At 51.3% G+C, this 287,749-nt stretch overlaps 1 protein-coding gene and 1 pseudogene across 1 annotated transcript; one reads left to right on the forward strand and one right to left on the reverse strand.

The window, feature by feature from the left end:
- The first annotated feature begins 3,465 nt into the window (after positions 1-3,465).
- On the forward strand, positions 3,466-7,685 carry LOC125147566 (nucleoside diphosphate kinase A-like; annotated as a pseudogene).
- Positions 7,686-27,573: 19,888 nt separating this feature from the next.
- On the reverse strand, positions 27,574-219,790 carry GALNT2 (polypeptide N-acetylgalactosaminyltransferase 2). Its single transcript, XM_047824969.1, has 16 exons — positions 219,530-219,790; positions 120,351-120,444; positions 96,737-96,890; positions 65,273-65,371; positions 64,452-64,519; positions 64,168-64,233; positions 60,285-60,406; positions 57,747-57,834; positions 54,051-54,138; positions 53,344-53,447; positions 48,767-48,893; positions 43,543-43,635; positions 43,134-43,217; positions 40,525-40,651; positions 34,176-34,295; positions 27,574-30,040 (listed from the first exon to the last, which is right to left on the reverse strand). Exons 1-16 carry the CDS (start codon positions 219,653-219,655, stop codon positions 29,885-29,887), a joined length of 1,716 nt encoding a protein of 571 aa, XP_047680925.1. The 5' UTR covers positions 219,656-219,790; the 3' UTR covers positions 27,574-29,884.
- Between the last annotated feature and the right edge of the window lie 67,959 nt (positions 219,791-287,749).

Here is a 287,749-nt window from a genome sequence, read left to right on the forward strand (position 1 = left end):
AGAAGGGGGGACAGAGGATCTGAAGCAGGTTCGTGCCGACAGCAGAGAGCCCAGTGCGGGGCTCAAACTCAAACCTTGAGATCATGACCTGAGCCAAAGTCAGACGCTTAACTGACTGAGCCACCCAGGCGCCCTGCTCGCCAAACGTTTTTGTAAGTGATGAATTTGTCTTTATTTCATGATGTCTTGTTGACCCCTGATGTGATTATTTTCTAACCTCCACCGTCTTTGTATCCCTCCCTCCATTTTTCCTTTCTACATCTCTCTGCCTCTGACTCCTCTCTTTTCCCCTCTCCATTTTCTCCACCCTCTTCTACCCTCCCCTTCTCCCCTCCTCCCTTTTCCTCACATAACTTTGGTGAGCCCTGAAGTTCCCTGATTGTCCTCTCTGAGCACAGGGGACATTGTGGGATATTCCTGCTCTATCTGGGTTCTTCCTTTCTGTTCTCTCGTATCCTGGTTTTCAAGTCTCACTGCCCCACAGGGACTCTTACCTCCTCTCAAGTAGGGGTGGGGGGGGCGTGACCCTCTGTACCAAAGACATGAGGGCAAGACACCCCAGAAAGAAGACATCCAACAAGGTGGGGCGCCTGGGTGGCTCAGTTGAGCATCCAACTTCAGCTCAGGTCATGATCTCACGGCTCATGAGTTCGAGCCCCGTGTCGGGCTCTGTGCTGACAGCTCAGAGCCTGAAGCCTGCTTCAGATTCTGTGTCTCCCTCTCTCTTTTCCCCTCCTCCACTCACACTCTGTCTCTCTCAAGAATAAACATTCAAAAAAAAAAAAAAAAAAAGACTTCAACAAGGAGACAGAAGACCCTTTATAGCCGGGAATGGATGACAAAATTTATTTTACTGATACTAGGGTCCCAGCCTTCCCTGCCGTCTCTTGGGGCTCATGGGACTACTCAGAAAAGCTAACAGCTGCTTTCTGGTTTGAGAGAGAGGAAAGCTGAAGGAAAGCGGAATAAAAGCCATTCATTGAAGAAACTTTTATTGAACTCTTCTAATCTACTAGATACTGGGGACGAACAAGAACGCTCTCTTCCATCATGGGTTGTCAAACAGTGGGAGACACACACACACACACACAAATACCTCGTGACCAGAATAATAATAGCATGTTAAAAAAAATAAGGAATGGGGTACCTGGGTGGTTCCGTTGGTTAAGCATCTGACTCTTTTTTCTTTTTAAGTTTATTCATTTTGAGAGAGAGAGAGAGGGAGAGGGAGGGGCAGAGAGAGCGCGAGAGAGAATCCCAAGCAGGCTCCAAGCTGTCAGCACAGAGCCCAAGGCAGGGCTCAGACTCATGAAATGTGAGACCTTTGGCTCATGACCTGAGCCAAAGTCAGACACTTGACCGACTGAGCCACCCAGGCGCCCCAAGCATCTGACTCTTGATTTCACCTCAGGTCGTGATCTCATGGTTCGTGGGTTCGAGCTCCATATCGGGCTCCGTGCTGATATAGTGCAGTGCCTGCTTAGAATTGTCTCTCTCCCTCCCTCTGCCCCTCCCCACCCTCAAACTATATTAGCATTTTTTTTAAGAAACAATGACTATATTTTCTCACCCACAAATGGGGATACATTGGCTGAACCGTGTTCTGTCACTGGGGTAGCATATTTTTACAGGAACTGTTATAGGAGATCTATACGGGCCAGAGAGATGTCAGGTGTGAATATGACTTCACAAAACGAATCGTGCTTGTTTCATGGAGTAAAACTGGGTGACACTGGTTCATCTTGGGCCAAAGGCTCTGGGATTTGCCATGGGGAGAGTCTTGGACTAATAGGTACAAGCCCAACAACTGTGCCCCAGATTGAACACGGACGCTCCGCACCAGGCACACCCTGATTAGGGGACAGTGGTCGACTCACCCTCCCTGTCCCCCTCCCCACCCTCTCCCCAGTCCCAGGAACTAGATAAACATGGGGTAAGACTTGTCATCAGGGACTCCCTCACCCGGTTGCCCCCGCCCTTAGCCACCTGACCTTGGACACCTTGTGGTAGCACTTTTTAGTCACGTTCACCATCCAACAGGGGAAAAAGTCTTGAGACCATGAGCAATTAAACCCCCCAGTCGACACCCATGACCTGCATGTATATTCATGGAGATAACGGGATGGAATATTTAAAAATCCAGAAGGATTGTTGCCCACGATTGGAGTTCTGGAAGAATGAAATGGAGGCGGCTTTGTCTGATTTCAACAGTATTAGAATGAGAAAAAGAGGAATATTTAACAACCTGGTCTGACCTTGATTCAATCACCTTCCAGACCCAATTTTTGGTCTGCCGCCCCTCCCCCGCCCCGCGCTCCCCCCACCGCCCTCCCGAGATTTGTCCTTTGAGATGATGCCTTTCCCATGTCTGCCCAGCAGAGGGCAGCAAAGTACACCTTATGAGCCTCAACGAAGGTGAAACGTACAGAGCCTTCATTCAACAAGTATGTTCCGAGTTTGGGGTCCAAGGGTTATTCTAGGCACTGTGGATACACAGTAAATGGGACACACAAAGTCTCCACTGGTCCAGAGAAAGGAGGGAGACAATAGAGACGCCTGACAAATCTCTGCCCTCCTGGGGCTTATGTTCTAGCAGTTGGGAGAGGACGCAGGAGCCTTTTTAAAAGATGTCGGGTATGTGGAAGAAGAAGAAATAGGTTTTGCAGGATGCTGGGGTATGAGGCAGAGGGAGGGTCAGGTTAGATTCAGAGGCTCAGATCAGAGAAAGTTCCAAGGAGGTAGTCGAGCAGCATCAGGGACCCACTGTGGCTTATGCTCAGGCTTGCTGTGCTGGGATCATGTGGGGATGCCCGACCCACCCCAGGCCAAGTGGGGGACCACTGGTCTAGAGCAAGCGGTGCCTGGGGCAGAGCAGGGCTGCAGGGCTGTGCAGGGCTGTCGTGGGGAGAGGAGGGGGCTATGGTTAGAGAGGCCCCAAGAGGCCCAGCAGGACAAAGAAGGTTGACTCCAGTGCTGCGGGAAAACCAAGAACATGAGCACAGACAAGCAAGGAGCAGTGAGGGGGGGGGAGGGGGGAGGGGGGTTACCTGGCCTCAGGGGTAAGGACAGGAAATGGTTACTAGACTAGGGGAGGGACGGAGAGGAGAGACGTGGAGGGAGAGGAAAGGGTGGGGTGGGAGCAGCCTAAAGCCCATCATGCAGTGGGGCCAGGGGAATAAGCAGCCCCACATCTTTCTTCCTGCCCCTCAGGTCCTGCCATGCTCCCGGGGGGCCAAATCTGGACAGAGGACTGAGAGGCTCCCCCAACCAGGGGGAGGGCGGGGAGCGGCTTCGCAGAGGGGTGTGCAGCCCCCGGGACCGCGCCGGGGGTGAGGGTGGGGGGAAGGTGGAAGCAAAGCAGGGCTGCAGTGTGTATGGAGCCCAGCTCTGGAGGGGCTGGGCTTCCAGGGCCTCCCCGGAGTACTGCCCGGAGGAGGCGGAAGGGCCCTGGCTTCTGATGTGAAAATGGGACCCTATCTGCTTCCGTTTGGGGGGCCGTCCCGAACAGCCAAGGGGAACGCAGAGTTGGTGGGTTGGACACGGGGCTCGGACGCGCCCGGAGGTTGCCAGAGGGCCGCACAGGGTTTGCGGCGGGTCCCCTGGAGTCCCTGCCGCTCGTCCCCGCAGTACCTGCGCTTCACGGGAGAGGGCAGCCTGGAGCAGCAGGAAGGTCCTCCCGGGCCAGCTGTGCTCAGAGCCCAGGAGGCCCAGAGTCCAAGTGACCAGAAAGGCGGGGACGACCCTGGTGCAGGGGAGGTGTGCGGGACGGGGCGGTCTCCCTAGGCCCCATTCCTCCCCCCAGAGCAGGGAGCCAGGCAGACCCAAGGAATCCCTGCTGGTCCTGTTCCTCCAACATGGCCTTGCCCGCTCCGTGGGGGTCCCAGATGTGTCACACGGTCAGCCTCTCCAGGGACAGGCTCTGCTCCTGTGGCTTCTGGGGTAAGAGCACCTGCCTGGCTTCCTTCCCAAGGACCCGGTGATGACACTGGGGATGTGAACATCCGGGCACTGCTGTCCTCATTACCAGCACCACGGGCTCAGCCCGCTGAGTGACAAACCCAGGGCACATGGGAAGTCAGCACTGTCCCAGGCCACCTGCTCTCTGCCACCCAGTTCCTTGTACACAGGTGGGAGGTGGGTGCTGGTCCAAGGACAGTCCTGCAGCCCAGCCAGATGAGCCCTGCTTCTCACCTCACGAGGCCAAATGTTAAAAAATAAATAAATAAAAAATAAAAAAGCAAGCAAGCCAGCTGTCTTTTTGCGAACATAAACTGTGCCTGAAGCTGGCCTGGGCGTCCCATTCTGGATCTTTTCTATTTCTGAGATCTCATCCTTAGCTTTCCGGGATGTTGTGGATCCAAAGCAACCAGGGTCCAGGCGGGGAGGGTCACCTGCGTAGGGAAGGCCTCCGGCGTCCACATGATGCCCTCTACTCCTGCTGCCTGTTGGCGGTCTTGATGCCCTGGGGGATGCCCTGTGATGCCGCATTGGCCGTAGGTGTAGGTGCCAGGAGGTCCAGCAGACCTCCCTGCCCCTACAAGGCAGGTGGCCTTGCAGAGAGCTCCCCCTATCTAGATCTGAGGAGGTGGGGGGGCAAACAGCTCTAAGACCTCCCCCTCCCCCTCTCCCTACCCAGCACACCCCTCAAACCCTAAGAAGTCACCTGCTTCTGAAGTCTGCGTGTTTTAGCAGCCGCCCCTGTCTGTGGAGGGTGTTATCCTCGAGCTTTAGAAGAGGGGCTGCCTCCAGGTCAAAGCAAAACGTGTTCACAGAAGTGAGGATTCCAGCTATGCTGATCCGCAAAAAGTAGAAAGGAGCCTCCAGGCTATCTCCACGGCAGCTGCGCCATTTTGCATTCTCAAGGAAGGTGCACTGGGCTCCAGTGGAAGGTGCACGGGGCTCCTGTGGAAGGCGCACAGGGCTCCAATTTCTGCACGTGCCCCGCCTCCCTCGCTGTCTTCTTTCTTTGATAACAACCATCCCAGCAGGTGTGAAAGGGCATCCCATTGTGGTCTCAGGTCGCATTGCCCCAACGGTTAGTGATGCTGGCCTTTGTTTTTCGTATACCTGTTGGTTGCCTGTGCGTCTTCTTTGGAGACATTAAAAACAGAACGACCACAGGACCCAGCGATCGCTTCCGGGCATTTATTCAAAAGAACTGAATCCGGGCCTTCAAGGATTTGTGCTCACGTGTGCACGGCAGTGTTTTCCACAGCAGCCCAAGAGGTGGGGACAACGCAAATGTCCACCAACAGGCGAAGGAATAAAGAAAACGGGGAATACACACAAGACGGAAGACGATCCAACCTTTAAAATAAGAAACGTCTGCAATTCGTGACAACATGGATGAACCTTGAGGACATTATGCTGAGTGAAATAAGCCAGACGCAGAAAAGGCAAGTAATTCACGACCCCGCTTCTAAAGGCATGCTTCGGAGATATGGAGGGGTCTCTTCCAGGACCACTGCAATCAAGCAAATGTCATAATTGAGTCAAATAAATTTTTTGGTGTCCCAGGGCGTAGAAAAGTTATGTTTATACTTTACAGTATATTTACTACAGATTGTGGTCTATACTACAGATAGTATATACTATAGTATATACTATATATATATATACTACATATATACTACAGATAGTATATACTACATATAATATATAATATATAGTATATATTATATATATAGTATATATATATAATATATACTATATATTATAGTACATAATATATACTACAGATAGTATATACTATACTACAGATATGTGGTCTAGACATAATAGGATTATGTCTAAAAAAACTGGGTGGCTCAGTCGGTTAAGTGGCCGGCTTTGCTTCAGATCATGATCTCACGGGTTTGTGGGGTCAAGCCCTGCGTCGGGCTCTGTGCTGACAGCTCAGAGCCTGGAGCCTGGTTTGGATTCTGTGTCTCCCTCTCTCTCTCTCTCTGCCCCTCCCCGCCAACCCCCCCCCCCCCACCGCCGTCCCATCTCCCTCTCCCCACCCCCCTCTCTCTCAAAAATACATAAACATTAAAAAAACAACGTACAGACCTTAATTTAAAAATACTTTATTGCTGGAGCGCCTGGGTGGCGCAGTCGGTTAAGCGTCCGACTTCAGCCAGGTCACGACCTCGCGGTCCGTGAGTTCGAGCCCCGCGTCGGGCTCTGGGCTGATGGCTCAGAGCCTGGAGCCTGTTTCTGATTCTGTGTCTCCCTCTTTCTCTGCCCCTCCCCCGTTCATGCTCTGTCTCTCTCTGTCCCAAAAAAAATAAAACGTTGAAAAAAAAATTAAAAAAAAAATACTTTATTGCTAAAAGGGCCATCATCATCTGAGCTTTCGGCGAGTCGTAATCTTTTTTGCGGGGGGAGGGTCCCGCCTCGATGTTGTTGGCTGCTGACTGATCAGGGTGGTGGCTGTTGAAGGCCGGTAGCTGTGGCCATTTCTTAAGGCAACAATGAAGTTTGTCGCATCGATTGCCTCTTCTGTTCGAGGACGATTCCTCTGTGGCCCGCGATGCTGTTCGATAGCATTTTACCCCCAGTAGAACTTCTTGGAGAATTGGAGTGGCTCCTCTCAAAACCTGCCGCTGCCTCCTCAACTAAGCTTATGTGATATTCTAAATCCCTTGTTGTCATTTCAACAGACTTCACAGCATCTTCACCGGGAGTGGACTCCAGCTCCAGAAGCCACTTTTCTCTGCTCGTCCCTAAGAAGCAACGCCTCATCCGTTCAAGTCTGATCATGAGAGGCAGCCCTTCAGTCCCGTCTTCGGGCTCCGCTTCTGAGTCCGGCTCTCTTGCTGTTTCCACATCTGCAGTGACTTCCTCCGCGGAAGTCTTGAACCTTCAGCCCGAAAAAAAAAAAAAACCCCAAAAAACAACAACACCCGATATCTGCAAAGCGCAACAAGGCTAGATATCATAAAACGAGGCATGCCCGTAGAAGGTGCATACGGCGGTCACGTTCACAGAATCAGAGGGGGCTGGTGGTCGCCGGGGGCCGGGGGAGCGGAATGGGAAGTTACTAATCACTGAGCATAGAGTCTCAGTTACGCAGAATGAGCACGTGCTAGAGATATCCTGTATAACTTGGTGCCTAACGTACTGCCTTGACCTTTAAAAACCGGTTCGGGGGGGTAGATCTTTTGTTGTGTCCTTACCACAAATAAAATAAAATTGAAAAAAAAAAAAAAAAGAGTCATGACCCACGAGGGGTGTAGCCTGAGCGGCTGGAGGGGACCGTGGCCGGCAGCGAACGCCCCTTCCCGGCCATCAAGCCTGCGGGGGCCCGGCGCAGGCTGGCGGGAGAGACCCTCAAGCGTTTTGAGCGAAACAGATCCTGTCTCCATCGGCCTGAAATGGATCCAGGCTTCTGGGGACCTTCCCAGGGAACCCTACACTGACCTGGAGGGCCGTCCGTTCCGTGGTGACCTGGCGGCCTGCGTGTCATCAGGGCCTGGGGTTGTCGTGGTCTGGGAGCGGGTGGATGCGGTGAAGCCCGAGTGACGCTTGGGGAGACCATCCCTGTGGACTCCAAGCCTGGGGTCGTCCGTGGGGCCTTTTGCATCCAAGGTGGCAGAAGCATCATCCACGGTGGCAATTCCGTGGAGAGTGCGGAGAAGGAGACCGGCTTGTGGTTTCAGGCTGAGAAGCTGGGGGAGGAGGAGAGCCAGATCTCTGAGTGAACTAGATCTCCCGAGTGGCTTCGCCCACGCTGGTCCCTCTTCCTGGCATGGGCAGGGGCCAGGCTGTAGCAAATCCATTCGTTTTTGAGAACTGCCTTAAATTTTTTTTTTTTTTTTTTTTTAACATTTAGTGTTGAGAGACAGAGACAGAGCATGAGCAGGGGAGGGGCAGAGAGAGAGAGAGAGAGGGAGACACAGAATCCGAAGCAGGCTCCAGGCTCCGAGCTGTCAGTGCAGAGCCCGACGCGGGGCTCGAACCCACAAACCGTGAGAGCATGACCTGAGCCAAAGTCGGACGTTTAAACGACTGAGCCACCCGGGGGGCCCCAAACTATTTTTAATTCGTTGACGAACATGGTCCACGTTAATCTTGCCAAGGACTGGTGGCAGAGATGGAGGGACCCCTCGGGGTCTCTCTCCATGATCGGATGATTGGCACTGAGTGCGTCGGAGTATCCTTTCTCTGCTCCTGCTGGTAGGGACCCCGGGGGTGGGGGCTGCTGGCCCCATGGGATCTGGAAGCCTCGGCAAGTCCTCCCTTCCCACATCACTCACACCTCAGAAAATGCCTGCTTTGGTCTTCTGAGCATCTCCGATGTAAGATACAAAGCCGCCACCACTCCGAGGGTGACAGCTAAACCGTCTTCCGTTAATGGTTTAATGTGAATTAGTTAATTGCTATCATTCATTTTAATTCATCTCAGCCGGTCTTTCCAGAAGAATCTTCCATAAATCAAGGAGGCGGGTTTTACCTATTGCCCGGATGCCAGCTTGCAAAGACCGGTGAGACCCAGGTCCCGGCCTCCCCAGCAGTCAGGGGGAGGGGGGTGGAGACACAGTGAACCACCGCAGACCCAGGGGACAGTTCCGCGCAAAGCGCTGTGGAAACCTGAAAGAACATTCCAGAGAGCTGGAGCAGTTGAAAGCTAGGACTTCGGGGAAGCTGAGCAGAGCCCTGAAAATAGAGCACATTCCAGGGACGGGCCCAGCAATGAATGGGCCGGAAGTGGTTGGGAAAGGGTCCAGGAGGTTGATTGAGACCTGGTGATGACAAGTCAGGGCAGGAACACCTTTTCCTTTGTTTTGTTTTGTTTGTTTTGCTACAACAGGCGTAGAGGCTCCAACTGTAAAGAAATCATTGCTCTGTGAACGTATATGCGATTTTTCTTTTTCTGGGAGGAAGGTCCACAGAATTCCTCAGATTTATAAGGCATATATAGAGGCGCCTGGGTGGCTCAGTCCGTTGAGCGTCCGACTTCAGCTCAGGTCGTGATCTCACGGTTTGTGGGTTTGAGCCCCGCGTCGGGCTCCGTGCTGACCGCTGTTTCAGATTCTGTGCCTCCCTCTCTCTCTCTGCTCCTCCCCCCACTCGCACTCTTTCTCTCTCTCTCAAAAAGAAACAAACATTAAAAAAAATTATAAAGCATATATAGTCTGAATAGTTGGGCCCCCTGCCTTCCTCAATGGCAAGACTTGGAGAGCTTTTTTAATTTTATTTCTTTTTAGGGAGAGAGAGAGAGAGAGAGAGACAGAGTGTGAGCTGGGGTGGGGGCAGAGAGAGAGGGAGACACAGAATCGGAAGCGGGCTCCAGGCTCCGAGCTGTCAGCACAGAGCCCGACGCGGGGCTCGAACTCATGAACTGGGGGATCACGACCTGAGCTGAAGTCGGAGGCTCAACCGACTGAGCCACCCAGGTGCCCCAAGACTTTGAGAGCTTTTTTTTTTTAAAATTTTTTTTTTTTAACATTTATTTATTTTTGAGACAGAGAGAGACAGAGCATGAACGGGGGAGGGGCAGAGAGAGAGGGAGACACAGAATCGGAAACAGGCTCCAGGCTCCGAGCCATCAGCCCAGAGCCTGACGCGGGGCTCGAACTCACGGACCGCGAGATTGTGACCTGAGCTGAGGTCGGACGCTCAACCGACTGAGCCACCCAGGCGCCCCAAACTTTGAGAGCTTTTAAGCAGGGGTGTCTCTCCACGGGAATGCAGCTGTGCTCTGGCCCTTCCTCCTTTGGCCACGGGGACCACTGGGCACCTACTTTCTCCACTTGAGAGGAGCCAACATAGAAATGGATTTTTTATAAAGTTGCTGCCACCATCTTCCTAAAGAGAAACATTCAGCAGAGCGCCTGGCTGGCTCGGTCACTACAGCATGCGACTCTTGATCTCAGGGTTGTGGGTTCAAGCCCCACATTAGGGGTAGAGCTTACTTTAAAAAAAAAAAAAAAGAGAGAGAGAGAGAGAGAAACGTTCATTCTTCATGTAGTTCCTTACGCCTCTTCGATAGACTTGACACTGTTCTGGGCATCGGATGTCCCTGTTCTGAAGGATCTCATGTGCCAGGGGAGAGCCATACAGTGGACATCACATGGAAACAAGAACATTTCAGAAAATGTCATGGAAATAGAAGAGAGGAGGGGCAGGGGCATGAGAGCCATCACAAGAGGCATCTCTGAGGAGGGGACATTTGAGGCTTCTCTGCCAGTGAGGAGGAGGCGGGTCCTTCAGATTGGGGGGCAGAACATTCTAAGCAGCGGAAATGACCAGAGCAGTGGAAGTCAACTTTGTAGCTAAAACGGGCAAAAAAAAAAAAAAAGACGGGGCTGGAGGGGCCAGAGTGACTGGGGGCAGCTGGCAAGTGGCAGGGCTGAAGGCGGGGGGCACAGGGACAAAGCCCGGACTGAGCGGGCCCTGGGCGGGAGGGACTAACACTAACAGTATTTCGGAGCCTTTGCAGTGTTTTCGTTTTGTTTTTTAAAATGTGAAACCTGGGGCGCCTCGGCGGTTCAGTCGGTTGAGCGTCTGACTCTTGATTTTGGCTCAGGTCGTGATCCCAGAGTCGTAGGATTGAGCCCGGCGTCAGCGAGGAGCCCGCTTAAGATTCTCTTTCTCTCCCTCTCTGCCCCTCTCCCCCGGCTCATCCTCTCATCTCTCTAAGATAAAAACAATACTAAAAAAAAAAAAAAAAAAAAATACAATGTGGAAGTAACCTCATATGAGGTCTTTTTTTAAAATTGTTTTTTTATTTTGGGGCGCCTGGGTGGCTCAGTCGGTTACGCGTCTATCTCGCGGTTCATGAGTGTGAGCCCCGCGTCGGGATTCTCTGTCTCCCTCTCTCTCCGGCCCTCCCCTGCTCGCTATTTCAAAATCAATCAATCCACTTTACAAAACACTGACATAATGGTTTATTTTGAAGCAGCTGAAGACTCACACCAAGAAGTGGCAAAAGTCGTCAATTTCCCATGTACCTTTCACAGGGTTTTGGGGGGACAGATATTTTCCTTTCTCTCGGGCAGGTGCCTTGGGGGTGGAATTGTGGGGTCCCGTGGAAACCCTAGGGCCCAGCGTCGAGGAGGCGCCAGGCTGTTTTCCAAGGCAACTGCGCCACTTCGCATTCCCACCAGCCATGCGTGAGCGTCCCAGTTTTTCTACGTCTTGGCCGACGCCTGTCCTTTCTGTTACAGCCGCCCCGGTGGCTGTCACGTGGAGCCTCATCGTGGCTTCAGTTTGAACTCCCCGCACGATTACTGAGGTTGAGCGGCGTTTCACGAGTGATCTCTTTTTTGAACGTGGCTTTCGCTCTCGGTGGAGACAGCAGTGGAGGAAGGCGATCGTGGACACGAAGAGGCCAGTCTGGGGGGCGGGGGGGGGGGTGCCGCCCGGCACCAGAGGGCAGGAGCGTGTTCTGGGGCAGCTGAGGAAGACAGGAGCAGCCTGTGACCTGGGATACATCTTGGAGGAGAGAGTAAGGAGAGATGACTCTCAACCACGTGTGGACCACAGGTCAAAAAACAGAGCCTCTGTTTTCCGGGTTCCGTGAACTTGGCTATGGGGCCCCGAGTACTTCACTTACTTAAATCACTTCTTCTTGCCTCGTAACTTGGAGCGCCACTCTGGGCCCCTGGAAGAGTTCCCAGTTGTCGAATATTTGAGGGGCTGTCAGGACAAACGGATTTATCCGCTGCCGCTCAGAATCAGGGCCAGCGTTGGGCTCCATATGAAAGAGCTTCTCCTAATAATTTGAACAACCTGCAGCGGGTCGTGCCACCCCGGCGGCTGGGAATCCGTTCACTGGACGGCAAGCTGCTGGTGCGTCTTAAATCGGCAGCCCTCGAAGACAGTGCGCCCTTGGTGAAGGGTGAGGTCCACTAGGACCCAAAGCCCTGGACGCTTTTGGACTCTAGTTTCACCACTTGTAGAGTGAGAGTTGACACCGGGTAATGTGGAAAGGCATGCGGGTGCTTTCACACCGGTGCTCTCTCCGGGTCTGGAGGCATGGGGTGCCCAGGACAGTTCTGGGTGGCGTGGCGGGGGGGGGGGGGGGCGACGCGGGGCTCGAACTCACGCCCCGCGAGATCATGGCCCGAGCTGAAGTCGACGGTTACCTGAGCCCACCCAGGCGCCCCTCTATTAGCTCTCTTCGACCCTGACACTAACCTTATGAAGCAGGCACTTTTATTATCGCTAATCTACAGGTGAAGAAACGGGAGCACAGAGAGGTTAAGCCACCCGGTCAAACCTCACAGCGCGTGGGTGATAAAGCCAGGGTGTGACTTCCCACAGCCCCGCCCCCCGAAAGCCCGGTCTCTCAGTCATTACATCACATCACTGTCGCATCAGCAAAGTGTGGCTTCCGGGAGACTTTGAGCCAACTGGGGAAAATCTGATTTTACCAGGTAAAGCTGTTCCGAAAATACGCAAGGCAGCATTAGAGTTCACGATCGTTGTTATGGCTTCTTCAAGTGGCAGCTGAAGGTGAGAGAAAAGAATGTTCAGAGTACGAACCTCTCTCCTGCCAAGCTGGTTTTCCCTGAGAGGAGGGAGTGAAGAAGGCTGAGTACGGTGGGGAGGCTGTCCTGGGGGTATCCCATCTGGAAAGCAGTTCCATGAAGGGGGAAAGCTGGGAGAGCCTTGCTGTGGCCTTAAAGCAGCTCACCAGCGCTCCAGGGAAGGTTCTGGAAGGAAGTCAACAGATCGTGGACAGTGATAGGACACCGAGCTCTGGGAGGCGGGTGCTCCATTCACTCATTGACTGGGGACACCCCGTTTTTAGCAGAGAACTTGCAGAGAAGGGGTTTAGTGCCTTCCCACCATGCAGAGCTCGCACCCCAACGAGCAGCGTCCGTCCCGATGTCCTGCTGGCCTGACCCTGGCGCTCGCTACTCTCAACGGCACGGGAGCTGGCTCACTCTGGGGCATCTGAGGGACACGGTCCCCAGGCAGGCCTGCCTGGGCCGCCCGACAGTATATAAAGCAGCCGCAAGCCCACAGACCCTCAGAGATGCTGAGTCCCTCTGAGGCCGCCACGGGTCCAAGGCCAGGCCAAGAGGTCAACCGTGCTCACCGGAGAACGTGCCACGGGGCTGGTGGATACTGAGAATCCGGTCATAGCCCCGAGGTCACTCTGTGCCGCTGCAGACACGGTATTGACAACAGTCTACCCCAACAGGTGACTCACGCTGAACTGGGCACATTCCTTGGGGGAAGAAGCTTCATGCAGAAAACAACCCCAGCTTTTTTCTTTTTTCTTTTCTTTTCTTTTTTTTTTGTTTTTCTTGTTTCTTTTTTCTTCCTTCTCTTTTTCCTTAACTTTTTTCTTTTCTCCTCTCTTTTTTCTTTTCTTTCTGTTTTCTTTTTTTTCTTCCTTTTCTCTTTTCCTTCTTTTCTTTTTTCCTCTTTTTTCTCTGTTTTCTTCCTTCTCTTTTTTTTCTTTCTTTTTTCTTTTTCTTTTTTTTCTCCTTTCTTTTTTCTTTTCTGTTTTCTTTTTTCTTTTTTCTTCCTTTTCTCTTTTCTTTCTTTCCTCTTTTTCTCTTCTTTTTTTCTCTTTTTTCTTCCTTCTCTTTTTTTCTTTTTTCTTTTTTCTCCTCTCTTTTCTTTTTTCTTTTCTTTCTGTTTTTTTTCTTCCTTTTCTCTTTTCTTTCTTTTCTTCTTTTCTTTTCTTTTTTTGTTTTTCTTTTCTTTTTTCTTTTTTCTTCCTTCTCTTTTTTCTTTCCTTTTCTTTTTTCTCCTCTCTTTTCTTTTTTCTTGTCTTTCTGTTTTTTTCTTCCTTTTCTCTTTTCCTTTTTTCCCCTCTTTTCTTTTTTCTCTTTTTTCTTCCTTCTCTTTTTTCTTTCTTTTTTCTTTCTTTTTTCTTTTCTTTTCTCCTTTCTTTTTTCTTTTCTGTTTTCTTTTTTCTTCCTTTTCTCTTTTCTTTCTTTTTTTCTCTTCTTTTCTCTTTTTTCTTCCTTCTCTTTTTTCTTTCTTTTCTCCTCTCTTTTCTTTTTTCTTTTCTTTCTGTTTTCTTTTTTCTTCCTTTTTTCTTTCTTTTCTTGTTTTTCCTCTTTTTTCTTTTCTTTCTTTTCTTTTTTCTTCATTTTCTTTTCTTTTTTTCCTTTCTTTTTTTTTTCTTTTTTTCTTCTTTTCCTCTTTTTTTCTTCCTTTCCTCCCTTTCCTCTTCTTTTCTTTTTGTCAAATTGGGAAAATAAAGCCATCAGCCGCTTGGTGTTCCCTGTGGAAGTTCAGAGCTCAGGGGCGGGGCCCCGCCTCCAGGGAACAGAGGCTGCAGGAATGGGGGGGCACTGAACTTCTGGGGGTTTGGGCCCTGGGGATGGGTGGTCTCCCGGTCTCCGGGGCACGCTGCCTTCACTCCTCCCCGCACGGCCCTGCCAGCCCTGCAGCCCCTCTCAGCGGTCACGGTCACGTGTCTGCACTTGCAGGGCAGAGGCGGTGTCCCCGTGGGAAGGCCGGCACCTTCCAGCCGGAGGGTGAGGAGGCCCGCGGGGCTCCCGACACTGGGGAGCAGCAGTCAGTGCGGTGGGGGCGCAGCTGGCACGGTGACTCCCTCTCTCAAAACAGCTCATTTGCGAACAGCTTCACCTGCTCCTTCTCTGGGGTTTTTCTGGAGCGGGTACCTCCCTCTGCTGCAACATCACCCCCGAGGGACTCCCAACGTTTCAAAGCCCAGGGGCTCTCGGTTTCTCTTCCTTTCCTCCAGCCGCATGGACACCACGGAAGCCCCCCTTCCCCCTGCTGGCCTCCTTCCAGGATCCCCATCTCCATAGCTCTCTGGCCAGCAACCCTCTCATGACCAGTGGGCCAAAGGGCACAGGTGGTGAATGTGTCACCCTTCCCTGGGGACACCTTCTCTTTAGTGATGCCCATCAACACACGGTGTCTTTTTTTTTTTTTTTTTTTTTTTTTTTAAGTAGGCTTCCACACCCAGTGTGGGGCTTGAACTCACGACCCGGAGATCAAGAGTTGCATGCTCTACCGACTGAGCCAGCTCGGCAAGCGTCCCCAAGACACGATGTCTTAACAGAAGGAGCAGTAGAGAGAACAGTGACCCTCAAAGGTGTCTCTCCCTGGAATCTGTGAATATGCCACCTCACGTGGCAAACGGGAACTTAAGTGGCACACGGAAGTAAGGTTGCTAGGCAGCTCAGCTGGAGACGGCGAGCTGGATTATTCTGGATTATCCCAGTGGGCCGGTGTCATCCCCAGGGTCTTTATAAGTGAGCCCCTTCCCCAAGTGTGTTCACAGGGGAGGAAGAAGGGTAAGAGGTGAGGTGCTGCGGCCATTGAAGGCGGAAGGGGCTGCACGTCGAGAGGCGTGAACAAGTTCTAGAAGCTGGGGAAGATGTGACTATGGGATCCTCCCCCAGAGCCTCCAGAAGGGAGCACAGCCCTGCAGACACCTTGGTTTTAGCCCAGTGGACCCCAAGCCAGGCTCGGACCTCCAGACTATAAGACTGAGCCACCGGGTTTGAGGTCACTTGTTTCAGCCCTGGAGAGACCTGAGGGCAGTTGGGACATGGAGGAGTTTCTCGATAAGCACGGCGTGAGCGGCTACCCAGCCTTGCAGGAGCTCCTGGCCTTGCAGGAGAGCAGAGGGGGCCGGTTTTCCTGGAGAGAGTAAGAACCCGGAAAGACAAGAGCATCTGACTTTTGTCCCTTCCGAGTGCACGCGCGGAGGCCAGCCTCGAGACAGACTTCTGTGTTTCTGATCCGTGGGGGCAACAAGCAAAACGAGATTTTAACAGAACTGCCCCAACGGCCAACCCACATGGTCACGGCTGTTGTCTCAGGCGAAGCCCCTGCACGGAGCCCGAGTTTATCGCCACCGAAACCAAGGAAGACTGTAACACAGGCAGGTCAGTTGTGATCGGGCCAGGAAGAGGCCGGGCCCTCAAGTGCCACCTGCCGGGACGGGACGTCACGCCTAGGACGGAGACGCAGGGGCAGCGTGGAAGGACGTGGAAGGCAGGACCCTCCCACCAGGGGAACACCTCCAGCCCTTTTCCTGTCTCTCCCACCCCGTGTGCCTCAGGCTGACCCTGCGTTTAAGGACAGAGGCAGGACCTGGGCCTCACAGTGACAGGCCACATGCCTACACGAGAGGAGGCAGCTCCCGTGTGGCAGGAAGTGTGGCAACGGAGCCGGGACTCTCGGACTCTCGACTGCATTTTTTAAAGTTGATTTTTGAGAGAGGGAGAGAGAGAGAGTGAGCGGGGGAAGGGCAGAGAGAGGGGGACAGAGGATCCAAAGCTGGCTACATGCTGACAGCAGCAAGCCCGACGCGGGGCTCGAACCCACGAACCGTGAGATCGTGACCTGAGCCGAAGTCGGACGCTCAACCGGCTGAGCCACCCAGGCGCCCCTTGGGGGGCCATTATTGAACCCACCACCATTCCACACTCTGGCGGCCAGATATTCACGTCTCTCCCACGTGCAACGTATATTCATTTCATCCCAACATCCCTGAAAGGCTCAACCCACGACAGCTTCAACTCAAGTTGAAAAAAATCTCATCTTTATCTCATCGAAAGTTCCGAATCACATCATCTAAATGGGGTATCGGTGAGACTCTGGATATGGTCCAACCCGGGGAAAATTCCTCTCTCTCTCTCTCTCTCTCTCTCTGGGCCTATGACACTAGGAAATTATTCCCCAAACACAAGTGGCGGGCAGCCAGAGAATAACAGTTACAAGATTCTCATTCTAAAAGGGCAACAGTGAAAGGGAGAGGGGGTCAGCAGTCCCAAGCAATTGGGAAACCCAGCAGGGCAGATTCCCTTAGGTTTCAGGGTCTGGGATCTCTCTCTCTCTCTCTCTCTCTCTCTCTCAAAAATAAACATTAAAAGAAAAGAACATAATACTTTTGGGGCACCTGGGTGGCTCAGTCCGTTAAGCGTCCGACTTCGGCTCAGGTCACGATCGCGCGCGGTTCGTGAGTTCGAGCCCCGCGTCGAGCTGGAGCCGGCTTCGGATTCTGGGTCTCCGTCTCTCTCTGCCCCTCCCCCACTTGTGCTCTGTCTCTCTCTACCAAAAAATAAATAAAACGTAAAATAAAATAAAATAAAAAGAACGTAATACTTTTAAGCACGATTGTGTCTTAGGTACAGGGCAAGCCTGCCTCATGACCATCACTCAGGGCACCTGGCCCTTCCTGAACTTTCTTTCCAGGCCCTTCTCTCTTCCTGGCCTGGAGGTCTGGCGGGTGGCCGGCGTGAGTGGGATCATGACGAGGACGGGCACAGCCCGTTCTCCGGGGCACCTGTGCACAGCTGGTCCCTGCCTCGTTTGCATCCCCTCAAACACGGCCGTCTCGGCCACTATCCAGGCGGTGACGCCGGACGGTGACGAGCAGGACAGGGGATAGAGGGCGCCAGCCTTTCCTGAAAATGGGTTTTACCGACTTGCTCACGGCGACACGGGAGGCAAATCGCTTCACGCAAGGTCGGCCGTGCCAGCCGACACGGGCGGCTTCTTCCGTCACCCTGTGCCCTCCAAAGAGCGGGCTTTCCTGAGGGGACACCACGGATTCCTGCGTCAACAGCGTCCCCGCCCGCAGCCTCTCGCTCGGCCTTTCTGCCAAGTCGTCCCACACATCGCGCCGGGAAAGGCCCAGACGTGTATGCGCTTTGGAGACGCCGGCAGGACCGGGAAGAGGCAGGTGGGGACGTGGCCTCGCGGTGCGAAGGTTCCCGGGAGCAGCGGGACCTCCTTCGGAACCACAGATCCGTCTCCTTCCCTCACGAGGACCAGGAGGTCCCCAGGCGGAGGAGGAGGATGGGGCCGCAGTCCGCGGCCCAGCAGCCTGGGTGCCAGCGTGGCGTTTAGGTCAGCCGGGTGTGCGGCGAGAATCCACGTGTTTTCCCATAACACAAAATGTCTTAAGAAAAAAGCACTTAGGGGCGCCTGGGTGGCGCAGTCGGTTGGGCGTCCGACTTCAGCCAGGTCACGATCTCGCGGTCCGGGAGTTCGAGCCCCGCGTCGGGCTCTGGGCTGATGGCTCGGAGCCTGGAGCCTGTTTCCGGTTCTGTGTCTCCCGCTCTCTCTGCCCCTCCCCCGTTCATGCTCTGTCTCTCTCTGTCCCAAAAATAAATAAACGTTGAAAAAAAATTTTTTTAAAAAGAAAAAAGCACTTAGGAGCTCACTGGAAGGGGCGGGAGGTGCTGGGGGGGCTCTTCGTATCCACAGCGACGGTGGACACAACACAGCCCTGGGCCAGGCTTGGGGAGCACCGGCATTGTGCACCGGCACCTAGAGACCCCCGCTGCCCCGTCTTTATATGGACGGTGGACCTGGCTTCCTCGCAGGCATCTGCCCCCTCTGGCTGCCCATAAGGCTACCATCGCTCTTCTGGAAAGCTCTGACATCCACGGGACAAGCGATTTTAGTGGTAGCACGGCAGGTGGTGTGACAGATTGACAGGTGGTGACCGTTTGGAGAAGGGGGGTCTGTTGGACTCTCTCAATCCCATCACCCAGGCAACCTCTCTTCATAATCACTGGCCCCGGACCCCGGCCGCCGGGAGGCAGGCTGTGTCCGTGAACCTCGCCTCCGGCCCTCGCCTCCCCGATGGGGCCCACGGACGTGCCAGAGACCGTCGCTGCTTTAACGGGCTTCTGGACGTGGAGACATCTTCCGCGATTTGGATCTTCTGCCTCTGGGGCTAGAAGGACAGCAGGGCAAGAGAAAGGAGGAAAAGCTGAGCTGTCACCGGCGTGGCTGATGAAATTCGGGTCAGGTATGTGACAGCTGCGGTCCTGAGCAGTTCTTTCCCTGGAAGTGTCATCAGGGAGAGAGACTTTTTTGACAGACAGCAGTGTTGATCACCCTGGCGACTCTGCTCCAGGCCCTGCCTTGGCGGGAGCCACGGGTCCTCTCGGGGACCCCCAGCAGCGGGAGGACACTGTGCGTGTCCCCGGGAGGCAGCGGTGTGCTCACTGCACAAAGCGAGGACTCAAGAACCCGCTCCCCACCCTCCACTTCCCCACCTGCTCCTGGCAGGCAGAAAGGCTGGGACTTTGTGGGAATAACAAAGGGACAGCTTGCGGGGTGGGGGGTGAGGTACGGGCTGCGAGCCTTGCCTCGGGAGTGAGGCGGAGAGATCTGTCACTCACAGGCTCCTGAACCCAAGGATCCCACACCGAAATCTCGAAGTGAGGATCCGTGATGTGAAATCCTTTCGAGCAGCAGGTGCCTGGGGTGGGGATGGCTTTCTGGCAAAGCAGGTCCGGGTAAAGGCCGAGTTGGGGGACCCCACCATCTTGTCCCGGCAACTCTGTTACTGTCATATCCCCATTTTTACCGACGAGGGAACAAGAGTACGGAGAGGTGAGAACACTTGATCCAGAATCCTACGACCTGGGTTGGTGTGGGCATTGCCTTTTGCGTTTTTGCTTTTCAGCTCCCAAAGGAATGGCAAGATGCAGCCAAGGTTTGAGAATTACGGGTGTCAGACTCAGAGCAGGAGGTCTGGGATGTTGGGAAGCTTGTCATCTGCTGTCACCTTTTCACATTCTAACGTACTGGGGGTTAGCACTGCAGCAAATGAATTGCGGGGGAAGGGCGGACGTAAGTCCTTTGGGGCAGGGATAGAACACCCTGCTTCGTGACTCCCCACACGATGTCTTTCTCATACGCAAAACACATTCACCCCGTCCCAACAGCCCCAAAGGTCTGGACCGACCCCAGCATCCACCACAGGTCCAAAATCTCATCCAAACAGCACCCAAATCAGGCGTGGGTGAGACCAGAGGTAAAGGTGTTCTCGACGGTCTCAAGCTGGGGTCTCAGAGCAGACGACAAGTTGAAAGAGGACTTCATCCACCTCCATTCGGACCTCAGTCGGCACTAATTAAATTCGTTTCAGCTTCTCTCTTCACTCAGGCAAAAGACCCCCCACAGGCACAGCATCCCGTGATGAAACTACCCCCTGGAGAAGCAGGGCTGCTCCGAGCCGAGCCGCAAGACCCCGCGTGCTTGACCCCGAGACAGTGGTCCTCCACCTGACCTTCATGCCGGGGCCACTGACCTTTGTCCCACGTTCTCCAAGTATTTTCAGCACTTTGGAGAGTCTTTGAGCCGCCAGTCGGCTGTCTTTCCGGTGTTGGCCTCACGGAAATAAATTCCTTGCTCTACCACCGCTCGTGTCTCTGCCTTTGGGTTCTACCAGCGGTGAGAGGCTGAACCTGGTCTGTTTGGGACCCCCCTGCGCCCCGGGTGAAGTTAGTTATCTGCTTCCAAAATAGAACAGTGGATCAGAGGACAGATGTCCCCAAGCCCAAAGGGAGAAATTGGAAAGAAGAAAGGGGTGGCGGTCCCAAGCACGTCTGAAACCTACAGGGCGAGTTCCTCTAGATTTTAAGGCTCAAGAATAACCCTCTGGCTCCAGGCTCTGCCTTTTGGGCCCACCAGGGTGGTGACCCTGACCCTTAGCCCTGACCCCTGTGCCCCTGGGGCTGTGCCCTCGGGCCGGTGTGGCAGTGATAAATGCCTGTGACCTTTGAACTGTCTTCAGGGTCATCCTTCTCTTGGCCTGAAGGGCGAGGCATGCTCACAGCTGGATGGCTGTGCTGTGCTGTCCCGCAGAGTCCCAGAAGTCCAACAGCCTTCCTCCGTTTTGTCCCGTCTCTGGTCCCCTTGGTCTAAGTTGGCATTTCTGCCGGTGTACAATTCTTTCAACACTTGAGATGGGTCTCAGGAGTCCCAGCCCTCAGACAGGAGGCTCGTCACAGACCTGGATAAGCCTGCTTCTATTCCCAGCTTCTGCGGAGATGGCTATTGGGATCCTCGGGTGACAGGCCTATATTCTCTTTAGCAAACTTGGCCCTGCCTCCTGTTGAGAGATCTCTTCAGAACATGCTTTCCCACTTTGGGAAGTGCAGATAGGTGGAGAGTTTTCCAAATCTTCAAGTTCTGGTTTTTCTTCCAGTTTGTCTCCTTTCTCTTGCATTTTTACTATAAATAGCAAGAAGAAGCCAGGCTGTACTTGCAACCATTTGCCTGGAAACCTCCCCAGCTCCGTACCTGGCTTGGTCACGTACTAGTTCTACTGTCCACAAAACACTGGGACACGTTTCAGCCAAGGTTGCGGCCACTTTTTGACAAGGTCTGCCTTCCTCCAATTTCCAGTCAATGGTGCCTCACGTCCATCTGAGAACTCTTTGGGAGCATTTCATGGCCTTTAACTTTTTTTCTTTTTTAGTTTTATTTATTTCGAGAAAGAGAGAGAGAGAGAGAGAGAGAGCGAGCATGTGCAGGAGAGGGGCAGAGAGAGAATCCCAAGCAGAATCTGTGCTGTCAGCAAGGAGCCTGACTTGGGGCTCGATCTCACAAACCATGAGATCATGATCTGAGCCGAAATCAAGCGTCGGACGCTTAATCGCCTGGGCCACCCAGGTGCCCCGGGAACGCCTTTACTGTCCATATTCTAGCAGCATTCTGTGATGATATATGCATCTCCCTAAGGCGATGTAAGCCTTTTCTTTTCTTTTTTTTCTTTTTTTCTTTCTTTTCTTCTCTTTCCTTTTCTTTTCCCTTTTCTCTGTTCTCATTGAGCCTTCAAAAGAATTGCTTTCATGCCTGTATATCTACCAACTGTTTCTTCAAGGCAATCCAGGCTTTTTCTAACATTCTCTTCAAAACTCTTCCAGCTTCTACACAGTACCTAGTTCTGAAGCCATTTCCATACTTTTTAGGTATTTATTACCCAGCTCCTGGTCCCAAATTCTGCGTGAGTTTGCTAGGGGGGGCCAAAAAAAACCACCACAGACCGGGTGGCTTAATCAATACAGATTTATCTGCTCATAATTCTGAAGGCGCCAAGTCAGAGACAAGGTGTTGGCAGGCTTGACCCTTCCGGAGGCCTCTCTGTGTGTAGACAGCCGTCTCCTCCTTGTGTCTTCATCCGGTCTTCCTTACGTGTGTCTGTGTCCTAATGTCTTCTTTTTTTAGAGACACTAGTCATGGGGCACCCAGGTGGCTCAGTCGGTTAGGCATCTGACTCTTGACTGTGGTTTAGGTCATGATCTCACAGTTCGTGAGTTCAAGCCTCACATCGGGCTCTGCGCTGACAGCGCGGAACCTGCTGGGATCCTCTCTCTCTCTCCCTCTCTCTGCCCCGCCCCCCCCCCCCCCCCCGCTCGTGCTCGATCACAAAATAAATATGAACTCAAAACAAAATAAATAAAACATTAAAAAATAAGATTACAAAGACACTGGAGCCTACCCCAATAACCCCACTTTAACTTATTCACTTGTTCCAAGACCTTACCTCCAAATATAGTCACATCCTGAGGTGGTGGGGGGACAGGATCTCAACGTGAATTTTCTGGAGGTGGAGGGAACATAAATGGAGGCTCCATAATGAGTCTTGAACACTTTTTTTTTTTTAACGTTTATTTATTTTTGAGACAGAGAGAGACAGAGCATGAACGGGGGAGGGTCAGAGAGAGAGAGAGGGAGACACAGAATCTGAAACAGGCTCCAGGCTCTGAGCCGTCAGCACAGAGCCTGACGCGGGGCTTGAACTCACGAACCGCGAGATCATGACCTGAGCTGAAGTCGGACGCTTAACCGACTGAGCCACCCAGGCACCCCAAGCCTTGAACACTTTATTTTCCACTTCCTAAGACCTGACCCACGTGGCTTAGCGATGTCGCTCTGTGGCTATGCCCTGCCCACCCCCCACTGTTGCCCCCTACTGGAGAGACACGGGCCATGCTCTCACCGGGTCTTGCTCCTGGCATGTGGCTGGGGGAGGGGAACACATAGGATCGAGAGGTGCTTAGCTGTCCCTCTTCTGAGGCCCCTGGCGCCACGCCCAGGATGTGTAATGTGCATGGAGAACTCAGCGTCTCTAGCGCAGATCGCCTCAGTTCCCCTGTTCGGTCGCCTTTCCCTCTGTGGCCCCCACGTGCCCACAAGCCCGCAGCAGAAACCATGCTGGCTGGTGGCTGGTGGCAGCCGCCGCCCCTGCCCGGGAGGGAGGCACTCTTCACGACTCCCCTCTTCTTGGCAATCATCCCGCGTGAGCCGACTGTGCCCATTTCACGGCCCGGGTTAAATGACGCGCCTTGGGTGACACAGGTGGTGTGAGGAACCACGCCCACCCTCTGTCCCCTCAGCCCCCTCCGGCCACCGCCCTATCCCCCCACGGCTCTGCACTTGGGCTCCACGCTCCCCTTTAACCACCCGCGGCCCCTGTCTCTTCACTGCTCTTGTGAGCAAACTGGACGAATGGCTTGGCTTATGGGAGCCTCAGTTTCCCCGATGGTGAAACGGGGGTGACAACTGCTTTGTGGGCGGTGAAGATTAGAGGTGATTCGGAGGGTGACACTTTGGTTCCAGGGCCTGGCAGGTCACAGCCAGGCTTCTTGGGGTCACCCCCTTCCACTTGCCTTTCTCGCTTCCCCTCAAGCCTTACTCTCTATTCTGAAACTCCCGCCCCGCATGGCACCCGGCAGTGGTGTTCCATCGATCGCACACCTCGCCCCCGTCGAGTGCTGGTGCGGCCCCGGGCAGGCCTGCGGTGAGGAGCTCCGTGGAAGCAGGTGGACCGTCCACGCAAGGCGGGCTTGGGGGTGACGGGCTCCCGGAAGAGGCCGTGCCAGTGGCCGTCGAGAAACCTCTCCATCCCTCTCATCCCGAAGCACTTCTACAACATCCCCATCCTGCTTCCTTGCTCCCTGGACGATCTTCTGCCTCCTGCATTTCCCGTGCGGATCCAAGAGAGCGAGAAGTCGGTCAGAGAACCCCAGGCCCCTTGGCCCACAGGTCATAGGTTCAACAGGCGCTTGGACGTCCTGAGGATGAGGGGGCCTCCCTGCGGCCCTTCCTGGGCTCCCTCCCTCACCCGCCCGAGGCATTTATTACCTATTATTTCTCAATACGAATGCAAATTCAGTGACCGTGAGTCTCGGGTGCGTGGCTCACACAAGTCTGTCCCCAAGGGGCACCTCTTCTCACTTGGCCTTCAGCATCAGGGCGGGGGCCCAGGTCCAAGGTCAACGTCCGATTCACCTCTGCTTCGCTCTGCCTCACACACTGTTCCCATGTGATGCTGCAGCAAGGAGACGAACCCCCCGAGGCTCAGAGATGGTCCCAGATCACTGCCGTAAGTCGCGAGTGTCATCTACACTGGGGGTCTTAGAATTCAGGGCGTCCGGAAACTTCGGTGGGGCAAAAAATGACATCTTTATTTTCACGAACCTCCAGCTGAATTGGAGAAGTCCAACTGAACCGAGAACTTTGTCACCAGTTTAAAAAAAAAAAAAAGGAAGAAGAAGAAGAAGATCACAGGGGCATCTGGCTGGCTCCGTCGGTAGAGCTCGTGAGTCTTGATCCTGGGTGTTGTAAGTTCGAGCCCCGTGTCGGGTGTCGAGATTACTTAAAAAAATAAAATCTTTAGAAAAAAAGATCACAGGTATTTTCATATTACATTAATTATTGCAGATTTTTGAAAATCCTGCTCATGCCCATCACGACTTTGAAATAACAGTAGCTACGAGAGTAGAAGCCTCGTTATTTAATGCGTTAAGAAGCACATATCACAAAACATTGTGATAATTGTGTCTCCGTCTAATTAGTCGTCTCTGTAATCCCAGGCCACGGGTTTTATTCATTTGAAAACCTCAGAAGAAACCCCACGTTGCCGGCAGACATCAGACACCGGGAGACCCAGAAGCCACCGCTCTCGAGGATGTAGGGACGCTGCGACCACATGGCCGTCCAGCTGTCCACAGGCCCCGCCTGTCCAGCTGCTTCCAGGACTCTTGCAAGGGTGAGCAGTTCTCCCTTCCTGGTCCTCCTTGCCAGCAGAATCCATTTCCACGACTGAGGACAGTGGCCCTGGGATAGGACCGTTGCTGGCTGACTAAGCACCTGAGTGCCCGGTTCTGCAGGGGTGGGGTGGGGTGGGGTGGTCACTGGGAAAGATGTGTCTTCTCCAAGGAGAGAAAGGAAGGGAAAGAGAAGGGAGAAAGGAAGGCAGGCAGGACAAAGAAGAAAGGAGGGAGGAAAGGGGGTGGGGGAAGAGAGAGAGAGAGAGAGAGAGATAAAGAGAGGGAGAGAAGGAAAGAAGGGGAGAAAGGAGAAAGAGCCTGGGTGGGAGGGGGGAGGCGGGCAGTCAGGCAGAAAGCAGTTCGTTTTGTTCACGACAACGTCAAGCCCCAGGATTGACCTAGAACCCTGTCACCTGTGGATTTGTTATACAAGGTAACAAATGTCTCTTTTAATCTAATCTGTATGTAACTAGGATTTCTCCCACCCAATCCGAAAAAGTGCTCCAACAGAGAATCTTCTGCAATTCAGCAGCAACACGACAGCTCATTTCTGAAAGTCCTTCGGTGAGCCCGCATCGGCCACTCCACGGTCTCACATCTTGACCCTCACCTGGTGACCCTCCCCCAGGCAGTTGCTCACACAGCGGTGAGGCGGCCCGGCCAATAAAGAGACTCAGTCTTTATTCTCATAACTGTGTTCAAGGTCTGGTTCAAAGTCTGACTCCCCCGTGGGTGGAACCCGGGATGAGGACCACGGTGGTCCTTTTTGCAGCCCTGGCCCAGCAGGGCCCGGACCCCCAGGAGCTCAGGCAGGAGCCGACACGCCAATCTTTCTCATTACTGCTTTGAGACCCTACGGTTTTTTGGAAATGACGTATGTCATTTGCTGGCACACATAATACAGTAAATCAAGCATCTATACGCTGTATTATTGGTAAATTAGTTAGGGATATTGGTAAATTGGTTTCGGGAGAGAATTTTCTTTCTTTCAGGTGCGTCCATAGACGGGCGAGAGCATAAAAGATTTTATTTTGTTGGCTGAAGTTTTTTTAAGGTTTATTTATTTTTGAGCGAGTACAAGTGGGGAAGGGGCAGAGAGAGGGGGACAGAGGATCTGAAGTCGGATGCTCAACGGACTGAACCACCCAGGCGCCCCCTGGCTGAATATATATGTATATTCTTTCAATGTGATTACTGCAGAATCAAATAGCTGGGTCAAGTCACATACTTGATTATAAAAAATGTTGCAGATCTGGTCCTCTTGCTCCAGTCCAGAGCTCATAGAGCTCCCCTCCCCTTGGACCAGCCCAAACTCCTTCCAGAACATTCCAGAGGGCACAGCTGGCTGGACTACCCAGTCTCGGTCTCTGCAACGACCCCAAACAGAGGCTACAAAGCACGCTGTCCTCTTTCCTGGCATTTAATGTTTCCTCCCCTCCTACGTCTTCGGGACTATCGGGACAACATAGTTTCTCAACAAATAACGAATAAGCTTTTCCCTGATGTCAAAGCAAGACCCCCGCCCCCAACCCCACCATCCCTAAAGGACTCTGAGGGATACTGCACAATTATGCTAAGAGCTCTTTTTAAAAGATGGCAGGAGAACCAAGTTTTTGGTTGTCTCGAATAATGGAGAAAGGGGATGCAGAAATGTGGCTTCCGGAACATTAAAAAGACTCATCTGTCCAGCCTTTTCAGTGACGCCCCACACCCCCAATCGCAATCCAAATTGCTCAACAAAAAATCAGTCATTTCAGTGTTTTCTTGATATGCCGGTGGGGTTTTCCAAAGGTAGGTATTTCATTTTATTGAAAACAATTTGTAATGTTTGCTTTTATAATTTATTTTTTTAATTTTTTAATGTTTTAATCTTTGAGACCGAGACAGGGAGACACAGAATCCAAAGCAGGCTCCAGGCTCCGAGCTGTCAGCACAGAGCCTGACCTGGGGGCTCGAACCCACAAATCGTGAGATCATGACCTGAGCCAAAGTTGAACGCTTAACTGGCTGAGCTCCCTGGGTACCCCAACGGTAGCTATGTTAAAAGACAGAAGGGAAAGCACTGAAGAGCCCCAGGAAAATGGTAGGCAGGTATATAGACTTAAAATACTATAGAAGCTGGGGTGCCTGGGTGGCTCAGTTGGTTAAGTGCCAGACTTCGGCTCAGGTCATGATCTCACAGTTCATGGGTTCGAGCCCCGCGTCAGGTTCTGTGCTGACAGTTCAGAGCCTGGAGCCTGCTTCGGATTCCGTGTCTCCCTCTCTCTCCGCCCCTTCTCGGCTTACACTACTCTCTCTCTCTCTCTCTCTTTCTCAAATAAATAAACATTAAAACAAAATGCTAAGAGGCTGTGAAAATATTTGCCCCCTGCCTCCACCCCGGTTTGGCATGCAGGCTCTAAGTACCCAGGGCAGACTCCAGGTGAGCACTTAGAAGTGGCATGACCTTGAACACGTTATAGCCCTTGACCTTGAGGAGGTTAAGGGCTTCCAGCAGCAGCCTCTCTGACCAGCTACAAGAGGCAGCCCATCACTCTGTCTCACAGGCTACTGTGAGCGACGAGAGTATGTTCCGAGTATGTTCCGGGGCACGGCTCAGGGCCTGGCAGGCACATCGGGAACGTTCCACAAACAATAACAGTAACAGTAATTATTACAAATAAGAATAAACCCCGCGAGGGCACCGCAGTAAAAAGTGAATGCGTTTTAGAAGTGTGATAGGAAATGGTCACTGAGCGGGGTCCCCAAAGCAGACAGACCGTCTTCCTGGTCCTCCCACACTAGTCCCCTCCATCCTGTAAAGCCCGGGAATGACGTTAGCCACCAGCACAGAGCGTTATCTATAAAGTATCTTCTCTTTATTTAAGTTAAACAATTTTCGAGGATGGTTTCCATCTATAAAATGGACAAAGTACAAGCTCTGTACAGCAGTTCTTTTTAAAAATCAACTGGAAAAAAAATTTACCAAACTATATTTTGAGTTTGCAAAACATACTCACAGATACCATCGTTTTTAGCGTTTATGAGGACATAAGAAAAGACCACCACAGAGAAGACGACTCACTTTGCCACGCTTTGCTCAAAGGGCTCTTAGGAAAAGAATCCGTACTTGTAAAAACGGGAGAGGGTGGGATCGTCCCGATGACTAAAAAAATAACGCAACCACAGTAAGTCACTTTGGCACACTGTGTCATGTAAACATAGCTCACCTGTAGACACTGGTTCCCGCCCCGCCTGCGTCCCACAGCCTCGCGCGGGTACCCGACGCTCTCCCCAGGGGCCCACCTGGAGTCGAGACCAGCCTCTGAGGACACAGGTGTGCCGCGTCGAGCCGGCTAGGGCCTCCCTGCCCGCTGAAAGCACCTCTGGGTGCTTGGCAGGGGGCCAGAAAGGAAGACACAGGACAGTCACCCGGCCACGCCTCTACGCCCGAGCCCAGCGTCCTGGAGCAAACACGCGCAGGGCTTGTGCAGTGGGGAACAAAAGACCGGGAAGATCCCCTTTCCTAGAGGAACAGGCAGGGAAGAGAGTGGCACTTTGCAGAGCGTCAACCCAGCGGAATCTTCTGGGGACGCTTCTCACTCCGTGACCTCCCAGTCTCTGCCCAAAGGGGCCCGAGGAGGTGAATTTCTGATGCGCGCCCCACGGTGCCGCAGCTTGTGGGTGGCCGGCCTCTTTGAGACCGGGCCCGGGTGTGGGCAGCGGGCAGGAGAGGGGAGAGGGAGGCAGTGGCCGCGAGAATGACCAAGGAGCCACTCTGTCCCTGCGTGCGGGGCCGCCGCAAAGGCAAGCAGGACTCTGCGGGGACATTGCCGGGTGCCTCTTCCTGTAGTAGCTTTAGTTCCGGTCTCGTGGTTTATACCGACAGCTGCTTCCTAAAGCACAAGCCTCGTGTTCCATGCCCTCCGTGTCAACGGATCAGGCGTCTTTCGGTTTGTACCTTTCCTAACGGTCGACCCAACACCCATGACCGACAGCAGTCACCTGGGCCCGGGAGGGACAGTGTGGGCAGGCCAGATTCCAGAGCCCAGGGACCGTGGCCAGCCTTGCCAGCTCGCCCAGACTCTCCAGATGAGTCCGGTGCTGGTCCCTGACAGCTTCCTGCCATCACCTACTGAGGGCCGTGGGAAGGGGTGTTTTTTTTGTTTTGTTTTTTTTTTCTGTTTCTGTTTTTGTTTTTTTTTCCCTAAGAGAAAAGAAATTGGAATTTAAAAAGACCCAAAGCAACGTCTGCTAAAATAAGTAACCCATCCACGTTTACAGATACCGAGGGCACAGAATGTGGATCCCAACATTTGGCGGTGACTTCCGGGCTGAAGCCAACAGAGGCGCCCTGTGTAGGGCAGCCCCCCCCCCCCAGCACCCCCCCCAGCGGCCCCCATAGCACCTGCTCACGAGGATGCTCCAGGGGGCAAAGGAGACCACCTCCTCCCTCCGGGAGAGCCCCGTCCCTCTTCCTTCCGGCTGTGAACTGCTCTGTGGAGAATTTACAAGATGAGAACAACCTACAGAAACCATAGGGAACTGACCGTACGTTCGTTCTATATACTTATATTTAGTGTCCCACTGTAGAAAAGTTCATACTCAGATACAGCAAGTACATCATGTGGAAGAGGGGGGGTCTGTGCTGGGAAGACAGCTGGGAATAGAGGAGTGGGGACAGGGGACTACGACGTAAACCTGCAAAGCGACGTGGTTCGCTGCTGTGGAAACCCGACATGATTTCAATGGGATCAAACATGGAGATTTCGAGAGAGTTCTCCTCGTGGTGACGTAGCAACGACACCCCTTCCACCCTCCCTGCCCCCAACTCGTACGCGTTCGGGCCGCTTCTCCGCCGTCCCTGGGGGGGTCATCCGGGGCTTCCCCGGCCGAAACCGGGGGGTGGGGGGGGCACCGGGGGGGCCGTGGCCTCGGAAAGGGGGCCCGGCTGTCTCCTGTGAGGGGAGGAGAGCCGTTGCTCTCTCCTGGCCTCTTCCGTGTCCGCCCAGGCCCCGCGCCTCGCAGAAGTTCTCCGACTTTCAGACCGTGATGGAATACTGAGGTATATAGTTTCGCGGAAAGTTCAAGAAACATAATCAATAACGTGATCACCAAACTCAGCCCGACGGTGTAGGAGACAGGCCGGCGCGGCCTCCCCGGCTCTCCTACTGCTGCAGGTTGAGCGTGAACTTCCACTGCTGGGACAGGGCCGGGCTGCACACCTCCACGCTCAGGCCCCCGTTCTTGGCCGTGCGGCTGTCCAGGCACAGGTTGCTGCCCACGTGCCGCAGCTTGGAGTTGCCCTCGATCTGTTCCCACTTCTGCAGAAGACAGGAGAATGCCTTACAGTAAGGGCGTGAACGGAACGGCACGAAACAGATCCTTTTCTTCTGGCTACATTAAAAACCCAAACCCCTTCTGGCGGGGTCTTCTGGCTACATTAAAAACCCAAAGAACCAAGTATCTTTTTTTGGGGGGGGGTGTGGTCTCTGATCACGATGGACGGGAGTGACCAACGGGCCCCCCACAAAGCAGCCCCAGGTGCTGCGAAGCGCCCAGGAAAGAAACCTCCGCTCTCCGCCTCGGTCTGCAACTCAAAGCCTCCTTTTCCAGGCCGCCGGGGACCGCTTCTCCTGTCCCGCCCTCTCCCTCCTGTGGCTGTGCCCTTGTCCGAGCACCAGTGCCTGGGCACCTGCTATCCTCAGTCATTACAAGGACTTGATGTAGGGACTCTGCATTCGTCCCCAAGAAGGCCTCATCTGATGATCCTTCACCTCAAGGAAGGAGCCCTAGGAAGCTGAGCCAGCTCAGAGGGGACCCCAATCGTGCCCCTGGTTACTGGAAGGCAGCCCTGCCCAGAGGGCATGGCCTGGGCACCTCCACACTCTCACGTAGGCCCTCCTGCTCGGCTGAGCCAGAGGAACTGTGTCAGGTACAGCGAGAGGGAAAGAGATGCTTGAGTGGCCAGAATATCATGTTGAGGAACCTGCTTCTGGACTGTCCGTTTTCTCTACTAGTCTGTGGGCTCCTTGGGGGCCGTGTGTGTGAGAAACTTGCCTCAGCCACACTAGAGTCTCCCAGTGCTCTGCCTGGCACAACCGAGTTCCAAATGGGGCACTTGGAGAGCACAGGGCAGAACGTCTTCTTACTCAAGTGTGCACACCCTCCCCCCTACCAAAACCAAACCCAGCAGCCAACCCGCCAACCTCATCCCACCAGCTAACCAAAAACTCAATCAGCCAATCAACTCACCAATCAATCAACTCACCAATCAATCAACCAACCAACCAACCAACCAACCAACCAACCAACCGACCAAGTCAGGAGACAAAGCCCACAGCCTAAAGGAAAGGGAAGGAAAGGCAGGAAATCTGAGCACCCCCCCACCCTGCTGTTTACCCCCATGTAGAAATCTCCAGTGTTTGTTCTTTAAAAAAAAAAAAAAGTATCACACTTTTTTCTCCCCAAAGCTCTCCCTTCATTAACATAGTCTGCGATTCTAATTAATTTTTTACACTGTGTGCGCTAAAGCTCCTTTCCGTAAGTATTTCTGCAAATCCTTTTGACACCGTGGAATTGAATTTTCTTCCTCCTGCCTCCCTTTCCCCTCTGACTCTGCAAATGCACACACAACACGAGCACACAGACGTGCCTGGAAACCAAATGGTCCAACTGGCAGGACGGTGCGGCTTCAAGATAAATTTAGCTGAGAAGCCTCGTCTCAAATGGCAAATGAACGAGGTGGGGAAGGAGAAGGAGGCAGAAGAGGCAGAGGGGAGCCCAGCTCCCTGGGAACCGACCTTCTGCACAGGGACCCCGGGATACACATTCGCACGGCCCGCTAACCTGGAGTTTTTGCCAACAGTGAAATTCAGCGTGATCAGATGAACACGGGGGAGGTCATGGCTACCTGCCTGTCATCTCCTCCTTTCTGGCTCCCTGGCCGTCAGTCATTCCTCGCGCAGGTTTCCTCCACTGTCATGGGAAGTGTGTATGCCCTGCCCACATCCCCGTGTCACTCTGAGTGGCCAAGAATCGGGTTTGACAAAGGACACGGAATGAATGGAATCTGATTTCCTTCTCTGGAGGGGCTCTGCCTGTCATGTGTCAGAACATCAGCTAAACGGAAGGTCTTTAAAAAAATAACCCGACCCCAGCTGTGTCTCTGGAAGGCAGCGCCCTCCGCCCGGGCTCACGGGTCAGATTTCTGGGGCATCGAGGCTCTCCTGAAACAGCCCCCACATTTCCACGTGCCACAAAGCCAGAAGAGTCTGCAACAATTTTCCATCTCCTGGTGTGAGCCTCTCGGGGGGTCAGTGACACTTCCTAAGACCTGGGACTACAGCAGGATTACCTGTCAACTCCTGAGATAAGACCAGCTCCCGCTAAAGTAGCTCCTCCAGAGGTTATGCGTCTGTTTTGTTCTGTTCTTTTAGGAGGTTTGGTGACCAGATAAAATCATCAGTTTGTCCCTTCTTTGTGCCTCCATGGGCGCCCCTGCCCCGTGACACTCCATGGTAGCGTGGCTGCACCCTGAGCGGGGGGCATCATGGAATCCTGGGTGCATCGATGCCCAACCAGCAGGACTGTGGGCGGCCCGGGTCCAGGGGACAGGGGCCTCCCCGTTGGGCAGCCGTGCTCGCGGACTAGGGGTACCGTGCACTCCTGAAACCGTGCCGTCAACACAGATGAACACTTGAGGACGGCAGACTGTGGGCAGACAGCCGTGCGGGGGAGGCACCCGCTGCTAAACCAGGGATTCCGCTGAGTAGAGGATGCGGGGACACCCAGCGGTCAGGCCAGCGGCGGCCAGAGGCAAGCGTTTCTCCGACAACGGGATCTAAGCAAGGGACCTGGTTTTGGCCTCGGTCCTCCCGGGGGACCCTGGAGAGAAGATGCAGGTCTCAGCCTCCCCTTTTGTGAAGCCGGTGTTGACCTAGAAGCCCATTCAGGCTCCTGGCTCTGTGCCTCAGTTTCCCTACACCCACCTACCTGAGAAGAAGGGACTGTATAAAGACAAGCCTGCTCCACACGTTGGCATGTTGGAAGGTCCTTTTGCGGCTACGTTTCTATTTCTGACACTAGCCATCACCCCAGTCGAGAAAGGGCATGTCTCCATGTTTACCCCCTGGGAGTATGTCAGAGCAAACCCGCTTCAAAGGCAAAAACATTCTAAACTGTTTGGAAACATACATACATACATATGTACATACACGTATATACGTGTGTGTGTATATATACATATACGTGTGTGTGTGTGTGTATATATATATATATACACACACACACACACACACGTATACACTTGAGAGTGTGCGTATAAGGTTTCATCCACTTGAACTTACGTGGCATTTTTGTAAGTTTAAAAAGCAAAGATATTTAACAAATAAGAACGTACGTTTTCTTTAAAATACCCAGCGGCAGGGAGAGAATGAGATTAACACGAGAAATAAGCAACGCCAGACCACTGGCTTAAGAAAGAAATACAGGTGTGTCTGCACAGGTCTTTCCTTCGGGGCTGAGGGTTTGTCAGCACCCCAAAATGCAACAGAACGAAAGCACCCCCCCCTTCGGCGATGTTGTTATGAACCCCTTCCTTTCCTAGCACTTATTTGTGGCTCAGTGTTTCACTAACTTCTCAGCGGGCTCTGAGCCCGGGCCACGCTCCCTCTGCCCGCACGCACACACGCACGCACGTCGCTCCTGCACGCCCGCTCGGCCCACCCCGCGCTTCCGGCCGGCCCTTCCGCTCCTGGGCCCGAGGTCCTGTGCGCCCACGTGCAGGGGGGGGGTCTGACGAGGCGGAAAGTTACGGGGTTGCGGTCATCCCGTCCAGCACTCAGACCTACGCATCCACAGCCGCCACCGTCCGTTATCTCCCTGGTGCTCACCGACGTCACCAGATACTTTCAGGGTGCCCACAAACGAGCAGCTGCTACAGAGAAGCTTCTGGACAGGGGACCACCAGCCCTGCTTCCCTTGCACAGCACGGAGGGGAGGAAATGACCTGCCCCTACCACCGTGCCCAGGCTAGAGAAGGCAAGGCGTTCACAGACCTTCGGAGGAGCCGAGCATACAATCGCGAAACAGATCGGTCAAGGAGTTACGGGGAGCCATAACCCAGGACGGGGCACTCATGGGAGAGCGGCCCACAGGGGGCCGAGGAGAGAAAGCACGCCACCCAGAGCCGGTGCCCACGGAGACCGAGGAGCCTTCGCAGCACTCGCACCCCGCGCCCTGCAGAGACACGACGATCCCACGTTCGCCCAGCACGGGATTCGCGGGCAGCCGGCCACACACCGGGGGCTGCCCGGCAGGGTAGGGGGACGGCGGGCAGATCGCGGGAGCTGGAGTCCGGTAGGGCAGCCGGCACGGCAACAAACACGGCGTAGGCGCTGCCGCCGAGGCCACGGAGGAGGCACTGGGAGGCCAGGCCGAGGGGCACGGGCACCCTACCTGTCTGCTGTCGTTTTCCCGGCAGCCCTGCAGCTTTATGACCGAGCCCGGCGTCCGGTCCACCACCGTCAGGCACAAGTCCATGTGTTTCACCGACTTCTCCTTCGTCAGGGCCCACTCCTGGAACGCAAAACTGCAGGTCAGGGGCGGGCCACGCGCGGGCCCGCGAGGGGACGGGGCCCCCAAAGGGAAAGGGTCACGCTGCGGAGCCGGGATGTGGAGCCCCCTGGGCCAACGCAGGGCCCACACGCGACTTTCCGCCTAAGGGCGGGTCTACAGCTGGGGGTGTCCGGGGGTGCCTCCCGGCACAGCACCAAGGTTTTTGCAGACCGTCGTGGCAGCAGGGCTCCGAGAACGCCAGGAACCAAGATACGCAGTATTAACTATGTCAGCCCCAGACGCAAATCAGAGCACCCTGCTCATCTTCCACCCTTAAATGCGAGCTGGAGACACCGTGGCTCGTGCGTGCTTCCCACAAGATGGACGGTGCAGGGCCAACTCTTCCACCCACGTCGTTTTTGGGAAGGCTCTGCACCCCCTGCAGGCGTGGTCTGGAAACAGCCTTTACGAATGTGGAGTGTAACGTGTGAAAATTATAAACTACACAGGGCCTATTTAGGCAAAACGTACAGCGTGTAGTAGCCTCACTACCGGGCGGTGGGTGATTTAATGCTCACGAAGGTCTGAGATCCCTGTGGCTGGGCCTATGTATTTACACACACACACACACACACACACACACACACACACACACAGCACAACTAGTTATTCTGAGTACTCGATAAGACTGTCTCAAACGGCAGGAAGCCAGAGAATGGGGAAGAAGTGGGAGTGTGGCCACGGGCAGAGGGCTCCCGGCAGGGCAGCGGGTGGGACAGGAGGAAGGTGGCTTCTGACCTCTGCTCTAGGACAGGACCCTCTCGAAGGGGTAAACACCCAAATGAGCGCTCGGGATCCAGAAGCAGCAAGGCGTCTCCCGACGCAGAATTCTATCAGGACAGACTACCCGCGGCGTCATTTCTGCTGCGTGCCCGAGAAAGCTGCCACGATACGGCCGTCCTCGCAATGGCCCCACTGCGCCCTGCAGCGACCCAGGTGCTCTCGCAGGGCCGGGCCCAGGGCAGTGAACAGACAGGCAGGGCCCCGCCCTCGTGAGGCTGGCTCTCCAGCGGGGAGAACACGTAACACACACATGAATGTACCACGGACACTTAGGTGCTATTAAGTGCTTTGGAGAAATTATTCAGAGATGAGAGAGGGAATAAATTATCATTTTTCTAAAGTGTATTTATCGAGAGAGAGAGAGAATGAATATCTCAAGCAGGCTCTGTGCAGTCAGTGCAGAGTCCAATGTGCGGCTCAAACTCACGAAGCATGAGACCATGATACAAGCCAAAGTCAAGAGTCAGACGCTTAACTGATTGAGCCACCCAGGCACCCAGGGAATAAATGACCTTTTAAAGAAGCCTCACTATTCAATACCCAGGTCACCCTGGGACAAATGGTGGGCCCCAGACAGGCAGCCCCTGCAGGGACTGGAAAAGCCGTTAGCCTGTTCTCCGGCTTCCTCGCTCCTAACAGGGAGGCCGACTCGGGCCAGTGCCCTCACTCCCCTCGGCTTCAACGTCCTCACCTTTTAACTAGCGTTTCTCAAAGTGTGCTCCATGAGGAATTCTATGAAGTTAGTTCCAGGTCAAGTACATTTGGGAAACGGTGAGTTTGGGCCATGTTTCCCTCCGCAAATTCGGAAAGAAGTCTCTTAAAGGCTCTGAAAGTCCGAGGATAGAAGAGACCGCCCGGGCTGCTTTCCTTTGCGACTCTCAGACTCGGGAGCTCGGAGCCCTGTCCCCACCTGTCCCCACCAGCGCCTCTTGGCAGTGAGCTCTGCAGAGCGCCCTCTGGGAAGGGCCACGTGCCGCCTCTGAGGGGCGACTGCAACCTTCCACGATGCCGTCACTCAACAGTCAGTGCTTCTCAAGTGCCAACAGGTGCCCAACGTCACCGGCACTTGAGGGCGTCACTCACGGCACAAAGGCCCCCCCAGAAGGAGGACGCGCATGCGGTCTTTCGTCACGTGTCCAGCGAGGCTTGTGTGAAATAATGGCACTGAGACCCCCCCCCCCCCCAGGCTAAGATTTTAGATGGTTCCGGGAAGCAGGTGTCGAAAGCCGCTGGAAGGGCTGCAAACAGATACCCAGTTAAAGCTCACGTCTCAATGTTTCTACGAGTGTCTGGCCACTGTGCGCTTAATTATTTTAAAGCCGACTTTAGGCTGAATTTCAGAAAAACTAATTCAGCTGTGCAAACAACACAGCTAGTTGCCACTTTGTTCTTCTGTGTTGCATCTCAATGATCTGGATTTGTCAAATAAAGTTCATAAATATTTAAGGAACGCTTTTTTGAGCCGCTCCTCTTAAAAAAGCCCGGCCATTAATGTTCCCATTTCCTGTGTGTCTGCTGGGGCTCAGCCAGAAACCACATAACAAACCTTACTCTTCCAGAGCACGGGACCCTATTTTCAGTGAGGGAATGTTATCTACCCTCAGTTTTCACCCATGTGGCACACTCCTCAAGAAAGCACCACTTTCCGTCAGATCAGATGGGGCTCACTCGTGGCGGGTTTACGAGTTGGGTTCCCTGCAAGCGGCAGCCGTGAGCTCTGCCTTCCAGAACCACACTCCCCAGTACGGTGGGAAAAAGAAATTTTTTTAATCCTTTATTTTTGAGACACACACACACACACACACACACACACAGTGAAAGGGGGGGAGGGCAGAGAGAGAGGGAGACACAGAATCCCAAGCAGGCTCCAGGCTGTGGGCTGTCAGCATAGAGCCCAACGTGGGGCTCAAACCCACGAACCACGAGATCGTGACCTGAGCCGGAGTGGGACGCTTAAGGGACCGAGCCACCCAGGCGCCCCGCCTCGGTTCAGTTAAACGGAGCAAATGCCTCGCACCCTCGGTCGCATTAGCTACGTTCTGAGCGCTCTGTCGCTGCAAGTGGTCGGGGAGAACCGCACTGGACGGGGCGGACCAGAACACCGCCCCCACTTTACAAAGCACAGCTGGACGGCGCTGATCTAGAAGGCGGCTCTCTCTGGGCCTCAGGCCGGTCCACGGAGGAACGTGTTCCCAGGTGTGTGGGTGAAAGTACACCACGTCGTCATACTGCCTCCCGGTCCCTCAGTGATGTGGCCTCTCCCTCGAGGAAACTCTTCACTGTGCAGCTGCTCCTTTAGAATCACCCGCCTCGGGAGCTTTCGAAAGCCCCAGTGCTCTGCGGCCCCAGGCCAAGTGAAATCCCAGGCTTTCTGGCCATGGGACCTGGCATCTGCATTTCTTAAAAGCTTTCGGGGCTATTCCAGCACAAAACCACAGGAGGAGTGCTCAGGGCGAGTGGAAACCTGCTCCCTGGAGAGGCGGGGCTGTGTCCTCCCGTCTATGACCCCTGAGGGGGCAGCGCCTGGCACAGCGGGTCCCCCGCAAATATCTGCTGAAAGGGAGGAAAAGTCACCCCGTGCGAGAACAGCAATGGTCTCACAACAGGAAAGGGGAAAAAAGAGTGGGAACGGGTTGGCTCCGCACAGGCCGTCACGTGTGTTTGTCACGACAGCCCCAGGCACGGCACCGGGGTCTGCTCTGCGCAGGCTCTGGGACAGGCCAAGGTCGGGGCTGGGCCACGGCACAGCACTGTCGCCTGTGTGCACAGCTGGGAGCAGCCGTGTCTGGGTGGCCTCCTCCACTGTCCCCAACTACTTCCTCCCCCGAAGACGGTGCCCTGAGAGCAGCTCGCCACCAGCGAGCTCCGATGCCTAGACATCAGGGGACTATAACCAGGACACCTCGGACACTGAGAGGGGGAGCAATGAAAAATTTCACGGGGAGAAACAGGTGTAAACCGAGAATGTCCGGGGCAGGCCAGAGGAGTGTTCGTGGGCTGAGATACCAACATGTAGGCGGGATCTGGGGATCCAGAGCCACAGCCACCAGCCGTCACTGGTGGGGGTGATCACATGGGCCACTGAGCGGTCGAGAGCCAAGCACAGAGCCCGGGACAGAAGCTGGTGCCTCAGACGCTGAGGGCAGGGTGGGCGGTGACGGGAAATCCTTCACGGCCGGCCGGCACACTTACTTTTAGAATGCCCTACAGAGGGGCACCCGGCTGGCTCAGCAGGCTAGGCCCCCGACTGGATTTCGGCTCAGGTCATGATCTCACGGTCCGTGAGTTCGAGACCCGTGTCGGGCTCTGTGCTGACGGTGCGGAGCCTGCTTGGGATTCTCTCTCTTCCCCGATTATGCTCTCTCTCTCTCTCTCTCAAAATAAGTAAAGAAACATTAAAAAAATTACTTTCAGATGTTCTACAGAGTAAGACTTCTCACTGCCCAGGAGAGCTGCTAAAATATAAAGGACTGAGCCAGCCCTTGAACTTTCACTGGATCATCGGAACATCGCAAATGTGACAGAGGGGAACCCCAGGAATGAATTGGGTGAAGCCAAGGCAGAATTATAAAATGTCTAACAATGGGGATGGTAAATAATTTGAAGGCAAACTTTCAGCAGTTTCATCATGGCTCTGGACACAAGCAGATAAAACCTCCGCCTGTCCCCGTGCTCACACCCCTCCCGCCTCCCACCGCAGCCCCGTAGAGGGAGCCATCCCTGCACGGCCTCCCACAGTCAGACCTGCGCCGGGACAAGGATGGCGGCAACGCCACGCGACCCTGTGTCATCCCCTGTTGTGTGAGGCTGAGTATGTCACAGAGGCCATGCGGTCCCCAGCAAGAGGTGGGATCACATTTAATTTCACTGCCTCGGACTGAAAGGCAGGAACAGTGCCTCCCCGCCCCCCCCTCCCACCTCCTGTCCCCAACCAACAAACTGCCCGACTTGTGTCCTCCCTCCTCCTCTCCTTCCTTCCCTCTTTACGGGTCTTCCTTCCAGCTGACCCCTCACATTTGGGGGGCCTGGGAAAGAGTACAAACGGGGACCCACATATCACAGGCTGTGAAATACTTGAAATCCGTAAATCCGGCTGCACCCAGAGGCTGGCCGGGCGCTCACGCAAAGCTCACGGCCTGTCCAGAGGGCAGAGGCTCTGGGGACGGAGGGGAGACCCTGGGAGCCCAGGCGGGGGGCGGTGGGGGCGGCACGCAGGTGCTGGGCCGACCCTGGCTGCCGCCTGAAGCTGGCTCCCCGCCCCTTGTCTGATTTAGGGTGTCCGGACCACTCCAAGCATCTGCTAAGATGCCATCGCCAAGTGAAGGGAACATTTGGGGATCGCAGTCTGCCTAGATACTCCCTGGGGGTGGCGTCTGGAGCCACCAGCTGTACATGGGAGGAGGGGCCCTCTTTTAAAAATAATCCTTTTTAGGGGGGTGGGAGAGAGGGGAGGGTGGGTGATGGGTATTGAGGAGGGCACCTTTTGGGATGAGCACTGGGTGTTGTATGGAAACCAATTTGACAACAAATTTCATATATTAAAAAAAAAAATAATCCTTTTTAAAGAAGGCTCTGGGATCAATAAACCTGTATACACCGAGTTCAACTGCCTCCTGACCCCCGCCTCACCCCATTTAAACTGCAGGCCCTCTGAAAGCTTGGCATATTTTCAAGGAGGTAAGAGTACTTAGCATTGCCCAACCTTTTTTGCGTACAAAGCCCATGGTTTCCCAAATACCTATTATTATCTCATTACAAAATGGCTCTCTAGACCGTTGTCTTCTGGAACACGTAGGCCACGGTTAGGCCCATCAAGGCTTCTTGGTCTCATTTTCAGTGAGGATAGAAGGTGGTGGGGTTTTACGCTTCCTGGAAAAGTTGCGTGTGTGTGTGTGTGTGTGTGTGTGTGTGTGTGTGTGTGTCAGACCGAAGCTAGTAATTATTAATTTTTCTATCTAAACCGTTGCTGTCTAACAGGCAGGGGGACCAGGAATGACTCTGGCGGCCGCCACAGGGACTGTGGTTAAGTACCCATTTAACGGGGACATAGGTAGGTGTTGACAAGCACATTCGGGAGACTGGACACAGATGGGGACACAGAACAGGTGCTCTGGGGATGAGCACACATCACAGGGAGGAAGGAGGCAGCAGGAAGACAAGGAAGAGGAGGAGGAGGAGGAGGAGATTAAGACTGGCCCAAGGCTGCTGACAGGCTCCACGCCTCTGATCCGGGACACCCCACCCGATCTGGTGGCCGTCTGCTAGTGGGTGACCGGCAGGAACTGGGTGCTACCTCATGGAAAACTGGGGTCACAGGAGAAAGGCAGCAGCTAGGACTTGTAACGTCAGGGCCCCTTCCCCGTTATCTCTGGGTCTCCGGGAGCTAAAGTCCACCCCACGCACATACCTGGTTCCCCCCTGCATTGTGGCACTCGTAAACTCCGACGACACCGTCAGCAAAATGTCCCAAAGTGTCCAGGCAGTTGGTTCCCTGCTGCAAGGCCCCAAAAGCTATATCCTGGTGGTCGGGAACCCTGGAAAGCAACGGGAGAATCGTCTGCTTAATTCCCTGGGAGCCCCCAGCTCCCGCCATCCACTTCCTCTGCTTGGTGACTTTATCTCAGGCAGCAGGAACCACGCGAGGAAGGCCTCCACTAGGCCCCGTGCCCCTCCCCCACTGGCGGGCGGTCTCAGCGAGGCAGTGTTTCGCCCACGTCTTGGATTTCTAAGCCCGGCTGAAGATCACGTTGGAGGACGAGTCTTTGTATTCCATGTCAGGGAAACGTTTCTGGAAAGGAAAAGCTCCTGTATTCTTCGGTGTTGGTCCGTTGGAAGTTCTTTAGGAAAGCAATGAATGAGGGGTGCCTGGGTGGCTCCGTGGGTTGAGTGTCGGACTTCGGCTCAGCTGACGGTCTCGCAAGTTCGTGAGTTAGAGCCCCACCCTGGGCTCGTTGCTGTGGGCCCAGAGCCTGCTTCGGAGCCTCTGTCCCCCTCTCTCTGCCCCTCCCCCGCCTCGTGCTCTCAAAAATAAACCTTAAAAAAAAAAATTAAAAAAAAAAAAGATACGTATTTAAAAATAAAAAAACAGTAAAAGAAAAGCAGTGAGCGTGGTCACGTGCCACTTGAACTTCCCAGAAAAGTTAGGATCTGACCTTCGCCCGGCAGAGGGGAGAACCTGAGTGGGTTTGTCGGGCGGCCGCGTGGGCGGGGGGGGGAGGGGGGGGAACAACACGCCTTGGGATTCGACCCGCATCTGCACCCGCCCTGGGCCCTGCACCAGCTGCGTCGTCTCTCAGACCTCCCGCTCTCTCCACACCTCACCCCCCTCTTCCACACGGCACCCGCGGAACAGGCCAGCTGCAAGTTATCATGTAAAAATACTGCCTCGTAAGCTGGGCTCTTGGGAAGCACTCGGTAAGTGGCAGTGATTACCATGGCCACAACACAAGTACGAAGTTGGTGTCTCCCTTGCCTGGCGCAGGGCAGGGTCGGGGGCAGCGGAGTCACCTGCCGGCACAGTGTGCGATGCTTCGGACACGGTCCGGTGTCACCTCGGGGTGAAACCGCATTTGATGGCGCTCTTGCCTGGCATCATTACCCACCAAGACCCAGACCAGCAAATACGAGGTGGGCGCCATTGGGGGGGCTACGATCTGCTGCTGGGAGGCCCCGCATGAGCTGAGAGACAGAGAGAGATGACGACCGGGGGGGCTCCCGCTGGTGACCGACACCGTTCCCAATCCCCAGCGAAAGCCATCCTTCACAGAGGGGGCCGGAGGGAGGACACCGTCCCGCTCTGCCCTCTCTTCCGGCTGGGGGTGGGCAGGGGGAGGGGGGGCAGGACGTCGTACGTTGCTTTAAAAGCCGAGGCAATGGTTCCAGGGGGGCGATGTGCGCGAGTAGCCGCGATGAGGCCCAGCCGCATCATCTAACCTTCCAACGCGTCTCTGTGACGAGGGCTCTGGAGGAGCCGTTAGTGCAAAAGATCACGGTGGGGGCTGTCGCGTTCCCGGTCCCCGGGCTGGGAGACACGGGACTCGCGGTGAAACGCTCTGGGCATACTCAGAATAAGGGATGTGCTGCATTAAAGCCAAGAGCTGTCTGGCAACCCCTTTACGAAGATTAAACGGAGATGGATCCCGAAGGCCGGAGGCCCGCGCGCCCGCCGATGAGGGTATCGGTGCTCCCTCGGGACGCGGGGCTCACGTTAATTTACAACGAGACACCGGGTGTGGACGGAAGGCGCGGAAGAGTGCTTCTGATGAGCTCTCCTGGAGGGAAGCAGGGCGCCGGCATCATGACTCCCATCTTACGTGGGGTAGAGACCAGCCTGGAGGAGGGAGGCGCCGTAGGCGGGGTCCCGGTCCCCGCGCCCCTGCTGGGTGCCACCATCGGCGGTTGCACAGGCGGGGGCGGTGGTGCCCGGGCGGCAGGGGCCAAATGGCAAGCGGCAGAGCGGAGGTATTCTTGGATCTGCGCCCGGGTCGGTGCTGGGTCTCAGCTCCCGACTCTCGCCAACTGGGGCGAGACACGCGAGGACGGGGAGGCCCGGGGCGCCAGAACCGGAGGCCGGACGGAGGCAGCCGGGCAGGGTGGGCACAGCGCACACACCTGGGGGGGGGGGGGGGGCGGGCGCTGCTCCTCGGGCCGCTTACACGGCCGGTTAGAGCACAGTCCTCGGCCGCTTAGCCCCTGCCCCCCTTGCCAACGGGGAAGGAGTTAGATGAGGGGACACCTGGGACTGTCTCCACCTCTCCGGAGAAGGGCAAGGGAACACGCGGCAGGAGGCCGCCATTCAGGGAGCACATTCTCAGGGCCGCTTGGCGACAGCTCGGGGGGAAGGACACGCAGCTCTCACTGGGGGGGGGGAGGGGGTCCAGCTCCTGGCCTCCTGTCCGAGGTGCAATCTTCACTTCCTCACCTTCCGAGGCCTCGCCGCCTCTCCGATACTTGCTGCTCCTAAGCCCCGGCGAAGTGAGACCCCACCCCCCCCGCAGGTCCCCCCGGGGGGCTTACCTTAACTCTGGGTAGACGTTTTCGAGGTACCATTTGAAAGGCTTGCAGCTAAGCTTCTTCCTAAGCTCCAGTCGGCTCTGAATACTGGAGAAGAGGGAAACAAGATTCCTTTACCAATCTGAAGAACTGACCGGCTCCCTCCATCAAATCTGCTCCTGAGAACGGCACGGAGGCGGCAGTGGACCTTGGACCCCGCACGCTCCTGTCCCCATGACCCCGGGCACCTCCCGCACCCCGCCTGCCCGAGGACCTCACCCGGTCCCGAGCAGAGGCCCCTGCTTCGACCCCCGGGCGCCTGTTCTCGACTCTGGAGGCGGTGTGGTTCTTGGGGTGCGGGCTGACCACGGGGCTCCCCCCACCCCCAAGGATCCCGAGCAAAGCAGCACGAGAGGGTGCAAGTTACACTTACTTTCCATAAGGGACGTTTCTGGCAGAAGGCACTGCTGCGTAATAGAAGTTTTTGTATTCGTCCATCCAGACCTCTGCTGCCCGGCGGGTGTTACTAGAAACAAAACAAATCTCCTTGAGCTGTGATCTGCTTCCTTTCCGTCAGCGTCACGCTGTGTGCACCCGTCCGCTCGGAGTGCCACTCAGGATGGTCCTCCGACGCCGGCCGGCAGCTTGGGCAGTGGCGTAGAGAGCGGGCTGTCCCCGCTCAGCACCCAGGCCCGTGTCTGCGGGTAGCTGGCACGCTCGCTTTCTCGGGTTGCGCGAAAACAGATTGTCAAAGAGCAAAAGTCGGAGTCAGAAATGCAGCACAGGCAGGGACTGGGAAGAAGAGACTGGGGCTGTACCATCGGGAAGGACAAAGCGTCACGGCAACAACCCGTGCGAATGTGTGCGCAGAAGGAAGCACCAGGGAGGACAGCCGAGAACCCCTCGGCCTCCACGGCCCTTCTCATCACGGCTCTCACCCTACCAGACGGCCCCGGGCAAAAGTTAAAAATAGAATAGAATTCCTATTAAAAAAGACTTTTTTTTTGCCTGCAGACCCGAGCTGACAGAGTGTCCTGTTTGGACAAGGAGTCGTCACGTGAAGGGGACAGCAGCTTTACGCCCCACACGTGGGGCTCTAATCAGCTACCCCGTGCTTTTCTAGAAGGCAGGAAAACCACATGCTTCGGTCTCAAAACCATGATGCATGATCAATAAGGCCACTGGAACAAGCTACTTTTGCACACACGGCCTGCGTTAAAGGATTCACGCGCACGGACGTCCACATCTGACCCTGCCGGCATTCTTTGCAAAGCAGGTATAGAGCAGCATTCATACAGGGGGCCTCTCTGCTCCCAAGTCCTGGACTCGGTACCAAAGTAGACTCACCCCTCCTTAAGAATCCGTACAGAACACATGACGTTCTTCCACAATAAATTATTAGGGAGGCCGCGTTCACCTTCGAAAGGAATTCCTTTTCTCTACCAAAAAGGTCTCTTTTGAAGCAGGGAGGCTTTCAAATGATGTGAGCTACAATTATGAAGATAATTTCTATGCGGGGCATACATCTTTCCCCTAAAGTGATGCAGAGCCCCTTTTTCTCTTCCTGAGATAGAAGATGAACTGTTCCAAATGCCATCTACTAGACAGACAAGACAATACGAAATAACATGGCTGTCCTCTGACCTGGCAAGTTCCCGCTTCTACAACCTACCTCGTGGAAATTTATCGGCTAGGAAGGAAAACATACATGTGAAAATACGCTCACTTCAGCATTGTTTATAATGGCGAAGAAAATTAGAAACCATACGACCATCGACAGGGAAGTGATCAAATAAATGGACTTCTCTGCAGCCACTGAAAATACTGGTGTGCGTCTTACATGCTGCCGTGGAATGACGCCCTTGACTGGCTGTTGGGTGGAGAGAAAACAGGCTAGGGAACAGCGCGCGCGATAGATATGTGCGTGCAGGGAAGGGAGGGGGTGGGGAGGGGGCTGGAGAGATGGACCTACCACATTAGAAGACTACCATCTTTGTTAATGAAATTGGCGATATTTCATTATTTTCGCTCTGTAAGAAAGACGTTCAACAACGAGCATTTAAAGATCTGAAGTGCCCGGGATGCGGGATCGTAAGTATTATTTCTCAGAAGAGCCATTAAACATGCTTACTGGGATTCGGAGTCTTACTAAGTGGCCCATGCCTCAACTTAACACCCAGTCAATCTCCAACAGGCTGTGTGACGTCAGTCCTCTGGGACCGGGATTGCTCATCAGTTGGATGAAACGGTTAGATTCAAGCATCTCCTAGGTCCCTTTCAGCCCCGAACGCTTCCAAGGTTTTCTGAATTCCAATCACACAGTGGTTTTGAATCACCTAAGTCATTAACCCATTTCGCAATCCCTAAACGCAAAGCAACATCCTTCTGTCTGCTGAATAGAGAAAGATCCATAGGTAAGACTCAACCAATAAGCTTCACGTGCTTCCTCCGCCCCAGTTTCCATTCATTCATTCAAATATTTATTCAGTACCTACTATACGCCAGTCTTCTTGGTGCTATGGATACAGCGGCACCCAGAAGGGTCCACTTTGATTTATCCAGGTTTTCCTTGCCTTTGCTTCCTCTCTGCCCACCCCTACGCTCAGCGCAGACAGGGTAGCTCTCTCAGAAAGCAGGCAGCAAAAGAAGGTGTGAGTCACACGGGCCAGTTCTACTGCACGGTGGGAATAACAGAAAACAGTCCGGTAAGAAAGTAAGTTTACACCGCTGGGTTTCCTGTATTTCATTTCAATCGCATTGGTGAAGTCTCGCCATTAACTCGAAACCTAAAACCCAATACCCCTCTCTAAGGGATGTGCCCCACCGCCGGGCTGCTCTTCTGACTGGGGCCATCTCTGGCCTCCGGGTAAATTCTAATTCACACATACACTCCAGCACGCACACAACACCCTACAGTCTCTTGAGGGGCCTGCAGGAAGCAAACTGGACACGTCGCGACGTCGCCCAACTGGCCCACTCTCAACTGGTCTTGAGGGATGTGGCTGCCACAACCAGAGCCACGAAGCAAGGATTTGCAGGTGGGTCACAGCCTTACCCTTTCTAAAGTGCCAGTGCCCACATGTGCACACGGGAGGGGTAAAACAAGGCAGGATCCCACTGGGGCTGCTTGCTCCATTCATTCACTCACTCATTCATTCATTCACTCATTCATTCATTCCTCACTCACTCACTCGCTGACAAACTAACCTACATAAATGAGATCATCCTCTGCGTGTTGTTCTATCGCCTCTTTTAGCATCTAGGTAAAAAGATCGGTATGTGGTAAGGCCGTGGAGTCCGGAGCCCGGTTCCCCGAGTGGCAACCTGGCTCAAGTGCTTTCCGGTTGCGTGAACTTGGCCGGAGGGATGACGCTTCCGCCGCCTCAGCTTCCCTTATCCCTGAAGCGGGGACCAATCAGAGTACTTCGTTCATAAGGTTTTAGGAGAATGACGTAAGCTAATGTTGGTAAAGTACTGAGAAACAGCCCGACGCACACCAATCGCCACATACGTGTTAGCTCTTGTCGTGGAGTCCCAATTGTTAATGGTGAAATACTTACACACTTGATGCCGCATATCAGAGGAAACCAGAGAGAACGCGGAACTGGAAAGGGACCTCAGAAACCATCCAATTCGGCCCCCTTATCTTTTAGATGAGTCAGCTGAGGCAGAGGGCCGCGGAGATGCGCCGAAGGCCAGCAGATCTCTGGGGGCCTGGGTCAGTCTTTTGTCCGGGCCTCTGGTGCGCAGACTTCTCAGGGGCCGTAAGTTACGGCGAAGAAGTTTCCCTTCTAAACAGCTTAAAAACGACACTGCGTAAAGCAATGTTCTGTGTATGTTAACAAATACCTTGCGCTGGTAGCGACCAACGGCTTTAATACGTCCACACGAGAGGCTTTTGGGAGGAATCTCATGTTGTCCCCGGGAAAGAACAAACCCCTCACTGTTTATTTCGTGGAGCTCGCTGTAGAAGAAATACTTCCGTTTCTGGTAAAGAGCAGAAATGACGTCAGACGGCATTCGGGAAAGGACGTACTGTTCAAAGAGGGTAATTTGGCCGGAAGTTTTATTTGATACTTGGCCTCGCTGGAGGCTCCCAGAACTCAGACCCTCCGTGCTGACACTTTCACTTCTGCTGAAATAATTTTCACTTCCGGGTAATAATAACGTGTGTGGTGTGCAACCTGCACTTGGAATCTAAGCTGTGAAACAGTGGACCAGAGAGAGGCTGTTTGTTCTCCCGGGCTCACTTCTGCTCTCTCTCCAGCTCTCCGGGTTCGGTGGGGGCACCGGGTTGGCAAAGCTGACCGCAGGCCTGGGGCTCGCTCATAATTCCCGGCTGCCGGTCTCCGGCCACAACCAGGCCACCGTAATCGCTGCCTGTCGGCGCTCCGCTGTCACGGCCACAGCCCCGTCCGCGCCACCTTCTCTCTGCCTGGGCCCCCGCCCCTGCCATCGGTTCCTCCTGAGGTCACCTCCTCGCCACCCTCTGCTCAGAGGCCATGAACACCTCGTTAAAGCTTAAAACAGAGAAGTCAGATACCTGCTCAAGAGTCAGGTGCCTACGGTAACTCCCCCCCACCGGCACCCAAACACCATCCCGAGTTTCCCCCCACCTACAGGGTGCTTGGCTGGGGCTGGTCGAGCTCTCCCACCCTGTCTACCGTCCCCTTATTCCCTAGGCTCCGGGCCCACCTGCTGGCAGACACCGATCTCAGTGCCGAGGACCTGCTCGTCCTGCAGGGAGCGCTGCCCCCCAGGAGCCCAGAGCCCCTCCCTCCCACCTCTGGGTCTGAAACGAGGGCGCAGAGGGTCCCTCCGTGTCCAGTCCGCTCCCGCTCAACCATGTGACCACCGGTGATCCTTCTCTGATCCTTCTGGCAGCATTTATCACTGGCTGCCGTCTTACTTAGCTATTCAGATGTGGGGCTGACCGCTCCCAGCTCCCTGGGGCCAGGCTGGCCACGGGCCTGCGTGCCGTTTTATCTTTAGCATCTGGAAGAATTCCCCAGAAGACACCCGTAGGCCCACGATGGGTAACTGGCCTGTCTTCTTCAGAAAACTCTTGATCTGGTATCTTCACGTTTGCGAAGATATGTTATCTACCATAAACCATTTCCGTACGCCGCGTCTTTTTGGCGTGAATTTAGTACGGCCTGACTTTCGTGTTGTTCACATACGGTGCCCTGAGTGGTAACATATCAAGTTCCTCTTGTTCACAATAACGTTTTCTCACACATTTTGCCGGCGCGGGCGGGGGGGGGGGGGCGGGGGGGGGTGTCCAGTTGTCTGAGCTTTCACACGTGTACAGACTGGTGTCATTACTACCACATCAGGATGCAGGGAGGCACGGTCACCCCGGATACCCCTCAGGCTGCCCCTCTGTACTCACGCCTCCGCCCCACCCCTGTCTGCTCCCTGTCACCGTAGCTGTGTCCTTCTGACACCGTCCTAGAAACGGGATTAAACACCATGCCACTTGTCACTCAGCAGAGTGAGTGGCACCCGTGCTGCTGTGGGCACAGTCGGTGCCCGTCCTTGCTGAGTGGCACCCCAGGGAAGGACACCTGCTTCCATACAGCCCGAGGTTAAGTCCCGTCTGGGTGGTGGTGGCCACCGGTGTTCCTGTCCCCGCTCAGCCCCTCATAGCCACTCACCGGGCGAAGACGGTGCCGCTGCCACCCGGGAAGGTGTAGGGGTGCTGCTTCCGGAACACGTGTCCCACGCGGCTGCAGGGGACGATCTCCAGGCTGCCGCCGCACTGCCACACGCGGAACGAGATCTCTGAGGCGATGAATGAGACAGGGTGACTGACGGAGCCCTGGACTGTTCTGAGCAGCAGCCACCCCAGACAGGGTACAGACATCCACCCGCCAGTATCCCATCAAAGGGCTCTCGTGCCCTCGTCTCCTGAAGGAGATGTGAACAGGGAGCCTGCCTCCTTCCAGAACCTGGTCCTGAACATTCTACGGTGGGGACATTGGACACACCCAGTATCTCCTGGCTCCATAGCACAATCAAGAAAGTATGTGCAGGCAGATCAGCCTGACTGTAGCGAATACAAGTTGCGTGTCTTAAATATACACAACGTTAAATCGTCAACGGCGCCTCAATAAAGTTGAAGAGAAAAAAAAAAAAAGATGGAACGAAAGTTCGTACTGCGGTTCACCAAGAGGGTGTCTCCACAGCGGTGTTTTTTTTACAGAAATGGGAAGTGGTGTAGACAAAAAGAAGAATGTCAAACAAACTCCCTACCCTGGGACATTTACTAGCTTAGATTTGAGCACAGATCCAAATTATGGAGTCAGCTAGATCTGTGCTACCAAATCCCATGTTTGCATTCAAGAATTCGGTTCCAAATTAAAAAAACAAAACAAAACAAAACAAAAAACCAACAAAAGAGCATGCAGAAACGTTTTTCAGATTCAGACGAGACACCTGCAGACAAGTGCGATTCTCTGGTCTATTCTGAACATGGAGGGACTCCAGGCACAAGACCTCGCGTATCCGTGCGGCATCACAGGTATTAACTGATGAAATGCTTGCCCTGAATTCTTCACCAGCGGGTTCGTGATCAGGGGCTATTACATTCGCACTTGCTTTGTATCGACACCCTTAGAAAAGGCACCAGGAAGGTGTATAACATCCATGAATTAAAAAGCATGAAACACCCACAATGGACCTTCGATGTCAGATGTAACCGGCCACCGTATAGGCCAACTTCCTCAACAACTTATTTTCAGGGCACTGACCACGAGTAAGCAGCTGGACTTTCTCTCTTCCCCTTAAATTCCAAAATTTACGCTTATCCAGAACTGTGCATTATCAGCAGGCTGCAAGTCACCTGGAAAGTTCACAGGTGCCTTTGGACTGTGGTAATGACCAAAGATGCCCGAGTAACACAGAACCCTCAAGAGCTGGCCATGGACTTCATTGGTCAGTAACCAATGGTTCACCTGCTTCGACACAGAATCTACCTGCAGGAGTAATGAGATGCTCAGGCCAACTTCAACATACACACTGCCCTGAGCGTCTGTACTGGGGAAAAGCTCGGCGCGTGGCTGGCTTCTGGAACAGCCTGGCACCCTCTGACCAGGCACCTGTCCTCCTCACCAACCATCTCAGTGGCCGCAACAGTCTTCATGGTTTGTATACAAAGGGCACTTCCTCGACATCATTTCACACCCGTAAGAACACGGTGAGGAAGCGAGATAGAATGCACAGAATTAGCAGTCACTGCTGGAAGCATAAAAGGGTCAGAAAGAAGGTGGGATTAGGGCACACCACAAGCGAGCTGCTGGATAAATCCTCCAGGCAGAGCCCTGTCTGTGGCAGCAGGCGCCCAGACCGCACCGCTGAAGGCACGTAACACCCCCTCGGGCATGATGGGAGTTCCTAGGACTGGATCTAGCAAACTCAAGCAGGAAATCCCTCATTGGCTCGAGAGGAGTGATCCATGCAGCTGCCGTGGGCCTCTCATAACCAATTCCCTTGCAGCCTTGAAAAATGTAGGGTCATGACCGACCCAAGTCTCTGCCGTGACGGGTTTCTGACTTTCTCCGTGTCCAACAAAGCTTTGAATAAGAAGTTCTCTGCGTTTCAGGAGAATAAAAATTTAAATATACGCTTGCCTAACTGGAACATTCCATCTGGGGGCTAGGAAGGCCCCGTGGCTTCCGTGGAGGGCGCGTGTTAAACCAGGAAGGGATCCGTTCAGAGACCTGGCCACACAGAAGTACGATTACGTTCAACTCTGATTGCACTTGAACTCGGGGACGCTACAACTTGGGAACGATTACGCAGGATAACTTGGTGGCTTTTGGATCAGGCCACTTGTTTGCTTCTCGGCTCTGCTAACAACCGGCCGTGAGGTCTCGGGCAGGACCTTGGTCCTTCAAGAAAGCATGAGACGAGACGCACAGCGCTGGCGAAAATCTCTAGGTTGCGCACCCGAAACTAACGAAACCGTGGCGCCGTGCCTAACTACACCTCAACCGAAGAAAAAAGAAAGCAAGCACAAAATGAGATGATGCACCGGAAGCAGTCAGCATCTGGCTAATGCTGTGGGGACACGGCACAGAGGACAACTCACGTGTCCAAGGAGCCTAACGCCTACGTCTCACGGGGGCCGGGGACCAGGTTCTCCGTCTTTCTTTTTCATTGCTTACGTTAGACTTACGTTGCCAGCTAGGAAAAGCGGAAGGTGCAGTGGTTTTGGGGGGGGGGTGCACCTCGAGGTGGCCTTGGGTGTCACTCGGAGCACCCCACCTCTCCCGACACACGTCCACACCCACCCGGCGCTCAGAAAAGAAGTCAGAGAGGTGTCAAACAGACTCAGATTGGGGACTTCTCTTGCTGAAGCCCTACGCCTGTTCACCCTCCAGAGCCAGTGGGAGACTCCTCGAGAGCGCCTTTACGGAGCCGGGCAAGGGAAGGGACAATGCCAGACGGCACCCACGCAGGGACTGTTCCAGCCCCTTCCTCCCTGTCCGGCCCCACCCCCACCGAGGCCCCTCGAGCCCTTCTGCGGGACCTCACACATGGCACAGCTACATAAATACAAAAACCAAACCAACAAAAACTCCAGGGCATTTAAGAAAACGGCCTCCCCTCCCTCAGGTCTCTGGTGAAATGTCCCCTTTGGTATTTATATCGACACTCTTCTGTGACACAAAGGCTGGCTGCCACATCATCGGCCTAATCCATGCTTTCAGCCGACAGCACACCTTTTGAAAACCACGGTCACCCAAGTGATGCCCTGTCCTACTGGGTGGTCCCGGCTGGCCAGATTTCCACGAAGCCCATCAGGAGATGTCTGGGGACCGAGGGTGACGCGGAATTCTCTTCAGAAGGTTAATCATTCTTCTGAAGCCTTTCGTGCTCAAACGACTTTCATACAAGTCCTCCCTACCTGTCACCGTGTCATTAAAAAAACAACCAAAAGGAGTTTGACTCATGGTCCTTTGTCCCAGTGTTGTTACTGAGCCCGAAGAAGCTTTCAACATCAAACCGAGGCAGACAAATCTCCACAGAGGAGACGCTATCACTAACTTTAACATCATAAAGTCAGAGAAATAAAACAGGCGCGGCGAGCTTTTTTCTTCTTAACTAACAAAAAATGTCAAAGTTTCTGTTACGGGCAAAAACTCCTAAAACTGACGGTGACATCATTTGTCCTCTCCTTTGTCCCTGCCCTGCTTTCTCCCAGGGTTTGCCCACCCAAGGGCGGATGGTACCGAACAGCGTCAATAGCTGAGGACAATCAGTTCAGGACCCCCAGCAAAAAACGACGACGACAACGACAAAAAACAAAACCAACCGAGCAAAAATCAAACAAAACAAGAAATCTTTTCATCTGAATTCAGTAAGTACGGTGCAGGTACTAACCCAGACCAAAGTCTATAAAATTTCATTGTATAGAATTGGGCGCCGGGGTGGCTCAGTCGGTTCAGCGTCCGACTTCGGCTCAGGTCATGATCTCGCGGTTTGTGAGTTCGAGCCCCGCGTCGGGCTCTCTGCTGACGGCTCGGAGCCCGGAGCCTGCCTCGGATTCTGTGTCTCCCTCTCTCTCTGCCCCTCCCCTGCTCAAACTCTGTCCTCTCTGTCTCTCCAAAATAAACGTTAAAAAATAAAATAAAATTTCACTAAACCTGAGGACAAACGATTAGCACGGGTTAGTAAAAACAAACGAACAAAAAAATCAAACTAAATGAGAACCGTTCACAAAGTAGTCAAGGAGGGATTAAATGCCAAGGCCTCTTCACGCCGTCTGATTTCCGGGACTACGGTCAACCCCACGAGGCTGGCCCGGACTCACTTTCCACTCTACACGGCTGAAAGCAAATCCTACAGCCTGAAGTGCTTCCCCGTGTTTGTTAAGCTCGCTTTCCAAACCCTTGGGTCCACACGACATTGAAAAGTTTGCATTTTCCTTCAAAGACAGTGTCTGCCTTCTAGCATCCCTCATTCCAACTTAGGGCGACGGATTTTAACGCCCAACCCAAGACACCCTGAAGAGAGAAAGGTAGGTTATCGATACTTATTCGGGGACGGACGGGGTCTGATGAACGGTGACTAACGTCTTTATAGCTGGTTGCCAACTGGCCGCCTGTATACCACAAGCTCTTGCCTAACAGCCTCTTCCAAGCTTCCGCTTTTCAGTCGGGCGCCCTTGCTGGGCGGAAGGCCACGGCTTCACCAGGCTCGGAGAGCCAAGACGCAGGCTCACACGTACCCAGGTTCTCTCCTCCCCACACGTCCATCATCATGTCGTACTTCCCCAGCTCTTCAAAATAGAGCTTGTCCATCACGAACAGCCCTCCAGCAATCATAGGGGTTCTGAAAAGGCAGAGAGGGTGGAAGGGAAGAGAGGGAGAGGTCAAAGGTCAAGGACAGCGCTCCTGCATTCTACCGCCAAGGTCAGGTCTATAAGGTGAGCTTAAAAACGAAGCCACAGCCACCGTTCCCCAGTCGGGGCTCAGGATGCTGTCGCGGTTTTTCCGCTGCTGACTTCAAATGCTTCCCACCTGCCCTGCTCAGACGCTCCCACAGCGCAAGGGGCCGGACCCGGTCCCCTACGAGAGAGTGACCACTGAAGCCGGGGGCACTCACTGACAGGTGGCCTTTCCGTGCCTCCGTTTCCTTAGAAGATTACAAAGAACGATACGTATGAGCTCTCAGGAGATTCTGCAAGCGACCCAGTAATATCAGCTGCCCTTATCCTGGAGCTGGTTCCTCACGTTAGATGCGACCCATCACCTCTGTGTCTCCTGGTCAGCCTGAGAGGCAGTTAACTGAGCCCCTACTTCCTTCCCAGTAGATGCCCTGAGAACTCAATGTCAAGTGCCGGCAGGAAGAGGAAGAGCTTAACTGAGTGTCTAGAAAACACGGGGCCTGGGGTCTCACCTGTGAGGGGCACCCCAAAGGGTGCCCGGCACTTACTTTATGGGGGCGACCGGGTTCCCCTGGCGGGATCTTCTCTGCTCGGGCGTCATGTAATCCCATTTGAATACCAAGTTCCAGTCAAAACCTGCCGGCCACAGAGAAGACACAAAACACAAGGCACCGATAAGAACGAACTGTGCTCCTGCCCCTCCGTCCCTCACGGCTTAGACGTATTTGTATTTGATGTTTGGACTGGACTCAATGAAACCACACACAGCAAAAAAAAAAAAAAAAAACAAGAAAAGAGCGTGACCACGAAGGCCACAGCAGGAGGGAGAGGGCGCCCGGGGGACCTGGGCGGGAGACCGGCAGGGAAGGCACATGCTGGAGAGGCTCCCTCTGAACAGAAAACGCGGGTCAGGCTTTCCTAGGATGAAAATGCCTGAGGGTAACGGACCCAGGGAGAGAAGGGGGGTCCGTGTGGAGACACCCTGCACACCCGAGGGCTGTAGGGAGGCGAGAGAAAAAAGAGGGACAAAGTCAAATCTGCCACCGGGCCTCCAACACTGTCCTGGGGCAAAAGAAGAACCCAGGGGAGGGGACAAGATGACAGGGTCCCTGGGCCTGCAACCTGGGATCCTCTCAGCGTCTCCTGGCTGCAACCAAACCGTATTGGGGTGGGGGTGGGGGCAGAGGGACCACTTTTTGGCGAAAATGAGCCAAATACTTCCTTTGGCTGCCAGCGCAGCGGGCAGCAAGCTGCAATTTCTGAGAAATAACGGCCGCCGTCCCACGTCACTTCTAGAAGCCACAGGCTGCTTGGGACAGCCGAGCGCAGGCCCGGTACCTGCCCGTGGTTTCTGATGTTTGTATTGCCGTGTCTCGCCCTTACTCAGAAGGCACCCCGCACCGAGCCGTGGGTGCCCGCACACCCCACCCGCTGATGCTCCAGAGATGCACGAGGAGACCACTTCTTGGTGACAGGGGGCTCACGATACTGCATTTCCAAGGGTCTGGCAGCTGAACCTAATGACTCCAGGGCCATCTGTCCTTCAGCTCTGTGCCATGGGGCCTGGGCCAGCAGGGACCGTGCAAGGCCTAGGTTCGGATCTCTCTTCAGGGTGCTCTGAGGTCAAGGTCTGGCTGTCCCGCCAGCCCCCACGTCTGTAGCCTGAACAGGGCAGGGTGGGAGGCGTGAGCTGGGGGTCTCCTGGGCTAGCATGGCACGCCAGATGGCCCCTCCAGAGGCATGGGACCACAAAGGCCCCCCCGCTGGTACCGCCGAGTGCCACAGGCTAGCAAAGAAGAGGCGAGTGGCTGGGGGGGCCAGGCGGCAGAGACGGGAGCCCAGGGAGGAAACTGAGGCAGGCACCACACTGGCTTTCCCGAAGAGCCCAGCGCTCCCTGAGGCCTGCCTCAACCAGGGAAACGACAAACGTCCTGCCTGTGTGATCAGCAGACAACGCAGACGCCCCAGCGGGCCAGGTGACTTTAACACCGCCCGCTGCTTGCGAATGTTCATTCTTATTTTATTAATTTGGTCCAAACAGACAAACTATGTTAGGTTTTGAGAACGTGCTAAAAGTGCCGTCCTTGGATTTTTTTTCCCCCCTAAAGGGCTCCTGGAGTAAACCTGCAGGCTCTTCTTCTTCCGACCCCGGCAGGAGGCCTGAGCCCCGCCCTGCAGAGCATCTGGGTCCCTGCACTGGCTCTCACACAGGAAGCTGCTCTGGGAGCAAGAGAGCCCATCAAATCTCAGCTCTTGCAAGTCCTCGGGGACGAAGACATTCTGAAGACCGGCGCTTTCTTGGTAACTAAGGATCTGTCCCCTTTAAAGCGGCCAAACCGTCTCGCCGTTTGCGGAGAATCGTTTTTGAACTCCGTGTCTCCTGATGCGCGTAGAGCCCTCCCACGGCGACGGCCCCGCTGCCGATGGCTCGGGACGGGGGACCTGCCTGGCCACATCACGGACCTCGTGCCGGCGAGGCTCATCCTTTCGCTGCCCACGACACTAGCACCCCGCTTCTCAGACGGGCACGCGGAGGAGCAGAGGTCAGCTGGCAGGTGGGGCCAAGAGCCGGAGTCGCCCGGACCGCCCCGGCATTCTGTTTCCTGAGGCTGCGCCCGGTTTGAGAGTTTCACGGTCTTCTTTTCTCCGTGGCAGGCCATCAGTGGCTCCCGTGTCTGTCTGCAACAGTCCGTCCTGGCATCCACCCAAGGTGTTGGAAGATGGGCAAAGCGACCTCTAGGTTCACACAGAGCAACTGGGGTGCCGCTGGGCAGGTAGAAAAGACTTCGTGGACCGTAGGTGGGAAGGGTCAAGAGCGAAGACATTACACAGGCAGAAGGCACAGGCTCTGACGTCTCTTTCAGCTGCTTTGAGCGGTCTCAGCTGACCTCCTGGCTCTCAGCCGGGCTCCAAGAGGCGTGACCGCCAACCGGCCGAGGTTCAGAGCACAGAGCGTTTATGACCGGGCGGTGGCAGAGCCCTGTGTCACCAGCCACCCCCTGCCCCACCCCCACCCCACAGTCCCAGGGACAGAAGGACACTAGTAAGAGCCGCGTGTCACATGACCAGTCCCTTTGAGGGGCCAGTGTGATCCCTACGCTGCCATCAGCACCATGGAGCCCTGCATGAGCCCGGCGGGTCCCCAGGCAAGGCCCAGGAGCCCGCGGGGGTCCACAGACCCTTCTGGGGGTCTGCCATGTCAAAACCACGTTTATATTTACATGAGACCTTATGTAAGTGCCTCTTTCAGGCTCACTCTTTCAAAAGCCCATGATGGAGCTTTCCAGAAGCTGTAGGACGTACGAGATCAGCACTCTGATGGACAACTGGATGTATATTTGCATCGCCTCGTGTTTTAACAAGTTCTCGGCTTGAATTTCTAACCCAGCAAATGCCGATACATGCAGCCAGCACGGTATAGTCGCACAGGGGTTCTCTGGGGCCTGTGATAATTTCTGGGAACGTGAAGAGCACGAGAAAAGTCACCAACGGGGCCCCAAGGGGGCTGGGTGTGACAGAACACATCCAGAGGCTACGAGGATCAACAGGAAGCTGGTGTGGCTGGCCACTTACACTCGAGGTGACCCGAAAGTGAAGCAGGATGTGAATGGTCGGCTGGGGGGGGGGGGTGGGTTGTGTAGGGGGGGGACCTGCAACCAAGCCACGCAGAGGGGTAAAATCAGCAGGACTTGGTGATGAGTGGGCTTGGGTGGTCAGCGGGAATTGGGGATGACCCAGGTGACCCGGGCGGCAGGGCAGGTGACCTGGATGGCTCTGCCACCAGGGGGAGGCAGGCTGTCGCTGTCAGAGGAGCTGGCGTCACAGGGGAGGCAAAGCCAGGCCCGATACTGAGCTCTGACGCTCACCGCACATGGCCTGTCGGCTCTGGCGGATCCTCATCCCAGACTCCGACCTGGGAAGGCTTAATCTTCCGATTAAAAATGACACCAGTCGTGTGTACTGAGCCACACATGTCATAACAGCCACAGAAGGCCAGCGAGATAAGAGAAGAACAGGAAACACAGGAAGTCCTCTAAGGGAAATAAGGCTATTTTTCGCTCTCTTTAGGAGATCCCACTTGTCGAGCACAAAGACACCCTTTGCTCGCGGTACGTGCACCGGCAGCGTGAAAGCTGCTGTCACTGTCACTCGAGACGCTGAGAAGGAGCGGCGATCAGACACCACACAGACAGCAAGAGCGAGGCGGGGGGGGGGGGGGGGGGGGGACCAGGAGCCGCGCTTACCGCCTTTCAGGTCAGCGGATGCCCCCACGTACTGAAAGTTGTCCATATTGATGACGTCGATGATGGGGGACACGACCCGAGTCCTGTCCTGAAACACAAATGAACAAAAGACAGGAGTAGGCATCACAAACAAAACAAAGGATCCCACCCCACAAAAGGCAGGCATTCGTGGCAGACAGTTTCAGTGAAACCCACCGCCTGCCATCGCTAACCACGCTGTGCTCCAGGGGACCTTGGGGCCCCCCCATCCAACGCGCGCGCCCTGCCCTCAGCCGTCCCGTGGACGGGCCCTATTCTGTGCCGAGCAAGGTCGAGGGTGAGCGGGGAGAGAGAATCACTCCCTGAGAGGAGGCAGCCGTGGGCACGGGGTGCCTCAGGCGTTTGCTGCCCCGGCTGGAGGCAGGGACCGCGCCAGGGTCCCCAGCGCGCTCTTCCGTTTTCCCTAATGTCAAAATGCCGACCACGGGGCTGCTTTCATCCTGAGAGAATCTAAGCTCAGCTGCACTGAAACATCAGAACTGTGAGCCGCGGCCTTGGGAGTGGACTCCTGGCCGAGACACCCACACGGCAACGCTAGGGCATGAGCAGAGTTACCAAGTATTATTCCGGCAGAACGGAAGCCAACTCGGCTAGAGAATTCCAGACTCTACGCAGGTCTTACCTGTGATTTCTATCAAACAAGAACATTTTTTCCCTTAGATGGAGGCATTTCTTTACGCCGCGGTTATTATTCTGGTAAGAGTTTGTGAACATAAGGCCTTTTAACCTTCCTGCCCTCTTTCAAACGAGATGCTTGATGCTGGGGAGAGGCGCTGCCCCACGCGGCTAGTTAACGGAAGAGGAAGTGCTGTCCTCCAGCCATTTACAGAACCCGTGTTAACCAGAGGAAAGACTTCGAAAAACAAATTGGTAACAGAATCAGCAGAGCTAAGAGCCTAATACATCAGAGGAACACGTAAAAGAACAGTATAAAGTTCTGACATCACCCAGGAGTGAGTTTACGGGACACAAAACCCCGTGCCTGGGAGAATCAAGTCTTCCCTTGCCTGGCTCGGTCCGGACCTGGGGATGGGCACCAAATAGCATAATTTGCTCTCCTTCTCAGTCCACTTCTTTTGTTTTGACTTCTTTTTTTTTTTTTTAAGTTTATTTTGAGAGAGAGAGAGAGAGAGCGTGAGCAAGAGAGGGGCAGAGCGAGAAGGAGAGAGAGAGAATCCCAAGCAGGCTCCGAACTGTCAGCGCAGAGCTCAACACGAGGCTCGAACCCACAAACCGTGAGATCGCGACCCGAGCCGAAATCCAGAGTCAAACGCTCAACTGGTTGAGCCCCCCAGGCGCCCCTTGACCTCTTCTGATAGGACTGGAATTGGTGAGAGTTGCAATTTTCCACTCCTTCTGTCCTTACTTGAGGAGAGAGTATTTGAAAGAATTCTGACAGTTTGATGGCAGAAGCCTGTGGTCTCCACACACGCTAATATCTTGGCTGTGGCCGTGTCCTCTGCGACCAGGGAGGAGTCTGGTTGTGTGAGAACGGGCCTGGAGAGGACGGGATTCCAGAGGGTTCTTCTCTCGGCTAGGTGCGTGTATAGGTGTGAGAGGGCTCAGTGAGAGGGGATGCAGCAGAAACTGCTTTGCAACCCTGGCTGTGTCTCCTGCATGAATTTTGGATGTGTTATTAAACACGTTAACCCCCAGGTTCCTCGTGGGGCAGACGGGGTCAATATGTAATTTATCTAACACATAGTTAGCGTTCGGTGAACAGTCCCGAATATCGTAGTATCACTAATAACTGGGACATGGAGTCAAGATCATCAATACCGTCATAACATCATCATCGCTGGTAGCTTGTGGTTATTGAGTATTTCATGATTCAGTGTCCCTCAGCCACCCGTGTCACGCGTGACTCGTAAAAGGCCTCACTTGTTCGTTTCCGATTTCTCCAGTACTTCCGTTAGGTTCGCTTTATCACCCCAAAGAAACCCTTTCTCAGTACGGAGAAAAGAAAAGTCAGGAAAGCAAGCAGAAGGCAAGCGAAATGACAAAAGGCCGAAGGTAATACCAGCGATGACGTTTCTAGCGACAGAGGTACACAAATTGCGCCCCGGGGCTCCCTGACAGCCTCTAACGGTCAACTGTGTGCTCATGGGCACCCTGTTCCGCCACGAGCCGGCAGGCTGGGCTCGTCGGCGAGCAGCATGGCTGGAGGTGGCCAGCCTGCCCTCCCGGCCCTCTGGAGGCAGCGATGGCATCAGCCGCTCCGAGTGCACTTGCTGGACGCCGGGCGCTGTCCTCAGCGCTCAGCCCCTCCTGAGCTCAGAGAGAAGGCAGACCCTCCTAAGAGGAAAGGGACCGTGGGAAACTGATCAGGCTCTCGCCAGCCTCCGCCGCTCCTCGCCTCCGACTCATCAAAGTGATTTTCTCTCCAGTGATAAGATTCCTACAGTGAACGGAATACTCTTGGAGAGGTTGTGCCAGAGGCATGTTCCCCCCGCTCTTTCCAGCACGCGGGAGGAGCCCAGCACGAGCCCCGGGCCTCACCTCAGCCACCCTCTCCAGGAGGGGCTCCAGCCAGTGCTCGTTGCATTCACAGTGGCTGTCCAGGAACGTCAGGACCTTGGCCTGGGCCGCATCGGCCCCCCGGACCCGTGAGCGCATCAGGCCTGCGGAAGTGATTTCAAAAGCGCATCAGAGTATCTGAGAGAAAGGCAACAAAACAGCACATACAGCACTGACATCCCCCCGCCGCCCCCCACGGCTCTGTGGCCCTCTTGCCGGGCACAGTCTAGTACAGAGTTGGGGGGCAGGATCGATCCTGCCCCGTGGTTACTGAGACAGGCTTCTGTCAGGATCTCCGTTCCTAAGTTCATCGGAGGACGAGGAAGGCAACTTTCTTAGAACGACTGCCCTCTGAGTCAGGCCCTTAAGAACCTGAAGTCTCCTTTATCAAGCAACTGAAACGTGCAACTTTTCCGACTACCTTCTTCTAACGCAGCAACAGTTTTCTCCTTAACTGGGGCAAGGGAGGTGTTACTCGGACACCTTCAGGCGCTGGTGGTACCGATTTTAATGGCTAAGGGTGCTGCAAATATCTTTGCCTGTCCGAGACCTACCACAGCCAAAGAACATCGGTGGCAAATCCCGGCTGACCGGCTTTTACAGAAAATTAGTTCCACGACAGGTCAAATTTCCACAGGTTACGTACTGTGGTCTGTTCATAATATGGATCCTTTACTATCACACCAAGTCTTATCACAAGTCGTATCTCTGTCACTGGATGACACGGTCGTAAATGGCTTTTGCTGTGCACGCCGGGCTTTCCGCAGTATCCCCTGTCATGATTACCCGTGGTTGTGCATTTCGCAATTTCAGGTACCTGTGGTCAACTGAGGTCCGGAAGCCAGGGGATCCTCCTTCTGACATATCATCAGAAGGTCAGCAGTAGCCTAACGTTATGTCACAAGTCTGTGTCATCCCCCTCCCTTCATCTTATCATGGGGGCATTTTATCACCTCACATCATCACAAGAAGGGTGAGGACGGAACGATAAGATATTTTGAGAGAGAGAGACCACACTCATGTAACTTTTATACAGTATAGTTATAAATGTTCTATTTTATTATTAGTTATTATGGTTTATCTCTTACTCTGCCTAATTTATAACTTACACCTTGCTGGAGATACGCACGTATAGGGAAAAAGTTTATTCAGGGTCCCTTACTATCTGTGGTTTTAGGCGTCCACTGGGGGGGTCTTAGAACGTATTCCTGTGGATGAGGGGGCACAGCTGTATATGAAGATGATGTGACTATTCACGACCCGTGAGGACAGCGTTTTCAAGTTCCTTTATACAGAGTAGTCAAAATGGGTTTTCAATGATTCTTCTAGATCTGCATGCTATGGGAGGGGGAAAAAAGATAAAGGCTTCTAATTCTGGTAATTGCAAAGTCGAGAGTCTTAGCTTGTATTAGACAAGCTCTTGCTCAGAGAAGAGTTATAAACTCTGACCAAAAGAGAAAAAGCAAGAATCGGAAAGGGCCAGACAGCAGTGAGAAGCAGGCAGAAACTGGAGGGGATTCAATCCCTGAAAGGAGAAAAATCACAGGGAGTGAAGCCCAGGGGTGTGTGGTTTTTCTCCTGAGGTTACGCCACGACCCGCTGCGACACAGCCTTTTTGGCTGGAGGTGTCAGAGCACAGAGTTCAGGGTTTTGAGAGGGGCTAGAAACTGAAAGATGGAGATCCCGGAAAGGAGGTTCGTTCGTCCCAAATCTGGAGATAACCTCCTCATAAATCCTCGGCTGACTCCTGAACTTCAGGCACAAGGGAGACCCCGCGGAGTCCATGAAAAGAAACAATCAGAAGGCAGAGAGAACTGAGATTTCAGCCGGTAACCACCACGGGACACACAGTTTGGCACAGGGCTCCCACCAAGTTAGAAGGGCTGGGTCATCTTTGAGGCTCCCCAGCCGATTCTTTTTTTTTTCAACGTTTATTTATTTTTGGGACAGAGAGAGACAGAGCATGAACAGGGGAGGGGCAGAGAGAGAAGGAGACACAGAATCGGAAACAGGCTCCAGGCTCTGAGCCATCAGCCCAGAGCCCGACGCGGGGCTCGAACTCACGGACCGCGAGATCGTGACCTGGCTGAAGTCGGACGCTTAACCGACTGCACCACCCAGGCGCCCCTCCCCAGCCGATTCTAATAAGCAGCCAGATGAAGTCACTGGCACATTAAAACCCCCGCTAAACAAACTGAAGGCCGTTCCTTCGCTGCCATAATGTTTCACGCAACTGATTTTCTCTAACATCTAGTAGCATTACGAAGCACCTGTATAGATGTTCAAGTACATGGGAGACATACACGCACACACGGACACCCAAGCGCACACATACATTCCCGTGTGTGCTTTTTCTCACTCAGTACCACCGGCTTCATTTGCTTACAGGTTTCCTTCCCGCACTCTGTCTTCCCACAGCGGCCCCTCCCCCTCCCTTTCCAGAACAAAGCATCAGCTCACGTTCTCACCCAAGTGAACATCCTAACTTAAAGCACTCAGAGGCACTGATGTCTAAGGTTAAACTCTGACAAGGCCAGCAAGTGATCTGTCAGTTATAAAATGCCACCATGAAAAATAATTTCTTTCTTTTCTTCCTCTTCTTCTTTTTTTTTCTTTCTTTCTTTCTTTCTTTCTTTTTTTTTTTTTTCTCCTTGTGCTAGCAGGCACTTTGGGTTTCAGTTCAAAAAGTTATCATGCAGTTTGTCTGGGGGCACATGTAATGCAAGATTTCGGTTTGACCTCAAGGTTTTGGCTTATTCTAAGCTTGGGAGATAGATGCGAGCCCAGCAAATAGAGCTTCCCAAGGGCAGGGCTGATGCCACTGTTTACGTATCTTGAACCCGAGGAACGATGATCTTGGTTGGTTAAAACATGGTGCTGATGGCACTGTCCTAATAGGCTCAATCACTTTATCGCTGATGAAATTCCTGCTAAGAAAAGCTGCCCGGATTGGCTCTGACCGGGCTGCAAGGGAACCGGAAGGAAGAGTATATACACTGATCAGAGAATACAATCACCACTCCAGGATCAGCGGAGTCATCCTCAAATAACTAAGATGGCATGTTTTAAAGCTGTGCCGTCTTCCTCTGGACCATGGAGGAGCCTAGAATCCAGCCACCAAGCCCTTCAAACAGCATCGATACACTGGATGTTAATTGCGTTGTGGTTTTAGCTTCCTTTCCGGACGCTTCAAAGTAATACTCCACCCCCCCCCCCCACCTCCACCCTTTGGAGTCTCTCTCCTAACTGCCAATAAAGTGGGCTCGATAAGCCCAGTTCCGGCAGACAAGACTGACCGCAGGTTTTGCGGCTGGCCTTTGCAAAATCCAATAAGCATGTAATTGCAGCAACATCTTCCTTTTTGGGATGGTTCACCTTCAGCAGGCTGTCAAACTTGAATCCATTATTTTATCAGATGCCGGGAGCCTGGCGTCACCAAACTTCTCATTGCTAAATCTTTGTTTTCCTTCTAAACTCTGGTACTCCAGGGACTGATAAGACTTCCTGGGTCGTAAAGGGAAGAGAGACGCCAATTTTCTAAATACATAAATAAAAATGTAATTTGAACTCCTGCCCTAGTATACAAACAATTTCAATTAAGCTTTGAATGTCCTCCCTCGGCTTTGCTGGGAGAGGCTCCCAAGAGGCTCCCGTAGAGACAGAGAGAGAGAGAGAGAGAGAGAGAGAGACACACACACACACACACACACACACACACACACACACACACGAAGACTAGAAAGTTAATTGTTCTTTTAGCTGAAACATTTCGGGCTCAGGAAAAGTCGGAATTCAACCGTCTTGGTAATTGAATTAAGAAAAAGAGTTTAAAAAAAAAAAAAAAGAAAAAGAAAAAGAGTCTTACCTTCTCGCCGATCATTTCTGAGAACCCGCACCTTCTCAATTTTCCCCAAGAGAGCCCCGTCCTCAGCTAGGGAAAGAGAGAAGCAGAGAATTTGGAACCTCGTTTGCAAGGGCTCTGTATTCAAGTATTGTGATTCCCAGTCATCGGTGGGCGGATCTCCGGGGGCATCAAAGAGGCACCTGTTTCTTTACACAGCCCAGATTTCTGACCTTTTCGGGCACTAAGGAAGGCCGGCCCCCAGGAGAAGGGCCAGGCAAGGGGCAGGAATCCGTCTTGGTACTTACGGTCATTGCTGTAGTCATCCACCAAGATGATCTCTTTTATGAGGTGGGGTGGGCTTTTCTTAAGCACGCTGAGGAAACAGAAAGACAAAGGTTGGGGCGCCTGGGTGGCTCGGTCGGTGAAGCATCTGACGTCGGCTCAGGTCATGATCTCACGGTTCGTGAGTTCGAGCCCCGTGTCGGGCTCTGTGCTGGGAGCTCAGAGCCCGGTGCCTGCCTCGGGTTCTGTGTCTCCCTCTCTCTCTGCTCTTCCCCTGCTTGTGCTCTCTCTCTCTCTCTCTCAAAAATAAATAAACGTTTGGGGCGCCTGGGTGGCGCAGTCAGTTAAGCGTCCGACTCCGGCCAGGTCACGATCTCGCGGTCCAGGAGTTCGAGCCCCGCGTCAGGCTCTGGGCTGATGGCTCGGAGCCTGGAGCCTGTTTCCGATTCTGTGTCTCCCTCTCTCTCTGCCCCTCCCCCGTTCATGCTCTGTCTCTCTCTGTCCCCAAAATAAATAAAAAACGTTGAAAAAAAAATTTTAAAAATAAATAAATAAATAAATAAATAAACGTTAAAAAAAAAAGAAAAAAAAGAAAGACAAAGTTTGGAGGCCTTGTAGGGGTACCACTTGGGGTGGGGGATTCTCCTGCGACGGTCCCAATCCTTGGCTGGAGAAGCCATCAATCAGCCGCTCCTTGTGCTGGAGTCAGGTGACCCGTCTGAACCCCCAGCAGACAGCTCTGGCCTGGCACGCCGGGGATGCGAGCCGGCTCCAGCAGCCCTGCTGGGGACCACCGCCCGTACGGTGCAGCAGGTGGGTACTGGGTGGCCTCCCCTGCCCTTACCTGACCACTGTCCTCAGCAAGGCCGACCTGGCTTCGTTGTGGAACGTGATCACCACGCTGGTGGCTGGCAGGTCCACCCTCCACTGCTTCCGCTGACATCTGAGGGAAGAGAGACATCGTCCTCTGAACGCACCTGGACCAGCCTCGGAGAGGCCCTGGAGGGCACGAGCCCGAAGACCCGCCGGGATGGGCGTTCTCGGCTGGACCTGCTGTCTGCAGGAGGGGCTGGCCTATTCTGAGGGAAAGTGACAACAGGACATAAGGAAACAGAGAAACACAACCGGAGTTACGCGTTACCAGAGGATTTCGGCGAAAAGTAACATATTGAGAACATCTTTCTAACGCGGAGAGAGGGAAAAAAAAAAAAAAGCGTGTTTTAAAACAGGGAAGTCCCATTTCTTCCCACATGCAGATACACCTCTAGAGATGTGCTTTTCACAATTCACAGTGGTTATTTCCGAGGGGTGGAACCGACTGCGAGTCGACGTTCTTTTCTCATCTTTCCGGCAAGCACGTGGGGCCTCTGTGGTTCTCGGCAAAGCTGTATCTGGAACCCGGCTCTGTCCCCCTGACTGCTCGGCCGTCTCCCCACGCCCCCCACCCCACCCCCGCCAAGGGCAGCAGGGACACACACCTGTCACCCTGTGTTTGGGGGGGGTGGGGACGGGAAATGCAGCCTGTGTCCCAACAAGGTGGGCGGGAGTGGTGCAGGCTGGGGCGGGGCGAGGGGCGGGCCCGTGGGAACCTGAGCCCGGCCGCTCTCACGGGCGATGTGGTCACAGGGACCACAGATAAGCTCCGGGCAGATCGAAACAAGTCACGTCTCGAGTCTGGCCTCCACAGACAGACACAAGGCCGCAAGGACACAGGACGGCTGTGTGAAAAAAACGGGACCCCGGCAGCTCTAGGTCGAAGATGCTAACGTATCATACGCTAGAGGCAGAAACGGCCCATCAAGGTAGAGCCCGGCTCAGCAGAAGCCGTCTTCAGGGACCGTCCCTTCAGGGCAGGCTCCACGGACTTGGAGAGCACAGAACACGCCAGCATAAAGGTGATGGTTCCAGAGAGAGAGAGCAATACATCTGGGGTGGGCTCACAGCCTGTCAGGACCGCCGGCAACATTCGGGCAGTTACCAAAACGATGGGACCACTGATAACCCGCTTGGGAAAAAAGGCTGGGAAGACGGGAGAGCATCTTTGCCCTGAGGGAAACGGAAACAGTTCTCAACATCTTTTTTGTGTGTGGAAGCGTGCAAGCGGGGGAGGCGCAGACAGAGGGTGGGGGGCGGGGGACAGAGGATCGGAAGCGGGCTCCGTGCTGACAGGTTGACGGCAGTCAACCCGATACGGGGCTCGAACGCACGAACTGCAAGACCACGACCTGAGCTGCCGTCGGACGCTCAACCGACTGAGCCACCCAGGTGCTCTTTGACCAGCCGTGTTAACACCCCAGGCCCGAAGGGTGCAACAGTTGTGCCATGAGCCTGCACGAGGGTAGGAACCTGTCAGGTGGCCCCCAACGCGGTCCCTCCACCCCGGCCTCTGCGATAGCTGCACAACCTTCCGTGAGGCCAGTGCACTTGACAAACCCTGTTTTTCCCTGTCAGCTCTTCACGGAGGCTACCCCAGCTGTTGAGCGATGGGCTTCCAGAATAAAAGGGGTCTATCTGAAATGGCCAATCAGTGGGAAAGGGAGTCGGGTTAGAAACAAACAAACAAACAAAAAATCTCTGGTGCCCAGCCACGGCTGAAAGCGTGTAAGCAGTGAAGGACTGAAGCCTTCACACTAAATTTCCATGACTGGGAAAGACGACCTCAGAGAAGCAAATTTGGCAAAGGAGCAGAAAAGCGGTGCAATTAAAAAGCGATGAGGTCCAGAATCGCAAAATGGGCTTCCTTTGTTTATTTTGGTTTATCTGGATAGCCTGATTTTAATTGCTCACGAGGACGCCGCATAATATACCGGTCATGTGTTTTGGGGGGGGGGGGGGGGGAGGGACGGGAAATGCATTCTGGAATTAATAGCGGACCTCGTTACGGCTCCCGACAGCTAAGTCCTTAATGACAAGTAGATAGACAGGCTGGTTTTGTTGTTTTTCCTTTTCTTTCCATTTCAAGAATTAGCTAATTGTTGGATGAAGGAAGGAAGGAAGCCAACTGGTGGATGCCAGGTTCAGCTGTAAACAAATTACCGACGAGTGCTGTTCCCCAGAACTCCATCCGTAATGCCAATGAGCAAGAACTCGCGTTAGGAGGGTAATACCCTCTCCAGTGAGGTCCCACCTAACACAGCGTGAGGTGCTGAGCTAAGCAGGTTGCGCCCTGACTTACGGAGCGGGCGACGCGGCCACGCGAGGATTAAAACTGGGAAGCATTTTTCATGCCCAAATCACAGTCCACTTAACCAATCCGATCACGTCCTATTCTCCCAGTTTGCTGTTCTCCGCGGGAGCCTCATTCTCCGTGAGCGCTGGGAAGTCTCACGTGTTTCAGGACCCAAAAGGGCTGCTGCAGGCACATTATTTTATTAAAACTCTTCTACGTGTCCATAAGGCACCACGTTTTGCCAGGATTTGGCAGTCAGGAAATTTAAAAGGCATCCCGTTATTTTTTTTAAAGGTTATTTTATTTATTCATTTATTTTTGAAAGAGAGAGAGAGAGAGAGAGAGAGAGAGAGGGAGAGAGAGGGAGAGAGAGAGAGAGAGAATCCCAAGCCGGTTCCACACTGGCAACGCAGAGCCCGGCAATGGGGCTCAAGCTCTTGAACTGTGAGATCAGGACCTGAGTCGAAATCAAGGGTCGGACGCTTAACCGGCTGAGCCACCCAGGCACCCCCAGGTATCCCATTTTTCAAGGCAGAGGGCTAACAAGCAAAAACGGAGAAATATCTTACCCCCCTCCCCACCATGAGTTCAGAGTGGATGTGTGTATGCATGTGGATGAATTCAGATCCAAACTCCTCACGCTGAGCCAAGAGAAGTGGGGGGGGGGGGGGGGACGGGTGGCAGGGAGTGAAGAATTTCTTTAAATAGAAACGGAATCAATCTTGCATTTAGAGTTCCATCCTTGCCAAGCAGTCTTCACTACTCCGGAGCCAGCGAAAGGCGGCCCGATTTCGAAGATCACCAGGGGAGCTGGCGGCCGGGGGCACGTTCATACTTGAGCGTTCTTTGGGAAAGGGATACAAACTGCAGATTACTTCAAGTCAGCGCAGGAAGAGTGTGCGGCCAGTCCTGGCCTCCAGCTGATGCGAGCTGGAAGCGGTGCGAGGCCGAGGACACGACACGGGGCTCTGGGTCAGGCGCCGAGGCCTGGAGCTCGCCGGAGTCTCCACGGGTCTGCTACTAACCTGGTCATTCTGGTAACTTCCTGTCTGGTCAAACGGACACGTGAACAACTGGAGACAGAAGTTGTGTTTGGGTTTTTTTTAAATGCTTAATTCGGTTTCATACTTCTCTGAGACCACATGGCTATCAGGATCTGAACTCGTGACTGGCTGGAAACGAGAAAAATGGCCCATCTCAATGACAACGTGCTCCTGAGCCCTTCAGGGGGAAGAGGGGATTTGTCTCGGGGACAGACTCGTCTCTGATGCAGGTGTCCTATTTGGGGCTGGTCACAAAGTTGCTCAAAGAACCAAATGCACTGGGACGCTAGGGGCTCTGGGTAATAGTGCGGACAAATAATAAGGGATGTTTTCTACGCCGCCCCCAGCACACCACTGCTGTCACCCAGCTGACCTCGTATTTCTGCAAAGGGCCTGCGGTAACCTTGGTCACTGACTGTGTCATCTGTGAAGATGGCCCTCGTAATCTTGCATGGTTGTTGGGAGAATCGAATAAAAACCTATGGAAAAAAAAAAAAACCTCCGAAAAGGGGAAAGGTCACTACTTGTAATGCAGGGTTAATAACAGGTGTTTGGTGGCTGTGTCATCGGTGCGGGGAGCTCGGCGTGGAGTTTTCTCTAGTAACTTGGAGTTGAGGCCGATGTGATGGGCATGGGACAGACAAGCACACACGATGGTCTATGGGAGGACAGTGTGGTCACTCGGTGGGAGAAGGGTTCTCAGGTCTCCACGAAAAGTGCGGTGGATAGAATGGTAGGGGGATGGAAAAACAGGCTTCGGTAAGAGAGAGAGTTCTAGAACCTCTACAAGGTGCAGAGCAAGGTCACGCTTATTCTGAGATGGGCATGATGGCCAAAGGGAGGGTCACGGGAATGAAGACACACTGGGTGAGTAAGTTCCATCTCCCTGAAACGTCTGTTCGACTCAGATTTTGTAAGGAAAATACCGAGCAACTTGATCGATGAGTAGTTAATGTAGCAATTAAAGTAGTAATTAAGCATTATTCGATGTTAGCATAAAGACGGGTGTCTATCATGGAGGAGATGGGATATGTATACCCTTTAAAAGAATAAAGCAAAGTTGGGGCGCCTGGGTGGCTTGGACGGTTAAGCGTCCGACTTCGGCTCAGGTCATGAACTCACGGTCCGTGAGTTCAAGCCCCGTGTTGGGCTCTGTGCTGACAGCTCAGAGCCTGGAGCCTGTTTCCGATTCTGTGTCTCCCTCTCTCTCTGCCCCTCCCTTGTTCATGCTCTGTCTCTCTCTGTCTCAAAAATAAATAAACGTTAAAAAAAATTTTTTAAAAAAAAGAATAAAGCAAAGTTAAAAGCCACGTCAAGCTCATGAAGGCATCTTCTGGGTGCCCAGCACTCAGAGGCCGCTTGGCCCCTCTGTGAAGCCAGTAGGGCACTTCCAGCCGGTCCCGCAAGGGGGATGTGCAGACCCCAGGACCCTGAGCATTCGAGACACAGCCCGTGACCTGATCACAAGTCGGGATTCTGGCGTAGGTGGAAATGTGCCGGCAACGGGAGCCTTGAATGATTAGTTTCTGCAGCCCAGACCTTACTGTGTGCCCCCCCCCCCCGCCCCAGCCGCCTTCCGGCAGCGTCTCTGCTTCCCGGGGAGCAGCTCAAGGGGAAAAAAACACCCGGCTGAGGCAAGGCCATGGTCTCGTTCGAGATTCTGGTTGCTGTCGTATGCATTTCTCTGTATAACTCGTGAAGCTGGCATCCTGGGCTCCTTCAATCTGTGAGCGCAGTTCGAGTCCGCCTCTGAGAGACAAAGCTGGCTCTGGTTTGCGGACAGTGAAACAAAGCGAAGCGGAAGGGTGGGGGGAGCGAAGCTTCCGTTCCTGGGTTTGCAAAGCCAAGGGTCCAGCCTTGGACCACGATGCACTCGCCGGGGCCTCTGGGGAAGAGGGGCAGATGCCGCCTTTTTCCCAGGCCGCCTCAGCACCGGCACCCGCGTCGTGTGTGCGCGGAGAACTTCACACCTACGATCCGGACAGCAACATACAAGCACCCGTGCGCCCCCCGCTCGGCTTTAGTAAATCTTGGTATTTCACGCTCACCGCGCTAAGGCTTTCCACGGCGGGCCAACGCCACGCCTCATCCCTTCCCTGCTGCTGGCTGACTTCTCCCTGTCAGCAATAACACAGTGGTGGGCGAGGTCTTCTTACATAAAGCTTCTCGGCCATTAGGTCCCCGCAAGGGGCCAGTCACAGATGGATGTCCCTCTTCAACTGAACGTGAGACAGTCAACTGCTCTCTATAATGGCTGTTACCAGTTTCGCTCCTGCTCCCAAGGCCCCAAGTTCATGTGGCTCCACGGCCTTCCCGCCCCTTGGTATCGCCGGAGTGTTTTTATTTGGCCAGGCAGACTGGTACGAAACAGCTGTTCGGGGTTCCACTTTTTATTACCTCCTTACTACTTGATGACACGAATTTAGATCTTCTGGACGTCATCCTTCTGTCGGCCAGATGCACTGTAGAAACCTTTTCCAAGTCTGTGGCAGATCCTTTAACTTTGTTCGCGATGTCTTCTGTCAAACATGCGTCTTAAGTCGGACTTTTCAAACTGTGGCCCTGGGGTAACGTTCTGATGACCTAAGGTCATTAGTATATTCTTTGTAGGTTTTCTTCCAGATGTTTTAACTTTTATTCATTTATTTTATTTATTTGAGAGAGAGAGAGAGAGAGAGAGAGAGAGAGAGAGAGAGAGAGAGAATCCCAAGCAGGCTCTGCACGATCAGCACAGAGCCTAACGCGGGGCTCGAACCCGCGAACCGTGAGATCATGACCGGAGCCGAAACCAACCAGCTGCACGCTCAACCGACTGAGCCGTCCAGGCATCCCTGGATGTTTTAAAACTTTTACAAATACGTTTCGCATTTACATTCTCTAACTGCCCATGTATATTTTTATGAATGGCAGGACTAAGTGATCTCATTTTTTCTACATGGATGATTCGTGTCTCAGTACCGCTTAACAGCTCATTACTTCACCCCTGGTTTGGAATGTCACTGCTGTCACATTGCATTTTTTGTATGCAGACGTCTACTGCTGGTTCCATTTCTGCTCTGTTCACGTAACCTTGCCATGCTGCCTTAACTGGAGGTAAGACTTCGCCTCCGACAAGGCAGGCTGCCTACGATGTGTAGTTCTTCATTCAAGATACTTTATTGGCTATTCGGGGCCATCTGCCTTTCCTTATGAATTTAAAGATCAGTTCTTGAAGTGCCATGAGAGAGAGCACCATAGGACAGTGTACTGAATTCACAGATTAATTTGAAGAGAATCAGTATCTTTATAATACTGAGTGGGTTTGGGTTTTTTTTTTTTTTTTGCCCTTCAGTTATGTTTTTTTTTTTTTTAAGTAATCTCTACGCCCAACGTGGGGCTCGAACTCACGACCCCATGATCAAGAGCTGCACACTCCACCAACTAGGCCAGCCAGGCACCCCGCCCCCCCTTCAATTATGTTTTGTACTTTGCTAGTTTTCTCCAGAAAAGTTGTGCACATTTTTTGTTGAATTTATTCCTAGTTACCCCTACATTATGCTCGCTATACACAGTGGGATCTATTTTCCCATCTTCTAACAGGCCAGGGCTGCTGCTCAGTTTTGCACGTGGCCGCAGTACTGAGCAACCTCACTGAACTCCTTAGTTCTTTTGTTTTAAAAATATTTTTTTAGAAGTTTATTTATTTACTTTGAGAGAGAGAGTACACGAGCCGGAGGAGAGGCAATAAACAGTTTATAGGTTCTCTTGGATTTTCCACTAATCAATTCATCCACATTTTGTTTTTTTCTTTCCATTTCTTACAAATCTTACGTTTCTTGTCTTAATAAGGCACCGGTTATATGACCTACAACAGAATATGCGATTTAAAAAAGGGGGGGGGGCTAGAAAACATCCTTACCTCCATCTCATCTTTAATGTGCCCACAATTAGATTTCTTTCTTTCTTTTTTTTTTGAGAGAGAGTGCGAGTAGGGGAGAGGGGCAGAGGGAAGGAGGGATGGAGAGAGGGAGAGAGAGGGAGGGAGGAAGGGAGAGAGGGAGAGGGAGAGGGAGGGAGGGAGGGAGAGAGGGAGAGGGAGAGAGAAAGAGAGAGAGAGAGAGAGAGAGAGAGAGAGAGAGAGAGAGAGGATCCCAAGCAGGTTCCACGCCCAGCACGGAGCCCAACATGGGGCTCGATAAGATCATAACCTGAGCCGAGATCGAGAGTTGGATTCTTAACTGACGGAGACACCCCCACGCCCCCAGAATTTCATCATTACGCAGAATGCTTCCTGGAGATGTTTTATAGACTGCCTTTAATTAGGTTAAGGAAATTCCCTTGTAAGTGCTATATTTTGCTGATTTTTTTTCTCTTCCATCTATTAAAGATGATCATATAGCCTTTCTTCTTTACTGCACTGAGGTGGTAAATTGTATTAATATAGTTTTCTGTTGCTCAGTCAATCCTCTTTTCCTAAAATAAACTCTAACTGGCCATGACTGTTTTTAAATAGAGCTGTGTTAGATTTGCTAGTATTTGGTTGAGATCTTTTGAATCAATAACGTAACTGTGACTGGTCTGCAAGTTTCTGTTCTTATACTTTCCTTTTCCAAACTCTAGCAAGATTCTCCTGCCCTCACGAAAGCATGCACGATAGCTTCCCTCTTTTTCTATTCTTTAAACCAGTCTGTGGTTTATGTAAACCCACCTGAGCCGTCAATGCGGGGAAGGCAAACTTTTTATTGCCCAGACGGTCTTTCATGGCTTGTGTTTATTCATATTTTTAATTTCTGGAGTGATTCTGGTAATTTCCATGTTCCTAAAAAACCATTCCATGTAAGTCGCATTTATTTGCATAAAAGTGTACTCACAATTTTCTTATGGTCATTACAAGCTCTACTGTGTTAACAATAATGGCTGTGCTATTTTCCCCAATACTATTTTATCATGGTTTTTCTTTATTTTGGTTAATCAGTATTCTTGGAGATTTCTATTTTTTGAAGATCAAGTTTTACATGATCCTATTTTGTTGGGTGTGTCTTTCTAGTTCATTAAATTTTTCTTTTTCCTGCATTATGTCCTTCCTTCCGCTGTTGAGGTTTTTTTTTACCCTGTCTTCTTCCACCTTCCAAGGTCACAGAGTGGGCCGGGGTTAGCCTATGCAACAAACAGGTGGCTTCAAATCCAGTCAAATTCTCTAGACGGAGAGACAAAGGCAGTTCTGTGCTCAGCCAAGAGCAGGGCGGGGTGACGCGGGGAGAGGTGGCCTTAGGTTTCGGAATGACTGGCTGTTTAACTCGGGGAAGGAGCCGCGGGCACAGGTCTTCATCCTCTGCCAAGGTACACACCGAGGGCCGGGCGCCGGGGGAGACAGGGCCACCCTGGGGGCTGCTCTGACCCCAGTCTCTCCAGCAGACCCAGCGTCTGAAAGTGTGCCGGCCCCCTCGCACACCTGTGGGGCCGGGGAGACAAAGGAAGAGAAGCTGTGTGAGGGTCAGGCTCAGACAGCAAAGCCCCGATGTTTCGGAAACCCTGACATAGATGAAAACAGATCCGGTCACTTCCCAGCCCCTTTGCTCTCTGCTTGTGTATGGAGTATGTTTGGGGGGGGGAGGGGGGGAGGTTAACACACAGGCCACTGGGAGGAAGGCCGTCAACAGCAGGTGACCCCAAACAGGCCCTGAACACACATTTGTCCCCTTGCTCTCACCCACAGAGACCACACTTCCACGATTTCCATTCCAAAGGGAAAAAAGGGTGGGTCTATTTGTCCCCGTGGGAGCCACAGAGCCCAGATGGTTAGTGTCAGACTCTCAGAAGGGCCTATTTCTTTTATAAATGTTTATATTCATTTTTGAGACAGACAGAGAGAGAGGGAGAGAGAGAATCCCAAGCAGGCTCTGAGGCCCGATCCGGGGCTCAATCTCAGGAACCATGAGGTCATGACCTGAGCCGAAACCAAGGGTCGGACGCTTAACCGACTGAGCCACCCAGGCGCACCCCCCACCCCCTCAAGAGCCTATGGAAAAGTAGATGCCTTGGCCCTGCCCACCCGAGTAAGTCTGAGTGACGCCTGAGAATCGGATTTCAGAAGTTCCCTCTTCCCCAAGTGATGCTGATGCAGGCTGTTCTCAGGCCTCGTTTTAGGAAAGTTTGCAGAAGACCGAGCGACAATGGTCCTCTACTATGGAGCTGTAACTAGACTCATCTGAGGAGCTCTGGAATTATCCATGGAATTCTGATACGGACCACAGGGCACAGAGGCTAAAAACCACTTCTCTAGAGGACTGTGGTTTCCCATTCCCCCTCCACCTCAACCCGAGTCCCCGTGGCCATCACGTAAGGACCCCGCCTGTGCCGTGTTCCTCACACTCCGGCCAAGGTGAGAAGCCCGACACTTCGAGGGTCAGGTGCGAGGCTTTGGAATAAGGCTCCAACGCATCTGGGCGCTGTGGATCGAGATCCGGCCCACACCTCAGATCGGGGCTCACCACAAGAGGTGGGCGGGCCTTGCAACCGATCGTTGTTCCTCTACCTTCAGAGCATGAGGAACATTTACAGGCCAAACTAGGTGGGTGCACCCTTCACCCCCGGGCGCTTCCTCTCTGGCCACCCACGGAGATCAGCCTCCCGTGGCCACGTTCACGGCGCGTTTCGCTACGGAGTTCTAGGAAGGTTGGACAGACCGTGGGGTAGAACGGGTATTAGAAACGGAACAGAAGAAAAAATTGAAAAGGCAGAAGAAGAAAAAAAAAAAAGAAGCAAGCTAAAGACCTCTCGTATAATGTTCATTTAATTAAAACACACTCTTAGTACTCCTCCAAACAGTGATAACGGCATAATATTCCACCTAATCAACTAATTTCTGGTCAGTCCTAATAGCTAGAGAGCTTAGTCTACAGAGGTCTTTTAAAGCGGAAGAGGACCAAATCCTAAGACATTTGAAAACCTCTACAGGACTGATCTGAAATTAAGCTTCTTAAAAATCTAGTTGGCAGGAGATTTGAATAAGCCCCATTAATCACCATGGGTTTGTCTCGCTTTGAAATTACGAGTCTAAAACAGCCCCCTCGCCTCCCACAGGTTCTCGTATTCCGTACTGCACTGCGAAAGGGAGCACGTTCTAAGACAAAATATTTATCCTCGCTGTGACGCCAGAAGCTCGAGCCGATCTGATCTCCCACACTCCCCGTGGAGTCCTCTAGACGCCCCGGAAAGGCAAGGGTTCCAGAGGTGAGAGCGCACACACGCCCGGGGCGGGCGGAGGCCACGCACGAACACACACTCTTCACGCACCAAACACTCCAGGCTCAGCACCGGCTATAGGAAGGGCCGCCCGGATGCACACGAGTGCTCTCCTCCCGAGCCGGGGGGATCCTCAGGGTTCCCCTGGCCGCCTTCAGCAAGCACGCCGCCTGATGGAACCCAACTAATCTTTCATTCAGAGGGCGTCATCTGCCCTTTACTGCCTCCGGTTTTACAGACACTAAATGGTAACTGAACGCTTCTTCAGGAGTCAAGAGCCGTTGCAAGCTAAGAAAATAACAGCCCTGGACGAAGCCATCTGAACTTCATCAAGCGTCCGAGAGCACTCGAGCCATCAACCTCCTGCCCACCGATCGGGCGGAGGCAGCTCAGAGGCAGAAAAGCGCAGGACTTGAAACGATCCTTCTTCCTGATGCCACGGAAGACGCTGTCCTCTCGGGATAGAAGCCCACGCCGCTTACGAGACACTAAGAACCACGTGTTCCATTTCTCGCCCCTGGTCTGTCCCCCAGGGACATGAGGAACCCACTGATTGGCTCAACTCCACCACCTCTGCTCCCAAGGGCGGCCACCTTCCTCCCTGATACGTGAACTCCGGTTTCCGAGCTGCCAAGGGTTTAGTTTTTATCTTCACTGCTCTGCGAAGAGATGTGCGTCTATTTTTATCTGCTCCCCACAGTCTCGAGGCGGCTAATCCTTAGGAGTACGCCCTCTTAGGGATTCCTCGGGCAGTTGGCTTTCTTTTCTTCCCTGTGTCTTTCTCTTTCAGCCGTCGCTGCAACACTCGGGCCAAATGGTGGACTTCGGGTGGCCACTGAGCCGCGGTCTGACCTCTGAAACTTGGCAGGAGAAAGCTACGTCCTGTCAAGGGTGCCGTCTGAAGGGACCGCCCTTTTCAAAGATACCGTTAACTGCTCTACGCTGTTGACTGCTGGAACAAAGATCGACTGTTCGGATAACGATGCTAGGAATCAGAGGTTGTAGTGGACCCATTCTCTCACAAAGCCCAAGGCAAACAGCTCAGTCAGGCCACTGGACAAGCCTAAGAACGTAACCCTGACGTAGCAGGTTCCCTATTCTAACTGCTCCCTTGGTCCTGGCCTATCAGCGTTCCACACAGAGAACAGAACGGAACACCCAGCGTCCGTCTGTCCCGGCATGGCTTGTTCACATTTTTTTCCAACCAACGTCCGGATGATTTGTTTGCTCGTGTCAAACGTTAACAGCAATTTCTGGAATCTTGGGGGAAAAAACATCAGCTTCTAGTTGGTGACAGAATGGTATGCTATGGTGAAGAATGATAAGGTTATTTGACCTATCTGGGCACTGACAGTTACTACGTGGATGTTCAGTCCTGCTGAGGCTACCGATCCGTGGGATGTCTTCTCGGCACACCTGAACGAGGGGGTACATGCTTCCTGGAAATGCAGAGATCACCCTCTCTTGCTCCTTTCGGACAGATTTTGTTTGGGACGAATTGCCAAGTCCTTGAGGCAAGTCCTGATTGGCCCAGGACAAACTCGTTTTTTCCCGCCTCGGTCATGGTCACAAACAGCCGTGACTTAGTTCTGGCCCATGGACTGTAACAGAAGGTCCGCTGGGCAGACTTCCAGAAAAGTAATAAGCTGCTGAAGGAAAGACCACTTCTGACCCCTTTACTTCCTGCCTTCAAAGTGATCACGATGCATGGAGCTATGGCAGCCTTTTTATAATCAGAAGGCAAAAAGGATGGGACTGAAAAAATACTGAATACGGTGGTGAGGAAATCAGAAAGTTCTCAGTCCGCCCGAAGCCTTAGAGGGTCACCCCCACACTTCTTAATTTAATACGCTGTCTTTTTTGCTTAAAGTACCCTAACTGATATGACACGATACATAACAAGCAGAAGGGCTTTGGGCTTCTTGGTGACAACACGAACAGAAAACAATGAAACAACATACACAGAGTTTCAAAATAAGACGTCCCACTCGAATTCTGTGCATTGTGAATTTACCATTCGAATACAAACGGAGTGGAAAGTAATTCTCGGGTGAGCAAGCCCACAAAGCATTTCAGTTATCTGAGCTGCCTGAAAACGTATTTGAAGATCTACTTTAAAATAAATACATAAAAAATAAATACATGAAACCAAGACTCCACTTACGGCCTGATGTGGTAGGATGCATGAAGATGACGTCAGCATTAGCGTCTAACAGGCTTACATAAATATGCTTATGCAAATAAAAACTGCTTAAAAGATCGTTATATCAAAGAGAATTTTATTAAGTGATTATACAAAATCATGTTGACAATAATCTGTGTCGAATTCCAGATAAATCAAGCCCATCAGAAAATGAGTGGGAAAAAGTAAAAGCATATTAGTTCCTGACCTGAAGATACATACGGTTTCATTCTTGGCAATAAACCAAAGCTCCTTCAATTTCAGTGGTTTCGTTGAACTTTTTTTTTTTTTAACTTTTTTTTTTTTTTTTAACGTTTATTTATTTTTGGGACAGAGAGAGACAGAGCATGAACGGGGGAGGGGCAGAGAGAGAGGGAGACACAGAATCGGAAACAGGCTCCAGGCTCCGAGCCATCAGCCCAGAGCCTGACGCGGGGCTCGAACTCCCGGACCGCGAGATCGTGACCTGGCTGAAGTCGGACGCTTTCGTTGAACTTTTTTAAGTAGGCTGCACACCCATCGCAGAGCCTGAACTTCCACCTGAGATCAAGACCTGAGCTGAGATCAAGAGCTGGAGGCTGAACCGATTCAGCCACCCAGGCGCCCTGTTGAACTTTTATAAACACGTAAAGCGGCAACTAGTGGACTCCCATGTAGGAAACAACTTTCCATGTAGGAGGGAAAAACAACCGACAAAACAAAAAGACCAGCAAAGTCAAGCGTTTTCCACTGAATAGAAGAAAGAAAACGGGGGCAAAAGCACGCATGGAAAAAAACAACAACAACAAAAAAAACCCAGAATGACATAAAACATCAGAGAACAGATCTACCGTGAAAATGGCAAAGTGTTCTATTAGACCATCAGGTTGGCCTAAAAATAAAAATACAGTGCTAGGGTTGCTTAGAAAAGACCAACCTTGGGGCGCCTGGGTGGCGCAGTCGGTTAAGCGTCCGACTTCAGCCAGGTCACGATCTCGCGGTCCGGGAGTTCGAGCCCCGCCTCAGGCTCTGGGCTGATGGCTCGGAGCCTGGAGCCTGTTTCCGATTCTGTGTCTCCCTCTCTCTCTGCCCCTCCCCCGTTCATGCTCTGTCTCTCTCTGTCCCAAAAATAAATAAAAAAATAAAAAAAACCCAAAAACCCACACACACAACAACAACAACAACCCATGAGATATTTATAGAAATGAGAAGTGAAGAACGTAGCCTCCGGAGTCAGGCTGCCGTAGTTTATAGACTCCAGCAACCCTGAGTTATGCAACCTTGTGGATTCTGTTTCTTCACGTATGAAATCACAGGACCCAGAGGAAAACCGACTTCAGAGCCGTTGCAGGAATGACATGAATAAACGCCTAAAAAGTGCTGAGCACGGCGTCAGGGAACAAAAAACACAACTGCACAGAGTTGCCACTGCTGACACCAATCTCATGCCACAAATAACACCCCCCCCCTCCCCCCCCGTATCCGCCAAGTCAAATCACCACTACTGGTGATTTCTTCAAAAAGAAAAGAAAAGAAAAAAAAAACCCACATCGATTTCTTACAATTTTGAAACTCTCTCAGAAAGACGCGTGGTATTAAAAAAGAAACCAAAAGAATTCCAGAAGAGTGAGAAATAACACTTTGGTCATTTAAAAAGTAGGTTTAAACATAACGAAAATTGTAATGCTACATTTTGTAATACGGGGAAATTCAGCCAAAGCTGCCTTCCGGAAACGAATGTAACAGATGTGAAATAAACATTCAATTCTGATTGGGGGGGGGGGGGAGGAAAGCAGAAGGAAGAAAATATAAATAGATAATATAAAATATAAATATAAATAGCTATGTAAAATATAAATATATAAAAAATATTATATATACTTAATTTAAATATAAATTTATATAAAAATATAAAATATAAATAGCTAAACAGATATTAGAATTTATATAAAACCCAAGCACTAGGTTCCTAAAGGATGTAAAGGAAGAAAGAATAAAAGGCAAAGAAGAGGCATAAGGAAAAAAAAAAACCAAAAAACAAAACAAAAAAAAAAACCCAAAAAACAAAAACAACTCCAGAGAGACAAACCCCAGGCATTTCTACACAAAAAGGAAATTTAAGTGCATATGCACACAACGCTATGCCAATAAGTTTGAAAAGTGAAGCTTATGATCTTCTGGGAAGATATAAATTATCAAAATTAATTCAAGCACAACATAGATAAACCGACCATATGTCAACATCCAAGGAAGCATTTTAAAAAGTCATCAAAGGACTACTTTCAATCAAGCAAAAACAGTTCTAGGTTTAGATGACTTTTATAGGTGAATTTCAAGAAACAATTCCTTTGTAAATAAGTTTTTCTTAAGCATCTTTTTAAAAAAGACAGTTGTTCTAAAATTCATTTTACAAAGTTAGCTTAACCACGAAGCCAAAACCAGATGAAGGGAAGGGAGGAAGGGAGAAGGGGAGAGCGAGCGGGAAACCACAGATCATTTCAATTATGGATCTTAATCCAAAACCTAAAATAAAGTAGTAGCCAAACTCAGCAATATACGGAAGACATTCTGGTAGATTCTCAGAACCGAGTAATACACTGACATTTAAGACAGGACTTCCTTTCAAGTGAGGGGGCAAAAAACGTTGTTCAAATATACTCACCCCCAACACTGCTGGCATGAAAAATGAAAAGAAACAATCCCCACTTCCGTCCCCAGAGAATCAGCCACATAAACATAAAATGGAATACATAAAGCCACGAGAAATGAAAGCTATATTTAAAATGTTTCCTATGGATCACTGAGTGAAAAAAAGCAGAATGCCAAACAGCAAATATAGTATCGTATTTTTATATAATTACATGCACCTCGCTATCAGGGGATGGAAGAGACACATGAGGAAGGTCACTCCCAAGAATGCTAATGCTTACTCCAGTCTACTGAGGTTTTTTCGATAAGGTTAATCCCTTTTAACCCTTTGGTGTGATTTCCTTTTTTGGAGGGTGGGCTATACAACAAACACGCGTCTGCTTTTTAATAGCTATTAACGAAAGAAAAAGAAAACCGTTTAAGAAACTGGGTGTCTTTTGGGAGGGTCTGATACAAGCTGTCCTACGCAAGGCAGAACAGATCTTCTGGTGGGGATCACTGCGGTGTAGAAGGCACAGGGACAGACTGCAGAGATTTTGAGCTACTATTTGCTTAAGAGGCAGTTTGCCAACAACAGGAGGGGGCGTCACTACCACCACCACCACCATCATCCGTGTCTGACCCTGGGCTCCTTGGGGCTGGTACTGCTTACACCCCAGAATGGACAGATCCTGGGGTCGTTTTCCCCTCAGAAGGCTGTGACAAAGATGTGTTCCGAGGATGACACCACCGAGCGCTGGTGGACACCTCTTTTTTTTTTTTTAATGTTTATTTTTTGAGAGAAAGAGACAGAGACAGAGCATGAGCAGGGGAGGGGGAGGGGCAGAGGCAGAGGGAGACACAGAATCCGAAGCAGGCTCCGGGCTCCGAGCCCGATGTGGGGCTTGAACTCACGCGGTGTTCCGAGATCATGACCTGAGCCCAAGTCAGACTCTTAACCGACTGAGCCACCCAGGCGAGGTGGACACCTCTTTGCAAGTGAGATTCTAGAGCCGACAGTGCCAACGGAGTTATTTCATAAAAGCAGCCGCCAAGGGAGATCCAGGTGAATATACCAAGAGCTATGTATTAGGTGCTAATCTCCAGGGTCACCTCCAGGTGACTCCAGAAGCCTTCCAGGAGGTCGAGTTGGCTGAAGACGACTCCTGGCATCTCTACTCCCCACTACGGCCTCTCCTATCCCACGGAACACACCAGAGCTCATACATCTGGTAACTTGGGTGGTCTTAATCTCAAGCTATGGTAACAGAGGATGAGGCTCTGACCCTCCAGGACGAGCTATGCATCATGTGGCAGCAGAATGACATTTACTTTCCCACTTTTCTTTGTCTACCTAGCAGAACCCCATACTCCCTAATTTACAACTCCGAAATTTGGCACTCTGTACAACAACAACAACAACAACAACAACAACAACAACAAAACCCTCCTATCCTATCTGGTGGCAAGACCTGGGCCCACGTGCATTCATTTGGCAGGAAAACCTGACCCGGACTGCTGTCTGTCATCTTTATTCATCTTGCCTCGGGTGAATGTTCATTAAAGTTTTCCTGCAAAAAATACTGGCACTTAATTGCAAGGTATTGCCCCAGAATTAAGGATCTCATGTAATAAAACCGTGAAATGTATGTACCGCGATATCTGTCCGGAGTGGACAAAAAAAAAAAAAAGAATTCCTCAGGAGTTTAAGTGAGGGAATGGGGACTCGTATAATTACAGACAGTCTGTCCCCGAGAAGCTTCCTAATAAGATACCTGGAGAAAGACTATGGGCAGCTCTGGAACAAGGGAATACTTGGAATAATTCTTCCTTCCTTCCTTCCTTCCTTCCTTCCTTCCTTCCTTCCTTCCTTTTTTTCTTCCTTCCTTCCTTCCTTCCTCCCTCCCTCCCTCCCTCCCTCCCTTCCTCCCTTCCTCCCTTCCTCCCTTCCTTCCTTCCTTCCTTCCGGGGACAGTGCAAGTGGGAGAGGGACAGAGACAGAGAGGGGGACAGAGGATTTGAAGGAGGCTCTGCAGTGACAGGGTGAGAGCAGCGAGCCCGATGTGGGGCCCGAACTCACGAACCGCGAGATCATGACCTGACCCAAAGTTGGACGCTCAACGGACCGAGCCACTCAGGCGCCCCAGCACGTGCAGTAATGCTGAGGGGGAGAAGCCAGGGACTGGACTGAGAGGCAAAGAAGGAGTTCACTTGGAAGGCATGCCAGGAGAACAGAGAGGCACTCCGAGCCCCGCGGACGGTTCACAGTCCCACGTTCGACAACCAGAATCAGACAGGCTTTCCTCTAGCTCCCGACAACATACGGGGGCCGTTCCAGGTTCCACACACGGCACCTGCACATCGACATCAGGAACAGGCAGCACCGTGGCCTTTGCACTTAGTGTAAGAGAACATAAAAAGGAATTGCCAGCCATAAAAAGGTGTTGGCTGCAAGGGTCACAGCGTGGATACCGGAGGAAATACAACAATCACCATAAAGGGGAAAAACGCCATGGAGAACAAACCTGCCAACGCGGAAGCCATTGTGGCGATCGGAAATCTCTCCGTGCTTAATAACACACATTCAGGGATGGATAACGGAATGGTTTTAAAGACCACGTTGAACTGTTTCCAAATCCCAAATGTCTGGCCTCTATGCAGGCTTGTGCCCTGAACTCTAGATTTTCACGTATCTCCACTGCCCACTTGAGCCTCCCACTTGGATGCAAAGTTCCCTCCTGGGCTTTGTAGCAAGGCTGCCCTACCCACGGCTGACGTTCATGCAGCGCCTACTGTGTGCAGGGCACCGTGCTGAGGGGCGTACAAGTGTTAACCCATTCATTCCTCATCGCGGCCCCATGACATGCCCAACTTATACCTGAGGAAATTGGCGCAGGGGGCTCAGCGCTGTGCCGAAGTCGGGTAGCTCGTAAGGGACACCGGGATTTGAACTTGGGCAGTCGGTAGCAGCACCCGCTAGCCCTCCTGCTCCTCCTCTCAGGAAGGGGTGAGTCCCTTCTTCAGGCTGTTGAGACATGGCCCTTGGCTTCATCCTTCACCCTCCACACCCAACCATTCAGCATCACCTCGACTCTACCTTTAAGATGCATCCAGAATCCAACCACTTCTCATCAGCTCTTCTGCTAACTCAAGGCTCTGAGCCAACGTCAGGGTCCCTTCCGGGGGTTTCTCTGCTTCTGTTCTCACATCTCCCACTCACACCCCCAAAACAAGCCTGGTCCTAACACAGCCACCTTGAAAAGACCGACGCTTTGCACACCTAATTCAGACGATGTTCCTCTGCTCTAAAACCTGCAGCGGCTCCCCTCTCTCAGAGGAATACCCAGCGTCCTTACAAGAAGCCTCCAAGGTTCCCAGGGGTCCTGACCCCTCTCACACCTCCTCCTCCCCCTGCTCAGCCACGCCGGCTTCCCTGCCACCCGGATATGCCTGGCACACTCCCTCTTCGGGGACTTTCCCTTGCCACGTCCCCTAAAGGGAACCCTTTCCCTGCTATCCAGATGGCACTCCCTTGTCCCTCCCTCAGATCTTTGCTACATGCCTTCCTGCCAGTGAGAGCCTTCCCTAATGACCTGTTTACTTTCCCCCGGTTTTACTGAGATATAATTGGTAGAAAGCATTGAATAAGGTGTGCGGCATAACGATTTAACATATACTGTGAAGTAATTACCACAGTAAGTTTAGTTAACATCATCTCATATAGACAGACACAAAGGAACGAAGGGAAGAGAAACTTAGTTTTCCTTGCGATGAGAACTCTTAGGGCCTACTCTCTCAGCGAGTTTCAAACATGCCACACAGCAGTGTTAACGAGAGTCACCGTGCTGCCTAGGACACTCCCAGTACTTATGGATTATTGCCACTGGACGTTTGTGTCTTTTGATCACCTTTCTTCAGATCTCCCTCCCCCACCCCCACCTCTGGCAATCACAAACTTGATCTCTTTTTCTAGAAGTTTGTTCTTTCTCCTTTTTTTTTTTTTTTTTTTTTGGATTCCGCATATATGGGAGATGGGAGAGTAATATTTGTCTTTTTCTGACTTATTTCACTTAGCATAATGCCCTCAAGGTCCATTCATGTTGTCACAAATGACAGATTTCCTACTTTTTTCGGGCTAATGAATATATCATTGTGTGTGTGTGTGTGTGTGTGTGTGTGTGCATGAGACATTTCTTTATTCATCCACCTATGGACACTTACACTGCTCCATGTGTCGGCTGTTATAAATAGTGCTGCTATAAACATTAAAAATGATGCTGCTATCTCTTCGAGACGGTGATTTCATTTCCTTTGGATAAATACCCAGGAGCAGAATTGCTGGACCAAAGAGTAGTGCTATTTTTACTTTTTTGAGGAACCTCCATGCTGTTTTCCAGAGTGGCTGCACCAGTTGGCATTCTCACCAACAGCGTGTAACAGTTTCCTCTTCTCCACATTCTCACCAACATTTCTTCTTTCTTGTTTTGATGACAGGCATGCTAGGAGACGTAGTGGTATCTCCTTGTGGTTTTGATGTACATTTCCCTGAAGATTAGTAATTCTGAGTACCTTCTCATGTACTTGTTGGCCACTCATATAATTTCTTTGGAAAAATGTTTATTCAGGTCCTTTGCCTGTTTTACATAAAATTACATATATATATGTATTTATATGTACATTTATATGTACCTATAATATATATGTATTTAAAATTATATATATTTAAAATTTACATGTATATACAGATATATATACTTAAAAGTATATATTTTAATTATATTAAATATTAATAAAATAGACCAAAAAAATACATAAATAAAAATACCCAGAAAGAGCTATTGAGTTGTATGAGCTCCTTATATTTTTTTTTATATTAATCAGATACACGATTTGCAAATGTTTTCTCTCATTCTGTTGGTGCCTTTTCATTTTGTTGACTGTTTCTTTTACTGTGCCTTATCACTTATTTAATATTGGACCTCTGACCTTGACTATCATACTCTGTGACCCCACGCTTAGTTTATTTCTCTCTGTTGCATTTAACATCTTATTATCATAGAGTTTAATCACTCGTTTTTGCTGTCTTCCACTCCTACCCCCTCAATCTAAGCTCTAGGCAGCAGAGAAATTTTACAATCAGTTTTGTTCATTATCGTTTCCCTAGTGACCAGAAAAACACCTGTCACACAGGAAGCTCTTGAATGCTTGCTAAGTGAACGCATGAATGCAAGAGTCAAAAAAATACATATATAAAACTTCAAATCTGAGTGCAATTTTCTTATTGGGGTATTCTTTTATCAGATTCAAATTTCCAAAGACGTGGATTTTCTTCTCCCATCATTGCCTGATAGAAGAAATCACAGTTGATCCAGCGTAGTTGAGTGTTAATTTTAAGTCTGTACTTCTATTTTTACAGGTTGGGATAGAGATCGGGGTTCTCAAAGATTCGGCCACACCGCTTAGCACTCCAGGGTATGTGGGGACTGGTCAGCTCTACCAGCGAATGGGCAGACGTTCCAAGTGCAAGAACGCAGGTACCATGAGCTGGCAATGCCGCTCCTCTCGAGCTCATCAGAGAAGTCACAAGTGATCTCTGAAATCACAGTGTTCCAGAAAAAGTAAAATATACAGCCTAAGGGGCTGAGAGAGTCGAAACACATTTTACACTGTTTTGACTGTTTCCTAAAATAGACAAAATCCTTCCCATTAAAAAAGAAGAGAAAAAATTTTAACAGTTACATGGTGGTGGCGAAGCAACGGGTTTAAGACGGTGGCTGAAACAGGATGGTTTGTTCAGACCCAAAGATTCATCGCATTTACCAAGCAACATACTGAGGACCCATTCTTGCTCTACTTTCCTTTTGAAACAGGTGGAAATCGCTATTTCGGTTACTTCCTCAACTGTTTTCGGTCAATGCCAACAAGCTCCAGGGTTGCACTGCACGACAAGACTGAGACCTACAAGACCTCAGCACAACAGAGCCGTTCAGACGAAGAAGGCTGAACGTCTGCCCTCAGTGGCACACACGTATCGAGAGCAAAGCTCTCAAAGCTGATTTCACATATACACAAGCTGCTCGTCACACACGGTAACAATACGATAATATTCTGAGGGGCTGTTTGTAGTTTATGAAGCTCTTTCACACATATCTGAGCCTAACGACTATGTGTAAGATGGATAGGGCATGCACTGCTGTGGTTTCGCAGATAAGAAACTCAGGAGTTTAGAGAGATTGTTCCGACCTTAGTCTGGGAGTTAAGTGACAGAGCCATTAACCACTCAAGTCCACAGCTACTTCCTTTTCTCCTTTTTCTTTTTTTAAGTTTATTTATTTTGAGAAAGACAGGGAGAGTGAGTGTTGGAGGGGCAGAGAAAGACGGGGGGTGGAGAGAGAGAATCCCAAGCAGGCTCTGCACTGTCAGTGAGGAGCCCCTTGTGGGGCTGAAACTCACAAATTGTGAGATCGTGACCTGAGCTGAAACCAAGAGTCAGACACTTAATCGACTGGGCCACCCGGGCACCCCCATAGCTATTTCTACTTATTCGGACTGGGGATAGACAGTGCTGCTCAGAGAAAAATTTATGAACCGTCAAGATTCAGACTGAATTTGGATTCCAAACAGAACACTCAGGGTTTTTTTCCCTGCTTTCAGTAATAGCAAAGTTCCTTGGTATAGACCAATCTGCCCACAAGAAGCAACTAGAAATGTTGGATGAAACACACCAAAAAAATCTATTTGAAGGCACTGGAGAGTTAACAAGGCAGCTGGGTGTTACAGGGCCGGGTTCCCAGAAAGAAGAGAGGCCCCAGAGTAAGGCCAACATTCTCTGATCCCTCTTCCCCTCACGCGGCGTGAAGCCGATAGACTGGAGAAGCTAAGCAGAAGTGATGGCTTTGCAGGAGGCAAAGCAAGGTAAGTTTCTGCAGGTGTCACGGAGCTGTGGAGGCCAGAACTGCAGTTCAGGTCTCGCCAAGGAAAAAGGGGCTCTAATAACCATCGCAGACTTCCAGGTGGAATCCCAAAGGGCTCCCTTCCAATAGCAAAAGAGAACTGGGGACTCATCAGTGTTTTACAAAAGACTGAAACCCAGCTGATGCCAGCTCAGTGCCACACCTGCCCGAGGCGATCTGCCCTTTTTCGCCTGTCACAGAGCAAAACGAAATCCTCTTTGGAGGATGAAAACATCAAGGAGGCCCTTTAAATATCTCTATTATTTGTTCATACACAACAAAATAAAATAACTGAAATTAAGAATTCAGCAGATGGACTTAAAAGCCAAATAGATATGGGAGCACCTGGGTGGCTCAGTCAGTTAAGTGTCTGACTTCCGCTCAGGCTGTGATCTCACAGTTCATGAGTTCGAGCCCTACATGAGGCTCTGTCAGCCCGGAGCCCACTTCGGATCCTCTGTCCCCTCTCTCTCACTGCACCTACCCACCCCCCTCCCACCACTCTCTCTAAAATATGAATAAACGTTAAAAAAAAAAAAAGCAAAATAGAGATAGCAAAGAATCAGTAAACCAGAAGGAAAGCCAATAAAATTACACCTAGGTTAAAGCACAAAGAATAGAAAAGGATAAATAAAATGGAAAAGAGCACAAGAGGGACACAGGACATGCTGAAATCTCTAACAAAGATGTATTTAGGGCCCAGAGGGAGACAGGAGAGAAAATGGGGCACAAGAGAAGCTTGCCAAAGACAGGAAGCAACAGATTCAGGAAATCTACAAACCCAAACAGGTTCAATACAAAGAAGACATTTAGGCACATTTCAGTGAAATTTCTGAAAACCAAAGACAAAGAGAAGTATCTTTAAGGAAGCCAGAGGAAGAAGTTAAAATGCCTTCAAAAATGCTACAGTAAGATCAACAGTTGATGTTTTACCAGAAACCATGGAAGCCCGAAGACCACAGAATGACTCTCGAAAAGTTGCCCAAGCTTCGGTCAACCTGGAATTCTAAATTCAATGAAGATACTTTTCAAAAGTAAAAGTGAAGTAAAGGACAAATTTATTTGGAGACAATAAAGGGAGAGAATTCATTGCCAGAAAACTGGCACTAAGAGAAATACTAATAGTTCTCAGACAGATGAAAAATGGTCCCAGGAGGAAAAGTGAAAATTATAAGAAATAAGGAAAAAACATAAATACGTGAATAAATCAAAAGGATATTTACTACACAAAACACCAGAAGATGTCCTGTGGAGTTTACAGATAGAGAGAATTAGACCATAAGGCAATAAAGAGTGTCAAAGAGGGTAGGAGAGCTAATGGGGTCAAGTGCTATGAGGTCTGTGCATTATTCAGGAAATAATAAAATTATTCATTTATATTAGACTCTCATAAGTAAAGAATGCAACAAGTTAACAAAGAGAGAAATACTTAATCTAAAAGAAGCAGGAAAGAGGAGGAAAAGGAACACAAAACGTGGCATAAATAGAACATTGAGAGAGATGCCAGTGTTAAACCCAAATACATCAGAACCTGCACTAAATGTAAATGGAGTAAATATTCTAATTAAAAGACAAGATTGTTGGGGCGCCTGGGTGGCTCGGTTGGTTAGGCGCCCGACTTCGACCCAGGTCATGATTTCTCGGTTCGTGGGTTCGAGCCCTGCGTCAGGGCTCTGTGCTGACAGCTCAGAGCCTGGAGCCTGCTTGAGATTCCGTGTCTCCCTCTTTCTCTGCCCCTCCCCTGCTTGCGCCCTCGCTCTCTAAAAATATGAATAAACACTAAAAAAATTTTTAAAAAGGACAAGATTGCCCTTCCCGGACCACCCAGTGGACTGGACTACGCCACTGTCCATTAGCCACCGCCTCTCCCCCTGCACTGCGAGCTCCTCAAGCACCGAGAGGACCTTCGTGCACACCGCTGTATTCCCAGGATGCTGGCGGAAAGGGGACCGAAGAAGAAAGAAACAAAATCACGTTACTCATTTAGGACCATCCGTCTCTGCCCAAACTATAAGCCAGAGTCCCAGCCGGGGGAAACTGAGCCACACGTGTGCACAGGCACTCAGGGATTGAGCTTTCAAAACATTTGCTGCTGATCTTTTTACGAGAAGGCCTCCACCAGGCCCCTCGGAGCTGCTCACACAAGGCACAGACAGCGTCCGTCCACTGTCTTCGCCTTATATCATCTCCCAGTCCGGGGCATTCTTTGTTTTAGATGCAGAGGAGGCCTCAAATGGTCAAAAAGGGGAACGGATAAGGGGAAAAAGAAGAGTAGCCTGTTGCCGGAGCTGGTTTTTATAAAAACACTACAAATAAAAGCAAGCAAAACAAACACAGAACACAACAGGCTGGTGAACGGTGGCCAGGCCGTGGCCGGGATTGCGAGCGTCAGGCGCAGGTCAGGCCGTGGGATGGGGCAGCGGGGGGCCCGTGAGAGCAGAGAGCCTGGAGGCCGGCCGCCTGCGACTGTCCAGGTGGCACGCAGGTCCCTCCCCCGCCCCCCGGGGAACAGAAACGGAGCACACTCTTCTATCACATTCCCGCGGAGAACTGACCCCGGAAAGACAGAAGCAGAAACCTTGCTTCTTCTCAACCTCCCGGGATTCCACCAGCAATGGCAGTGGCCAATCGGGATCGATTGCTTTTTAGGTACTTTCGGGCCTCGTGCCTGAAGACCAGGCGTGGGAAAGCCACCTGCCAAGGGCGAGGGCGAGGCGGCACGCTGTCAGCGACTCTGCTTCCCGTGGGGGCGAGGCTCCTGGGCTCTCTGGAGGCGGGCTCTCCATTCCCCCCGCTTCTGGAGACTGGCGGATGATGTCATCAGGAGAAGGATCTCCCCACCCACCTCGCAGGAGCGCCAGCAGATTAAATAAAATCAATGCACATAAAAGGCTGAGCGCAGGTCATGACACTGATAAAACGTCCCAATAAATATTTTGTTGCCATTACTATGCAACAGAGCTTAAAGCCTCGCTGTTGTGCCGCAGCCAAACCCCCTCTGCCCCACCGGCCACAAATGCCCGCGAGGCCACCTGAAACTCAGAGGGAGCTGGGGGGCCCCTGCTTAGAGAAGCACCTGTCTCCTGTCCCAGGACCCTGCCGGGGGGACACAGGAAGGTGACTTGGGTCTGCCAAAGCAGGTCTGAGCCCCGCTGAGCTGCCGAGGGAGCAGATCAGCTCTGTCCCAGAGCAGCCGCCACAAAAGAGGGTCAGCTGCTCATGCATGTTTGTAAGATGCCACTTTTATAAGAAAAATGTGAAATGAAAACAAAGCCCCGGGCCCCAAGAGACCCCCACCCCCCCAGCTCAGGAGAAGCCAGACGCCTCCGGAGCCACACTCCTCTCCTCTTGTTTCCCTGGATCTTCTGCTCTCCTAAAAACCAAACTCTGTGTCCCCCTAACGTAACGGCCCACACCAAAGCCTCACTCCGGGCAGCTGAGTTGACATAGAAAACTTTTTCTTGGCTTTCACGGTGTTTACCCTCACTGAGTAACAATGAAAAGTTGGATTGTATCTTTCCCCACAACCCTTAATCCCGATGAGCTACTCTTAAAACCACTGACATCAACGCGGACACTCCAGCCAGACTAAACAGCCCAGCCGGTTACTTCAATGCCTGCCCTCGTGTTGAAAGGTTTCTAAAAAATAAAAGCAGGAAAGAAAGAAAAGAATAGCCCCTCAAGAGTCCTCCTCTCTGGGTTTAGGCTGCATTACAGCTAGACGTTTAAGAAACTGGTTCAAAACACAGCCCTTGGGTGATTATCCTGAACGGAACAAAACCAAACCTTACAAGTAACCCCAAATTTACAGAGTAAACACAGTGTTCCCTTGATTTCAAGGCTGCCATGAGGTGTGCACCTTGGACAAACTTCTCTCTTAGAGAAGGATCCTTTGTGGGATGCAGTTGAGATCACCCGTGGTCAGGAGCAGTATTTGAGTTTTAGACGCAAAAATGTTTCAAAACCCTTCATTTTTAATTTAGTGATCAAAAAAAAAAAGGGGGGGGGGTAGCACAGAGAGCAACTTGCTAGAAATTCAACTTTTGACACCTGAACAAAATCTGCCCTTTTATCAAGCGGTTCTCGTTTTTATTTAAAAAAAAAATTTTTTTTTTCAACGTTTATTTATTTTTCGGACAGAGAGAGACAGAGCAGGAACGGGGGAGGGGCAGAGAGAGAGGGAGACACAGAATCGGAACCAGGCTCCAGGCTCCGAGCCATCAGCCCAGAGCCTGACACGGGGCTCGAACTCACGGGCCGCGAGATCGTGACCTGGCCGAAGTCGGACGCTTAACCGACTGCGCCACCCAGGCGCCCCAAGCGGTTCTCGTTTTTAAGGGACTTGGATAAATAAATGGAAAGGAATGGTGTGCGGCTGACAGGGAAAAGAAGAAAACAAGGGAATAAGGCTTCCCCCCCTAAAGGTTTGTTTGATTTTACTTATATACACAATTTTAAAGCAAACCAGCTCCAGCTTTGCCCAGTAGACAGAACGATACTCTATATAAACTCCTTGGGTTGCACCTGATTCCTGTACTTGACTTTCCCGTCAGATGCATTTCTAGGCAAACAAAACAAAACACACACGCGTGTGTGCGCACGCACTAACAAAAAACAGCGCAAAACTCTTCTGAGTTGGACTCGGGAGGGGTTTTAACACACCCCTCCTCACCCCTACTCTAACAGGGTTAACAAGAGTACTCCTCCCCTGGGGCCTCAGCACCCAGAGGACACAGTCAGCGGTCGACCATGTTGGACTGTACTCCAAGTGTTGGCCTTGGCGTTAATTCACAGCTGAATTTCAATGGCGGTCTTTGGGCCTCTCCTCCTTTCTATGTTCGTTGCCCTGGGGGCTGATGTCCATTTTATAGTTCTAAATGCCATCTGTATACTGACCATTCCCACGTCTACATTCCCACTAAGACCTTTCTGCGGAACACCAGACACATATCCAGTCACAGACAACGTACCTTGGACTTAACATGTCCAAACGTTAACTGCTGATGTGTCCCCTGCACCCGCTCCACTCAGCCCCCTCATCTCAGTTAAGGCGACCCATCTCTTCCCTTGTTTTAGCCATACATCCTAGAGCTCTGCTTCACAGAGATTTCAAATAAAATTAACTGAAGTTGGGGGGGGGGGGGGCGCCTGGGTGGCTCAATCGGTTGAGCGTCCGACTTCGGCTCAGGTCATGATCTCGCGGTCTGTGAGTTCGAGCCCCGCGTCGGGCCCTGTGCTGACAGCTCGGAGCCCGGAGCCTGCTTCCGATTCTGCGTCTCCCTCTCTCTCTGCCCCTCCCCTGCTCATGCTTTGTCTCTCTCTCTCTGTCTCTCTCAAAAATAAATAGATATTAAAAAAAATTTAAATGAAGTAGGGGAATTTTTTTTTTTTTGAGTGGGCAACTGTACTGTTAAGACTAGGATGGGCTCCTATTTTCTAATTTCTAAGGCTTATTAGAATAAGCCAACATTTCCTGTATGTCAGATCTAGGATTTCACTCCTGACAAGCTTTTCTAGGCTACTTGCTTCTATGTATGTATTTTTTTTTTTTTTTTGGCGGGGGGCGGGGGGGGGGCAGTACATTTTATATACTTAAAAAAGGTAAATAAAACATTGCCCAAATATGTGAAGTTTTGTTTTGGTTTTGGTTTTGCAAGGCTCTGAACACCTGATGCCTTGTATCTATCCCAAAGGACAGGAAATAAAGGGTGGGACGTAACTGCATTGCTTTTCAGTCCTGGAAGAATGTAAACACGTTATGTTTACTTGGGGTTCATCATGGGGTTCCTATGATCTCTACTGCTAAAAATCTCCCTTATTCTTTTTATGACTCTTAGTATCACTGATGACTTAGTAGGCGCTCACCATATGTGCTGAGCAATACATTCACTCAACAAATATTTACTGAATTTCCTGAATGCCGTCAGTCGTCCAGTAACGATCCTGGCGGCAGTATCTCACTATTCTAATGGGTAAAGACAGATGAACATGTAAATAAGTAAGACATATGGTGTGTGGGTGGTGATAAGAATTATGGAGAAAATCAAGGGTGGGGGCCAGGCGGCTGCACTCCTCGGGGAGGTGGTCGAGGTCAAGGGCCGCCTCGCTGAGGGTGCCTCTGAACAAAATCTCAAGGGAGGAGAAACCAGCACCTTGTAGACATCGTGTTTCTCCTCATGGTAACCAGAGGTGATCGTGTGCCATCATTGTACAAATGCTACCGGCCACAGGATTAAGGACTGGAGGGTCTGGGATCGCGACCAAGATCTACGTGACTCCAAAAACCTTGTTCTTAATGAACCACGTGCATGGCTTTCAGATTCATCACACAGGAAGGCTGGATTCAAACGTGTCCAATAATCCTAGACGAAGGGAGAGACGGCGAGACGGGAAAAAAAAAAAAAAACCCAACAAAACAAAACAAAACATTTATACAGAAAGTCAAACGCTTTAATAGTTCTCAATGAGAGGTATGGTGGAGGTCGGGGGAGATTCACAGAGGCAGCTTGATCTCCTTAACCTGACATTCAGTATGAGCTTACGCTCCGAGGACAGCACATTGGCTCAGTTTCAGGCATCTGACTGACTTGGGGAGACATTAATTTAGCCAAAGTCAAACCAACACGGAAGGCATCCCAGCTGTTCCTTTAACACATGCAAATGAAAATGCCACTGTCGCTGGCACTAAAATTAAACTCACCTCTAACACATCCCACCATGGGAGGAATAGTCAAACATCTGCTTGGACAAACTCGTATTTCAAAAAACTGGAAAAAAAAAAGCTATATACGCACATATATTTAATTTGGGGGACTTTGAAGCCCACACACTGATGAGCCATCACAAAGACACTACTTTCTCTCAGCTCTAAGGAAAAGTCACAGCCGAAAAACCACTCACAACCCAACGGTGCACACTCACACCGTCTCATGGAGATGTGATTTGAAGCAGTTGATTCAAACCACCAGGTAAGGTTTCTGAGCCAGATTCTGCTGGAACATCAACCACGCTCTTGAGTTTAGGCCAAGCCCCTCTTAAAAGCCACAGTGCCCCTTTCTGGCCTTAAGTCCGCTGCTCCTAATCACTGGGCAGGTTTTTAACAAAGGGGGACCCTCCCCTCCCTCTCCGTGCAATGAAGACAACCTTTGTGTCCAGAGTCTGACTCTCAAGGACCGTGTAAGTGCCCCCGAGGAGCGCTTCACACAGGCGGGGTGCAGACAGTCTGGTTAGCCTAGGGATGGAGGGGGGTGGGGACACCGGCACTCGTGACCTCTCCCCAGAGATCCAGGCATGTGCATACACACAGTTCCAGGACTCGCAGGGTCCCAGAGCCTCCGTGTGGGTTCCCTGGGGTCCGTGGATCCCAGGTCAGCAAACCTTTTTAGACAGGCTGTTCAACAGCTAACCCTGCTGAATTTAATCGGGAGCACAGCCTAAAGACTGAACAAAGCTGCCTGTGAAAAAAAAAATGAATGGATTATAGGAAACATTAAACAAAGACCATCTCCTGGACTGGATTTAGAATAACGGTAAGATTCTTAATATTATGTATCACATATAATTATATATCAGCCGTATGTTTCATATATTAAATCTCTCTCTCTCTCTCTCTCTCTCTCTCTCTCTCTGATGCACACACACACACACACACACACACACACACACACTGCGCACTTAACTCCTTGGTCCAAAAGTCCTGTAAATTTACCTGCTTATGAGCTGCTGTGGGAGCACAGAGCTGTCTAGAACACGCACACACAATAAAACAAACCCGCGAAAAGACCATTAAGCAAAGGGAGTGATAACCTGGCAGCTAAATGGTTAACCGACACGGTTAAGTCAAGTTCCCCTGAAAGCAGGAGAGGAAAACACCCTTTCCGTGCATGCTACTAATTTACAAAATCAAGCCAAACTTGAAGAAGTGTTCACGTGTAAGGTAGCTGACTGTCGTCCCTCGCCAGCTTCCCCTCCTCTCAGTCCCTGGGACACACACGCAGGGCGATCCGATCGCTGATGGGCTCTCTGGAAGCCCAGCGCTGCCTGTCACGGCCTTGCCCCTGTCCTTCTTTCTGGATGCCTCCAGCTCAGGACTCCCCCCTCCTTCGGGCGTTTCCTGACCTTCCCACCTCCTGGGGGCCCTGGCTGCACTGCTTTAGAGCAGACTGTCCAAGCCCTGGGGTACCACCCCCCCCCCCTCGCTTCCTGGTGCACCTGTTACCCGCCCCACCCCACCCCCGCCCCATCCCCAGCCAGAACGGGACTGGGGCCAGAGACTCTTCTGTCTGGAATCCCAGGACCCGAACACAGTGTCTAAGTCGCAGTGGATGTGTCATCCATGACGATGAATGACTCCCTAAGTAACCCGGTGAGCAGGAACGCCTACCAAACAGCCAGGAAACAGCTGTCCTCCAAATACAACTCTTTATTTTTTAACAATCTGCAACAAGCCCAACCCCCGCAATGATCTCCATGCGACCAGCCTCCCAGTCAGAGCTTCTCACCAGCAAGGCTGAGAGGTGCGGCGGCAGTGAGGCCTGACAGTAAGCGGTGACAAACTCACGTTAGAATGCCTGGAGACCTCATCAGCCGAGCCCGATGAACCCCGGAGTGCCCTCCGCCCTCGGGTCCCAGATCCCTGAAGGGTCCGTAGTCCTCCTGTGTCTCTGTGTTTCAGCTCAGTTTCACATCCGCCCTGCCGGGGTTGTTCCTTTCGCCTTTCCAGTCTCTAGAACATTTCTGAGCTAAGCTGTCCTAATAGAGCAAGCATTCCGATTTCCTTCCTTCCGACGACGCTACGAACTATGGCAAATTACGCGTGTTGGGGAAGGGGTTTGAGAGATGACGTGCCCTTCTCGTGCTGACCCCCCACCCTCTGGCCAGCCACCCACGGCCTCTCGATACTGCCTTGGGGGATCCGAAAGACTAGAATCCCATCCCCAGCGGGCCTGTCTCTTCCAGGGAGCGGAGCCCCAATGCCGTATGCCTTTTCCGAGTTTTACCGCCCCGTAGAGACACGACGCGCGTTCAGTCTCCCAGAGCGAAAGAAAGATGCTGCGTCGTGGTCAAAGCTACTTACCAGGTGTGGGAAAGCAAGCGGAGGCCCCAGGCCGACACACAGCTTAGTACTTACTGGTCATGTCTGGTGTCCGGGATGGCTCTGTCCATCCGCAGCTTATCACTTTCCACTTGGTTGAATTTGTTGCGGGCGTAGGGGTCCTGCCCGGAGCGGACCATTGTCCCTCCGACGTAGGCTTCCTGGTTGAAGTCCCGCCACCGCACTTTTCCTGGGAGAAAGAGCAGACACAGGGTGTGGGACGAGGGGAAAGTGAGAGCAGAGGCCAGCATCCGCCACGTGAACGGTGTTACCAGAAGCCCACGGCTTCCTCTGATGGCAGTTTTCGTCCGCAAACTAGCTGAAAACAGCCCAAGCGGGCATCGTCACGTGCCCAGATTGGAAAGCCGGATGCTGACAGTTTGCAACGAGACTCGGACCTCCTGTGCTGTCTAGTGAGCGATATTCTGTGCCAGCCAAGGTATCCGTAAGCACGGTTCCACACACACTTGGTAAGAAAGGAGGCTGCTACCTGCTTGTTGCACCTTTCCAGGGATTACGGTGAGGCCCAGAAGCATCCCAGATACGGTGAAAAAGATAATGTCCAAATTACACGCAAGGTTACCCTGTCGAGCCACATCGGGTGACACGGAAGTGTTTAAACGTGACATGACCAAGAACAGGCGGTCCCCACATCCCTCGGCGAGACGCTTCTCAGGGCTTCTTCTGGAAGCTGCTGCCACGTCTGACCCCACGAGGAGGTGAGAGGAACCAATCCTAGCACGGACACCTTCTAGCACACGTTTCAAGAGGGAATGGGGCCAAGGTGACCTGTCCATGCGTGGGTCAGCCCTGACTCGTGATCAGATTAGCTGCTGCCACTCTGGAAGGCCAAGCATGAGGTTCTCCAAGAACAGGACAGCGGAGTGGGGAGTTTGTACTGGGACCTGGGGTAGGGGCGGTACTGGCTGTAGCTGGATCTAGAGGAAAGGGCACTGCAGGCTGGGGCGAGGCTGGGCAGGCCTGGGCATCATGAAGGCAGACCCAGAGACACAGCAAAGGCATCAGTGCTCAGAGGGAAAGACAGAAGGAAAGACCGACTCCAGGCAGAGGGAATATTCAGGACTTGAAGTTCGCCCTGGCTTTTAGACCCCTGTCTACCCGCTTGCTACCTTTATGATCTTGGGCAGGTTTTTTTTTTATTTTATTCTTTGAAATAAGAGTTTCCTAAGGATCAATGAACTTAAAACAATGAAAAAAGGTTTTTCGTGAGGACTGAATGGCCTACTATGTGCCAGTTTGGCAGGTGTAGCAAACTTGAACCAAACTCAAAAAAAAAAAAAAAGAAAAAAGAAAAAAGAGTAAGAAACCTGTCCCCAGGAAGCTTATGAAATTCCCAATGGTCACAGTGCTCTGAAGAAAAGGCCTTAAGGGGCAAATAGTTCTGGGGTCGTTTTCTGTGGGGTGTCTGATAGGGGCTCTAATGTCCGAGTAGACACCCAGAGAAAGGGAGGGAGTGGGCCACGGAGCCCTCTGGGAACAGCATAGGAAAATGCTCAGGGAACTGCGGTGCAAAGGCCCTGGGGTGGCAGTGAACTACCTTACCCCATTCAGGACCGGCCAGGAAGCCAGTTTAGCAAAGAGTGAGGTGCTGGCCAGAGACGTGAGAGCAGGCCTGTTGACAGCTACCCACAACAGGCACATGTGTGCAGGCCACAGGTCTTCTGCCTCCTGTCAAACGCTGGGCTGTTCAGTTAAGCTCAACAATACCTACATGCGTGCTTTTCCAACATGGATCTCTCCGCGTCCAATCAAAGGCACGTCCTGTTTCTTTCTCTAGTTCAGAGATGAGGAAACTGAGATTCGGTTACATGAGATCTGTTCAAGGCCATAGAGTAAATTTTCTATCCACAAGCTCATCTGTTTCTTGCTGCGATTGTCCCGCGAGGTCAGAACCCCCATCTCATCACAGCTGGTTGCCGTGGAAATGATGCTTGGGGTCACAGAGGTCCGGTCTCTCAAATGGAAAAGCAGTTTCAAAACTCACGAGCTCCCTGGCTATGACGACGCCGTGCCCCCGGAAAAATGTCTGGTTAGGTTATGGGAGCTGGCCAGAGTGTCAGCGTTTTCTCCCGCCTAAAATAAAACGTTTCCAAAACACCTTTTTGGAAACATGTCTTTCATGCTAGGGCAACCCTGGAAATACTTCTGGATCCTCCTCTCTCCCCACCTTTCTGCCTTCACCCTCACAGACTCTTGAGGATAGGGAAGAAAAAAACCACCCATCTGTGCTTGGACTAACACAAATCAGAGCCTCAGCTAAGATCTATATCTGCAGTACTTACTACGGAATCCAAATGAGCTGGTTCCAACTAATGTGTAAAGGCCGGAATATTCGTTACAACCACGAGGAGCCAGGAACCGTGGAGCCCCAGCCACAACCAGAGAAGGGACCGTCACCCAAGAGAAGTTCTGTCTGTCACTCTGCTTATGCTCTCCGTGACCCTCACCAGGAGCGCTGGGGACAGTAAGAAGGGAGTCAGCTTACTCCTGGCCTGTGTGGGGCAAGGCTTCTGCTGAGTTCCTGGGGCTTCAATCCCACCTATAGATCTCCTTGTAATAGAAAACCTTCCCCCCTTCTAGAAAAGACATGAGGACAACAGAGGGTTTTACGGGGTTCCTGATGTCGGGTGACTGTGGGGACTTGGCCCCAAGCCATTGGTGTATACGAAGTATGGACTATATGCTAGGCATCGTGCTGGCTCCTGCAGATACAGTGAGCAAAAACAGACCTGATGCCTGCCCAGTGGAGGTCATGTTCTAGGAGATGGAGGGAGACAGATAATAATAAAATGACTATACCAATCACTGTCTCATGAACAACTGAGCTAGGCGTTCTGATACTAAGAAATGTAGTTCTACGGAGGCACCTAACAGAGGAAACTGATGTAGACAGGGGGAGTAGGGAAGGCTTCCCCAGGGGAAGGAATATTTGAACTGAGAATTGAAGAATGAATAGGAGTAATGTAGGAGAAGTCATCCTCCAAAGACTGCAGGAACCCCCTCTGAAGCAGCCCACAGTGACTCCTTCTGACTTGGGAACATCTTCCACAGGACCCTTGTGGACTCTGCCTTGCCTTGGGACAATTTTCCCAAGGCATGCGACCCTATTACTGGAGACAGGTTATAACTGGTTTTTCTGTCATGGAGGTTCAGCAATATGTCAGAATACGGGAGGGACTCTCAAACACGTTTGACTATGACACACATTTTATATCATGTCCCCGACACATGAACACACATACGTAGGCACACAATTGAAATGAAGGTTTCAGCCTTCCTCTGTGTGAACAGATGGATCTATCTGACCTGTTTTTCTTATGTGGGTGCAGCACTACAGAAGTGGCTTCATGCTCGAATAATGGGTCACACCCCATAATCTGAAAACCACTGGGCTAAAGAACCGTTATAGAAACCGTTATAGAATTCCTAGGGCTGGAGCCACCCAAAGAGCAGAGGCAGGAAAGACAGAGCATGGCTCTCAGAGGGCATGCGTGCCCCATCCCAACCCGGGCATTAGGGGAAGCAGCCAGATGCAGAGACAACGGAACAGGCTGGGCCTCAGTTACAGGTTGGAGAGAAACAGTCAAAACAACAGGTACAATGTCTGAAGAGCCTGACTTTTAAAAAATGCCATTCATAAATCATCGTGTACTTCTTTCACTGTAAAATTTTTAGAAAGTGCATTGGAAATTAAGAGCTTTAGAAAACAAACAAAAAATACACGAACACCTACAGACAGTGAACTTGGCTAGCTAGGCAGAAGCAGAGGCCATGAAATACCCCAAAGATATAAAACTGTACGAGAAAAGGGGGTGCCTGGGTGGCTCTGTCAGTTGAGCGTCTGACTCTTGATTTCAGCTCAGGTCATGATCCCAAAGTCGTGGGATCGAGCCCCGCATCGGGCTCTGTGATGAGGGTGGAGCCTGCTTAAGATTCTCCTTCTCTCTCTCTCTCTCTCTCTCTCTCTCTCTCTCTCTCCCGCTCCACCCCGTCCCCTGCTAGTGCTTTCTTGCTCTCTCTCTAAAATTAAAAAAACCAATTTTTTAAATTAAAAAAAACAAACAAAAATCTTTGCAGGAGAAGCCAGAAAGCAGCTCCATCACCAAAGACCATAGAAAACCACCTGCGATTAAAGAACACAAGAGGAGAAAGTGGGCATTATCCTAAGAACGCCTGGGAAAATTGTTTGCTTATTAAATGAGTTATGAGAGTATTTAAGAAGAAATCCATTTCTGGACGACAGACAGATTCTCTGAGAAGGAGGAGCCGTGTGGCCCCATGAGTGTGGAAACCTAGGCTTCTGTCAAACAGACTCTTCCCAAAGATTCCTGCGCAGGCGGGACAAGCCACCTGTCTGCGACCTCGTGCTGACTTATGGGGCTGGGTGAGGATCCCCACCCGATTCCAGATTCCAGCCCTCTCTCTGGCAGCCTCCCTGGGTCCCCCGTTCCCCTCTGTGAACAGCACAGCCAGCTCAAGCCTTCCCTGTCCTTCAAGGTCAAGCTCCTCTGAGAAGTAGGATCTTTGGATCTGCCCCACCCCCAATGCCTGCCACAGGCACACCCCCTCCCCTCCCCTCCCCTCCCAGCTGGACTGGGAAAGAGCTCCTCACCCGAGGGCCAAACCTCCTGTTTTCTTGCTAGTTCTTACCCACAGACGCCAGCACGGGACGCACACCGCATGCACGAAGACTGGCCAACCCTACAGGTGGTCTCTACCTGGGTCCAAGGCACCTGAGACTGATCCTAAAAAAGCACCCCAAATCCTGCACGCTGCTCGGAGGAACCCAGCCTCATACCGGCTCTCGGGGGTGGCATCGCGGTGCGGACACCCGCATCTGAGAAGCGCTCTCCGCCTGTGCTGGACAGCGGCTTTTCTGTTCGTCTGGCTGATGGCGCTGCCCTCTGGAGCCTGCTGGTCAGATCACGGGTCCCGGTGCAGAGAAGCTGAGGACGTGGGGTTAACAGCGGTCCCATGCCAACCCCCGGGACGGATGGGGCTTGGAGGCCCACAGCCAGCGTTCACGGAACACAGGCTGAGGAGCAGGGGCCCAGGGGTGAGTTAAGCTCACCCACCCTTCCTGAGCCTCTAGTCTGTATGCAATCAGAACATTCTGCCTCTGAAGTTGTTACGAAAAATGATAGTGATGACAGCGATAATAATTCCTAAGCCACTGACAACTGACCGTCCAAAATGAACTGGCTTAGTAGGCGGAACCGGCTAAACACAAACACAATTACCTCCACTTTGCGGGTGTGGCCGCCTCACTTGGGAGGGTCGCCAGGAGCTGCTGAGCCCGTCCAGCCCCTCCAGGGGGGTGTCCCACCTCTGCAGCTGACCCTGAGAAATGAGTGGGAAGCACTGCAGGGGATCCTCGTCTGCCAAGGTTCCTGTGGGCACCTGCCCAGGTGAGCACAGGCCGGAACGTGCAGGCCAACAGAGTCCACACCTCCCTGCTGCCCACGAGCACCTTCTGCCTCTGATCTTAGGGAGAAGGGGGCCCGTGGCCAAGTTCATCTAAGTCGGGGCCTCTATCCTTCCATCCCCATCTGCTGTGCCCAGGAAACACGTGGCAAAAATAATAAACACAATGTCGTTCTCCACTTGCTTCAGGCAGGGGAACCATGTTGATACCATCACATTTCAAAGGTGGGGCAGGGGAGAGGGGAGAGAAGCATGGCTGTTAGTGACAGGAAGAAGAGTCAGGAACACGGAAGTTCTGGCGGCCTATTCTCAGATCATACTTGTTTTACTGTCGGTCACGTCGTGATCGGTGAGGCCCCTCAGTGTCTCACTTGAGTGGCTTCGGAATTTCTTAGGGGGGATATCCCAGGGGCATAGGCAGGAAGTACAGTGCTGAGCAGCTTATCTTCCATTCCTCGGGGTGCCCCCCCCGTCCTGCCCCCTCCCCACCCTGAGGCCAGCTGCAGACGGAGATGCCACCCTTCTGCCCAGAAGGGGAAGGGGAGGGAGGGAGAGGGTCTCCCTGTGAAGGCCATGTGTGCGTGGGGCAGGGTGGGGTGGGTTTCCCGTGGAGCCCCAGAACCCATGCTGTCACATCTTATGGCTGGAAGATTCTATTTTTTTTCTTGAGAGAGAGAGAGAGAGAGAGAGAGAGAGAGAGAACACTCGAGTGGGAGAGATGGGCAGAGAGATAGAGAGAGAGAGAATCCCAAGGAGATTCCACACTAAGTGGGGCTCGGTCTCATGACCCTGGGAATCATGACCTGAGCAGAAATCAAAAGTCAGAGGCTTAACCAAGCGAGCCACCCATGGGCCCCACGAAAATTCTCTTTTAAGGGGCATCTCAGCCTTTTGTTCCTGCTAACATGTGCAGTCCTGGGGAATTACTCAGTTCGTAAGACGGCCATTCTATTTTGGGCAAACTCACTGTAAGGAAGTTCTTAATTCTGGAGAAAACATTCACTGCCTTCTGCTTTCCCCAAGCTGGGTGAAACGGGCCAGTACGGAGAAGATGCCAACCCTGAGCGCGTGAGCACACATAAAGGAATGTAGCCTCTGTCCTCGAGCTGTATATGGCATTAGTGGGAAAGGGATGCCAACAAGTGGTGTGGACAAGGAGTCTATAATCCAGGGACAGGGGCTCAGAAAAGTCCCCAGAGAAGGGGCATTTGGGCTGGGTCTTGAGGCACGAGCAGAAGCCTGACGCACGGAAGGGCTGTGTGGGAAGACGCGACAGGATGGAGGGAAGGATGTGTGAAGACAGGGGTGACAGGAGAAGAGAAGGCCAGTCCGTGCCCAGCCCGAGGCTCACCCCTGGCTCAACTGCTCAAACTATAGTCCACGTTCTGGGGAGCACAGAAGTTTCGAGCAGGTGAGGGCCGACCAAATTTGCACTCCAGGAATGCGATTCTGGCCGCAGGAACAAGGATGGACGCTCAGAGGGGGAACCTCCAAGGTACAGACGTAGATGATCCCCCCAAATCACCTGCCCCCTCAGCTCCCTGCTCAGGAAGACCCTGCCTGCACCCGAGGATGAGTCCCGGGTCCCCACAAGCACATCTTTTCTCCTCGAAGCCCAGCCCTCGTGGACCCTGAACCTGTGAGGGTCTCGGCTCACCCAGCGCCAGGTAGGGCTGCTTCTCAACATGGCCACCACCTCCCAGAGGCCCTCGCGTGTGTCTGCAGCTGTGGCCTCGTCCTAGGCCATGCCTCTTCCCTCCTCCTCACACATGACTCCATTCCAGCCACAGCTTTTCCACAGACCTGCTCACAGAGGGCCTTGAAAGTGCTCCCTAACCCTCTAATAATTTAACTCCGAATTCTGCCGAGGACGGGGCCCAAGTCCACCCCTGAAAACAGAGATGACCGCGTATGCCCCGTCCTCCCCCCAGGAATTGCAGACAGCCATGGGTCCTTGCACACCTCTTCACCCAGATGAGCCCACAATATCCTCCTAATGCATGGGTGCCCTTTTCCGTGTGAATATCAGTATCTATAGAAAGGCGATGGAAACTGAATGGAAACTGACGAGCTCTGCACTCTCTCCTTGATGCCCTGGCTCTGAGCACAGAGGGTGGGTGGAATGGGGACTGGCCCTACTCTCCGGCCCATCCCCCAGCCCCGGTGCACCTTGCACCCGCTGTCTTCGCTGCCTGGTTTCTTTGCTCTTTTTTCTCTCCGCTTCTAGGCAGGGGCCTCAAATCTGCCACACGGTGCATGTTGAATAGCGCCAAGCAGTATCCCGCAAATCCCTTCTACAGCCTGGCCATCCCCCGAAGCCTCGGCTTGTCCTGTCGCCCCTCTCACGGATCCGCGGTGCAGCTGGAAACCTGGCCCTCCTCTGCTGCCCGCCTGGCTGCCAGATCCGGTCTCTGCTGGGAGCAGAGGCCAGTCCAGGGAAGGGCCGGCTACTTCCCACCGCCCCCCACTCCCCACACCCTCGGACTGACCTCCGAGGCCTGCCAATGTGGGCTAGCTGAAGGGCATGGTCCCCTTCTTGCCTTCTAGCATAAGAAACAGTGTCTGGAGCGGGGGGAGAGTGAGGCCCGGGGCAACCACCTGCTGGGACAAGAGTCCGGGCCTGAAGGGAAAGATCAGACCCTCATGAGTCTCGGCTCGAGGGCCCCGTGGGGACGGGGTCCCTAGGGTTGGCAGTGAGAAGACACTTCCAGCCACCTGTATGTGCTGGTCCGTGCCTCAGACACGTACGTGCCCGCTCGGTGCCAGCCGTTACCACAGTGCTCCCCTGGCCACACACACCTCAGCCCCAACGATTTCTTTCGTTTTCTGTTCCCGTCTTTTTAATTTTTAAAAATGTTTATTAATTTTTGAGAGGCAGAGAGAGACAGAGCGTGAGCAGCGGAGCGGCAGAGAGAAAGAGGGAGACACAGAATCCGAAGCAGGCGCCAGGCTCCGAGCTGTCAGCACAGAGCCCGACGCAGGGTTCGAACTCACAGAAGGTGAGATCGTGACCTGAGCCAAAGTCGGACGCTCAACTGACTGAGCCACCCAGGCGCCCCTGTTCCCATCTTTGACTCACTGACATTCTTCTGTTACACCTGCCTCCTTCACAGGACAAGCTTTGCAGCCTGAAGTTTCTTGAATCCAGAGTTTCTTCTCTCCCTCCTAATCCCCCCAAGCAACCTCCTGAGCTACTTCTAAAAGCTTTTCCCAATCTTTTTCTTCCTAGTTGAGGATTAGCAGTCCACCCGCCACACACACACACACACACACACACACACACACACACACACACGCCCCAATCCAATCCACACGGGAGGACAGCAGGGCACCCCGCGGGCAGAGAGACCAGCTGGTCCTCATAACCATGCATGGTCCACGGGGCCCAGACGGAGGCTGCAGGCGGGACAGGTGCTGAGGTCCATAGCGGGGAGCCCCCTGCTCTGTGGCCTGAGGTCGGGGCCCGTTCCAGCTGGTGCGGGGGTCCTAAGTGCCACCCAGGACAGCATTTCCACGGGAAAGCTCATTCTCCTCTCCTAAATAACCAACCCTACAACTGATCTTTTGGAAAAGACACTTTTAAAGCCAGGGAATTGCTCGCATTTGGAGGACTTGTTCAGTTCGTTTCAGTTTAAAAGAATACATTTCCACACCACGCCATTTCTTTCTTAAAAGTTTTTCCCCTAGGCCTCATCTTTAAGGAAACAATGACCTCCATCTATGCAAATGAACTTCCAAAGGGTTAACCTCACAAAACGTGTGAACACCCAAGTGCTGACATGTGCCCCCAGGCACCGGCCTGTTGTCCACACTCACAGGCCTACGCGGGGAAGGAAAGTGACGAAAGTGACGTGGCTGGTGCGGGTCCCACCGGGCCAGCGGATTCGGGTGGCTGGAGACTTCTGGATGCTGCGGTATCATGGCCGTTCCGCAGTGCCTCACTCAAATCCTCCCTGGGAAGGACGGCTTAAACAAACTGAACGCTAGTCTGTATAAAACAGAGCCGCTTCCTCCCGGAAAGCAGCCAAGAAGGGAAACCGAATGTATTTTACATCAAAGGACAAAGCTCTCAGATTTATTTTGACCTCCTGGTTGATCTCAAACGGAATTTAGTTTTACTATGCTTCAAAGAAAAAACCAATTCTTCCTATTTTTCCTCTAGAAGGTCATCATGCTACCAGATGAAGGAAGAGAATGGGTCAGGGCTAGGATCACAGACAAATGTGTCCATTTAAATGACGACGACACGTAAATGACACTTTATTTTCATTTGTCACTGGGTAGCTGGTGTGACAGGACATGGTGCTCACTCATGAGAAACGGTCTCCTGGAATAAGAAATCCTACACAACGCATTTTTAAGGATGAAGAAATAGGAAATGCAAAGATTACAAGCACTTTAATCACTTAAAGAGACATCAGAAGAAAAAAATCAGAATCGCTACAGGGTCAATGTTCTTAATTTATTTAAATAATTTATTTAAAATTTATCTAAATTTATTTAAAATTTATTTAAAAATATTTGGTGCCATCAAAATAACTAAAAAACCACACGGGGACACAGTTCTGCTTTGCATTACGACGTCTACACCTGGTTTGGAATCCAGGTATCTTCGTGGATTCCTTTTCCAAACTTGAAATAGGAACTCTTCATTCTCCCTCTATGTGACAGTGTCTAATTATGAATAATTTGGTTTGATGTCCATGGTCTCTCCTGATCATCTCTTCCATCCCGAATATTAGTACAAGTATCAGAGTGAACAGAACCGAAGCTGATACACGGGTGGGAAAGTCTCTTCACCAAGACCCCTGTCCTCTAAGGGGTGCCCAGGCAGCTCAGTCAGTTAAGTGTCTGACCCTTGATTTCGGCTCAGGTGATGATCTATCTCGTGGTTTGCGAGCTCGAGCCCCTCGTGGTGCGCGGACAGGGCAGAGCCTGCTTGGGATTCTCTCTCTCCCTCCCTCTCTCTCTGCCCCTCCCCTGCTCATCTCTCTCTCTCTCTCTCTCAAAATAAATAAACACTTAAAAATAATAATAAAAGAGGCACCTGGGTGGTGTTAGTGAAGTGTCTGATTCGGCTCAGGTCATGATCTCATGGCTTGTGGGTGCGAGCCCCACATCGGGCTCTGTGCTGACAGCTCGGAGCCTGGAGCCTGCTTGGGATTCTCGGTCTCCCTCTCTCTCTGCCCCTCCCCCGCTCACGCTCGGTCTCTTTCAAAAATAAACGTTAAAAAAATGTTTTTCAATACTAATAAAAAAAAAAAAAAACCCTAGCATCTAGCCACCGCTTACAAGTTTCCAATGATGGGGAAATCATTGCTTCAAAAGCAGCCCGTTTCACCAGACAGCTGGGATTGTTGACATCGGCTTCCTTATACCGTAACAAAAATTGCTTGCCTGTAACTTTCACTCTCTGGGAGTCTCAAAAAAAAAAAAAAAAATTAGTCTTCAGCCTCTTTTGTATGGCTGCCTTCCAAATATTTGGACATCACGATTCCATTTTCCCCTCCTAGGCCCTTCCGTAGAAACATCCAGTTATTTTAAGTGCTCCTCATCAGATGCTGTTTCCGGCCCCCTCACCGTCTGAGTCATCATCATCTGGACCTGCTCTAACTTATGAGCGACTCGGAAAACCCTGTGCCCGGAAGGGAACGGGATACTTCAGGGGTGGCCTGTCAGCACACACGGCACTAGATGCCATCCGGATTGTTCCGGATGCCGTACTTCTACCTATTCAAGCTTAAGCTCATTCTACTTTATTTAAAAAAAAAAAAATTTTTTTTTAACGTTTATTTATTTTTGAGACAGAGAGAGACAGAGCATGAACGGGGGAGGGGCAGAGAGAGGGAGACACAGAATCCGAAACAGGCTCCAGGCTCCGAGCTGTCAGCATAGAGCCCGACGCGGGGCTCGAACTCACGGACCGCGAGATCGTGACCTGAGCCGAAGTCGGATGCTTAACCGACTGCGCCACCCAGGCGCCCCAAACTCATTCTACTTTAATAGCTATATCACACTTCTGGCTGCTGACCTGATCTGTGGCCTCGCTTTTGCTTTGCTACGTGTTGGAAGGTGGGGGAGAAAGGACGTTAGAAGCTTTGTTTTCCGATGGCAGCTGAGATGCAAGGAAATCGTTCCCCCTGGAAGACCATTTGGCGATTAAGATGAAAAAAATCCTTAAATACACGCACTGCCATTGACCCTGCGGTTTCAGTTTTTGGAATTTATTTCAAGGAAGTAATTAAGGGCATCTCAAGAGTCACCTCAGAAGATGTTCACTGGAAACCCTCTCTGTGTCCTACAACACAGGACAAGTTCAAGGAGCTTATGCTAACGGATACACTGCGGTCATTGAAAATGCTGTCGAGGGGGTATTGACGGACACGAAAAGGTGTTTGTGATGGAAAACGCCAGGAAGAAACGGGTGGAAATACAGTGTGGTGCCACATATGTAAAAATGTTGACATAACCAGCTGGTAGGGGCTGTCTGTGGCCTGTCCTGAGCCGAACCAGGAGGAAGAGGGAGGAGGGGGGAGGGAGGTGGCCTCCAGGACAGACGCAGGGAGAACCCTGAGGTGCTACCGCTGGGAGAGAGGGGCATGTGTGGGGACACTTCTCAGGTACTCCTCCAAATCGTCAGCAATGTTACTCACCTCGCAGGCTTGCCTATTTTTTTCCTAAGAACTCACAGAAACGCTGAGAGGCCCAGGAGCTGACTCCGAAATTGTGTCTAGGGCTCCAGGCCTCCTGTCCCTGGGCTCGGCACAGCCGAGGGGAGGCAGACACCGGCTCACCTCAGTCAGGTGGGACACATGCCCAGAACGAGTCCAGAGGAACACTCGGTGGGAGAGTAACAGTGGTTAGTTTGGGGTGGCAGAATTATGTGTGAACAATTGTCTTATTTTTGCTTATCTGAATTAAACGTTCCACATAAGTATATTACACTTACGTATGTGCTTATTTTAACATTTATTTATTTATTTTGAGAGAGAAAGACAGAGAGGGAGAGAGAGAGCACGGGGAAGGGGCAGGGAGAAGGGGGGGAGAGAGAAGCCCAAGCAGGCTCCGCACTGTCAGTGTGGAGTCTGATGTGGGGCTCGATCTCGTGACCGCAAGATCACCACCTGAGCTGACGGCAAGAGTTGGGACGCTCAGCTAACTGAGCCACCCAGGCGCCCCAGGTTGCTTGCTTGTAGGGTATCCTTCAAGGATACTCAGCCACTTACTTTCCTAACAATGACACTGGGCAGACCTCTGGCTCGGGCCCGGGTCACAGCGAGCCACACAGAGTTAGCCATCCCACGGCTGTCCCACCGCGCTACCCAGGCAATGCGGCTCACAGGGCGCACGGCGCACAGAGATACAGGGGAAGCGGGTTCGGTCGTAAGAAGCGAGGAAACTCTAACACGTGCTACAACATAGATGAGCCTGGGGGACACTGCACGGAGCGAAACATGCCAGTCACCGAAGGACAACCTTCCCTGGGGTGTCTGGGGGAGTGGAGTTCAAGGAGACACATAGGAGAGCGGTGGCTACCAGGGGCCGGGGGGGGGGGGGGGGCGGCGGTGGTGGGGAGAACGGGGGTTAGTGTTTCACGGGGACAGAGTTTCAGCTTGGAAAGGGAGAACGTTCTGGAGACGGATGGGGGTGACGGCCGCACAACGGTGTGAACGTACGTGATGCCACTCAGCTGTGCACTTAAAGACGGCGGCCACGGCAAACGTTCGTTATGTGTATCTCACCACGATTTTTTTAAAGAACGCACGACGCCGGAGCCCCGTAAATCCCTCGAGAGGAGAAAAGGTTCAGGAGAGCACTTCTCCCGACTCTGTAGCAATGCAGGATGAACACACAAGTGGCTCATCTCCTCTTTCTTCTGGCAGGTGGGAAGTCGAAACGCTAAAACGTTCCCATTAGCATCAGCGGCAATTTGCACCGGGACTCGGGTTCTATTACGCATTTCGCCATTCCCGTGTCGTTCAGCTCTGCGTAAATGCAAGCAATTTCTGTTTTGAGAAGTCAACTGTCTCGGGTAATGAGGCAGCGGCGGGCAGGGGAGGGGCGGGAGGAGACACCCCGAAGGATGGGGGTCCTCCCAGACGACGCACACCGTAATCAGGACTCTCCTCTCCCTACCCTTGTCTCTCCGAGGCCCCGCCCCCTTCCACGAGGTTGTAACGAACACAAGAACGATACCAAGGTTTCGGAAAGGCAAAAACAGAATCTCCTCTCCAAGGACACGTCCCCATCTGAAGGACGAGAGCCCTTCAGATGGCCCCTGTTCCTCGCTGTCCTGGATCATCGGCCATCCTGCCCACTGGTCTCATCAGTCAGACGGAGAGAGGCGGAGGGCACAAGAGGAGAGGACACAGGAGGGCATTTACTGGGAGAGACTCATTTTTCAAACCAGAGAGCTTTTTCTGTACCCAGGGGCGGGGAAGGGGGGGGGAAGATAAAATTCGTCTCCATCAGATAAATTTTCAAAAAACACAAAACCTGACTAACACTCTATTTGCCAGAACACTTTGAAAATCAGCACTGAAGGGTGCCTGGGGGCTCAGCCGGTTAAGTGTCCCACTTCGGCTCAGGTCATGATCTTGAGGTTTTAGAGTTTTAGCCCCGAGTCCGGCTCTGTGCTGACAGCTTGGAGCCTGGAGCCTGCTTCGGACTCTGTGTCTCCCTCTCTCTCTGCCCCTCCCCCGCTCGCACTCTGTTTCTCTCTCTCTCTCTCTCTCTCTCAAAAATAAACAGACATTTAAAAAAAAAAAAAACTTAAAGGAAGAAAGAAAGAAAAAAAGAAAGAAAGAAAGAAAGAAAAGACAGTCAGCACTGAAAAGCAACTTCAGTGACCAAAAGGTAAGAAAGGGGCCCAGAACCTAAGGACCAAAGGCCTTCTGCTCCAGACCTGAAATCTACAAGGAGGGCGATGGGACACGAAGACATATCCTCACCCCGTCTCCAAGACAGTACGATTGGTGGTCCTAATCTGGGGACAGAGACTGGAAGGCAACAGAAAGGTATAGTTTAAACAACAGAGTCGGGGCGCCAGGGTGGCTCAGTCAGTTAAGCGTCTGACTTGGCTCCGGTCATGATCTTGCGGTTTGGGAGTTCGAGCCCCACGTCGGGCTCTGTGCTGACAGCTCGGAGCCTGGAGCCTGCTTCAGATTCTGTGTCTCTCCATCTCTCAGCCCCTCCCCTGCTCATGCTCTGTGTCTCTCTGTCTCTCAGTAATAAATAAACGTTAAAAAAAATTTCTTTTTTTAAAAATAAACAACAGAATCAAGGGATCTCCCTGAAGAAAGTGTGGCCATTTTACAGATAAGGAAAATGAAGCTGTAAAATAGTATAGTCACTATCCGTCTAAGGTCAACTACCTGGTGGCAGCGCTGAGTGCCGTGCCCCAGTGCCTAGCTCGGTGGACAAGTGTCCTTGTCCTCGAGCCCCACGCTTCTCGCGGACAGCTCTCACATTCCAGTTCCTATGAGGCCACTATTTCAGAAATGGCCAGAAAAACTGTAAAGTGGACAAGGGCTGGGCTATCCCAGTGCGTTCGGGACGTCAAGAATCTCACAGTTCCTCCTCAACTTCTAGAAAGCAGTCGTCGTAGAAGGACGTGCCAACGTGAGCGTGCTGTGCTACCTCCGTGAAGCCAGCGGCCTCCCAGGAGGCAGGACTCTCCCCATGAGCATGACCACAGCCTTCTCTCCAAGGCTCCAGGAAACCGGCCCAGGGAGCAAAGAAAACAAATGACTCCTTCCTTCTTCTTTTTTTTTTTGAGACAGAGAGAGACAGAGCATGAACAGGGGAGGGTCAGAGGGAGACACAGAATCCGAAGCAGACTCCAGGCTCCGAGCTATCAGCACAGAGCCCGGCACGGGGCTCGAACTCACGGACTGTGAGATCATGACCTGAGCCGAAGTCGGACGCTTAACCGACTGAGCCACCCAGGCGCGCCACGACTCCTTCCTTCTTTAGCCAATTTGCAGGCATCGATCTGGCTTCAAGTGCCTGTGACCCAGACCAGGTGCAGTTCTACCAAGGGAAATGCAGGATTCATTGAGTCACCCTTGACCTTCGGGAGCTTCGACAGAAGGACTCCTGGCCAGCGTGACCTGAGTGAGATGGGAAGCAAACTGCTTCATAACTGCCCCCCACCCCCAGCCTCTCCCAATGACAGTGGGATCCAAATAAACAGAACTGAAAGATGACGCCGACCAGATCTCTCACTCCAATTTTCAGATGTCCTTCACGGACCGGGTTGCGACTCAAGAGCTTGGTGAGGAAATCCTAGGTCTCTAACAGGCAAACGCTAGATCTGGGCTGTTCATAAATCCAGCTGCTGGTGCTCACGTTTGTGGTTCCCTTCCTGCACCCCGGTCACAAAGCCCTTCTAGGCTGCGCTCTGGCTCAGCGTACAGGCTTCTCTGTGCTCCTCAAGCCCCGTGAATCGACTGCTGAGCGTGGACGACTAAGCTTCCACCAGAAAATGAAGGCCAGGACCCCAGCCTCCGGGCCTCCCCTCTGCCACAGCCACTTTGCTGGTTGGCTTTATTAAAAAAAATCCCAGAGTCTACCGAAAAGCAGCGCGGGCTGGGACGGGAAATCGAGTTGGGAACAATAATCTGGGCTTTTGGAAGCCATGGCGGACCCAAGAGCGGGATCCCCAGAGTGGGGCCATGCAAGGCAATCTTTAGGGGTAAAGCCACAGTGGGTCTTCCCGAATCCTTCATAATATTTTATTTAAAATGTGCTTTGGAACGTATCACTAGATTCGCGTGATAATATGTGTTTAATCTGTAAGTGTTTTAATATAGACGGAGGAAGGAGAGCTATCCTCAAAATATTTTTGCTAATAGGGCGTTTGGTCAAAAAAGCGGGAGCTGTCGCGGGGGGCATCACTGCTATCTTGAATCTGGTTCCTACATCTGTCAGTGGGTTTTGTGGCCATGCTAAAAGACACCAGGCTCCTATATTTGGCTTCGTGCTGCCTCCTCCCACCCATCTGTCTACAACTGCTAGATATCCAACACCTAGAACACAGGAAGCTGGGTTTCTGAACAACCCACTTTACCCAGAGGAAAGAGCTGTGCACAGTGGTTCCTTGCCGACCACAAAATACTGGCAGCGTCCATCATTCTTGCGGAAAATGTGTTTCGCAGCCAGAGCAAAGTAACTTCTTTTTTTTTTTTTTTAATTTTTTTTATGTTTATTCGGTTTTTGAGAGAGACAGAGTGCAAGAGGGGGAGGGGCAAAGAGAGAGGGAGACACAGAATCCCAAGCAGGCTCCAGGCTCTGAGCTGACCGCACAGAGCCCGACGCGGGGCTCGAACCCACACACCGTGAGATCGTGACCTGAACCAAAGTCGGATCCTTAACCGACTGAGCCACCCAGGCGCCCCAGAGCAAAATAACTTCTAAAGAAAAAACTCACGTGTACGTGGGTTTAGCGAGGAAAAAGGTTACAACTAAATAGGTTGAAGTTCTTCGGCAAAATAAAAGGACACGGTGCCTTTAGCAAGTTATTGGTAATAACTCAAAAAAAAGGGACCGTCAGTATATTCCTGTCCTATCTCTGAAGAAAATCAACTGTGTAACAGCTACAAACATGACAGCCAGGGTCAATACTACACTGAATTGATTTTTAACTAGAGTATGACTCTTAGTAGTAGCTGGTTTACACCCTGAAGATGGCCTCCCCCTCGCACTCCCACTCCATATAGGACTTAAAATCCACTAGAACACTTGGTTTTAACGGAAGACAACCCACAGGAAGTCTCTCATTAATCCACACAGTAGAAGCGTATCCTATTATTATAATAAAGAAATCCTTATTAGCGAAGTATTCCGTTCAGATGCTCCCCACTGCGTGGGAAATGCCTATTTTACATAGGAAGGAACCTTGGTTCAGAGCTGCATGACTCATCCAGGAGTTGGGGAAGAAGGGAGGGGGCCGGCCTAATAGATACATCTAATGTGCTCACACACGCATGCTCCCGTCTAGCGCAATTGGGACAACGGAAGGGTATAGACAAACGGTATAGACCTGCACTCCCTGGGGTGATGCGTATCCAACCTCGGTTAGACACATGAATATACAAACTCCCCGTCACCACAAAGTAAAAATTTCGTGAGCCAACTTCTGGTTTTCCGGGCCAGCGTGTGAAGAGTTGGGAAGTTATCACTCCATCCTAAGCTATCAATAACTCTTCTGCGTTCCCTCAGAGAAGTGAGATCATAGAGCAAACCGCTACTCCAAAACCTGGAGACACCCAACGGTGAATAAGAGAATCACAACTTACTGGAGGACCCATCTGTGCAGGAACCTTGTCCGGGTAACGAAATCAGAACGGTGACAGATGAACTGCTGGAGGGAGGTCGCTGTGGACAAGCCTGAGAGCTAAAAACTCCAGGGGCATCAGTCATAGGTGGCCCCCCATACCTCTGTGAGTTTTTACCTCCAGGAGCTTAACTAGGTTTCTGGATGACAGACCCCCTTCCTTCATGCTTCCAGCAGGAGGAAGAAGGATCATTTGGAAATATGCCAGAGCATTCTGTTCTTGACAAGGCCTGCCCTCAACAGAAGCTATTTTACCACAGCCTAACCCCATGGAAGTTTATCAGAGCCTAACCAACCCGGAGAAAGGAAAATGCTGGACCCCAGCCTGCCCCTAGCCTTCTGCGTGTTAGAAGGGAAATACTCCTTTCTAATCAACTTTAGCTGCCCTGTCCCACCCATGTGGGAGAGAAACTGGGAAGCAATTGTGAAGTTCACAGCCCAGGGGCACAGGCTCACTAAAAGATGAAACCTAGCAAATGACTATGGAAGGCTTCCCTTGTCCCCACACCTTACTTGAGTTCCTTTTACCCAGCACATCATACTCGGCTTTTAAGAAAAACTTACAAGGCATACTAAAAGGCAAAAAACAAAGTTTGAAGAGACAAAGCAAGCATCAAAACGGGCTTAGATATGGCAGGGATGTAGGAATTACCATACCAGGAATTTAAAACAACTACGATTCGTATGTTAAAAGCTCTAATGGAGGGGCGCCCGGGTGGCTCAGTCGGTTAAGCGGCCGACTTCGGCTCCGGTCATGATCTCGCGGTCCGTGAGATCGAGCCCCGCGCTGACGGCTCAGAGCCTGGAGCCTGCTTTGGATTCTGTGTCTCCCTCTCTCTGACCCTCCCCCATTCATGCTCTGTCTCTCTCTGTCTCAAAAAATAAATAAACGTTAAAAAAAAAATTTAAAAAAAAAAAGCTCTAATGGAAAAAGTAGACAACATGGAAGGACAAATGAAGAACAGAGAAACAGAAATGGAAATTCTAGTCAAGAACCATACAGAATTACTAGAGATCAAAACATTGTAACAGAAATGAAGAGTGGCTTTGATGGACTCATCCCACTAAACTGGGCACAGCTGACGGAAGACTCTCTGCGCTTGAGGATATGACAGTAGAAACTTCCGAACTGGAAAGCAGAGATTTAGAAAACAAAGAACAAAAGAACGCTGAAAGAAATCAGAATGGAGTTATCCAGGAAATGCTGGATAACTACCAAAATGTACACACACGTATAATGGGACTACCAGAACGAGAAGGAAGAGAGGCAGGAATAAAAGATTTATTTGAAGTGGTAATGACTGAGAATTTCCTCACGTTAATGTCAGATGCTGAATCACAGCTGCAGGAAGATCAGAAAATACCAAGTGGGATAAATAACAAAAAGACAGAACACATAAAAAACCAGAAACTACACCTAGACATAGCATATTCAAACAGCAAAAGTCAACATTTTATTTTTATTTACTTGTATTTATTTTTTTAAGATTTTATTTTTAAGTCATCTCTGCACCCAACATGAGGCTTGAACTCACAACCCCGAGATCGAGAGTTGCATGTCCTACCAAGTGAGCCAGCCAGGTGCCCCTTTAGAAAAGTCTTGAAAGAAGATGGGGAGGAAGGAAACAGAGAAACAAAGATAAGAATTCTACCCAGCTTCTCATAAACCGTGCAAACAAGAGAATGGAATGAGATATCTATAGTTTTGAGAGAAAAAAACTGCCAACCTAGAATTCTATACTCCGTGAAAATAATCTTCCAAAGTGAAGGAGAAATAAAGACTTTCTCAGATAACAGAAATTGAGGCAATCTGTGGCCAGTAGACCTGCCTTGCAAGAAATATTAAAAGGAGCTCTTCAGAGAGAAGGAAAATGATACTGGGCAGAAACTCAAATCTCCATAAAAAAAGTAAGAACATCAGAGAAGGAATAAATGATGGTAAAAGGACAACTTTAATTTTTTTTTAAGTTTATTATTTTTGAGAGAGAGAGCGAGAGAGAGCACACAGAGGAGGAGCAGAGAGAGAGAGAGAAAGAGAGAGAGAGGGAGGGAGAAAGGATCCCAAGCAGGCTCCGTAAAGTCAGCATAGAGCCCAATTCAGGATTCAAACCCACAAACTAAGATCATGACCTGAGCTGAAACCAAGAGTCAGAGGCTTAACCGACGAAGCCAGCCAGGCGCCCCCAACTTTAATTTTTCTCATCCTCAATTGATCTAACAGGTAAAGGTTTGTTCAAAATAATAATAGCAACAATTTTGCATGCTTATCTATAGTATATATATTTAGGTACACACTATACATATGAAATGAATGACAGTGATGATTCAAGGAACAGGAGGGAAGAATTCTTAATATGTTGTTATAAGATACTTACACTAACTCTGAAGCAGTCTAGTGTTATTTGAAATTAGACTTGGATTAGTTCTGAATGCATATTGCAAACACTAGGCCAACCACTAAAACAATGGGAAAAAATAGGAGAGAAAAATGGAATTATGTAAAATGCTCAATGAAAGCTACAAAAGGCAGAAACAGTGTAGAAGACAAAAATAACAGAACAAGGCAAGGAATAGAAAAGGCTAACAAATATGGTACATATCAATACAACTATAGTAATAACCACCTTAAATAGCAATGGTCTAATACACCAATTAAAAGACAGAGTCAGAGAAGATCAGTAAACAAGACCCAACTAGCTGTATGTTGTCCTCAACAAATCTACTTCCAAAACAGAAAGCACTGAGCCTACATGGGTTTACTGATGAAGTCTACCAAACACTTAAGGAAGAAATCATTACTAATTCTCCAAAATCTCCTTCAAAAGATGGAAGCAAAGTTAATACTTCCTAACTCATTCTATGGAGCCAACATCACCCTAATAACAAAACCAAAGACATCCCAAGAAAATGGCAAACCAATATCTCTTATGAATGTAGATGCAAAAATCTTCAACAAAATATTAGCAAACTGAATCCAAAACCATGACAAAGTAGGATTGATCTTAGGTATGCAAGACTGGTTCAACATGTGAAAGCCGATTAATGTAATCCATTTGACACAATCCAATACTCCTTCATGATAAAAACTCTATTCTAGGAATAAAGGGGAAACTTCTTCAGCTTGATAAAGAACATCTACAAAAAACTTAGAGCTAACTTCATACTTAGCGGTAGGAAACTAGAAGCTTTCCTGCTAAGATCAGAAATATGGCAAGGAAGGACACCTGGGTGACTTGGTTGGTTAAGCATCCACTCTTGATTTCAGCCCAGGTCACGATCCCAGGGTTGTTGGATCGAGCCCTTTGTTGGGCTCTGTGCTGAGTGTGGCGTCGGCTTGCAACTCTCCCTCTCTCTACCCGCCCCACCCCCTGCCACCCCTCTCCCCTGCTCATGCTCACTCTCCAAGATAAGAAATAATATGGCAAGGATGTTTACCACTTTTCAACATCATGCTAGAAGTCCTAGCTAATGCTAGGAAACAAAAAGTACGCTATAGATTAAGAAGGAAGATGTTTGCAAATGATATGACTGTCTATGTAGAAAATCTGAAAGCACTGAAACCTCCTGGGACTAATAAGTAATTACTGCAAGGCTGCAGGATACACGGTTAATATACAAAAACCAACTGCTTTCTTATATACGAACAATGAACAAGTGGAATTTGAAATTAAAAAAACAATACCATTTACGTTAGCACCCCCAAATGTAAATACTTTGATAGAAATTTAACAAGATAGGCCTAAAATTTGTATGAGGAAAACTGTAACACTGACAATGGAAAAAAAGAAAGAACTAAACAAATGGAGACAGTCCACGTTCATGAGTAATAAGACTCAATACTGTCAAGATGTCAATTCTTACAGCTTGATCTATAAATTCAACACAAACAAATGAACATCCCAGCAAATTATTTTCTGAGCATCAACCGATTCTCAAGTTTATACAAAAGGCAAAAAAACCAAAAAAACACCAAAAAACAGAATAGCCAACACAATATTGAAGATGAAGTACGAAGTTGGAGGACTGACGTCACCCAAATTCAGGAACTACTATAAAGTTAAAGTAATCAAGACAATGTGGTATTTGACAAAGGCGCAAAGACAATACAACGGGGCAAATGTAGCTTTCTAACAAACGGGGCTGGGACATCGGGACATCCACATGCAACCCATCAACCAGCCCATCTAGACACAGATCTTCCACTCTTCTCAAAAGTAAACTCAAAATGGATCAAAGACCTGATTATAAAGCCAAACTATAAAACTCCTGAAACAAAATGTAGGAAAAAAATCTAGGTGATTTTGGCAATGACTTTTCAGATATAACGTCAAAGGCATGATCCATGAAAGGACTGATAAAGCTCAATCTCATTAAAATTAAAATATCTGCTTTGGGAAAGACATTGTCCAAAGAACAAGAAGACGAGCCAAAGCCTGAGAGAAAGAATTTACAAACGACATATCTGATGGGGGATGGTTATCCAAAATACGGAAAGAACGTTTAAAATTCGGTAAATGGGCAACCCGCTTAAAAAAAAAAAAAAAAATGGATGAAAGACCTGAGCAGGTACTTCCCCAAAGAAGACAAATGGAGGGTAAATAAATTTATCAAAAGAAAGTCAGTATCATATATCGTTAGGGAAATGCAGATTTAAATAACGAGATTCCACTTCCAACCTATTAAAACAGCCCAAATCAGAAACACTGACCATACCAGACGCTGCTGAGGAAGCGGGGCAAAAGGAACTCTCATTCGTTGCTGGTGGGAACGCAAAATGGTACAGCCACTTCGGAAGACAGCTTGGTAGTTTCTCGCAAAACCACACGTACCCTTACTACGTGATCCAGCCGTCTTATTCCGTGGTCCGCACCCAAATGAACGGAAAACTTACACGTACACACAAACCCGCCCAGAGATGTTTACGGCAGCTTTAGTCACAGCTGCCAAAGCTCAGAAGCAAGCAAGATGTCCTTCAGGAGGTGGATGGATAAACTGGGGTCCGCTCAGGCAACACAGTCGTATTCAGTGGTGAGAACAAATACACCACGAAGCCACGAGAAAGCACGGAGGAAGCGTCGATGCACGTTACTAAGTGAAAGAGGCCAATCTGAAAGGCAACGGGCTGTATGATTCTAACTACGTGACGTTCTGGAAAAGGCCCAACTCTGGAGACAGAAAAAGGATCGGTGGTTGTCAGGGACTGGGGCGGTGGAGGGACGAATAACTGGAACACCGAGGACGTTTAGGGCAGTGCAACTATTCTGTAGGATAAATCAGGGGAGGATTCACGCCACCGTACATTTGTTCAGACCCACAGAACGTACGGCACTAAAAGTGGACCGCAATGTAAACTAGGGACTTTGGGGGATTACGACGTGCCGGCGTTGGTTCCCTGAACATAGCAAGGGACCACTCTGCAGGGACATGCTGACAGCGGGGGAGGCGCGCATGTGTAGGGGCAGGAGGCACGTATGGGAATCTCCGCACTCTGTGCACAATTTTGCCGTCAAGCCTAAAACTGCTCTAAAAAATAAAGTCTTGTTAAAAAAAAAAAAAAAAAAAAATCTGTGAACCGATATATACCATCCTGTATTTTCTATTTTATTCCTTTTTTTTTTTCCCAACAAATTTTGGTCACCTCCTAAGTACACTTACTTCACCCCCCGCTAAGGAGCTTGAAGGAAGTCAGCCAAACATGACTAGAGGGCAGTGTCTCCAGCAGCCCTCTGCAATCCATGCTGTCTACTCCGTGGGCTCCACAGGCGACAGAGGGCCACACGGGACTCATTCGTGGTTTCTGAGCAAGAGGATTTCCCAGCCCCCAGCCCCCAGCTCCCAGCCCGAGGCTAGATGGGTCCCTGCAGTTACCTGGAGGGAGGGTCTCCATGCTTTGTGCTTTCTCATCCCCGTTGCTGTGATGTAGGTCTTTCTTTTTAATTGGGTCAATTTCATTCCAGTCCTCCTAAGGGGAACAAAGACACGAAATGGGTTGATCAGTTCCTCAAGCACACCTTCACTCACCAGTTCAATAAACACTTGAAGTCTTGGGACGCCAGAGAGCCCTGGGGACGTAACAAGGAGGGAGAGAGAATTCCCATCCCAGAACTTCTCGGAGGGTGGAGGTGTGTGGGGGGGGGGGGGGGGGGGAGAAAAGCGTGGGAATGACCTTTTCCAAGGAAGGATTTGCAACTTCTCTCTTCATTTTATATTTACACTGCATATCTCGGGGAAGGCAATACTCCGGAAAACCCAGGGCTTTGTGGATTTGTGAAGGTAGGGGAAGGGAGGTAGGGAAAGTAGATTAAATAAAATAATTCAGTAGTGGCTAAATTAAAGCCATTAAAATGATGGTAGCTCTCCAGACATCTTGGATGGTTAAGGACACCTTAGGACCAGATTTCTCCCTCTTGGGTCCCTTTGAGCCCTCCTCTGACGTTGCTAAATGATTTGTTTAATTCTGCTGAGTAACAGTGGAGGGAGGAGGAAGGACCAGCCAAGCTTTTCCTCGGGCTTCACTCTAATAGGACTGCCAATGGAACAGAGCTGTAAATTAAGGGTTTAATGTGAAACCAGAATAAGATATAAGCTCTGGCAGAACTTATTCAGCTCATCTGCACAAACAATTTACTCTAATCCATCAACATTAAATCAAACCAAAAAACAGCTCCATGACCACAGAGCTAAACATATCTTTCAACCACTTGGAATCTGATTTCTCTGAATCAAGTAAGAAAGATTTCTGTAGAAGAACCCAGATCAGAAATGTCCTATGGCTAGTCATTTTCCTCCACAGATTTCCGTGAGCCAAGCCGTGGCGACTGGCCATTCTCTGGAGCAGATGTTGTCGGGATGAGCCCTCCCTGGGGACAGACCAGACCAGTTCTGCACAGGTTTGTCCGCTAGCACTCCTCCAGACCAGCGTGGGCTGCGTGTTGTGCAAAAGGGGGCCACTGGAGACATTCTGGCTCTTTCAAACGTAAAGTGAGATCTGCAAGAAGGGTAATTCTCAGGTGCTGGGCCAAATCAGGCATTTTTCCCAAATGCGACTTGCTTTGCCAATAACCTCCATTTTTACTCAAACAGTACAGTAACGAAAGAGAAACCATGCCTAAGCTTCCCCCCCACCCCCCTCTTGAGGCCAGCTTTTTCTTCAGCTGCTTCTTCAGTGCCATAGCTGGGTTGATCCCACCAGGGCCACCTCGGGAATGATGGGTTGGGGGCACCCGGGAGGTGCAGAACAATGGGCTGGAGACGAACGCTCCTGTGCCTTGGTGGTCCTGCCCCTCCCCACACCTGTCACAAGACCCCTGCCCTTCAAATGCCCCAAGTCCTGTGACCTCTGAAGGGTTTATCCTGCATTTTAACAAAAGTATTAAAATGCACCAGCATCCCAATTTATTTTTTGCGGCAAGCAGTTTTTCAAAGGTATTCATAATTTGGCTTTTGAGACCATTTGGTTAAAAATAAACTTTCAATTTACCATCAGTGATGATTTCGCGGAAAGCTTGGCAAAGGCGTGGGAGGAAGAGAATCTAACCTACTGCCTTTACAATATACGGAAATGTACGAATACTAAATCCAGTGAGTAATGAAGTTACCAGAGTCATGCTGTGCGTACTTTTAATTAAGCATTATTAATTTTTATTTTGTAGCTCGCTTGTAGCCTTTTGTGCCTAATAACTCTCTCCCCCCTGCAGGCATTACAGTGGCGAAATGGATCAAACCATTTAACCTTGTACTTGAATAAAATCAAAAGTGAAGGGTGCTGCTGGGGCCAGTGCCCCAGAACCAAGGCATTGTCTGTACTGTTGACAAAATCAGCATTGAGGCAGGTCAACCATCAGTGCTCTCTCAGAAAATAAATGCTTCCTTCTTCCTGCAGGCAAGACGGACTGGGTCCAGAGGTGACATTCCTTAGCCTCCCTTCCCCCTCCCAAATCCACCATGCCCACCATAAAACCAAAGCTGGGGATGAGAACATGTTGAACGGCCAAGTCCCAAGCAGGTGAAATAACGTTAAGGGCCAATTATGAATGCCTGCGACACATGTGGCGTTGCGCACGGATGCTTCACAGAGAACTCCTAGTTCACAACGGGATGTGGAGCCACCTGGGTCACATAGTGGGTAAGAAGCTAAAGTTGGCCTTTGATGAATCAGGCCTCAGTTCAAACCAAGTTAGAAGAACCCGACTCTCACAATATCATAAAAGTCCAAGGATACGGGGCGCCTGGATGGCTCAGTCGGTTGAGCGTCCGACTTTGGCTCAGGTCACGATCTCGCGGTCCGTGAGTTCGAGCCCCGCGTCGCGCTCTGGGCTGACGGCTCCGAGCCTGGAGCCTGCTTCGGATTCTGTGTCTCCCTCTCTCTCTGCCCCTCCCCCGTTCATACTCTCTCTCTGTCTCAAAAATAAATAAACATTAAAAAAATTAAAAAAAAAAAAAAAGCCCAAGGATACGGTTCCAGGAGGTCGTTCGCAAAGGACTCGTTCGTTCTGGACTCCCAAGTTAAAAATTGCAAATTACCACGTAAACTACCTGCTCCCAGAGTAACATGAGGAGGAGGAGGAGGAGGAAAAGGGGGAACTGTCTAGGCCACTCAAGCCCCATTCTAGCCACTGCGCACACACTGAACTTCCTTCCAGTGCTATTACTACCCCATTTTACAGATGAGAAAGCCGGGCACTGGAAGCTTAAGTACATAATGAGGTTAGATTCAAACCCCAGGGGATGGATGGATTGATTGATTTTGAAATTTTTAATGTTTATTTATTTTTGAGAGAGAGAGAGAGAGAGAGAGAGAGAAACAGAGCATGAGCGGGGGGGGGGGGGGGTGCGGGGAGCAGAGAGAGAGAGGGAGACACAGAATCCAAAGCAGACTCCAGGCTCTGAGCTGTCCGCACAGAGCCCGACGCGGGGCTCGAACTCACAAACTGTGTGATCGTGACCTGGGCCAAAGTCGGACGCTTACCCGACTGAGCCACCCAGGTGCCCAAACCCCAGGGGATTCAGTACGGCGTCCACGGTCTCAATCATTCTACTGTACTGCCTTTAGGTAAAATAACTTCCCCCACTACCAGCTAGATAGACACGAGTAAAGCAAAACAATGTATTAGCCATTCATTCATCTCAGGATATGTCTGATCACTGTAAATTCCTAATTGTTCAGGATGATTGATCGGATTCACTGGCTGAGACAGCCGGTGCCCATGTACAACGCACCCCCTGTCGACAGCTCACCCTTCCAGACGCTTGTCATGTCCCACTCTCCTCCTGTAACCCTGACCCATGGCCTTTGCTAGATGGGAGAACGTCCCCAGAGATACAGTGAGGAGTGGGCAGGTTCACCTTGGCTGAGCGTGCCCACTCGGGCGCAAACAAGCATCCCACCTGATGGCACAGTGCCACAGACCCCGCAGAGTGTGGGGAAGGCTCCGAGAAGCCTGTGGCCAAGAAGTGACACCTTAGCAGAGATCTGAGGGGTCAAGAATGGACCTGGCAAGGAGAAATGATGGGGCTCTGGGAGAGATGAGGGTTCTGGTGGAGGGAAGAAAATGAAAGGTAGAAAATGGGAAGGCAGGGAAGTGGTGAGATACTGAGACTTGAGACTTCCGTTCCAGAAACATCGCGTTGGCTGTAGTGTAGGGAGCAGACGGAGGGGGCAGAAGAGAGGCCAGGGGGCCACGAGGGCAATGCAGCAAGGGACGGCGGGGAGCCGGCTCAAGCCTGGGTCCTAGAGATGCAGAGAGGAGACCGGCGCGACCACAGGGCAAGGATTGGAAGAGGAAAGCAGGAAGGAAGGAAGGAATCCGAGATGGAGAGTTCTGACCTGGGCGTTTCAGACAGGAGGGGCATTCACAGCTAAGGAACACGAGAAAGTTGTCTGGGTGCGGCAAGGAAGGGAGCTGGGAGATACAGACGAGCCTGTTCAGGAAATGTGGAGGTTCCCGCAAGATACCGAGAGGAGGTACCTGGCAGACACAGGAGACACACGGCTGGAGTTCTGGAAAGGCAGGAGGCCATCGAAGCTGCTGGCGGGCATGTGAGACCATCGGGTGGGGGTGGGGGGTATGAGCCAAGTGAGAACGGGTCCCAGGGCAGAGGGAGATGCAGGACACACGACAAATTGGGAAGAGCCCTGGCCCACGAGCTGGAGCCTCGGGGTCTCGCCACAGAGATCTGAAGAAGTCACCAGCCTCCCTCCCTCCACTGGGGCACCGGGCTGAAGGTCTCATGGTCCCTGCCTGCCCTTGGCGTTCCTGGGTACCGGGTATTCTCAGCACTTTTTTATACTTTCCACCCATTTCACATGGTTGGTATGCAAAAGCTCTTCAGGTCCTTGGAGGGCAGGAGGGCTCTGTCACATTTCTGGTGTATCCCATGGCACCAAGTGTGGCACTGGTCTCAGGTTGGTCACATGATAATAAACAGAGTTGGGACCAAACACCCTCACGCTACTTACTCAGATTGATCTGACTGGCTTCGCCCACTTTGCAGTGGAAGCTTTTCATGACAACACCCCCCCCCCCATACATCTACATACATGATGAAACGCATTTACACCAGCGGGGGGGTGGGGAGGGGGTGTGGAGGCTCGTTTCAAAGGGGAAACGTGTGAAATGCAACAGTGTGGAGAAGGCTCCAGTGCCCAGGACCCGCTGACAGGCGGGACGTGTTACCAACTGATCTGTTTGTTTCCTCCCATTTAAGAGAAAATGATGCGGTGACAGGCAGGTCCTCTTTTCAGTGACAAGTAGAAACGGCTAAGATTAGAGGAGTAATGATGCGGTTTGATGCTGGGTCAGAAGTTGCAGAGCATTCCAGGCCTGGGATCCGGTCAGCCTGCTGTTATTCCCCGGGGGCGGCAGCCTCCTCTCTGCTTTGTGTCTCTGGCTTGCAGAGGAGGGATACTGACATGGAACTGACATGCGGAATGACTAACGCAGGCTGAACACGGGACTGCGGATCAGGCTGCCAAGTGGGTTCCCTCAGGGAGGTTTCTTTAGCCAGAGGTCTGCCACCCATATCAATGATCATGGAGCAGGGAGGATGCTGCTACCCCCCACCCCACACCCCCCACTCGTCTTCACTGTTTGGACCACAGTGTGGGAAAGACCCGGAGAGAGCCTCACCTCTGGCACTGAGGCTGTCTCTCCCTTGGGAAAGGGCATATGAGCCCAGATAATGCAAAACGCAATCTCCTGTCCTCCCACTTACTCACGTACCTGGGCTCATAGCTATTATTAAGCGTATTTGAATTGGGTGAGTTTTCACAGAGTCTTTAGAAGTTCTAGATACATACTGTGCCCACGCTGTTCTTACGAATGGGTAACAGAAGCAGTCTGTTACCTGAAGCACAAATGGTGATCGAGTCAGGCTGGGACTGAGATCAGATGGAAATAAATGACGGAGGGATGTCTATTTATCTAGCATAATTAGAGAGAGCAGCAGCCAAAATTCATCTCGTTTCTAAGAAGATAAAAGAGCAGTAGGTTTTAATAAAATGACACGTTTTTCAGAAATAGTCAATCCAATAGGTTGGTTTATGGCATAGTTACAAACATTAGTTCAGTGTAAATATAGCTTTATTTATTTAAGGAATATTCCCCATCATATTCCCAGTATGATCTGTCTTTGTTTCAAAATAAGAAGAAATAAAAAAAATAAATTAAAAAAATTAGAAGCGGGGCCTAGGTGGCTCAGTCGGTTACATGTCCGACTTCGGCTCAAGACCTGATCTCAGTTTGTGAGTTCAAGCCTCGGGCCTTCTTGTCAGCACAGAGCCTGCTTTGGATCCTCTGTCCCCACCTCTCTCTGCCCCTCCCCCCCACTCATGCGTGCACTCTCTCTCTCTCACAAAATAAGCATTTAAAAAAAAAAAAGTAAGAAGAAATAAATAAAAATTGGGCGTGGCTTTTGCCAGAGAGGTGTCAGTGGCTGCGGAGGGAAGGGCTGTGAAAGCTGCTTCTGGGTCACGGGTGTGGAGGCAGAAACTCCTCTGTGGTGGTGTTGGGGCGGGGACAGCGAGGGTCAGCGGGCTGTGCAAGCAGCCTTTTCCCTACTAACAGATCGCCATCGACTTGTTAAGGGCACCGATGGGTCCAACCCTTCTTGTCCCAGATGGGAAAAGCGATCGGCAAGGGCTAAGTGACTTATCAGGTTATCAACCAGCGCAAAACAAGTTCCCTCAAAACCGAGGAGCCTGAAACAAGAAACGTTTATTATCTCACCCAGCTTCTCAGAGTCAGGAATCTGGGTGGTTCCGGCTCACGGTCTCTCATGAGGCCGGTGGCCAGGGCTGCCAACCATCTGAGGGTCTGACCACGCTGAGGGGCCGCTCCCAAGGGTGCTTACTCACACGGCCGCCGGTGGAGGCCACAGTGCCTTACCACGGACTCCTGCCCAGGGCTGCGCAAGTGCCCTCGCAGCGCGGCAGCTGGCCTCCCCCACGGTGAGAGACCTGACAGGAGGGGAAGGTGGGGGGGGAGACAGACAGAGGGAGGGAGGCAGACGCCAGGACTCCCTTCACCACTTAGTCTTGGAAACCACACACGGTCACACCGGCCACATTCTGGTGGCGGGGAGCACATCCCTACGTCCAGCCCACGTTCAAGGGGAGGGGAATCAGAGTCCACGTTCTGGCAGAAGAAGACTGCCAAAGAACTGGTGAACGTGTTCTGAAACCACTACGTTCATTCCATGCCCAAGACCTGAAGGGTGGCGGAGGGGAGGACAGAACACGGCTACAGCCCAGTCAGTTATCCACACATGGGGGCCACGAGGCGATGAGAGCCCGAAAGCAGAGTCACAAAAGGGTCAAGCCTGTGCAGTAAAACGTTCCCTCATCTCACGTGGACCTCTTGTCCACAGGCCAACATAAAGACTAATGCCACTTAGGGTAACGTGTTTGGATCCCGAATCACCCCGGAAGCAAACATACCTCCACGCGTAAAACCAAGACGAGAAAGGTGGATGCACATTGTGGGCGCTTCAAAGGCTGCCTTTGTAAATGTTAAGTGGCTAACACTTGTATTTGGTAACAGAGATAAAAATATCACCGTGGGGGGGGGGGGGGAGGGAGAAAATAAATAGGTTGTTTTTAATCTCCCGTTACTGAAATATAGTTTCTCACTGTTAAATTTTTTCAGCTGACGAGACCATATGCTCGGAGGCAGATTAAGTAACCAAAAATACCTTCTGAATGACTACTTGGCTTTTTTTCTCCTCAATTGTCTACTTTCCACTGTTACTTAATGACTGTTCAGTAGCACCTCGACCACAACCAATCCGTACAAAAACATTCAAGTTCTGGGGGCGGGGGTGGGGGGGAAAGGCCAGATTTGTTGAAAAGATGTGATCATTTATATTTCCACAGCCCAGTGACACTGAAAACTAACTGAATTGTTTACCTGGGGGCAAATTTAAAAAAAAATTGTTTTTTAAATATTTTGGAGAGAGAGAGGGAGAGAGAGAGAGAGAGTCAGAGCGTGAGTGGGGGAGGGGCAGAGAGAGAGGGAGACACAGAATCTGAAGCAGGCTCCAGGCTCTGAGCTGTCAGCACAGAGCCCAATGTGGGGCTCGAACGCACGAACCATGAGATCATGACCTGAGCCGAAGCTGGATTCTTAACTGAGTCACCGAGGCGCCCTGCAAATTTAAAAAAAAAAAAAAATTTTTTAACGTTTATTTATTTCTGAGAGAGACACAGCATGAGCAGGGGAGGGGCAGAGAGAGGGAGACACAGAATCTGAAGCCGGATCCAGGCTCTGAGCTGTCAGTGCAGAGCCTGACGTGGGTCTCGAACCCACAAACCGTGAGATCATGACCTGAGCCGAAGTCGGACGCTTAACCGACTGAGCCACCCAGGGGCCCCCACCTGGAAGCAAATTTTTAAGAGTCGACTTAGTTCCCTGCTAAAGACCAAGAACTCCCACACCCCAGCATTCTCACTATAAAGTGATCTACAGAGGAACCAGAAGGACTATTTATTGTTTCTAATGTTTCCGGGTGGGTATCCCCCCCCCCAGAATAGTGCCAGGAAATAATTCCTAGGTCTTCTTATGAGAGGATGAAAAAAACCTGCTGATGTGAGGTGTCACTATGGAAATTCTTCTTTCCAAATAGGGTGTGTGACCTGTTAATAAATTGGTGAATGGAATTTTAACTCACGGGGAAACAGTCTAAAAATGTTAGAATACCCAAGGAAAGCCCCTTTAGTTAGGCTAGTAGTCAGATCACTTTGAACCCTGACCAAACATCTGTTAAAACCAGAAGCCTGTACCCTACAAACACTATGCATTTATAAAAGAGAGAGCTTCTATGACATCATACAGCAACTACACTTAAATAACATTTTTTAAAATCAAAGCAATGAGACATGACAGTAATTAGAAGAAAAAAAAAAAAAAGATTTCCACTTCTAAATAAGTTCCCACTGAAAGCAATAACTTAAGAGGAAAAGTATTCCCCTACCTCCCAATCAGAATAGAAAGGGAGCATAACATACTGTAGAGACCAGAACTATGCTGGCTCAGTCGCTCAACCATTTCTGAATATTCTCCAAGGGCACCAGTGAGAACTCCCCCACCCCAGGTTTCATTGCTGGGGGAGAGCTGGTCACACAAGCTGGAGGAGTAGAAAATGCTGAGGGTGAGCTTCCAACAGCAACCTCCGGCCAGTTTCCAAAACCTTTATTCAGGTTAGTGTCAAAACACAGGAAGGGCTGAAGAATCGGGACCTGTGTAGAGCAGCGGGGAAGGAAACAAGACAGAAAGCCCAAGTCTCCCAGCTTTCTCCAAGGCCTGGTCCTGCCCCAGCCAACTGAATCACAACCTCTGGGGATGGGATCCAGCTGGACTGTTTTCCAGACGCTCCCCAGGCAGCGCTAATGCACAGTCAGGGTTAAGAGCCACCGGTCTCGCTGATGCACTTAACGGTTTTTCCCATTCACGACTCCAACTGAGCTCGTGAAACCCAATGCTGCTAAAATGGAAGGGCCAAGTGTCTACGGTGGGTTCAAGTCACAGGCTGCTTCGTACATGATCGCTTGCTCACAGATGAAAAACACACCATGATAAAGGTCACGGCTTTGTTTGGTTCGTAGCGTCGTCTCAGAGAAATGCAGGCTGCCGAGCAGTACCGTGGGGGCTGCTGGTTATTTGGAAGCTGTAACGATCCCGTGGACCGAAGTCGTGAGTCAGAATAGCACTGCTATTTCTCCCCTGTTATTCAACTTTTCTAACATGCAGAGGGCCAGGGGCATCACCCTGCCCACTCTCTCCGTACATGGCCAATTGCCTTAATTTAGTCATCATCTTCCTGTTTAGATCCCTGTGGCCACGTACAGATGCAAGGTCCATCGGTGCCCCAGCCTGCTCAATCCAGAAACTCTAGAACCTGAGATGCACCGAGGAAAGGTTTTGGGGTGTATCGTGGGCACGGCAAATTGATCCGTCCTAGCCCACGAAATGTTGCCAGGGCTCCGCTAGACTGTAAGGCACCAAACAAGTTAGACATGAAGTCTCATCACTGAGAACATCAAACTTGCCTTCCTCCGACTTGAGGGACCTGCCTTCCCTCATTAGCTCATTCACTGATTGGTTAACAGGTATACGTCTGTTACTTCTGTGGTCTTTCTCCCCAAAACCCTTAACCCCAGTCTCATCAGGAGAAAAACATTAGACAAACCTCAAACACGGGGTAGTTTCTTTTTTTTTTTTTTTTTTTTTTTTACCAAATCCTTGACCAGGACTCCTCAAAACCATCCAGGTCACCAAAGGCAAGAAAGGCTGAGGACTGTCATAGCCCAGAGGAGCCTAAAATGATCACTCAAAGAAAAACTCAAGAAATCTGACTAAAGTAGGGATTCCAGTTCATAACAACATATCAGTATTGGTTCTTTCACTATAATACATGTATCATACTCATTTTTTTAATGTTTATTTTGAGAGAGAGAGAGAGCGAGCATGTGCACACGCGAGGGAGGGAGGGAGGGAGGGAGGGAGAGAGAGAGAGAGAGAGAGAGAGAGAGAGAGAGAGAGAGAGAGAGAGAGAATCCTAAACAGGATCCAAGCTGTCAGTGCAGAACCCAACGTGGGGCTTGATCCTATGACCTGTGAGGTCATGATGTGAGTCTAAATCAAGAGTTGGGACGCTTAAGCGACTGAGCCACCCAGGTGCCCGGGTAGGATACCAATTTCAGATGGTCGTAATAGGGAAAACTGGGTGCAGGGTCTATGAGACTCTCTGTACTAAGTTCCCATTTTTTTTTCCTGCAAATCTAAAGCTATTCTAAAAAATAGTTTAAAAAATTTTTAAATTAAATGTGTGCAGAGATCTTATTTACATAAAAGGAAAATAATTACATTAAACACTCCTGGTTCAACGTCTGTCAACTACGTATTTCTAGGGTGTCTTGTCACTTTCTAATAGCAATTTCAATCCCACGCCCTCTCCCGGCAGGGAGCTAAGGTGTGAATATCTTGATAAATGCTGAGTTTAAAGCCAATTTTTGCAATGAGACACAGAGCCCAGGAGCAATCTATTTCACACCACCATTTTCTCTTTTCAAGAGCAATCAATCCACCCTAAACGTCCATGCTCACAGTAGATGACCAAAGCACTAGGTGGCCCAGGGCAGGGGGGGCACGAGGCAGGCTATTAACATGCAGCTTTTCTGCATCCCTGCTCCTAAATAAGATTTTATGAAGCAGGACAGCTCTGGGGCCAAGTCATAAACATTCCCGAAGGCAAGAGCAGCAGTTTTTTAATCCAGAGCCCCCAAGTTAGCTGAGCACCTGCTATTTTAAGGAGTCGTTTACAGCCTCGTTTTTTTAATCGCGTGATCGGATTCCACCTCTTTCTTCCTAGAATCAGAGAAAGAGCGTCTCCGATTTCGGGGAGGGAGGTCTGCGACAAAGCCGCTTTCTAACTGCTGCTTCTTGTTCTGGAATTTTCAACGTTAGCTGAAGCAGGTTCTCTTACTTTAGAGAAATGATGAATTTCCGCAAACTTGACAAGAAAATGGCTTTTTAAGAAATGTTTATTTTGGAGAGAGGGAGCGTGTGCACAGGCATGAGCAGGGGAGGGGCAGAGGGGGGGGGAAGGGAGAGAATTGCAAGCAGGTTCTGCACTGTCAGCGCAGAGCCCGACTCGAGGCCCGATGTCACAAACCGTGAGATCATGACCTGAGCTGAAATCAAGAGTTGGACGCTTAACCAACTGAGCCATGCAGACGCCCCAAGAAAATGTCTTTTTAGGAAAAAAAATGGGTGTTTTAGAAATATCATTTCTCCTGTGACGTGTGCAAAAATCATCTGCGTATTAAAGTGTTAATAAATGATTAATTCCCAACAGAGGAGAAAAAAGGGGTAAGAGAGAGGTTAAGCAGGCAGTCAGCACGACAAGGTATCGAGCAGCCAGCAGGGACAGACAGGTGGCATCCTCACGTCCCCCCCCCCCCAACCACTGCCCTCTACCCACGCTGCCCCACCTTCTCCCTCACCCCGATCACCACCAGGATTCCCCTATGCCTGGCAGCAGCCGGACCTCTCTGTCAATACCGTGGCAAAGCTGCGACCCCGCTTTGCTTCAGCTCAGAGGTGTATGGGGTCTCACAGAACTAACTGCGCTGCAATGCTTGCTACCCCGTCAAAAGCAGGTGCCACTAACTCGTACATTTACTGATGAAATCCCTCCCCTGGGCACCTAAGGTCCATACAGTTGGTTCCTTCCTTGCTCGGTTCTGTAACCACTGGCGTCAAGAACTGTCTAAGAGAAAGAGCCTCCCTGGGCATCAGATCTGTTTTCAAGAGCATCTCCGGGAGAAAAGTGAGTTCTAGAATGACACGCCTTAAAGCGCTCCAAGGGGCCCCGGGTTGGGAACTAAATGGAACATTTTCAATTAAGTTTTTGTCCCTCCCTTACGTAATCCCAGAGCGTGAGGGTCAGAAGTTCCTGGTGGCACAGCCCAGGTACAGCTGACCAGGTGCGAGTGGGAGGGAGGATCTCTTACCAAACCCTCGCCCCATACCCAGCACTGGGCCGGAACTGGTGTTTTCTCGCTTGCTCCTCTGCCCACCAAGGCGGATACGGCAATTCTTCCCCACCCTGAGGCTCCCCTCACAGCACCTTACCCGTGCCCCTCAAAGGGGAGACGCTCAGTTCAAGTACAGCTCGGATTTCAATTCCTTTTCCTTTGGGGACAATTAAATTCAGAGAGACCTGGGCGTTGGAAAAAGAAAGAAACAGAAGCGAGGGGGAGAGGAGGTGGCTTCCCCAAAGCTGCCCTGGGATAGAAGGAGAGGGTAGCGGGAGCCCAGCACACCTCCACGGCCAAGGCCAAGGCCGTGCAACCTGAGGGCTGAGGAGGGAGGTGTTGGGAAAATATATGATAATTCGTGGCAAGGTGAGTAGGTAGGACAATGGTGACCCACGTGGGTCTTTTCAGAAAACCAATGAATGTGGCCGGAGGACCGGAAAATAGCACGTGTGAGGCACGCAAAGCAAGGAAAACACACTCAGGAGCATCTCCGTGAGGCGGTGGGGAGAAACCATCTCAAGTTTCTAACAAATGAGCAGCAGCACACGGGAACTATACAGCATTCACCTTGATTAGTTTAAAATTTACATGTTCTCATGAGCATTCTCTTCATTCAGGGCGCGATGGCTCCCTGCCCGCCGTAGGGACGAGACCCCCCCCAGCCCTAGGATGGCTGGCCCAAATCTGTTTTTTCTCACCGGGACTTCCTTTTATTAGTGGCAAATTCTTCTTTCACAAAGGATTTGCGCAAACAGAACACGGTCATACATCGTTAGCCCAACTTTACGGATAAGTAAACAGACGGGGAAAGTAGGTTGCCATAGTACAGCCTGAGCCCAGGTTCCACGCCAGCCTGTCCCCAAACACTGTTTCCTTCCACTGCGCCACGCTCTTTTCTTAGGAGGTTATTTAGATCAGATCAGAGGGGGCCAAGTGGGGCGTTCGCATCCAGCCCCTAGTTTGCGTGGCACATAGTGGAGCCCTGCACTCCAGAACAGGGAAAGCCCCAGCCCAGCCGGCAATGTCTGGTCCAGGGATGCTGGTTGCCCCGGGAACCTCCCTCCCTCTTGTGTTCTGCCAGGGGACAGGACGGACAGTGCCGGTCGGGGGCAAGCTGTTTGATCCCTCAACCCCTGGCAGGTTTATTTACACGTCCATTCTCTGCCTGCAACAGCTGGGACATTTTCCACACTATTCCAGCACGCGGGATTACAACATGGGTTGCAAACATCCCGCTATCTTATTAAAAAGCAAAAGGAGACAGTGTAGATTAGCTCAACCTGACCGGAACTCAACTGGGCACCACGTATCAAGAGCCGGAAAGACACTTACAACCTTTAAGCTGAGAAATCTCATTTCTGTGAGTTTATCCTAATGAACTAACCCGAGATCAGGAGCAAGTGTTCTGCATGAATGTTGTAGCATTGTTTCCGAGAGAGAAAAAAAAAAAAAAAAAAAAGAAAGAAAACTTAAAACAGCCCCCAGGAAGAAGGCTGCTTAAATTGTGTTATAGCCCCTCAAAAGAGTATTATGCAACCATTAAAAATTATAATTATAGGGATCACACAGCCATATGCAAATGCTTATAATGTGTTAAAGGGAAAAGCAGGAAACAAAATTTTATGTACACAATGAAACAACTATATAAAAATACGTAGCCATATGGATTAGCTTGGAATGAAATGCACTAAAATAAAAAAGGGTTGTGTTAGCGTGAAGAATAATGAGTTTTTGTCTCTACTTCTCAAACTTTCTGTCATGTTTTTAAATTACCTTCATGAATAATAAATTTAAACACAGACATGTTTAGGTTGGAACTTCAAACCTATGCACTATTTCATATCATTAAGGCATCATGGCAGTTGGCTTGTATATCTGGCGGCAGGCTGGGAAGACCGCCCAAAGCAGCTGGAGGACCAGGGGCGGCACAGGAGCTGTTTCTAGAAAGAGGTTGTGAGCCTGGCCTCTGCTCTCAAGGCGTTAGGTGAAGACGCTATTCTAGAACCCAGGGAGGTCTCCATCTTCCCTCAGGAATTGGGAAGGTCCCTGCTGTCCCGGACAGGGTTTGGCTCTTCCAGGCCTGCCGAGGGGCCCTTCTTCTCTGTGTCCATCTCCTTCCCTACCGAGCATTCCCTCCAAGAAACTGGTCAACAAAAGACGAAACTGATCTTGTGTGCTTATGGCCACTGCTGGCACTGCCCTTCGGAACTAAGAGGTACACTGGACACGAACCTTGAGTTCGCAGGAACCTACGTGCTCAACTGCCCCTGTCCCTCCAATGCAGACCATGGACGGGATGAAGCTAACAATAGCAGTGCCGCCACCTCCACGGAACTGACTATACAGAGAAGTGGGGCCACTCTGCGCCACGAGTGGTGGGGTAGCTGTAGGACGCTGCTTCTCTCATTCTTCACTGAGATGCGGTATTAATTCCCCCATTCAAAGACAAGAAAACTGAGAACCAAAAAGAGGATCAAAGGCACGCAGCCGCGTCCAGCGTCACACCCCGCTCTGAGTGGTCCAGGGTCCGTGCTCTATCCACAACGCCCAGCCAGTTCAGGGATGGACTGGCTGACCCAGTGCCTGCTCGGATGGTTAGAATAGCTAAATCCGGCTCATCTAAGTGAAGTGTCTGGCTCACAGTTTGTTAGACAGTAAGTGGGGGCCGCCCATCCTTCCTCTTACCGTCTCTGATTCCATTTCAGAAAAATTGTAAGTTACGCTAATGTGGCGTTTCAAACGTTGTTCTCCTTACTCACACGCTTTATCTCGTTTAAGCATAATGGGAAAGATGGGGAGAAGGCGATTTGCTGCAAAGAGCTCAGGCCTTGCAGGCAGATTCAGATTTCCTGAGCCGGAGCTCACGGCAACAGGAATCATGTCTTCCATCCACGGTGAGGTTGCAAGAATTAAATGAGGTAACATGCATCGTGATGATGCTGGCAAGGACCGACAGTAGGTTCTCGATAAAAAGTGAGCCCCTGTCCTACACAATCACCTTATAAGTCATACGGCACTCCATTTTGTCGCAGAGAAAACTAAGGCACAAGAAATCACCTGAGTTACCCAAGACCCCATAGTTACTGATAACCAGTCACAAGCCTTCGTTCCACTGCAGACCCACAGAGTCTATGGAATTCAGGAATCACCACCGAGAAGTGCGGACTCCACAGAATCTGTCCAAGTGGTGCTTGTATCTCATCTCTGCACTGAGGTCTGAGAAATTAACACTCTCTTTCAACGTAGGGTTTTGTTTTTTTAATGCTGCATTCCAAAGAGCCTATTTACATGCTAATTTACTCCCTACAGGCCAAAGATTGATGTGTCCATTGGCTTTGGAACAAGAAAGAACTAGATGCAAATCCAGGTTCCAGAACTTTATAAATGATCCATCTAATACTTTTTTTTTTTTAATGGTTCTTGTTTGTTTGTTTTTGAGAAAGAGTGAATATGTATGAGCAGGGGAGTGGCACAGAGAGAGGAAGAGAGAATCCCAACCGGGCTCCGTGCTATCCGCGTGGAGCCCGACACGGGGCTTGAACCCACAAACCGTGAGATTAGGACATAAGCTGAAACCGACAGTCAGACGCCCAACCCAGAGCGAGCCACCCAATCACCCCACAGTCTCTCTAATTCTTGGCTGCATTATCCAGAAGGCTAGACTCTGAGAGGATTAGAGTAGGTGTATGGGAACACCGCATATGCTCCGATATCCAAGCCGCATCGTAACAACCTTGACGATGTGTCGGACCAGATATAGTAAGTGCTGGGAGGAATGCACTAGAGAGCTGGCTGGCTTACATGGTTGTGAAAAACGGCAAAGTTCAACTGAGTCCAATCAAGCAGGACATGCAAACTCACTTTCATTCCTGTGTACACGGGCTTATGCAATAGCACTATAACCCTGAATCTTCCCAGCACAACTTCCCAATGAACTAGGAGTGCCGGGAAGTTTTTAGTTTTTAGGAAATTTTGCTAGTGGGTCTTACCCAAGGTTTATACCCGATCTGCTTCCAAAAGGGATTGGGTAGCTTAAAACCAAAGACCTAAATAGCAATGTAAAAGAGATGAGACACCGAGACTGAGGAAATGAGGAAGCAAAATGCTGTGGTCGCCTTGAATTTTAATTCTGAGCTTCCCAGGGACAGAAGTAAAAACGGAGTAAGAGGAACGAGAATTAGGATATAATGAGACTCCGTCATAAGCCAGAATATATGGATGCAAGTAACCGGCCAAAGACAAAATGGTACGTGATCAAGTCGGAATCTCAATTCAGACCAGACTCCGAAGGCTATGTATGCTGCAACTAACTGCGTTTTCGGCTCCCAAGTGAAGTCATAAGTACCTCAAGAGAGGCTGAATTTCTGGTGGAAAATCCGCAATTTGTCCTGAAAGTAACGGATTGATTGCAGTGGATTAAACAGGGTCACGTTTCTCGGCTCCTCCTCCCACGGGCGCTGGAGTAAAAGGGCCCTCCCCTCGCGGATGCTAGGCTTGGCCACGTGACCTCCTCTGGCCAATCGGAAGCCTGGGACCACCAGTCAAGGCGGGGCTTGTAACCGGACTTGCCCTCTCGGAACACAGCCCCAGGGACCAGGCCACCACGTTCAGGGTGACTTGCCAGGCAGCACCAGATGACGACAAGGATGGGGAATGAAATAATACAGGAAATCCTCAAGAGCAGCTTACACAAAACAGGAAGCGATCTTCCGTGGCCGTCGCCCATAAAAACCCTGGGAGCGCGAGGTGAAAGGCCAATCAGTCAACGGATTCTGCATGAAGCAAAACCAGTACCGTCCACACAGTCGGAGCCAACAGCCCCCATTTTAGATATTATACCTCCCCCTGAGTAAATAGAAAAAAGGATCCAGGAGAGCCTGTGTATCAGCCGGGCTGAGTTTCTGCGCTTCAGAAGCCATCTCTGATATAGTTATGCATTTAACAAGTTTTGGGTTTTCTTCTTACTTAATGCTTACTATACGCCAGGTCCTTTGCTAGCTAGCTGGCAGAGAGGCAGAGATAACTGTGCATGGTCAGGCCCTGTCGCCGAGAATATCACAGGTGTAGTGAGTATAAGGTGTGTGCTGTGCTCTTGGGCACAACCTATAAGGCTCAGCTCTCGTCCGTAGAGTGGGGACAGCAGTCGCTGGTCACCGCACGGGATTTCCTGCTAGAGTGTCTGACGGATACTATATATTCAGTAACATCGGTACTGCTATTAAAACTACAACCTTGAAACTCGTGAAGTATCCCTTCCCTATGATACGGACGATGGGCTGGAGAAGTCATCGGTGGGAGGAAGTGAGGAAGGACTTTGAGACGACAGTGGTCATCCTGCAGAAAAGAGAGGAAGGTCTGACCAGTGAGCAGAGACTTACGACACTGGCCCAGAAGCCAGGGAGGAAGCACCCGGGTGGGTGGCTCCTGGAGAACACACCCCACGAGGTTATGACTTCAGCCTCCTTGCCCTACCCTCCAACGCTCTCGGGAGTCATCCTGGGTCACAAGGCAGGAACGGAAGGCCTGTGGGCTAACTCCTCCAGAGCTAGAAACAAACTGGCAAACAGGGCTTGGCCAAAGGGCTTGAGAAAGCTGGCACTCCCCCAAGATTCCGGCTCCCGAGAGGCATCTTGGTCTACCAGGTGCCAAGAGAAAAGGGACGAAGGGAAGAGGGGGAGCACTGTGGCCTGAGCCAGCCTGCCTACAGGTGGTGGGGAAACTCTATTTCCCTCTCAGAGCCGACCAATTTTCACCTGGCCCTGCCCCACTTGAGACATCCAATTCGGTCTCCACTGCGTTTAGTGGTACAGCTACCCAGTCGGAACCAAGATGGCCCTGGGTGATCTGGCACCCCGAGGCCACCGCACACCCCACGGTTGCACCCCGAGGCCACCGCACACGCCACGGTTCCCTGTGGACGCGGTGTGTGGTCCTCCGGCTGGCCAGGGCAGCGTCCAGCCCTGGGGCCGAGCACAGAGCAAAGTGACCACCCTTTTCCCACTGAGAAAAGTCTGGCTCGTGTGGTCCCAAACGAGACTTCAGTTTTCAATGTTTTGCTCAGCCCCGGCTAACACGCCGAGCGGGGATCCATGTAAAGAAACAAAATAATTAGGCGAACGTCTCTCGTTGACCCCAGTCTCACATGAGTATCTCCTTTCTTGAGACCCTTCTAATAAACTCCAGGGATTACCGAACACGGGAGAGAAAGCAGCAGGACAACTTGGCTTCAAGGGCAAATACAAGTCACGCGCATATAACATTTCTGTGGAGGCAGGAGCAACCAGGAGGAGAAGGGAAGACAGCTCCCTGGGTAAATAAAATATCACATCGATTGCAGCCCAGAGTACAGGGCGGCTGGTGTTCTCCCCGGGGCTGGGCAAGCTCGCATGTTTACAGACGACGGGTGAGACAGCACGCTTGTGATATGGCTCTATTTCAACCCCGGATTTTTGTCTCATCAAAAGACAGTGTCGGCGTCCTCAGCAGACACGTGGGGTCTGCCCCTTCACCCACTTCAGGCACGTGATGCAAGAATCAACAGACCGCTGCACAGGCGCCGGCCAAGCCAGCGGCAGGAAACACTGCCTCGGAGGCTGGCGGTCCACAGCTCTGCGGATACCGGGGCAAAGCCGTCAGACAGCATTCGTCCAACCGACTGTCGGTGCACAATTTTTAGCTGTGCTAGGATGGCAAAAGGCATGAGCTCCCGAGGGAGAGTGAACCTGACTTGATCGGCCTCCAGGGAGAGAGGGTAGGGACTCTCACCATAGGCCAGGCCGGCTGTCTCATGGGATGTTTCAAGAACTGCCCGCCTACTGGCCGATCCTGCTCTCAGGGGAAGAGGGGGCCCTCTGGCTAAAAACGTTCTGCAGACCAGCCACCGGTCCAGTATGCAAAGTCTGGCAGTGTCACAGGAGGCCTGAGCTTTCGCCCCAATATCAGGCATTTTTCCAAAGAAAAGCCTAGGGACTTTGCATCTTAGTGTCCCCATCTCCAGAAAGGGGAGCATACGTTAGCAATGGCCTCAACCCCCCCACCCCTCCACACTGTCCTCAACAGATCTGCTGCATGCAGGCTTGACCCACAAGCTGGAGAAACGCACTGGCCCCTGGCTGGGCCCTTATCTGTCCCCTGTGCGACACGAAATGCCACCATCACCCTGCCGCCCACTGGCTGGGTGGTCCTGAGGGCTCACTGTTTTATGTTCCCTCAGGTACAGACACTTCCAATCCCCCTGCAACCAGGCTCCACCCGACCCACCCGGGATCATTTCTTTCTTTAAAAAAAAATTTTTTTTTAACGTTTATTTATTTTGAGAGAGACAGAATGCGAGCAGGGGAGGGGACAGAGAGAGAGAGTGGGAGACACGGAATCCAAAGCAGGTTCAGGCTCTGAGCTGTCAGCACAGAGCCCAACATGGGGCTTGAACCCACGAGCCGGGAGATCGTGACCTGAGCCGAAGTCGGACCTTCAACCGACTGAGCCACCTGGGCGCCCCATTTTTTTTTTAATATTTATTTTTGAGAGAGAGAGAGAGAGAGAGAATGAGCATGAGCGGGGGAGGGGCAGAGAGAGAGGGAGACACAGAATCCGAAGCAGGCTCCAGGCTCTGAGTTGTCAGCACAGAGCCCGACCTGGGGCCGAAACCCACCAACTGTGAGACTGTGACCTGAGCCGAAGTCGGACGCTTAACCAACTGAGCCACCCAGGCGCCCCACCACCCGAGCTGACTTCTTACTGACCCTCCCAACTGCCCACTCCCGGGCCTGTTCCAGCAGGTTCCCCACATACGATGCCCTCCTCGGTTCCTTCACTTGGCTCATGATCGGTTTTGAATTCAGGTATGCTTTACATGCGGTGAAATCCACTCTCGTGTGCGGCTCTGTGAGTTTTGACAACTGCGCACATTCATGAAACCGCCTCCACAAGCAAGACGTAGAGCAGTTCCCCCACTCAAAAAATTCTCCTGCATACCTTAACTCGGCCTCGGGCATCCCCTGAGCAGCCTTCTGTCTGTCTCTATAGCTTCGCCTTTTCCAGAACGTCACGTGAGTGAAATAATACGGTAAGTGACCTTTTGATGTCAGCTTATTCCCCGCACCTTGCGCATGGAGATCCGTCCACCAGCACTTGCTCTCCTTCTGCCGCGCGGTGGTAACCCACCGTGTACCTGCCACGCTCCTCGTGGGGGTACCACAGCTCGTGCGTCCGATCTCCAGCTGGGGACAGCCAAGGGACTTCCAGTTTGGGGCAAATGTGAATGAGGTCGTCATGAATTCCGTGAGCACACGCACTGCCACTGCTCTTGGAGAAACGTCGAAGCCGGACTCCTGGGTGGTACGGGGGTGTATGTTTCACTTGACAAGCCGCCCAACTCTTTTCCAAGCCAGCCGCGCCATTTTGCCTCCCCACCGGTAACAGGAGAGTTCCAGCCGCCCTGTATCCTTGCCAGTACTTGGTATTATCGTTTGTTTTTTTTTTTTTTTTTTTTTTTATTTATTAGGTCATTCTGTATAGGTATATAGTGACACAGGGCAACTTATTTGCTGGAATTATGCTTACGACACGCTGGGCGCTGTGCTCAGTGGCTCATTCCCTTTCAATTAATGCCCATTCCAAATCGCCACAGTGAGTTCCGGTATTTTCTCTGCTTTTAAATGAGGAAACGGAGGTGGCGTTCGATCCGAGGTCAAACGACCACAACGTTCGCGGCCTTAAGTAAGATCTCTCCGAGGATGGCCTTCCTTACACCTTCACGGATTCTCTATAGGCATTTGGGCTCTTGCTCAAATTTCGCCGCCTGTGTGACGGTTTCTCCAAATTGTAGCGTAATACAGCCCAGTCTGACCCCTTGCCTTTTAGGGCCCTTGATCAATTCCCTAATTATTTCCTTTCTCTCCAATTAGAGAACCAAAGCATTCTTCAAGTAACTCACGTGTCTGGTCTCCCCAACACTGCTTTTCATCTTCTCCATTTTAGGCACTGACTGAAACGAATCAGAACACGTAGAAAGTGTCTGGAAATTGAGGGAGAAGGCGTGCTATAAAAAACAGAGGCTACAACTTGCGTGTCAGGGCCCAGAGTTCCACAGGGCTTTATGCAGCCACAACCTGCGGGTCGTATTCTGCCCCACCAGGGGGATCAGAAAGTCCAGGCGGTTTAGTTAGAGAAACTGTGGCAGGTTATGGGTCACTGTAAAGCACCCCCGTCCCCAGTTGCCACAAACTGCTCCACGACCCATGATAATAAAAGAGCCAGTGTCTGGAAAACAGGGTGAAAACAGCTGGTGACATCACAAAGGACGAACCAGTTTTAGGAAACAACCTTGAAAGCAAAAGAGGCACAAGACGGACTACCGGGGACAAGGCAGACTTCTTAGGACGACAGTGCAAACCAGTGCTAAAGCCAGACCACATCCCAAAACAACACAGCAGACCTCAGCCATGTAACCGGAAGCTGCTGGAAAGCAGTCACACCTGGAGGCCAATTAGCACACGCAACCAATTCGTCATGTGCTTGACCCCACCATGTTCCTTTCCCTACAGGATTCAGAAGCCAAGACTTTGCTACAAATCTCCGTACTCTGCTCCCTCCTCTTCCCCAACCTCAGCCCCACATCATCGAACCAGCTAGGCCTACGTGCTGTCCTGTCCGGTGAGCATTTCAGATCAATGACCCCACATCCTAGAGAACGAAAGCCTTTCCCTCTATTTCTATGCATCGCCCACAGAAAGCTCCCAGTCACCTTCACCTCCTCCCTCCCCTCACCCCATCTTCTGTGTTCCAAGGGTCCTACCAAAGTGTCTCTCACACCGCGCCGGCCATCCACAGGGCCAGTGCGCCCAAGTCCGTGGCACGGACTCCACGGTGTCTCCTGACCGGACGCAACGCCTCCCTCTTCTGTCCACGTGGAAGCCACCGAGGAATCTGCCCTTTTAAATTTTTCTTACGTTTGCTGATTTTCGAGAGACAGAGAGAGACAGAGCACAAGCAGGGGAGGGGCAGAGAGAGAAGGAGACACCGAATCCGAAGCAGGCTCCAGGCTCCAGGCTCCGAGCTGTCGGCACAGAGCCCGACGCGGGGCTCGAACTCAGGAACCGCGAGGATCGTGACCTGAGCCTCAGTCGGGACGCTTAACCGACTGAGCCTCCCGGGTGGGGAATCTGCCCTTTTAAAGCAACACTTCCATCCTCTGTTCAGAGCCCTGGAACAAACCGTGTGGGCCTCGATGTTTCATTTCTTAGAACTCGCGGGGCCTTCTCTTGACCTGGCCCCTTATCTCGGCTCTCTTGGTCAGCACTCCCTCCTCCTGTCAGCCTGGGTGATTCTTGACCTTCTGTGACTTCCTCCCTCTGCACTCCTCACTTGGAAACCCCGTTTGGGGTTTATAATCACTCTTCCTCTTGGAAATGGTCTTCAGATTATAAAAGCTTTAGACCCACAAAGCCTGGATCTGCCCGTGGGACTGTGCCCGGAGGGTCTCGAGCCGTTGCTACCGGCTCTCCCAGGGACCAGACGCCATTTGGCCACACACACCCGACGCTTTACCCCCGCCTCGTGGCACCTGGGGTGGAGGGAACTTAATGACCTACGCCCAAACACTTCAATTTCTGATCTGTTTTTGAAGGTTCTGGAAGAAGCCAGAATTTCTTTATCGTAAACATCTGAAGTAAAGGCCGTCCTGAAAGAGCTCCCGGTTGAGTTGTATGCCGCTTCTCGGTCCGCGGACAGCCCAGCTGAAGCACCGAGTGGGAAAGAGAGGTGGGCTGTGATGGGTCAGAGGCAGCGGGCCCATCTTCGGGAGCAGACAGAGATTCGAGACAGAGAACCAGAGGCAGGCGGGGCAGAGAGAGCCAGAGCTCAGCACGCATGGCTTCGACAACCCTCGGGCAAAGCACAGTGGGTGAGTGCCCTCTGATTTCTGCTCTACAGATGTGGGGGAACGTGACGCCCTTTGACAGGTTGGAACCCACAAATCCGGGAAACTGCTCGGAGGCCAGACACAGGCTCCGCACCTAAACTCAAGTGCTTTCTCTTTTCTTCCTCCAAATTTGTTAGTGAACATGTAGTGTAATATTGGCTTCGGGAGCAGAATTTAGTGATTCGTCACTTCCATACAACGCCCAGTGCTCATATGTTCATCCGTTTTGTTTCCTAAATTCCACGTGTAAACTTCAGTACTTAAAATCGAGCGGGGGGGCCGCCCTACCTGGGAGTGCTCCGAGGTCTGGAAAACAAAGTCCCAAACCTAGACCCTCCCACCCCCCCGCCCCGCCCCAGCAAAGTCTCAGTCCAAATTTCCCCATTTTCTAAGGACACCAGCCATGTTGGAATAGGGCCCACCGTAATATAATAACCTTAGCTTCATCTGACGACCTCTGTAAAGACGTTGCCTCAAAATGAGGTCACATTCTGAGGCCACGGGGGTTAGGTTCCATCAGATCTTTTTTGAGGGGACACCTATAAATAGCACCTCTCTCCCCGAGATTTCGCAGTGGGGGGCAGAGTATAGAGATAGAAGGGCCCAGACACCTCTCACTCAGCGGCTGGTTTTCACACTGACCTGTGCGTATTCGTTGGCATTCCATCTGGCTCAAGGCTGTTTCTTAAAAAGGCAGAAGGCACAGCTCTGGCCCAGCGGGGGAAAGCGGGTACAGAGGTCAGTGAGCTAACGGCCTGTGGCCCGTCTCTATTAAGCATCCGCCCCACGTGGAGAAAAGCTCATCCATCGTGGGACGAAGGGCACACATCTTGATTCCAAGCACAGGGTGTTAGGGCAGCTTGATTTCTGACAGGACTGAACAGTGCACTATTCAAAACGTACAAAATATACATTCCCCTTGCACAATGGGGAAAAGTTCTTGGCATAACAGCTCAACAGACACTCTGATTATGCAAGCTCTTTTCAAAAAGCGTCGGGCCTCCAAGAAGCTAATCTGACAGAGACTTATTGTTCTCTCCAAATAATGGGTGAAAAAAGACACCATTTCTGAGTCTTGAGAAGACAGACACCCAGGCAGACAGGCCCACACCATCAATCTGTGCAGAAGTTGGTAAGAGGCCGGGGCACCAGTCGCTTTTAGGAACATATCAATTCCACCAGACTCCAGGGAAGGAAAGAGAGTGAATGTTGAGGGCCACCGGCTGGAGGCCCCCAGGCCCCACGGCCTCCTGCGGGCTGCGGGCGTGCCAGGAGGGCCGGAGACCAGAACAATGGCTGCAATCCATTTTGCAGGAGTGGGGAGCAGGGCCACAGCCAGACGGGCTGAGCTCACCGTGTCTGACAAAAGGAACTTTTCACAACCGAGACCTTTGGGTTAGAATTATGAAAAGAGAGCAGGGGTGGGGGTGGGGGGTCAGGAGGGCACTTGGGGAGACGGGTGACTGGTGAGTTGAGAAGGCGTCCTCAGACAAAACTGGACGTTCTCTAGGACTTATTTTTCAAGAGGACTGGGATAAATTAACACCAAGGTCACTGTAATGCTTGTTTCAACGCATTACCAGTATGTTTTCTGTTTTTCTAATATACTCAAATGTGCTTATTGTGAAACAAAGAAAGAAAGAAAGAAAGAAAGAGAAAGAAAAAAGGAAAGAAAAGAAAAGAAAAAAGAAAAGAAAAAAGAAAAGAAAAGAAAAAAAAAAGGAAAAAACATCTTTAAAATGTTAACTAAGGCTAAGCCCTCATAAATTGCTTTTTAGGGTGTCTGTCGAATCTGACCACAGAAATACTCTCATATGTAAGAAAAACTGAACTGACGATCCGTGTGTGTCTGCTGCATCCCAGGCATGGCACCAAGCAGATTTGTTTTCATTATCTCTTTTCGTTTTCTCTCCTTTAAATGTACTTAGAAGGGCTGAATGCACTTTAGTCACGTCACCAGGTATTAAGTTTTACTCACAGTGGTGGACAGGAAAACCCAAGGCTCAGGGAGACGCGAATGATTTTCTGTCCCGAACCAGAGCCAGGCACAAGGCAATAAAACAGGTGACAGGGTAAGAAGGCAAAGCCTGAGAATGCGAACGAGGGTGGGCCAATCACTATCCGGGCAGGTGCACCGGGGAGCCGGGGCCGGGGATGGGGCCGGGGTGGGAAATGAAGGGAGATATGGGGAACGGCCGTGGAGGAAGATGGACCCTTCCTCATGACAAGTGATGTGAAGGAACCATCTGAAGGGCGGACCAAGGCTGCACATGACGATGACGGTCATCTTGTCACACACAAAACATAAAATACACGTCCTTTTTTTTTTTTTTTTCGTAATTTTATTTATTTGAGAGAGAGAGAGACAGAAACAGAGACAGAGACAGTGACAGAGAGAGAGAGAGCACGCTAGCAGGGGAGGGACAGAGAGAGGGAGAGAATCCCAAGCAGGCTCTGCACTGCAGAGCCCAGTGAACCGTGAGATCATGACCTGAGCAGGAACCAAGGGCACTTAAGCAAGTGAGCCACCCAGGCGCCCCAAGTATGTGTTCTAAACCAGATGAGCTACTTATCCTGCTCCCCAGTCTCTCCTTTTATTCCTCTCCCGGCCATGCACTAGCCCAGCAGCTTTCAAATTTTTTTGACAAAACCCACAGTAAGAAATCAATTCAATGTAGAGACCCAGTACTCAATTCATACGTCAGTATATATACTATATATATATAGTACATATACCTGTACACATATGCACACACGTCCCTATATATGTGACGAGCCTTATAAAATAGACCTCTTTTTACCATGTGTGATGTGCCCCAATATCTTCTACTTAATTTTTCTTTTAAATACGGATGCCATCCCTCCTAAATGAGTTTCACGACCTACTTTGTGGGTTGTGACTTAAAATCTGAAAAACCTTGCTCTAGCCTTTGGAAGAGTCACGGTCAAGGTTCCAGACTGGTATCAGGTACACTTACAGGCCACGGGTTCGAGCCTGAGTCGAAGAAGTAAAAGGGAGCCCGACACCCGGACCCTCCGAGGGCCTTCCTTTTGTTCACCTGTAGCTGAGGACCCAGATGAACACCAGGGGCTGTGCGGTCCTTCTTCACACCTGCGTGGCAGGGGCCTGGCCCAGGAGGGAAGGTGCCCCAGGGAAGGCAATCCTGAGATCGGAGAACTGGAAATTCTCCTCCCGGGGCCATGCTGGGGAGGAAGGGCAGTCAGGGTCTCAGTGCCCTACTAAGGAAACATGGGCCATGCACTACCTCCTTAGGATCCTGTGCTCTGAGGACATTACATTTCTGGCTGGGCCGTCACCACTGGCTGCCTAGAGGCACGCAGAGGGACAAGCCCACCTTTGTCCTACCCTCCTCTGGATCTAACCGTGCCATGCTGTGTCTCAATGGGAACGGTCAAATCAAGAGATCCAAGCACGAGGCTCCTCCGGAACCTGTCCTCAAGGCTCCTCCCTCCCAGAGGATGCAGGGACTCGAGGCACAAGGAGGGAGAAGGCGACCACAGGGACCATCAAGCCACTATGCTGACGAAGCTACAAAATCTGATCCAGGAGGCCACACAAAACCTGACCGTATTTCCCCAACAGGAAGAATGTCATGTTCCAGGAAGGAAACAACTCAGGTAGTGGAATTTAAACAGAAAAGAGCAGGGGCGCCTGGGTGGCTCAGTCGGTTAAGCGTCCGACTTCGGTTCAGGTCATGGTCTCACGGTTTGTGAGTTCGAGCCCCGCGTCGGGCTCTGTGCTGACAGCTCGGAGCCCGGGACCTGCTTCGGATTCTGTATCTCCTTCTTTCTCTGCCCCTTCCCCACTTGTGCGTGCTCTCGCTCTGTCTCTCCCTCCCTCTCTCAAAAATAAATAAATGTAAAAAAAAAAATCTCTTTAAAGAGAAAAGCACTGAGTCAAGTCACACAAAAGCACGAAATACACCTGCACCCCAGTCCGAGAGTTGCATACAGTGGCCCTAACTGGGGGTTATGGGAGTTGCTTTGAGACTATAGGAACAGACCCCTCAGGGAAGGAAAGGCAAAGGCGAGCTCCTCTGTGCTCAGAAGACGGCAGGCTTCCATCCGGGAAACTCATCAGAGACGAGCAACGGAGCAGCCCCCATTCAGAAGGCTGACTCCACTCCCTGGATGGGAAGGCGGCAGTTTCTGTGCCTCCTGCCATCTTGCAAGGGTGAGGGGAGGGCCGGGTGGTCCAGCACAGCCTCTATCGGAAGAACAGACACTGCAGAAAACTCTACAGAGGTGCCCTGGACAGGATTTACCAGCAGCGCTTTAAGTTTCAAAACAAGACCAAAAAAAGAAGAAAAACAAAACCAAGCAACCCAGAAGAACCCTGAAACCGCTGCACGGGAAGGAAAGACATCTCTAGAAGAAAGGTTTATGCGACCGAAGAGAGGAAACGTTCCTTTCAGAATAAAAGCAGACACGCAACCCCCGCCCCCCAACTCCCAACTCCAATGGAGACATTCACTTCTGGGCGCGGGGGGGGGGGGGGGGGGGGAAGCTATTGACTAAAACAAAAGCAGAAGAAAAGAGGAAGCTCGAGGTAGCTGTTTTAGCACAGCTTCCTAAAGTAGCTTTCAGAAAGAGGTTCAAAAGTTTTTTTTCACAAAAAGGATTTGTTAACGGTTTTATCCCAACAGAAGTCTCTGGGAGCGCGTATGCCACCTCGGGAGACGTATGCAATCCCGTCTCTTATTTCAAGCCTGTCAACTGTCTTCTGGGTGCTCTATCTCTGGCGTCCTTTGGCGGAAAAAAGGAGCGAGTCCCCTGCGCAGAGAGAGAGGAGCACAGGGAGGCAGGCAGCTGCCCAGACACCAAATCACCTGACGGCTCCCTGAGTGAAGCCCGGGGGTGGACGGCAACCTAGCAGGTGTCGGGCGGCCCAGTGGCTCCCCAAGCCCGTGCAGCCATCCCCACCCTGGAGGCTGTCACACTGGGGGGCTGTCACTCTGAATTGCAGCATAACTAGGGAAGGCGCCGGCGGGACATGAAGGGTCCGTAAGGATTAAATCAGAGCGGGAGGCCCGCGGGGGCACCCCCACACGTGCTCTGATGTCCCCCCAGGAAAGCCCTGCCACACTCGTTCGACAGCCCGCCCAGCCCCCCCGGAGACGAGAGCCCAGAAGCAGTGTCACGGGTGTCCCGTCACGCCACACCCTTTTAAGAGCGAAGGGAACTCGGCTGCAAGTTTTCCGCTCTGGACACAGAACCGTTCGATAGATCTGTCTGTTTGTATTCACACGGCTGAGATGTGAAACAACAAAACCAAAGTGGAGCCCGTCGCCCACCTCGTTAGGCCGGTCTAGGCGCCACCCCCCCCCCCCCCCGCCCCGCCAGAGAGGGACGACACCTCGAGCAGGTGGAGCTTTCAATCCCCAAGTACAAGGATCCCCACACTTGTGTTGTACTCCCGTGTGCCACAGGAGTCCTGCGTGTCCCTGTCACGACCGTGGCCTGTCCCGGAGCCACTGCAGAGGAGAAGGGACGCGTTCAGCTCGGGAACCTCCCTCCCCGCAACACCAGACCCGAGAGCCACCACAATCACAGAGCGCCCCAACCACTAACGCTGCACACACGCTGTGGGCCCCAGAAGCCTGCAATTAGGCAGCAACCACGGCCGATGCTCCTAAACCCTAAGTGGCCCTGCACTGCCTCCCTGCCGGGAGACACGAGATCTGGGCCACAAGACAACCTCAGGAGCTGGAAAACGGCAGCAGCAGCTGTTCCAACCAGACGACCAAAAATCCGACGAGGAAAACCCTGGAGGAGGCTGCACGCCCCAGAAGTGACTTCGAGGGAGCGAGACATCTAGCCATCTCTGCAGCAGGGCGGGGCACAAGAGGCTTCTCCAGTCTGGCAGGCCCTAAGGAACACCTGACTCACAGGTTGAGAACAGGGTTCCGCCGTCACAGAGACTGTACTGAAGTATTCCAGAAGGCCCCTGGTGGGTATCACGTTTCCCGATTGCAGTCTGGGAGAACAGTAGCTCGTTGCCGTGTGCTCGCCCCGAGTGAGCACTGGGTAGGTACAGGGCTCTCTCGGGTGATCTCGCTGTCCTGGGGGACAGCCCTCATCTGTGGGCCACTGCCTCTGTCAGCTGGGTCAGCGCCTCGGTCTTTTAAGACTCAGAGCCTAAACACAGGGGCGGGGGAGGGGGAGGGGCGGCCTGTGTCCCCTGGGCTGGGCACCGACACGGGCATGGCGAAGGCTAGCACCTATACTTGTTACCGACGACAATGGTCTTAAGGGCCGGCAAGCGTAAGAGTTTCAGAAGTAAGCTGGATGGCGCACGGGGTGGTGTTTGCCACGAAGATCCGGGACAAGTGCCTTCATCTGAGCCCTCTGATCTAGGGCCTCCAGTGAACAAACATCCTTCGGGATACTGCTCAGCCAGAGGTCCCAGGCTGCAAACCACGACACCCTCCAGGTGACACTGACAGAGAAGCTTCCCATGCAAAGGAGAGGATGGCAGGGGCAGGGTCACCCCCCCCCCCCCCACCAACCGCGGGAGGAGGCAGCCTCTATCAACAGTGACCCCAGACCCTTAGCCCCGGCCGGGCAGCCTGGTGAGGTCATCAGCCAGCAAATGCTCCTAAATGGAGACAGGATCCGCTGAAAGCGCCCTGGCCTGAGATCCCACAAGAGGGGAAGGAGGGAGGGACGAGGGACCACAGGGCCAGGAAAGGGGAACCAGCCCCGGATGTGTCTGCTGCTTCTCTCCCAGGGGAGAGGTGCTCGCCCACCCGACTCCGCAGTAGTCCCAACTCAGAGCCTGACCAGCTCTCCAGCACTTTCTGCCGGGAGTCAGGACAGGCAGAGTGAACCCCGGGCAACACCACACCTTCGCCAGGAAGGAGGCTGTCGTCTGAGACAAGTTTTCAACCATAATGAATGTTTTTCACGAAATGAAAGTCACTACAACTCGCGATCAGTGGAAACCAGGCAGTGACAGAGGAAAAGGCTTGTGGGGCGCGTTTCCTTTTCTTTATCCTTTGTATGGGTCAGGGGGCAACAGGCTGAAAGGAATACAAAAGCAATTTCTCCCAACCGAGGATTGTGTCAAATCACAGAACGGCATGGGACTGTCCTCGTGGGCCATCTCCCGGGACTCAGTGACGCCACCCCCACCCCCCCCCCCCCCCAATTCTCCAGACTCAGCCTCCATTTCTCCAACTCCACCCCTCCTTCCCGATCCCCTCAGAGAGACCCTCCTCATGGCCCACGTGCCTCGAGTCTGGCTTCTCCCTCCTCCCACACATGCTGCCAGGGGAACATCCCATGCACTTGCAGGGCCCTACGCGACTCTCACCTTCTGCCTTCTCACAGGTGCATTTCCAAACACCCCCCACCCCACCCCACCCCTGCCCCAAGCATCCGAGGCAACAGGAGCCACGCCAACTCCCTGACATGCCCTCACACTTCTTAGACAAGACCCCCTGCCCCACCCCAGCACGGACCACACCTCCGGCTCAGTCCCGATCATGCTGCACTGAAATCAAATGATTTGTTCGGGGTGCCTTTCCTTCCCCTAAAGACATCAGCCCCCTGACCGCGGGGTGGGCTCCCTGCTCTGACAGCCAGCGTGTGGTGCCCGCGCAGTGACAGGCGGCCCGGCAGTTAGGGCATTCCTGAGTGCTTCCCCAGCAAGGTTCCCAGGGCCGCACCTGCCTCCCCCCAGCCTGGCAGGGAAGGGAGAGACACAACGGCCCGCACGCAACACTCAAACAGAAAAGGGAGAATATCCTTCTTGGAATGAGGACAGATTCCGAAACATGATTGAATCATTGACAAAAAAACGCTGGAGGCGGAAGGGTGGTCGAGCTCTCGGCCCGGTGGGGGGGGGGGGGGGGGGGGGGGACTGGGGACGGGACTCGGGACCCTCCAGCCCTGCTCCTCCAGGGCCCCGTAACCAGTCACATGAAAAGGGACGGGCAAGAATTAACCAGTCGGCCTTTATCCGCTTCTCGTGTCCGACTCCAAAGAACGGAAGTCCGACGGCTGTCTTTTTAATTCCCGGCTCAAGAGGAATGAGGAAAAAGTGCTTATTTTTAGCCAAGCCAAAAAAACGTAAGCGTCCACAGATCAATAAGGAGCCAAGGCCAAGAGAGAAATCTCACAAGAGATCAGAACTGCCAAGAGAACCCCCCCTCCCCGGGCAGCACGGGAGACGTGTGCAGGGACCGCCTGAAGCAGCCTGGACAAGGCGGGGACCGTCCTCTCTCTCTCTTCTCTGGATAATTAATCTCAGGATGATGAAAGCGCCTGCGACAAGCTTCTCGAAAACACACACGCTTCCCAGAGGAGCTGGGCAAGTGGGTAAGTTGTTTACAGAGACCTCGTTTCACATGTGATCTTTCCCAGTCCAGACGGAACCACTGCCACCAAGAGGACAGCCGGTTCTCAGCGGGGCGTCCGAGCTGGGCCTGGAGACACCACTCGGCTTCCTCCTGTGCCCGCTGCTCGGAGGCGGGACCCAACACCCACACGGCCAAGCACACCAAGGGGGGCGGCTTTCAACACCAGCTATGAAGCGGAATTTTTATTTTTTTTAACGTTTACGTATTCATTTTTGAGGAAGAGAGAGAGAGAGAGAGAGAGAGAGAGAGAGAGAGAGAGAGAGAACGCCCCAGGAGGGGCAGAGAGAGAGGGAGAAGGAGGATCCCGAGCAGGCTAAGAGCCAGATGTGGGGCTCGAACTCATGAACTGTGAGATCGTGCCCTGAGCCGGAGTCACAAGCTCAACCCACTGAGCCACCTAGGTGCCCCCCAGAATTTTTTAACACAGAGGTGCCTAAGCCCCGGCTTCAGCAACTAAATAGCGGCGTCCAAGCATCCCCAGGTGATCTGGCGGGCTGAGAGCCACTGACTCGGCTGCATTGCCTCACCCACCCACGAAGTGTTTCAAAAACAAAATACAAAGGGAACTGGAGACTGGCTTCAAATACTAGACACACAGGGGGCCAGTGGTTTCCACGACAAGCCACCTTTCGAGGCCGAGGCCTGACCCAGAGGCTCCCAAGCCTTGGGTGCCCAGGGCAGGGACTTAAAATGTGGATTTTGGTGCTTCTACCCTCAGGGATTCGGATTCAGAGGGTCTGGACTGAAATCGGCCTGCTCTCAAGCAACACAGGGGCACTCTGGGCAACGGGGGTCTGAGGACAGTCTTGGCAGGAAGGTGGAAGAAGGGGGATAATGAGTGAGAAAGTCCGCGGACCTCACAGCAGAGCACATACCCTGGCCCGGGAGGGGCCGCCGGGGAGCTGCTGGGGCGCTCGGCCTCTGCTCCCCCTGCTTCTGCAGGTTAGCAAGCAGGGAGGGTCCGACTTCTCTCAGAGAACTTTCCCGAAGGCCTGAGGAGAGATCCCTGAGGGTCGCCAGAGGCAAACTGCGTGGCCACCCTCCCTGCGATGTTTGGCAGCCACGATTTCAGAAATGCTCGCCATAACCTCTACGCCCATCAGCCACCATCTCTCGGGGGTTCTGGCACTTCCTGAAGGCAGCTCCTCCCCAGTCTTCCAGTCTCTTCCTGCCCTTGTGAGAATACAGACACAGGCCAGCGAGGCTTCCTTTGAAGTAGGCATCGCAGGCAGAAAAACAATGCCTGGGATTTGCTTGAAACTACAGGGGGGGGGGGGGCGGGGGGGGAAGCACAAATAGGAAAAGACAAACCAAGCACAGCAAAATCCCCATGACTACTGACGGGGTGGTTGGCACATAGGAGTTCACCGCTTCCACTCCTGCGGGTTTTGCAAAATAAGAAAATAAAAAAAACACTGTTGAGAAAAATTACTAAAAGCCTGTATATTTATTACAATCAATAATCGTAATTCTAGTAGCAAGGAACAAAGGCCACATGGAAGCCACTAGATCTGTGGTCTTTTGGATAGAGACAAGTGACCCCAATCGCCCTGATCTGGAGCTACCCCCCCCCCCAGTAATCATTAACACTCCCCAAAGCACCCTGGACCCTAAATTGCACAGTCCCTCTAGACACAGGGAACAATGAGCCTGTAATAACAGGGTTGGCTCTTTGAAACGCGGCCCCAAAGCAGCAGAGTAACATTTACTCCCCTGACCTGCTCTACATCATGATCTAGGTCAAAATACTGACCCAGATCTGCTTTCACACACCTCCTCGCTATAGACACCAGGCTGTAAAGCGTTCACGACTGGGTGATGCTTTTGGAAGCTGAGTGTATTTCAGCAGACTTCAGACGCATGGTTGTGTTCGAAAGGGTGCTATTTTAAAACTGATTAAGATTCAAAGGTTAGCAATTAAAGCCATTAAAAACAAAACTCCTGGTATCTGACAAATGCCCAAATGACAGGAGGAACATCATCTGGGAGAAACAAAACGAGCTATTTAACGCCGAACGCGGTGACAGTCAAAGGCTGCCCGAAAGAAACGTCAACAAACAGCTGTTACAGCTGGAAAGCCTGGCCGTCTTATGAATGTCACCCACTTGGTGTCACAGATAAAGACAGGCCCAACCCCCTCTGAATTATCAGAGCAGCAACAGAGGCCTGGGAAAACCAGGGGCTTCTATAAGGGCGTGGGACTGACATTTTCCCAGGCGAAAAACAATATGCTGCATAAAGCCAAGAAAAAAAAAAAAGTGTTCAGGGGCAGTCGGATGATCCCTTTCTCCTTGGTCCCTTCTGCATCTGTCACGTCTCTTTACAGAGCAACAGCGGCATTCACAGAAAAGGCAGCTGGTCTCCGAGGTGGGTTCCTCCCGGAATGTCAGGGTCACCTGCAGGGTGGGAGCCGGCACAGTGTGCTAACGTGCCCACCTGCGCACACCCACGCTGCTGCCCCTCCCGTTTCCCCGAACGATCCAGTTTCTGGGTTTCATTCCCGCGGCCGCTGCAAGCGGTGGACAGATGGACAGAGTGCCCCGTTCATCTCTTGCCAGAAAACAACTACTCACGCCACAGAGCCAGTCACGTGGTGTCTTCCCTGGGGTGCTCAGATGTGGACGCCGAGAGCCAGAGAGTAGGGACCCTGTCCAGGTCGCGATGCCCACTGGTGACCGGGCAGAGAGTGCCCCAGGGCCCTGATTCCTAGAGTCCACTGCTAGAAAGGACTCCTGGGTCCTGCCTCTGGGGTCAGGCTCCAGAAACCCCAGAAGCCAAGCCGATCAAGTACCATCACCTCTGCCAGCTGCTCACCCAAAGTCAGCCCTCCAGCCCACTCCTCAAAGACCAGCTGGGCCCAGGGGCTGACCTGCTTACACACTGGGGCTCTCAGTGGTAGCCAGTGCGAGGACCCGGTGGGAGGGGGGTACTCCCCACCTTTTCCTGGTATGGATACAGGCCAATCCCCGCTTTGGGTTTAAAATGAACATTAGGGGGCGCCTGGGTGGCGCAGTCGGTTAAGCGTCCGACTTCAGCCAGGTCACGATCTCGCGGTCCGTGAGTTCGAGCCCCGCATCAGGCTCTGGGCTGATGGCTCAGAGCCTGGAGCCTGTTTCCGATTCTGTGTCTCCCTCTCTCTCTGCCCCTCCCCCGTTCATGCTCTGTCTCTCTCTGTCCCAAAAATAAATAAACGTTGAAAAAAATAAAAATAAAAAAAAAATAAAAAAATAAAAAAAATAAAATGAACATTAGAATAATAGAAGTGAGTATTCAGGGGAAGGAAGGAAGGAAGGAAGGAAGGAAGGAAGGAAGGAAGGAAGGACGGACCCATGAAAACCAGCCTACCCAGGCTGAGAAGTACCCAGAGAGCATTTAGCAAATAAACAATGTATTTTATTAAGGAACTGAACAGAACGGGCAATGCCCAGTTTATAAAAGACTCACCAGCAGCCTGGCCTGTCTTCACACTGCATCTCCACCTCATCTTCCCCACCCTCCCCTGTCCCTGCAGGGGGGCGGGTGGAGGTTCTTGATCCTGAAACGGCCCAGCCCTTTGGACTGACACAAACACCAAGTGCGATGATTTTTCAAGTTCCGAATTATCAACTCACAGAAAACTTAAAAAACAATTGTTTTAACGTTTATTTATTTTTGAGAGACAGAGCGACAGAGCATGAGGGGGAGAGGGGTGGAGAGAGAGGGAGACACAGAATTCAGAGCGGGCTCCAGGCCCTGAGCTGTCAGCGCAGAGCCCGACACGGGGCTTGAACTCACGAACTGTGAGATCATGACCTGGGCCCAAGGTGGACGCTTAACCGGCTGGGCCACCCAGGCGCCCCCCTAAAAATGTTTTATAGTCCCTTTGAAATCACTTGCCAAAACCAGGAGGCAGCCCGTGAGGACGCCAGGAAATAGAAGAAAGAGAAGACTTTTCCCATCCCCCATCCTGACGTGGCCCCATGGTGACTCTGGTGCCGCCCCTGACCTTCAGCAGGTGGCCCTGAGGAAGGGCGTGTGTGGCTGTAGTCGGGGTCTCGCCTCAGCTCCCCTAGCCACAAACACACTTGCCACGAATCGCTCAGCCGGGCTTGCGGAGAATTTCCTAGGCTCTGTGTTCTTTACACGTGTCACCTCCTCTAACTCTCTTAGCTGCCCGAGGTCAAGAAGTCAAGTAAGCCCATCCGAAAACACATTAAATACATAAAAACAGAAAACAACCAGTGCTGGCCAGGATGCGGAGAAATCAGAACCCTTGTGCGCTATTGGTGGGAAGGCCAAACGGCGCAGCCACTGGGGAAAACCGTATGGAGGTTCCTCAAAAAAATTAGTTGGGGCGCCTGGGTGGCGCAGTCGGTTAAGCGTCCGACTTCAGCCAGGTCACGATCTCGCGGTCCGGGAGTTCGAGCCCCGCGTCGGGCTCTGGGCTGATGGCTCAGAGCCTGGAGCCTGTTTCCGATTCTGTGTCTCCCTCTCTCTCTGCCCCTCCCCCGTTCATGCTCTCTCTGTCCCCAAAATAAATAAACGTTGAAAAAAAAAAAATTAGGTAAAAGCGGAATTACCCTACGACCCAGCAATCCCACTTCTGAGCACAGACCCAAAGCAACGGAAAGCAGCGACTTGAACAGACACACGCAGACCCGTGGTCACCGCAGCTTCTTCCCAAGAGCCGAATGGTGGAAGCAATGCCGAGCGTCCATCTGCAGGTGAACGGATAAACCAATCCTGATACGTACGTACGATGAAATACTACTCAGCCTTAAAAGGGAGACCGATTCTGGCCCAGGCCACGACGCAGAAGAACCCTCGGGACATTACGCACGTGACGCAGGCCGGTCATAAAAGGGCGAATACTGCGTGACTCCACTCGTATGACGTACCCAACAGCAGTCAAATTCACAGAGACAGGAAGTGGCCTGATGGGGGCCGGGCGCTGGGGGAGGCGGAGGGGGGAATGAACGGGGGGGCGGGGAGTCAGTGTTGAATGGGTTCAGAATCGTGGTTGGGGGAAGGTGAAAACGTTCTGGAGGTGGATGGTGGCGAGGGACGCACGACAGCGTGACTGTTCTTAATGCCACTCAACTGCACACTTAAAAAATGGTTACGTGGGGGGCGCCTGGGTGGCGCAGTCGGTTAAGCGTCCGACTTCAGCCAGGTCACGATCTCGCGGTCCGTGAGTTCGAGCCCCACGTCGGGCTCTGGGCTGATGGCTCAGAGCCTGGAGCCTGTTTCTGATTCTGTGTCTCCCTCTCTCTCTGCCCCTCCCCCATTCATGCTCTGTCTCTCTCTGTCCCAAAAATAAACATTGAAAAAAAAATTAAAAAAAAAATGGTTACGTGGAAATTTTTATGTTATACATATTTTACTACAATTAAAAAAAAAAAATTCGTTTTTTAAGCCAAGTAGGGAGCACAGCCAGCGTCTGAGGCCGGCGTCTGGACTCGGAGCCTGTGGCTATCTTAAATGACGGGTAAGGCTCGTTCTTTCAGTGGTAATATTAAGACTCACTCTTGAAAATAGGGTGAACATTTCTGAAATAGATCAGCTCCCACCGCTCTCCCGTAGGGTGACCGGATTCATATGTGGAAAAAACAACCAAAAAAAAAAAAAAAAAAAAAAAAAGTCATCCGTTTTCATGTTTTTAAGAATCTTGTTATCACTGGCTATGCATTCTTATTCAGTTTGCGGGTTACTCCCAAAACACACACCTTTGTAAGGAATGCTGATGTTTTCCCACGAAGGCACAAAACCAGAGAAATGAGGATACAGCTCTTCCCAAACCACAAAGGATGCGGGAAAGCAGAAGTCTCGTTTTTAATTCCCTTTAACACCATTGTTCGGTAATCAGAGAGGAGAACCTCCGCATAAATTTAAATACTGTGTAAATGGGTTGTATAAAGGCACACGCTATGGGCATCACCTTATTTTGCGTTATGCTAAACGATTCAGACAATTCATTTACCAGGGAGATACACACAAGCCTCTCCCTGAGGAAAAAGGGAAGGGGGGGCTGGGGAGGAGGGTTTGTAAACAAGATGATATCTAAACACTGACACAGACAGAATCAGGCGTAGGAGGGGAAAGGATGAAACTGTAATACATTTGCAAAAAAGCCCTCCCGCGGTGGAAGTTAGCCACTCTAGGAAAAGCAGACACAGACGGATGCACCTGTCATCAGAAGAACGCACAGGGAGAAGAAAAAGCACTCGGGCTTCCACACTGAAACCATGACTCTTCCGATCTACCAGTCAGACCTTGGTGTGCCGAAACTTTCTAAATATAACATATGCCCACGCTTAAATTTCACCTGATTTCCTCCTGCAAATATAAAATTTCCTAAGTTCTCCTCTCAATTTCCGAAATTTCCTCATTTAAACATATAAACTCAGAGAAGGGGAGTCTGTTTTAGAAAGCAAGGAAAGGGAAGCTTAGGGATGTGGTGACTGCCAGCAGTCGATGGTCCAACAGTGGCTAGAAAAAGCCAGAAGCTTCTACTGGTCTCAGAAGACTGTAACTCCCTGAAGGCGCTCTCCGCCTGGGTCCCCAGCAGGTGCTTGGGCATCAACGGGTGAAGCAGGAGGGCGGGGCGGCAACCGGAGAGCTGCAGACAATGACCCTCGAGGTCACTTTTTTTCTATCAAGCTGTGCTGGGACAAAACCCAAGGAGAAAAAGGTAAAAGGGATGGGTGAGACAGATCAGGATGAGGCACAGCTGCCTGTAAAAGAAATCACAACTTAAAAGCTAGGGAGTAACCACAACATCGAAAGACTTGGAAGGACACCTTTTTCTCCAACATCAAGTCAATCGAAATCCAAGAAGGGTGCGTTCCAGTGTTCATTAACGAAGCAAAATACAAGCGACGCCACATACAATGGCAATCCTGCGCCACATCCTACTTTATCTCTATTCTCCCTTCTTTTCAGTGTGTCCAGTTAATTCGAGCTGGGCACATCCAGAGAGCCCAGCAGACCCCATGGGGGTGGCAGGCGAGGGAGTCTGTAGCAGCGGGCCCCCACCCCGGAGCCAGGAGAATTCAAATGACGGCAAGACCCTTCTGCAAAGAAGCCAGTGATTCACGTCCACTCCTCAGCCTTGGAAGAGAAAGAAAGAGATGCTCCCCTTGCGGCTAGAACAGCCTCGGGCCGGCGGCCCAGCTGAAGGTCACCAGCAAGCGGCTTTTCGGGTGGCGGCAGGTGAGGAGGCGCAAGGCCCAGCCTCCGCGCCTGATCACGCGCACTGCTGGGCGACAGCGCTGAGCACAGTATGAGTCAGAAATGGACTTGGCTCCCGGCGACATCCTCCTGCTGCGTCTGCCATGCAGCACAGGCCCAGCCTACACTCCGTTCCACGATGGGGCCCACGTGACTCCTCTCCACAAAGCACCTGTGCCTCCTGGCACCCATTCATGCTGGAGTTAGGGATACCATCTGGCTCCACCCAGTCAACCCTGGAGAAGCCCCCTTGCTCCCCTCAGGAAACGGGTATTAAACAGAAGCTCCTGGTGGGGAAGGATCCGCCTTTGTCTCAACAAAATGGTCTCTCCGCGGGGGCGCCCGGGAGGCTCAGTCAGGTAAGCGTCCGACTCTTGATTCAGGCTCAGGTCACGATCTCACGGTCTGTGAGTTCGAGCCCCACGTCGGGCTCTGCACTGACAGTGCAGAGCTTGCTTGGGATTCTCTCTCTTGCCCTCTCTCTCTGCTCCTCCCCTACTTGTGCTCTCTCTCAAAATAAATCAAGAAGCTTAAAAAATAAATCAATAAACTTTAAAAAAAAAAAAAGGGTCTCTTAATGTAGGGACAACCCACCGACCACTGGAAGCTGGTGTCATCCCCAGGCCCCCGTCTATCTGACTCACTTCCCCGTGCACGAAGCCTGATGATGAAGGAAGCCAGGTCAAGAGCTGGGCTAGGCTGTGGGAAAAGCAAGCCGATCTCAGCTCTCAGGTCGAGGATGTTCTTGCTGAATGACCTTGGACTAGATAAACGACATTTTACTTTCCTGGAAAATGGCATTACCAGAATCTCCTCCCTCTTGCCCCTCTCCAAGTCCTGTAAGGCTAAAGACAAGCAGTGGTTGGAAGCGTCTAATAATAGCATCAAAGCAGAACACTGCCTCCAGGATTTCTCAAGTTACCCTGTCACGCCCGGTGCTCCAGAAGCAAAGCCCTAGACACTGGCGATCTGAAGAAACACCTTCCTCTTTAGGGCTGAATGTACTGTGACAGGGAAGGTTGTGGGTCTGGGTCAGCAGGAGGTCAGGAGGCCGCTCTGTGCTAGAAATCACATCCGGAAGAGAACACGAGACAGGCCTTACGGACTTCACTGTATTTGGAAATGCGAGGCTAAATGTCAAAAGTACAGTTCACCGACTCGGGCCACAGGGTAGGGACCTTAACTCTCTCTCGGGAGCTCTGTGCCGGGGTCATCCGTAGACAGCTGGCAGCCAGACCCAGCGGCTCGAGGGGACGCTGGACAGAGAGACGAGAAGGAACGTGGTGTCGATGGAGTGTCTACGATGCGCCTAAGAAACACTGCCAGGGCTTTACACACATCAGCTCATTTCACTCTCTTGACAAGGCTCCAGAAAACATCCTTTTCACCCTTATTTGTTAGAAGAAAAAAACCGAGGACTGCAAATATGGCACGGGTCTCAGACCCCTCAGACGATAAACGGCAGACACAGGATTCAAATTCAAAGCCAGACCGCGGAGGGTCCTCCCCGCCCCCCGCCCCCCAATCTCTGCAAGGGGACAGGATAGAGGGGCCGACTTCCCCCTACAAGGCAGAGGCTGACGGCTTCTGTGGCTTACGCCGGACAATTCAAAGAAAGACCGGAGGAAGACACCTGGGCCGAACTCAGTTTCTCGGTCAGCACGGTGGAAATTTGGAGACACCCGGGCCGAACTCAGAGTTCGGAATTCGGAGACTAGCGTCTTCTCCGAGAAAAGCATCACAACGTGAAGTTCCGAAGAGGAAACACAAGCCTCAGGAATCGGCGCGAGAGGAAAATTCTGTATTGGAGGAAAAACTGTGGGTGTCTCAGTGACCGCCTTCCTCTGCGGCCCTTACAGGTGCACCCAAAATCCACGCTGGCGCCTAAGACTTGCATTTCCAACTCTCCCCCCTCAGCAGAGTCAGGCCCACACATCGAATGTCACCTGCTCAAAGATGCACGGTCTTTCCCATCGCGACGTCTCTGAAATGGAGAGGCGCCCTAAAACCGATGGCGAAACACGCTGGTCACAGCTTTCTTTTCTCTTAGGGGTAACGAAACAAATGATGGCGCCTCTTACAATCCGTAGCGCCTAAGGGCGAATTTTTGTCTTGTTTTGTTTCGTTTTTCTAAGATTGAGTTTAACGTTAGAACGCTTTGAAGTTCTGTAACATTTCATCGTTTAACATTTAGATGATTCAAAACACTCTAAAGTGTCTCGTTGGAGCTTCGCAAGAGGTAGTAAGCCAGATAGGTTTTTTTTTTTTTAATTCCCATCCTTCTTTACTTAAATAAAAATGGAGAAACCGAGGCAGACCGCTCGGTGATTTGCTCAAGCAAGTGACAATACCAAGCCTGGGCTTGAATCTTCCTCAAGCTGGGCCCGTGGGGAGGAGCCTGGAAGTCAAGTGCAGAGGACAAAGGTCAGGATGCCCTGACGCCCTGTGAACTCACTGTGTTCTTCCCCAGCCCCGCCATACCTCTCCCTGCGGTAGCGAGAAGGGTGAAGATTCCAATCAAGAGAGGTCCCTTGAGCGGATGTCGGGGGAAGAGCTTTATCAATACAGATCATCACTGGCGTCAAAAGAGGCTGAGCCAAGGCAGCTAGTCCTCCCCACCCATCCTGGGACTCCTTCCACCTGGCCCCAACCCAGAAGGAGGGCAGGACAAAAGAGGGACACTTAGAAGCTGCTCCCCTGTAAACGAAGAAATAGTGACTGGCTGTGGAGCCTGGACCACTGGTTAGCTTCCTGCAGGGGAGGGGGAAATCAACTCACTTTCACTTCTCAAAAATACTCAAAAAAAGGGGCACTGGGGTGGCTCAGAGGCATCTGACTCTTGATCTCGGCTCAAGTCTTGATCTCAGGGTTGTGAGTTCAAGCCCCTCATTGGGCTCCGTGCTGGGCACGAAGCCTACTTAGAAAAAATAATAAGTATAGGGGCACCTGGGTGGCTCAGCTGGTTAAGCCTCCAACTTGATTTCAGCTCAGGTCGTGATCTCACAGTTCATGAGTTTGAGCCCCGCATCGGGCTCTGTGCTGACAGTGCAAAGCCTGCTTGAGATTCTTCCTCCACCCCTCCCCTGCTCACGCACATTCTCTTTCTCTCTCTCGAAAATAAACAAACATGTAAAAATAAATAAATAAATGCATACGTACATACTTGGGGCACATGGGTGGCTCAGTTGGTCGAGCATCTGACTTCGGCTCACGTCATGAGCTCATGGTTCCTGAGTTCGAGCCCCACATCGGGCTCTCTGCTGTCGGTGCAGAGGCCACCTCAGATCCTCTGTCCCCCTCTCTCTTTGCCCCTCCCCTGCCCATGCTCTCAGTCTCTCAAAAATAAATAAATAAATAAATAAATAAATAAATAAATAAATAAATATTTAAAAAATAAAAAAAAAATTTTAATACCAAATAAATTCAGATAAAGAGTTAAACACAGAAATCAAGCCAACACGCCGAACACCAGAGTAATATGTAAGTAAATATTTATCTGAGTTCTAGATGAGAAGGGCATTTCTGAGGTTAAAATCAATGGAAGAAACCATGGAGAAAAAGACTGGGAATCTGCATACAGCAATGTCTCCCTGTTTAAAAAAGAAAAGAAAAAAGGGGAAAATACTACCCCTAGAAATAGACAAAGGGATGTAATCTGTAACCTCTATTACAAGGTGCATACAAAGTGATGGGAAAAAAACGGGCTACAGAATCAGTTAATACACGCGGGAAGCTGTTCAATTCAATAGAATTAAAGTATTGAAAATGGCAATGTCTGTCTCCCCTAGGCTACGAACAAAGACTCTATTTGCAAACGTTAACATTTCCATTGGCAAAGGTATAAAAGAGGCTTCTGGTCCAAGTATAGACTGGTTCGACCTTTCTGGAAAGGAGCGGACAACACCTATCAAAGCCTTAGAAAGGTTCAAAAGTCTCTGACCCTGTAATTCCACTCCCAGGAATTTATTTGAAGGAAACGGTGAAAAATGCAGCCAAGGTTTGTGTAAAAATGTGTTCGTTGTTAAGTTAAATGACCAGCAGGGAATTAGCCAGGTAGACATATCCATGCAATCTTAATAAAAAAAAAAACTTGTCAGATCACGTAAAAACACTTACGAGGTAGGGTTAAAATTTTCAAGCGAGGGGGAGAAAAAAAAGGGAATAGGTTATTATTACCTCTAGTATATTTTTTTTTAATTTTTTTTTTAACGTTTATTTATTTTGGGGACAGAGAGAGACAGAGCATGAACGGGGGAGGGGCAGAGAGAGAGGGAGACACAGAATCGGAAGCAGGCTCCAGGCTCTGAGCCATCAGCCCAGAGCCCGACGCGGGGCTCGAACTCACGGACCGCGAGATCGTGACATGAGCTGAAGTTGGACGCCCAACCGACTGAGCCACCCAGGCGCCCCAACCTCTAGTATATTAAGAAAAAAGAAAATCAAGCTTAGAGGGAACCATGGCCATGGTGTTTATACCTATGGATGATGTATTACTCCTTTCTGCTTCCCATGGTCTTCTGGAGTTTTATCATTAACGTGTGGCCATTCTATAATGGGAGAGGGGGTGTAAGCACCCTCTCACCCCACGCTCAAGAAACACAATTCCAGAGCAAAGGGAGGCCGGCACAACAGCTACTGGAATATTCCTAGAGGTATTCAGAAAGAAACATCTAATACGGCAGGCCTTTATTCTGCAACAAAATGCTCAAAGCATGTTTTTTTTTTATTTTTTTTTCTTTAACATTTATTTATTATTGAGGGACAGAGAGACACAGAGCGTGAGCAGGGGAGAGGTAGAGAGTGGGGGAGACACAGAATCCGAAGCAGGCTCCAGGCTCTGAGTTGTCAGCCCAGAGCCCGACGCGGGGCTCAGACTCACAAACTGTGAGATCATGACCTGAGCCGAAGTCGGTTGCTTAATCAACTGAGCCACCCAGGCGCCCCTCAAAGCGTGTTTTTAATCACCCGTTTAATTCTTTCAACCACTGGCTTGTACAGGATTCAGGAAACGTACGAAAATTGCCCGTTTTCATTGGAACGTTGTCGTCCTGTACTTCTTTTTTTCCCAAGTCAGCTCCAAGACAGTTGGCAGGTCACCGTGGCTCACTGTGGTGGTCCCTTCCTTAAGCCTCCTAATTTCATATTTACCAGTGAGACCCAGCCCTGAGACAAAACCAGAGGAGGGGCCCCGGCAAGCTGACAGACAACTCTGCTGTCTGTCCCACGGACCCCCTGGGGGGTCAGGCAGAAGGGGCCCAGGACCCAGAGGTCCCACGGGCTTTCCGGGCAATCCATGTAAACCAGGTACCCACGCCACAGGCCCAGCCAGATGGCCACCAAACCCCTCCTAGGAAAGGAGTCGAGGATGTTCTTTCCCCAGAAATCTGGTGAGCTGGTGGGTTCCTGGGTCAGAGGTCCTGACGTCCCCATCTCTGTCATACAAACTGGCTCAGAAGACGGTTACCCCAGGGACCCCACACCTGGACCAGCCAAGTCCCTGCGTTCCTAGATCTCTGGGGCTCACCCCCCATGTTTCCACTCCCATGAGAAACAGAAAACAGAAAGCAGTCGGGTGTGGAGGGAGCATGGGGCTGCCTCCCCCCCCCCCCCCCCCCGCTGCCTCGGCCCGATCCACCCAGAGCTCATCCTCCCCCCCCCCCAAGGTCCACCCATCCCCCCAGCCGCCATCCTGACCCAGTTTGCTGCTTTGCTGGTGGCCCACAAACTCATTAAAGCGATTTAGCCATCATCAGCCAAGCGTGACTCTGAACACACGGAGCTGTCTCAGAGACTATCAAACCTGTCTAAGTGGAAATTCCAGACACTCTGTGGGGCACAGCAGGCAGGGGCTCCCTGCTTGGGCAAGGAGACAGGGTCAGCGGAGGCCCCAGCGGGCTCCAGATACAGCGTGGCTGGTGCCGGCTGGCTCCCCCCTGAGCCCCAAACTGCCTCTATGTGCAACCGGTGTTCCTTTAGGCAACCCAGCCAACAGCGGGGGTAAACACAGGGCTCCTACCCCTCCCAGCTGGGCTCCCAGCACAGTGGAGCCTCTGCGTAAGTTAGCGAGAGCGCGCACAGCAGCATCTAGAAAGGAGCATTTAATGAGTGCTTTCCAACTGCCAGACCCCGTGTTAAGTGCTTTTCCAAAGCCACTTAATTTACCTAACAAGGAAAGCAATAGTGGCCTCTGCTCCGCGCTGACAGTAACTACAACGGACGGAGAGATCACACACAAAGCGGAACACCGCTCTGGTGGAAGGAACTTCTCAAAATCCTAACATGTGAAGGATCCGGAGAGGATTCTTGCACTTGCGGGTGGTAAGAGAAGGTGGTAGGAGAGTAGTTTTCAAATATTTGGGAGATTTTCAGGTGCAAGACGTGGGAGGGCCAGGAAGTTCCAAATTGGTGGATGTCAACTAACCGGAAGTTTCAGAGGCACAGAGGACTTCAGGGGTTGTCTACCCGACCCCCCGCACTTCACCAATCAGGAAAATGAGGTGGCCCAGGCCTTTCTGCATGGCTCAGACAACATCCTGAGGCTGCTGGGCTGCCTGCTCGGAGTGTTCCAGCAGGAAGGTGGTGCCCGTCCTCAGGGATGCTGCAGAGGAAGCATCTGGACCAGACCAACTGTGGTCCCTTTCGGTTCTAAGACTCTGACGCCAAGTGAATTGCAGGACGCAGGCACCTTTTCAGGACCAGGGCGCGTGGCCACTCCTGAAGGACACTCGGGTATCCTGTCTGTCCTGTCTCCTCTCAAAAGGTTCCGATTTGTGGATTTTCTCCCCAAATAGCACACGGGCTATAGGATAGGAAAGACAGAAGTATTAAGAAATAGCAAAATTCACAGCCTATCTGCAGTCAGAATTTGGCTTTAAATCCTGGCAACATGATCTATTTTGAGCATGAGACAAGTTTGCTAATTCCTAATGAGCCAGATTAGAAACAGACTACAAACGAACAGCACACTCATCACAAAAGTATGAGAGTACCCAAAATACACCGCATTACTTATGCACCGCTAACAGCGGCATGTGGCCACCGAGCAAAAACAGTGTCACAGTGCTGCAGGAAGAAAGGGCTTGCGGAAGTATGACAGATCATCCAGAAAATCCTCTCTGCCGACTCTTAAGTATCCAGAACACGCCGGGCTGAGCTGCCCCGAAGGATGCTGAGGCGCAGGAAGTCCCGGTCGGGGCAAGCACAAGGGGCTCTGGGACAGAGTTTAGGGGCGCGGACCCAGATTTGGAAAGACGGAGGTTCAAGAAGCCTCTTCTCGGCTGGGCCCTTCATGGAAGGGGGCTCTGGCACAGGCGAGGGGGAATTTCAGGAGAACGGGGGTCTGGGACGCAGAAGGGGCTGGGAGATGCTTCCCTGTCCCAAACTCAGGTCCTCTGACCGTTCAGGCAAGACACATCCAGAAAAGAGAAAGGTCTCACGTGGATGCCCCAAAGTCCCTTCTCAAAGACAGTTCCTGCTTTTCTCTGTCCCCTCCCCACCCGAGAAGCGGTGAGTCTACGGAGACAAACCTGGAAACCAGTGGTTCCAACCGCACTACAAGAACCAACTGAGGATCGTTATTGAATAAATGGGAAGGACCACGGATGCCTGGGCTCCACGCCTTCCGACCGACGGGCACTCTGGGGGACAGGTGGGGCTCCACCAGCTCCCAGGGACTGAGGAGCCCAGAGCCAGTCAGCCTGTGGCACCACAGCACCCACGTGACCCTGTCGATGCCAGGACAGCGAAAGGTTCTGCAGACACCGCTCCTCTCTATGACCCCACGGACGCAATTCTCAAGTGCACCTGCATTTAGAACTAGCTGCATATGGTGAGTGGGGTGTGAGAGAGCAGCTATAACAGGAGGCCCGTTGGAAGGCAGGACAGATGGCCTCACGTGGGCTGGGAGGGCGCTAAGTCACAGCCGAGCCGCACAGTGGCCTCTCGGGGGCCCAAATGCCGCCCCGCCCCCACAGGCACTAGAAAGGACCCAGAGACCATTCCTGCGACCATCAGGCTTGCAGTGAGAAACTCCAGGGAAGAAAAATGACATCTGAGGCAAACGGCCCAGCTCTGTTTGTTCCGGCACCCCACAAGGGCCACGGGGTTAATGAGTCCTCAGCGAGCACAGAGGGCCGCAGTCGCCCGCATTCAGGGCAGGACCACGAGGACACTCTGTCTTCGCCTGCAAAGACGCTCTATATTACACACCCTGGAAGCAACACTCTGGCAACAAGGAGTGAGTTATAGCACAATTAATTCACACCTGGAAAGAGTTCACGCAGCCAGCGGTATGCACGGGGTGGCAGACAAACAGCACTGATGAATGGAGAGCATGGGCACGTCGCTGGGGACAATTAAGGCACAGAGCGAGGGGCGTCGATGCATTCGGTTCTTTCCAAAAGCGGCTTCTCGCGAATTTTAAAGCGAACGATTAAGACAGTTCTCCAAAGCAGGCGAATACGGAAAGCCACCGAAATGAGCAAGGGCGGGGGGGGGGGGGGGGGGGGGGGGGGGGGGAGGGGGGCGGTGCCACCAACGCCAGGCTTGAGGAGGGGTCTCTGACCCTGTCCCTCTTTCCAAACAAAACACGGCGCGGCACCCAATGGGGGGGGGGGGGGGAGCGTTTGCTTTATGGATCTTTCTCAGGCTCTGGTGCTCTGCAAAATATTACCATCCATCCCGTTAACCCACCACTGGGAATATAAAACCCCCAGACTGAGCAATTAGGTTGGAAGTTTACAACCTCGCGGCTTAGGTCTGGAAACCGAAGTCAGCCACGTCAATCCTCCCCCGCTCACTCCCAGCCCCGAGGGGGAGAGCCATCAATCGGTGGGTGCCACATGTCATCACCCCCGGGGCGGCCTGGCTGGCCTCAGGAAAGCAGACGGCCTCTGCCCCCCTCTGCCCCGCGGCCCTCCCCTCCCCTCCCCCCCCGCCCCAAAGCCGATGGCCCAAGGCCCTCGTACAACTCAAGAGACGGGCCTTTTTGGGGCTGGCCCAGAGCGTGGCCACTGACGGGTCCCCTGCGTTCTGGCTCTTTGGCCTAGTGGTGCTGGCATTTTTCTACTCGCCTCGGGGTGGGGTGGGGTGGGGTTTGGTGGGGGAGGGGCCCTCTCAAAGCATCCGCATCCATGAGGCCTCAGCCAAGGGCCCCTATAAACTAAGGTGAAGAGTCACGTGGTCCCGGGGTTGGCAGGCTCCTTCCTCATCCCGTTCACGCCCATTTCCTCACAGCACCCCAGGAGCCCTCGAAGCCCACCCTGACCTCCCCCTCTGGACTATACACCTCATCGGGCACCTCTCTGCCTGCCCCACAAGATCTGGCCCTGTCGGTGCCCCCACTCCAGGCTTCGGACTATCCCCGCACCCACCCCTCCCGGCACCCCGCTCCACTTAGTTCCCCATCTCGGGGTCTCTGCTTGGGCCGTCCTGTGCACACCCACTCTCGTCTGTGTAACTTGCCTCAGGCTTTAGGTACGGCTCAGGGGTCCCCCGCTCCAAAAGGCCTTCCAGCATCCTCCCTCCCCATCGATCCAGTAAGGGTCCTTCCTCTTTCCCCTTGACCCCCAGCCTTCCCACACCGCAGGGCCGCTATCCATTTACACGTGGCCTCCACCTACACCCCGTCCTACCCCTCTCTGGCGTATCTGGCCAGTGAAAACACAGACTTGACGGAAAGAAGGACAGACAGGAGGGGGAAATAAGAACTCTGCCGAAAATCCGTTTTAGAGGGATTGGCATACGTGCTCCAGTTCTGAAGAAATGACGATATAAAGAAATGACGAGAGGTTTAAAAACAGCTTAACTTTTCACTTAAACGGAAGACTGGAATATCACTGGAAGAGCTCTCAGGATCTGGCCATCCGACACAGAGTCGCCTTGTTATCCTTCACACCCCAGTATACCTTGCTCGTGGCCTGGAGGCAGCTACTGGCCTGCCCAGAAGGCCCAGCTCTGCAGCCTACCCAAATCCAGGACCCCTGAGAAGACAGTCCCACGATCCCGCCACTCAACTCTGGATTTTTTTTTTTTTTTTTTTTTTTAATGTTACTGACCTTTCCACGGGTGCGATACCGCACAAAATTTAAGACACAATCTTGGCTGAAAGGCTCACGGTCCAAACACACAAAGTAAACCTTTCATCTCACATTATTCAATCTGCCTTTAATTTAAGCCGCGTGATGCTATCAAACTCCAGCCCGGCCTGGCGTGACATCCTCAGGGAGGGGCGCCCAGCAAATTGCAGAATCTGGAGAACACAGAGACCTCTTATCAGCTGCTCTTTCTTTCTTTCTCCACGGCCCCCCACTACCCTGTACAACTTCCTTCGCCCCATCTCGGTTAGTTTGCTTTGGGGAAACCGACGCTACGTTGGAGCTGGGTGACGGGTTACCGCATCTCTGTTTACAAATGCTCTAATCTGGTCCTGACTTCAAACTCTGGCAGTCTCCTTTGGAAGTCTACTGACTTCAAACATTTTTCCGCCAACAAGGCATAAGCAGGCTTGGGAAGAATTCACATGTCACAAGAGTAAAGAATAACAGCGTGGTGGGGATCAGCGTACACAACACGTCAAGTCTTTTCGACCTCATCAACAAATAAAGCAGCTCTGAAGGTAGGGCTGTGGTCTGTTTGGGAGAGGAGGAGGCCCGTGAAAACAGACGGGGGTGCAAATGAATGCTATGATCTTCCAGTATTCGTACGATCGATTAGAGCACAGCAACCTAGATTTAATAACCACACGGTTGGGTTCTCAGAGGGAAAGACCACGGTCCGAATGGACCCTAACCTGTCACGGGGGGAACTGGGTGGGGCTGTCGGAGGAGGTCCTGCCCACCCTGAACACCCTCATTTGGGTTGCTGGGTTCACGGAAAGGACTCAGCCCAAAAATCAGTAGGAGGTTCCAAGATCCCGTCCATGCTTTCTCCAAGGACCTGAAGAAATTCTGTGTATTCCGGAACACAGGGCAAGCACTTTCCAGTCCCTCTAAGGGGAACTGGCTCCTGCTTCCTTGAAGCACCAGGAGCCCTGCGATTACTCCCAGTATGTGACACTCACAGCTACTTCCCGACAGTACAACCAGAGGGACGTCTCATGCCATTGGCAGACCTGGGGAGAACTTCTAATTATATTTTCTTTGCTTTTTAATAAACGTAAACATTCCACTGGTGACAAGACGACACGGTAGCTTGGCCCAAGCCCAGTATGACCACAGCTTGGGTCAGGAGGGCTCTTCTTGTGGAGGGACAGCTCTCTCCGTGATGCTTACCAACAAACCAACACACCGAATTCTCAAGACCAAGTGCGTTCCCCTCTCCTAGTCTCTGCGTCTGCATCAACATTAAAGAGAAAAATATGATAAAAATTTACTGCGCGAAAGTACCTACCAAAACTTGTACTTAATCTAAGTCCATCTAACTCTATGCTGGATATTTCTGACATCATGCAGATCTGAGAACACCTGTGTCTCTTTTTAAATCGGAGCTGGACGTGTGAATTGTTTACGTCCCACTGGAAGTCCAAAGGGCAGGGACAAAATCTTTAGCTCATCTACATGTCACTGTGGGCATGCTTTAATTACATGGTGAGAGCTGTGCTTTGGGGCCTACAAAGTTCACCACCAAACAGAATGACTAAGAAAGTATTTTTATGGCATGCTCACACTTTCAGAGTGCTTGCACAGTGTGGGTTTGTGGTTTGGTTTCTAGATCACATCTGCTCAGTGTGCAAGTCATTTTCAAAGCTGCAGATGCTAAGAAACAAACAAACAAGGGTTACGATCACGGGGCTAGAGTAGACAAAAGAAGGTCATTAAAATATTCTGTTTCCCGAGGCGCCTGGGTGGCTCAGTCAGTTAGGGGTCGGACTCTTGATTTCAGCTCAGGTCATGATCTCACGGTTCGTGGGTTCAAGCCCAGCGTCAGGCTCTGCACTGACAGTGTGGAGCCTGCTTGGGATTCTCTCTCTCTGCCCCTGCCCTGCTCACTCTCTCTCTGTCTCTCAAAATAAATATTTCTTTAAAAAAACATTCTGTTTCCCACAGTACAGAAAGGCTTAAACACACCTGCTGCCTTATAAATACACACACACACACACACACACACACACACTTCCCCTTTTCACGTTAGCAGAGAGCTAGGAAGCAAAAAAAAAAAAAAAGCCTCTAAGAAATGACATAAAGGTCTGTCACAATATGGACTTAGGCAGGACAGTCTCAAATGGGTACAAAACTGAAAAGAGGTAAGGGGGCCCGCTCCCAGAAGCCTAAAACACTTGAGTCTAAACTTAACTGTGGAGGCAACACAAATACGGGCGTCACTGGGTACAGAGGGGCTGTTTTCAGATCCTGGAACTCACACAGTGGGACTATAGGCCACCCTTCAAAACAGTCCCCTTGGCAGGACTGGCTTCCCCCAGAGCCAACGGCATACTTTTCATCTTTTAAGGCACACCTGATTTTTGGAAACAGCTAATAATCACTCAGAGCCAAGAGTAAAATAAATAGGGCAAACGATCAAGTTCAGTAATTTCATTCTTGCTCAGAAACTCACAGTGTGTCCCAAAGAGCAAGTGCGATTTTCTCATGCAAGCCCGTGAACTAGGTGTTGGTGGCAATGCCAGAAGCAGAGCTCCAACAATGCTCTGAACAATGACAGTGTCGGGAAAGTGAGTGGGTAGCCCCTTCCCGAAACAACATCTTTGAAGATGGCCCCTCCTCCGAATGCACACATCCTGATGAGTCTATGACATCCAGTCTCGTGATTTTACAGCCATCCCTTGAAACAGCAATTCGACACGTTCCCCAATTCAACGTAACCCCAAATAAGTTATGCTTAATGAAGGGACACTGGGCGCTTCAACAGCTAATCAAGAAAATCATGAACCACAACCCTGCAGAGACATTAGCACCCCCGTAGGTATGTGCCAAAGCCCAGAAGCGTGTACATGCATTACACATGTGCGCACACACATACACACACACACACACACACACACACACACACATACACACACACAGGCTGACAGTGCATCCCCCAATCATCTTTAGCGGGTTTATCATAAATACAGATAATAAATTCAGTGTTAATAATAGCTGAGACCTTTAGGATCCTCCGGAAGAAGACACACACTCAGCCCCCTCCATTGACTGATCGACTGCGGTTTTCTGCAAGAAAACAATGCATTAAAAAGATACAACTAAGAAACAAGATCAAGGGCAAGCACACACACTAACACGGGACTTCCCCAGGACACCTGCTTCCCAATATTATGACTTGATAAAGTGTGGGTTTCACTGAGAGATCAGGTTGGGGGAGAGGTAGGATCAGTGTGCAGTCACTGATTTGGGGGTCTCGAGGCTTGGGACTCTCAGGGGGTTTTTTTGGTTTTTTTTAATGTTTATTTATTTTAGAGACAGAGAGAGACAGAGCATGAATGGGGGAGGGTCAGAGAGAGAGGGAGACACAGAATCTGAAACAGGCTCCAGGCTCTGAGCTGTCAGCCCAGAGCCCGACGTGGGGCTCGAACTCACGGACCGTGAGATCATGACCTGAGCTGAAGTCAGATGCTTAACCGACCGAGCCACCCAGGTGCCCCTGGGACTCCCAGTTTTTAAACCCGGATCTAACGGGGAACAATTTTTTTTTTTTTAAGGCAGAGGGACGCCACTTTTCTTTTCCCCGCCAACTATGAATGAGTCGGTCTATCAACCTCTAGTTAAACAAACACACCTGCGGGAAGTGACAACAGCCAACCGACACTTGTGGGGCAAAGGCTCATGAGGACAGAGGCCCTCTGCCAAGCCCTGGCAACTGGGCTGTTTACAAGAGGCAGGGCTGCCCAGGGGTTCAGGGCAAACATTAGGATCAGAGAGACCTGGGCTCAAATTCTAAGTCTCCCCTCTGCCCTTCTAGCCGTGTGACCCAGAGCCAAGCTGCTATCCTCCCAATGTCCCCTTTACAGGAGCTACATGAAATGCATTCTGTCATAGCGTGTGTCCGCCCAGGGCCACCGGGAGGACTGGATCTGTACGTTAAGTGCCTGGTGCAGTGACTGGGAAAATATCCAGCTGTTGTTCCTTATGGTGAGGTCACCAAGCCTCCTCCAGTGTAACTTTCCTCCACAGGGGACACGCACATAGCAGTAGTGGGTTCCAAAGGTGACACCGTCCACCTTCAACAGGATCAGGGCGAAGGGCACCTGAGTGGCTCGGTCAATTAAGTGTCCGACTTCAGCTTGGGTCGTGATCTCACAGATCATGAGTTCGAGCCCCACGCTGGGCTTTCTGCTGCCAGCACGCAGCCTGCTTTGGATCCTCTCTCCCCCTCTCTCTCTGCCCCTCCCCTGCTTGGTCGGTCAGACTCCCTCCCTCCCTCCTTCCCTCCCTCTCAAAAATAAAACTAAAAGAGGATCAGACTGAGACAGGACACTTGCCCAGAACCAAAACGGATACAAGTGCTCTCCTGCCTGGCAAAGCACATCCTTGCCCAAACCTGGAGAATGCAGAAACAGTGCTGGAGCTCTCCCCGCTAACCACGTAGCCCATCAGAAAAACGGATGAACGAAAGGAAGGAGAGATCCAGGGAGCTGAGACAGGGATGGAGGCAGAAGCAGAGAACACAAGAGAGAGGGAAACAAGGAACAGAGGAGGTGAGGACAGGGAAGCAGAACGGAGTTGCCTGTTGCTGCGCGAACACCCTGCTGGTGCTTCTTCCGGGGTTGGGAGCTGTTCTCCAAGAGCGGTTCGGGGACTCCTCACGTCCTCACGGGCCTCTGCCGGCACACGGCAGGCACGCGGAGGGCTGCCTCTCCAGCAGAAAAGAGGGAAGAGCGGGAAGCAGACATCCAGATCCGGAAGCGGATCCAGACCCGGGTGGTGTCAGGGGAGGTGGCTGCAGCCCACCTGGACACGGGCTCGAGCTCACTCACTGCTCTAGGATCACGGCTCCACGGGGAGCACCAGAGAAGGGCCGTGGCGCTGGCACGACACAGCACCGTGGAGAAGCACCTGGTGTAAACCCACCCCAGGCAGTGCTTTCAATAAACCTGGAGAGAGATGAGGCAGGGGAGGCAGGGGGGAGTCCAAACAAAGTCAACCAATTTCTAGCCTAGTGTCCACATCAAAGTTTGCTTACGAGCCATTCCACCTATCAAAGAGTTAAGGAAGTCACTGGAAGTTTTCTCTTAAACAAGCGGTGGTAGGTGTGCCAGCACGACCCAGCCGGAGGCTCCGCCGTGTCTGGGCACGTCTGATGACCGGGGGCCATGGGCACCGGAGAGAAAATCTACTGGAAGGTGTGTGTATAAGAGAGAAACTCTCCCTCCCAGGCAGCCTGCAGAAGACGAGAACAGTGACTCCTGCAGAGGGAAGGGCAGAAAAGGAGCTGAAGGAGCATTCAACATCCAGCTCTGAGCCCCCGGGGTCCAGACGGTGGCGTCCCGTTGGCACAGCGACACTGGAAGAGAAGAGGCGTGCGGGTTCCATTTAAACATAGAACACAGCGTTCCGCAAAGCAAAGACTCCAGGGACACAGTGATAGGGCTGGGCACCGGGGGGGGGGGGGGGGGGGGGGGGGTTGCAGCTGGGCAGCCCCAAGAGACGCACCCTTGGCAGGGACCTCGTTGTTCTCGGGAACAGTCCTGGCCAGGGCCGATTAGGGCGTAGGCAACATCCACAGGGCGGACCAAGACGTACAACGTCAAAAGGCTCTTCCTGAGCAGAACGCCCTGGACCGCTTAGAGCCAAATGGAGGGGCTCTGGCAGGAGACGGGGGTTACCCTTACTATATAATAACCTCCTCCTAATCCCGGCTGGGAGTGGGGACCCGGAGAAACTCAGGTGTAGCCTTTAGAAACCTCTTGCAAACCTGATGGAAGATTGAGGCAGCAGGTGTGGTAAGACGCGCGCTGGAGGCAAAGCATCCAGAGACGGCTGAGCCAGATACCGGCCCCGGGACACTTACAGCCTCGGTCACAGAGGGGATGGCGGGGATAACAGATCATTGCAACCCGCGGTGGCTGTACCTGCAGAAGGACCCGCCAGGTATCGAGAGAGCGTAGGGGAGGAGCATGAGAAGTCGGCTGCCCCAGGGCCCGAGAGCAGCGGTAAACATCACTTTCTGATGAAAGGAACCAAGGCTCCCTGGGAAAATGGCAGATTCCGGGTCGGGGGTGAGAAAAGCACAACGTGACCCCAGCAATCTTTTCATGCCAGGTAGCAAGACAGTGATCAAAGGTGACCAGGAGCCACCTAGAGAAGGGCTCACTGACTGAGGCTGCGATAACTGGAACATCAAAAGGAATAAAAACTGTAATAAACTGAAACAGCTATTTGAATTTTTTTTAGGTTTTTTTTTTTTTTTGAGAGAGCATGAGCAGGGGAGGGGCGGAGGCGGGGGGGGGAGAGAGAGAGAGAGAGAGAGAGAGAGAGAGAGAGAGAATCACAAGCAGGCTCCACACCGTCAGCCCAGAGCCTGATGTTGGGCTTGAACTCACGAACTGTGAGATCACGGCCTGGGCCGAAGTTGGAGGCTTAACTGACTGTGTTCTCCGTGGCGAGATCCAGGTCACGTCTTGCAGGGTCAGGGCCACAGGTTGGCACGGTGTGGCCACAAAGATGACAGGAGCAGAGGATCCGAGGTAAGGAGGAGCCACGTAAGAGGCAAGCTCCCCACCGGTCTGCTATGGTCCAAACGTTTGTGTCGCCCCAAGTTCACGTTTAAACACCAACACCCAATATGGTGGCATCAGGAGGCGGGGCCTCGGGGGGGTGGTTAGGTCACGAGGGTGGAGCCCTCCTGCCTGGGAGCAGTGCCCTCACAGAAGAGACCTCCCTTCCCCAGGTCCCCTCCACCAGGTGAGGACGCAGCGAGAAAGCGATCTGAGAGACGGCTCTCGCCAGGGCCCGACCGTGCGGGCACCTGACGTCAGCCTTCCAGCCTCCAGGACTGCGAGAAGCGAATGCCTGCCGTTGCCCCACTGTGTGGTGTCGTGTGGCTGAGACACACACAGTCCGTGCGGGTGTGACGGAGAAAAGCCGAGACTGGAGCCAGGTGGGGGAAGCTCGCTCACGCACAGCCCTTCCCCCACCCCGCCGCCAAACGGAGACTCTGATGAGGAGCCTGGCCGCACTTGTGGTTCAAATCCTACAGGTCACGCTGATGACCCAGCAGACGGTGGCGCCAAAGGGGACAAAAATGGAGGGGGGACCACCCCGGAAGGCAGGCCAACGGTCCCGGTCACTACGCGTGACCGACCGCCCTCGCCGATGTTCAGGCCCGCACAAAGGAAGTGGTGACGTGACACACGACCGGCCCCGCCTGTCATTACTGATGCCGCACCACATGTGTACCGTGAGCAGGAGACCAAGCCAACGTTCCGGACTGGATGAAAAGGTGAGCTGGGGACACGTTCCCTGGGCCCCGGTGCCACTTCCATCCCAGAGAGCCAGCTCACTGGGTCACATCAGGATGCACCAGGTCAGCGGGACTCTGACCCACGATCGGCCCAACCCTATTTCCGGCGTTCGGGTCACCGCAGGGCCTACTTGAGGCCAATCACCCTCCTCCGGCTGAGGAACCCCTCCCACCTCACTACCACCTAAAAATGACTCTTTCCAAGATAAAGAGCTAATCAGAGGGAAAATGTCAACTTATTAACCTCAAACCTCACCCCGCATTTCACTGAGAAACAGTCACGTGGGCGGATCCCTCCGCGAGTCAGTCTGAAGCGACCAAGTGACGGCAGAGAAAGGGCAGGAGAGAGGACTGGAAATGAGGCATGAAATCATCAGGAAGCTAAACTGAAAACCTGATATTCTGTGGCCAGAAAGGAATCGTGGTCGCCCAGCTCCCAAAACCTGGGATCGCTGGGCACACGGTGAAGCAAGTGGGAGGCTCCCACTCCAACTGGAGCCGGCTCCGAACCTGAACGGAATATACGTCAAAACTGGCTTCCCTCAGGATGCGAATCTGCCACCCAAGGCTTCTAACACGACGACTCTCGCTCTGTCACACGGAGCGCCGCACAGAGACGAAGTCCTCCTTCCGCGGCCTCACCCTGTACGTCAGAGACACGGCACAGGCTGGCACATGCCGCGAAGAAAGGAACCGGTGACTTGCCCTCAGTCGCGGCGATGGGTCAGGGCAGCACCGGAAAGACAACGCCCCCCTCCCCATCTCCCAAATCGGCACCCCGTCCGCAGGCCCAGGAGCACCCCTGACCCCCCTCCCCTAAAGGCACCTTCACAGGGAACACGGCCTTTTGTCTCACCGGGTACCGACAAGCTCACGTCACTCCCTGGGCTCCGAAGGCCACGAGGGGAGAATCGGAACCCCCCACGTGCCGGCCGCGGTGGCGAAGTCCCGATGGGCACCACCAGCCACGACACATTCGGAGCTGCTAGCTAACCCCCCCCTTGGCCACGGTCCGCGCCATCCACTCCCCTGCACGCCGTCCGGGATGCCGCACTGTGATTTCGTTGCGAGATTTTCAACTCTTGCCCAAGACCGTCGGGGGCCGTTCCGCGCAGGGAACGGCTTGCCCTCGAGGGAAGGTCACGCCTCCTGGCCCTCACATAGCTGCCCCGGTCCCTTCCCCGGACGACTGCTCGGAAACAGGCCCCTGCTGAGAGCGGCCGAGCCCTGTGGCTCCACGTACAGACCGGACACAACCGCCAGGCCGACTACGCTGCAAAGGAAGGAGAGGAAAACAGCAAGGAACTTGGCGTGAGGAAGACTGGGGAAGCCAAGAGGAGAACGGGGCTCACCCTCTCTCCGGGGCCCCCGCCTCTCCAAGCTGGACAGACGCGGCCCGGAGCCAAGCGTCTCATCGGGGTGGACGCTCTCGGCCCTGGGGTGCTCCCCCTCCGCCAGACGCCGTGCTCCGTGCGCGGTGACCCCGCAGGCCGCTCTCTGAAGAAGAGATGCCAAGTGCTGCCCAGACAAGCACCGCCCGGTCCTTCCGTCCAGCTGCCACCCAGGCAACGCCTCATCAGCAGGCCCCACGGCGCTGGAAGAGAGCCCCACAAACGTGTGCGTGGAAGGGCAGGCACGGGGGTGCCGAGGCCACCCATCGGTCTGCCCAGAGCCCCTCGCCCCCTCCCACAGCTATCGGGGAGGCCTCGGTGGCAGGACAGGATGCGGTCACGCTGGACGTCTTGTGAGCGCACGAAGACACCGTGCCGTAGCGGGAGAGACACCTGCTCGGGGTCTGCTTCTGTCCTGCCCAACAGCCCCAAGCAGATGGCGGCCAGACCGGGGCCTCAGGGCACTCCCCGCCCCCTCCCTGGGCAGGCCCACGGGGGACGAGTCGCTGGGCGAGAACCCAAACCAGCAGCCCTGCTCCTGCGCGCCTCGCCCCCCCCCCCCCTTCTCCGGTCACCACCCCCACCCCACAGACAGGAGGAATGGCTCGTGCTGAGACCCCCGGGAGAGGACGTGACAGACGGTGCGGACCCTGGGCCTGTGCTGCCACCCTCTCCCCTCCTCTCCACCTGCCTGTTGGCGCAGGCCAGGGAACGTCTCTGACAGACCTGGAAGCAAAATGCTTTCAGAGCCTTCGGGCTCCCAGGCGCCAAGGGCAACCTACGTGCCTCGGACACACGCTTGAAATGCAGGCACTCGGAGCATCTTCAGAGGGAGCACCTCCTTTCTTTGAGAGGTGTCCCGGCCCGTGCACCGGCACCATGACGACCCCCCCACTCCCACCCCGCCACTGCCGGAGGCACCAGGATCAGGCATTGGTGCTAAGTGAAGCCAATCAGTTCCTCCAAGGAGGTGGTGGCCTATAGTCCACGCTGGGAGGCTGAATCCAGGATGAACAGGCGGAGGATTCCCAAGCCGGCGACAAGCCCTCTGCAGAGAGGAGAGCGCAGTGACCCAGCGTGGCTGCTGCGGTCTGGGCCGTGACCCAGTCCGTGCCTTGGGCTGCTTCCCCGTCCCGCTTCACCCTGGCCTTCTGAGGCCAGGCAGCCTTCCTACGCTCAGTGATATGAGATACCCCCACATCCCCGTAAGAAATTCCCTTCTCCGCATAAGATAGCCCTCAGCAGGCTCCTCTTACTTGTAACCAAGAGGATCGTTTAAAACGGGATACATTAGGGGTGCCTGGGTGGCTCAGTCGGTTAAGCGTCCGACTTCAGCTCAGGTCACGATCTCGGGGTCCGTGAGTTCGAACCCCGCGTCGGGCTCTGGGCTGATGGCTCAGAGCCTGGAGCCTGCTTCCGATTCTGTGTCTCCCTCTCTCTCTGCCCCTCCCCCGTTCATGCTCTGTCTCTGTCTCAAAAATAAATAAACGTTAAAAAAAAATTTTTTTTTAAATAAATAAAACGGGAAACATTAAAAATCAAAGAACAACAAATACAGGCAGCTGGCATGCGAATCCAGCGGCCCTTCCCAGGTAACGCAGGAAAAGAACAAGAAGCATTTTGCACCCAAATTTCAGGTCCTGAGCTCCAGACTCCGCGTTCAGGGTACTTTTCTCTTTCCGCGGGAAGACCATCTTCCATTTCGATCCTGCATAAATTTCCAGAGGGAAACAGTTTTCATTTTAAGAAGCCTTGGTTCCAGGCAACCCGACAGTTAATTTAATGCAACAAGCTAATCACGACGAGAGGCAGAACAGCAAACGTATTTCCATTCAAGGGCTGGCTCTGGGGTTTACGGGGAAAATCAGAAGCCAAAAGTTTCAAGCAATCCCTGACGATCTCAGCTGGCTAGAGGAAGCCGACCTGGGTCCCTGGGGGCAGGGCTTTCCACAGGACGGTGTCTTGGGCAGCCCAAGAGCACCATCGGTCGGAACTGAGTGGGGGAAGATTCCCCGTGGAACGAACACACACACACACACACACGTGTGCACATACATAGGTGCTCACACAAATAGACACCCACCCACACACACACATTATCAAAACGCCTTCAACTCTTCCTTTATCCGCTTCTTCCTGGTAGCCACATTTCTTGTATTCAAAAGCCCTGTGGTCTGCGCCCATGACCTGCCCAAAGAAAACTATATACCGTGGCCTCTTCCGCTTCTCCACGAAGGCCAGGCTCATGTCCAAACCCCTCTGAACTCATACTCAGTGCATCTGCATTCCTGGTCTCACTTAAACCGGAAAAGTCCCTAGAAAAATATGTTGGAGACAGAAACAAAACAAAAACAGAAAAGCCCAAGTCGGGGGGAGGGGGGGACCCTCAGGGCTCAGGCAGAGAGGTCTAGAAACCAAATAAAGGACAACAGCAACGTGTGCAGTTTCTTGCGTTATGACTACGTCCAACACCCTGTTACACTCACTCATCCGGTCCTCACATGAGCCCTTGGTTACCCCCACTGTGTAAGAGGAGAAACTGAAGCCAGGTAACAGAGCGGGGGACAGACCCCAGTGAGCCATCCTGGGGTCACTCCGTGTCCTGCCCCAGGACGCCCTGTTCCCTGGAGTTCATGGCAGCCCAGTGACTCAGACAAGAACAGCCCAGAATATTCTCTGCTCCATCCTCAGAGCATGCACGGAGTCAAGACGGAGATCCTTTCCTCCCCCCTAAAATGTCCCTACCACACAGGAACACCGCAAAGGAGAGGTGAAGGAGGCAGTCACAGAGCTTAAAAACCACCAGAGCATTTAAACAACGAGCTACAGGCCAGACGGACAACCACAGGGGCCACTCAGTTTGGAAGCCATCCAGGAACCCACAGGTCAGGGTTCACTGGCAGCACTCACCAGCTGCTCGGCACTGGCATTCTGAGCAGGAGAGCCGCCCCCGGCCAGGGGGGCACCATCGCCCCCCAGTGCCTGCCAGAAGGCAAGGGGGCAGGCGAAGGGGGCACAGGCCTCCCAGGCGGTGCTCCGCCTCGGACCCCGCTGCAGAAACAGAAACAGACCTGGGACGATCGGTAACCCACGTCCAAAACGAGGTAGGGGTCAGCACGCTTATGACATGGAGTCTTTCGGCCTTCTGACTTGGGGGCTCACCGCCTGGCTCGCCCGAAGGCTCCTCCCTACGTGCGCCCGCATCCCACCACCCTGCGTCCCACGGCTGACCCTGTGCCCCGAGGCCTCCTGCCCCAAGAAGCGCCCTCAACCGGCCGGCCCCGGCCAGCCCGCCTCTGCACTCCCAAACCTGGGCTTCTCCTGCTCCCGTCCCAACACCGCGCAGCCTCTGAGGTCCTTCCTCCTGCGAGCGCCGTTCCTCCCCGCTGGTCTCCACCGCGCTGGCCCCTGCGAACCGCACGGCTCACGCTTCGCCAGGAGGCTTCCTTGCTCGCTCCTGTCTCTTGTGATTACACGGGGGGAATGGCCCACGGTGTGAAATCGTAGCCACCAGGGCCACCCCGGCTTTGGGAGCCAAGTGGCAGTGTCGACGTGTGGCCTCCACCACACCCTGAAGACAACGTCCTTCTCTTTTGTTTCGAGTGTCCTCCCGGGACACTGGGCAGAGTAGCCGAGAGGCTCGGGGGGAGCTTTGCACACCGCCTCAGGGCGCTCTCTTCCCAGCTCTCCAAGCCAATTGCCCGTCTTAAAAGTCTGGACCTCGCTGCTTGTTGTGTTCCCACCTCCACCCATCACCTCTTGCCACACCTGCTGGGGGGCACCCACAATCCTCCCACCATGGTTGTGGGTCACTTTTCCACGGACCCCAACTTCAGAACCGTGAAGCGCTAAGATTCGCCGGCATGTTCTGCCAGTTCAAAGATACTTGCTGAGCAGATGCCCTGTGCTGGGCGTGGGGGGCTGAGTGGGAGACGGGGAAGGTCATCTGGGGAAGAAAGAGGTCTTCTCACAGTAGCAAGAGCCCTCCTGCCTCTCCCTGGGTGCTCTGTGGTCTAGGAGTCTGGGGGTCTGGAGGCCCTGGGTTGGGGGAGGCAGGGGGCACCAAGAAAAACAGTAACATTCACTGTGCTTGGTCAAGACCAGCACTGAGCCTTTGCATGCACCATCCAAGGTGGATTTTTCTATTTTCCTCCCTTCCTAAACAAGGAAACCGAGCAAAGCAGGTCAGACTCCCAAGTCCACCTGCAGGCCAGACGCCTGCCCCCCTCACCTCCCCTCCCCGGAAGAAGGCGACGGGCGAGGCGGGGCCAAGCCAGCCCCCAACCGCAAGAAGGTGGTCAGATCTAGTCACACTAGTTACCTAGCAATCTAGCTGCATCAAAATATCCAGATGGGCCCCAGCTGGGCGGCATGAACTTGAAGCAAGAGGTGTGGGCTCCCGCCTGGGCAAGAGAATTCAAGGGGAGCTCTCCCGCTGCCCACCCCGGCCAGTGTGAAGGCAGCGGTGACTGAGAGGGGGCCCCAAGGGGGTGTGAACCTGGAAGGACCATGTGGGGCTTCCTGCCCCCACCGCCCATGCCCACTTGGCAGATGCCCCTCCACACGCTCAGATCCTGGCCTTACAAATTCCCAGGGTGGAAATAAACAGGCAAACAACTCTGCCAAGGAGAAAGTAACCAGGTGTCCTCAGAGATACAGGAAAAGGTTCTGGTAGCAGCAACGGGGCGATTTATTTTAGGACGATGGTTCTTAACCTTGGCTGCTGATGTCCATGACTGCGAGCCTGAATGAGGGCTGATCTGGCACCAGGCCTTCCGTACAAGCTGCCTCTGGGTTGCTCGTAGCCTGGGTCACTCCTTGCTCCTGCAGGTGAGTACGGTCTTGGCATACGTTACGCCTCTCTTGCATTCCACAGGGCCTAGGACAGTCTCTGAAGAAACACTGGTTGGTTTCTGATGAATCCTGATGAATGATCTGCCAGTCAAAAGCACATCTCTAGGGGCGCCTGGGGGGCTCAGTCGGCTGAGCGCCCGACTTCGGCTCGGGTCATGATCTCGCGGTCCGTGAGTTCGAGCCCCGCGTTGGGCTCTGTGCTCACAGCTCAGAGCCTGGAGCCTGTTTCAGATTCTGTGTCTCCCTCTCTCTCTGTCCCTCCTCCCTCATGCTCTGTCTCTCTCTGTCAAAAATAAATAAACATTAAAAAAAAAAAAGCACATCTCTAAAAGAAGAGAGCTATCTTTTAATAAGCAGGGTCCATTTGGGGCATCTGGGTGGCTCAGTCGGTTAAGGGTCTGACTCTTGATTTCGGCTCAGGTCATGGTCTCATGGTTTGTGAGATCGAGCCCCAAGTCCGGCTCCTTGCGCTGATGTGTATGGAACCTGCTTGGGAATTCTCTCTTCCTCTCTCTCTGACTGACCCTCCCCCGCTCATGGGCGTGTACACACACACACACACACACACACACACACACACACACGTTCTCTCTCAAAATAAATAAAGAAACTAAAAAATAAAATAAAAAATAAGAAGGGCCCACTTATCAGTTTAATGTTAAAACTCTGGTATCTAACCTGAGCAGTTTTCGCCTGCCTCATTTCACCACTATCTCTAAATGTCAGTAGGTCTAAATTTTATAGATGCTGGAATTTCACAATGTTGCAGCCAGAGTCGTGACCTAAATGGTAAGCAAGCCACAAGGCGTACATGGGAGCCAGTCCCAGCCGGGCCAGAGGATCCAGGTGCAACCCCTGGTGGTTCCAGACACAGATACGTGTCGCAGAGAGGCTGACCGTGCAACCCCATGCACGCGGCAGGGGCGCTGGCCCTCCTCCCGCTGACCCCTGATGGGTCCCCTGCCGCAACCCACAGGGAGCCTGTGTGGCCCCACGCCCGCTGCTGTAGCGGACCGCCCACCTGCTCCTCCCACACTGTGCCTGCAGCAGGAACACCTGGGTGTGCTCCCTAAGCATCTGGCCCCAATTGACCCCTCTGAGAAAGCCTCCCTCCGCAGCCAGATCCCGTTTACAGGACTGCTGCGGCCACTTCTCTCGGGGAGACACAGGTCTCAGGGCAGTGCTTTTCAACTGCCGGGGGAGGCCGGCAGTGGCGTGTGAAGTCAGGTCAGTGGGTTGAACAATTCCATGTGGCTCAGAGTGAGAGCTCCGGGTGGCAGTGAGCTTGTCTTCTCCTGCTGTGCTTCCCCCAAGCCCACATCCTGTGCGATGCAAGCCAGTGAGCCCGATGAATGAGCCTGTCCAGACCGCAGCCATACTCAGCAACACCCTTCGCAGCACTCGACGCTTTACACAGAGAACATCCACCTGTCCGCACCTGCGCGAAGAACGGGGGCCCACGACCCGCCCGAGGCCACAGAGCCGGCAGGGCAGCCGAGTCCAGGAATCCCGGCTCACAACACAGCTCGTCCCAAGAGGCCACCTCACCCTCGACCACCACAGCTCCCCCGGGGGACTGCTCAGGCTCTGCTTCTCTCCGCCCTGATCTCTGACTCTGCTTTCCAACACCTCAAGTCTAACGAACATCTTCTGGGAAGACTTTTTGCCTCGATTCTTCATATAAACCAAACCACCTTCCGAAATTCCTGCTCTGGCAGCAAATGGAAAACCTATTTGGAAGTCTAAAGACCTCTGTGATTCTCTTTAATCAACAGCTTAAGATACAGGTGCACACAGGGCTGTGTGCATACACACACACACGCGTGCTCACACGCATCGCGCACACACACGTGTGCTTGCACCCATGTGCGCACACACACGCATGCGCACAACCTGTGAGAAGGCACTACAATCCCTCTTTTCCTGACTACGGTCGCCTCTCAGTCTGTGCAGGTAGCTGACCGCCTCCCCGCCCCCCCCCCCCCGCCCCCACCGAGGAAGCAACCACCTACATTTATCAGCCGCTGTCTGTGCCACCGCCACCCCTTATCTCCACCCCTGCCAGTCTTCTCACCACGACAGTTAGGTCTCTATACTCCCAGAGCACCCGTTCTGCTGACAGGGTGCAACCTGCCGAAGAGAATGCCCGAGGAGCCCAGGCTTCCTGGCACTGAGGTCTAGTTTCCAGAAGCAGCTTCTTCTTGTGCAGGCCTGAGCACTGCGTTCGGGGCTCAGCCCACATGGATCCACGGGGTGACCCCCGCGCATCGCTGCCACGTGCCCACCAGCAAGCCTCACAGACGCGGGGCCTCCGTTTTATCACCGAAATTAGCGGGAGAATAATATTGCCTTTTCCGCGGCGCCGTTATAAGGATCAAATGAGACGGGGCGCGTGACCAGGATGAACGCATGCATTGCATCCACTCGGGAACACTTGTGCAAGTGAAAGGGAGTGTGTTAATCGCCACGCCGGGGCAGCAGAGCATCCTGGGACGGCCCCGGACACTGGCACGCGGCCAACCTACTGACTTAGCGAGAGGGACTGTTTAAATGAGGGCTGATGAGAAGTATCACCGATGCCTGGCTTACAGAAAGCGCCCGATCCTTGTTCATTACTGTTACGTCATCCGATACCCCTCTCGAGCCCCAAAGCCCACGATGTAAAATTCTCAAGAACAGGCATTAGACACAAAAGGCCAGCACTGAGGCCACAACCTCCGTGGCCGGGTCCCCAGACAGTGGGCCAATCACCGCTGGCTTCTGCAACTGCACGGACACGGAGGCTCAGGCGTCCAGGGACCCGCCCCAGGGCCATAAGGACGCACCAGGTCCCCGAAGCAGGCACTGGGCCATTATCTCCACCCACGGCCATTCCTCGTGCTGAAACCTTTGGGTGATGGAACACCCTCCCCGCCAGGCCTGGCCAAGTTCACCGAGAGGAATAAACTTGCTGCCCGGAGATACGCGGCTCATCCACACGGAGAACACAGAACGCTGCTATCACTCAAAGTCCAGGAAACGGAGGAGATGGTGCCTGGCAATTCTCCAGTGCGGAGCCCTGAGCAAAAAAAGCTTGCATACCCGAGTTCGTGGAGTCTCCAAGTGGTTAATGGACAACTCTTGCACAAGACTGGCTTCTAAGAAGTCAGGCTGGAAGACCGGACGAAAGGAATCAATCGTCTCTGCTGCGTTCACCGGAACCGCTATCGGGAAACGAAAAGGGCCGCCAACAAAGGTGAGCGGGAAAGGCTGGAAGGACACGGTGCGTGCTGACACCGGCTACTGGGTTCGGTGGCAGAGCTACATCCGCCACTTAACTAGCGGTCCGCCTTGAACACGTTGTCCAGTCACTCCTGGGGGGGGGGGGGGGGGGCGGGGAGCAGCGCCCAGCGTGTAAAATGGGCAATGGGCATCGTCATCCTCACGAGCCAGTAGGACATCGATCCCAAAGCAGAGTAAAACACAGGTACCAGTCTCCCGTAAAGCCACAGTGTGACGACAGGAACCGAAGCCCTCACGGTCGTACGCCGCCGTTTACGCAGCTTAGGCGCTTCGCCTGCGCTGACCACCAGGAGTTACGTAGGAGGCGGGTCAGAAAGAACATGCTGCCACGGGAGCTTAAGCGAAAGCAACACGGGGGTCATTGAATCGAGACACCATCAACTGTGGGGCACACCATTACTTTTCCATACCACTTAGGAGGAAAAATTGTATCAATTCAACCATGAAACACTGTCCATCGTGAGCATCCTGGTCTCAGAGATGTTAAAACACGGCGGGGGGGGGGGGGGTGCATTTTAGAATTAATGAGACACAGTGTAACGAGGACCCCAGGGTGGCCTCGGACCCAAGGTCTAGTCCTCTCTGGACAAGGTTCGAGGCCAGTTTGAGCCCACTGAGCAGTGGGTGTCCGGTGGAGAATGCAATTTAATCACCCCTGGGAGCTCGCATGCATTCCAGACTCCCGGCGCCTCCTGCAGCGTCTGGCTCAGTGGATCTGGAATGGGGCCTGGGGATCCTTTTCTCAAAGCTCCTCGGACGATGTGTCATACAGGCCCTGGAAGGGTTCCTGCCGCCCTCCAGCTGGCCCTCGCCAGCCGCCACACTGCCATGCCCTGGGCTGAGAAAGTGAAGAGATGTTCCCGTGCCTAGGGTGCCCTGTGCCAGCCAGGGAAAAAGCCCGGCGAAACGAACAGAACAGGATCTGCTCGCACAGCGGGCCCCCTCCCTCCCCCTTCCGCTCTAACCTCTGGCATCGGGACACATCTTCCGCGAGGGACGAGCCAGACCGAAGGTGTGGGTCTGTATCTGCAGTGCCATTCTGTGGCCCTCCCACACTCCCATTTCTGTTGCGTTTCTCATGCACGCTTTCCCCCGACTCTGATTCATTTTCTGACTATGCAGTTGCAAACCTCCATTTAGAACGGGGGGGAGGGGGAACTGAAGGCGTCCTGTGTGGCATTTCCCTAAGTCAGCTGTGACTCAGCCTGGCAAAGCCCCAAGTGCCTTTACAGAGGCTTCCTTCTGCCCCTTTATTAGCTCAGCGAGCAGCCAGGACTGGTAATAACAGGCCAATCACTGCTCAGGGGCGCATTTGCCGCCCCCCCCCCCCCCCCCGGGACCCGGGGAGAGAGCAGGAATGCGGGGCCCCTTCCTCCCAGCTCTGCAAACTTCATTTACATTCTGAAGCGTCAGGGGACACGGGTATAGCACTCCAGGATTCCTGAAGCCTATTAAGAAAGGAGAGCCGAAGTGGGTGGCAAGGGCACGAAGCAGCTCCAGCCACCTGTTCCCGCCTCCCACCCCTACTCGGCACACATTTTTTTAGGACTCAAGGTATCCGACGAGGCAGGGGTTTCAAAGCTTCCCATGTCTGATGCTAGAGCAGCAGGGGGTTGAGAACCCGGATCATCAAGCTACAACGACAGCTACAGCCCTCTGACGGCCACCAGCTGGTTCTGACAACCCAATGTACCATGCATGGGAGGCGAGGGATTCCCCGGCCGGCCATGCCGCCCGATTCCCCACAAGACAGGATTTCAGCTTTTTTTTAAGAGAGCGGTTCCATTAACGAAGCTTTGGGGAAAGGAGCCAGGGTGACGCTGGGTGAGAGGGCCCTGTGCCAAACGGAGGCCAAGCCCATCTGCCCTGCCTCCCGCAGCACCTCCCGGCCGCCCCGGGGCCACCGGCTGCAAGGGGTCTAGCTTCCCCATCCCCCATCGCGGGGGAACGAGAGAAGCCAAGGGTGCTGGGGTCAGAGGGAAATGCAGCTCTGTACTGAACAGGAACGCAGGGCGGGGCCCGCGTGGGGAGCGCGCAGTGAGCACGGATCGAGTCGATTCGTTCATTAAACCCAACGCCTGGCTCTTTGGGGCAAGCGCTGGCACCCTGAGTAAGGAATCGTGCTGGAGAAGCACGGCGTCACTCCGGGAGACGCTGGCCAGAAATCAGCACAAGGGCAGGTAGGAGCGACTCTCGCGGAGGAAATGACCAGGGAAGGAAAGGAATAAATAACGAGCCATTACCTAATAAGGGGTTTGTCTACACCAGCGAACTTGTTCCAGAACCGAGGCCAAAATCAGGGTTAACTACCACAGTGCCTACATGATCATTACGCGTTTGGGGGTTTTGGTGTTTTATTTTGTTTTCTTTGTTTTTTTTTTTTTCTTTCTTTCTTTCTTTCTTTTTTTTTTAAGCCACCTACTCTTCTCCTTAGAGCCACAAAGAAAATCCTGCAAGAATCTCTTTCCTGGAAGCAGACACTGCCTTGAGACCCCCAGTGATATAGACGGCCCCTGCAGCCCACCCACTTCTGCCCCACACCCCACAGGAGGGAAGCCCACTTGTATTTCTTCTCAGCCCAGCGGCGGAAGACGGAGGCCTGCTCGTGGCTGTCGACGGTCGTCCAGGGGAAAGGCGGCGGCTGCCAGAGAGCACCTCCGGGCTCAGCCCAATTCTCACTCCACAGAAAGTGATCACCTTTGCACAAAGGCAGCACAGTCACTCATATCCACAGGCAAGAACAAGACAAACCAAGGTGAAGGGAGTAAAAGCCCCATTAGGTCCCGCGATGTGCAAAGGGAGATTCCGCCACTGTTATCAACATCCATTAAGGGGATCTGGGACTCCTTGAAATCTAAGGAATGATTACTAAAACATGAAGGACCACAACCTTCTGCCTCTGTAAATAGCTCTTTCTAGCAACGGCTTTTCTGGACAGCCTCGCCCAGGAGGAAGCAGAGGCTGTTAACAGTTTCTCTAAAAATGGACTTGACTAGCGTTGTGAGAACCCCTTGCGGCCGAGTGCTGTGTCCCAGGCACCGCCTCAGGGAGACCGAGGTCCCAGCCTCAGCGTGACCTGCGGAAAGCAAAGTGTCACTACTGATCCCACGGAGGGAGGCCTCAAATACTAGCCCTCCCCATGCCACTTCTGAGTAGTCCCCACCCTCCTCCTGGGCCCCCCCCTCACCCCTGCCCCCCTAAGACAGTCCCTTGGCACTTGCACCGTCACGGCTACTGTGATGTCAACCAGGCCTCTCTCTGCCACCTGCCCAACGAATCTGCGTTTTCATCCGCGCCCACGACAACAGCTGGCAGTGACTCAGTTTGCTCTTTAAAAAAGAAGAGCCACACGCCGCCCCGAGTCCTTGCGCCAAGCGCCTGTCAGTCCGACCAAGAAGCCCGCGTAGCCCTGTGTCAGATCGACGAGGAATTTCCACCTCGCTCTTCCAAGATCCCGAACTGGGTCCAAACGCTCCCCCACAAAACCGCATCGGTCACAAGCTGGGAGTTCCCAAACCGGAATGCGCCCACTCGGGCTTATAATTTCAGAGAGCCACTGCTTCACTCTCTGAGACCAAAGTCACGGATTTATCTTGAAGCTGGAGTTACCGTCTCCAGCAGGAGCTCCCCTGAGCATGCCCCACCCCTGCGTTTAGAGCACGACACCCGCGCTGCCAGCCAGGGGCTCCCGGCTGCCCAGCGTGCCCAGCCCCAGTCGCTCTAGGGAAAGTAAACGAGCACATCTGCCCTCAAGGGGCTTCGCCGGGTCTCCCCTTTCCTGACGTTAAAACAGAGTCAGGCTTGTTTTCCAGGCAGGAAAAGTGCTTCCTCTAAAAGAGGAGGAAAAGTTTTAGAACTTACTAGCACCTAAAATTCGCTCCCCTCCCCGATAGGCAATCTGTCTTTGCACTTGAACGCAAGGCGGACGGCTCACCAAGAAGGGCAAGCAGCACAGTAAGAGCGTTCCGGAACCGAAGACAAGAGAGGCTAATTTAGGAGGCAGCAATCCACTCTCCAACCACTTCCGGTGCTCCCGTCTGGCAAAGGGAGGAACAGGTGAACCGTCCCCCAAACCTCCCCTATGAACCTCTCCCTACGCATCAACCCTTTACCCCAGGCCAACCGGCCCCCAAGTGCCAGGAGAGGAGTCCACATCATAGAGCTTCTTGAGGGAGGAGAGGGAGCTTCTCAGGAAGAACACACACAAAAAAAGCGGGAACGATAATCCATCACAGATTCGCAGAACCCAGAGTTTGACTTGAGACTCGTGCTCTCCCTCCGTCACTCTTACGTTGTTTATTAAACATTTTACTCCTGTTTATGAAGCACGTACTCCAGAGTCTGGCTGACCAGGACCTGAAAACCTATGAAAACACCCTCAGGATTATGTCAAGAATCTTTTAAGTCATCTGAAAAGCACCTGTTTTATCTGTCTTGACAAATTGGGGACATACTCTGCAGGCTTAAGAATTTCAGCTCAACACACACACGCTGGCACCTGACGGACTCAACGACAGGCAGACGTGTCTGGGAAAATGGGTGTGCGAGTGACCGGACCCAGGGAGCACCTGATAGGGGCTGACCACAAGGGCCAAAGGGTCACAGCCACTCAGAGAAGGAAAGGCTGGTGGACGTGATGGTGCAACATTTATTGCGAAAGTCAGAATTACAGTGAGGCGCCCTTGGCGTTCAGCACGTTCAGGAAGTGTCGGGGCAAATACACACACACATACAGCTGACCCTTGAACCACACAGGGGTTAAGGGCACCAACCCCCTACAGAGTCGAAAATCGGAGTCTAACTTCGGACTCCCCCCAGATTTAACTATTTTTTTTTTAATTTTTTTTTTAACGTTTGTTTATTTTTGAGACAGAGAGAGACAGAGCATGAACAGGGGAGGGGCAGAGAGAGAGAGGGAGACATAGAATCCGAAGCAGGCTCCAGGCTCTGAGCTGTCAGCACAGAGCCCGACGCGGGGCTCGAACTCACGGACCGTGAGATCATGACCTGAGCCGAAGTCGGACGCTTAACCAACCGAGCCACCCAGGCGCCCCCAGATTTAACTATTAATAGCCTACTGGTGACTGGAAGCCTCACAGAGAATGTAAACAGTTGATGAACACATCTTGTCTACAGTTTAGGTATCACGTGCTGTATTCTTTTTTGTTAAATTTTTTTTTAATGTTTTCATTTTTGAGACAGAGAGAGACAGAGCATGAGCAGGGGAGGGGCACAGAGAGAGAGGGAGACACAGAATCCGAAGGAGGCTCCAGGCTCCAAGCTGTCGGCACAGAGCCCGACGCGGGGCTCAAACTCACAGAGTGTGAGATCATGACCTGAGCTGAAGTCGGACGCTTAAACCGGCCGAGCCACCAAGGCGCCCTTCACGTGCTGTATCCTTACAATAAAGTAAGTTAAAGAAAGTGTTATTAAGAGAATCAGAAGGAAGAGAAAATACATTTACATACTGCACTGTATTTATTGGGAAAGATCTGTGTTATCAGTGGACCTGAACAATTCAAACCTGTGTTGTTGAAGGGTCAACGGTACATACATATGGAATGTGTGTGTATATGTGTGTGTGTGTGTGTGTGTGTGTGTGGGTGCATAGTTCCCCACACTTCCTAAACCCCTGGGGTGTGTGTGTGTGTGTACATTATGCATGCATACATGTATATTCCCCCACTTCCTAAATGTGTGTACATATATACATAGGAGTATGTGTGTATGCAGACTTACACGTACACGAACACACACACACACACACACACACACACACACACACACACAGATTCTGGAGTGAGGCAGCCTTGCATGTTAATTACACCTGTCGAACTGAAGAGCACTGTGACTTTGGGGAAGTTATTCAGCTCCCTGTGCCCGTCCATTTGCGGAAGCAGGTCAATGATACCTACACCTCACAGGATTTGCGATGACAGAAACCCTGGACGCCCCCCTGTGCACGGCAGCAGGCGCACAGCAGGTGCAGAACTAAGGAAGTTTCTCCAATGTCCTTTGCAGCTATTTGAGGAATATGAGCTACCCCTTAGAATTTGGAAAACTGAGGCACGGAGTCATGGGGCAAGTTGCCTGGAATTGTAGCAAATGAAAGCCGCTTCCCGGGGCACCTGGGTAGCTCAGCCGGTTAAGCGCCGACTTCGGCCCAGGTCATGATCTCACGGGTTCGTGAGTTCGAGCCCCACATCCGGCCTCTGTGCTGACAGCTCAGAGCCTGGAGCCTGCTTCGGATTCTGGGTCACCCTCTCTCTCTGCCCCTCCCCTGTGCGCTCTCTCTCTCAAAAATAAACATTAAAAAAAAAATTTTTTTTTAAATTACTTCCAGAACTTGACCTTTCATTTTGTAATCACTGATTTAGCAAACAGTATGTTGAACTCCTACTCTTCACCACAGACTGCATGAGAAACTGGGAGAAACCATGGGCCGTGCCCTCCAGACACTTAGGTCCTAGTGGACAGGAAAGAAATGCTATTACCTAAACATCCACAGTGTCTGGGACGCCAGGCCATGGAGAAAGCAGTTCCTTAGGGTCGGACATCTCCTAACCCTGGAACAGAAAGAAGCTGAGAGGGGCGCCTGGGTGGCTCAGTCGGCTGAGCGTCCGACTTCGGCTCCGGTCACGATCCCGCAGTTTGCGAGTTCGAGCCCCGCGTCGGGCTCTGTGCTGGCAGCTCGGAGCCTGGAGCCTCTGTCTGGATCCTGGATCCTGTCTCTCCCTCTCTCTCTGCCCCTCCCCTGCTCATGCTCTGTTTCTCTCTCTCTCTCTCAAAAAGAAATAAACCTTAAAAAAAAGAAAAAGAAAGAAAGCAGCTGAGAATGACAGCAGCAACCGGCCCCTGGCAGGCACCTGGCCCAAAGGAAGGACGATGGAGCCCTCTTGCCCGGGTTTGCAAAGCCATCTGCAGAGCCAGATGGAGGGAGACTCCAGGAACTCCTGGCTGGCAGCCTCACAACATGGGGGAAGAAGAAGTGTCCTTCTAGGAACGAAGGCCAAAATGCCATTAAGCTATCCACAGTGCACCCTCCGAGCGCAGGGGCAGTTGCCAAGAGACAGGCAGGGCCCGTGGCCGTATAACATATGGTACCCCCAAACAGGGTTTCCCTGCTGGCATCTTTAGGGCGTCCCAGCTTGGGACACGTGAAGAGCCCTATCAAGGGGAGAGACGTCTTCCTCGTGAGAGCTACCGAGCCGCACGGACTTGCTGTAGAGTCACGAAACATACTGATGGATTAGCGCGTTCGAGAAACTTGCAACAAAGAACGCGTCTTAACTCTGTCTGTTGTCCTAGACTCCCAAGACATACGACGTGACGCGCCCCTGCCCCGCACCCCCCGTCTGGGGCTTGGAGAACTCCGGCATCGCTGTGGTAGGACGATAGGATAGCCTTTGTACGCGACTGGGAATTAGCAAAAGGGGCAAAATGGTGCCAGTAAAGAAAACAAACCTGGGCCAGGGGACGCGAAGACTGCTCTGGGTCCACTAGCAGGCCCAGAGCACAACGTGGTGGGCGGCTTGTGCTTTGCAGAAACGTCAACATCAAAGATGCCCAGGAGGATACGGCAGGATAAGGGAGGCCAGCTCTTCCGAGAAAGCAAGTGCAAGTCTACGGTGGGATGGCGACGCTGAACATGAAAACTCAAGGAATGACGGACGCGTGACACCGTATCAGTTAGACTTTCTAGCCAATCTCCCAGACTCACCGAGGAGTGAATTCCCCCAAGCCTCATGCCACATCTCGGGCAGTCCATGGCATGCAGTGAATAAATAAATATATCCTAGAAAGGGATACAGCAAATCCACAAGACGTCTGGGTGGCGGCCTCAATGCCTATCATCCCGGATTAATTTTTGTGGCCCTGGGAGAGTCTTTCCGGCTAGGGCCAGCCCCCAGAGATCCCAGCAGCCTCCAGGAGCCTGCAACCCTCACAATGGCTCAAATATGGTATGTTGTGGGAACTTCTCACTTCGGGTCAGGCTGGGCTACCAACAGGGTCAGGTGGTCCAACCCGGCTAATCACTGGGAGGAAGGACAACCGAGGCATAAGGTAGACACCCAAGTTTGGAGAGGGACGGGGTTATGGCCGGGGGCTGGTAAGGGGGCGGGAGACCGGGAGTTAGTGTTTCATGGGGACAGAGTTTCACTTTTACAAGACGAAAGAGTTCTGGAGGCCGATGGTGGTAAGGGACGCATGACAACGTGAGTGTACCTAGTGCCCCTGAAATGTACACTTAAAAACGGTGGGAGAGGAAATACACTTGGTTTGCCAAAGAATGGTAATCTCGACAGGATATAAATTGTATCTCCCGAGCGAAGTACCTGGTGTTTCAACAATCTGGGTGATGCGTTCGTTAAATTCGGAGTCTGGCGGGGAAAGCTCCTGAGGTCCCCTGTGATCCCGGGTCTGAGCTGTGCAATCTCAGACATGCCCTTTCTCTCACTCTCCATTCCCTCCTCCCAGACGTGGGTTTGGACAGTAACTCAGGATGATCCTGATGTTCTCCGAACAAATTTAATAGGAGGAGGGAATCATTCTGTTTGCTTCTAAACAAACCATTCAGACAGAAGTGAAGGAATTACTCATTCCGCAGAATCTTTTTACCGTCTGTTGCTGAAGGGACGTCTTCACTGAATGGGAGCCTGAGCTGGAGGACCTCAGAGTGAATTAAACCCAAGGAGGAAACGTGCCTTCCAGGTTTCGGGTCCCGCTGATTCTATGCTTATACAGAATTCAGGCCAAATGGGTTTCGAGAAGAAATAAATGAAAGGACTACTCCTAAGGACATTCGGCCTGGACAGCAGTTCCTAACCTGGTACCCCCGCCCCCACCCCCACCCTGGGGCTGCTAAGGATTACAAGGAAGAGGCTGGAAAATGGAATTAATTATGGATCAAGAAAGACTTTTTTGCTTAATGGATTAAAAAAAAATCTCTTAAATAAGATGAGGGTCAAACGCAGAAACATTTAAGAGATCCTGGAAAGGAGGACGGAGGGCAGGAAGGCTGAAGTGGGGCCCTCAGGACATCCTTTGGCCCCCTCAGTGATAAGCAGCCAGCATTTTCTCCTCATCACCCTGCCCCTCCTGATTCCCTTCGACAAGACATGCATATTAACAACTATCACGTTTGAATCGCTTAAGCAAATGACTAAGCTGCATTGATAAGGAATCCTTTAGTCATAATTATCACAGATAAGTACATATTTAATATGCTCGGTTTCAGTAATTAAAATCCGAGGGGAAAATCTTCTATCGTGGCTCAAGCTGCACTGGCAGGTTCTAGAATGAGAAGAGCCACAAACTGGAGCTGGCCTGGCTCAGCGAGAAGAATCGTGACGGCAAATATGGAGCGCGCGGCTCCCCGCTCCCCAGCCTGGGGTGGCTCCAATTACCTTCCTGCACAAAAAGTCCTCCTCAAGTGCAGTGGCTCAGACGACGATGACTGATGGCATCTCGGGGCGTGCTGGGTCGCCTGGGCAGCTCTCGTAGCCCACCAGTGTCACCAGGGTGAGGCCACAGGTACCTGGCGTAAGGGGTGGGTGGCCTCTCTCACCTGAGGCCTAGGCCCGGGGTTCTCCTGCATGAGGCCTCCCCCCACCCCGGCCCCCCAGAGTCTCCTGTCCTCCTGGAAGCTCCCCAGGGCCTCCTGCATACCTACCACAGGTTAGCTTCCACTTCTGAATCGGTTTCATCTATGTGGGGAGATCGCCAGCCCCCTGCAGACCTGTGGGGACGATTCACAATCACCTAACGGTGACTGGTTAGTCCCCACCCGCCTGGCTCTTTATCATCTCCTTTCCCTAAACTGTTTGGCTCTCTTTCTCGTTTGGTAGTTTTTAGGTCCACTACACATATGCCTTTTAACATCAGATGTTTTGGGAAAGTGTATTTAAGTCAAAAGTAACACTGTTATTACCCGCCGCCCCCCCCATCTACTAAGTGATGGAACTAAGGCTCTATAACAGGTGGATTAGATCACCCGAGTTTACACGGCCGATAAACGGTAGAGGGTGGGTTCGAACCCATTTATCAAGACTGCCTTCTTGGCATCCCCTTCGTGCTGCCCCTCAGGAGTGAAAGGATACACAGGATGAGGCGTGTGGCCAGTGGCGCCCCCCCCACCCCCACCCCCACAGGTCTCACCCTGGACCGGGTCAGAGCTGTAGGAGACGGGGCTCTCTCAGAGAATGCCTTTACCCAGCAACGAACTCCGGGCCCTTGCTTCAGCTTTAGGTGTTGACCTAAACAAACGGCTCCATGTGAATCCCTGCATTTGGTTTCTGATATTCTTTTCCCCAACCAACACTATCCATTAGGATGTTCAGTGACCTTTAAAGTCCAGCAGATTCTTACCAAGTGTAAAGGCTACGAACATGTTGGTCGCTCACAAGGAAGTGCTTCGTTCTATTGGAAAATGAGGACTATATAACCCAACATGCTTCCTCTGGCTACCGAGATACAACTCTGTGTTCCACTGAAGGAGCTTCCCTCGGTTCAGTGTCAGGAGATGTGCTAAAAAAGTGCATGGGACTGCTCTCTAAATGGGGATAATAATGCCTGCCAGGTAGGATTCTGTTGGGGGTTAAACCCAACACAGACGGGCAACATCTAACCAGAACCTGGCCCAACCGAGACGCTCGATGTTCATTCCCCTAGTCTCCGCGCTCTTCTGTTTTCTTCCCCTTCTTCTCACCCTATGCCACCACCTCCCCACCCCTGCAAATTATCTGGCCGATTTTTTAAACTGTCGTTTTGATGAGTCTGTGTTGACACATAACATACATGCTTTTTCTTCTGAGCTGCCTCAAATCTTTTTACAAGTGCGTACAGCTTAAATACACAACAGCCATCATCTAGAAGTTGAAGGAAATTTCAGGGTTGTTGCATAAGGGACGTGGAATTTGGAGATAAGGTTGGAAAATGTCACCCTCCGAAAATAAAGCCAAAAAGAACCAAGAGAATGAATGGCATTAGCCATCTGGGGCCATCTTTCCAGGAAATAGCTCAGTCGAGCTGATGATTTAGAAGTGTAGTTGATGAGAAGCGAGTATGTCTCCAATCTCACAGAGGAATCAAAAACAAAATCTCATCAGGATAACTTGAGCACAAAATCTGAGGAACGTAACATAAACTGTAATCTAATTAAGTACAATATGTCTCAGGAAATGATTCTGCCGGCTGAATACTGAATACTGAAGAACGCTGAAAACAAAGTCAGATTTATCAGCCAGGATCCAACTGGAAGTCAGGCACCACACAAGCTTCTGGAACAGAGGGGCTTTAATATAAATCGTTAACTAGGTGTAAAGTTGTTAACTAGGTAACTGAAAGGAAGAAAATCCTGCCGTATCAGGGAGGCAGCAACCACAGCAGCAGCCGCTGCCCCTAGGATCGAGGGAACAAAGGCCAGAAGTGGCAAGGGCTGAACCTTACACACTCAGGGAAGGGGCCCTGGCACCCAGACCGCTGAGGAGGGGGCGCGAAGGCGGGTGGGGACCGTGATGGTGGTTTCTCCGGCACTGGGAAAACCAGACGCAGCTGGTGCAGGTGAGGGGGACAAGCGTCCCTGAGGGCCGCTCGTGGGAAGAGGGAGCCGAGGGGAAGGACCAAGTCCCCCGACTGCCCCTCCCCCAACTCCCCCGGGGCCTCCAGGGGAGCCGCTGGCAGAGCAGAAATGGGCTGATGGGCAGAGTCCTAGCTCAGGCAACACAGAGCAGAGTCCAGAAGGATTTGGGGCTGAGATAATAATAGTTTAATAAATTGCACATTGGGTTTTTGTGAAAAATGAGTCTCCACTGCTACCCTAGGGAGACAGTATTGATTCTATACACAGAAATATCCCCAGAATGGTGAAGTCCAATTCATCAGGCTTCACAGGCAGAGGGAAATAAGCCTACAGAAAACATAGCTGCTCACCCAGCTCTGTTGTGGCTTCCTGAGTACATGAGCCCCCTGGAGCCTGCTCCCAAAGGCATGGTTCTCGCCAGGAACGAATGAACCGCCATTCTTATTCACCAACACTTTACAACTCTGGTTCATGGAAACCCCAATCTTTGATAACTTCCTAGATGAGCTAATAAAATTGAGTTTCCAAACCTGTGAGATCCTGGGCCCGTGGCAATTCACTCTCTCAAAGCTCTGTCTGAAACAGCTTAGTGGCTGCTCTTATGTGACCACATGTCACTGACGTGTATTTGACCACATGTGACTGACGTGTATTTGACCACATGTGATTGACCACATGTGATGCACACACTGGATAATTCATCAGGTGTTCTGAAGAAAGTGATCGTGCAAGTTTCAACTGTTTCTACAAATGTATTACACACACACACACAAACTGTGCAGAATAAAGAGACGCAAAACTTCAACCTCCCCGTGAATAAACCTACTCATGGCATTCATATACTCTCACCAGTTTATCCTCCAATAGAGAATCAGCCCAAGTCCGTGGACTTCAGAAACCTCAGAAGCACAGGACCTCCAGCCCTTTCCTCCCCACTGTATTTCACAACGTACATAAGGTGATCCATCCTAAGAGTTGACAAAGGACAGATATGCTACTGGAGGGTCTCCTACCTTCAATTCAAATGGGCAAGGGCAAGGGCAAGGCCGTGGAGGGGAAGCAGCCAGGCTGCTGGGCAGAGCTCTTAGAACCACCAGTCAATTCCAGGAGAGACAGCTTTGTTTATTTCCACCCAGAAGATAGTGGCTCACAGGCAGTCTGACGACAAATGTCATGAAAAAGTTCCCAACACTCCCAATCAGATGGTACATGATCCAGAATAGGCTGTCTGGAATTATTTTTTTCTGGAGATTTAGAACCACACGGTCACTGATATTCAAAAGTATGGGGTCAAACCTCCATCCTCAAAAGAACAACAAAGCCCCCCAGATTTAAAAAATACAGAGAAATAAAATCCATGGACTGCTCAACTCCTGAATACCCTACTCCCTATATTCATTCAGTCCAGAACCTATAAGAAAAGTCGTATTTTCTTTAAGCTCTAAACTGTCATTTTGGTATCTTTTGATTATTATTTTTATTGCAGACAGCAAGATGCTTAGAGATTCCAGAATAACTCCTATGACTAAGAGCCTCATTCACTAATCCAATGGGCAATCCATTATACGCTCATCCATATTCAACTCTGAATATAAAAGCAAGCACCCAAAGAGAAGGCCCAACTCAAACTCAAAGCCCACAAATCTGACCGAACATACGTGCAGGGACCCCATGATGTTCAGCAGTTACAGCCAAAAGATGGAAACTCTCAATAACGCCCCCCAGACCAATTGTTTCCAAATCTGACTTCATGAGAATCGCGTGTGGGGAGCTTTTTCTAAAACATGCCTCGGCCTAATGGCCCAACATTCCAATTTAATTGGGCTGGGGTAGGTTCTAGGCACCTGTACTTTTAAATCTCCCCAGGTATTTCTACTGTGCGGTCAGACTGAGGAACACTGGACGACAGCGAGGGGGATGGGCAGGGATGAAAGGTGTAAACTGTAAGGAAAACCAATTAAGACACGGGGAAGAATCAAGTGGGGAGAAGCGGGAAGATGACAGCACACAGAGTCTGAGGCTACTGCAGTCCTTGACGTTTCATTTCAACGCAGCAAATCGAGCGCAAACAATGGGCAAATTCCTTCAGTCTGTGTATATTGCATTTGTGAAATTCACTAATGAGCACTGGTCATCAGATGCGGCAGCTCATACAATATGGAAACTACGCACGTCCTACAGGCCACGTCCCCTTCTGTCCGGGGACAGTGTGCACAGATTGTCAAGGAGCTGTGTCAGATGCTAGCTTGGCGCCCGCCCCACGAAAGAAGGGCGCAGAAGCCCTCCGGACCAGGATCTTCATTCCCACCTCCGCAGACACCTTCCCTGGTGCAATTTCCTCCCTGGTGCAATTTCTCCCTGGTGCAATTTCTTTTCTGCCTGTGGAAGAAAAGCATGCTGACCTCCACAAAGTAACTTCACATTTCTGCTGACATGACATATGCACCTTTTCAGCAGGGAAGACGCAAAGGTGTGGGAGCGCATGCCTCTATGTGCGTGTACATCCACGTGCACAAGTACATGTGTCAGTAGCTGCAGACAGGGACTTTCCAGCTGAGTTAAGTACCACACACACACACACACACACACACACACACACGCATATTATACTGAGCACTTTCGACCTACATGCTCGGCACAGGGTTGTACTAAGTGCTTGACAGACGACTATCATTCCATCCTCATAACAAAGGAGGGTCTGTTATTTCCATCTTACAGGGGAGGTGACAGACTTAGAAGGGGGAGACCGGACCCAGGCAATGCCTCCAGAGCTCAAAGCCGCTCAAGCCACCTCTCCACCCCCACTCCCAGGGTTCTCCAAAAGCACCAGGAGCGCGGCAAACATACAGCTGGGGAGAAGGTGCTATGCCCTAAACGCAGTCTATCAATAGTAGGTCATTAACTGCGTCAAGAGATCCAACCCAGGAGATTGAGCCTGCAACTGAATCCTCACTCTGCAAAAGTGAGGTCCTGTGTTGGAGGTGAAACAGAAGAGGAGGAACAAGGAGTGAAAAGGCAGATCAATGCCCTTGGCACACAAAGGACTCATTTTACAGCTGTTTTCCTCCCCAGCCAACAATACCACCCTCTCCCCCCCCCGCCCCCCACAAAATGTAAAGGACAGAAAGCTCCAACCTCCAGAGGGGGAGGTAGTCAGGCTGCAGATTTTCCCTCCAGGCCTGCCGCTTCCCCTGTTCTCCCTTCTCCCTTGACTTACGCGTTCTTCCAGCCACCTGCACCCCATTTACCCACCAGGAGGTTCTCTGCTAGTTGTCGAAGGCTGAACTAACCACTTCTCAGCGCAGGGCAGAGCGATGTGCCGTTATCACTAATCGCCACCATCCACTCTAAATTCTTGCTCAAGGGACTCCAGACGCCATCCCCCAGGGTCTCATTATTCTGTACCTCCAAACTCTCCGAAAGAATGGAGGAGAGAATTTTCTCGGCTCCTACGGATGCCACGTCCTGGAATCAAATCCTATGGCTGGGCCTCTGCATTCCACGACGGCGGACAGAACGCTCCCCTGTTGCTCCACACATGTCCCGTGGCACCTGCGTCCCGACCTGGACTCGGCGGGTTGGCTACAAACACTTCATGGGTTGCTGGAGGCATTCCAACATGCGCTACCGCTCCCCTGGCGAGCAGTGTCAAATTACTTCGGGGGGGCGCCGACCAAAGTGTGAACAGACCGCACGCCCACCCAGTGGCCCTCCAGAGGGACCGCCTGGAGGCGCCCCCGCATTTCACAACATAAATCCTCCTCCGTCCCATCTAATGCCCTAAACCTCCCATCCTCTGCATCAGAGGTCAGTGGTGTGTCAAAACTTCTTACCCCAGTGGCCACTGAAGGCACAGAGCTTTAAAACAGCCAATCACAGGCAGCTCCAAAAGCTCAGGAACGTAACGTGCAAGAGAACGTCAGATGCCTAATCCGGAGCCCAGCGGTGTGTCTACACAGCCAGGCAGCCTAGAGACCACTTTAACCTAGGTGCCTGCCTAAAGATTACCATCTAAATGCACAGCAGTTTTACGATGATGGATTGGTGGAAGGGGAGTTCATAATGAAAAACTCTTTGCTAAATACAGCTGGAAGGAACGAAGACGGTTTAAAAACAACTGATAATTCTATCGCTCAGTATGTCTCTCTCTTCTGCCTCAGCATCCTGCATGGTCTCCCTGCACTCCTCGGGAGAGGTGAAGCAGCACCCGGCTGATTAAGGCGCGATGATTTAACAGCATACATACAAATACAGCTGGGGCCCGTTGGGCCGCAACAGCAATGCAGCATTTCTGGAGGAAAGAAACGCTCAGGGATGCACTGCGCTTGGGGGAAAGCCAGACTTGCACCCAGAAACGATAACGGCTCCCTACCTTGACCGCTTCTGCCAGACCACAGCTGTTTCAGACCGGAGACAGTGCAAAAAGGGGCAAATGGCTTGAAACTCAAGGCTAGGGCACGCAGCAGGGGGTTAAAGCTCAGGGGAGAGTGGAGGCAGAGGCCAGGATGTGTTCTAATAGTATGACGTGGTTCACCAAGCAGCAGACCCTCCACTGAGTCTGGGCTCACAGCCATTCTCACCACAGTGGCTCCCACCAGTCTGAATTGCATCTCACTGCCCAATGTTTACAGAGCACCAACAGTGTGTGGGGTGCTGAGCTACACTGGGGGAACCCAATGACACACACGAATAAATTCCTAAATGCTTACTGACCCGGTGCCTCCTTTGCCCACCGTGCTTCTATTCGCAAGCCTTCTTTTGCTTTTCGTTGCCCAAGCACACCAAATCCAGTCTGGCCTCAGGACCTTTGCACATGATCCTCTCCATGACTGGACGGTCTTCCACCACGTCTTCGTGGCTGGATCCTTCCAGTCACCAGATCTTCCCCAAATGTCCCCTCCTCGGTCCTTTCTGCTGATTATCTGAGCCCCCTTGGAGCTCCATGTGGGGCTGTCCAGTACCGGTCTGGTGGGCCTTCAACCTGCACCCCTCCCAGAATGCAGATTCCCAGATCCTCGGTGGCTTCGTTCCCCAAGGTCAGACACACCACGGCTGCTAGTGCAGTTCTACAGGAGGGAGACAGGCGGGAAGGGGAGGAGCTAAGCACACGCCAGGCCTCAAGATGCTCACAGGCTAGTGGGATGCAGGCGATTAGAACCTATACCAGACTGCTCAGCGGTGCAAGAGCATCAACGCTGGCACACGGCGGGGGACCCAGGGATGACGGAAGGCTGCGTCCTACCATCAGGATCCGGAGACGCACCCCTCCCTCCCCGAGGGCACACAGCCCAGTGTCTGCGGCTGGCGGAGAAGGGTTTGGGCCAACCCACAGCTCCGGGTCCTCTCCTCCTTTGTGCCTCTGCTCGCACACAGATCGGAGGACGGGATGGAGCAGTAGGGCCCCCTCCCCGGGGAAGGCGCTAAGAGACACGCACGGGGATCTTCAACGCTTCACACACACCCAGGTATGGTTGATCCCAATCATTCCAGAGACGCCGAGCACAAACATACTGCCCCCATCGTTACCACGCAGGGGAAACTAAATGCTGAACGTTGTCCGTCTCTTGAACTCTCTGGGCACCACTCCACAGTCCCGACAGCCTTTATTTTTTTTTTAATTTTTTTTTTTTAATGTTTATTTATTTTTTTTTTTTGAGACAGAGAGAGACAGAGCATGAATGGGGGAGGGTCAGAGAGAGGGAGACACAGAATCCGAAACGGGCTCCAGGCTCCGAGCTGTCAGCACAGAGCCCGACGCGGGGCTCGAACCCACGGACCGCGAGATCATGACCTGAGCCGAAGTCGGCCGCCCAACCGACTGAGCCACCCAGGCGCCCCCCGACAGCCTTTTTAAAGGAAAGAGCAACGCCTTAAAACAGGGATTCTCCATCTTGATACGTTTCTTCGTGCCGCCAAGTACCGGAGGGCTGCCGACAACCTTTAAAGGTCATCTCTTAGCCCGGCTCCCCCCACCTCCCGTTGCCTAATTAACGCTTAAATGCGTATGTTCTGTGCGGACGGCTTCCTGACCAGCACGCCAGGCAAAGGCCAGATCGCTAGGCCTTGTCCGCCACTTCTCTGTGTGCAGACCTCCCAGGCCAGGATTGTTCTTCTCACGGCGCGACATTCCCTTCCTGGAGCAGACAAATAGCCCAGACACAGGAGGGAAGGCTCCCAAGCCAGACTCTCCCCCAGCTCTGACGGGGGAGGGATGAACAGAGCTCGCCACAGGGGGCGAGGGAGCACGCTGGATCTCCAAGGAGCACACTGGATCTCCTAGGGTGGGCCAGCTCCTGAGGCCTCGGGAGGAGGTGACCAGCCTAAACGTCTGGGGGCCGGGAAGGCAGGACGTGAAGCCAGACAGCCACGCAACTGCCGTCGCATCAGCTCGCTCCCCCGCGCCATTAATCCAGTAGGTCTGCTTTGTTCTGGTGCCTCTGGGGACCACACTGCACTCTGACCAACTACAGTAGCTTCAAAACGTAACCCAAACGTGACACTGCTGGCCTCGCTCGGTGCCACAGCTTCCCCTTAAAAACAGGGACCTCCCCAGGGCCATGCGATTCCATGTGGCCCAAGAAAGGGAGACAGACCGCAAAGGAAGCGGGCTGCACCTGATTTCAGGTGCTGGCTAACCCGTGTCAGTAAGGCCGCCGTCATCTCGTGAATTTCCAGCCACCCCCAGTTTACAGATGAGGAAATGGAGGCCAGTAAGGGTGACGGCAACACCCGAACCAGGCTCTTTGAGTGGGAACAACCAAACATCCGGGTTTTCGCATGGAGTGTTCTTCTCGACATCATCGCACGGTTCATCTATTAATCTGCAATCCAGTTGTACGTTGTCTTAATTAGAGGCATCAGAGAAACCACACGAACACCCTGCTAATTGACAGAACTAGTCCTCAGCCCTCACTGGGGGGGCTCTGTCGCGTTGCCACGGATTATTAATTTGTCTCCCACTTGTCACTCACCTACAGTTTCAAAAGCAAGCCAGAAACCGTACTGATGAAACCAAAAGAACGTTTCCTAATTAAAACCTTGTGGAAAAGTTTCCAAATAACACGCCGCATTCAGATAATAACAGCTCAAGATATTGAAAAAGCCAATTGCCTATTAGAGTTAAAAAATTAATTACACAGTCACAGAGTTAAAAACCACATCCTGGGGCAGTTTCAAAGACGAGAGCTTACGGGGTAAAACCGGGAAATGTGCTCCCGGGAACCTCACGCTGGAGGAGAGGGCTCCGGCCTGAGCTTCCTGCCTCGGGTCTGCCAGACCACGCCCCCCCCATCAACTCAGCGCTCACACCGCTCACACCGGGGCCCCTGCCCAGGTCACCCACCACCTCTGGGGCTCGGCTTCCTCACTGAAGAAGGAGCAAAGGCTGCAGGAATCCCTTGTGTCCTTACCCTCCTTCTAAAACGAAGGTCCCAGGCAAGCTCCACGGAGGTGCAGGTACTTTCCCGGAGAGCAGGCTCGTCTGCTTAAACACGGCAGAGGGCGGCTGGCTCCAGTGAGCACAGGAGCCCTGGGCTCGTGAACACCTGCCACGGAGGGCAGCCCCACCCGGCGCGGGGGGCCAGCACCTGTCACTCTAACATGAGAGTTTTCCGTCGGCACCGGCAGGTGTCAGAGGCACTCGCTACAGAAGTACCAGGCCCCATTCCGCCTCGTTCTTCACTGAACCACCCGAGGAGATCCATAAATGAGGAAACTGAGGAACAGAGGAGTTAAGGGACTTGCCTGGGTTTACACAGCCACCTGGAGAAGCCAGGCCCACGGCTCCCATGTATGCATCCCCTCAGCCCCGTGCCCCCAGGGCCAGCTGTGCCGTCCGGAGTGCCCCTGCACTGCACAATCGCCCTTGGCTCTGCAAGACGGTTTCCAAATGCCCCAAGGTGGATTTACCGAGTTGCCCTGGCAACCCCCTGAGACCCGGGCTCCCCACTGGACACCGGCTCTTAGGCGGCCACTGGCCAGAAGTCACGTCGCATCGCGCACGGAGCCCAGGTCATCGAGGACTCCGCTCTGCGGGCAGCTCAGACCCTGAACACACACCGGCCCTCCACAGGCCCCTCTTTCCCTCTGCCGAAACCCACATAAAATCTCAAAGTACTGAGGAGAGCTTTGCTTTCAGAGACCGATGGTGCAGGTGGTAAGGACACCAGCACTTTGCGATGCTTGCGTGAAGCACCAGGCGGATTAGATCATCAGAGGCCCCACCTGCCTCTGTGAACCCGTCGGCGAGACCCGGCGGACCACAGCGAGGCTCCTCCTGTGATGCCCGCCCTCAGGCCGGAGCTCAGGCCACCTAAGAACCCAGAACACACCCCCTCCCAGCTCACTGCTAGCTCACCCACATCCACAGCACGCAGTGATAAAGGTCACGGAGACGATCGCCAGCCCCAGCAATCAGCACCTTCCAGGTCTGAAGCTGCAGGTCTGCATTAACGAGACAGAAACCTGCCGTTTGGCACGGCACACTCTTGAGTCAGGGACGGCAGCTCTAAGATCAGGACGGCCACGGCCAACTCTCTCCAAAGCCGTATTTTAAGTAGTTGGGGAGCCATTACAATTCTAGCCCCAACACTGCCACTGCATGACCTGTGGGGCAAGTTCATAACCTTGGGGCCCGCTGGAAACTGCACGCATGAGTGCAGGAAGAAAACCAGTTCCTGACATTCTTCCGGGCATGCAGAAACGAAAGATAAATGAGCAATGCCTCCAAAGTGCTTCGGGCAGCTCGGTGACAAGGCTGACATAAATTGGAAGTATTGGGAATTATACCTTACAGAAAACATGCGTTATGAGGAGCGCCTGGCCGGCTCAGCGGGAAGAGCATTTGACTCGTGATCTCGGGGTCGTGAGTTCAAGTCCCACGTTGGGGGTAGGGATTACGTAAATAAAACTTACAAAAAAACACATGCATTATCATACGTTTGTCACAAATGTCTCATTCACAAATCTAATGTAAAATATGAGGTGTTACCAACGATATCCTGCTGGGGAAGAAAGGAATAATATATATTTATTAAGGGTCTCCCACCCTGGCTTCCCAAATCATCCATGGCTCCTAATGGATTGTTTATGACAGCAAGCAGACTGCCCAGGATGAGTGGAAAAGCTAGCAGGACTAAACATACACGTTTTCTGCCCACTCGCACCTGTCAAATGAGAAGGATACAGTCAATGTAACAACATCCAAGTCAAACGCAGGTAGGTGACAGGGTCTCTGGGCCACGGAGGAGGCTGGTTAGGTGTAAGCGATCTCACAGAACACCTTAAACTAACAAACACTCTCCCACCAAAACATTCACCAAGGTTAGTAATTTCCTGAGAGTTTACACAGATAATTCTTATAGAAGAAATGGTACCAAATATAAGAATATTTTCCTGGTGATACAGGTGACAGTTCGAGATCTTAGGCAACCTCCGAAGCATCCTTTGAAAAGAATCACCACTGGGGGCGCCTGGGTGGCTCAGTCGGTTAAGCGGCTGACTTCGGCTCAGGTCATGATCTTGCGGTCCGTGAGTTCGAGCCCTGCATCGGGCTCTGTGCTGACAGCTCAGAGCCTGGAGCCTGTTTCAGATTCTGTGTCTCCCTCTCTCTGACCCTCCCCCGTTCATGCTCTGTCTCAAAAATAAATAAATGTTAAAAAAAAAAATTTAATCACCACTGGGTATTCCTAAATTACTGAAGACACACAAGGCTGATGTACATCTTTACTAACGGTGATGCTGATTTATGAGAAATATATATATTCGCTCTTCGTCCACAGGTCCTGGCTCACGACTCCCCAAACCCTTGAACTGCCTGTTGTCCTCAGTTCCTGAACACCCTTTAGAGCCATAAAGGTGAAATGGGTGTCTCGTGAATCTTAACAAGCCCCCTTTCACAACTGGGTTTATGTTAATGAGGTGACTTTGGAGAAGCTCTCAAGATGGGGGCTGGTTGCCAGGGGACCCAACCGTGTGATCAGAGGGCTGGAACTTTCAGTCCCACCTCCCCAATTTCTTGGGGGTGGGGGTGGAGAGCAAAACATGGAATCGATCACCCATGGCCAATGATTTGGTCAGTTATGCCTATGTAATGAAACCTCCACAAAAACCCAAAAGGAGGGGGTTCGGAGAGCTTCTAGGAGAACCAGAACGCTTCTGTGTGCCACCACGCCAGGCCTCAAACTCCATGAGGACAGAAGCTTCTTTGTTTGGGACTTTGCCCTATGTATTTCTTACTCTGGCTATTCATTCATATCCTTTGATATCCTTTGTAATAAATCAGTAATCTAGTCAGGAAACAGGTTCCCTGAGTTTTTGAGCCGTTCTAGCAAACTAACTCTTTACCCAAGAAAAGGGCCTTGGGAACCTCTAATTTTTAGCCAGCCCGTCAGAAGCACAGGGAACAGTCTGGGCTCGTGATTGGCAGCAGAAGTGGAGGACGATCTTGTAGGACTGAGCCCTTAACCCGTGGAAGCGGGCACCGTCTCCAGGCAGACACTATTAGAATTGGATTGAACTCGTAAGGCGCTCAGCTGGTATAGAAGCATTTCTTGCTAGAAACCTCCCTACAACAGACATGTTGGAAACTGGGACCAGAAACCTTTCACTGACTCTATCCCTAAGCCTTCAAGTTGCTTTTTGAAAAATTTCGGTTTTCAGGGGCGCCTGGGTGGCTCAATCAGTTAAGCATCCGACTCTTGATTGTGGCCCAGGTCATGATTTGCACCCATAAATACTCTAGTTTGTACCTACAAAAGATAAGGATTTTCAAAAAACAACCCCAAGACCATTACTGCCACTAAGAAAATTGATGATGATGCTTAACTCCCTCTTCCACTTTCTTTCTTTCTTTCTTTCTTTCTTTCTTTCTTTCTTTCTTTCGTCTTTCTCTAGTTGGCTTGTTCAGTGATTCTGAGCTCCCTGAAGGAAGACAGAGTGCCTTGCTCACCCCTGCAGATCCCAGCATTCGGCAGGGTTAACCTGTAGATAGAAAACGCCCCAAAGCGTTTCGGAAAGGGTCCATGCTCATCACTGCTCACCGCTCAAAAATAAAAGCCAAGAGGTACTTCTGCTTCCATGGATCCTGGGGATTGGGAGTGAACAGATACAGACGTACACGTTCCAATGGGGGCTACCATTTCCCTTTATCAAGCACAGTTCCGTTTATCAAGCACAGTTCCCTTTATCAAGCACAGAAGGCGTGGAGCCGAGTTCTCATAAAGGGGAGTAATCGCACACGTGAGAAAAAGAAGACCGTAACTCATCAGTTCTAAGATGCACTATTTTTCACAGCTTAACATGAAATTGGGACGCGTCCCACAATGAATGAGCCTGATGACACTGCGGGCCAGGAGAAGGGCCACAATGCACCTGTCGTCACAGCACCTGCTCAAACATACAACACACCAGTGGCAAAGTCCACATGATGCACGTCAAGTGGCCTGGAAGAAAACCCCAGAAACAACAGTAAAGCACTCGTAATCCTTAGAAACCAAACCAAGTAGGATAGAAATGAATGGGGAATTGGGGAATTAGGGAAAATTCCCAAATGAGTTAAAATCGGGCTAACTCTACATAACTGCCATGCTATGTTAAGAGCCCAGAACCAAGAGCTTTTAGAGCTTTCATTGATTTTTTTTTTTTTTTTTTTAATGCTGCATCACCAAAGGTCTTGGCAGTGTAGATGACTTTGAGGAAAACAGGCACAAATATCTCGGAGTCAAAAAGTAGACACTGAGAAAGTTTTAGGAACACCTTACCCAATATATTTCATGTGTATTTTCCTTTTTATCTATGCACAAGCGTGATGTATGGAAAAATCAATGTCTAATTAAGTCCAAAAGAGCTCTTTAAATAAGTAGAAAATAAAAACGTTAACTGATAAAGAAACCATTGTGTCACAGTTCAATGAACAGTGGCTTTTTTTTTTTCTTGCCCAGTGCTACATAAAATAATGGTTTTATGGATTATGGCATCTTAGACTTGATAAAAAGAGGTATATTCCAGATGAAGGGGAAAATCGGTGATTATCAAAAGTGAGCAGTGCCTGGGTGGCTCAGTCGGTTGGTTGAGCGTCCGACTTCGGCTTAGGTCATGATCTCATGGTTCGCGGGTTCGAGCCCCACATCGGGCTCGCTGGTGTCAGCACGCGGCCCGCCCCCCTCTCTCCCTGCCCCTCCCCCTCATGCTCTCTCTCTCTCTCTCTCTCTCTCTCTCTCTCAAAAATAACAAATAACCATTAAAAAGAAGTGAGCAGCAAGAAAAACAAGTGGGTGGGTTCTCAGCACAAGGGAACAGGGAAGGGCCAGAAGGGGGCACGGGGGGTGAAAAGAGGGTAAGCCTTGTGAAGGTTACAGAGCAAAAGCTCAAAATCTAGGTCGAGGGGAGAGCCCTTGAGGCGGGAAGCGCCAAGACAATGACAGTTGAAGGCATCCCACGCAGGGCCAGCCAGCTCATCATCCAGGACAGGCCCGTGCATCCCCCCCCCCCCCCCACGCAAGAGTCACCGCCTGATAACAGGGTACCTAGTTTATGGGCATCTCCTAAATGCAGACCTCTAATTTACATCAGCTCCTCCAGCTGTCCCTGTGATTCAGCTGAGACAGGCAGACCCTGCCACTCACGTGTGTCTGCCTCCTAGAGCAGCACCCTTCCACGAAGAAGGCCCCCGGGGCAGAGCTAAAGAAACCTCCACAACTGCTCCAAAGTCTGAAGGTCTTTAAAAGGACCTTTCTGGGGCGCCCGGGTGGCGCAGTCGGTTGAGCGGCCGACTTCAGCCAGGTCACGATCTCACGGTCCGTGAGTTCGAGCCCCACGTCGGGCTCTGGGCTGATAGCTCAGAGCCTGGAGCCTGTTTCCGATTCTGTGTCTCCCTCTCTCTCTGCCCCTCCCCCGTTCATGCTCTGTCTCTCTCTGTCCCAAAAATAAATAAACATCGGAAAAAAAAAAAATTTAAAAGGACCTTTCCTTTGCCGCCAGGCAAATGCTCCAGTTGTTTTTTCCGGAAACACGCCGGGGGGCTCTGCGCAGAACCCCATAACGTATCTAATGACTCCTCGTAAGTGCCCACAGTTTCCCTGAAAAGCAGCTGGGTAATCCCACACGAGAACCGGGAGGATGTGCAATTTCCCACCGTTCCCCTCCCTACCACGGCTGTGGGCAATGAAGTCACATGTCCATTTTATTTTCCACAAATACTATAGACCACGGAGCCTCAGTGTGACCCACTTTGCCAAGAACCACCTCTCCAAAGCCCGGGTGCCAGGCCAGCTTCTGCCCTCTGGTTTCCTACAGACTGGTTTTCCCGCAGGAATCAACAACCCCCATCACCCAGAGCAGCTCACAGAGATGACGTCACAGTGGGAATCCCGTGCCGCAGCAGGTGCACAGGGACCCGCGAGGATTCCTCATGAAATGAGAATACGCCTGGAAAGCGCTCCGCCAACGTGCAATGTCATTTAACAGTGTACTCAACAATGGCCCATGGACGCCGACCGGGTCCAACTTAGCATTTCGCACAGATCGGCTCAGAAATCAAGCGACGGGATCGTTCCACAAGCACGTTCTACCGAGTCGATGCGCGTTATTAACCTGCAGGCGCCTAGAGCGGTCTCAAGCCCGAAGCGGGACACGGGGGCGCGGGAGTATGCACACCGTGGTCACTACGGTGGGTACACGCATCACCCGAGACAGCCCTGTGACAAGAAGACCCAAGATTTCCACGTCACCGAGGAGATTCCACCAGTGACAGACCAAGGGCGACAACCTTCGGGAAAGAAAACCAGCTCTCTTGTTTAGCAAAAGCAAGCGAGAAGACAGGACACAGCTGGAACCAGGGGCTGTGTGCGAAGCCAAGGCAGCCACAGAGATTCACCTGCTTCCACAGCCTGGGCTCAAACCTGCTCAAACCTCACTTCCCCGCTGAGCCTAAGGGACCAACGAGGCACCACAACAACCCCCACCCAGCTCCTAATCCCCTGACGCTGCTATTTCTCCCTTGGCACTTAGCACCTTTCTCCACCCAACACCATTTACTAACCTCTCCTGTTTCTGTCTGGCTCCCCCCCCCCCCCCCCCCCACCGAGAATGAAAGTTCCATGAGAACGGGGATTCTGTCTGTTACATTCACCGCCGTATTCCCAAGTACCCAAACAGTGTCTGTCACGTAGTAGGTGCTGGCGAAATACTCACTGAAAGAAGGAATGGAAGGGAGTAGAACCTGTTTTCATTTCTGCTCCTGCGGGAGGGGCAGCTGGCGACTATGGTCTTCAGGACCGGCAGATGAGCGACGGATGAGAACATGTAAAATGTAATCACATAGCGCAAAAAGGTGAAAATGAAGAAAAGAGTCAAACAGACCTGATACTACCATCGAAGCATTATGTGTGCGCTCCAAAATGCCTTCTGGGAATGTTCTGACGGGGCGCAGCAGGGCGAGGGCGCTGTCACAAGGCACGGAAGGGGCACGGACAGACCAGCTACCCAGAGGGAGCCACATCCCACACCGCGGGCAGGCGGAAACCCTCCAGGCCTCGAGCTGTAGGCAAACCCCACCGCCTCCGGAGGCCCGGGGATTCCTCCCATCAGACAATGCAGGGTCGGCCATCCGCCAGCTCTGCGACGTTGGGCAAGTTGCTCACCCTCTCTGTGCTTCAGTCTTCATCGGAAAAATGAGAGGACTAAAAGGGCTGTTACGAGGAGCCACCGAGTCGACATCGATAAAGCATCAGGCCTGGGCCTGGCACACAGCGGGTGTGCACCCCGGGGTCCACCCTGACCGCACAAAGAGGCCATCCTGTTCGGCAGGGGTCTAACCATAAAGGTCGCACGGGAAAAAAAAAAAAATCTAAGTTTACACAGACACTGCAACGGTCCTTAATCAAGGGCGATCCTGTCCTCCAGGCGGTACCTGGCAGGGCCTGAAGATATTGCCGGTTGTCACACACGAGGCGGAGGCCAGGGAAGCCACTAAACGTCCGACAACGCACAGGGCAGCCCCACACAACAAAGATGAACTGGCTCCAAATGTCCGCCCGGCCAAGACTAAGCAACTTCTGATCCGGAGTGACCGCTGCCCCAAGGGCACCGTTGACCCTGACAATACACGTGTCCTGATGTGGGCTCTGGAAATACAGTAACCCTGTCCCGGCCACGCTGACCATACCTCCTCCCAGAGTCACCGGGCAGGAAAGTGCCCACCCTGGCAGGACCGGGCGGCCCACCCTCAGGGCCTGAGGGACTCTGGGGAGGGCAGAGGCAGGTGGCACGTCCCCAGGCGGCCACCCCTGAGCCGCTCGCTGCTTCCCAACAGCCAGCTCCCGTAAGGCGTGGCACCCAGGGCCCGTAATCCCCAAAACCCAGGAAAGCTGCTTCCATGTAAGCCCAGGAGTGAACGGCACTGTGTGGGGCCTTTTTGGTTTTTCCAAATCCAGCCTTCTGGATGAATCACTGCCTTCTCCATTCCAACACGCGAAGAAACCCAACCCGTATAAGATGACACGTTCCCCGGGCCCATTATACTGGACATGACAGAATGCAGAAACACCGAGGCAGAGTGAGGGCAGGGGACCAACGGGGAGGAGGAGGGGCTCCACCAGGGAAGGCCCGGTTGGCTCGAGTCTGGTTTTTCATCTCCTAGAAACGGGCACACGGTCAAAAAGGAGAAAGGCAGGGGAGGCTCTCCTGACCGGACAGGTAAACCAGACGGGCATTCACCTGGCGTTGATCCTGAAGGTCAGGCAGGTGGCCAAAGGCTAGAGAAGCCCCACACCGGCTAAGAGACAGGGTCAAGTTCCACTCTGAGGACCTGAGTGTCCACCGGAGTGCTCCCTCCAACCCATTCGATCTAATTCTCAAAGGAGGAGAGGCCCTCGCCGGACCCAGCCTCTCCTGAAACCCCACTCAGGAGGGTTTGCTTGTGGAAGAACCAGAAGTCCTCCCAAAAACGCTTCACCAACAAGGCAGTCTGGAGACAAGGATCTGAGACAGGAGGAGTGAACACGGATCCCCAGCAGCAACTGAGAATCAAACACTCCCGCCTCAAAGGGAAAGGTGACCTTTCGGGTCAGGGGGGGTGACACCAGGCCAACACTTCCTTGGCTCTGAGTGGCACGCCGACGGGGGTGGCACCCCACCTGTGTAAGTCCCACTGCGACGTGGACACAGAAGCGGGGTCCAAAAGGCCCCTGCAGTGGCAGGTTTTCAGTTCTCTGGTTGCTGAACACGGAGAAGGGATCCCAAGGGAGGACCAGGGCGGCCAGCGTCTCGGGGGCATTCGGGGTCTTGAGGGTGGCATTTATTTCACAAGCAGAACGGAAGCATCCCCCTATTTTAACCTGTGTGGCATCGCTGTGCAGGTGCATTTCCACTTGGACATCCACCCAGCTCGTGCATCGCAGCATCGCCCAGGCAGACCTTCCAGAACAGGATTCACAAGGGGCACAGCGGAAGAACTAAACGAGGGGAGCGGATCTGGCCGGGTTTGGCAATTTTCTCATCCCATGAATTCGGCTGGGCCGGCTAGGAGACTTCATAGGTTTGGTCTGGTTTCGTTATTTCCGCAGGAATACCCCACCTCCTTCCCCGGGATCTCAGCCAGCATCTCAAAGTCAGCTCCTGCCTTTGCCTGTGTCTCTGCCCCAGGCAGCCTCACCGGCACCACCACCCCCCCCCCTCCTCTCCCTCTTCCCCCTTCTCCTCCCTCTCCTCCCCCTCCTCCTCCCCCCTCCTCCTTCCACTAAGCCAACTGTCTCTGGATTTGCTAGAAGGCAGACAGCACAGCATTGCCTGCTTTGAAGTCGACATCTTCCCAAACGTGACTTCCAGCTCCGGCAGAAACAAGATACTATGTGTCCACATAGCTACCATCCGAATATAAAATGTATCAATATCCCTGGCTAGTCATTTCCCCCCCAACCACCTCTCCATTTACCTCTCTCCCCGGTTCCAAACAGGAAACCCACCATTCACCAGGAGGTGGGGTAGAGGGATTTACCGAGGGCCTGAAGCCCACGCACAGCCTTTACCAGCCAGGTCTCCCCACCCCTACCTCGAGGTCTGACAGCCTGAGCCAGCCGACCCCTGGGGACAGCAGCTTCTTGCTCGTTTCTGCTAGAGGGTTAAGGGAAGCGCCCGTTACTTCTGCACAGCTTATCAGCCACAACCTGCTTCCCTCATGTTCGAGCACCCAGAGCCAGCCACGACATAGCTCCGCAACAGGGACCCTGGACTTGCCTTGGAGAAAAGTTGGTATCACGGTGCCATGTGTCGGATTCTCTGGCTGCAGCCTTCTCCCCCCACCACTGCCCTGCCTACCCTTGGCTTCACACTCCCATCTCAAACAGAATTTCCTTCGACTCTACCCTGCTCATAGGGGTGGCTAGGTGTCTTCTGGGCACCCTCCTTGGCCTCCGCCCACAGACAGGCTCACAGACCCCCATCGTAACACATGGCAGCCTCACGTTCAACCTCACACCACTCACACTGGAGGAAATACCAGCCACCTCCCCTCCTGCCGGGGGATGCAAGGCCGAGGAGGGCCGCCCGGATCCCAGGTGGGGACCCCCGCTCTGATACCACAGCTGGGCACGAGAGAGCTGGCGCATCCTGACCCCTTCCCAGGAAGGCGGTCCTTAATGTCACTCTTTGATACAAGCCCAAATGAACCAAACCAATCAATCTTGGAGGAACAGGTGAAGGACGAAAGCACAAAACAAAAGCATCAACGGTTTTCCAGAGGACAAGAAGACACTTGAGATTCCTGGTTCACTGTATTTTCAAGGAGTCATTTGGGGGGCGCCTGGGTGGCTCAGTCGGTTAAGCGGCCGACTTCGGCTCAGGTCACGATCTCACGGTCCGTGAGTTCGAGCCCCGCATCGGGCTCTGTGCTGACCGCTCGGAGCCTGGAGCCTGTTTCAGATTCTCTGTCTCCCTCTCTCTGCCCCTCCCCCGCTCGTGCTCTGTCTCTCTCTCAAAAATAAATAAACGTTAAAAAAAAAATTTGTTTTTCAAGGAGTCATTTGGGGTTTTTACTTTTTCTTTATTCCCCCTACCGCCCCAAAACCATTCATCCGGTGTCTACTCTTTCTCAACACCTTACTAATGGCATCTAGCACTCTGCCACGAGGTGAAAATGGTTATCCCCGCTGCAAAGATGAGAAACAGAGGGTCGGAGAGGTTCAGTTAAATTAGTAGAGGTCACTAAGCAGAAGCGGGTAGAGAGCTAGGGTCGCTCAGTGCCAATAAATGGACTCATTGCCATCCCTCTTCTTGTGAACGTCCACTACCCAGCTCAAAACGCATTACTGTCTCCCTGTGATCAACCAAATTAAGAACCAGCCAGTCAGCCCGGCACACGAGGCCCTCTAGAGCCTAGTCCCAAAGTCCAGTTTCACACCTTACTGTTGCCCTACGACGTGTACCACACTCCCCCACCACTCCCTCCATCCCCCACATGCCTCCGACAGGACCACCCCCGAAGCCCCTCAAGGAAGGGTGGTGGAAAGCGAACGGGCTGCCCGGGCCCGGGGTCATGTCCTTCAGCTAACACCTCTTCCCTCCCGAGGACGTGAGCAGCGCAGACCAGGGGTCTCAGGTTGACGGACTCTTTTTTTTTTTTTTTTAATGTTTATTCATTTTTGAGAGACAGAGTATGAGCAGGGGAGGGGCAGAGAGAGGGGGAGACACAGAATCCGAAGCAGGCTCCAGGCTCTGAGCCGTCAGCACAGGGCCCGACGCGGGGCTCGAACTCGCAAACCGAGAGATCACGACCGGAGCCGAAGTCGGACGCTTAACCTACTGAGCTCCCCAGGTGCCCCTCGGGTTGACACAGCCGTCAACTTTACATCCCGGGAAACCCTTCCCTTTCCGTCCTCCACGGCCACCCTTAACCCTTAGGCAAGTGCGCTTCAACAGATATCCCTTCTTCTCTCCTTACAGCCTCACCCACGGCCAACCTGCCAAGGCCTGCGGGAGACTTAACGTGATTAAAATTGTAAAGCATTTAAGATGCTCAAAGGAGAGACATCCTTGAAGTGCAAATTATTAATTCAGGGGGACAGAGCCAACTATGGGAGGGGTGATCTACATAAATGTAAAGGAAATACTTTTAAACAATATTACACGTAAACCGAATGACCTCACACCTGACGCCTCAGCACTGAGTCCCGAACGGTGTGGCAATGCCCACGATGCTTCTGAGCACCTGCTCCTCCCGTTCGCCTTATTAGATCTGCAATCCGAGGCGCGGCGGCTTTCTGGGTTTCGCCAAACGGGAGAGTAACGGTCCTGGGATGAGTTATTTAACAGGCAGGGCACACAGTGACAAGCCCGGGCGGGGGTGCTGAAGCAGCAGAAATACCAGGCGGGCTCCCATCAGACAATCCCCCGAAGTCTAATACTGAAGCCTGGTACCCCGTGAAAAACATCAGGGCCGAGAGACACAGGCTAAGCATTGACTTGCATACTATGAAACAAGAGAAGAAACATTAATTCCACTTGCACCTAAAAAACTATAGCTAGTATTTAAATTCTGCCTTTCGTCCCACATTATCTTTTTTATGTCCATACTTTACAAGCTAAAAAAAAAAAAAAAAACTACATATTTCCTTTCATCATAAGGATGAACTAAATCTGAAGAGAGGCTGTTTAGTCTTTAAATCCCTGGAAACAGTTCAGGAGGAAGGAAGAGTACACAGTTTTATACTCTAGATTAGGAAATTCAAGACGGCGGGGTTTTCTATTCAGGTCCTCCAGAATGGTCTCAGGGCTTCGACTTTCATACCAGGGTCCACAACACTAAGTTAATGAGTCTTTTACTGCGATTTCAAAAGCTATTGCATTTACACACCTCTTCCTCAACTGACAAATCACTAAACCATTCTAAGGGCCGGGATTAAATTTTATGGTTCGTTGACAGAAAGAATAGAATCCCAAATCACCAATCCATGTATAATTGTTCATTTCCCACACATTTTTTCCTACCTGATCTCTTATCTCCCACTAGGTCACAAAGTGTTCTGAGATTTTTTTTTTTTTTTAATCAAGGATACCACTTCAGAGGCCAACACAGGAGACCCCCTCAAAACCCTGCAGCTGAAGCCCACAGGGGAGAAGTCAGCTTCTCTGGATGCTAAGGCCACACCGTTGCTGTTTCTAATCACACGTGTCTCATGAAAGCGACAAACCAAGGAAAAGAGCTCTACCAGTGTGGTTTATTTGTTTTTCTTTTGCATGAAAGGCAGAAGGCTCTGCCAGGTCCCACCAGCACACCAAGCCATGCAGCCCTGCCAAGGCCCGGTTTACTGCACAGCAAAAGTTTTGAAAATAATTCCAGGTTAACGCGAGCACAGTTTTCAAAGGGCCACACTGCTCCTGCTGCTCGCCGGGCTCTTTACCATCCAAGAACAAACAAAAGCCTTCAGGTACATATACAGCACTTCCCTGCATTACAAAAAGAACGGGGCTAAGGGCACACTGTTAGCTCAGAACTCAGCTAGGCCATTTCAGCACACGGAACGACTTCATTTCTGCTCCCTCCAGACAAAGCAACTCCACACGATTCCCCAAGATTAAAACAAGATACCTATCTCTATCTAATACCTTCAGGTGAGAATGACTGAATGAATTGAAACAAACAAACAAACGAGGGAAACCTCTGAAGCGGCCAAACCCCATCACGGACTTCCCAGGTCTGACTGTATGGCTAAAAAAAGTCCGTTCATAGACACTCAGTCCCGTTTGGCTTGTTCCCGAATACCATTCCCTGCTTCCTGCCCAACCCGCGGTCCACCTCCATGAACTCAGAATTTCCTGGGTTTGCGGTGACACTAAACATCACAGCGATGAGGGTTCCAGGATTGTGGAAAAGATAACGCTGCTTTCAAAGCCTATTAGCCACCGAACACCACAGGCCAGCCGGCAGCAGGTCCACGGCCAAAGCCCTCCTCTCCCAGCACGGCCGCAGGACCGCACCGTCGGGGCTCCTCCGGCCGCTCGATTTCCTCCCGGATACGCCCGGCTGTCCAGACTGGCTTACACGGTCCCCACGGCCTAACCGCCCGACCCTTGGGAGCCTGCTCAGGGCGCCCACAGAAAAGGGACCATCCCCGCGTAACGGCGAGCGGGGCTGGGGAAGACAAGCGCAGGCGGCCACGTCCGGGCCGCGCCGGGGCCGAGAGGGGAAGGTCGGGGGAGGGTGGGGGCGGAGATGTCCGTGGCCGGCCTCACTCGGGGCGCAGAGGCGCGCTGGCCCTCCGCTGACAACCGCCCAGGGAGTCTCTTTTACCCGGCACGGGGCCGGCTGCGCCCCCCCGCCCCCAGAGGTAAATGGCAGAGAAAGGGGCAGAGACCCCCGACATGCACCCCCACACACACACTCCCCGCCGCGGGGTGACAAGGGGGAAACGGGTGAGGATTTGCAGCGGCTCGTATCAAACGCAAGGGAAGAAACTTGGACTCCCCTCTCCTGTACATGACACTTTGGAAAGGCAGCCGCCTCTCCCTCCTCTCCTCCCCACCCCCTTTTGTGTGTCCCACACCCCCACCGCTTAAACTTCCCACCGCAGGGGATGGGGCTCCCGGCGGCCGGACAGGACTCAACTTCAATTACGTGTGGCAGAGGGAGGGGGCCGGGCGGAGGGGGGGGGCGACCAGAAAGGCGTCCGGGGCCCCCAGTCCTGCGGGGCCGCGCCGGGTCGCCCTCGCCCGAGTCGGACCAGCGCAGAGGGGCTGGGTGCGCCCCCTGCCCTGGGGACTCGGCCGGGAGGCCCGGGGCGGGGAGCGGGGACCCGCGAGGAGATCGGGACGGAGGAGAGCGGGAAGGGAGGGAGCCCCCCTCGTTGCCCCGCGGCCACGTCCGAACAGGGGGGTCCGCGGCCGGGCGGGGGGCGCGTCGGCGCGGGAGGGGCCGGCGGGGGAAGGGGAGTCGGGGGCTTGGGCGGGGGGGAGCCGGGCCCGGGCAGGGCGCCCCACTCACCTTCCTGCCGGCGCCGCCGCCCGCGCCCGCGGCCAGCGCGGAGCCGCCCCCCGAGTACATGTAGTAGGCGATGCCCAGCACCCACAGGAAGGCGAAGCAGAGCAGCATCCGCGAGCGCCGCCGCATTCTCCCCTCTCGGCCGCCGGCCGCGGCCGCCGCTGCTCGCGAGTGCTGCCTGGGGCCGGCGCGGGCGGGGAGCGGGCCGGGGGAGGAGCGGAGGAAGGGGAAGGGCGCGGCGGCGGCTCCTCCTCCGGCGCGGGCTGCTGCTCGGCGGCGGCGAAGGCGGCGCGCGCTCGGCGCCCGAGCTCCGCCCCGGGCCGGGAGCGCGGCGCGGCGCCCGAGCAGGAAGCGGCGGCCTCGGAGGCGGCGAGCGGGTCAGGGAGCAAAGGGCGACCAATCGGCGGCGGCTGCGGGGGCCGGGGCGCGGGCCGGAGGAGGGGATTACCGCGTCTCCATGGCTGCAGCACGCGGGGCTCCGCCGGGAGGGCCTCCGCGGGGCCGGCCTCGGCGCCGCCCCCGCTCGGGCCGCCGCCCCGCCTCCTCTGCGTCCTCCCAGCCGCTGCCCTCTCCGCCCCCCGTGAGTGACAGGTGGCTGCCCGGGACCGGGCGGAGCGCGCGCACACGTGCGCACACACACGTGCACACGCACCGGGGACGCCGTCGGTCACGGCTGCCTGGCGCCGCCCCGCCGAGGCTGTCATCTCCTCGGTCCTGGGTCTTTGGGACCGCCTCAGACCCTTAACAGGCTCGCTCTTACCACTGGCCGGCCCACCTGAGGTTTTTTTGCTGCAAACCCGCCTCCTGGCCCCGACTTAGCTGCTGCTCGCTGCAGTTTTCTTACTAATTTTACCGCAAAACATCCCCGATCCCCAGGTGTCAATTTTATGTATCCATTTAGTCAGAGGTGGGCGGGGAGGGGGTGGGGGGGGGGTGGGAGGGTCTAGAGGTCGAATAAGAGAGGTCAAGGGAACATTTTTCCGAGGGTGCACAGCACTTGAATAACAGGATTATTTTGTTTTATATTGTTTTTAATAACCATGAAAGAGGAAGAAGGGAAGCAATATATATTTTTTAAATCTTTTCCTTTCCGTTTGCTGCTTTCTTAAAAGAAGAAAGGAGAGTTGCGACATAAGCATCTTAGGAAAACACTTCTGTCTTGTAACAGAGTCGCTGTCACCTTGAGGATGCCCTTGCAACACGCGAACTTTCCCGTGCTCCTAGGAAAGAAAGAAATGTTACGTGGCACTCGATACATCAAAAGTGATATCGGGGGCTTCCGGGTCTGGAGGATAATGGCAACTGCCTGAGTCTGAATCCCTACTCACATCTTCAGCAAATACAAACACAAACAAACAAGCCTTCAGCGCGACTAGGCGAGGGAATGCCGTGATCTGAACTTCTAATTGCTTCTTAAGTAGAAGAAAGAAAAGACATCAAATTCCGGCACAGCTCCCTCCCCTGTTGCCAAGGACTTAAGTGAAGTCCAGGCTTAAATCCTCTACAAAGAGAAAGTCCAACACCAAGCGCTAAAAACTGAACGCAGGTCGGGTACTTAACAGGGAAGAGGCTTGAAAGAGAATGGGACAGGAGGTGGCCGCCTTGAAGAAGCCTTGCTTCTGGGAAAAGTCAAATAAATAAAGAAAGGGTAATGCCCTTTGGAGGCCTGGCAGTAAAGGGAAAGAAGGAAGTAAAAAGGGCAAATTAAAGACCCTGCGGAAATAAAAGACAGCCAGGCCCTCCCCCGTCACTGTTATCTATTAAAAACGGCACTTCGCTGTGCAGATAGAAGAGAACATTCCTGAACTAGGAACCCTGTGTCAAAATTCCTAGTAACAGAATAACATCAAATCGACTGCAGACCCAGCCACCTCAAAAAGACAGCAAAAAATTATTTGCATTTCCTATGATGAAAAAATGAATCCTAACGTTTTCAGCTGATGAAAATACACACACACACACACACACACACACACACACACACACGAAACCACGAAGCAGGAGAAATTGTAACACCACACATCAAACTACCAAATTGAGCAAAGTATCGTGTATTTGGACACACGTGTGTGCACATATGCCTACATATCTACAACCACAATCCGAAATTCGAAAACTAAGAACAGACTAGACAAAAATTAGGAAGAAACGCAGCAAAAGCTGACCAAATACAGGAAAGCAATTGAAAATAAGACAAAACTGTCCGAGAAACAAAGAGAAATTACAAAATGTCTGAGGGAGAATAGAGTCAAATAAAAATATGTAAAAGGACCCTGAGGAATGGCAAGAAAATAATCAAGAAGTTGAAAATGAGATAAAGAAGTGTTCAGAGATAAGTGGTTGAAATGAAAGACAGTAAAGAAGAACCAAAATACATATAACCGGAGCCCTCAAAGTAGAAACACAGTGAAACTGAGTGAATATTAAAACTGTAATCCCAGATGTCAGGTTCAACATGATAACTCTATTATGAAAGATACATGGTAACATGTATGATATATTTGAAGGTGATTAAGAGAGTAGGTCCTAAGAGTCCTCGTTACAAGGAAAAAACATTTGTTGTCTTTTTTGTATCCATATCTCATTTGGATACATACGACGGAGATTAACTAAACTTGAAAGTGGTAATCATTTCACAGTATATGTTAGTCAAATCATTATGCTGTGCCATTGATACAGTGCTTATGCAGTATGCCAATTATAAAATTAAAAATGGGGGAAAGCTATAATCCCAGGAAAGAATTCGGAAATAAAAGAAAATTTGAATTACATATCAAAAGTAACTTCCGTGTACCTTGGAAAACTGTTCTGGAATAATCAGCTCCAAACGTATCTTAGTCAAATGATTAGATTTTAAAGGCAACAAGATCAAATTACTCGTAGAGTAATACAACGCAAGGCAACAGGGAAGCAGCATTTACAAGAAACTCAACGCAAGAAAATACCAGCCAAGGACTTTTGTGTCCAGCTCCAGACAGACAGATCGGAACTGGGTGCAAAATATCAGAGACCGTTATATGCCTTTCCTGGAGAATGAGCTTCCCCCAACCAAGAGAAAACTGAGGAAACAGCAAAGTGACTGATGGAGAGCATTTATATATTTAATTGAGAATAGTATGTACATATTATACTTTCTGATTAAATAAGACGGGTGCCACTCAAGCAACTGAAGGAGAAGGGGAAGAGAAAAGGGAAAACAGAATCCTATCGTTGTCTATTAAATAGGTAATAGATAAAAGTCACATAATGGTAGTCACCTAATGATCTCATCTATGTGAGACCACATAAAATGGATAGATCGACCAGATGTTAAAAGGTTCACAAACAGGGGTGCCTGGGTGGCTCTATCAGTTAAGCGTCGTGAGTTCAAGCCCCGCATCCGGGCTCTCTGCTATCGGCTTGGAGGCTGCTTTGTTTCCTCTGTCCTCCTCTCTCTGCCCCTCCTCTGCTTATTCACTCTCTCTCAAAATAAATAAATAAACTTAAAAAATGATTAAGAAACGAAGGAACTAAAGGTGATATAAAAATGTAAAACGTAAAGACAAAGCAAAATGCAAATATCCCCAAATATTGGAAACCCTATTCTAAAATCCTAAGAGAAAAAAATTTTAGAACAGCAAAGAACAGGGGTGCCTGGGTGGTTCAGTCGGTTGAGCGTCCGACTTCAGCTCAGGTCCTGATCTCACGGTTCGTGGGTTTGAGACCCGTGTCAGGCTCTGTGCTGACAGCTCAGAGCCTGGAGACTGCCTCGGATTCTGTCTTCCTTTCTCTCCGCCCCTCCACCACTTGTGTTCTGTCTCTCTCTATCTATCAAAAATAAATAAAAAATTTTTTAAAGTAGCAAAGAATACATACTAGATAATGGGGGGGGGAGGGGACCACAGTAAGTATGGCATAATGCATGTAGTAATTATAAAAGAAAATAATATGACAGAGTTGAGACTAAACCATATCACTATATCGTTTACAAATGGGCTTAATTTGCCTACGAAAAGATTTTCAAATTTGTTCATAAAAGAAAACCCAAATCTACAAAAAGCAGGAGCTGTGATCCTAATATCAAGGTAGAACAGACCAAAGAAGACCAAATGAAGCAAAGAAGGACACTTTATAGCCCAAACTTCAAGTCCCAATGAAGGTGTATCAACTACCTATCAGTTAGGATGTACAGTTATTGATCAGAGAAGTAAAACCATTATTAACGCTATAGAGTAAGGGACCTATGATAGGGTTTAAACTTTGTACAATGTGGAGGGCAGAAAAGAAGTCAGTGGAAGTCTGTTTCCATTGTGTGTGGTAACAGGTCTAAAATCACTATAATGCGCACACGTGGCATTCAAAAAAAAAAAAAACCAACAGAAACAAACCTAGATGTGGCGGTCTGGAGTCACGGAAGTCACAGAATCTTGAACATGTGGGGTCAAGGAAATAAACAAGTCACATAAACACAAACACTGTATGATTCCGCTGATATGAGGTACCCAGAGTAGTAAAAATTCATAAGTACACGGTTTCGGTTGGGGAAGATGAAAAAATCCTGGAGGTGGGTGGGGGTGATGCGTAGCATGACAGCGTGAATGTCCTTCGTGTCACTCAACTGCACACTTGAAAACGGTTCAAGTGGGAAATTTCACGTTATGTGTAGTTTCCCTCGATTAAGAATATGACGTGGCAATTGGTTTCGCACACATCGTAGATGTGGGGATAAAGGAGTAAGATCCAGTATATAAAGAACTTAAATATGGGGATGGGCCAAGCACATAGTAAGACAACGCGTGGCAAAGATTTCAAGGGTCTGTAAACGTATGAAAAAATATGTTAAATTTCACTCATAATAGAGTTGCAAATTAAAACTACAGAGAAACTGTGAAACTAGCCCCCCCACCCCCTGCCCCGAGACATTGGCAAAAATTCAAAAGCTTGAGAAAACGGACTATAAGAAAGACTAAGGAAGGCTTCTGAGAACAGATATGGATCCATTATATTTAATGATGTATTATAGGGGCCCCCGGGTGGCTCAGTTGGTTAAGCGTCTGACTCTTGGTTTTGGCTCAGGTCATGATCTCACGGTTTGGGAGTTTGAGCCCCTCATCAGGCTCTGCGTTGACAGTGCAGATCCTGCTTGGGAATCTCTCTCTCCCTCTCTCTCTTCCCCTTCCCTACTCTCTTTCTCTCTCTCTCAAAATAATAAACTTTGAAAAGTAATATCTTACATATTATATTTAATAATATATCCGTATCCGTTTATAGAAGTCTTCCATAATATGTCCATATCTGCTCACAGAAGCCTTCCTTCTTCTTGCTATTATTAAATTAAAGGGTATTATTTTTTTGTTTTTTTACAAATTTTACACATTTTTTAATGAGTATATGCTTATTTTGCCAACACACACACACATACTCAGACGCATACGATAATGATATACCAGAAAACAATGAAATTAGTTACCTATAAAGGGCGAGAGGATAAGGTAGACGGGATAAAAGGAGTTACACCTCCCTCGGTATACCTTTTCCCTGGCTTTGACTTTTGGAAACATGTTCAAATAAAATCAACAAAGACGGCAGGACGGGGGAACCTAAAAATGGAATCCAAAGAGAAAGACCTGAACCTAACTATGTTACAAATGAATAACGTACCTAGACTGCATGGACTTTGCAAAGAACGAATATGCATACCTTTTAAACAAAGTACTTGGGCTACATAACCTCAGCCTAGAGAATGAAAGAACTTCAAACAATTTTTGAACTCTCCTTTATGGTTTTTTTCCCCCATAGTGTTATGATGTGGCAATTAAGCTGTTTTATGCATATTGTGTGATTGAGCGTAAAAGAAAATGTATTGCTTGGAGAGCTAGGGTTTTCACTGTGGAAGAAGGGAGATATGAGATGGACTGATGTGTAATGAAAGACAAGGAAAGGGTGAGGAAGGCAAGGAAGATTCCTGTAGAGTAAACCTGGAATTAGAATGAACAGTATGAACTGTAAATGTATACATATAGATATACGTACACACATATACATATACCTATATGTACATATTTCCTGGATCTGTCCACTGAAAAGATCCCAGAGCAATGGGACCTCAGTGGCAACGAGCACATCTTGCAACCAGATCTTGGTTTCTAACACCATTCTCCACCATAAGTTTTCCTTGGAGAGATGACTGATTGAACGACTAGAGCCTAGAAGGTACTAGATGAGCCTAGAAGATCTTGTTGTAATGAAAAGTAAGAAATAGCGGGGGAGGGATGTTAGAACATCACAGGTGCCAGCTGGAAGGGTCCCCACTGGCTAAATCTAGCCAGTGTATATGTATCAAAATAAATATTAAATAAAATAGTAATCTATGAGTACATGCTGATAATAAATAGATAACCAAATGAAGGAAATCTTTTCCCTAGCATGCCAACTGATAAATGTGAAGGGAAGGGTGAAATTGAGGAATCACCATCTTGCGACCATCACAGTAAAGATTGGTTGGTGGAGACCTGTCAATAGACACTAAAATGTGTGTGTTGGGGGGGGGGGGCACATGGGAAAGGGGAATTTGATGAGAAGGAGGATATTCACAATGACTTCAAATTATCTTTCAACAGAGTACTTATTCATCGCAGAGGGAACTTAGTAACTGTATAGTGGGAAAATTGGACAACACCTTGGCCTGGTGATCCAAATTAACATCACTCATGAGGGTCAGATAGATACGCTGTGTCTGCAGATACCCCAGGAAGGACACATCACTGTTTGGGTATTCTGGCCAAGGATTCCTCACTTGAATCTAATCGTGAATCAATATCAGAAAGAAAAAAACCACCAACCTGAGGAACATTCTGTAAAATAACTAGCTTGTCTTCTGCAGAAATGTCACCGTCATGAAAGACAAGGAAAGGGGGGCGCCTGGGTGGTGCAGTCGGTTAAGCGTCCGACTTCAGCTCAGGTCACGATCTCGCGGTCCGTGAGTTCGAGCCCCGCGTCGGGCTCTGGGCTGATGGCTCAGAGCCTGGAGCCTGCTTCCGGTTCTGTGTCTCCCTCTCTCTCTGCCCCTCCCCCGTTCATGCTCTGTCTCTCTCTGTCTCAAAAATAAATAAACGTTAAAAAAAAATTTAAAAAAAAAGAAAGACAAGGAAAGGGTGAAAATCTGTTCCAGATTAGTGGACCTAAAGAGACATGCTAACTAAATGCAATACGCGATCCTGTGTGAGGGACCAAAGAAGCCTGTGGAGGACATGAATGGGACAATTAACAAAATTGGACCGCGGACTGCAGAGTAGGAAACGGTAGATAGCATTACGTACCCTAGCACGCCTTAGCCTATCGTATGGCGTTGTACTTTCTGACGTTGATAACCGCGTTCTGGTTACCCAGGAGATTCTTGTTCTCAGGAAATGTGAACTGAAATCCAAAGTTAAAGGGGCGAGACATACACGAGTTACTCCCAAAATTTCCGAAGAAATATAGACAGAGAATAATAAAACATGTGGCCAAAATACTAGAAAGTCGTGAGTCTGGGTAAAGAACGTGTGGGAATTCTCTTTGCAACTTTTCTGGAAGGGCGATATTATTTGGTATCGATATTGGTTTCTTTATATTTTTAATTTTTTTTTAATGTTTATTTTTGAAAGAGAGAGACAGAGAGACAGAGCATGAACGGGGAAGGGGCGGAGAGAGAGGGAGACGGGATCCGAAGCAGGCTCCAGGCTCTGAGCCATCAGCACAGAGCCCGACGCGGGGCTCGAACTCATGCACCGTGAGTTCATGACCTGAGCCGAAGTCGGACACTTAACCAACGGAGCCACCCAGGCTTGAAGTCACTTGAAAAAGTGATTTAACTTCCAGTGTGTGGACCCTGATTATTAGTTTCATTTTGCAGACTAGGAAAGAGGCGAATCCCGAAATCATTTAGCTGAGGCTACGCAACTGGGAGCTCAAAACTCCACCACATCGGTCTCCCCAGGCCTACTGTCGTCAGAAGTGTGAAGGGCCCTGTACAACTTCACGATCCTTGTGTCTTTATACAACAGAACCTCTATTAGAAGCTCAATTTGCCTTTGCCTCCAGTATTTAAATGAGGGCAAAACACCCAACTAAGAGAGGGCAGGAAAACAAAATTACAACAGCTTACATAGGACCAAAATACTGAACACTAAGATCATATTATCAGGACTTCTTTTATCCCCCCCCCCCCCCAACATTTGAAGTGTGTTTCTACAGAGGCTTTTGTAAAAAAGGGGATATTAAAGTGAGCTGCTCAGGTCCCATCGGAGTCACAGGACATACCACAGGCTGGCTTTAAGGGGAAGGGACATTTTGGACTATGAAAGTTCCATCCATAACGAGTCAAGGACTACCGCCCCCAAAAGTGCCACTCTTTTCTTTTTTTAATTTTATTTTTTTTAATGTTTATTTATTTTTTGAGAGAGAGACACACACACACACAGAGTGTGAGCGAGGGAGGGACAGGGAGAGGGAGACACAGAATTTGAAGCAGGATCCGGGCTCTGAGCTGTCAGCACAGAGCCTGCTGCGGGGCTCGAACCCGCGAACCGCGAGATCAAGATCATGCCCTGAGCCGAAGTCAGTCGCTTAACTGAGCCACCCAGGCATCCCTCAAAAGAGCCACTCTCAGGGACAGACGCTCACAACTCCCATACCCCGTGGATACGTGTGACGTCCACCTGCCACAGGCTTCCCAGAGATGTCCTGACTTGCATCGTGACTGAGAAATAAGAATTCATCAATGTGATTTAAGTTAAGGAATCCAGTGGCCCTAAAAATATAAACATTAATGATGTGCTTACTGTATGCCAGGCACTGTTCCAACACCGCCGGAAACGTCCCCAGCAACCTGCACGCAGCCTCCTGGGCTCGTGGACACGGAGCCCCTCAGCCCGCGTTAGGGGAACATCAAGCCGTTAAGGATGATGAACCTTGGTGCTCACGCGCCTGGTTCTCGCTTGTCAGCTCCTGGATCATTCTGCCTGGGGCCTCACCCCAGCCTCTCAGTCCAGAAGTGTGGAGAGGAGCTCCAGATAAGAGTCAGAACGGCGGCCCCGTAGTCCGTCAATCCCCATAGCTCTTGTCCCCCCGTCCCCACTCCCCGAAATGCTTGGGTCATAGACCACATGGGCCTGGGGAAAAGAAGAGCATCACCACAACAGCCCTAAAAAAGAATTCTGGTTGATGGCTTCGAAGTGACCGCCTCCCCCCACCGCCCCCCCCCCCCCCCCCCCCCAGCGCCTCCAAGTCCTCCGTAGTAATTCACGTTCTCTCCAGGCAATGTCATGTTGCCGGATGAAAGGCCTGGGCTGCCTGTGCGCTTGAGAGCTGGCCCAGGAAGTAGGAGTCCAGTGTCGGGACCCCTGAAGGACGCTTGGCACCTTGCCCCGGCCGCATTCCACAGAGATGACGGAGAACTGGTTCCTTTAGTTTTTGCACGCTCTTGTGTGGTCGCCCTTCTCTCCCTGGGCCCTGGGCGTCAAGCAGAAGAAGGAGCAGAAGCTTCCCCGACCTTTGATGCTCCTCCCCTTCCTCCCCTGCAGCCTGGGGAAGAGCTTCTAACCAGGGGGCCCCTCAGTTCATCGGGTGAATGAACTCCCAGTGCACCTGCCCCCACAGTCCCCCGGAGAGATCTGGGATCCCGGGTGAATAGATCTCCAACTCAACTAGACTCTTGCTCCGTATTTCGTGTTCCCCCACACACCATCCCATCGAGTGCCTCACGAGGTACGTATTACTCTGCTCATCTAGGAAGCCCGGAGAATTCGGGTAAGCTCTCCCAAACCCTTCGCGCAGCTAGAGGACAGCAGCACCAAGGGCAGAGCCCGGTCACCTCACTGTAAACCCGCAGCCTCCGCCCCCACCCCCTGGCCGCGCCAGCTGCAGAGTCCCAAGACCGGCTCCGGTACGCGTGGATGTTCTGAGGAAGTCTCTGGCTTATTTATAGTTTATACTCCACTCACTTCCAAAGATAATTGGAACCATCTTACGAAACCCACAAACACACATACATAAGATGTTCAGAGAAGTGTTGTGTAGGCAGACCATGTAATGGGGGATTTTCCATTCCCCCCCTTCCCCCTGCCAGATTTCTAATCCTGGAGAGCTTTGTAAAAATATAATTTCCTGAGATTCCCATCCCAGACCTACTGAATCAGAATTGCCAAGAGAGGAGCTGACTTGTAGATACTGTTTTTATTCCACAATACAAGGAGATACAGGAGACTAGGGACAGATTTAAGAGAGAGAGAGAGAGAGAGAGAGAGAGAGAGAGATCATACATCGTATAGCTGCATGGACTGAGAAACTCTTACGGGCCCAGGGCAGCTCCCCATGTCCCAAAGCAACACTTCCCCTGCGCCTGCTTGAGGGTGGACGTGGTCTATTCCAGAAACAACCCATCTTTGGGGCCCAAACAACCTTTCATCACCCAAGGACCAGAGAACACAACGACGCCCTGTGAACCACAGGTCTTTACCGCACCTGCAAAACCCTGAATCTACAAGGAACAAAGCCTAGAATTCGGTCCGGGAAAGCACAATCGTTATGTGGTCCAAAAGCAAACATCTCCGACTCGAGAATAAATGAAACGATACTAGACTCTGGTTTGAAGTGATCATTAATTGTTTAGCTGTGAGAATGCTGTTGTGGCCGTAGAGAAAATGTTCTCATTCTTGGGAGGTACAGGCTGAAGTATTTGGAAGGTGAAGTGTCATGACGTCTGCAACATCAAATGACCATGCAACCAAGTTCTTATATTTATCCAGGGTTATAAAAATATAAGCCTGGATAGATCTATGGTATAGAGAGAGAAAGAGAGAGAGAGAGAAAGCAAAGGAAGAGAAGAGTTCATTGTTGAATCCAAGTGGAGAGCATTACGGGAGCTACTGTTCTATTCTTTCAGCTTTGTCTATATTTCCAATTTTTCAAGATGAAAAATTGGGAGAAAAAGAAAGAATAGAGAACAAATGAGGGGAATCTGGTGAATAATTACAGTGAAAAGAACCACAATTTTTTCCTGAAAAAATAAACAAAAACACAGACATTGTAGCCAGACAGAAACATCCGGCATGCTTGGCTGGCTGTCGGGCAATCAATTATTCAACAGGTGTTTATTACAGGCCTGTGCTGGGTCTAGAACTTCTCTAAACAGTAAAAAGGAAACAAAATTGTACACTATGGAGTTCCCGTCCCCGAGGCCCTGATGATTAAATTCCGTTTCGGGAAACTTTTTTGCTCCGGATCTAACTCCTTGGGAGAGTCTAAAACGGCACCTCAGCTATACCTCTGTAGGCAAAGACTTTTCAGTCCCAGGAAGACTGTCTTTGTCAGAAATTTAACCGGGAAGAGAAATAATACAGGACGTGCCAGGATGTCAGAAAGGAGAGGTTATGCTAAGAAAATCCCTGAATTCCCCCCAAAGGGCCAGATGTTCTGGAAACGTGACATGCTGTGTCTGGAAGGCCTAGGAAGGGAGGTGAGAACAGAGCTGGGTCAACAGCAGGGGTGAACGGAAGCAAGGTCTGACCTCCGCCAGGATGAGGGATGCGGGGAGCCCTGGAGACAAGAGAGCTCAAGAGTGAGGCCTAAAGAGCCTGTAGACGCGATGAAGAAGGTTCCTGAGAGAGGGACACAGCCAAATCCCGTCCTCCTCCAGGGACCAGCAAGGAACAGGGAAGGAGGGGAGGGGAGGGGGTGAGGAAGTCTCTGGGAATCACGTCACCCCGGGGCCGGTCAGGCCAGCTGTCAGGCCAGGGATCAGGTTAACAAGCCTAGTGGTAATTTCAGGGGGCATTTTTGCTTACCAGGGCATAGAAGAACATTTCTCCCCATGAAGATAATTGATCATTCCCGAACATTTCGTGGAATAATCGGGGATAAAGGGTTCAGAGTATCAACTCCTACAGAGATCACAGTCACCCGTTCCGCAAAGACGTTTTTGAGTATGTGCTTTGTGGCCAGGCTCTGCTCTAGATTACTGGAGCACACTGATGGAGAGAAAAGTCTCTGCCTTCAGAAAAACCTCATAGCATCTAGGGTAGCGTGCACAACAATTCACGGGTGAACAAGTAAGACAGCGTCCCCGACCCATCTACTCTAGACGGGGCTATGGGAGCAGGGACCTGGGGGGTACGTCCTCAAGAGTAGCCTGAGGGGCCTAAAGATGGTGATGCAGAGACGCCAGGCTCAGGGACAAATCTTCTAGGCTGCTGACACCTCCCGCGGTGACGGGCCTGTTGCCTTCAGCATCCGCGGAGACAAACAGAAATTGCGTTGAAGTATTTCTGACACGCAGCTGTAAGCAGGCGGCTCTGCTTAGAATGATTTATGAAGATGCTTTGTTTTTCTTTTTTGCACGTAGTTGACTTTGAGTAAATGAGCCTTGTTCCTGAGGCATTTCTAATCAAGGTATCGCTGTATAAAACAGCCTTTACCCTCAAGGAACTTACGGCCTTGCTTGAAAGACGGAGCACACACCCGTGGAGTAGGCAGGAAGGCAGTAAATAAAGCGACACAGGGCCGGGTACGGACAATTAAGGGGGCAGTGGAAAAGTTAAAATGCAATATACATGATAGAGAGCAAGCCAGGTTGCTTTCGGAGTCTCTTTGGAATTTCCGAGTGAAAAAAGGTTTAATGTGCTTAATCTCCTGCTGTATTGATCGGGTTCTAAATCAGAGGCTGCCCTGGATGGCGGCTATGAGAAGTCAGAGAGGGGACAGCCACGTCAGGGTGACCGCGACATCAAATTTGACCCAACAGGCCATGGGGGAGCGAGATAGACCACAGGCAGCGTTTTACAAAAGATGGGATAATGGGTCATTCCAGGACGCCCTGGGATGGTCGGCTGCACCGAGGGGGTAGGAATCTTGAAGAGGGGAAGGAGGCTCGGGGTGAGAGAGGCTTCCAAAGCCTCAGATTTCAGGAAATAGGAGGACATAAGGGAGAGTTCTATTTCTTCCTTCGACAGAAACCTGTTAGGCAGGGGGTCCTGGCTGGCTCAGTCGGGTAAGGTCCGACTCTTGGTTTCAGCTCCGGTCATGATCTCACAGTTCGTGGGTTCAAGCCCCGTGTCGGGCTCCACGCTGACAATGCGGAGCCTGCTTGGGATTCTCTCTCTCTCTCTCTCTCTCTCTCTCTCTCTCCGTCTCTCCCTCTCTGCCGCTGGCATGCACGTGCTCTCGTTCTCTCTCAAAATAAATAAACTTAAGCAAAAAAAGCCCATTAGGCACATGCTCAGTGCCAGGCACTGTGCCAGCAACTTGGGTTACACCAGGGACAAACATACTTAGGTTCCTTCTGGAGTTTCTAGTCTAACAGAGCGATGAGACGAGGGAGGGGAGGGGTTGGCCCCAAGCATTGTGTATAATCAGGAAGTAAACAGCATGCCAGGATCTAGAAGGTGCACTGGACAGGGGACCAGCAGAACCAGGGAGGGGTGGGCCATGTGTGTGCATGGTCAGGCAGGCCCCGTGGAGCAGGTGAGATCCAAGCCTGGATGGGGGGGGGGGGGGGGGGCGTAAGAAAACTAGCCAAGCAGGTACCTAGGAGAAGGGCCTCCCCAAGCAGGAGCCGGAGTGGCCAGTGCAAAGGCCCTGGGGCGGAAGCTTGTCTGGCGTGTGAGATGAACCTAGGGAGGCCAGTGTTGCTGGAGCAAAATGACGGTGAGGGAAAAGAGGTCAGAGATGGGCCAAAGGCGCAGTTGAGAATGTAGGCTCCGGTGGGCTACCCTAAGGACTTTGGCTTCTATTCTGAGTGAAGCAAAAAGCCTCCAGGGGTGGGGCTTGGGGCAGCAGAGTGACCCGGTGTGTCAATGACTGCTGGGTTGAGATTTGATCGGAGGAGGCGGAGACGGAAGCAGGAAGATCCTTCCGGAAGGGACCCAGACGGGATGCTAGTTCAGACCAAGGTGGGAAGAGTGGAGGAAGCGCTCTAGGGGGGCGGCCTCTGGATGTTTTGAAGGTAGAGCCCACAAGATTTCCTGCGGGGAAGGAGGTGGGACACGGGGGGGGGGAAGGAGCAGCTAAGGTTGATCCCAAGGATTTGGCCCCGAGACCCCGCCAGTCGGGAGCTGCCTCAGCTGAGAAGGGAAGGGGGCAGGCAGGGCTGGCTCTTGAGGGCTGGTCAGGAGTTCACGGTGGGATGTGTGGAGTCTGAGACGTGTCCGAGAGTCCCCAGGGAGCAAGTCAAGAGACCGTTGGATGCACACGACTGGAGCGGGGAAGAGAGACCTCTGGGGGTCTGGCTGTAGAGGGGGCGTAGAAGGCAAGAGATGACAGAAAACCCCATGAGGCAGGCCAAGGACTGAGCTCTCTCTAACATTACTTAAAAGTTAAATACGTCAGGGGCGCCCGGGGGGCTCTGTTGGCTAAGCATCCGACTCTAAATTTCAGCTCAGGTCCTGATCTCGGGCTCATGGGATTGAGCCCCCATGTTAGGCTTCATGCTCAGCATTCTCTCTCTCTCTCTCTCTGCCTCTCCCCTGCTTATGCACGCACGCTCAAAATCAAGAAGTAAACATTTTTTGGAAAAAGTTAAATACAGTCAAATCCACTGTAAGCCTAGGATGCAAATGAAGAGAATGGAGGAGGGGCATCGGAGGGAGAGAACTGAACGGACCCTGGCGTTTGGCTGCAAACAGGAACAAAGCAATGGGGCGATCGGTGAGACGGGGATCCAAAAACGAGCAAGGCATTTAATGACGGGGAGTCTGTGAACCAGATTGAACAGTGAGATGACTTTGAGTCTGAGGAGATGGCAGGCCATCTGGTGCAAATGCCAGTCACCGTCAGCAGTGTGACGGCCCCCTGAGAATGGCCATCGTACGGGCGGGGCCACCGGTGCCCTACTCAGCTGGGTCTTAGCCTTGCTCAACTGTGGATCCCAACAGTTGAAGTCGGAAATAGACGAGACCGCTTAACTCCTTCTCTACCTAAACCCATGGTGCTTATTTCTTATCGTACTTACTTGAGGCGTTGATGAAGGTGTTTTGCGATGACCGGAACATCCCAACCTCTGGAGCAAAAGAGCCGGGATGGCAACAGAATGCCTGGAAGACCACCCCGCCCCCCGCCCAAACATCTCCTTCCCTGCTCGTCATCGTGGGCTGAACATGTGCTCTCTGCCTGCTCTCTCGCACATGCCCCCTGAACCTCTCCCATAAAACTCTGGTGTTTTATGAGGTCAGTTAAGGCTTGAGCCGGCCACTTCCCCGGGCTGCTGGCCCCGGAATGAATTTCCCCCTTTCTCTCACCCCAACCCTTGTGTTATGGCCTTCTCTGGCGACAAGTTTATCTGAGTTTGTTCTGCAACAGGGTTGGCGAACCCAGCCGGGAGCTACCCTTCTGATTTGTCCAGCTCCCTGGGGTCCCCGGGATGGAGCAGTTGGCCCCAGCAGTGCCCTGGGGCTCCCCCATTCATTTCCTCAGTTAGCCGCCATGATGGATTGGTCTCTGACATGAAGGAGGGGGCAGAAGGGAGTTTAAAATGGAGAGAAAGTGGAAAGGACCCCTCTACGTGGCCTGTCGAAGGAAGGAAAGGGGTGACACGGGGCCGGGGGAGCCTCAGCAAGAGACATCAGCCTTGTGCGTTGGAGGGCAGGGGCGGACTCCTTGGAAGGGTAGAGACTGGCCTCGTGAGGAATGGTGAGAGCGGGCCCCAGACAAGGGCAATGGAGGTCTACAGTGATCAGTCTGCTGGGGCCTCCATGACAAACGATCACCGAGTCAGGCCTTCAACAAGTCATTCAACAACAGCTCTGGAGGCTGGAGGTCCGAGGTCAAGGTGTCGGCGGCCCTGGCTCCTCCTGAGGCCTCTCTCCTTGGCTTGTCGATGGCCGTCTTCTCTCTGCGTATTCACATGGCCATCCCGGGGGGTGTCTGTGCCCCAATGGCCTCTTATAAAGACACCAGGCAGATTGGATTAGGGCCCACCCTCACGACCTCATTGTGCCCTCTTTAAAAGCCCCGTCTCCACACAGTCACACTCTGAAGAACTGGGAATCAAGACTTCAGCATAAGAGTTTGGGGGGTGGCACAATTCAGCCCATAACACATAGAGATTAGATGAGGACCACATTTCCTCCCGAGATGGCAAAGCCCGTGTCAGAATAAAGCGGCGGTGGAGCGAGGGGCGGACGCCGTCAGCGAAATCTCCCCACCAAATTAAAAGTGAGGTCAAGAGCAGCCACGGTTAGGGGTCCAATAAACAGAATTCTCTCCGCTGAAGCAGCAAACGGGGGGGACAGGAAATGTGGCCGGGCTCCAGAGGAACTGATTCTCGGAACTGAGAATCCCACGAATCGCGTAACCCCCAGTCCCGCTCACGGCTTCGTTCTTCTCTCTCAAGCATCTGTTTTCTCTTTCTTGCTTTCTTTCTTATTCACTTATTTTAGAGAGAACATGCAGGGGAGAGGGACAGGAGGAGAGAGAAAGAGAGAGAGAGAGAGAGAAAATCCCAAGCAGCTGCCACACCGAGTGCAGAGCCTGACACGAGGCTCGATCTCACGACCCTGAGCTCATGACCTGAACCAACATCAAGAGCCGGAAGCTCAACCAACTGAGCCACCCGGGCGCCCCTCAAGCACCTGCTTTCTGCACTTCAGGGCTGACGAGACCAGGCGTGGCCCTCCTCCGCCTGGCCTCACGTGACTTCCCAGCCCTCCCACCTGCAGATTGTAGGGATGCTCTCTGAGGCTCAACTGTGAGGAACTGAAGATTTGGCTGGTTTGAGTAACACGCATCCCCCTCTCCGCGTGGGGGAGGCACCACGGACAACAAATCCAAGCGAGGGTCCGTTGTAGGCTGCTGGTGGAGAGGGGCACGGGCAGGTGAATTCAGGCGTCTCCTGGGGCAGGGAAGGAGTGGGGCGGGTGGGGTGGAATGAATCCGAGCCGGGGGCTTGCAGAAAGCCAGAGGAGCCTGCGGACAGATCAGAGGAGAGCAAGGAAAGCCAAGACGGGGTCTGAATGGCTATGGGAGTGTGAGACTCAGGAACACGCAAGAAAGAAAGTGACATTTCCCCAGAGAAGGACAATTTAGGCTAGGTAATGCTTTGTCAAGTGTGATTGCGTATAATGAGGCAGAACAATAGAGAAATGAGTGAGGCCTCAGACACTTTGCAGGGGCTGCAACAAATATCTTGGTGTCGTTCCTTTCATGGGCTTAAAATACAGGCAACTTAATTCAGGCAACTTAATTTTTTTCTGGATGGAATGAAGGGGGGGCGGGGGCGGGGCAATGCCACGGAGAACGGGTTTATCGAGTAGTTCAGCCCCAGGGCAGAAACCCTTCCACTCTAGAATGAAATGAATCTGCCTGAACCGCCAACAGGGGCTTCGCTTCGGGCGTGGCTACAGCTGGCTGGCTGCCTGGACCGGCTGGGGACTTGTCATGTCATGTGTATTTCAGTAGCAACTGTCAGTGACATTGACCAGAACTCCACGCGCCGAATGCTACGGTGCAGGTTTATAGAAACGATTAGTTGAAACCATGTCTCCCACGCCCTCATTTGCCCATTCAGCACTTCGCAGAGATGTATAGTCAGGGTCTCCTGGGCTTTACTGCTTTGTGGTCTGGACCTGGGGGCCGGGGTCCAAATGCCACATTCGCAGAAAGGTAGCGCGGCTCTCTGTCCCCAAGGGTTCGCACACTAAACCCATTTTGTTTTTCACCTAACGAGTAAAATACATTCTGTTACTCCCCCTTCTGTGTATTCAGCTCTGGTTCTCTTCCTTTGGCCCCCCGCGCCCCAAGGGAGAATGTGCCAGATCCGCAATCCTATGCGGAGGGCCCGGGACGTATGGCCCCGCACCCGTGTGGATAACACTAGGGCACGGTCTCCCAGGTCAGCACAAGGGGTCTCACACCGAAGCTGCTACAAGCCTCCCGGATCCGGCTGGAATCTCTGGTTGCCGGTCCCGTGAGAAGTGGTGAATGACGTTGTTCGCGGACCCGGAAAGTCTGGCGATGGTTTACTGGATGCCTGTCTAGCACGGCGCCTCAAAACCCTTTAAAACGTCCTCCCTGAAGTTTGATTGCCAGCCGCGTTGTGACTGCCGCTTTCTCGATGCGGAGCCTCGGCCCCCCTCAGCTGCCGGGGGACCTGAGTTCCACCCACCGGTTGTGTTCTCCTGGAGCCTCGATTGGGAAGTAGGGTGACCAGCCATCCTGATTTTTGGCCTGGCACTGAGGACACGTGACACCGTCGATGCTAAAATCGGCCGAGGCCCCGGGGCACACCCCGCCAAGTTGGTCACCCCATCTGAGGCTACCTACGTGTGGCAACAGGCGGGGCTGGGGCATCCCGTTTGTTGGCCTGGGGCACAGGGTGATGGCGGTAGAAGCTTCCTCTCGTGCCGGTTCTGTTTGCGTGCATGTGTGTGTGTGTGTGTGCGTGTGTGTGCACGCGCGTGTCTATAAGCCGCCTAGAGCCTATTTTCAGCCATGCTCTGGGCTTCCGAATGTTCTCTGTGGTATCACTTGCCCTGAGCTGGCTAGAGGGAGCTCGGTGGCTGACAAGACCGTGGCTTCTGGTTTAGTTCATCCGAGACTCAATGGCATCAGAGACCATCGCCGTTTCTCCGCTCAGTTGTCCAGCTTAGGGGACTCCCCTTGCGACTGTAGGATGGCCGTCGCATGCAACACGAGCTGTGGGTTTTCCTCATTGGTGTCTACTGGGCGAGAGAGTGCGTTTCTACCCCAGGATCCCGAGCAGGACTCTAGAAGTTCACCCTGCTTGGACGGATTCGGGCCATAGCCCCTCCTCCCCGCCAAACATTGACGTGGCTCCGTGAATGGAAGGTGCCAATGGGCTTTAGGTGAGTTAACCGTTTGCCAAAGGACGTGGACTGTGCTGGCACGGAGGAGATAACCAGAATTAAAATCAGCTTTCTGTGAGGAAGCGGAAGGGTGGGCGGGAGTGGGGACCGGGGAGGCAACGAGGGTCATCACATGTGGCTCTTGCCCCTGCGGCCCATGAGAACTGGAGGTTCAGCTCAAATGTGACCTCGTGCATGAAGCCTTCCGCAGACCCGACATGCAGGGACTCCTTCTCCCCTGGGCTCTGATTCTCTGCTTATTGGGTACGGCACGCTCACGTATATCGGACTTTCGTATCCGCAGGTGATGATTCTTGTACCTGTTCATCTCCCCGCGTGCCCTGCAAGCTGCAAAGAGGCCAGGGCTCCATCTCAAAACACCTCCGTGGCTTCTCCCAGCAGTCCACGCTTGCACGCTGCCTTGCGCCCAACGGCAGAGGGTGAATGAATGAACGAGTGGATGAATGAAGAGCCCCCTCAAAGTCCTGGACTCGTGCCGTGCGAAGTCTCTGCTCAGAGAGAGAACTTGCGCTATGAAACCAGGAAGAGCTCAACTTTGTATTGACTTAGGCATCTGTTAGTTGCACGGCGCGGGGACTCAGGCCTCCGCTGTCTCCAAATACCCTTTGTCTCATTGCTACGGCTTCGTTAATCGATCATCTTGGAACATCTGCCTCCCGGGAGGTCTAGGCCCTTCCCTGCTCGTGCAAGACTGAGTGAGGTGGGGTGAAAGAGCGGTCAAGAGCTGGCTTTGATGTGGAAAGGGGCTCTCCAGTCGGCTCCACAAAGTAAGCGGTTTGAAGTCAAGGTGAGGGCTCATTATCGCCGAGCCTCCCCGTCACTTTCCCTCCTCGGTGGGGTAGGGAGGAGAGAGGAGAAGACAACTTCTTTTTTTTTTTAAGACACCTCTAATCAAAGAGAGCTCAGTAGAAGGGCTGAAAGAGAAAAACCTGTCATTTTTAAATGAGCAGACCAGTTGTTTCAAAGGAAATTATTAGCATATTTCCAGAACAGCATTGTTAAAGCGGGCTGGAGAAGGCGAAAGCAGGAAAATCAAATGCCGGATGTTAAGCGGAGATCAATCAGGTCTCAGTACCGAAGGGGCTGGATTCAGAGACCTCATCAGCCGGCGTTGTCCGTAATTATTTCTTAGTTTCACATGCAGCTAACGTGACTGCAGAGGGGCCGAGGCCTTTCCTCCTCACCTGAGGAGAGCCCACAGTCCCTCTTGAAAATCCCAGAGGAAGCAACCGCGGGAAACGGGAGAGACAAAACTCCACACACCCACTTCCCCCAAGACTGTTCCAGGGCAGCACTTGTATCATGAGATGCTCTATAATCATCTAAGGTTGGGAAATGCTCCTTACTCTGAATCCCCTCCAGGTATACTACGGACATCGATATAGTAAAAGCCCTGAGAAGTCCTGCGGACAAAGGAAATCCGTTTCACTGCCGCTAATCCCGGGCTTCTCCAGACGGTTTTTTTTTTTTTTTTCCTTCACTCGTAATATGGCCGCGGAACTAGAGTTTCAATTTGAGAGATACTGCCTTGGCCCATTTTCCGGCCACATTTTGGCCATCAGCTTCAGACCCTTCTCCTAGCAAAACTTTCTCAGAGAACCACTTTCCAGTTTGAAATTGGACTTTCGTGTGTTAATGCTACCCATGCTCTACGAGCAGCAGAGGATCCCAAATACTGAGGTCGGGAGAACGCCCAGACCCCACCTGCAATGAAGTCCTTACTAAGAAGATCCTGGCCGGGGGGCGGGGGTCAGGAGCAAGTCTGGTAGCAACCAGGTGTGGGGTCCAAACAAAACCCCAGATTATGAGCTTAGAGTTTGAATGGCATGGCCCAGGCTCTACAGGAAAGGAGCAGGGACATGCAGGGATAGAAGGCCTGGCTGGTCCTGTAGATTAGACAGCCTTTGGTGGGGTGGGTGGGAAGCCATAGCCGTGTTCCCACAAGGGGCTCTGGGAACTCAGATCACCTTAAACAACCTGCATAGCAGACATTAGCCCTAGATTCCATATGCCCCAATAGAGAGGTAGTTTCTCCTAATTCATTCCTTGTCTTGAACTTCATTGATTCAGGGGTTAGCAGTATAGAACAAATAGCCAGCAGGTAGAACCAGGGCCGACCCAGAGGGACAACTGTCCTGACTTATAAAAACCAGCAACTTGAGCGGCCGGGACCCAGCCTGGCGGGCAAAGCCATTATTAATTGCTAATGCCAAGAGAGAAGTTGGGAAACCAAGGCAGGAAGATCGAGGGTACCATGCCAGCTGTGTGCAGTTGTGTGGGTCGCACACTGTACCAGGGTGACTAGCGAAGGAGATGGGCAGGGGCTGAAATCTAGCCTACATCCACCTGCCAAGCTAGGAGCCCTCGTATGAGACTATGTGTACCTCTGCAAAGGAGTATCTTTGACTCATTCGTGCAAAAGCGGAGAACTACACGGATGTGAACTAGAACCTCGGCTTGTGAAACGAAAGACGAATGGGGGCACCCGGCTGCGCCCCTTAGCACATTTGATATACCAAATTTGGGCAGGGCTTGGGAAATAAGCTGAGACTGTAGGCAAATCCAAAATCTAAAGCCGGCAGGGATTGCCAGGCAAACAAGGCAGAGAGGCAGGGCTTCACCTGTGGTCCGTCCAGGGGAAGCCAACCGTCTTATTCAGACAGAGCCTCCTTGAAAGCCCCGAGTGCCCACCCCGTGGTGCCCTTTCATAAGAGCTAAAGGCGTGCTTCTGACCTCAGTGTCTGACCATGTATGAACTCCGCTCTATTTTTAATAGAGTGACAAGAGCCAGGGATTTCGGGAAGGCTTTACGGGCAGGCCTAGAAATGGGGCTGGAAATGTAACCCTAATGGAGTTTAAGCTCTGGGGTGTCAGTCTTTGCTTGGGCTTCCGGTGGCTGAGGGAGCGTCTGGCAGTGACGTTCAACAAGGGTCAACGCAGGCAGACGAACCTTGGGTGGTGACCAGTGGTCTCGTGGCCAAGGGTTTTAGATGGGCTTTACTCCTGCCATTCAAGTTCCCTTTCGTTCGCCACCGTTACGAACGTATGGGTCCCCTAATCTGGTCACCCATACTTTTTTTTCTCCCCCTCATTCGAGCCTGCTTTACCCTCCTTGCCTCCGGCAGTTATTCTTTAATTTCTTTTAATTTGTTTAATATTTGTTTATGAGAGCCAGAGAGCATGAGTGGGGGAGGGGCAGAACGAGGAAGACCCCAGGATCCGAAGCCGAGGCTCCAGGCTCCGAGCCGTCAGCCCAGAGCCTGACGCGGGGCTCGAACTCACGGACCGTGAGATCGTGACCTGAGCCGAAGTCGGATGCTCAACCGACTGAGCCACCCAGGCGCCCCAAATCTTTCCATTTTCTAAGTCTGAAGCCATCTTTACCGGATTGCTGTGTTTCCCACATTTCAGAGAAAATAAATGTCCCCAGAAATAAGCTCCTTGAAACTTTCTACCCCAGTCTTGCTGTGACATTGTGATATAATTAGAAACACATGGGTTTTTTAAAAAATGTTTATTTCAGAGAGAGAGAGAGAGAGGGAGGGAGTTCACGCATGAGTGAGGAAGCGGCAGAGAAAGAGGAAAAGAGAGAATCCCAAGCAGGCTTCTCGCTGCCAGCACAGAGCCCAGCGCAGGGCTCAATCTCACGACCGTGAGATCATGATCTGAGCTGAAATCAAAAGTCAGACCCTCAAGTGACTGAGCCACCCAGGTGCCCCTAGAAATACGTATTTTGTCTGTGGTTCCTGGCCATAGCCCCTAAAACCATTGTAATTTCCTAAGTGATGAGAGTAATGGGGGGGGGGGGCGCCTGGGTGGCTCAGTCGGTTGAGCGACCGACTTTGGCTCAGGTCACGATCTCCCGGTTTATGGGTTCGAGCCCCACAGGCTGACAGCGCAGAGCCTGGAGCTGCTTTGGATTCTCTGTGCCTCCCTCTCTCTCTGCCCTTCCCCCACCCATGCTCTGTCTCTCTTTCTCTCTCAAAAATAAATAAACATTAATTAAAAAAAAAGAGTAATAGGGACATATTTCCATGATTATATTTGTTTTTTTAATGTTTATTTATTTTGGGGGGAGAGAGAGAGAGAGAGAGAGCTGGGGAAGGGTAGACAGAGAGGGAGAGAGAGCATCCCAAGCAGGCTCCGCACTGTCAGCACAGAGCCCAGTGTGGGGCTCGATCTCACGAATCGTAAAATCATGACCTGAGCCGAAATCAAGAGTTGGATGCTTAAGTGACTGAGCCACCCAGGTGCCCTGATAATATTTGGTTTTTGTCCAAGCTCAAGAGTGGGGTGAGTATCTTCTGTTGTTCTTGACAAATCCCATCGTCCACACGAGTTTACGTTAATGAAGTGGATTTCTGAAAGCTTCGAAGGATGGGAGACCGTTTTCCAGGGCAGCCAAGCTTATGACTAGAGGGTTGGAAGTTTCAGCCCCACTCCCTACCTCCATGGAAGGGAGGGAGGCGGGAGGGAGAGTTAATCATTAACAGCCAGTGAGTTGATCAGTCGTTTCATGTCATGAAACCTCCCTAAACATTTAACCCAAGGGGATCAGAGAGCTGCCAGGTTCATGACCACATTGAGGTGTTAGGAGGGTGGTGCAGATGGAGACGGTGTGGAAGCTCTGAGCACCCCCACTCCCAGACCTTGCCCTATGGCTCTTCCTGAGTTGGGTCTTCTACAATATATGAAATATAAGTAAGCGTTTCTCTGAGTTCTGTGAGCCATTCTAGCAAGTTATTAAACACAAGGAGGGAGCCGTGGGGACCGTGATTTACAGGCGATCAGTCAGAAGTAGAGATCACAGCCTGGGACCTGAGGTTAGTGTCTAACGTAGGGGACAACCTTGTGGGACTGAGCCCTTAACCTGTGGGGTCTGCGCTACCTCTAGGTAGTTATTGTAAGAATTGTCTCATGTGGGAACAAAACCGCCACGCATTTGGTATCAGAGATACAGTGAGAGTATAGAAAAACAGTTGTTTTGTCTTTTAATTGCAAACTTGACCTCTAATGGTGTTTATCCTTTGCTCATTTTCTCTTGTGTGCAGGAGGTGATATCTTTTCCAGCCCAAAGAAAAAGATTCCCCTGATTCTGTCTAAGCTTTCAGTTAGTGTTTCCCCCGCCGTCTCCCCACCTCACCGCAAAACTGAAAAGAATATCATAGAAATCTGCTTTTCCCATGATCGAGGACAGGAACTGAATGTTCCTCCCTACCTTAAACGAAGTGTCATAGAAAGTTGGAACGAATTATAACAGGCAATTCTTCAGACACAGGCAGTACATGACTGAATTGCTGAGAGAAGGGAAGTAAACATGGTTAAGTCCTACAAGTGACCCGGCTTAGGGTCTGGAGAGACTTTCCTGGCTGTCTTGCAGGGATGGGGCTCCCAAACAGTCTGATGATCACACTGAGTTGAAAAGAAAGAAATGTGAATTATGGGGCAAGGTGGTTAGAATTCACAAGACGTAACACGGTGGGCGGGGGGAGGGGGAAGATCTTCACAGAGAACGAGGCCTGGGTATCTGTAGAGGTAACCAATCAAGTCTCTAGGTACCTACTGATATGCCCAGGTGGGAAAGGAAATTACTGGAATCTTGGTGGAGGTGGGGGGAGAACCCTGTAAAACGGAAGGCCCCACATTCTTAGAGCTCACATGTGGGTAGGAATAATTTGTGTTCCCACCAGCCAGAGTGAAGGGACATTGTAATGCACAGGACATCAGGTTTAGCCCTCAGGAAGATACTATCTTAGTCATTGGGATAAATTAGCCTCAACTAAAGACTTCTGAAGACTTGTCCTAAAACACTTAACAGCAAGCCTTGAAAGGAGGAGAGACTCCAAGCGACTTAACGGCCTTTTAAAACTAAGCCCAACACTTTTTAAAGGACCACACAAAAAACCCCCCAGCTCCCCCAAAATGTAAAATTCACAATGTCCCCTATCCAATCAAAATTCCTTGCAAAAGCAAGAAAATATGAACTCTGATTAGGGGAAAAGTCGATAGAAACAGGTACAGAAATGATAGAAGTAATAGAAATAGCAGAAAAATATACTAATAGTTATTGTAAATATGATTCACTGTGCAATAAAGTACAGAAAAAGTAAATATGATGAGGCAAGAAATGGAAAATATAAAAATACCTGAATAGAACTTCTAAGGATGGCAAATACAATGTCTGAAATAAAAAATATATATACACTATAATTAATAGTAGATTAAATACAACAAGAGGAAATATCAATGAAAGTAAAGACATAGCGATAGAAACTCTTTAAAATTGAGTACAGAGAGAAAAAAAAGAAAAGAAATAGGAATATCAGTGGTGTGTAAGAAAATATCTAGCAGTCTGATACACATGTAATTAGGGTTTCAGAAGGAGTGGGAAAGAGAGAGAAAAAAATACAATCGAAGAAATAATGGCCACACGTTTCCAAATTTGATGAAATCTACAAAGCACCAATTTAAGAATTTCAACAAAATCCAAGCAAAAGAAATATAAGGAAAATGACACCAAGGACCATCATAATCAAACTGCTGAAAACCAACGATACAGGGAAAATTTTGCAAGCAACCAAAAAACAAACAAACAAAAAAACCCCACAGAGGAACTAAAATAAGAATATCAGAGGAATTCTTGCCAGAAACCATGTAATCCAGATGACAATGGTTTCTTTTTATGGTTTTGTCCAAATAAAACCTAAAGTTTTGACAAAAAACCCTGACAATCTAGAACTTCACACCTTTCAAAATAGCTTTCAAAAATGAAATACAAATAAATTTTTTTCCAGATACCCAAAAGCCAAGCTCTTTATCACCGGAAAACCTGCACCATAAGAAACATTACAGGCAGTTAGTTCTTCAGGGAGAAGAAAAATGATATTTGATGGAAATTTGGATCAATTTCCAGTAAAGTATTTGGAAATATTTGGAAATCAGACAACATTCTTGTAAATAACCCATGGGTCAAAGAAGTCACAGGGGAGTTACAAAATATTTGAACAACAAAAAAAGGAAGTATATCACATTTTTTTTGGTTTCAGCTAAAGCAGTACTTGGAGGGTAATTTATAGCATTCTATGCTTATATGGTATAGGTGGACAGTTCCAAAACTCAATGAACTAGGCTTCCTTCTGAGTTAACTGTAAAAGGAAGAGAAAATTAAGGCCACGATAATCAGGAAAAAAAGGAAATAGTAAAGACAAAAGACATGAATAGAAGAGAAAATATAATAATAGAGAACAATGATTCTGTAAGAAGATCCAGAAGCTGATTCTGTAAGAAGATCCATAACATTTATAATTCTCCCCAAGCCGGACTGATAAATAAGCACTAAAAAAGATAAGAGATGAGGGGCTCCTGGGTGGCGCAGTCGGTTAAGCGTCCGACTTCAGCCAGGTCACGATCTCGTGGTCCGTGAGTTCGAGCCCTGCGTCGGGCTCTGGGCTGATGGCTCAGAGCCTGGAGCCTGTTTCCGATTCTGTGTCCCCCTCTGCCTCTGCCCCTCCCCCGTTCATGCTCTGTCTCTCTCTGTCCCAAAAAAATAAAAAAGATAAGGGATGAAAAGAAAAATAAAGAATAAAATGAGAAAAGACACAAATTACTAATATTAGGTACGAGAGAGGAGCACTATTCCAGATTCTACAAACATTACGAGGATATAATGGAATAGTACGAATAATTTATATCAAGAAACTCAACTCAACTCAATTCAATAAAATGTCAATTCAATAAAATGGGCAAAGACCTTGAGAAAACAAACCTCACTTGAGAAGAAATAAGTTATGGGGCACCTGGGTGGCTCAGTTGGTTAAGCGTCCGACTCTTGATTTCAGCTCAAGTCATGATCTCATGGTTTGTGAGTTCAAGCCCCACATTGGGCTCCACGCTGTCAGTGCAAAGTCTGCTTGGGATTCTCTCTCTCCCTCTTTCTCTGCCCCTCCCCTGCTTGTGCTCTCTCTCTCTCTCTCTCTCTCTCTCTCTTAAAAGAAATAAACTAAAAAAAGAAAAAAGAAGAAGAAGTAAGTTATGGATAACCCTATACCTATTAATGAAATTAGATTTATACTTTAAAATTCTCTAAGAACAGGGGCGCCTGGGTGGCGCAGTCGGTTAAGCGTCCGACTTCAGCCAGGTCACGATCTCACGGTCCGTGAGTTCGAGCCCCGCGTCAGGCTCTGGGCTGATGGCTCAGAGCCTGGAGCCTGCTTCCGACTCTGTGTCTCCCTCTCTCTCTGCCCCTCCCCCGTTCATGCTCTGTCTCTCTCTGTCCCAAAAAAAAAAAAAAAAAAAAAAATTCTCTAAGAACAAAAAAAAAAAGAAAATTTAGGGTAGAGAAACCTGCAAAGCACTATCTCAGCTAGGTGGTCAAAGTTAGTATCCACAGTGATGTTATGTTACTAGCATGTACCCTTAGTACGATGTGTTAAGAATAGTACTTTACCTCTGTGGTCTTCCTCCCCCAAACTCAACACCACCGTCTAATCAGGAGAACACGGTAAAAAACAAAAAACAAAAAAACCCAATTCCAACTGAGAGACACTCTACAAAATACCTAACCAGTATTTCTCAAAACCATCGAGGCCACCAAAAACGAGGAAAGTCTGAAACTGTCACAGCCCAGAGGATCCTAGATGACTAGATGCTCCTGTGGTACCTTAGACGGGATTCTGGAACCAAAACAAAAACAAAAAGAAAAACAACAACAACAACAACAACAACAAAAAACCCAAAGGCAAAAACCAGTGTCAGCTAATAGTTATGACAAAAGTACCATATCAATGCAAACATCTTAATGGAGTATATGGAAGGTGTCTGAACTATCATCATAGCTTCTCTGTAAGTCTACAACCTTCCTAAAATGGAAAGCGTGTTAAAAAAAGAAAAATTAAAAAACCTTCTTACAAAGAAAACGCAGACCCAGGAGGCTTCACTGGTGAATTCAATAAAACATTTTAGAGGAATAACACCAGGACACCTGGGTGGCTCTGTTGGTTGAGCATCCAGCTCCTGATTTTGGCTCAGGTCATGCTCTCAGGGTCATTGGATCGAGTCCTGTGTCAGGCTCCATGCTGACCGTGGAGACTGCCTACGATTCTCTCTCTGGGGCGCCTGGGTGGCTCAGTTGGTTAAGTGCCCGACTTCAGCTCAGGTCATGATCTCGTGGTTTGTGGGTTCAAGCGCCACGTTGGTTCTATGTTGACAGCTCAGAGACTGGAGCCTGCTTTGGTTTCTGTGTCTCCCTCTCTCTCTCTCTGCCCCTGCCCCACTCGCTTGCTCTCTTTCTCTCTCTCTCTCTCAAAAATAAGTAAACATCAAAAAAAGATCTCTCTCTCTCCCCAACTCGTGTGCACGCTCTGTCTTTAAAATAAATAAACAAGCAAACAAATAAATAAAATAATACGAATTTTATACCAGCTCTTCAAGAAAATAAGAAGAAAGAACATTTTCCAACTTTTTCTGTGAGACCAGTGTTGCCCTGATATCAAAACCATACAAAGACATCACAAGGAAAGAAAATTGCAGACTGAGATCCTTTGGGGACATAGAAACAATTCCTAGCAAAAGTTTAGTAAATAAAGTCTAGTAACATAATCCAGAATACGTCATTACCAAGTATAGCTTAAACCAGGAACGCAAGTTTGGTTCACCATGTGAAAAATCAATGTAAGTCATCATGTTAACATTTAGAAAGAAAAACCGGGGCGCCTGGGTGGCGCAGTCGGTTAAGCGTCCGACTTCAGCCAGGTCACGATCTCGCCGTCCGTGAGTTCAAGCCCCGCGTCAGGCTCTGGGCTGATGGCTCAGAGCCTGGAGCCTGTTTCCGATTCTGTGTCTCCCTCTCTCTCTGCCCCTCCCCCGTTCATGCTCTGTCTCTCTCTGTCCCAAAAATAAATAAACATTGAAAAAAAAATTTAAAAAAAAAAAAAAAAAAAAAAAAAAAAAAAGAAAGAAAAACCATGTGATGATCGCAACAGAGGCAGACACAGTCTTTGGCAGAATTGAATATCCGTTTACGGTTTTAGAAAACTCAGCAAACTAGAAATGGAAGGGAATTTCCTCACCCTGAAACAACATCATACTCAGTGATAAAAGACACATGCTCTACCCCTTAGATCCAGAGCAAGACAAAAATGTCTGCTCTTGCTTTTTCCATTTCGCTTTGTACTGGATGTGTTCACTGATCCGGTGAGTCTAGAAAAAGAAGCCAAATGCACAGAATTCAAACGCAAAAACATAAAACTGGTTATATTCACGGATGTTGTGACATGACTGTTCATGTAGCAAATGCTAATGAACTCACACTATTAGGTGAGTTGAGCAATATCAAGGTTCCAAAGTCAACTGTATTTCTGTATACCAGCAATGAACAATGACATTAAAAATATAACATCATTTATAATTCCATCAAAAACTATTTAGTGTTATAGTCCACAAAATAGGGGCAAGGCCTGCACATTGAAAATTACAAACTGGGGGCGCCTGGGGGGCTCAGTCGGTTGAGCGCCGACTTCGGCTCAGGTCACGATCTCGCGGTCCGTGAGTTCGAGCCCCGCATGGGGCCCCTGTGCTGACAGCTCAGAGCCCGGAGCCTGTTTCAGATTCTGTGTCTCCCTCTCTCTGATCCTCCCCCATTCATGCTCTGCCTCTCTCTGTCTCAAAAATAAATAAATGTTAAAAAAAAAAAAAAAGAAAAGAAAATTACAAACTGGTGTTGAGAAAAATTAGAGAAGACCTAAATAAATGGGGTGATATATCATGTTCGTAACCGGAAGCCTCAATATTTTTTAGTGTCGCTTTCCCCAAAATTGATTTATAGATTTAGAGAATTCCAATCAAGATCCCAGCAGTTCATTGGGTAAACACTGGAAAGCCATACCGAAATTTTCTATGTGAACGCAAATGACCTAGAAAAAGCCAAAATAGGGGCGCCTGGGTGGCGCAGTCGGTTAAGCGTCTGACTTCAGCCAGGTCACGATCTCACGTTCCGTGAGTTCGAGCCCCGCGTCAGGCTCTGGGCTGATGGCTCAGAGCCTGGAGCCTGTTTCCGATTCTGTGTCTCCCTCTCTCTCTGCCCCTCCCCCGTTCATGCTCTGTCTCTCTCTGTCCCAAAAATAAATAAACGTTGAAAAAGCCAAAATAATGTTGAAAACTAAGATCCACGTTGGCTCACACTGCCTGACTTTAAGATTTACTATAAGGACACACGATTTGAGAGAGTGTGGCATTTGTGTTTCGGTAGAAGCTCAAGGGTACAGGATTTCAGCAAGAACGACAGATTAAGGACCTCTAAAAAGCCCTTCTTTCATTAGGGCCATGAGACCCCTGAAAAAAATGGGTCGGGTTCAACTTTTCCTGATCTGTGGAAATTGCCCAAAAGCTTGCAGCAAACTGGGGAGTCTCTATTCAAGAAAAACAGCTATCAGTAAGAACACTGACTTTTGTGGTGTTGTAACTTGCCCTGTTCCCATCCCCATTCCCCAGCTCTGCAATAGCTTTGAAAAGCAAACAGCTCGCCATCCCATGAAAACCGGCAGCCTGGTAGCCGCTAGAGGGGGCAGAACAAGGCTGGAACTTTCTTTGAAGCCCCTTTCCCAGAGAATTGTCATCATTTGACCCATTCGGTGGTTCTTTAAAAAGAGACCACTCTCGAGATTTCTCTTTATTTGATCTGACTAGGAGCTTGCCAAGTGTGAAAAGCCTTTTCTCAAGGGGTGTTTGTTAGAAACAGCCAGGGGTAATTGCTTAACCTTGCAGCTGTCTGAAGCAGTGGATTAGCATTTGGGGAAAACAAAAGGTTACCCAGAAGCTTAGAAGTGAAAGCTGGGGAATGAGATGTCTATAAGGAGCTTTGAAAAGCTCGGAGATATTCCTGGGAATTTAGAAGTTCACATGCACCTGTAGGGCTAGGCGCATGCACAGGCCTATGAGAATCCTCAGAAACGACCTGAGAAGGCTCTATACTCTCACCTCTGGCTGACCTTGAGGCTGTGTGACCTTGGGGCAAGCAATCAGTGAAGGCCAGAGCAGAAATGTAGGCTGCCTGGCTGCGGGTCGAATATATTCCTCGACAGAGATACACAAAGCCCACAGCAAAGACTGGGACACTTACTGGTTCCAAGCGTTTAAGGAACTTTCTGATGAGCTGACCATTAAGCTGTTCACACGGAGACTTCAGAGGCCACACATGACAAAAACTGCAGCCTCAACAGAATTCGTTCAGAAAAGTCACGAAACAAATAACAGCAACGATAGCCATCGACCCTAGAAAGGGGTAGATTCTGACTTCCAGAATTGCCCCACAACATTAACGAAAAAGAATGAGACAAGCAAAGGAACAAGAAAGTCTGGGACATGGACAGGGAAAAAAAGGAGTCAGCAAAACTATCTCTAATGGATTATAGACATTGGACTTACTAGACGAGATTGTAAGTCAGGTAGTTTGAGTAGGTTCAAAGAACGCCTGAGCAAGAGAAAGAAAAATGAAGAAAACAAAACAGAGCCTCAGAGAACTGTGGGATACTATCAAACATATCAGTATATGCATAATAAGACTTCTAGAAAGAGAGGAGAAAACAAATCAGCAGAAAGAATATTTGAAGAAATAATGGCTTAAAACTTCCCAAATCTGATGCAAAACATTAATCTGCATACTCAAGAACTCGGTGAAGTCCAAGTAGGATAAATTCAAAGAGATCCACACCTAGACACATCGTAATCACACTGTTGAAAGTTGAAGACAAAGAGAGAGCCATGAAAGCAGGAAGAAATAAACAATTCTATTGAACCTCAAGAATGTTAACCGTGAGCTTCTCATCGGAAACCATGGAGGCCAGAAGGATGGGATGACATATTCAAAGAGCTGAAAGAAAAAGAATGTGAATTAAGAATCCTACATCCTGGGGCACCTGGGTGGCTCCATCAGTTAAGCGTCCAACTTCAGCTCAGGTCATGATCTCGCGGTTTGTGAGCTCGAGCTCTGCATCAGGCTCTGTGCTGATGGCTCGGAGCCTGGAGCCTGCTTCGGATTCTGTGTCTCCTCCTCTTTCTGCCCTCCCATGCACATGCTCTGTCTCTCAATAATAAATAAATGTTAACAACAACAACAAAAAGAATCCTATATCCAGCAAAACAATCTTTCAAAAATGAAGAAGAAATTATGACATGCCTATATAAACAAAAGCTAAGAGAATTGCTTTCTAGCCAACAAGCTCTCCAAGAAATATCGATGGGAATATTTCAGCCTAAGTGAAAGGGCAAACAGTAATGTGAATCCACGTGAAAAAATAAAGAGTTCTACTAGGGGTAACTTCATGGGCAAATATAAATATAAATATAAAATAGGGGGTGCCTGGTGGCCCAGTTGGTTGAGCATCTGACTCTTGATTTCAGCTCAGGTCATGATCCCAGGGTTGTGGGATTGAGCGTTGCGTCGGGCTCCCATGCTTTGTGGAGCTTGCTTAAGATTCTTTCTCTCTCTCCCTTTATCCCTCTCCTCTGCTCATGCTCTCTCTCTATATATAAAATAAAAATAAATAAATAAATAAATATGAATTTTAGACCATGTTCAATATTAATTCAAATTGGATAATAAACCTGGCTTAAGAATAAACTTACAGAGGAAACTCGGAACAAAATAGGAAAACTTTTGACTTACGTTGAGCAAAAATTTCTTAGGACACAAGAATCGTCGACAAGGAAGAATAAATATATTGGGCGTCGTCAAAATTAAAGATTTTGCTATTCGAAAAATGCTGATAAGAAAATGAGAAGGCAAGCTGCAGCCAGGGAAATGATATTTGCGAAACATATATGAGATAAAGAGTTTGAATCCGGAATATATAAATCACTTTTACAGCTCAAAAAGAAGACAACTTAATTGAAAAGTAGATGGCATTAAAAAAAAAATTTTTTTAACATTTATTTATTTTTGAGAGACAGAGCAAGACAGAGCATAAGTGGGGGAGGGGCCCAGGGGGGTGGGGGCACAGAATCCAAAGCAGGCTCCAGGCTCTGAGCTGCAAGCACAGAGCCTGACGCGGGGCTTGAACTCACGGACCATGAGATGGCCTGAGCCGAAGTTGGATGCTTAACCTACTGAGCCACCCAGGCGCCCCCCAAAATAGATGACATTTTGAATAGACACTTGGCCAAATTAGATACGTAAATAAGCCTCTGAAAAAATGTTCAACATTATTTGTCATTAGGGCAATATAAATTGCTATCCCAATGATACTCTACCACATACCCAGTAGGACAGTTAAATTTAACGAGATTGCTAAAATCAAGCTTTTTGGTAAAGATGCGTGGCACCTTTGCCTAAATTTGCCACTTTGGGGGGGAACTCTCACCCATTGCTGGTGGGAATGCAAAATGGTATGGCCACTTTAATGAACAGTTTAGCAATTTCTTCTAAAGTTAAGTGCAAACTTACCTTATGCCTAGAAAGCTTTTTTTTTTTTTTTTTTTTTAACGAGGTGTTTGCAAAAGAGAAATGAAAATATTGTCCACATGGCCTCGTATGTTCCCGGAAGCTTTATTCATAATAGTCCCAAACTGGTAACAACCAAATGTCCATTGGCTAATGAATGGATCAACACCTTGCGGGATATTAGAAATGTAATATATTGTTTGGCATGTTAGGGAAGGGTATTCAGCAAGAAAAATGAGCAAACTGCCCCGACACACAGTAACATGGATGTATCTTCACAGCATTATGCTAAGTGGAGAAAACCAGAAACAGAACACGACATAATGAGTAATTCCATGTAAATGAAATTCTAAAAAAAGGCAACACTATAGGGACAGAAAGAAATAGTTTGATCCGTGTTTGCCAGGGGCCAGGAGTGGAAACAGAGGATTGACTGAAAAGAACACGAGAATTTTCTGGTATCATGAGATTGTTCCATAGCTTGGCAGTTATACTGCTATATATATTTGCTGGAAGTCATCAAAATGTGCGCATAAAATGGGTGAGTGTTATTGGCTATAACATTACACCTCAGTAAAGCTGAGTAAAAAACACATCCACAGGGGCGCCTGGGTGGCTCAGTCGGTTAAGCGGCCGACTTCGGCCCAGGTCGTGATCTCACGGTTCGTGAGTTCGAGCCCTGTGTGGGGCTCTGTGCTGACAGCTCGGAGCCTGGAGCCTGCTTCGGATTCTGTGTCTCCCTCTGTCTCTGACCCTCCCCTGTTCGTGCTCTGTCTCTCTCTGTCTCAAAAATAAATAAACATTAAAAAAAAATAAAATGAAATAAAATGAATACACGTTAAAAAATAAAAGAAAATAAATAAAATAAAAAACACATCCACAGAGCAAGTAATTTGACATTTGTTCTACTTTGCTCCCTACCACGGCTCAGCCCACACAGTCATCGGCTCTGTCCCCACCTTTCTACGGAGACTTCTCCGGGTTCATTAGCTGCCTCTGCCTTCATTCGCCAGCTACGTGTTTTTGATCACTCCCTCCTTGCCGATGTTTTCTCTGCTGGCTTTCGTAACCGCCCTGTCTCCTGGGTTGTTCTCACCTCTTGCTCCATGTTGGTCTTCTTTCCAAGCTTCTTCTCCGTCTGCCCCTCAGAGGTTGGTCTTCGCTGAGATGCTTCTGTTTTCAGTCCTCCGCTCTCCTCTAAATGCTGGGCATGACTGATCTCATCCCCACATGACCTCGCTCATCGTTTCCAAACATAACAACCCAGACCAACTCAGTCTTGGCATCCAGCGTGTCTTAAATCATGTCAAGGGATATAAAGAAAGCCTGAGACGAAATGGACTCAAGTTCGCTTCAATTAAACCCAGCCTATACCCACAACTGGAAGAGATCTGTGAGCAAAATCCAATGAACGCTAGTGTTGCAACTCCAGGGAAAGGTTTATAATCGTGGCTTCGAGCTAGGTGAAGTCTGAAGTTCAGCCACACAGATGAGACCCCCACCTGCCATTGAATGATGGCGGAAGCCCCCCCAACTCCTTCTGCCCCCTCCCCCCATACGCACAATGTAATTCATCACGACAATTCTATTCCTTCTTAGGCTGAGTCCTCAGCTCACCTGCATAGCTAACTGTGAGATGAGCTGCCCACTGAGACTCTTTTCCAGACGGGAGAACTCCCCTTTTGCTGTTCCTTCTCCTTTTGGTTCCAGGGCATTTTTTTCAACCAGGAGACTACCTCATAAAGCAATGTGCCTGCCACCCTCCGTGAGTCAAAGGAGCATGTCACCGTGAATTTCGGAAAATAAAATCACCAGTCCACAGGGAAATGGATTTAACACAGTGGTGTTCATAAAGCACCTCTCCTCAGCTTCTTAAGCCCGGACTTTAATAATTTAATGTTTTTTCTGCCATGACGCTAAGATTTTTCTGAAACAGAAAGTCAGCAGTAAGACGAAGCCTACATCCTCCCCCATTACCAAGGCCAAGGAACTAATGCCTCTTCTGTAACCTTGTGCCATGACCACGTGGAAATCTTCCCACCAGTGTGCCGATTTCGGACGCCCGTCACCTCCCTGACTCACTGGGATTAAAGCCCTGGTTCGCAAAAGGTAGGCAGGGGTGCCTGGGTGGCGCAGTCAGTTAAGCGTCCGACTTCAGCCAGGTCACGATCTCGCGGTCCGGGAGTTCGAGCCCCGCATCAGGCTCTGGGCTGACGGCTCAGAGCCTGGAGCCTGTTTCCGATTCTGTGTCTCACTCTCTCTCTGCCCCTCCCCCGTTCATGCTCTGTCTCTCTCTGTCCCCCCAAAAATAAATAAACGTTGAAAAAAAATTTAAAAAAAAAAAGGTAGGCAAAGAAAAAAGATTTCGGTATATGCACGTGGTCGGACTTCTTTTAAGTCATTTCAAATCATGAGCCTTTGCCCTGAACCCCAAAACACATAGCCCATAACAGGGTAAAAACAGGGGTGCCTCCCTGGCTCAGTTGGTAGAACATGCAACTCTTGATCTTGGGGGTTGTAAGTTCGAGCCCCGTGTTGGGGGTTGAGATTGCTTAAATAAAATAAAATCTTAAAAAAATAAATCAATAAAAACAAAAACAAAACAAAGCACCTGGTAACCTGCCATATTGGCCAGACAGATGTTTCGGAATCGGTTTCCTTCTTATGGGCTTATTATTAGTAGTAAACATTTCTTGGGGCTTCTGGGGTGGCTCAGTCAGTTAAGCACCTGACTCTTGATTTCAGCTCAGGTCATGATCTCACAGTTAGTGGGATTGAGCCCCAAGTCGGGCTCCGCGCTGACAGCAAGGAGCTTTCTTGGGATTGTCTCTCTCCCTCTCTCTCTGCCTCTCCCCTCTCACGCATGCACACGCACGAGCTCTCTCTCTTGCTCTCTAAATAAACTTAAAAAAATTTTTTCTAATTAAAGCTATATATCCAAGGTTTTAAAAATATACAAAAACTATGTAAACACTCTTAAAACATAAAAAGTAATAAATGTTCCCTCTGAAATTTGGGGAAATGGAGAAAATGCAAAGAAGAAAGCTAAAATTACTCATAATTCCACCGGTAAAGGACTACTGTTAACATTGTTTTATAGCTTTCCAGTTTTTTTATGGACATGTACAACTGATTTGCAAGGATTTATGTGGTCGTGCTATATCTACTGTTTTATAACCTTCTCCTTTTAATAATTCACATTTAGTGGACTTAGTCTTCATATACTCTTCCAAAATAGTGTTTTTAATATCTATGGGAGCATTCCATCATATGCCTTGTATCGTTTCTGTAACTAGATGTTGTAGTTAAAAAAAAAGTTTCAGTGGTTTCTATTTGCTTATAAATATCATGTCCTTGCATAGTGATCTTTCATACACATGTATGATATGCCTACAGTTTTTGACGAGATGAACCTAGGCGTCGGAAATTCCCTTAAGGTCTGGAACATTCCAATTAAGAGCCTGTGCCTCTAATACACTCTTCCAAATGAGTCTTCTTAGAGCTCAGCTCTAACCCTGCCTCTTGTGGAAGGGCTTCAAGGGCATGTACTGAATTAGCTGTTTATTCCTGAACCTGGCGTTCCAAGACCCTCTCTCTAGTTATGTACCAGGCACTTTACACACATTATCTCTAATCCTCACAAGTGGTCGGAGGCAGATATCATTTTATGGTATGGAAAATGATATTGACAGAAGTCTGATACCTTGCCCAAGGTCATATCCCTAATTAATGGGTATTTGAATCCAGATCTGCAAAGCCTGTATTCTTTTCCTCGGTGACTGTCACTAATGCTCACCCAACCTCCACGGGAGGGAGGAACCTGTCATACGTGCGGGAGCCAGTCTGTCAGGATTCGAACCCTGGGCTAACATCTAGCCTTGTGACCTCACGCGAGTTACCGTCTCTGTCTGTATTTGTGTCCTCATCTCTAAGATGTGGGTAATAACAATAGCCACCCCATAGGGGTGTGTTAAAGATTAAATTAGTGACTATACATAAAGTGTGCAGACTTATGCCTGGATCATTGGAATGTTAATTACTTTTATTATCATTACCATCACCGTCATCATCGTCGTGGTTCTTACTGTTTTATTTTAAACAGGTGAAAAATGCTCAACCTCCCGGGTAAGCTCGAGAAATGCAAATTAGGCAATATATTACATTTTTTTCTTTACAAATTAACGCAAGAAATCGTTCAAACCGCTGTAACACTCAGTGCCGGTGACGGGCCAGCAGGACAGGCATCATTTACTCTACTGCTGAAGGTGTAAGTGGACATAAAGTTCTTAAAGGCATTTTTTTTCAACATATGGGGGAAGATTTTTTTTTAATTGTTATTTAAAAAACTCGTTTCTTATTTGAGTGTAGTTGACACACAATGTTACATTGGTCTCAGGTGTACAACAAAGTGATTTGACGAGTTCATACATTATGCCGTGCTCAGCACAAGGATAGTTCCCATCTGTCACCATACAAGGCTATGACAATGTCATCGACAATATTCCTTATGCTGGGCCTTTTCTCCCCCGTGACTTATTCATTCCATAATGGGAAGCCTGCGTCTCCCTTTCCCCTTCACCCGTTTTGGCCAAGCCCTCACTCCCTTCGTCCATGGCCACCATCAGTTTGTTCTCTGTGTTTCCAGGTCTGATTCTGCTTTTTGTTTGTTTGCTTATTCATTTGTTTAATTCCACAGATGAGTGAAGCCATTTGGTATTCGTATTTCTCAGTCAGACTGCCGGTTGCCATGGGGGCAGGAGGTGGAGGGACCGGCAAAATGGCGGAAGGGGAGTGGGAGATACAGGCTTCCAGTCCCGCAAGCGCTTGTGTTGTTTCCGACGCCTGGCCGTTGTGAACAATGCTGCAATAAACATAGGGGTGCACGTACTTTTCGAACCCGTGTTTTCACCTTCTTTGGGTAAATACCCAAAATGGAATTATTGGATCATGTGGCATTTCCATTTTTAATTTTTTGAGGAAACTCCACACTGTTTTCCACAGTGGTTGCACCGTTCCCACCAGCAGTCTCTCCGCATCCTCACCAACACTTGTTCTTTCTTGTCCTCTTGATTTTTGCCATTCGAACAGGTATGTCGAACAGGTCTGTCGTCAACAGAATGACGAGGGTATGTCATTGCGGTTTTGATCTGCATTGCCCTAATGATGAGCGATGTTGGGCATCTTTTCAGGTGTCTGTTGGCCATCTGGATGTCTTCTTTGGAAAAATACCTATCCAGGTCCTCTGTCCTTTTTGTAATTGGATCATTCGGTTGTGGTTTTTTTGTTTGTTTGTTTTTGCTGTTGAGTTGTAGAAGTTCTTTATATACGTTGGCTATTAACCCCTTACTGGATATATTATGTGCAAATACCTTCTCCCATTCAGTAGGTCGCCTTTCTGTTTTGCCTATGGTTTCCTTCATTGTGCAAAATGGCGTTCCGACTATTCCATTCCAGGAAAACCAGCCTTGCTGGCCATTTCCCAGACATAAACTGATTCCTTGATCCACGCCTTTGCTCACACTGTTTTCTGCCCCTGGCATGCCTGTCTCATCTCTTCTTTTTTTTTTTTTTTTTTTTTTTTAATTTTTTTCAACGTTTTTATTTATTTTTTGGGGGACAGAGAGAGACAGAGCATGAACGGGGGAGGAGCAGAGAGAGAGGGAGACACAGAATCGGAAACAGGCTCCAGGCTCCGAGCCATCAGCCCAGAGCCCAACGCGGGGCTCGAACTCCCGGACCGCGAGATCGTGACCTGGCTGAAGTCGGACGCTTAACCGACTGCGCCACCCAGGCGCCCCAAAGCTACTCTCTTTCTTATTGTTGCATAATCCCTCCCTTTTTCTTACCCCACCTGTGACTATATTTTGCATCCCGTCTGTCCGCTTTCAGAGCTGTGCATGCGCCTGCTTACTTTCTTACTTCACCGAAAGCTTGCTGAGACGTTCCCAGAGACGGTTCTGGGAACCGTCACACACGTAGCGTGGAGAACAGTATGAAATTGAGCCAGGCAGTCTGCGTTTAATTCCCAAGTTTGCCCTTTACTACCTCGCGCATTGTTGAACTTCTCCATGCCTCAGGCTTTTTTTCCTCTGTGAAACGGACATGACAATGGGACCTACTTTGGGGGGTTGGCAGGGGGATCAAATGCGTATATATGTGTAATATGCTTGGAATCATGTCTGAGGCATAGCAAGTGCTCAGTAAATGCTTGTTAATGTAATTTTACACGATAAGCCCTGAGTAGGTGCTAGTGGAGTGACTGGAGGCCCTCAGGAATCATGATTAGTCGCTAGACATTTGTCTGAGCTGTGCGGGCTCCCTCGGGCTATTATTCGCTATCGTCAGGAATTATTTCCTAGAATTACTCTTGGTGGTGGTGGTGGGGGTGGTGTTAATGGGATTCAGAGTAGTCGTGGTAATTATTGAACTCTAATCTCTGGGTCAAAAAGTGAAGGCGTAAGTAAATCTTGGAGGCGTAAGAAAGAAAACAGCCTTTGGCAGATGACTCTTCAAAATGTCTCCAGAGGCCAAACTGCTTATTTTCTCTTCATGTGTATTTGTTTTTGAGGGAGAGGGCGAGCAGGAGAGGGGCAGAGAGAGAGGGGAACGGAGGATCCCAAGCGGGCTCTGTGCTGACCGCAGAGAGCCCCATGCGGGGCTCGAACTCATGAACTGTGAGATCGTGACCGAACTGTGAGATCGTGACCTGAGCTGAAGCGGGATGTTTAACAAGCTGAGCCACCCAGGCGCCCCAGTCAAACTGTTTCTGAGAGCACAGGCCCCCCGCTGATGCCGACCGTGAACCCTTCCCCTGCTGAGGGCGTCCTGGGGCTACAGCAGTAGTATTGTTTGGCTTGTAGTGCTGTGTATAAAAAGGTGATCAAATATAAGCAGGTATGAGACAAGCTGCAGTTGTCCAGTACATTTTGTTCCCCTAGAACTTTTGCTCCCATCGGAAAGAGTAACATGGCCACCCATCCCACGGGCTCGTTTACCTGCTGCTGCTCTGACCTCTCACTTTCGAGCTCCTGCCCAGTTGGAGCTCCGTCTCCAGCTCTCAGGATTTTCCAGCTGCCCCCTCTTGGCGGGGGAGTTATGCAGGATGTTTCTACACTTTCAGTGGTTACCCCAGGAATTACAACCTACGTTCTTAATGTATCATGAACGAACGTTAATCTGTACCGTTACCCTCCTTCACTGCCCAAATTATTGTATTGTATCACCCGGTACCAAAATCCTCTTCTCTGGACTAGCGACGAGCCCTTGTGCCATTAAAGGGGCTATGCCAAGGAAGAACAGCTTTCGGTTTTCGTGCCAACATCAATCAGTTAAGTAAGAACCAGAGTTCTGAAGCGATCTTCAAGGTCAGAGGGGAATATAAGCCCTGGAGAGTGTTAGGAGAACAGGAGGAGACCAGTAGGCATCAGAGACTAGATAAGAGAGTAACCAGAAATAAGATCGTGTTAGAAAAATACAACCCACCAAGATCAAATCATGAAAATTGAAAATATGAGCGGACCGGTTATTGTAAGGAGATTGAATCAGTGATCAAAGGAATTCCCAACAAACAAAAGTCCATGGCCAGATGGCTTCAGTGGTGAAATTCTCCCAAACGTTTACAGAAAAGTTCGTTCCAAACCTTCCCTAACTTGTGCCTGCTTAAGGTTCTCTCTCTCCTTCTGCCCCTCTCCCCCTTTGTGACTGCATCAAAAAGAATAAAATCCCTAGGGTGAAATTTAATCGGAGCAGTGAAAGAGAGGTATGCTGAAAACTATCAGATGTTGATGAAAGAAATTGAAGAAGATACAAATAAATGGAAAGATATTCTGTGTTAATGGACTGGAAGAATTGATATTGTTAAAATGTACTACTATAGAAAGCCACCTACAGAGTAAATGCACTCCCTATTAAAATTCCAATGGCACATTTCCCAGAAATAGAAGAAAAACCATTCCAAAATGTGTATGGAACCACAAAAGACTGAATAGCCAAAGAAACCTGGAGAAAGAAGAATACAATTGGAAGTATCGTATTTCCTGATTTCAAACTATATTACCAAGCTATAGTAATGAAACAATACGCATTGTCATAAAAGCAGACACATAGATGAATGGAACAGAATTGGGAGTATAGAACCAGGCCCACACATATGTGGTCAATTACTTTATGTCGAAGGAGCCAAGAATATTTAATGGGAAAGCGACAGTGTCTTCAATAAAGGATGTTGGGAAAACTGGACAGCCACCCATAAAAGATGAAACTCGACCCCTATCTCACGCCATCCACAGAAATCAACTCAAAATGGATTAAAGACTAGAACCTAACACCTAAAACTATAAAACTCCTCAGAGAAAACATAGAGGGTAAACTCCTTGACACCAGGCTTAATAGTGGTTTTTTGTTGTTGTTTTGAATTTTATAGCAAAAGCCAAGTCAACAAAAGAAAAAACAAACAAATGGGACTACACCAAACTAAGAAGCTTCTGTACAACGGAGGAAACCACCAACAAAATGAAAGAGCGATGGTACAGAGTGGGAGAATGTTTCTGTGAATCATCTATCTGGCAAGGGGGTAATACTCCCCAAATGTAAAGAACTCCTACAACTCAATAGCAAAAAACCAACCTGATTAAAAAACGGGCAGAGGAACTGAGTGGACATCTTTCCAACGAACACGTATAGATACATGAAAAGGTGCTCGACATCACTGATCCTTAGGGAAATGCAAACCAAAACCTGAGTGAGATAGCACCTCACAGTTGTCACAATGACTGCCATTCACAAGACAAGAATGTTGTCTTCGCGTTGGCCAGAACGTGGAGAAAAGGGAGCCTTCGTGCATGGTTGGTGGGAATGCAAACTAGGGCCGCCACTATGGAAAATAGTAGAGAAGCGTCTCCAAAGATTAAAAATAGAACTACCGTGTGATCCAGTAATTCAACTTCTGGGTATTTATTTATTTGTTTTTAAAGTCTATTTATTTATTTGGAGAGGGAGAGAGAGCCAGCATGAGCAGGAGAGGGGCAGAGAGAGAGAGGGAGAGAGAGAAAATCCCACGCAGGCTCCGCACTGTCAGCACAGAGCCCGACGCGGGGCTTGAGCTCGCCAACCGTGAGATCTAGACCTGAGCCTAGATCAAGAGTCAGATGCTTAGCCGACTGAGCCATCCAGGTGCCCCTCCACGTCTGGGTATTTAAATGAAGGAAAGGAAATCACTGTCTTGAAAAGATACCTGCACCACTGTGTTCACGGCAGCGTTAGGCAACCAACGAGTTAGGTAATTAACCAAAACATGAAAACAACCTAATGTGTGTGTATATGTAGTGAAATAAGTCAGAGAAAGACAAATACTGTATCATATCCCTTATATGTGGAATCTCAAAACAAAACAAAACAAAATCATAGATACAGAGAATGGCCCGATGCAGAGGCGGAGTGGGCACGTGTTAGGCGAGCAAAGGATATAAACATCCAGGGCAAGATAACTAAGTCATAGAGGTGTAAGTTACAGCACGGAGGGTAGAGTTAACGATCCTGTATTGGCATATTTGAAAGTTGCGAAGAGAGTAGACCTGACGAGTTCTCAGCATCACCGGAAAAAATAATTACAACGCAAGAAAAACTAATTATACGTAGACGTTACCTAAACGTGTCGTGATCATCTCACACGACATACATATAGCAAATCGTTCTGTTGTACACCTTGGACTGACTCCCTGTTTTATGTCAATTGCATCCCAATAAAACTGTTGGGGAAAAAAGGATCTGGCTCATGAGAGACCTTAGCAGCTCAAAGGCTTCCCTGGGGTTCGTTTTAGGGTTTCCTGGATTACTGGCGACTCAGTGCAATATAAAAGCGTGCGCCGTCTAGGGGAAGGGGCTGTCGGAGGGGCACGACAACACATGGAGACCTGTGAGTGACGTCCTCAGGCTGGTTGCCGTCACACTGGGGGAACTAAGACGCAGAACAAGGAGCTAACAAACAGGGAAGTGACGGAAAATACCGGAGCGGGATGGAAGGCCGTTCATCCTGGGTGGTGCTTTGCATCTGCGAATAAAAGGCGGGACAGCGGCTAAGTGGACGGGGTGGGAGTGGGGCTCAGCCTTGAGGCGGCCTTTGGAGGACTGGTTCTGTGTCTTCTGTTGCTCGACATGCCACAGATTTCCTTAAATTACTGTCGTGTCAGGTGGAGAGGCAACAGTGTTAGCCACGTGTGTGGAAAAAGATAAATCCCCTGCTGGATGTGAGCCTCTGAAACTTGAGGCCCCAGGTTTCCAGACCCTCCTGGGGAAGCACCTGAGAGTTCCCAGGGGATTTTTCTTCCATTCAGTTGGTTTGCTCACAGGATAATCAGACATCCAAGAACAGGGCTGAACTAGGCTCTTGTCCCTGCTCCCCATCTCAGCGTCTGGGGCGGGGGTGCGGGGGGCAGGCTTTGAAATCACAGGGGGCAGACAGTCAAATAGAATACATGAAATCTAGAGAAATAGGCTCTGTCCAGAGAAAGATCCAGCACGCTGAGGCTTGCAAACATAAAGCTCCAGGAAGCCATTGGGTAAATACAAATTGAGAAAGCCAAGCCCTTCTTTAAATTGCTTTTGGAAGAGAAGTAACCACAGGATGACATTGTCCCCCACCCGCCCCCCCAACTCGCCCTGCCCTCACTGCCTCCCTAGGCATAAAATGAACACATGAAGGAGAAGCTTGACCCGAAAAAATATTAAACTTAATCGGTGTCTGGTTCTTAATCTTTCTAGGGTGCAAGTTGGGTACCACTGAGAATTGGCATCTAACTGGACTGATATGCAAAACTAAGGTTGTTCTGGGCCTCTGTCCCACCCCCCACCGGGTACTCTCAAAGAAAAACCAAGATTGCCAATAATACCTTAAGGTGTGAGCTGCCCCCACGGACATTTGCATTTAAATGTACCAGGGCCCCTCAGTGGCTCTGACAGTTAAGCTTCTGACTCTTGGTTTCAGCTCAAGTCGTGATCTCACCGTTTGTGGGTTCGAGCCCCACATTGGGCTCCATGCTGGCAGCGCGGAGCCTGCTTGGGATTCTCTCTTCCCCTCTCTCTCTCTCTCTCTCTGCCCCTCCCTCACTCACTCTCTCTGTCTCTCTCTCAAAAACAAATAAATAAACTTAAAAAAATAAATAAAAATAAATGTACCAAACCTTCAGGGGCACCTAGGTGGCTCAGTGGGTTAAACATCCCAACTTCAGCTCAGGACATAAACTCGCAGTTTGTGAGTTCAAGCCCTGCATCAGGCTCTGTGCTGACAGCTTAGAACCTGAAGCCTGCTTTGGATTCTGTATGTCCTCTCTTCCTGCCCTCCCCCCCCCCCACGCTCTCTCTCTCTCTCTCTCTCTCTCTCGAGAAATAAACATTAAAATAATAATAATAATAATAATAAACAAATGTACCAAACCTTCAACCTGAAGGACATGTCCAAAAAAAAAGAGTTCTTTGGGCACCCAGAGTCTGGGGCTCTACCTGTGACCCAGGATGGTTCTAGAGAAAAATGATTGGGAGCCCCTTTTTTGAGTGGCTCACTTGAAGCCAATATAAATGAACCCCATTTGGGGCGCCTAGGTGGCGCAGTCGGTTAAGCGTCCGACTTCAGCCAGGTCACGATCTCGCGGTCCGTGAGTTCGAGCCCTGCGTCGGGCTCTGGGCTGATGGCTCAGAGCCTGGAGCCTGTTTCCGATTCTGTGTCTCCCTCTCTCTCTGCCCCTCCCCCGTTCATGCTCTGTCTCTCTCTGTCCCAAAAATAAATAAACGTTGAAAAAAAAATTAAAAAAAAAAATAAAATAAATGAACCCCATTTTTGTGTTCTTTTATTCCTCCTGTTCTCCACCCGGCTGTCCTCCAGCCTGATCATCCTAAGTATTCATGCATCAGCCAATTTATTTCTGCATTTCATCTGACTAGGGTAAAAGTTAATCTAATTAAAAACTTAATCCAGGATTTCTACCCTTTGCATAATGTACAAACAAGGAAAAAATATATTTACCTGAATAATTAGCAGTTTCAAAGTGTCTAATAATTACCACTTGCTGGGAACACACTCTTGGAGAAGAGGGAAGGTGGAATTAATTTAGGGGGCTGATCAAGAATGTGTTGTGGATTCCCTGTTTTAAAAAACAAAGTCAACTAAAAAAATGTGAAGATCTAATTGTCTTTATTAATCGATTCACGAATCCGGCAGCATCCCATCTAGCTAATAGAGAGGAGCTCTGTGGAGTTGTACCAAATGGAAGGTTTCTATAGGAAGGAGGATGGGCGAAGGAGTTATCAGCAAAAGGAAAGAAAGGATTGTTTACCAGCAAAACAAACAAACAAAAGGCTTGTTTCAGGCAAGGTCACTTTCCCTGGTCAGAAAATTCCTGACCAGTTAGAACTACATTTCTGGGGGAAGTTGAAACTTGTCTTCAGTGACGCCATTTTGGGCCCGTGGTTTTCTTTTTAACACCTGGTTATTGGGGAATAATGAGGCGCCCGCCTACTGAACCAGAACCCCTGGCCCAGGCAGACCAGGAAAACCAGCGAAAATTCAAGGACAAGCAAGGACATCAAGAATGGGCTAGGACGACCATCTGTTCGTAACAGCCTGTGGGGCCAGTGGAAGGGGGAGTGAATTTTGTCTCTGGAAGATCTGTCTCAATCTCTACAACTCCCTGCAGGATCCTCGGTTTTCTTATCTGGCCAATGGGGACCCAATCCCTACCCATCTTGTTCTAGGCACTGCCTGGGGGAATGAAAGGATGTCCGAGAGCGTGATAAGCTCTAAAGCACTACAGCGATGTTAGATATTTTTAATAACTGACACTGCTTATATAGTAAACAGGCATAGGAAGCAGTTGAATAATCAACAAAGTGTATTGGAACCTTGCGATGGCAGATCACAGGGAACGCGATGGCACCCAAGGACATAATACCCAGCATGCCTAGCAGCCTTGAAAAGAGTCAAGCAGGGGCTACCTGGGTGGCTCGGTTAAGCATCCTACTTCGGCTTAGGTCACGATCTCGCGGTCCGTGAGTTCGAGACCCGCACCGGGCTCTGTGCTAACAGCTCAGAGCCTGGCGCCTGCCTCCGTTTCTGTGTGTCTCTCTCTCTGCCCCTCCCCTGCTCTCACTCTGTCTCTCTCTCTCTATCTCAAGAGTCATAAATATTAAAAAAATATTTTTCTTAAAAAAACCAGAAGGGTTCAACCAGGAAGTTTGGGCAACGGGTGTTGGATTAGTTCTGACAAGTAGGTAAAGTTTGAAGAGCATGAGGGTTTTAAATCCATGAGGCCAAGGAAGGCGCTCTTCTGGGCAGATGAAAATCACAGTATTCATTCACTCATTTAAAAAATTATTTGCTCAACAAATGTCTATTGTGTGTTTGATCTGTATCAGGCAGAGGAGCAAATGCCTCAAGGCAAGAAATGTGCAGTGCATACTTAAACCTTCCGAGCCAGCTCTGAAAGCATCCAAAAGAAAGAGACAGAGCGGCCGAGAGAGGAGGGGAGAGAGTGGAAGAGCCAACAGGCAGGTTGTGGCCCGATCAAGGAGTCCGAATGAGTGTGCGGCTTTGATTCAGTGGGTGCGGAGCCGCTGCCCTTGAAGACAGACCCAAGGAGAATGAATAAATCTTTCCTTGTGCTGTGGCGGACGTTCACCTCCCTAACAGCCATATGTGGGGAGCAGATTAAGAGGCATGTGAACGGCAGAGCGCCCAGCTCGGGGGCGCTTCTGAGAGCTCCTGGAGGGAACCCAGGAGAAGTTCCAGAGCTGTGCCAGTTCAGGCGGCCAGATTACAGATCACGTGACTGCCTTGAGCCTGACAAGAGTCTGCGACCGCGCCCCCCACCACCCCCCCCACCCCTGGCTCCTTCTCCCGGTGGAAACCCTAGTTTCATCTCCCCAAAGCCTTTGACTTTTTGAAGCTTCTTAAGATCGAGACGATTCCAGGGAATAAAACGCGTCAGTCTGGGCAGAGGGCTGCACAAGGGCAAAACCCAAGGCACTTTTGAATAGCCCCCGTCAGCCCAGATCGGCTAGTAAGAGGCACCTGCCGCGAACGGGCGGGCAGAGAGGCTTAAACTGGCTCACTGGCTCTCAGTTTGGAAACAAGATGGAAACTCGTCCTCTTTGTTTCCTTATCCCCCACGTATACTACTGGGTGGAAGCAAGGGGCAGAGAGAGAGGGGGACACAGAATCGGAAGCGGGCTCCAGGCTCCAAGCCGTCAGCACAGAGCCCGACACGGGGCTCGAACCCACGCCCCGCGAGATCATGACCTGAGCTGAAGTCGGACGCTCGACTGACTGAGCCACCCAGGCGCCCCTGCAGGTGCCTCTTACTCCACAGGGGAAATGGAGCCCATCTGGAAGCGGCATTCTCCTGTCCCCGTGCTCCCCAAGCCAGCCAGCCCCCCTCCTGTGCCTCAAGGTCTCCACCCTGGACCCTCCCCCTCAGCCACCTCCATCTGGGAACCAACCCACTTCTCCCCTTCCTGCCGGTTCATAAGTACCCCATCCATACGTAGCATGAAGAGGAAAGGCTGCCTTTCCTTAACGGAAAAATAATCAAACTCCCTGCTTGGCCATCGGGTGATCCTTAACCATAGAAGGGGCCTCTTTCCACCCTCCCCGTAGTCACCCCCACCAGCACCTCCCACTTGGAGAAGTGAACCCATCACCAGGCTGTCGGTGGTCTCTTGCTCACTCTCAGCAGCCGGCCAGCCCATGACACCTCGCCTTAGCATTTCTCTCAAATGGCCCCACCCACGTTTCCCAGTGCCCGGTGGTTCGATTCAGTGCAGAGTCTTCGATTATGTTTGTTGCCGTTTGACTCTTGCAGAAGACATCCCCTCTTCCAGTGCCCAGGCCATAGGGATCCTCCGTTTCCTTCCATCTGTAAGCGGATCCTTCCCCGAAGTCTCCGTGTCTCAGTATTGCTTGTCTCTGCTCATGGCTCTACCCTGCCATCTCTTCCCTTACAATTTTCACACCTCAGTGTGTGACTTGGAACCTGCCCACAGAGCTCCGGGCCCCCAACTCTCCATACCTATCAAATCTCCTGTCAAATGTCCCTCGGGCACTTCAGGGTTGATCTCTCCCAAATCGAACTCGTTGCCCTCTTTTCTAAATATTCTCCTAATGTTTCTTCTCTTTGACGAATGCCGCCGCGATTCGTGATGGCACCCAAACTCACCTCCCAGTTGTCTGGTCACCTCCTCTTCATCCACGCCACACCTGCGTTCTGTGGGGCCTTCTCATTCCCCTGTAACAGATGACAATTTCTCTCCTCCAGACACTCTCCATGCTGCTGCCAAGATAACCTTTGTAAAACCACTCCTGGGATTTAGACCTCTCTATGGCTCTCTATTGACTTATGCCAATACAAAATCCAAATGTCTGGGCAAGGCCAAGAGGCTGTTTGTGATCTGAACAAGGTGAAAAGCCAGAAGACCCAATGATAGGTGAGCCAAATAGTCACCCTCTGATCTAAGCTGTCTGGGAGCAAACTCAAAAGCCTAAGGAACTTGGTTTTGTTTCTTAAACAAAGGAGACCAGTAGAGATACGAAGGTGCATAAAAACCAGAGGGTCAACCTGGGCTGGTCGGAACGCCAGAGCGACCAGGACGCAAGCAGGGCAGACCGTCAGCTACTCAGGCACACTCCCATCTTCCTCCCAAGTGTCTGCTCCAACAGCGTCTTGTAGTGTGGTTACCATTCTCCCTTCCAGTCGCTCCTTCGAATTCAACTGTTTGTTTTCTTTCTCCTGGAATGTCTTCGGGTGCCTTGTAGTTGTGCAATACAGCTCTCCCGTAACACGCGTTCAATAGGTATGTTACCCACTCTTTGAATAAATGGATGAATGTGTCTTCTAGACCAGGGAGCTCCTAGTAACCCACTTGTACCCAACAATAAATTAGGCTGGATGAATTTACCCTAAAAACCAGGGATCAAGTGGTCGGGCAAAGATCACAGAGCTTTTATGGGGAGGAAAGGGGGGCAGTGGGTTCAGGTAGAGAGGAGGAAGATTCATAACAGGGTGTGATTCTCAAGGAACGGGTTGGGATAGGCCCAGTGAAGGGGTTCTGGAAAGCACGAAGTCGCAAGGTGACTGGGGAGAAGCACTGTGTGGTACAGTTAATGAGGAAATAAAAGAAAAGGGCATCAGGCCCTTCCTGGTCCCATCTGCCCCTGGCCCTTGCCAGTGCACCAGGGACAGGCCCACAAGACCTTGTGTTCCTGCTCCAGCCACACTGGCCTTGGTAGTTTCTGGAGCTCACCAGGTTCTTTGACGTTAGTGCTCCTGGAATCAGGAGTGCTCTTCTCCCTTTGTTTTCAAATACAGATTTTATCACTCTTCAGCTATCGTGAGGCCCACAGATCAGGAGATGATGCCATGGAGAAGAGAGTTTCTTACTGCCATGGACTGAACTGAATGTTTGTGTGCTCCCCCCGGCCCCATTCCTGTCTTGAAAACCTAATGCCCAGTGTGATGGCATTTGGAGATGGGGCCTCTGGGATTCAGAGCCCTCATGAATGGGACCAGCATCCTTATAGGAGAGGCCCAGAGAGTGTCACCGGTGGGAGAGTCTGTGTTGTGCGAATGGAGGTCTCCGTTCTCGGGTTTCCCAAGAGAGAAGAAGATTTACATTAGGATCCACGCTTGACAAAAGACAGCCGGGAGGAAGGTAGCGAGCACAAAGCAGTTTATTAAGGACAGCACACTCTCAAGATGGGAGAAGAGGCAGGCCCAGAGGTGGCAACCGCCCTGAGGCCACAGGGGATTTTTCTTTTCTGGGGTCCTGGCCACGGTGGTCTCTAATGGAGGCTGCTTCCAATCATTTGAGGGACTCCTCCCATAGGTCAGGAAGAGGGAGGTTTTGACCCTACAAGGTTTGTACCAAACTGTCATGGCAGCCTTCCCCCATGGTGGGGGGCCCATGACCACAATGCAACGGAATTATAATGAGTCTAGGGGTTACTCTGGGGCAGGGGTGGAAGAGGAGAGAGCATGTCCTGCACCTGTGACTCTTGATACCTTAGCCCCGGAGTCTTAGAAGCCACAAAGTCAGGATGTTGTGCCCTTAGGCTTCTAATGCATAGTTTATGTATCACTACCCTTGCCTCCAGCTCACTGCCTACTCTGTCATAAGCTTCTTTGCTTCTTCTGCTCTGTAAGGACACAGTGAGAAGATGGCTATCGATGAACCAGGAAGGGGGGACCTCTCCCGACATTGGATCTGCTGGCATCATGATGTTGGACCTCCAGCCTCCAGAGCTAGGAGGCATAAGACGCTCATTGTTTATGAGCCACCTGATCCCTGGAATTTTGTTCCATTGGCCTCAAGGCAGATACACAAAGAGTCGTACTCACAGCTTTCAAGAGGAGGGGGATGCCACCCTATGTGGGACACCAGCACCAGGGTCGGTCAGGAGGCATACAGAGCGGGGGGAAATGTGAACCTTGACTATAGTTTCCATGGGAAAGAACAAGTAGGGGAAGAAGGCTCAGGACTGGCTGATTTGAGGGCTCTGGTTCCCTTAATCGTCTGGTACCTCAGTTGGGGCGATTAGGGCAAGAGCCCAGCCTGTGATAGAGAAATGCCCAGCAACATCAAGAAAAGCAAATCGGCATGTGGATCATCAGATTGAACCTACGGAATACCCGACCTAAAGACCTTAAAAACAACCACAGAAAATGAGACAGTAAACAAAGTAAACACCATTAGAGCGACAGCACAGTCCTCAACAGCGACAACAGAGCATGGACTCCACTGGACTTTCATTTTTAAAGTACAAGGAGGAAATAACCGATAGCCTGGAAATCTACGTCCATGTAAACGTTATTTACGAGTCGGGGAAAACAAAGTTGTTTTTGTACAAACAGGGATTACAATAATTTTCTGCCAAGAGAAGCTCACCGAAAGAATGACTAAGTGTATGTGTCAGGAGTAAGGAAACTGAACCGGGAAGGAAAGAGTAGGTTACAGGGCGCACAAAGGCGAAGTAGGAGATTCGTAAACAAAGGAATAAATCTACCCAAACATTCGACGTAAAACAGGTAGACCTTGAGCCACATTCTCAACGTGCTTTCCTCCAACAAATATTTATTGAGCACGTAACATGTGCCGGCCATTGTTTTAGATGTTGATAAGATAATGGCGAATAAAACAGACCAAAATGCCTGCCCCGGGTGCGGGTTATAAATAAATAAGCAGAACATTTAGCATGCTGCAGGAGGATGTGTGCAAAGGAGAAAAATTAAGCAGGGGCAGGGGATAAGGAATGTTGGAAAGAAGGGCAGGCATAAATAAAACTTCATCCTCACGGTTGGAGGTTGGTCAAAGAAACGGGTAAGTGTGCACAGTTGGCTGTGAAGAAATCTGGAGCTTGGGCGTGTGAAACACACACACACACACACACACACACACACACACAGAAAAACTAACCCACAGGCCCAAAATGGCGTCACTCAGGTCAAGTCATCAAAGCCGGGTCTTGGCCTCATTGCAATTTCAACCTCCCCCAGAAATTTAAGTCTTAACTGGCCAGTCAGGAATTTTCTGAGCAGCACCAACGAGGTAACCTGTTGTCTTGGCCCTCTCCATCCGCCAAAGGAAGATGAGGCGACCCACCTGACAAGACCCCCTTGTCCGTTCAGGCAAGGCGAACTTGCCTGAAAACAATCTTTTCTTTTCTTTTGCTGATAACTCCTTGCTCACCCTCCTTCCTATCAAAATCTTCTACTTTGTACCGCTCCTGGGAGCAGCCCTCTACTTGCCGGACGGGATGCTGTCCAATTCCTGAATCATTTAGTAAAGCCGCTTAGATCTTCCAATTTACTTGGTTGAACTTTGGTATTTTAACAGGTGTAAGAACCTTTGGTTCTCTCTCTCGGCCTTCACCATCGTAGAGGCAGGACTGCCTTTTTTCCCAACGAATCGAAAGTGACTTAAAAAAAAAATAAGAAGAAGGGGACATTAGGAGCGGCCATCCCTGACCCTTGAAAGGGACAATCTGTGAAGATGAGTGCAAGGTCATGGGCAGTGAGGGAACTTGCCATCAGGCAGTGTGGGGGTGGAGAACTGTCGGGAGCCAACCCTGTACTTCCCAGCGTTAGAGAAAAAGTAACAACCCAACTGCGCGGGGGGCCCATGGACCTGAGAGGGTCTTGGTAAGTTGGAGTGTTATTAGAATTTAACGTTCGGAAGGGTTTGAGAAGAAGTGTGCTTAAATCAAAGCCTTTTTGAGGGGAAGTAAGAAACAGATTTTGTGGGTTGTGGCCAGTCGTAAATTTGTTTTAGTGCCAGAGTTTTTAAAAAGTGGATTTTACCACCTATAAATCAGTTTTATTTATGAACTTCAACTTGATCCATTTCCTAACGGTTCCTTTGCATAAAATGGGCTCTGCCAGCCTGATGTTACTTGGACTGTGAGGCAGCACAATTGTGAAATATGAGAGACCCCCAACTTCTAAAACTTGAATTTGTCTAATTTAGAAACAATATTGATGAACAGTTTCCAGGACGGGAGCTCCTGTCCTCTGCCTTCCTGGCCGCTTCTGGGAACTGCCCTCCCTGTCCTGGTCCTGCCGCGTTGAGCCAGGTGGGGAGCACCTCCCATGCTCCAAGCTGAATCAAGAGCCAGAGTAATGAGGGGGGACACTCTGCCCTGTTCACGTGGCCCCTTGGAACTGATGTCCATCTACTCCGTGGGTGAAATGGTTAGAAGCTAGATCTCACGACAGTGAGACCATGACCTGAGCCAAAATCGAGAGTCTGATGCTGAACCGACTGAGCCACCCAGGCGCTCGGCCCCTAGACTCATTATAATGTATTTGCATTGAGGATACAGCTCCTCCTCCCATCTCATGAAGAAAGGCTGCCATGACAGTTGGCAACCTTGAGGGGTCAAAAAGTCCCCCTCCCAACCTATGGAAGAAGTTTCCCAAATGATTGGAAGCAGCCTCCATTAGAGACCACCCCACTGTAGGTCAAAGCTCCTCCCAGCCTAGAGGGACCCAATACTGTCTAATCCCAGAACAACCCAAGGGCCAGTTCCACCTAGACGAACCTGCTCGCTCTCCCATCTGGAGAGTATACTTTCCCTCGAATCAACCGCTTTGTGCTTGCTACTTTCCTTCTGGCTGTCTTTATTCGAGCACAGATCCCCACGTAAATCTTCTCTCGGGGAATCCAAGGACCTAGACCTCCGTTCACACAACGTGGACTCTCCCACCGCTGGCAAAATGGACTTCATTAAACACCGTGCTGGCAGTTAACTTTCATCCAGGTAAGGGCTCCGTGGGAAAATGAATTCTGAGTTGCAAACAGCTGAATTTAATCAATGTTTGCAGCTCACACTCACGGAAGGCGTGCAAAACCTGATGACAGTGATGTAAGAACAGGAAGAAAGATTCCTTGCTTGATGGGAGGAAACATGCCTTGCTCTCCAGCCCCAGAATACTTGGTCGAATCTTGGAGAGCTGAACTTGGCTCTGGGTCGGGGGTGGGAAGAAGCTCATATCCATCAAGCTAAAGAGAATGAGTCGCTCCCTAACAGGAGGGCAAGCAGCGGGTGCCTTAAGGAAACCAGCTAATCAAACACAGTGTGCCGCGCCCTAATTCTCCCCTAAGCAGGTGACCACTCACTTCCTTTTTGGGAGGGAGTGGGCCCGGGGCTGGCAGGGGTCGTCCCCTGAGCCACCTGGCCAGGGGTGGGGATCTGGGGTGCCCGCTGCCGCTCCTAGACTTGGGCAATGCTCTCCTAGAGGGGTTCAGGTCGACTGCGGGTCAGGGTCAGCTGTGCGGAGTCTCCCCTCTCTTGTCGTCTGAGCCTTTGTGAGAACACACCTGGGAAGGGCCACCGCTGGCGGAACCAGGGACCTGAGACCTGAAGTCTCTTACTTCTGGCGTAAGGAGATGCGAACCTGCCTGATGAAAGGGAGACCTGAGCAAAATAAATCCTGCTGTCTTCATGCCAGATACCGAGCGATCTGATCGTCAGCATCACGTGGGGAGCTTTAGAAAAAAAAGAAGCATGCAGCTATTTGGACCCCACCCGGGACACACTGGATCCGGAATTCTGGGGGTGGAGCCCAGGAACGTGTAGTCTATCAAACTTCCCAGGTGATTCAGATTACAAACCAGGCTCGCAAAAATCTAATATAATGAATCCAAATAGAATTCTCACACTGGTGAGTCAATCACTGACACCCTAGGGACGTACAAAGAACTCTTTGGAATCAATAAGAAAACTACGGCCAATACCACGGAAATAAAGACGACAGCGGTTTGACTTAAAAAAAAAAAAAATGCAAACCGTCAATAGTCCCGTGGAAAGATGTTCATCCTTACTATCAAAGAGATGAAGCAGCCAGAGGTAATGGTTTTTACCCAATAAATTGGTGACAGTGAAAACACTAGATTATTCTTAGCATGGCAGGGTATGAGGAAGCCCATACTTCTGCAGCCTGTTAGCGGGAATGTGAATTGATATAATGTGTCTACAGATCCATTTAGCCATTTCTGCCAAGATTATAAATGAATGGCAAGATTTTAAATAAACATGGCTTTCATGAGACAAAGCTCTTATTCTACAGGTATATTTGAGGAAGCACGCAAAACAAATAATGGTCCTTGCAGCCTTGTTTATAATCGCCAATTCCGGCAACAACCTAAACGTCCATTAGTGGAAGACGGTACGTATATTAAGGGACAGCCACGTGATGGATTCCTGGTCAACTGTCAAGAATGAGCTAGATCTCTGTGTGCCGATAAAGGCACAATCTCTGGGAGATGCTAGTTCATGAAAACCGTGTGGTTGGAATTCATTTTGGGGAAAAGCAACATGGGTGGAAATAGGTACTTGTGTTTATACGTGCACAGAATATGGAGGAGGGAACGTGAGAAACTGTAACATGAAGTTCCTTCTAGAGACTGGGAATCAAGGGTCAGAGAGGTCCTTTTATTTACTTTGCCTCTGACAACTTTATAAATCGCTTGAATTTTACCATGAGCATGTGTTACGTTTGTAAAACAAAAGAAGGCAAATAAACGGAAATAAAGAAGTGAAGGGGCCCCTGGGTGGTTCAGTCTGGTAAGCGTCCGACCAGCTCAGGTCATGATCTCGTGGTTCATGAGTTCGAGCCCCGCATCAGGCTCTGCGCTGACAGCTGGGCGCCTGGAGCCTGCTTCGGATTCTGTGTCTCCCTCTCTCTGCCCCTCTCCCGCTCCCGCTCTCTCCTTCTCTTTCTCTGTCTCTCAATAATCAATAAACATTAAAAAAAAAAAAAACCAATTGCATAAACTTACAGTAATCCAGATATCGAAGATCAATCTTTCCTTGAGGTAGAATTAAATATGCATCACCGAGTTGTTCCCATGGAAACTGGATGGCCAAAGGAAGATTTGAGGGTTGAGAACCAAAAACTAGTTCAGGTGCTTTTTTTTTTTTTTTTTTAACGTTTATTTATTTTTGGGACAGAGAGAGACAGAGCATGAACGGGGGAGGGGCAGAGAGAGAGGGAGACACAGCATCGGAAACAGGCTCCAGGCTCCGAGCCATCATCAGCCCAGAGCCCGACGCGGGGCTCGAACTCCCGGACCGCGAGATCGTGACCTGGCTCAAGTCGGACGCTTAACCGACTGTGCCACCCAGGCGCCCCGTTCAGGTGCTTAATTATTCTCACGAGCAGTATCACAAGATCCAAATAAGTATGGAAGAGAAAGAAAAAACACTATAGTTAAATTAATAACATATATATAATCTATAATATAATATAATTTATTATATTATATGTCAATATATAATTATTATATATTAATATATTGATATCATATATTATATATAAATATAAATATTGTATAATATTATATATATATAAAACCAGACACGCCAGGGATTTTTGGATGGCTACAACGTGTCTTCCCTTCCTAATGGTGTGGCCTCCTCCCTAGGTGGCCTTGCCTTTGGAATATTAATGCTTGTTGGTCTAATACTCTTTGTATGTCATTCGTAGAAGCTGTTGCATATTCCAGAGAGATAAGATGTGCAAGAAAATTCTGCTAGCCCAGACGCTCCAAACACCCTCCCATTCTATGGGACCTCTGAGTGACCTCTGAACCTGCCCTGACTGCCCTTCCCCTGTCATTGCCCCCCCTCAGCAGGAAGCAGTCAAGATCGGTCGTCGTCCCCACTTCCTAATGGCGGTTGGGAGTCACGTGTTCAGAGGGGGGAATATGATAGGAGAAAATAGGCAGAGAGGGAAGGGATAGGACCTGAGGTCCCTGGGTGGGGACAAACACAGATTTTGGAACGAGGCTGGGAATGTGTGACCATAGCAAACCCCCTCGGGTATAAGGTCCCTGTTAAGAATGTAATAGGCCCCACCTACTCCCCTTCAGGTCCCTCCTCAGGAATTTGACAAAAGACCTAATCTCACCCCTCACACACTGGAAACGAGCCAGTCAGGAATGGACAACCCAGCACTTAGAGGTAGCAGGCCAATGAGGGGGAAAGGAAGAGGGAGGATTGACCAGAACCTTCTAAAACTAGGACTCTCGCCTATAGTCCTTGGGCATTCGCTTTCGAATGTCCCCTCTCTGCAAAGAGAGCTTTCGTATTAACCTTCCTTTCTAATTTTATACTCTAATAAACTTTTGCCTGCTGAAAAAAAAAAAGCAAAAACAAGAAAAGAAGTGAAGACTGACACATACACAAACACACAGCCTCCGTGGGTACGGCGGCCTCACTTTCTGGTCTTGTTCCCTGTAGCAGACGCCCCTGGAGGGCCCATCGCACCTCCTGGCCCACCCCTGATTTTTGCTACCATGAGTTTAGACTTCCAGCAATTAGCATCTGCCACAGGACTGTGTCCTTCCTCTTTCTACCCCAGGACCTTTACTGATGCCCCGAGTCTGACCCCTAAGAGGTCCCGGTGGCATTCTTCTCAAATGGCCTGACATAGTCAAGCCTTGAGAACCTACCCTTCCTCCCCAACTCCCTCTCTCTGCTCCCTCACGCCTCCTGCTTTGGGATCAACGCCCGAATAAACCACTCACCCACGTACTGGGCACAGGATCTGCCTTGCAGGGAGCCCTGAGGAAATCGCTCCCACAAGAACTGTTGGTCCTCGGAAGCCACTGTTCCTTAAGGCTGGGGCACGGCTGGGCGGAGGTGACCGCTGACGGTGGTGGTCACATTAACCGTGACCATGATTCAGCGACACGGCAGGCCATCGGCTGTGCGGACAGCTGTGTATCATCACCCCAGTGACGTGAAGTGGGAACTATTCGGATCCCCATTCTATTGGGAAAACGGGGGTGACTGGGGTCACTGGGTCTGAGTCTCAGAGAGCCGGGGTGGACAGGCAGGCGGTGCCCCAGCTTTAGATGGGCCAACTCGTGCTTCTGGGGCCCTCGCCTGCAGAGTCTGATGGGTGCAGGACACATCCTGTGGGGCCCCCGGTCAGCGGAAGTAAGAGACTGAGTGCAAATCTGAACTGGACCGGGGCACCCGGGTGGCTCAGGCGTTTAAGTGTCCAACCTCAGCTCAGGTCATGATCTCACGGTTCGTGAGTTCGAACCCTGTGCCGGGCTCTCCGTGCTGACAGCTTAGAGCCTGGAACCTGCTTCGGATTCTGTGACTCCCTCCCTCTCTCTCTGCCCCTCCTCTGCTCTCTCTCTCAAAAATAAATGAAACCATTTAAAGACAAACAAACAAATCTCAACTGGACAAAACTAGGCCAAGAGATTATGATGCAAGAATCAAGCAGGGTGGGAGCTGAGTTGTAAAGATGTAGAAAGCATATCCTCTCAGGACGGAGGAATCCCTTCAGCTAGGATCCAGGGAATCCTCCCTTTATGCCCCCACCCCGAATTCCCCGCTTCCCATCGATAATTTGGAGCTCCCTTTGGAGAAGGCGGGGAAGGGGGCTCAGCGAACTTGTCTTACCCTGTTTAGAAACTTCCAACAAGGCCCAGGTGGCAAGCGCTCCGGGGCCGGGGCCAAACTGGGGGCGGCCCCGTGGGGGTGGCGCCATGGCGACGGGCATCACACACCTGGTCGTGACTCCTCTTGGCAGTGGCCTCCCTGCGGGCATCACGCGTGGCACGTCTCTACAGATTAGCCCTCCGGGAGTCTAGGAGGACAAACCACTGTCAGACACGACAAGTCCCTTGGCCTGAACCACAGGGTGTCCTTCCAAAATCTCATGGATGAGGGGTCCAAGAAGGGTGCCAAGCAGGAAGGCAATTCAGAAGGACAAAGGAAAACAATTTCATTAGCGGCCAGCGCCAAGAACAGAGTATTTGTTCTTTTACACGGACCAAAGCTCCAAGTGTTCTTTGAGTAATATTTAATCAAAGGATTGTTTTAGGTGGGTAGAGAAGCAAACATCCGAACCCAGGATTGACTAAAATTCCCTCCCAGGAAAATATCCTGGGCATGAAAAGCATCTATTCTCAGGGGGGGTTTCCTGTCTCCACGGGCTTCAGAGAAAGAAAGAATAATGAGCCTATGAGCCGTTGGCCCAGCCAGGGCAGCGGGCCGTGATCTGGGAACTGTGGCTTTGTGGCAATGTTTTGAAAGAGAGACGGGAGGGATGTTGTGGGTTGGATTGGGTCACCCCCAAATTCCCAGGTTGGAGGCACAGCCCCCGGTCCCTCAGAGTGCGACCTTAACTGGGAATAGGGTCAATCGGACGGAATTCGTGAGGTTGAGGTCACCCTGGAGGAGGCTGGGCCCTAACCCGGGATGATTGGTGTCCTTTTTAAGAGGGGAAATTTGGACACAGACACGGACACAGAGCGCGCCATGGGCAGATCAAGACAGGGGTGAGGATGATGCTTCCGCGAGCCCACGGGCGCCCCAAATTGCCAGCAAGCTGCCGGAGGCTGGCAGAGGGGCCTGGAACACAGCCCTCGGGAGAAACCAGCCCTGCCTATACCCTGGCTTTGGGTTTCTATCCCCCAGACCTGGGAGACAATGAACTTCTGTGGTTCGAGTCACCCAGGCTCTGGTACATTTTTCCCCGCGGCGTGAACAGACTAACAGGGGCCACAGTGGGGACAGTGGGAGGACAGAGGCCACCCGAGGAAGCTGCCCAGGGGGCCCGGCAACCAATAAGAATGAGCAGTCCCGAGGGCAAGTCCCGGCTTCTCCAAGGGAGTGGGGCCCTTCCCCTATCTGCACGTGTGCCCCAGATAGAAAAGCAAGCTAGGTTCCGGCCATCTCCTGCCGGCAATCTGCTCACACCGTGAAGGAGGAAGTAAAGATGATTCATATTGTTATCTGAGGCCGGAGGGAGACAAACACACTCTGGGTGAGACCCAGCCACTGGAAAGAAATAGAAACGCCCATCACGCCTCGCCCGCTGCTGGCAGAACTCAGTATTTTCTCTGCCCCCAACCTGCCTTCTTTTAGGATTTTAGGATTTGCGGGTGGGTCTTGTCTCAAGCCATGTGGAAAAACCCTCGTGAGAATTCACTCTTCTTCCCCAGAGTCTCCCTGAAAGGAGTTCCATTATCTAGAGTGGCAGTTTCACGGAGGCGTAGGGAGGAAAATCCCAGAACACTGGATACGACTATCTGGAGGACGGAGATCTCTGATGAACAGCAGTGATTTTCGTCTGAGAACACAGCACATCGGAGCGCCCTTTACTGACACCGGGACTGCCCTGAGAATTGCCCTCATGGGTGGTGGGTACAGGGAGGGTCTGGCCGAACCGGGCTGCTGTCCACTGCCGTTTCTGGGGCCCCGTGACGTTGGTCTCTCCCTCTTCTCCCTCCCCAGCCTATGGTTTGACCTCGTGCCAAGTGTTGTGACCCAGTGGCCCCAGGCTGGCTGTCCCGCCTTGTCAACCTCTGCTACTGTGGGAGCAGAGACCTGTTCTTTTTTTTTTTCTTTTTTTTTTCAACGTTTTATTTATTTTTGGGACAGAGAGAGACAGAGCATGAACGGGGGAGGGGCAGAGAGAGAGGGAGACACAGAATCGGAAACAGGCTCCAGGCTCCGAGCCATCAGCCCAGAGCCCGACGCGGGGCTTGAACTCACGGACCGCGAGATCGTGACCTGGCTGAAGTCGGACGCTTAACCGACTGTGCCACCCAGGCGCCCCAGCAGAGACCTGTTCTAACGCAATGGTGCCCATCTAAACTTGTCTGTCCCCTTGGCCATCTCCCCAACACGCACAGACACGCGCACCCACGAATGCCTCCTCTTTCCTTCCTTACTCGGTGAATGGCACCGACGTCCTCCTGGTCGCCCAGTCTCAAAATCTGTAATCTTGCTTCACCCGAATCTGCCCCGTGCAAGCCATTGGCAGTCAATCCCTGGCAGTCTACCTCCCGCGTGTCTTCACGCCTTTCGCATTCCATTTGGCTTTTCCAGGGCCAAGGTCTTCACCGTGTCTCCCTTAGACAATGCAACGGCCTCCAGATTTCACCGCTGCCCACCCCCAGCCTTCCCGACCCTGATCCATCCGTCCTGGACCCCAGAGGCATCTTCAGAAAGCACAGCTGCCCAGCCCAGATCCCTTCCTTCAATGGCTCCTCACTGTCGTATGTGAGACGCTCTGCAGTCTGGGGAGGGGAATCGGCACGGCAGGTGCAGGTGCGTGGGCAGAGAGTTTTCCCCTCCCTGCCCCGTGTTGCTGGGTGGTTAGCAAAAGAAAAGAAGGAAACTTGCTAGTCCCTTCGCATAACGCTGCCCCAGCATGATGCTCTAAGGAAAGCAGAACCATCTAGTACCCTTTCCACTCTGAGACACCTGAGGGAACATGGCAGGGGGAGAAGCAAAGGGGGCCCAGGCAGGCCAGGGTGGGAGTGAGGACAGAACTAGGGGCACCCACGTGGGCCCTCAGTTTCCAGGTCCGTATCGATGCCAAGTCAGGTCCGAGCCTATAGTGAGAGCCCAGAGAAAGGGGCACTGTGCCCCAGGTCCCCCGCCTGCCACGGGTGACGATGGGCGGAGGGCAGTGCTAATGGTTGGGGTTGGTGATTCCCTTCTTCCCCTCTTGCTTCTGGTGGAACCAGGGCAGGGCTGCAACTTGGCCAAGAGAGATGGTGAGTCCAGCTGGGGGACTCGAGGATGCGGACCTGGGGCCACCCGAGAACCCTGAGCAGGGACCAGCTCTTGTCTTAGCACCTCTCACACCCCGAGACAGGCACCCGGCCACCCTGGGGCCACTCGGGACCCTCCTGACCCATGGCTGCGTTCGCAATTCCCTCTGTGAGGCTCCTCGCCACCTCCAAGTGCTAAGGGTCCAGCCACCACGTAAGACCAGCTCAAGCGTGGCCTCCTCCAGGAAGTTTTCTCTGATCTCCTGAGTCAGGATTAACTTTCCCTTCTCTCGCCTCCCTTGGGGCTTTGTTCATCTGGCAAGCCACTCATCACGTTTATGTATTTTTGTATCGGAGCGTGCAACTCCCCAGCACTTGGCGCGGTGCTCGACAGTCGGTACCGAAAAGATGCTTATTGACCGAATAAAGGAAAGAACGAACGGATGAATGTAGTGAGAGCTGCCTTTATCTGGACTCCTCTGCAGTAACCAGCATGGCCTTACGTCTCATTGCTTCTCAACAAACGGCTAACTTGTTCGTTTCACGGAGCTTGTGATTAGCATCCTCTTATCTCATGTTATGATTTGTTTTTTGGTCCCCACCTCCTATGGGGGAGAACAAAGGGAAATGCCCAGGGCTTCCCACAAATACGCCTTCTGAATATTCCCAGCAGCATCGACCACTTGGGGCTCTGTGCCCTGCGCTGGGGTGCGTGGGGAAGGCTGGCTGGCCGGGCTGCCTTCTTGGAGGATGCCCAAACACCTGCTAACCTGAGCGGCGTGGGCTCTGGGCAGTACCTTTTGGCTATTTTCCAAACTCTGAGCACATCCTTGATCTTATTGAGTCCGCCTGACCCTGGAGGGGGAGGCAATGCTGACCATGGCCGCCTTGCTTTCTAGACGAGGAGAGGCACTTCTGAGGAGTGAAATAAAGGGCCTGCCCCGGGCCGTGGACGCCTTTAGCTAAAGATCTGGCCCTGCCCAGAGCCCAGGATGCTTCTTGTCCTGGCTGGGGCAGCGCAGGCTCCCATCAGCTCCCCAGTCCTCGGTGACAGGATTCCTGGGGCCGCCTTGCTCTCTTCCGTGGATCAGAGGCTTGTCCCTGCTCCTGAGATCCGGAGGCGAGAGACCAGGATTAGTCTGGCTCCAGGCCAAGGCAATCTTGCTGTCCCCTCAGAGCGGCAGCAGGGCCCGGACACAGCCTGGGCCGCCTGGGGCTTTGTCTAGAAACTTGCACCGACCTCCCCCATCCCCACCCCATGGCCCGTTACCCGCCCTCCTCCCCCAAAGTCTGACTTTCTTTTCAAACCCACAGCTTTTGCAAAGCACTGGAGAGAAGAAATCGGTCTGGAATTTTAAGCCTCTCAGCATAGTTGGCTCTGCCTGCAACCCCGGGGGTGGGGGTGGGGGGCGCGGAGGGGGGAGGCTGAAAGCAGGGATGGGTCACCCTCCAGTCTCCTCGCTCCCCTCCGGGGTGGAGGTGGGGCTGGTGGTTCCGACTGAGGTCTGAGGCCGCTGCCCGATGCCACTTCCTTGCAGACAGGGCATCGCCGCCCTCCCAGCTCCTCCTGCCACACCCCTGGAGGGGGGCTCACACTCAGGACAGCCCGCCATGTGCCAGGCACTGTGCAAAGCACCTGCAATGCGCGTTCCCTCATGTCACGTGCACAGTCAGCCTCGTGCAGCCTCCTCCCCTGATGGGACGAAGGCTCAGAGTGTTCAAGGTGCACGTATAAACCCACCCTGTCTGATGCCAGGCCTGAGCTCTTAACGGGGCCGGGTTTTAGGATCTGGCTATGGCGGCCCCAGGGGAGGAGTCTGACCCAGGGAGTTTGCCTTCTGGAAGCCTCTTTCCTTCCTGCAGACTTAGATCAGACCCTTCTCCTGATGTACCTTTTTTCCTTGCCTTGGATATAGCGTGCTGACGTTAGCCTCTACCAGCTCTCGTGAGACCCTCATTTGTCAACACCCACTGTCACGGCCTCAAGACAAAGGAATGGGGTGACCCAGCGTGAGAGGCTGGGAACCAGGGTGGGATAGAGGTTCACAGTAGGACCTGGCAACTGGCCTGCCCGGGTCCAAGGGCTGGTCCTGCTTTCTGTACGACTTAACCGCTCTGTGCCTCGGTTTCCTCATCTGCGACATGGCGGTGCTATTTTTTTTTTTTCATAAACCGTATCTCCCTGGTCAATCAAAAGCGAACGGTTGTGAAATGCACAGACAAGAGTGAAACTCTTGAGTGTCACTCCCAGGCGGGACTTGACTTTTCTTTGGCCCCCGAGTTAGAGGAGGGAGGGTCTCTGTGGCCACCTGCCTGCCCGCTTCAGCTTTCCGCCTCTCCCCCTTCCTCCGCCGGCTCAGCCTCCCTCTGCCCACCAACCAGCACCGGGCCCAGGGCTTCCAGAGAACATAGCTGGAAACCCCCAGGATAACCAGTAGTGATTTACCTCGTGTCAGGCAAACACTGAACGTGGGACCAAAAGTAGCATGGGCCGCTGTTCATCAGTCAAACGGAAGCAGCATTTTCTCTTGTGAGTTTTTGCAAGTTGTGTTAACTCTTCCAGACCCTTCTGATGGAGCTTTCCAGGGGCGCCTGACCTGGGCAGGCTGGGCGGGTCCCGTCCCCAGCGCAGGCACTGGGCCAGGTGAGCGGACTTCCCGAGAACCGAGCTGGGCTCTTTTAGCGCAGGTTTCCGGGGTTCCTGTGCCCATCCTGAGACCCAGGGCAAGCCCTTGTGCAGAAGTATGTCCCGGCGTGTTGGGCCAGGGAGAAACGAGGGAATCGGCACAACCCAGGTCTTCTTCTCCCGGCCAGGCAGGTCTCGCCAAGGGGGAACTGACATCCAGCTGTGGAGATGGGGCTTCTCCTGGGCCCAAGGACATGTGGCCTCAGGCACATCCTGGCACGTCGCTGCTCCTCGCTGGCCGCATCACATGGACCCCACTCGCACAAATACCTGTTGGTTCTAGCTGTACTGTAGGGAGATTTCTAAAAGAGACCCACGCTTTCTGTTTCCCAGATGCAAAAGTACACTGCAATGCACATCCTCTTACATTCTTATTGCTCCCGACGGGGCCGAACCCTCCTCGCTTTCTCCTACCTCCGTGCCAAATAAATAATTCACCGCAGGCGGAAATCAAAGATGTAGTCAAAAGAGAGAGAAAACCGGGGGGGGGGGGGGGGGAGGAAATCAGGCAAACTGGATGGTGGTGTTCGCTTCCACGAAGCCCGTCACAGCGTCTGTGGGGGGCGGGCGTCCTCGTCTGGCGGGCCGCCAGGATGCCCGCCGCCCGAGGTCTTTTCGCGTTTGCTCGGCTGCCTCATTTCAGCAAGGACGGTTCAGCTTCTGAGGGGCAGGCAGGTATCTCTGGAGGCAGCTCGACCGCCAGGCTCGATGGTGAGGAGACAAAAAGTAAGCCACCAGGGGAAAGAGGGAGCAGGAGAAGGGACGTCTCAGCGCGGCATCTCCTTTTCTCCCTTTGGCAGGACTAACGCGGAGGAAGGATCGCCAGGATTATAGCATCTGCTCGAGGGAGGCCGTTGAGTACAAATTCCCCATTTCCTTTCCCCTTCCTCCCCGCCTGCCCCATCACGGGAACGTCTGGATTTTCCCTTCACGAGTCACGGCGCGGGGCCTGTCCTTGGCCGGCGGTCAGAGCTGCTTCTGGCAAGGTTCTGGGATTCCTTCGAGACCACTTCTCAGAGCTTCCGAAAAAGGCACATAATCCAAGTGACTCAGGTTCTCCCCGTGAAAGTGCTCTGTCTTCATTTTCCCATTTCACAGCTCAAAATGAGGGGCCGCGAGGGGTTGCAGGCCTCTTCCAGCCTGTCTGGCCCGCACCTCCTGCGATCGGGAGCTGCGCCAGGGGGGCACCTGAGGAAAGGCCGAGAAGAGACGCTGGCTTGACATGTCCTCTCCTAAAAATTGTTATTCCAGCTGCTCAAACCCCAGGGAAGCCATCATCCGTGGGAAGCGACTGGGCAGAGACCTGCTGCCTGTTGGGCGCCCGCTCCTGCCACTGATGGCATGGGATGGACCACTGGATCCGAAACCAGGAGACCCTGCTTGGCCCCCCGCCACCACCTACACTCTACGGTCCCAGAGTGACTAGTCAGTCACTGCCCTCTCCGGACCCTTGCTCTGACGTGATTTCTCAGCAGGGAGGGCCCAGAAGTTGCACACAGATGTCACCGGGTTAGCGTAGCAACCCCACCCCCAGCTCGGCACTTTCTATTCATTTATTTTGGACCAGGTCACGATAGCAAATACCTGCATGGCATTTACTCTGTGCCGGACCCTCCTCGAAACGTTAATAATTTTTTTTCTAATGTTTATTTATTCTTGAGGGAGAGAGAGGCAGAGCGTGAGTGGGGAAAGGGCAGAGAGAGAGAGAGACACACACACACACACACACACACAGAATCCGAAGCAGGCTCCAGGCTCCCAGCTGTCAGCACAGAGCCCGACGCGGGGCTCGAACTCACGAGCCATGAGATTACGACCTGAGCTGAAGTCCGACACTTGACCTACTGAGCCACCCAGGCGCCCCCTCAAAACCTTTGCGTATATTAATTCATTTAAACCTTACAGTGAGAGCTGCTACCGTTACCATTTCCATTTACAGATGTGAGGCACAGAGAGGTTAAGGTTAAAAAAAAACAAAACCACACAACCGGACAGGTTAAGAGATTAAGCACAGAGAGATTACCTTCTCAAACTCAGTTAACGACAGGGGGCAGAGCTGGGATGGGAAGGCAGCCTCAGCCCAGCTCAGTGCCCTCGCCCTGCCGTCCTCACAGCTCTGTCCTCCAGTCCTGACTCTTCTCTCTGGAGGCTACTACTCTCAATAAATGTATGTATCTTTTTAAAAAATCTTGCCTCACGTTTTTACATTTGTACACACACACAGGCTCATAAATAGTATATTTATATATAAAACATAGGTGTATATCCTTTCTTTCTTCAGACGAATAGTAACATTTATACTCCCTCTCTCTCTCTCTCTCTCTCTTTTTTTTTTTTTTGCGCAAAATACAAGAATGCGATCTTCCCCTAACAATTTATTCTTTTTAACACCTGCATGGTATATTTCATTGTATCGACCGTAACTTATAAACTACCACCTGCTGATTCACATTTAGGCTGTTTCCATTATTTTACTATTGCAACAATGCCGCGATGAACATTTTTGCAGATAATAGCATTTCGTGCAAATGAGGCCAGTGGTGAGTAGACTGGCTCTCCCCTCAAGCCGTTCATGCTCTCTCTAATCCCTGTAACTTGTGAAAATGCCGTGTTTCCTGGCAAAAGGGACTTTGCAGATGTGATTACAATGATGGCCCTTAAGGAAGAAAGACTGTGGTGCCTGGGTGGCTCAGGTGGTTGAGCATCCGACTCTTGGTTTCAGCCCGGGTCATGATCTCATGGTTTGTGAGGTCAAGTCCCACGCCGGGCTCTGCGCTGAGCGCGTGGAGCCTGCTTGGGATTCTCTCTCCCTTTCTCTCTGCTCTTTTCCTGCTCACAACACACACACTCTCTCTCAAAATAAGTAAATAAAGATTTAAAAAAAAAAAAAAAAAGAAAGGTTGTCTTGGTTCCTCTGGGTGTACCGTTCAATCGCATGAGCCATTAAAAACACAGAATTTTTTTTTTTCCCAGCCGGAGGCAGGAGAGATGAGGGTATGCCAGAAAGATTTGAATCACGAGAAAGACTCCATCCCCCATTGCTGGCTTTAAAGATGGAGGGGACCAGCAAAGGGAATGTGGACAGCTTCTAGAAACCAAGAATGAGCCCTGGCCAACAGCCAGCAAGGAAAGGGGGACCTCAGTGCTACAATCACGTGGCACTGAATTCTGCCAATAGTCACAGTGAGTCTGGGGCTAAATTCTCCCCCAGGATCTGTACATAAGAGCACAGGCCACCAACCCCTTGGTTTCAGCCTTGTGGGACCTGGAAGAGAGAAACCAGCGGAATCTTCTTTTTTTTTTTTTTTTTTAATGTGTATTTATTTTTGAAAGACAGAGAGAGAGAGAGAGAGAGAGATTTTGTGCAAGCAGGGGAGGGGCAGAGAGAGAGGGAGACACAGAATCTGAAGCAGGCTCCGGGCTCTGAACTGTCGGCGCAGAGACTGACATGGGGCTCAAACTCATGAACCGCGAGATCATGACCTGAGCCGAAGTCGGACCCTTAGCCGACTGAGCCGCCCAGGTACCCCCAGCTGAGCCTTCTAACTCTCCAACCACGAGATCATAAACCTGTGTTATTTTAAACACTACGTTTGTGGTAGTCAATTACAGAAGTAATAAACACACTGCGGGTGTGGGTCAGAGCTGGGTCAGAGACTATACGCATTTAACATTTCGATAGATACCGTGACACTGCTCTCCCTGGAAGTGTAACCAATTTACAACTTCACCACTTCTATCGGAGGAGCTGTCCCCCACTCTTCACTCACTTAGTATGTAATCAAGCTTTCAGAACTTTGTCAATTAGATATAGGAGATTGCCCTGAATTTGTGCTTAGGACAGCAAGACCATTGCTTCAATTTAGATTCCACGTCCACCTGGAGTCGTTTTGGGTGCAGAGAGATGCCTGATGGACAATGCCAGGGCTCTCCTGGGGCACGTCACTGTCAAACAGGCGTAGAGGGACGGCTCAGTTTCTCCTCCTGTGTAATGAGAGGCAGGTAGGGAGGGTGCTGGGATTGGCCCCCGCTTGGGTAGGGGAGCTTGGGGCCCTGGGGTGTCAAGTCAAGGAAGACTGAAGTCGGTGGCCAAGCGCAGCTGGGCACAAAAGAGGAGTCCGGACGTTGTCTCCTAGGGAGTAAGGACAAAGGCGGTCTGAAGCCAGCTGCAAAAACTGGGGTTCAGGGCGCGTGTCTGT

This window comes from Prionailurus viverrinus, chromosome D2, assembly GCF_022837055.1.
Source record: "Prionailurus viverrinus isolate Anna chromosome D2, UM_Priviv_1.0, whole genome shotgun sequence".
In the NCBI taxonomy this organism is placed as follows: domain Eukaryota; kingdom Metazoa; phylum Chordata; class Mammalia; order Carnivora; family Felidae; genus Prionailurus; species Prionailurus viverrinus.

Bases quoted from the DNA above. Each gene is read 5' to 3' on its own strand.
- GALNT2 (XM_047824969.1), bottom strand. From the start codon at position 219,655: ATGCGGCGGCGCTCGCGGATGCTGCTCTGCTTCGCCTTCCTGTGGGTG. The intron at 64,234-64,451 runs GTAAGTACCAAG...CTCTTTCCCTAG, and splicing joins GGATGACTACAGCAATGACC to CTGAGGACGGGGCTCTCTTG. The intron at 30,041-34,175 runs GTAGGGTGCCCG...TGTCTTCTGCAG, and splicing joins GGGAAAACGACAGCAGACAG to AAGTGGGAACAGATCGAGGG.